The sequence below is a fragment of the Crotalus tigris genome, unplaced genomic scaffold (genome assembly GCF_016545835.1).
Source record: "Crotalus tigris isolate CLP2741 ecotype Arizona unplaced genomic scaffold, ASM1654583v1 scf7180000017567.3851432, whole genome shotgun sequence".
Taxonomy (NCBI): Eukaryota; Metazoa; Chordata; class Lepidosauria; order Squamata; family Viperidae; genus Crotalus; species Crotalus tigris.
In genome coordinates, this window is record NW_024096477.1 from 3,106,525 (window position 1) to 3,350,317 (window position 243,793).

At 38.6% G+C, this 243,793-nt stretch overlaps 2 protein-coding genes and 1 long non-coding RNA gene across 6 annotated transcripts; 1 reads left to right on the top strand and 2 right to left on the bottom strand.

The window, feature by feature from the left end:
* Positions 1-56,155: 56,155 nt before the first annotated feature.
* On the bottom strand, positions 56,156-109,614 carry LY86 (lymphocyte antigen 86). Its single transcript, XM_039350659.1, has 8 exons — positions 109,577-109,614; positions 106,789-106,965; positions 104,544-104,706; positions 103,162-103,271; positions 65,234-65,320; positions 62,779-62,907; positions 57,643-57,695; positions 56,156-56,543 (listed from the first exon to the last, which is right to left on the bottom strand). The coding sequence occupies exons 2-8, from the start codon at positions 106,865-106,867 to the stop codon at positions 56,460-56,462; spliced, it is 705 nt and encodes a 234-aa protein (XP_039206593.1). The 5' UTR covers positions 106,868-106,965; positions 109,577-109,614; the 3' UTR covers positions 56,156-56,459.
* A 9,258-nt stretch (positions 109,615-118,872) lies between these two features.
* F13A1 (coagulation factor XIII A chain) lies at positions 118,873-241,372 on the top strand. 3 transcript variants are annotated; one of them, XM_039350681.1, is made up of 15 exons: positions 118,873-119,025; positions 138,874-139,049; positions 149,276-149,464; positions 177,231-177,482; positions 179,672-179,790; positions 191,114-191,221; positions 196,331-196,505; positions 202,893-203,031; positions 206,496-206,599; positions 208,443-208,531; positions 209,877-210,030; positions 212,851-213,132; positions 221,646-221,806; positions 236,322-236,458; positions 239,289-241,372. In XM_039350681.1, the coding sequence occupies exons 2-15, from the start codon at positions 138,899-138,901 to the stop codon at positions 239,434-239,436; spliced, it is 2,208 nt and encodes a 735-aa protein (XP_039206615.1). In that variant the 5' UTR covers positions 118,873-119,025; positions 138,874-138,898; the 3' UTR covers positions 239,437-241,372. The 3 variants fall into 3 exon arrangements, with proteins under 3 accessions (XP_039206615.1, XP_039206607.1, XP_039206620.1); XM_039350673.1 differs by lacking the exon at positions 118,873-119,025 and adding an exon at positions 138,293-138,347; XM_039350686.1 differs by lacking the exon at positions 118,873-119,025 and adding an exon at positions 138,456-138,728.
* On the bottom strand, positions 218,505-219,430 carry LOC120311328. 2 transcript variants are annotated; one of them, XR_005557590.1, is made up of 4 exons: positions 219,390-219,430; positions 219,168-219,265; positions 218,928-219,011; positions 218,505-218,584 (listed from the first exon to the last, which is right to left on the bottom strand). It is a non-coding gene; the product is annotated as an uncharacterized LOC120311328 (long non-coding RNA). The 2 variants fall into 2 exon arrangements; XR_005557587.1 differs by lacking the exon at positions 218,505-218,584 and having other exon boundaries at positions 218,802-219,011.
* Positions 241,373-243,793: the final 2,421 nt, after the last annotated feature.

Here is a 243,793-nt window from a genome sequence, read left to right on the forward strand (position 1 = left end):
CCTAAGAAATAAGAATTTGTTGACGATGTCCATTTTTCTATATGAGTTCATGGTGACCTAACCCTAACCCTAAGTGGAATTTTCCTCCTATGGGATTTTCCCATGTATTTTACCAGGAATCATAGATAGGGCAAGCTAGAAAAGTCAGTGCCCTCCTAACACTACCCCAAGCACTCTGAATTTGTTGGCAATGTCCATTTTTCTCTATGAGTTCATGTTGACCTAACCCTAACCCTAAGAGGAATTTTCCTCCTATGGGATTTTCCCAAGTATTTTACCAGGAAACATATATAGGGAGGCTAGAAAGGTCAGTGCCCCCCTAACAATACCCAAGCACTCTGAATTTGTTGGCGATGTCTATTTTTCTATATGAGTTCATGGTGACCTAACCCTAACCCTAAGTGGAATTTTCCTCCGAAGGGATTTTCCCATGTATTTCCCCAGGAAACATACAGTAGATAGCGCAGACTACAAAAGTCAGTGCGCTCCTAACCATACCCAAGTACTCTAAATTTCGTGGCGAGGTCCATTTTGTTCTATGAGTTCATGTTGACCTAACCCTAACCCTAAGTGGAATTTTCCACCTATGGGATTTTCCCATCTATTGTACCAGGAAACATATATAGGGCAGGCTAGAAAGGTCAGTGCCCGGCTAACAATACCCAAGCACTTTTAATTTGTTGGCGATGTCCATTTTTCTCTATGAGTTCATGTTGACCTAACCCTAGCCCTAAGTGGAATTTTCCTCCTAAGGGATTTTCCCATGTATTTTACCAGGAAACATAGATAGGCAGAGTAAAAAAGTCAGTGCCCTCCTAACCATAGCCAAGCACTCTGAATTTGTGGGCAATATCCATTTTCCTCTATGAGTTCATGGTGACCTAACCCTAACCTTAGTAACCCTAAGTGGAATTTTCTTCCTTTGGGATTTTCCCATGTATTTTACCAGGAAACATAGATAGGGCAAGCTAGAAAGGTCAGTGCCCTCCTAACCATACCTAAGAAATAAGAATTTGTTGACGATGTCCATTTTTCTATATGAGTTCATGGTGACCTAACCCTAACCCTAAGTGGAATTTTCCTCCTAAGGGATTTTCCCATTTATTTTACCAGGACACATAGATAGGCAGAGTAAAAAAGTCAGTGCCCTCCTAACCATAGCCAAGCACTCTGAATTTGTGGGCAATATCCATTTTCCTCTATGAGTTCATGGTGACCTAACCCTAACCTTACTAACCCTAAGTGGAATTTTCCTGCTATGGGATTTTCCCATGTATTTTACCAGGAAACAGAGATAGGGCAACCTAGAAAAGTCAGTGCCCTCCTAACACTACCCCAAGCACTCTGAATTTGTTGGCAATGTCCATTTTTCACTATGCATTCATGTTGACCTAACCCTAAACCTAAGAGGAATTTTCCTCCTATGAGATTTTCCCAAGTATTTTACCAGGAAACATATATAGGGCAGGATAGAAAGGTCAGTTCCCGCCTAACAATACCCAAGCACTCTGAATTTGTGGGCAATATCCATTTTCCTCTATGAGTTCATGGTGACCTAACCCTAACCCTAAGTGGAATTTTCCTCCTAAGGGATTTCCCCATGTGTTTTACCAGGAAACATATAGTAGATAGGGCAGACTACAAAAGTCAGTGCCGTCCTAACCATACCCAAGTACTCTAAATTTCGTGGCGAGGTCCATTTTGTTCTATGAGTTCATGTTGACCTAACCCTAACGCTAAGTGGAATTTTCCACCTATGGGATTTCCCCATCTATTGTACCAGGAAACATATATAGGGCAGGCTAGAAAGGTCAGTGCCTGCCTAACAATACCCAAGCACTTTTAATTTGTTGGTGATGTCCATTTTTCTCTATGAGTTCATGTTGACCTAACCCTAACCCTAAGTGGAATTTTCCTCCTAAGGGATTTTCCCATGTATTTTACCAGGAAACATAGATAGGCAGAGTAAAAAAGTCAGTGCCCTCCTAACCATAGCCAAGCACTCTGAATTTGTGGGCAATATCCATTTTCCTCTATGAGTTCATGGTGAACTAACCCTAACCTTAATAACCTTAGGTGGAATTTTCCTCCTATGGGATTTTCCCATGTATTTTACCAGGAAACATAGACAGGGCAAGCTAGAAAAGTCAGTGCCCTCCTAACACTACCCAAGCACTCTGAATTTGTTGGCAATGTCCATTTTTCACTATGCATGCATGTTGACCTAACCCTAAACCTAAGAGGAATTTTCCTCCTATGAGATTTTCCCAAGTATTTTACCAGGAAACATATATAGGGCAGGTTAGAAAGGTCAGTGCCCGCCTAACAATACCCAAGCACTCTGAATTTGTTGGCGATGTCCATTTTTCTCTATGAGTTGATGTTGACCAAACCCTAACCCTAAGTCGAATTTTCCTCCTAAGGGATTTTCCCATGTGTTTTACCAGGAAACATATAGTAGATAGGGCAGACTATAAAAGTCACTGCCCTCCAAACCATAGCCAAGCACTCTGAATTTGCTGGTGAGGCCCATTTTGCTCTATGACTTCATGTTGACCTAACCCTAAACCTAAGAGGAATTTTCCTCCTATGAGATTTTCCCAAGTATTTTACCAGGAAACATATATAGGGCAGGATAGAAAGGTCAGTGCCCGCCTAACAATAACCAAGCACTCTGAATTTGTTGGCGATGTCCATTTTTCTCTATGAGTTGATGTTGACCAAACCCTAACCCTAAGTGGAATTTTCCTCCTAAGGGATTTTCACATGTGTTTTACCAGGAAACATATAGTAGATAGGGCAGACTACAAAAGTCAGTGCCGTCCTAACCATACCCAAGTACTCTAAATTTCGTGGTGAGGTCCATTTTGTTCTATGAGTTCATGTTGACCTAACCCTAACCCTAAGTGGAATTTTCCACCTATGGGATTTCCCCATCTATTGTACCAGGAAACATATATAGGGCAGGCTAGAAAGTTCAGTGCCCGCCTAACAATACCCAAGCACTTTTAATTTGTTGGTGATGTCCATTTTTCTCTATGAGTTCATGTTGACCTAACCCTAACCCTAAGTGGAATTTTCCTCCTAAGGGATTTTCCCATGTATTTTACCAGGAAACATAGATAGGCAGAGTAAAAAAGTCAGTGCCCTCCTAACCATAGCCAAGCACTCTGAATTTGTGGGCAATATCCATTTTCCTCTATGAGTTCATGGTGACCTAACCCTAACCTTACTAACCCTAAGTGGAATTTTCCTCCTATGGGATTTTCCCATGTATTTTACCAGGAAACATAGACAGGGCAAGCTAGAAAAGGCAGTGCCCTCCTAACCATATCCAAGAATTCAGAATTTGTTAATGATGTCCATTTTTGTATATGAGTTCATGTTGACCTAACCCTAACCCTAAGTGTAATTTTCCTCCTAAGGGATTTTCCCATGTATTTTACCAGGAAACATAGATAGGGCAAGCTACAAAAGTCAGTGCCCTCCTAACCATAGCCAAGCACTCTGAATTTGTGGGCAATATCCATTTTCCTCTATGAGTTCATGGTGACCTAACCCTAACCTTACTAACCCTAAGTGGAATTTTCCTCCTATGGGATTTTCCCATGTATTTTACCAGGAAACATAGATAGGGCAAGCTAGAAAAGTCAGTGCCCTCCTAACACTACCCAAGCACTCTGAATTTGTTGGCAATGTCCATTTTTCACTATGCATTCATGTTGACCTAACCCTAACTCTAAGTGGAATTTTCCTCCTAAGGGATTTTCCCATTTATTTTACCAGAACACATAGATAGGCAGAGTAAAAAAGTCAGTGCCCTCCTAACCATAGCCAAGCATTTTGAATTTGTTCGCAATGGCCATTTTCTTCTATGGGTTCATGGTGACCTAACCCTAACCTTACTAACCTTAAGTGGAATTTTCCTCCTATGGGATTATCCCATCTATTGTACCAGGACACATAGATAGGCAAAGGAAACCAGTCAGTGCCCTCCTAACAATACCCAAGTACTCTGTATTTCGTGGTGAGGTCCATTTTGCTCTATGAGTTCATGTTGACCTAACCCTAACCCTAAGTGGAATTTTCCTCCTATGTGATTTTCCCATGTATTTTACCAGGAAACATAGATAGGGCAAGCTACAAAAGTCAGTGCCCTCCTAACCATAGCCAAGCACTCTGAATTTGTTGGCGATGTCCATTTTTCTCTATGAGTTCATGGTGACCTAACCCTAACCCTAAGTTTAATTTTCCCCCTTTTCTTGCCTGCCCTATCTACTTTTCTTGGTTAAATACATGGGAAAATCCTATAGGAGGAAAATTCCACTTAGGGTTAGGGTTAGGTCAACATGAACTCATATAGAAAAATGGACATCGCCAATAAATTCAGAGTGCTTGGGTATGGTTTGGAGGGCACTGACCTTTGTAGCCTACCCTATCTATATTTCCTGGTAAAAGTATATGGGAAAATCCCTTAGGAGGAAAATTTCACTTAGGGTTAGTAAGGTTAGGCTTAGGTCACCATGATCTCATAGAAAAAAATGGACATTGCCAAGAAATTCGGAATACTTGGGTACGGTTAGGAGGGCCCTTAGTGTTCTAGGCTGCACTATCTATGTTTCCTGGTAAAAGATATGGGAGAATCCCATAGGAGTAAAATTGCACTTAGGGTTAGGGTTAAGTCAACATGAACTAATGGAGCAAAATGGAAGTCACCAAGAAATTCAGAGTGCTTGGCTATGTTTAGGAGGGAACTGACTTTTTTACTCTGCCTATCTAGGTTTCCTGGTAAAATACATGGGAAAAACCCATAGGAGGAAAATTCTACTTAGTGTTAGGGTTAGGTCACAATGAACTCATAGATAAAAATGGACATCGCCCACAACTCAGAATACTTGGGTACGGTTAGGAGAGCACACATTTTTCTAGGTTGCCCTATCTATGTTTCCTGGTAAAAGGGAAAGGAAAATCACATAGGAGGAAAATTCCACTTAGGGTTAGGGTAAGGTCACAATGAACTCATAGATAAAAATGGACCTCGCCAATAAATTCAGAGTGATTTTGTATGGTTAGAAGGGCACTGACTTTTATAACCTGCCCTTTCTATATTTCCTGCTAAAATACATAGGAAAATTGCATAGGAGGAAAATTCCACTTAGGGTTAGGGTTAGGTCAAAATGAACTCATAGAGCAAAATGGACAACGCCAACAAATTCAGAGTGCTTGGGTAGTGTTAGGAGGGCACTGACTTTTCTATCTTGCCCTATCTATGTTTCCTGGTAATATACATGGGAAAATCCCATAGGAGGAAAATTCCACTTAGGGTTAGGGTTAGGTCAACATGAACTCATAGAGAAAAATGGACATCGCCAACAATCTCGGAATATTTGGGTACGGTTAGGAGAGCACATACTTTTCTAGGTTGCGCTATCTATGTTTCCTGGTAAAATGCAAAGTAAAATCGCATTGGAGGAAAATTCCACTTAGGGTTAGGGTTAGGTCAACATGAACTCATAGAGAAAAATGGACATCTCCAACAAATTCAGAGTGCTTGGGTATTGTTAGGCGGGCACTGACCTTTCTAGCCTGCCCTATACATGTTTCCTGGTAAAATAGATGGGAAAATCCCATAGGAGGAAAATTCCACTTAGGGTTAGGGTTAGGTGAACATGAAGTCATAGAGAAAAATGGACATAGTCAACAAATTCTGATTTCTTGGGTATGGTTAGAAGGGCACTGACCTTTCTAGACTGCCCTATCTATGTTTCCTGATAAAATAAAGGGGAAAATCGCATAGGAGGAAAATTCCACTTAGGGTTAGGGTTAAGTCAACATGAACTCATAGAGAAAAATTCTCATCGCCAACAAATTCAGAGTTCTTGGGTATTGTTAGGCGGGCACTGACATTTCTAGCCTGCCCTATCTATGTTTCCTGGTAAAATTCTTGGGAAAATCCCATAGGAGAAAAATTACACTTAGGCTAAGGGTTAGGTCAACATGAACTCATAGAGAAAAATGGCCGTGGACATCAAATTCAGAGTGCTTGGGTACGGTTAGGAGGGCACTGACTTTTTTACTCTGCCTATCTAGGTTTCCTGGTAAAATACATGGGAAAAACCCATAGGAGGAAAATTCTACTTAGTGTTAGGGTTAGGTCACAATGAACTCATAGATAAAAATGGACATCGCCAACAACTCAGAATACTTGGGTACGGTTAGGAGAGCACACATTTTTCTAGGTTGCCCTATCTATGTTTCCTGGTAAAAGGGAAAGGAAAATCACATAGGAGGAAAATTCCACTTAGGGTTAGGGTAAGGTCACAATGAACTCATAGATAAAAATGGACCTCGCCAATAAATTCAGAGTGATTTTGTATGGTTAGAAGGGCACTGACTTTTATAACCTGCCCTTTCTATATTTCCTGCTAAAATACATGGGAAAATCGCATAGGAGGAAAATTCCACTTAGGCTTAGGGTTAGGTCAAAATGAACTCATAGAGCAAAATGGACGTGGCCAACAAATTCAGAGTGCTTGGGTAGTGTTAGGAGGGCACTGACTTTTCTATCTTGCCCTATCTATGTTTCCTGGTAATATATATGGGAAAATCCCATAGGAGGAAAATTCCACTTAGGGTTAGGGTTAGGTCAACATAAACTCATAGAGAAAAATGGAGATCGCCAACAATCTCAGAATACTTGGGTACGGTTAGGAGAGCACATACTTTTCTAGGTTGCGCTATCTATGTTTCCTGGTAAAATGCAAAGTAAAATCGCATTGGAGGAAAATTCCACTTAGGGTTAGGGTTAGGTCAACATGAACTCATAGAGAAAAATGGACATCTCCAACAAATTCTGATTTCTTGGGTATGGTTAGAAGGGCACTGACCTTTCTAGCCTGCCCTATACATGTTTCCTGGTAAAATAGATGGGAAAATCCCATAGGAGGAAAATTCCACTTAGGGTTAGTGTTAGGTGAACATGAAGTCATAGAGAAAAATGGACATAGTCAACAAATTCTGATTTCTTGGGTATGGTTAGAAGGGCACTGACCTTTCTAGACTGCCCTATCTATGTTTCCTGATAAAATAAAGGGGAAAATCGCATAGGAGGAAAATTCCACTTAGGGTTAGGGTTAAGTCAACATGAACTCATAGAGAAAAATTCTCATCGCCAACAAATTCAGAGTTCTTGGGTATTGTTAGGCGGGCACTGACATTTCTAGCCTGCCCTATCTATGTTTCCTGGTAAAATTCTTGGGAAAATCCCATAGGAGAAAAATTACACTTAGGCTAAGGCTTAGGTCAACATGAACTCATAGAGAAAAATGGCCGTGGACATCAAATTCAGAGTGCTTGGGTACGGTTAGGAGGGCACTTACTTTTCTAGCTTACCCTATCTATGTTTCCTGGTAAAATACATAGAAAATCCCATTGGAGGAAAATTCCACTTATGGTTAGTAAGTAAGGGTTAAGTCACCATGAACTCATAGAGGAAAATGGTCATTGCCAACAAATTCAGAATGCTTGGCTATGGTTAGGAGGGCACTGACTTTTCTACTCTGCCCTATCTATGTTTCCGGGTAAAAGATATGGGAAAATCACATAGGAGTAAAATTGCACTTAGGATTACGGTTAAATCACCATGAACTCATAGAGCAAAATAGTCATTGCCAAAAAAACAAGAACAAAACAAAACGGGATTCTAGGGTACAGTTAGGAGGGCACTGACTTTTCTCGCCTACTCTATCTCTGTTTCCTGGTAAAATACATGGGAAAATCCCATAGGAGGAAAATTCTAGTTAGTGTTAGGGTAAGGTCACAATGAACTCATAGATAAAAATGGACCTCGCCAACAAATTCAGAGTGATTTTGTATGGTTAGAAGGGCACTGACTTTTATAGTCTGCCCTATCTATGTTTCCTGGTAAAATGGAAAGGAAAATCGCATAGGAGGAAAATTCCACTTAGGGTTAGGGTAAGGTCACAATGAACTCATAGATAAAAATGGACCTCGCCAACAAATTCAGAGTGATATTGGATGGTTAGAAGGGCACTGACTTTTATAGCCTGCCCTTTCTATATTTGCTGCTGAAATATATGGGAAAATCCCATAGGAGGAAAATTCCACTTAGGCTTAGGGTTAGGTCAAAATGAACTCATAGAGCAAAATGGACTGGCCAACAAATTCAGAGTGCTTGGGTAGTGTTTGGAGGGCACTGACTTTTCTATCTTGCCCTATCTATGTTTCCTGGTAATATACATGGGAAAATCCCATAGGAGGAAAATTCCACTTAGGGTTAGGGTTAGGTCAACATGAACTCATAGAGAAAAATGGACATCGCCAACAATCTCGGAATACTTGGGTACAGTTAGGAGAGCACATACTTTTCTAGGTTGCGCTATCTATGTTTCCTGGTAAAATGCAAAGGAAAATCGCATTGGAGGAAAATTCCACTTAGGGTTAGGGTTAGGACAACATGAACTCATAGAGAAAAATGGACATCTCCAACAAATTCAGAGTGCTTGGGTATTGTTAGGTGGGCACTGACCTTTCTAGCCTGCCCTATAGATGTTTCCTGGTAAAATAGATGGGAAAATCCCATAGGAGGAAAATTCCACTTAGGGTTAGGTCAACATGAACTCATAGAACAAAATGGATGTCACCAAGAAATTCAAAGTGCTTGGGTATGTTTAGGAGGGCACTGACTTTTCTACTCTGCCCTATCTATGTGTCCTGGTAAAATAAATGGGAAAATCCCTTAGGATGAAAATTCCGCTTAGGGTTAGGGTTAAGTCAACATGAACTCTTAGAGCAAAATGGACGTCGCCATGAAATTCAGAGTACTTGGGTATGGTAAGGAGGGCACTGACTTTTGCAGTCTGCCCTATCTACTGTATGTTTCCTGGTAAAATACATAGGAAAATCCCTTAGGAGGAAAATTCCACTTAGGGTTAGGGTTAGGTTACAATAAATAGAAAAATGGACATCTCCAACAAACTCAGAGTGCTTGGGTATGGTTAGGAGGGCACTGACTTTTCTAGCCTGCCCTATCTATGTTTCCTGGTAAATTAGATGAGAAAATTCCATAGGAGGAAAAATTCCATTTAGCGTTAGGGTTAGGTCAAGATGAACTCATAGAGAAAAATGGACATCGCCAACAAATTCAGAGTGCTTGGGTATTGTTAGGTGGGCACTGACCTTTCTAGCCTGCCCTATAGATGTTTCCTGGTAAAATAGATGGGAAAATCCCATAGGAGGAAAATTCCACTTAGGGTTAGGTCAACATGAACTCATAGAACAAAATGGATGTCACCAAGAAATTCAAAGTGCTTGGGTATGTTTAGGAGGGCACTGACTTTTCTACTCTGCCCTATCTATGTGTCCTGGTAAAATAAATGGGAAAATCCCTTAGGATGAAAATTCCGCTTAGGGTTAGGGTTAAGTCAACATGAACTCTTAGAGCAAAATGGACGTCGCCATGAAATTCAGAGTACTTGGGTATGGTAAGGAGGGCACTGACTTTTGCAGTCTGCCCTATCTACTGTATGTTTCCTGGTAAAATACATAGGAAAATCCCTTAGGAGGAAAATTCCACTTAGGGTTAGGGTTAGGTTACAATAAATAGAAAAATGGACATCTCCAACAAACTCAGAGTGCTTGGGTATGGTTAGGAGGGCACTGACTTTTCTAGCCTGCCCTATCTATGTTTCCTGGTAAATTACATGAGAAAATTCCATAGGAGGAAAAATTCCATTTAGCGTTAGGGTTAGGTCAAGATGAACTCATAGAGAAAAATGGACATCGCCAACAAATTCAGAGTGATTTTGTATGGTTAGTAGGGCACAGACTTTTCTTGCCTGCACTTTCTATATTTCCTGGTAAAATACATGGGAAAATCCCATTGGAGGAAAATTCCACTTATGGTTAGGGTTAGGTCAACATGAACTCATTTATAAAAATGGACATCGCCAACAAACTCAGAATTCTTGGGTACGGTTAGTAGGGCACTGACTTTACTAGCCTGCCCTATCCATATTTCCTGGTAAAATATATGGGAAAATCGCATAGGAGGAAAATTCCACTTAGGCTTAGGGTTAGGTCAACATGAACTAATGGAGCAAAATGGAAGTCGCCAAGAAATTCAGAGTGCTTGGGTGTGGTTAGGAGGGCACTGACTTTTCTAGCCTGCCCTATCTATGTTTCCTGGTAAAATACATGGGAAAATTCCATAGGAGGAAAATTCCACTTAGGGTTAGGGTTAGGTCAACATGGACTCATAGAGCAAATTGGACTTTGCCAACAATATCAGAATACCTGGGTACGGTTAGGAGAGCACTTTCTTTTCTAGGTTGCTCTATCTATGTTTCCTGGTAAAATGCAAATGAAAATCCCATAGGAGGAAAATTGCATTTAGGATTACGGTTAAATAACCATGAACTCATAGAGCAAAATAGTCATCGCCAAAAAAAAAAAATCAAACAAAACGGGACACATAGATAGGCAGAGTAGTAAAGTCAGTGCCCACCTAACCATAGCCAAGCACTCTGAATTTATTGGCAATGTCCATTTTCCTTTATGAGTTCATGGTGACCTAACCCTTACCCTAAGTGGAATTTTCCTCCTATAGGATTTTCCCATCTATTGTACCAGGAAACATATATAGGGCAGGCTAGAAAGGTAAGTGCCCGCCTAACAATACCCAAGCACTCTGAATTTGTTGGCGATGTCCATTTTTCTCTATGAGTTCATGTTGACCTAACCCTAAGTGGAATTTTCCACCTATGGGATTTTCCCATTTATTTTACCAGGACACATAGATAGGGCAGGCTAGAAAGGTCAGTGCCCGCCTAACAATACCAAAGCACTCTGAATTTGTTGGCGGTGTCCATTTTTCTCTATGACTTGATGTTGACCTAACCCTAACCCTAAGTGGAATTTTCCTCCTAAGGGATTTTCCCATGTATTTTACCAGGAAACATATAGTAGATAGGGCAGACTACAAAAGTCACTGCCCTCTTAACCATAGCCAAGCACTCTGAATTTGCTGGTGAGGCCCATTTTGCTCTATGACTTCATGTTGACCTAACCCTAACCCTAAGTGGAATTTTCCTCCTATGGGATTTTCCCATGTATTTTACCAGGAAACATAGATAGGGCAAGCTAGAAAAGTCAATGCCCTCCTAACACTACCTAAGAACTCTTAATTTCTAGGCGACGTCGATTTTTCTCTATGAGTTCATTTTGACCAAACCCTAACCCTAAGTGGAATTTTCCTCCTAAGGGATTTTCCCATTTATTTTACCAGGACACATAGATAGGCAGAGTAGAAAAGTCAGTGCCCTCCTAACCATACCCAAGTACTCTGAATTTCGTAGCGAGGTCCATTTTTATCTATGAGTTCATGGTGACCTAACCCTAACCCTAAGTGGAATTTTCCTCCTATAGGATTTTCCCATCTATTGTACCAGGAAACATATATAGGGAAGGCTAGAAAGGTCAGTGCCCGCCTAACAATACCCAAGCACTCTGAATTTGTTGGTGATGTCCATTTTACTCTATGAGTTCATGTTGACCTAACCCTAACCCTAAGTGGAATTTTCCTCCTAAGATATTTTCCCATTTATTTTACCAGGACACATAGATAGGCAGAGTAAAAAACTCAGTGCGCTCCTAATCATAGCCAAGCACTCTGAATTTATTGGCAATGTCCATTTTCCTCTATGAGTTCATGGTGACCTAACCCTAACCTTACTAACCCTAAGTGGAATTTTCCTCCTATGGGATTTTCCCATCTATTGTACCAGGAAACATATATAGGGAAGGCTAGAAAGGTCAGTGGCCGCCTAACAATACCCAAGCACTCTGAATTTGTTGGTGATGTCCATTTTACTCTATGAGTTCATGTTGACCTAACCCTAACCCTAAGTGGAATTTTCCTCCTAAGGTATTTTCCCATTTATTTTACCAGGACACATAGATAGGCAGAGTAAAAAACTCAGTGCGCTCCTAATCATAGCCAAGCACTCTGAATTTATTGGCAATGTCCATTTTCCTCTATGAGTTCATGGTGACCTAACCCTAACCTTACTAACCCTAAGTGGAATTTTTTTCCAATGGGACTTTGCATGTATTTTACCAGGAAACATAGATAGGGCAAGTTAGAAAAGTCAGTGCCCTCCTAACCGTACCCAAGTATTCTGAGTTTGTTGCCGATGTCAATTTTTCTATATGAGTTCATGGTGACCTAACCCTAACCCTAAGTGGAATTTTCCTCCTAAGGAATTTTCCCATGTATTTTACCATGAAACATACAGTAGATACGGCAGACTACAAAAGACAGTGCCCTCCTAACCATACCCAAGTACTCTGAATTTCTTGGCGAGGTCCATTTTGCTCTATGAGTTCATGTTGACCTAACCCTAACCCTAAGTGGAATTTTCCTCCTATGGGATTTTCTCATCTATTGTACCAGGAAACATATATAGGGCAGGCTAGAAAGGTCAGTGCCTGCCTAACAATACCCAAGCATTCTGAATTTGTTGGCGACGTCCATTTTTCTCTATGAGTTCATGGTGACCTAACCCTAAGTTTAATTTTCCTCCTTATCTAGCCTACCCTATCTACTTTTCCTGGTAAAATACATGGGAAAATCTTATAGGAGGAAAATTCCACTTGGGGTTAGGGTTAGGTCAACATGAACTCATATAGAAAAATGAACATCGCCAATAAACTCAGAGTGCCTGGGTATGGTTTGGAGGGCACTGAACTTTATAGCCTACCCTATCTATATTTCCTGGTAAAATATATGGTAAAATCCCTTAGGAGTAAAATTTCACTTAGGGTTAGTAAGGTTAGGCTTAGGTCACCATGAACTCATAGAAAAAAATGGATATTGCCAAAAAATTCGGAATACTTGGGTACGGTTAGGAGGGCACTTAGTTTTGTAGGCTGCCCTATCTATGTTTCTTGGTAAAAGATATGGGAAAATCCCATAGGATTAAATTGCACTTAGGGTTAGGGTTAAGTCAACATGAACCATAGTAAAGTCATAGAGCAAAATGGGCCTCACCAGCAAATTCTGAGTGCTTGGCTACGGGTAGGAGGGCAGGGACTTTTATAGTCTGCCCTATCTACTATATATTTCCTGGTAAAACACATTTGAAAATCCCTTATGAGGAAAATTCCACTTAGGGTTAGGGTTTGGTCAACATCAACTCATAGAGAAAAATGGACATCGCCAACAAATTCAGAGCGCTTGGGTATTGGTAGGCGGGCACTGACCTTTCTAACCTGCCCTATATATGTTTCCTGGTAAAATACTTGGGAAAATCTCATAGGAGAAAAATTCCACTTAGGGTTAGGGTTACGTCAACATGAACTCATAGAGAAAAATGGACATCGCCATCAAATTCATAGTGCTTGGGTAGTGTTAGGAGGGCACTGACTTTTCTAGCTTGCCCTATCTATGTTTCCTGGTACAATAGATGGGAAAATCCCATTGGAGAAAAATTCCACTTAGCGTTAGTAAGGTTAGGGTTAGGTCACCATCAACTCACAGAGGAAAATGGACATTGCCAGTAAATTCAGAGTGCTTGGCTATGGTTAGGAGGGCACTGAATTTTTTACTCCACCTACCTATGTGTCCTGGTAAAATAAATGGGAAAATCCCTTAGGAGGAAAATTCCATTTAGGGTTAGGGTTAGGTCACCATAAACTCATATAGAAAAATGGACATTGCCAACAAACTCAGGATACTTAGGTTCGGTTAGGAAGGCACTGACTTTTCTAAGTTGCCCTATCTATGTTTCCTGGTAAAATACACAGGAAAATCCCATAGGAGGAAAATTCTACTTAGGTCACCATGAACTCATAGATGAAAATGGATATTGCCAACAAATTCAGAATGCTTGGCTATGGTTAGGAGGGCACTGACTTTTGTAGTCTGCCCTATCTACTGTATGTTTCCTGGTACAATACATGGGAAAATCCCATAGGAGGAAAATTCCACTTAGGGTTAGGGTTAGGTCAACATGAACTCATAGAGAAAAATGGACATCACCAACAAACTCAGGATACTTAGGTACGGTTAGGAGGGCACTGACTTTTCTAACTTGCCCTATCTATGTTTCCTGGTAAAATACACGGGAAAATCCCATAGGAGGAAAATTCCACTTAGGTCACCATGAACTCATAGAGGAAGATGGATATTGCCAACAAATTCAGAGTGCTTGGCTATGGTTAGGAGGGCACTGACTTTTGTAGTCTACCCTATCTACTGTATGTTTCCTGGTACAATAGATGGGAAAATCCCATAGGAGGAAAATTCCACTTAGGGTTAGGGTTAGGTCAACATGAACTCATAGAGAAAAATGGACATGGGCAACAAATTCAGAGTGCTTGGGTAGTGTTAGGAGGGCACTGACTTTTCTAGCTTGCCCTTTCTATGTTTCCTGGTAAAAAAATGGAAAATCCCATTGGAGAAAAATTCCACTTAGGGTTAGTAAGGTTAGGGTTAGGTCACCATGAACTCATAGAGGAAAATGGATATTGCCAACAAATTCAGAATGCTTGGCTATGGTTAGGAGGGCACTGAATTTTTTAATCAACCTACCTATGTGTCCTGGTAAAATAAATGGGAAAATCCCTTAGGAGGAAAATTCCACTTAGGGTTAGGGTTAGGTCACCATAAACTCATATAGAAAAATGGACATTGCCAACAAATTCAGAGTGCTTGGCTACGGTTAGGAGGGAACTGACTTTTGTAGTCTGCCCTATCTATGTGTCCTGGTAAAAAAATGGAAAATCCCATTGGAGAAAAATTCCACTTAGGGTTAGTAAGGTTAGGGTTAGGTCACCATGAACTCATAGAGAAAAATTGACATTGCCAACAAATTCAGAGTGCTTGGCTATGATTAGGAGGGCACTGACTATTTTACTCTGCCTATCTATGTGTCCTGGTAAAATAAATGGGAAAATCCCTTAGGAGGAAAATTCCTCTTAGGTCAGTGCCGGCCTAACAATATCCAAGCACTCTGAATTTGTTGGCGATGTCCATTTTTCTTTATGAGTTCATGTTGACCTAACCCTAACCCTAAGTGGAATTTTCCACCTATGGGATTTTCCCATTTATTTTACCAGGACACATAGATAGGCAGAGTAGAAAAGTCAGTACCCTCCTAACCATAGCCAAGCACTCTGAATTTGTTGGCAATGTCCATTTTCCTCTATGAGTTCATGGTGACCTAACCCTAACCTTACTAATCCTAAGTTGAATTTTCCTCCAATGGGATTTTCCATGTATTTTACCAGGAAAAATAGATAGGGCAAGTTAGAAAAGTAAGTGCCCTCCTAACCGTACCCAAGTATTCTGAGTTTGTTGGCGATGTCCATTTTTCTCTATGAGTTCATGGTGACCTAACCCTAACCCTAAGTGGAATTTTCCTCCTAAGTGATTTTCCCATGTATTTTACCAGGAAACATAGATAGGGCAGGCTAGAAAGGTCAGTGCCCTCCTAATCATACCCAAGAAATAAGAATTTGTTGACGATGTCCATTTTTCTTTATGAGTTCATGTTGACCTCACCCTAACCCTAAGTGGAATTTTCCTCCTAAGGGATTTTCCCATTTATTTTACCAGGACACATAGATAGGCAGAGTAAAAAAGTCAGTGCGCTTCTAACCATAGCCAAGCACTCTGAATTTGTTGGCAATATCCATTTTCCTCTATGAGTTCATGGTGACCTAAACCTAACCTTACTAACCCTAAGAGAATTTTCCTCCAATGGGATTTTCCCATGTATTTTACCCAGGAAACATAGATAGGGCAAGCTAGAAAAGTCAGTGCCCTCCTAACACTACCCAAGCACTTTGAATTTGTTGGCAATGTCCATTTTTCTCTATGAGTTCATGTTGACCTAACCCTAACCCTAAGAGGAATTTTCCTCCTATGGGATTTTCCCAAGTATTTTACCAGGAAACATATATAGGGCAGGCTAGAAAGGTCAGTGCCCGCCTAACGATACCCAAGCACTCTGAATTTGTTGGCGATATCCATTTTTCTCTATGAGTTCATGTTTACCTAACCCTAACCCTAAGTGGAATTTTCCACCTATGGGATTTTCCCATTTATTTTACCAGGACACATAGATAGGCAGAGTAGAAAAGTCAGTGCCCTCCTAACCATAGCCAAGCATTCTGAATTTGTTGGCAATGTCCTTTTTCCTCTATGAGTTTATGGTGACCTAACCCTAACCTTACTAATCCTAAGTTGAAGTTTCCTCCAATGGGATTTTCCATGTATTTTACCAGGAAAAATAGATAGGGCAAGTTAGAAAAGTAAGTGCCCTCCTAACCGTACCCAAGTACTCTGAATTTCTTGGCGAGGTCCATTTTGCTCTATAAGTTCATGTTGACCTAACCCTAACCCTAAGTGGAATTTTCCTCCTATGGGATTTTCTCATCTATTGTACCAGGAAACACATATAGGGCAGGCTAGAAAGGTCAGTGCCGGCCTAACAATACCCAAGCATTCTGAATTTGTTGGCGACGTCCATTTTTCTCTGTGAGCTCATGTTGACCTAACCCTAACTATAAGTGGAATTGTCCTCCTATGGGATTTTCCCATGTATTTTACCAGGAAACATAGATAGGGCAAGCTAGAAAAGTGAGTGCCCTCCTAAAACTACCCAAGCACTCTTAATTTGTTGGCGATGTCCATTTTAGTCTATGAGTTCATGGTGACCTAACCCTAACCCTAAGTGGAATTTTCCTCCTACGGGATATTCCCATGTATTTTACCAGGAAACATAGATAGGGAGGCTAGGAAGGTCAGTGCCCTCCTAACTATACTCAAGAAATCAGAATTTGTTGACGATGTCTATTTTTCTATATGAGTTCATGTTGACCTAACCCTAACCCTAAGTGGAATTTTCCTTTTAAGGGATTTTCCCATTTATTTTACCAGGACACATAGATAGGCAGAGTAAAACACTCAGTGCCCTCCTAACCATAGCCAAGCACTCTGAATTTATTGGAAATGTCCATTTTCCTCTATGAGAATTTTCCTCCTATGGGATTTTCCTATCTATTGTACCAGGAAACATACAGTAGATAGGGCAGACTACAAAAGTCAGTGCCCTCCTAACCGTAGCCAAGCACTCTGAATTTGTTGGCAATGTCCATTTTTCTATATGAGTTTATGGTGACCTAACCCTAACCCTAAGTGGAATTTTCCTCCTAAGGGATTTTCCCATTTATTTTACCAGGACGCATAGGTAGGTGGAGTAAAAAATTCAGTGCCCTCCTAACCATAGCCAAGCACTCTGAATTTATTGGCAATGTCCATTTTCCTCTATGAGTTCATGGTGACCTAACCCTAACCTTACTAACCCTAAGTGGAATTTTTCTCCAATGGGATTTTCCATGTATTTTACCAGGAAACAAAGAAAGGGCAAGGTAGAAAAGTCAGTGCCCTCCTAACACTACCGAAGCACTCTGAATTTGTTGCCCATGTCCATTTTTCTCTATGAGTTCATGTTGACCTAACCCTAACCCTAAGTGGAATTTTCCTCCTATCGGAATTTCCCATCTATTGTACCAGGAAACATACAGTAGATAGGGCAGACTACAAAAGTCAGTGCCCTCCTAACCATAGCCAAGCACTCTGAATTTGTTGGCAATATCTATTTTCCTCTATGAGTTCATGGTGACCTAAGTGGAATTTTCCTCCTATGGGATTTTCCCGTGTATTTTACCAGGAAACATAGATAGGGCAAGTTAGAAAAGTCAGTGCCCTCCTAACCGTCCCTAAGTATCCTGAGTTTGTTGGCAATGTCCATTATTCTCTATGAGTTCATGTTGACCTAACCCAACCCCTAAGTGGAATTTTCCTCCTATGGGATTTTCCCATCTATTGTACCAGGAAACATATATAGGGCAGGCTAGAAAGGTCAGTGCCCACCTAACAATACCCAAGCACTCTGAATTTGTTGGCGATGTCCATTTTACTTTATGAGTTCATTTTGACCTAACCGTAACCCTAAGTGGAATTTTCCTCCTATCGGATTTTCCCATCTATTGTACCAGGAAACATACAGTAGATAGGGCAGAGTAAAAAACTCAGTGCCCTCCTAACCATAGCCAAGCACTCTGAATTTGTTGGCAATATCCATTTTCCTCTATGAGTTCATGGTGACCTAACCCTAAGCCTAAGTGGAATTTTCCTCCAATGGGACTTTCCATGTATTTTACCAGGAAACATAGATAGGGCAAGTTAGAAAAGTAAGTGCCCTGCTAACCGTACCCAAGTATTCTGAGTTTGTTGCCGATGTCAATTTTTCTATATGAGTTCATGGTGACCTAACCCTAACCATAAGTGGAATTTTCCTCGTAAGGAATTTTCCCATGTATTTTACCAGGAAACATACAGTAGATAGGGCAGACTACAAAAGACAGTGCCCTCCTAACCATAGCCAAGTACTCTGAATTTCTTGGCGAGGTCCATTTTGCTCTATAAGTTCATGTTGACCTAACCCTAACCCTAAGTGGAATTTTCCTCCTATGAAATTTTCCCATTTATTGTACCAGGAAACATATATAGGGCAGGCTAGAAAGGTCAATGCCGGCCTAACAATACCCAAGCATTCTGAATTTGTTCGCGACGTCCATTTTTCTCTCTGAGTTCATTTTGACCTAACCCTAACTCTAAGTGGAATTTTCCTCCTATGGGATTTCCCTATGTATTTTAGCAGGAAATATAGAAAGGGCAAGCTATAAAAGTCAGTGCCCTTCTAACCATACAAAATCACTCTGAATTTGTTGGCGAGGTCCATTTTTATCTATGAGTTCATGTTGACCTAACCCTAACTCTAAGTGGAATTTTCCTCCTATGCGATTTTCCTTTCCATTTTACCAGGAAACATAGATAGGGCAACCTAGAAAAGTATGTGATCTCCTAACTGTACCCAAGTATTCCGTGATTGTTGGCGATGTCCATTTTTATCTATGAGTTCATTGTGACCTAATCCTAACCCTAAGTAGAATTTTCCTCCTTTTCTATCTTGCCCCATTTATGTTTCCTGGTAAAATACATGGGAAAATCCCTTAAGAGGAAAATTCCATTTAGGGTTAGGGTTAGGTCACCATGAACTCATATAGAAAAATGGACATTGCCAACAAATTCAGAGTGCGTGGCTATGATTAGGAGGGCACTGACTTTTTTACTCTGCCTATCTATGTGTCCTGGTAAAATAAATGGGAAAATTCCTTAGGAGGAAATTTCCACTTAGGGTTAGGGTTAGGTCACCATGAACTCATATAGAAAAATGGACATTGCCAACAAATTCAGAGTGCGTGGCTATGATAAGGAGGGCACTGACTTTTTTACTCTGCCTATCTATGTGTCCTGGTAAAATAAATGGGAAAATTCCTTAGGAGGAAATTTCCACTTAGGGTTAGGGTTAGGTCACCATGAACTAATATAGAAAAATGGACATCGTCAACAAATTCTGATTTCTTGGGTATGGTTAGGAGGTCACTTACTTTTCTAACTTGCCATATGTATGTTTCCTGGTTAAAATACATGGAAAATCCCATAGGAGGAAAATTCCACTTAGGGTTAGGTTTAGGTCAACATGAACTCATAGAGCAAAATGGAGTTTGCCAAGAAATTCAGAGTGCTTGGGTATTGTTAGGCGGGCACTGACCTTTCTACCCTGCCCTATATATGTTTCATGGTAAAATACATGGAAAATCCTATTGGAGGAAAATTCCACTTAGGGTTAGTAAGGTTAGGGTTAGGTCACATGAACTCATAGAGGAAAATGGATATTGCCAACAAATTCAGAGTGCTTGGCTATGGTTAGAAGGGCACTGACTTTTCTATTCTGCTGTATCTACTGTATGTTTCCTGGTAAAATACATGGGAAAATCTGTTAGGAGGAAAATTCCACTTAGGGTTAGGGTTAGGTCACCATGATCTCATATAGAAAAATGGACATTGCCAACAAATTCAGAGTGCTTCGGTAGTGTTAGGCGGGCACTGACCTTTCTAGCCCGCCCTATCTATGTTTACTGGTACAATAGATGGAAAATCCCTTTGGAGGAAAATTCCACTTAGGGTTAATAAGGTTAGGTTTAGGTCACCATGAACTCATAGAGGAAAATGGACATTGCCAACAAATTCAGAGTGCTTGGCTATGGTTAGGAGGGCACTGAGTTTTTTTTACTCTGCCTATCTATGTGTCCTGGTAAAATAAATGGGAAAATTCCTTAGGAGGAAAATTCCACTTAGGGTTAGGGTTAGGTCAACATGAACTCATAGAGCAAAATGGACTTTGCCAACAATCTCGGAATACTTGTGTACGGTGAGGAGAGCACTTACTGTTCTACAAATGCAAAGGTAAATCCCATAGGAGTAAAATTGCACTTAGGGTTAGGGTTAGATCAACCTGAACTCATAGAGAAAAAAATGGACATTGCCAACAAATTCGGAATACTTTACTTTGGTTAGGTGGGCACTTACATTTCTACGCTGCCCTATCTATGTTTCCCGGTAAAAGATATGGGAAAATCATATAGGAGTAAAATTGCACTTAGGATTACGGTTAAATCACCATGATCTCATAGAGCAAAATAGTCATCGCCAAAATAACAACAACAAAACAAAACGGGATTCTTGGGTATAATTAGGAGGGCACTGACTTTTCTGGCCTGCTCTATATATGTTTCCTGGTTAAATGGAAAGGAAAATCACATAGGAGGGAAATTCCACTTAGGGTTAGGGTTAGGTCACAATGAACTCATAGATAAAAATGGACCTTGACAACAAATTCAGAGTGATTTTGTATGGTTAGAAGGGCACTGATTTTATAGCCTGCCCTTTCTATATTTCCTGCTAAAATACATGGGAAAATCCCATAGGAGGAAAATTCATCTTAGGGTTAGGGTTAGGTCAAAATGAACTCAGAGAGAAAAATGGACATCGTCAACAAATTCTGATTTCTTGGATATGTTTAGGAGGGCACTGACCTTTCTAGCCTTCCCTATCTATGTTTCCTGGTAAAATACATGGGAAAATCCCTTAGGAGGAAAATTCCACTTAGGGTTAGGGTTAGGTCACCATGAACTCATATAGAAAAATTGACATCGCCAACAAACTCAGAGTGCTTGGCTATGGTTAGGAGGGCACTGACTTTTTTACTCTGCCTATCTATGTTTCCTGGCAAAATAAATGGGAAAATCCCTTAGGAGGAAAATTCCACTTAGGGTTAGGGTTAGGTCAACATGAATTCATAGAGCAAAATGGACCTCGCTATGAAATTCAGAGCACTTAGGTATGGTTAGGAAGGGACTGACTTTTGAAGTCTGCCCTATCTACTGTATGTTTCCTAGTAAAATACATGGGAAAATCCCTTAGGAGGAAAATTCCACTTAGGGTTAGGGTTAGGTCACCATGAACTCATATAGAAAAATGGACATCGTCAACAAATTCTTATTTCTTAGGTATGGTTAGGAGGGCACTGACCTTTCTAGCCTGCCCTATCTATGTTTCCTGGTAAAATACATGGGAAAATCCCTTAGGAGGAAAATTCCTCTTAGGTCAGTGCCGGCCTAACAATACCCAAGCACTCTGAATTTGATGTCCATTTTTCTTTATGAGTTCATGTTGACCTAACCTTAACCCTAAGTGGAATTTTCCACCTATGGGATTTTCCCATTTATTTTACCGGGACACATAGATAGGCAGAGTAGAAAAGTCAGTACCCTCCTAACCATAGCCAAGCACTCTGAATTTGTTGGCAATGTCCATTTTCCTCTATGAGTTCATGGTGACCTAACCCTAACCTTACTAATCCTAAGTTGAATTTTCCTCCAATGGGATTTTCCATGTATTTTACCAGGAAAAATAGATAGGGCAAGTTAAAAAAGTAAGTGCCCTCCTAACCATACCTAAGATGGGAAAGGGTTAGGGTTAGGTCACCATGAACTCATATAGAAAAATGGACATTGTCAACAAATTCTGATTTCTTGGGTATGTTTAGGAGGGCACTGACCTTTCTAGCCTTCCCTATCTATCTTTCCTGGTAAAATACATGGGAAAATCCCTTAGGAGGAAAATTCCACTTAGGGTTAGGGTTAGGTCACCATGAACTCATATAGAAAAATTGACATCGCCAACAAACTCAGAGTGCTTGGCTATGGTTAGGAGGGCACTGACTTTTTTACTCTGCGTATCTATGTTTCCTGGCAAAATAAATGGGAAAATCCCTTAGGAGGAAAATTCCACTTAGGGTTAGGGTTAGGTCAACATGAACTCATAGAGCAAAATGGACCTCGCTATGAAATTCAGAGTACTTAGGTATAGTTAGGAAGGGACTGACTTTTGAAGTCTGCCCTATCTACTGTATGTTTCCTAGTAAAATACATGGGAAAATCCCATAGGAGGAAAATTCCACTTAGGGTTAGGGTTAGGTCAACATGAACCCATAGAGCAAAATGGACCTCGCTATGAAATTCAGAGTACTTAGGTATAGTTAGGAAGGGACTGACTTTTGAAGTCTGCCCTATCTACTGTATGTGTCCTGGTAAAATAAATGGGAAAATCCCTTAGGAGGAAAATTCCACTTAGGGTTAGGGTTAGGTCAACATGAACTGATAGAGCAAAATTGACATCGCCAACAAACTCAGAGTGCTTGGCTATGGTTAGGAGGGCACTGACTTTTTTACTCTGCCTATCTATGTTTCCTGGCAAAATAAATGGGAAAATCCCTTAGGAGGAAAATTCCACTTAGGGTTAGGGTTAGGTCAACATGAATTCATAGAGCAAAATGGACCTCGCTATGAAATTCAGAGTACTTAGGTATGGTTAGGAAGGGACTGACTTTTGAAGTCTGCCCTATCTACTGTATGTTTCCTGGTAAAATACATGGGAAAATCCCTTAGGAGGAAAATTCCACTTAGGGTTAGGGTTAGGTCACCATGAACTCATATAGAAAAATGGACATCGTCAACAAATTCTGATTTCTTGGGTATGGTTAAGAGGCCACTGACCTTTCTAGCCTGCCCTATCTATGTTTCCTGGTAAAATATATGGGAAAATCCCATTGGAGGAAAATTCCACTTAGGGTTAAGGTTAGGTCAACATGAACTCAGAGAAAAATGGACTTCACCAACAAATTCAGAGTTCTTGGGTAGTGATTGGCGGGCACTGACCTTTCTACCCTGCCCTATATATGTTTCCTGGTAAAATACATGGGAAAATCCCATAGGAGGAAAATTCAACTTAGGGTTAGGGTTAGGTCAACATGAACCCATAGAGCAAAATGGACCTCCCTACGAAATTCAGAGTACTTAGGTATGGTTAGGAAGGCACTGACTTTTGTAGTCTGCGCTATCTACTGTATGTGTCCTGGTAAAATAAATGGGAAAATCCCTTAGGAGGAAAATTCCACTTAGGGTTAGGGTTAGGTCAACATGAACTGATAGAGCAAAATGGACCTCGCTACGAAATTCAGAGTACTTAGGTATTGTTAGGAAGGCACTGACTTTTGAAGTCTGCCCTATCTACTCTATGTTTCCTAGGAAAATACATGGGAAAATCCCTTAGGAGGAAAATTCCACTTAGGGTTAGGGTTAGGTCAACATGAACTCATAGAGAAAAATGGACATGGCCAACAAATTCAGAGTTCTTGGCTATGGTTAGGAGGGCACTGACTTTTTTACTCTGCCTATCTATGTGTCCTGGTAAAATAAATGGGAAAATCCCTTAGGAGGAAAATTCCACTTAGGGTTAGGGTTAGGTCACCATGAACGCATATAGAAAAATGGACATCGTCAACAAATTCTGATTCCTTGGGTATGGTTAAGAGGCCACTGACCTTTCTAGCCTGCCCTATCTATGTTTCCTGGTAAAATACATGGGAAAATCCCATAGAAGGAATATTCCACTTAGGGTTCGGGTTAGGTCAACATGAACTCATAGAGAAAAATGGACATCGCCAAGAAATTCAGAGTGCTTGGGTATCGTTAGGCGGGCACTGACCTTTCTACCCTGCCCTATATATGTTTCCTGGTAAAATACTTGGGAAAATCCCATAGGAGGAAAATTCCACTTAGGGTTAGGGTTAGGTCAACACGAACTCATAGAGAAAAATCAACATCGCCAACCAATTCAGAGTGCTTGGGTAGTGTTAGGCGGGCACTGACCTTTCTAGCCTGCCCTATCTATGTTTACTGGTACAATAGATGGAAAATCCCATTGGAGGAAAATTCCACTTAGGGTTAATAAGGTTAGGTTTAGGTCACCATGAACTCATAGAGAAAAATGGACATCTCCAACAAATTCACAGTGCTTGGGTATTGTTAGGTGGGCATTGACCTTTCTAGCCTGCCCTATACATGTTTCCTGGTAAAATAGATGGGAAAATCCCATAGGAGGAAAATTCTAGTTAGGGTTAGGGTTAGGTCAAAATGAACTCATAGAGAAAAATGGACATCACCAACAAATTAACAGTGCTTGGGTATTGTTAGGCCGGAACTGACCTTTCTACGCTGCCCTATATATGTTTCCTGGTACAATAGATGGGAAAATCCCATAGGAGGAATATTCGACTTAGGGTTAGGGTTAGGTCAACATGAACTCACAGAGAAAAATGGACATGGCCAAGAAATTCAGAATACTTGGGTAGTGTTAGGATGGCACTGACTTTTCGAACTTTCCCTATCTATATTTCCTGGTAAAATACTTGGAAAATCCCATGGGAGAAAAATTCCACTTACGGTTAGTAAGGTTAGGGTTAGGTCACCATGAACTCATAGAGGAAAATGGATATTGCCAACAAATTCAGAGTGCTTGGCTATGGTTAGGAGGGCACTGACTTTTTTACTCTACCTATCTATGTGTCCTGGTATAATAAATGGGAATATCTCTTAGGAGGAAAATTCCACTTAGGGTTAGGGTTAAGTCAAAATGAAATCATAGAGCAAAATGGACCTCGGCACGAAATTCAGAGTTCTTGGTTATGGTTAGGAGGCCACTAATTTTTCTATGCTGCCCTGTCTACTTTTCCTGGCAAAATACATGGGAAAGTCTCATTTGAGGAAAATTTCACTTAAGTCACCGTGAACTCAGAGTTCAAAATGGACATTGCCAAGAAATTCAGAGTTCTTGTATATGGTTAGTAAGGCACTGACTTTTCAAGTTTGCCCTATCTATGTTTCCTGGTAAAATACATGGAAAATCCCATTGGAGGAAAATTCCTCTTAGGGTTAATAAGGCTAGGATTAGGTCAACATGAACTCATAGAGGAAAATGGACATTGCCAACAAATTCAGAGTGCTTGGCTATGTTTAGGAGGGCACTGACGTTTCTACTCTGCCTATCTATGTGTCCTGGTAAAATAAATGGGGAAATCCCTTAGGAGGAATATTCCACTTAGGGTTAGGGTTAGGTCACCACGAACTCATAGAGGAAAATGGACATCGCCAACAAATTCAGAGTTTTTGGGTATTGTTAGGCGGGCAGTGACCTTTCTAGTCTGCCCTATCTATGTTTCCTGGTAAAATACTTGGCAAAATCTCATAGGAGAAAAATTCCACTTAGGGTTAGGGTTAGGTTAACATGAACTCATAGAGAAAAATGGACGTGGACATCAAATTCAGAGTGCTTGGGTACGGTTAGGAGGGCACTTACTTTTCTAGCTTACTGTACCTATGTTTCCTGGTAAAATATATAGAAAATCCCATTGGAGGAAAATTCCACTTAGGGTTAGTAAGCTAGGGATAGGTCACCATGAACTCATAGAGGAAAATGGATATTGTCAACAAATTCAGAGTGCTTGGCTATGTTTAGTAGGGCACAGACTTTTTTACTCTGCCTATCTATGTTTCCTGGTAAAATACATGGGAAAATCCCATAGGAGGAAAATTCTACTTAGTGTTAGTTAGGTCACAATGAATTCATAGATAAAAATGGACATCGCCAACAATCTCGGAATACTTGGGTACGGTTAGGAGAGCACATACTTTTCTAGGTTGCCCTATCTATGTTTGCTGGTAAAATGGAAAGGAAAATCGCATAGGAGGAAAATTCCACTTAGGGTTAGGATAAGGTCACAATGAACTCATAGATAAAAATGGACCTCACCAACAAATTCAGAGTGATTTTGTATGGTTACAAGGGCACTGACTTTTATAGCCTTCCCTTTCTATATTTCCTATTAAAATATATGGGAAAATCACATAGGAGGAAAATTACACTTAGGGTTAGGATTAGGTCAAAATGAACTCATAGAGCCAAATGGACGTGGCCAACAAATTCAGAGTGCTTGGGTAGTGTTAGGAGGGCACTGACTTTTCTATCTTGCCCTATCTATGTTTCCTGGTAATATATATGGGAAAATGCCATAGGAGGAAAATTCCACTTAGGGTTAGGGTTAGGTCAACATAAACTCATAGAGAAAAATGGAGATCGCCAACAATCTCAGAATACTTGGGTACGGTTAGGAGAGCACATACTTTTCTAGGTTGCGCTATCTATGTTTCCTGGTAAAATGCAAAGGAAAATCGCATTGGAGGAAAATTCCACTTAGGGTCAGGGTTAGGTCAACATGAACTCATAGAGCAAAATGGACTTCACGAGCAAATTCAGAGTGCTTGGGTATTGTTAGGCGGGCATTGACCTTTCTAGCCTGCCCTATACATGTTTCCTGGTAAAATAGATGGGAAAATCCCATAGGAAGAAAATTCCACTTAGGGTTAGGGTTAGGTAAACATGAACTCATAGAGCAAAATGGATGTCACCAAGAAATTCAAAGTGCTTGGGTATGGTAAGGAGGGCACTGACTTTTCTAGCTTGCCCTATCTATGTTTCCTGGTAAAATACATGGAAAATCCTATTGGAGGAAAATTCCAGTTAGGGTTAGGGTTAGGTTAACATGAATTCATAGAGCATAATGGACATCGTCAACAAATTCAGAGTGCTTGGGTACGTTTAGGAGGGCAGTTACTTTTCTAGCTTGCCCTATCTATGATTCCTGGTAAAATACATGGAAAATCCTATTGGGGGAAAATTCCACTTAGGGTTAGTAAGGTTAGGGTTAGGTCACCACGAACTCATAGAGGAAAATGGAGATTGCCAACAAATTCAGAGTGCTTGGCTATTGTTAGGAGGGCACTGACTTTTCTACTCTGCCCTATCTATGTGTCCTGGTAATATAAATGGGAAAATCCCTTAGGATGAAAATTCCGCTTAGGGTTAGGGTTAAGTCAACATAAACTCATAGAGCAAAATGGACGTCGACATGAAATTCAGAGTACTTGGGTATGGTAAGGAGGGCACTGACTTTTGTAGTCTGCCCTATCTACTGTATGTTTCCTGGTAAAATACATGGGAAAATCCCTTCAGAGCAAAATTCCACTTAGGGTTAGGGTTAGGTCACCATAAATAGAAAAATGGACATCGCCAACAAACTCAGAGTGCTTGGGTATGGTTAGGAGGGCACTGACTTTTCTAGCCTGCCCTATCTATTTTTCCTGGTAAATTACATGAGAAAATTCTATAGGAGGAAAAATTCCACTTAGGGTTAGGGTTAGGTCAATATGAACTCATAGAAAAAAATGGACATCGCCAACAAATTCAGAGTGATTTTGTATTGTTAGTAGGGCACAGACTTTTCTAGCCTGCACTTTCTATATTTCCTGGTAAAATACATGGGAAAATCCCATTGGAGGAAAATTCCACTTATGGTTAGGGTTAACTCAACATGAACTCATATATAAAAATGGACATCGCGAACAAACTCAGAGTGCTTGGGTACGGTTAGGAGGGCACTGACTTTTCTAGCCTGCCCTATCTATATTGCCTGGTAAAATACATGGGAAAATTCCATAGGAGGAAAATTCCACTTAGGGTTAAGGTTAGGTCAACATGAACTCATAGAGCAAAATGGACTTTGCCAACAATCTCGGAATACTTGGGTACGGTTAGGAGAGCATTTACTTTTCTAGGTTGCTCTATCTATGTTTCCTGGTAAAATGAAAAAGAAAATCCCATAGGAGGTAAATTGCACTTAGGGTTAGGCTTAGATCAACATGAACTCATAGAGAAAAAAATGGACATTGCCAAAATATTCGGAATACTTTACTATGGTTAGGAGGGCACTTACTTTTCTAGGCTGCCCTATCTATGTTTCCCGGTAAAAGATATGGCAAAATCCCATAGGAGTAAAATTGCACTTAGGATTATGGTTAAATAAACTTGAACTCATAGAGCAAAATAGTCACCGCCAAAAAAACAACAACAAAACAAAACGGGACACATAGATAGGCAGAGTAGAAAAGTCAGTGCCCACATAACCATAGCCAAGCACTCTGAATTTATTGGCAATGTCCATTTTCCTCTATGAGTTCATGGTGACCTAACCCTTACCCTAAGTGGAATTTTCCTCCTATGGGATTTTCCCATCTATTGTACCAGGAGACATATATAGGGCAGGCTAGAAAGGTCAGTGCCCACCTAACAATACCCAAGCACTCTTAATTTGTTGGCGATGTCCATTTTTCTCTATGAGTTCATGGTGACCTAACCCTAACCCTAAGTGGAATTTTCCTGCTACGGGATATTCCCGTGTATTTTACCAGGAAACATAGATAGGGAGGCTAGGAAGGTCGGTGCCCTCCTAACTATACCCAAGAAATCAGAATTTGTTGACGATGTCTATTTTTCTATATGAGTTCATGTTGACCTAACCCTAACCCTAAGTGGAATTTTCCTCCTATGGGATTTTCCCATCTATTGTACCAGGAAACATACAGTAGATAGGGCAGACTACAAAAGTCAGTGCCCTCCTAACCGTAGCCAAGCACTCTGAATTTGTTGGCAATGTCCATTTTTCTATATGAGTTTATGGTGACCTAACCCAACCCTAAGTGGAATTTTCCTCCTAAGGGATTTTCCCATTTATTTTACCAGGATACATAGGTAGGTGGAGTAAAAAATTCAGTGCCCTCCTAACCATAGCCAAGCACTCTGAATTTATTGGCAATGTCCATTTTCCTGTATGAGTTCATGGTGACCTAACCCTAACCTTACTAAACCTAAGTGGAATTTTTCTCCAATGGGATTTTCCATGTATTTTACCAGGAAACATAGAAAGGGCAAGCTAGAAAAGTCAGTGCCCTCCTAACACTACCCAAGCACTCTGAATTTGTTGCCCATGTCCATTTTTCTCTATGAGTTCATGTTGACCTAACCCTAACCCTAAGTGGAATTTTCCTGCTATGGGATTTTCCCATCTATTGTACCAGGAAACATACAGTAGATAGGGCAGACTACAAAAGTCAGTGCCCTGCTAACCATAGCCAAGCACTCTGAATTTGTTGGCAATATCAATTTTCCTCTATGAGTTCATGGTGACCTAAGTGGAATTTTCCTCCTATGGGGTTTTCCCGTTTATTTTACCAGGAAACATAGATAGGGCAAGTTAGAAAAGTCAGTGCCCTCCTAACCGTACCTAAGTATCCTGAGTTTGTTGGCAATGTCCATTTTTCTATATGAGTTTATGGTGACCTAACCCTAACCCTAAGGGGAATTTTCCTCCTATGGGCTTTTCCCATCTATTGTACCAGGAAACATACATAGGGAAGGCTGGAAAGGTCAGTGGCTGCCTAACAATACCCAAGCACTCTGAATTTGTTGGCCATGTCCATTTTACTCTATGAGTTCATGTTTTTTTTTATCTTGAAAATTTTTATTTTTTAAAAAACATACAATCATTTATAAAAATACAATAAAATTTTAAAATAGAGAACCCCCCCTTACCCTCCCTCCCACCCCCACCCCCCCTCCCTTCACTTCCCAGAGCAGAATACAGGGTTAAGAAAAAAAAAGAAAAAGAAAATTATAATAATTAAAAAAAAAGAAAAAAAAAGAGAAAGAAAAAAAAATATCATAATTAACCTTTAACTCCATAACTTATAAAACAATTCTCTATAATATTTGATATTCATTCATAAAATAAATAAAACTTTTTAATTCCATATTTTTTCTGAATATAATCTATCCACCTTCCCCATACAGTAATATATCTTTCTTGTGTATGATCCTTTAAATAAGCAGAAATTTTTGCCATTTCTGCAAAACTAGATACTTTAAATATCCATTCTTCTAAAGTAGGCAAAGAATCTTTCTTCCAATATAGACCTACTAGTAACCTTGCTGCAGTTAATAAATTCAACATCAAAGTAGTTTCTTTTTCATTTAAGTCAACAAAAATACCAAGTAAAAATAGTTGAGGAGTAAACTTTATCTTCTTTCTAAAAATCTTTTGAATGTTCCACCAAATCATAATCCAAAAAGCCTTTACTTTTTTACAATTCCACCAAATATGAAAGTATGTCGCATCATTATTGCCACATCTCCAACATTTGGGCTGTATGTTGGAATACATACAAGATAATTTTTTAGGATCTAAATGCCATCTATAAAACATTTTATAAAAATTTTCTCTCAAATTTTGAGCTTGTGTAAATTTAACATTTCTTATCCAAATTATCTCCCATAAATCCAATGAGATCGGCTCCTGTATATTCTGAGCCCATTTAATCATACAATCTTTAACCAATTCTGTTTCCGAATCTAACTCTAATAAAACATTATATATTCTTTTTATATGAGCCGGACCTTGGTTTTTAATCTGAATAACCAATTGTCTATCTTCTAGTGTTATTCCCTCTTTCTTGTCTACAGTCCATCTATCCATTATTTGTAAATATTGAAACCATGACTGTAGAATATTTTGCTGCCTTAATACATCTAGGGATTTCAAATGCCAATTCGAACCAGAACAAATTAACAATTCTTTATATGAAATTTTATCAAAATTTGTCCCCTTAGAGGTTCCCTCAATTGCATGTCTGGGAATCCCCCAGATAGGTATTTTATAATTTAATCTATAATAATACTTCTTCCAAACACGAAGTAAGGCATTCCTCAAAATATGTGATTTAAAAGTCCGATCAACTTTCTTATTAAAAATTAAATATGCATGCCAACCATATATTAAATCCCAACCTTCCAAAAAAAGAATATCCATATTTGTTAAATTAAGCCAATCACTTAACCAAGTTAGGGCGGCTGCATCATAATATAATTTCAAATTGGGTGCCTTAAGTCCCCCTCTTTCTCGAGCATCCTGTAATATCTTAAATTTAACCCTTGGTTTCTTCCCGGCCCATATAAAATTATTGATACCCTTTTGCCATTCCTCCAAATTTGCCTCTTTTTTAAGAATAGGTATCATCTGAAACAAAAAAAGAAACTTTGGTAGAACATTCATTTTTACAGCTGAAATTCTCCCCAACAATGACAATTGCAATTTTTTCCAATCTATTAAATCCTTTTGGACTTTTGCCCATAGTGGTTCATAATTGTTCTTGTACAATTTTCCATTTGAAGCAGTTAGATATACTCCCAAGTATTTAACCTTTTTTACCATCTGAAAACCTGTGGCTTTAATCAAACTTTCCCTTTCTTTAACTGACATATTCTTAGATAATATCTTAGTCTTATAATTATTAACTTTAAAACCAGAAACATTCCCATACTGTGTTATAAGTTCTAATAAACCATCAATCGCCTGATTCGGCTGTTCCAAAATTAAAACCAAATCATCCGCAAATGCCCGCAATTTATACTCATTCTTCCTTATCTTTACACCCTTAATTAACTTCGATTCCCGAATCTGAATCAATAAAATTTCCAATGTTAAAACAAATAACAATGGGGATAATGGACATCCTTGTCTTGTCCCTTTTTGAATATTAAAATTCTCAGTCAATCCCCCATTTACAACAATTTGTGCAGATTGCTGCTGATATATAGCTTTAAGTGCATGTAAAAAATTATCCCCAAAATTCATTTTCTCTACCAAAGAAAATAAAAATTGCCAGTCCAATTGATCAAAAGCTTTTTCAGCGTCCAAAAAGATAAAAGCCACAGGAATCTGATTATTCTTATCCAAGTACTCAATTAAGTTAATAATTTGTCTAACATTATGTTTCATATATCTCCCTGTTATAAATCCTGCTTGATCACTATGAATCAAGTCTTTCATAACCTGCATTAATCTATTTGCCAAAATTTTTGTAAAGATCTTATAATCAACATTCAATAATGAAATTGGCCTATAATTCTTAGGCTCTGTAAGATCCTGATCTTCCTTCGGAATCAGTGATATAAAAGCTCTTTTCCAAGAAGGAGGAACTTGCATACCCAACAAAATACTATTAAAGAGTTCCTTTAGTGGCTCTATCATTTCTTCAGATAAAATCTTATAATACCTAGAAGTCAGTCCATCTGTTCCAGGAGACTTTCCAACCTTTAACTGCTTAATAGCTAAGCCAATTTCCTCCACAGTAATTAAACTATTCATCCCATTTTGTTGTTCCTCTGAAAGTCTAGGAAAATGTACTGATTGTAAATATTTATCTATATCCAAACCCCTTATATTATCACTTGAATATAATTTTGTGTAAAAGTCCAAAAAGCTTTTTTTAATCAAATCTTGCTGAAAAACCTCAGTACCTTTATATTTTACTTTCTCTATAGGCTAGAAAGGTCAGTGCCCGCCTAACCGTACCAATGTATTCTGAGTTTGTTGGCGATGTCCATTTTTCTATATGAGTTCATACTGCCCTAACCCTAACCCTAAGTGGAATTTTCCTCCTAAGGGATTTTCCCATATATTTTACCAGGAAATATAAATAGGGTAGTCTACAAAGGTCAGTGCCCTCCAAACCATACCCAGGAACTCTGCATTTATTGGCGATGTCCATTTTTCTATATGAGTTCATGTTGACCTAACCCTAACCCTAAGTGGAATTTTCCTCCTATAGGATTTTCCCATGTATTTTACCAGGAAACGTAGATAGGGCAGGCTAGAAAAGGAGGAAAATTAAACTTAGGGTTAGGGTTAGGTCATCATGAACTCATATAGAAAAATGGACATCGCCAACAAACTCAGAATACTTGGGTACGGTTAGGCGGGCACTGACCTTTCTAGCCTGCCCTATTTATGTTTCCTGGTAAAATACATGGGAAAATCCCATAGGAGGAAAATTCCACTTAGGGTTAGGGTTAGGTCAACATGAAGTCACAGAGAAAAATGGACATCGCCAACAAATTCAGAGTGCTTGGGTTGTGTTAGGAGGGCACTCACTTTTCTAGCTTGCCTTATCTATATTTACTGGTAAAATACATGGGAAAATCTCATAGGAGGAAAATTCAACTTAGGGTTAGGGTTAGGTCAATATGAGCTCATAGAGAAAAATGGACGTCGCGAACAAATTCAGAATGCTTGGGTATTGTTACTTTTCTAAGTTACTTTTCTAACTTGCCCTATCTATGTTTCCTGGTAAAATACATGGAAAATCCCATTGGAGGAAAATTCCACTTAGGGTTAGTAAGGTTAGGGTTAGGTCACCATGAACTCATAGAAAAAAATGGACATTGCCAACAAATTTGGAATACTTGGGTACGGTTAGGAGGGCACTTAGTTTTCTAAGCTGCCCTATCTATGTTTCCTGGTAAAAGATATGGGGAGTAAAATTGCAGTTAGGGTTAGGTTAAGTCACCATGAACTCATAGAGCAAAATAGTCATCACCCCCCCCAAAAAAATCCGGATTCATGGGTATAATTAGGAGGGCACTGACTTTTCTAGCCTGCCCTATCTAGGATTCCTGGCAAAATAATGGGAAAGTCCCATTGGAGATAAATTCTACTTAAGGTTAGTGTTAGGTCAACATGAACTCATAGAGCAAAATGGATGTCGCCAAGAAATTCAAAGTGCTTGGGTATGGTTTGGAGGGCACTCACCTTTTTAGCCTACCCTATCTATATTTTTGGTAAGATATATGGGAAAATCCCTTAGGAGGAAAATTCCACTTAGGGTTAGGGTTAGGTCAACATGAACTCATAGAGAAAAATGGACATCGTCAACAAATTCACGGAGCTTGGGTATGGCTAGGAGGGCACTGACTTTTCTAGAGTGCCCTATCTATGGTAAAATACATGGGAAAATCCCATAGGAGAAAAATTCCACTTAGGGTTAGGTTTAGGTGAACATGAATTAATGGAGCATAATGGAAGTCGCCAAGAAATTCAGAGTGCTTGGGTATGGTTAGGAGGGCACTGAATTTTCTAGCCTGCCCTATCTATGTTTCCTGGTAAAATACATGGGAAAATCCCTTAGGAGGAAAATTCCACTTAGAGTTAGGGTTAGGTCAACGTGAACTCATAGAGCAAAATGGACGTGGCCAACAAATTCAGAGTGTTTGGGTATGGTTAGGAGGGCACTTAGTTTTATAGCTTGCCCTATCTATATTTCCTGGTAAAATATATGGGAAAATCCCATAGGAGGAAAATTCCACTTAGGGTTAGGGTTAGGTCAACATGAACTAATGGAGCAAAATGGAAGTCGCCAAGAAATTCAGAGTGCTTGGGTATGGTTAGGAGGGCACTGCCTTTTCTAGCCTGCCCTATCTATGTTTCCTGGTAAAATACATGGGAGAATTCCATAGGAGGAAAATTCCACTTAGGGTTAGGGTTAGGTCAACATGAACTCATAGAGCAAAATGGAATTTGCCAACAATCTCGGAATACTTGGGTACGGTGAGGAGAGTACTTACTGTTCTATGTTGCCCTATCTATGTTTCCTGGTAAAATGCAAAGTTAAATCCCATAGGAGTAAAATTGCACTTAGGGTTAGGGTTAGATCAACATGAACTCATAGAGAAAAAAAGGGACATTGCCAACAAATTCGGAATACTTTATTATGGTTAAGAGGGCACTTACTTTTCTAGGCTGTCCTATCTATGTTTCCCGGTAAAAGATATGGGAAAATCCCATAGGAGTAAAATTGCACTTAGGATTACGGTTAAACCACCATGAACTCATAGAGCAAAATAGTCATCGCCAAAAAAACAACAACAAAACAAAATGGGATTCTTGGGTATAATTAGGAGTGGACTGACTTTTCTCGCCTACTCTATTTATGTTTCCTGGTAAAATACATGGGAAAATCTCATAGGAGAAAAATTCTACTTAGTGTTAGGGTTAGGTCACAATGAACTCATAGATATAAATGGACAACGCCAACAATCTCGGAATACTTAGGTACGGTTAGGAGAGCACATACGTTTCTACGTTGCCCTATCTATCTTTCCTGGTAAAATGGAAAGGAAAATCGCATAGGAGGAAAATTCCACTTAGGGTTAGGGTTAGGTCACAATGAACTCATAGACAAAAATGGACCTCGCCAACAAATTCAGAGTGATTTTGTATGGTTAGAAGGGCACTGACTTTTATAGCCTGCCCTTTCTATATTTCCTGCTAAAATACATGGGAAAATCCCATAAGAGGAAAATTCCACTTAGGGTTAGGGTTAGGTCAAAATGAACTCAGAGAGAAAAATGGACATCGCCAACAAATTCAGAGCGCTTGGGTAGTGTTAGGAGGGCACTGACTTTTCTATCTTGCCCTATCTATGTTTCCTGGTAATATACATGGGAAAATCCCATAGGAGGAAAATTCCACTTAGGGTTAGGGTTAGGTCAACATGAACTCATAGAGAAAAATGGATATCGCCAACAAATTCTGAGTTGTTGGGTAGGGATAGGAGGGCACTGACTTTTCAAGCATGCCCTATCTATGTTTCCTGGTACAATAGATGGGAAAATCCCATTGGAGGAAAATTCCACTTAGGGTTAGTAAGGTTAGGATTACGTCACCAGGAACTCATAGAGCAAAATGGACATTGCCAACAAATACAGAGTGCTTGGCTATTGTTAGGAGGGCACTGACTTTTGTACTCTGCCCTATCTATGTTTCCTGGTAAAATAGATGGGAAAATCCCTTAGGAGGAAAATTCCACTTAGAGTTAGGGTTAGGTCAACGTGAACTCATAGAGCAAAATGGACGTGGCCAACAAATTCAGAGTGTTTGGGTATGGTTAGGAGGGCACTTAGTTTTATAGCTTGCCCTATCTATATTTCCTGGTAAAATATATGGGAAAATCCCATAGGAGGAAAATTCCACTTAGGGTTAGGGTTAGGTCAACATGAACTCATGGAGCAAAATGGAAGTCGCCAAGAAATTCAGAGTGCTTGGGTATGGTTAGGAGGGCACTGCCTTTTCTAGCCTGCCCTATCTATGTTTCCTGGTAAAATACATGGGAGAATTCCATAGGAGGAAAATTCCACTTAGGGTTAGGGTTAGGTCAACATGAACTCATAGAGCAAAATGGAATTTGCCAACAATCTCGGAATACTTGGGTACGGTGAGGAGAGCACTTACTGTTCTACGTTGCCCTATCTATGTTTCCTGGTAAAATGCAAAGTTAAATCCCATAGGAGTAAAATTGCACTTAGGGTTAGGGTTAGATCAACATGAACTCATAGAGAAAAAAAGGGACATTGCCAACAAATTCGGAATACTTTATTATGGTTAAGAGGGCACTTACTTTTCTAGGCTGTCCTATCTATGTTTCCCGGTAAAAGATATGGGAAAATCCCATAGGAGTAAAATTGCACTTAGGATTACGGTTAAACCACCATGAACTCATAGAGCAAAATAGTCATCGCCAAAAAAACAACAACAAAACAAAACGGGATTCTTGGGTATAATTAGGAGTGGACTGACTTTTCTCGCCTACTCTATTTATGTTTCCTGGTAAAATACATGGGAAAATCTCATAGGAGAAAAATTCTACTTAGTGTTAGGGTTAGGTCACAATGAACTCATAGATATAAATGGACAACGCCAACAATCTCGGAATACTTGGGTACGGTTAGGAGAGCACATACGTTTCTACGTTGCCCTATCTATCTTTCCTGGTAAAATGGAAAGGAAAATCGCATAGGAGGAAAATTCCACTTAGGGTTAGGGTTAGGTCACAATGAACTCATAGACAAAAATGGACCTCGCCAACAAATTCAGAGTGATTTTGTATGGTTAGAAGGGCACTGACTTTTATAGCCTGCCCTTTCTATATTTCCTGCTAAAATACATGGGAAAATCCCATAGGAGGAAAATTCCACTTAGGGTTAGGGTTAGGTCAAAATGAACTCAGAGAGAAAAATGGACATCGCCAACAAATTCAGAGCGCTTGGGTAGTGTTAGGAGGGCACTGACTTTTCTATCTTGCCCTATCTATGTTTCCTGGTAATATACATGGGAAAATCCCATAGGAGGAAAATTCCACTTAGGGTTAGGGTTAGGTCAACATGAACTCATAGAGAAAAATGGATATCGCCAAGAAATTCTGAGTTGTTGGGTAGGGATAGGAGGGCACTGACTTTTCAAGCATGCCGTATCTATGTTTCCTGGTACAATAGATGGGAAAATCCCATTGGAGGAAAATTCCACTTAGGGTTAGTAAGGTTAGGGTTACGTCACCAGGAACTCATAGAGCAAAATGGACATTGCCAACAAATACAGAGTGCTTGGCTATTGTTAGGAGGGCACTGACTTTTGTACTCTGCCCTATCTATGTGTGCTGGTAAAATAAAGGGGAAAATCCCTTAGGAGGAAAATTCCACTTAGGGTTAGGATTAAGTCAACATGAACTCATAGAGCAAAATGGACATCGCCACGAAATTCAGAGTATTTGGGTATGGTTAGGAGGTCACTTACTTTTCTATCTTGCCCTATCTATGTTTCCTGGTAAAATACATGGAAAATCCTATTGGAGGAAAATTCCACTTAGGGTTAGTAAGGTTAGGGTTAGGTTACCACGAACTCATAGAGGAAAATGGACATTGCCAACAAATTCAGAGTGCTTGGCTATTGTTAGGAGGGCACTGACTTTTCTACTCTGCCCTATCTATGTGTCCTGGTAAAATAAATGGGAAAATCCCTTAGGAGGAAAATTCCACTTAGGGTTAGGGTTAAGTCAACATGAACTCATAGAGCAAAATGGATGTCGCCAAGAAATTCAGAGTGCTTGGGTATGGTTAGGAGGGCACTGCCTTTTCTAGCCTGCCCTATCTATGTTTCCTGGTAAAATACATGGGAAAATTCCATAGGAGGAAAATTCCACTTAGGGTTAGGGTTAGGTCAACATGAACTAATGGAGCAAAATGGAAGTCGCCAAAAAATTCAGAGTGCTTGGGTATGGTTAGGAGGGCACTGCCTTTTCTAGCCTGCCCTATCTATGTTTCCTGGTAAAATACATGGGAGAATTCCATAGGAGGAAAATTCCACTTAGGGTTAGGGTTAGGTCAACATGAACTCATAGAGCAAAATGGAATTTGCCAACAATCTCGGAATACTTGGGTACGGTGAGGAGAGCACTTACTGTTCTACGTTGCCCTATCTATGTTTCCTGGTAAAATGCAAAGTTAAATCCCATAGGAGTAAAATTGCACTTAGGGTTAGGGTTAGATCAACATGAACTCATAGAGAAAAAAAGGGACATTGCCAACAAATTCGGAATACTTTATTATGGTTAAGAGGGCACTTACTTTTCTAGGCTGTCCTATCTATGTTTCCCGGTAAAAGATATGGGAAAATCCCATAGGAGTAAAATTGCACTTAGGATTACGGTTAAACCACCATGAACTCATAGAGCAAAATAGTCATCGCCAAAAAAACAACAACAAAACAAAATGGGATTCTTGGGTATAATTAGGAGTGGACTGACTTTTCTCGCCTACTCTATTTATGTTTCCTGGTAAAATACATGGGAAAATCTCATAGGAGAAAAATTCTACTTAGTGTTAGGGTTAGGTCACAATGAACTCATAGATATAAATGGACAACGCCAACAATCTCGGAATACTTGGGTACGGTTAGGAGAGCACATACGTTTCTACGTTGCCCTATCTATCTTTCCTGGTAAAATGGAAAGGAAAATCGCATAGGAGGAAAATTCCACTTAGGGTTAGGGTTAGGTCACAATGAACTCATAGACAAAAATGGACCTCGCCAACAAATTCAGAGTGATTTTGTATGGTTAGAAGGGCACTGACTTTTATAGCCTGCCCTTTCTATATTTCCTGCTAAAATACATGGGAAAATCCCATAGGAGGAAAATTCCACTTAGGGTTAGGGTTAGGTCAAAATGAACTCAGAGAGAAAAATGGACATCGCCAACAAATTCAGAGCGCTTGGGTAGTGTTAGGAGGGCACTGACTTTTCTATCTTGCCCTATCTATGTTTCCTGGTAATATACATGGGAAAATCCCATAGGAGGAAAATTCCACTTAGGGTTAGGGTTAGGTCAACATGAACTCATAGAGAAAAATGGATATCGCCAACAAATTCTGAGTTGTTGGGTAGGGATAGGAGGGCACTGACTTTTCAAGCATGCCCTATCTATGTTTCCTGGTACAATAGATGGGAAAATCCCATTGGAGGAAAATTCCACTTAGGGTTAGTAAGGTTAGGATTACGTCACCAGGAACTCATAGAGCAAAATGGACATTGCCAACAAATACAGAGTGCTTGGCTATTGTTAGGAGGGCACTGACTTTTGTACTCTGCCCTATCTATGTTTCCTGGTAAAATACATGGGAAAATCCCTTAGGAGGAAAATTCCACTTAGAGTTAGGGTTAGGTCAACGTGAACTCATAGAGCAAAATGGACGTGGCCAACAAATTCAGAGTGTTTGGGTATGGTTAGGAGGGCACTTAGTTTTATAGCTTGCCCTATCTATATTTCCTGGTAAAATATATGGGAAAATCCCATAGGAGGAAAATTCCACTTAGGGTTAGGGTTAGGTCAACATGAACTAATGGAGCAAAATGGAAGTCGCCAAGAAATTCAGAGTGCTTGGGTATGGTTAGGAGGGCACTGCCTTTTCTAGCCTGCCCTATCTATGTTTCCTGGTAAAATACATGGGAGAATTCCATAGGAGGAAAATTCCACTTAGGGTTAGGGTTAGGTCAACATGAACTCATAGAGCAAAATGGAATTTGCCAACAATCTCGGAATACTTGGGTACGGTGAGGAGAGCACTTACTGTTCTACGTTGCCCTATCTATGTTTCCTGGTAAAATGCAAAGTTAAATCCCATAGGAGTAAAATTGCACTTAGGGTTAGGGTTAGATCAACATGAACTCATAGAGAAAAAAAGGGACATTGCCAACAAATTCGGAATACTTTATTATGGTTAAGAGGGCACTTACTTTTCTAGGCTGTCCTATCTTTGTTTCCCGGTAAAAGATATGGGAAAATCCCATAGGAGTAAAATTGCATTTAGGATTACAGTTAAACCACCATGAACTCATAGAGCAAAATAGTCATCGCCAAAAAAACAACAACAAAACAAAACGGGATTCTTGGGTATAATTAGGAGTGGACTGACTTTTCTCGCCTACTCTATTTATGTTTCCTGGTAAAATACATGGGAAAATCTCATAGGAGAAAAATTCTACTTAGTGTTAGGGTTAGGTCACAATGAACTCATAGATATAAATGGACATCGCCAACAATCTCGGAATACTTGGGTACGGTTAGGAGAGCACATACGTTTCTACGTTGCCCTATCTATCTTTCCTGGTAAAATGGAAAGGAAAATCGCATAGGAGGAAAATTCCACTTAGGGTTAGGGTTAGGTCAAAATGAACTCAGAGAGAAAAATGGACATCGCCAACAAATTCAGAGCGCTTGGGTAGTGTTAGGAGGGCACTGACTTTTCTATCTTGCCCTATCTATGTTTCCTGGTAATATAAATGGGAAAATCCCATAGGAGGAAAATTCCACTTAGGGTTAGGGTTAGATCAACATGAACTCATAGAGAAAAATGGATATCGCCAACAAATTCTGAGTTGTTGGGTGGGGATAGGAGGGCACTGACTTTTCAAGCATGCCGTATCTATGTTTCCTGATACAATAGATGGGAAAATCCCATTGGAGGAAAATTCCACTTAGGGTTAGTAAGGTTAGGGTTACGTCACCAGGAACTCATAGAGCAAAATGGACATTGCCAACAAATACAGAGTGCTTGGCTATTGTTAGGAGGGCACTGACTTTTGTACTCTGCCCTATCTATGTGTGCTGGTAAAATAAAGGGGAAAATCCCTTAGGAGGAAAATTCCACTTAGGGTTAGGATTAAGTCAACATGAACTCATAGAGCAAAATGGACATCGCCACGAAATTCAGAGTATTTGGGTATGGTTAGGAGGTCACTTACTTTTCTATCTTGCCCTATCTATGTGTCCTGGTAAAATACATGGAAAATCCTATTGGAGGAAAAGTCCACTTAGGGTTAGTAAGGTTAGGGTTAGGTTACCACGAACTCATAGAGGAAAATGGACATTGCCAACAAATTCAGAGTGCTTGGCTATTGTTAGGAGGGCACTGACTTTTCTACTATGCCCTATCTATGTGTCCTGGTAAAATAAATGGGAAAATCCCTTAGGAGGAAAATTCCACTTAGGGTTAGGGTTAAGTCAACATGAACTCATAGAGCAAAATGGACATCGCCTCGAAATTCAGAGTATTTGGGTATGGTTAGGAGGTCACTTACTTTTCTATCTTGCCCTATCTATGTGTCCTGGTAAAATACATGGAAAATCCTATTGGAGGAAAATTCCACTTAGGGTTAGTAAGGTTAGGGTTAGGTTACCACGAACTCATAGAGGAAAATGGACATTGCCAACAAATTCAGAGTGCTTGGCTATTGTTAGGAGGGCACTGACTTTTCTACTATGCCCTATCTATGTGTCCTGGTAAAATAAATGGGAAAATCCCTTAGAGGAAAATTCCACTTAGGGTTAGGGTTAAGTCAACATGAACTCATAGAGCAAAATGGATGTCGCCAAGAAATTCAGAGTGCTTGGGTATGGTTAGGAGGGCACTGACTTTTCTAGCCTGCCCTATCTATGTTTCCTGGTAAAATACATGGGAGAATTCCATAGGAGGAAAATTCCACTTAGGGTTAGGGTTAGGTCAACATGAACTCATAGAGCAAAATGGAATTTGCCAACAATCTCGGAATACTTGGGTACGGTGAGGAGAGCACTTACTGTTCTACGTTGCCCTATCTATGTTTCCTGGTAAAATGCAAAGTTAAATCCCATAGGAGTAAAATTGCACTTAGGGTTAGGGTTAGATCAACATGAACTCATAGAGAAAAAAAGGGACATTGCCAACAAATTCGGAATACTTTATTATGGTTAAGAGGGCACTTACTTTTCTAGGCTGTCCTATCTATGTTTCCCGGTAAAAGATATGGGAAAATCCCATAGGAGTAAAATTGCACTTAGGATTACGGTTAAACCACCATGAACTCATAGAGCAAAATAGTCATCGCCAAAAAAACAACAACAAAACAAAATGGGATTCTTGGGTATAATTAGGAGTGGACTGACTTTTCTCGCCTACTCTATTTATGTTTCCTGGTAAAATACATGGGAAAATCTCATAGGAGAAAAATTCTACTTAGTGTTAGGGTTAGGTCACAATGAACTCATAGATATAAATGGACAACGCCAACAATCTCGGAATACTTAGGTACGGTTAGGAGAGCACATACGTTTCTACGTTGCCCTATCTATCTTTCCTGGTAAAATGGAAAGGAAAATCGCATAGGAGGAAAATTCCACTTAGGGTTAGGGTTAGGTCACAATGAACTCATAGACAAAAATGGACCTCGCCAACAAATTCAGAGTGATTTTGTATGGTTAGAAGGGCACTGACTTTTATAGCCTGCCCTTTCTATATTTCCTGCTAAAATACATGGGAAAATCCCATAGGAGGAAAATTCCACTTAGGGTTAGGGTTAGGTCAAAATGAACTCAGAGAGAAAAATGGACATCGCCAACAAATTCAGAGCGCTGGGGTAGTGTTAGGAGGGCACTGACTTTTCTATCTTGCCCTATCTATGTTTCCTGGTAATATACATGGGAAAATCCCATAGGAGGAAAATTCCACTTAGGGTTAGGGTTAGGTCAACATGAACTCATAGAGAAAAATGGATATCGCCAAGAAATTCTGAGTTGTTGGGTAGGGATAGGAGGGCACTGACTTTTCAAGCATGCCGTATCTATGTTTCCTGGTACAATAGATGGGAAAATCCCATTGGAGGAAAATTCCACTTAGGGTTAGTAAGGTTAGGGTTACGTCACCAGGAACTCATAGAGCAAAATGGACATTGCCAACAAATACAGAGTGCTTGGCTATTGTTAGGAGGGCACTGACTTTTGTACTCTGCCCTATCTATGTTTCCTGGTAAAATAGATGGGAAAATCCCTTAGGAGGAAAATTCCACTTAGAGTTAGGGTTAGGTCAACGTGAACTCATAGAGCAAAATGGACGTGGCCAACAAATTCAGAGTGTTTGGGTATGGTTAGGAGGGCACTTAGTTTTATAGCTTGCCCTATCTATATTTCCTGGTAAAATATATGGGAAAATCCCATAGGAGGAAAATTCCACTTAGGGTTAGGGTTAGGTCAACATGAACTAATGGAGCAAAATGGAAGTCGCCAAGAAATTCAGAGTGCTTGGGTATGGTTAGGAGGGCACTGCCTTTTCTAGCCTGCCCTATCTATGTTTCCTGGTAAAATACATGGGAGAATTCCATAGGAGGAAAATTCCACTTAGGGTTAGGGTTAGGTCAACATGAACTCATAGAGCAAAATGGACTTTGCCAACAATCTCGGAATACTTGGGTACAGTGAGGAGAGCACTTACTGTTCTACAAATGCAAAGGTAAATCCCATAGGAGTAAAATTGCACTTAGGGTTAGGGTTAGATCAACATGAACTCATAGAGAAAAAAATGGACATTGCCAACAAATTCGGAATACTTTACTATGGTTAGGTGGGCACTTACTTTTCTACGCTGCCCTATCTATGTTTCCCGGTAAAAGATATGGGAAAATCACATAGGAGTAAAATTGCACTTAGGATGACGGTTAAATCACCATGATCTCATAGAGCAAAATAGTCATTGCCAAAAAAACAAGAACAAAACAAAACGGGATTCTTCGGTCTAATTAGGAGGGCACTGACTTTTCTGGCCTGCTCTATATATGTTTCCTCGTAAAATGGAAAGGAAAATCGCATAGGAGGAAAATTCCACTTAGGGTTAGGGTTAGGTCACAATGAACTCATAGATAAAAATGGACCTCGCCAACAAATTCAGAGTGATTTTGTATGGTTAGAAGGGCACTGACTTTTATAGCCTGCCCTTTCTATATTTCCTGCTAAAATACATGGGAAAATCCCATAGGAGGAAAATTCAACTTAGGGTTAGGGTTAGGTCAAAATGAACTCAGAGAGAAAAATGGACATTGCCAACAAATTCAGAGTGCTTGGCTATGGTTAGGAGGGCACTGACTTTTCTACTCTGCCGTATCTACTGTATGTTTCCTGGTAAAATAAATGGGAAAAACCCTTAGGAGGAAAATTTCACTTAGGGTTAGGGTTTGGTCACCATGAACTCATATAGAAAAATGGACATTGCGAACAATCTCGGAATACTTTGGTACGGTTAGGAGGTCACTTACTTTTCTAGCTTGCCCTATCTATGTTTCCTGGTAATATACATGGAAAATCCCATTGCAGGAAAATTCCACTTAGGTTTAGTAAGGTTAGGGTTAGGTCACCATGAACTCATAGAGGAAAATGGACATTGCCAATAAATTCAGAGTGCTTGGCTATGGTTAGGAGGGCACTGAGTTTTTTACTCTGCCTATCTATGTGTCCCGTTTTGTTTTGTTGTTGTTTTTTTGGCGATGACTATTTTGCTCTATGAGTTCATGGTGATTTAACCGTAATCCTAAGTGCAATTTTACTCCTATGGGATTTTCCCATATCTTTTACCGGGAAACCTAGATAGGGCAACCTAGAAAAGTAAGTGCCCTCCTAAGCATAGTAAAGTATTCCGAATATTTTGGCAATGTCCATTTTTTTCTCTAGGAGTTCATGTTGATCTAACCCTAACCCTAAGTGCAATTTTCCTCCTATGGGATTTTTTTTGCATTTTACCCGGAAACATAGATAGGGCAACGTAGAAAAGTATGTGCTCTCCTAACCGTAGCCAAGTATTCCGATATTGTTGGCAAAGTCCATTTTGCTCTATGAGTTCATGTTGACCTAACCCTAACCCTAAGTGGAATTTTCCTCCTAAGGGATTTTCCCATTTATTTTACCAGGACACATAGATAGGGCAGAGAAGAAAAGTCAGTGCCCTCCTAACAATAGCCAAGCACTCTGAATTTGTTGGCAATGTTCATTTTCCTCTATGAGTTCGTGGTGACCTAACCCTAACCTTACTAACACTAAGTGGAATTTTCCTCCTATGGGATTTTCCCATGTATTTTACCAGGAATCCTGAAGTCGATGAGGCAGACTACAAAAGTCAGTGCCCTTCTAATTATAGCCAAGCACTCTGAATTTGCTCGTGAAGTCCATTTTGCTCTATGAGTTCATGTTGACCTAACCCTAACCCTAAGTGGAATTTTCCTCCTATGGGATTTTCCCATCTATTGTACCAGGAGACATATATAGGGCAGGCTAGAAAGGTCAGTGCCCACCTAACAATACCCAAGCACTCTTAATTTGTTGACGATGTCCATTTTTCTCTATGAGTTCATGGTGATCTAACCCTAACCCTAAGTGGAATTTTCCTCCTACGGGATATTCCCATGTATTTTACCAGGAAACATAGATAGGGAGGCTAGGAAGGTCAGTGCCCTCCTAACTATACCCAAGAAATCAGAATTTGTTGACTATGTCTATTTTTCTATATGAGTTCATGTTGACCTAACCCTAACCCTAAGTGGAATTTTCCTCCTATGGGATTTTCCCATCTATTGTACCCGGAAACATACAGTAGATAGGGTAGAGTACAAAAGTCAGTGCCCTCCTAACCGTAGCCAAGTACTCTGAATTTGTTGGTAATGTCCATTTTTCTATCTGATTTCATGGTGACCTAACCCTAACCCTAAATGCAATTTTCCTCCTAAGGGATTTTCCCATGTATTTTACGAGGAAACATACAGTAGATAGAGCAGACTACAAAAGTCAGTGCCCTCCTAACCATACCCAAGTACTCTGAATTTCATGGCGACGTCCATTTTGCTCTATGAGTTCATGTTGACTTAACCCTAACCCTAAGGGGAATTTTCCTCCTAAGGGATTTTCCCATTTATTTTACCAGGACACAAAGATATTCAGAGTAGAAAAGTCAGTGCCCTCCTAATCATAGCCAAGCACTCTGAATTTGTTGGCAATGTCCATTTTCCTCTTTGACGTCATGGTGACCTAACCCTAACCTTACTAACCCTAAGCGGAATTTTCCTCCAATGGGTTTTTCAATGTATTTTACCAGGAAACATAGGTAGGGCAAGCTAGAAAAGTAAGTGTCCTCCTAACCGTACCCAAGAACTCTGAATTTTTTGGCCACATCCATTTTGCTCTATGAGTTCATATTGACCTAACCCTAAGTGGAATTTTCCTCCTAAGGGATTTTCCCATGTATTTTATCTGGCCTGCTCGATATATGTTTCCTGGTAAAATGGAAAGGAAAATCGCATAGGAGGAAAATTCCCCTTAGGGTTAGGGTTAGGTCACAATGAACTCATAGATAAAAATGGACCTCGCCATCAAATTCAGAGTGATTTTGTATGGTTAGAAGGGCACTGACTTTTATAGCCTGCCCTTTCTATATTTCCTGCTAAAATACATGGGAAAATCCCATAGGAGGAAAATTCAATTTAGGGTTAGGGTTAGGTCAAAATGAACTCAGAGAGAAAAATGGACATCGCCAACAAATTCAGAGTGCTTGGGTAGTGTTAGGAGGGCACTCACTTTTCTATCTTGCCCTATCTATGTTTCCTGGTAATATATATGGGAAAATCCTATTGGAGGAAATTTCCACTTAGGGTTAGTAAGGTTAGGGTTAGGTCACCACGAACTCATAGAGGAAAATGGACATTGCCAACAAATTCAGAGTGCTTGGCTATTTTTAGGAGGGCACTGACTTTTCTACTCTGCCCTATCTATGTGTCCTAGTAAAATAAATGGGAAAATCCCTTAGGAAGAAAATTCCACTTAGGGTTAGGGTTAGGTCAACATGAACTCATAGAGCAAAATGGATGTTGCCAAGAAATTCAGAGTGCTTGGGTATGGTTAGGAGGGCACTGACTTTCCTAGCCTGCCCCATCTATGTTTCCCGGTAAAATACATGGGAAAATTCCATAGGAGGAAAATTCCACTTAGGAAGGCTAGAAAGGTCAGTGCCCTCCTAAACATACCCAAGAAATCAGAATTTGTTGACCTAACCCTAACCTTATTAACCCTAACTGGAATTTTCCTCCAATGGGATTTTCCATGTATTTTACCAGGAAACATAGATAGGGCAAGCTAGAAAAGTAAGTGCCCTCCTACCCGTACCCAAGCACTCTGAATTTGTTGGCGACGTCCATTTTGCTCTGTGAATTCATGTTAACCTAACCCTAACCCTAACTGGAATTTTCCTCCAATTGGATTTTCCATGTATTTTACCAGGAAACATACACTAGATAGGGCACACTACAAAAGTCAGTGCCCTCTTACTCATACCCAAGTACTCTGAATATCGTGGCGAGGTCAATTTTGCTCTATGAGTTCATGTTGACCTAACCCTAACCCTTAGTGGAATTTTCCTCCTATGGGATTTTCCCATCTATTGTACCAGGAAACATATATAGGTCAAGCTAGAAGGGTCAGTGCCCGCCTAACAATACCCAAGCACTCTGAATTTGTTGGCGATGTCCATTTTTATCTATTAGTCCATTGTGACCTAACCCTAACCCTAAGTGGAATTTTCCTCCTATGCGATTTTCCTTTCCATTTTACCAGGAAACATAGATAGGGCAAGATAGAAAAGTCAGTGCCCTCCTAACACTACCCAAGCACTCTGAATTTGTTGGCGATGTCCATTTTTCTCTCTGAGTTCATTTTGACCTAACCCTAACCCTAAGTGGAATTTTCCTCCTATGTGATTTCCCCATGTATTTTAGCAGGAAATATAGCAAGGGCAAGCTATAAAAGTCAGTGCCCTTCTAACCATACAAAATCACTCTGAATTTGTTGGCGAGGTCCATTTTTATCGATGAGTTCATTGTGACCTAACCCTAACCCTAAGTGGAATTTTCCTCCTATGCGATTTTCCTTTGCATTTTACCAGGAAACATAGATAGGGCAACCTAGAAAAGTATGTGCTCTCCTAACCGTACCCAAGTATTCCGAGATTGTTGGCGATGTCCATTTTTATCTATGAGTTCATTGTGACCTAACCCTAACCCTAACCCTAAGTAAAATTTTCCTCCTTTTCTATCTTGCCCATTTATGTTTCCTGGTACAATACATGGGAAAATCCTATAGGAGGAAAATTCCACTTAGGGTTAGGGTTAGGTCACGATGACCTCATATAGAAAAATGGACATCGTCAACAAATTCTGATTTCTTGGGTATGGTTAGGAGGGCACTGACCTTTCTAGCCTGCCCTATCTATCTTTCCTGGTAAAATACATGGGAAAATCCCATAGGAGGAAAATTCCACTTAGGGGTAGGGTTAGGTCACCATGAACTCATAGAGGAAAATGGATGTTGCCAACAAATTCAGAGTGCTTGGCTATGGTTAGGAGAGCACTGACTTTTTTACTCTGCCTTTCTACGTGTCCTGGTAAAATAAATGGGAAAATCCCTTAGGAGGAAAATTCTACTTAGGGTTAGGGTTAGGTCACCATGAACTCATATAGAAAAATTGACATCGGCAACAAATTCAGAGTTCTTGGGTAGTGTTTGGCGGGCACTGACCTTTCTACCCTGCCCTATATATGTTTCCTGGTAAAATACATGGGAAAATCCCATAGGAGGAAAATTCCACTTAGGGTTAGGTCAACATGAACTCATAGAGAAAAATGGACATGGCCAACAAATTCAGAGTTCTTGGGTAGTATTAGGAGAGCACTGAATTTTGTAGCGTGCCCTATCTATATTTCCTAGTAAAATACATGGGAAAATCCCATAGGAGGAAAATTCCACTTAGGGTTAGGGATAGGTCAGCATGAACTCATAGAGAAAAATGGACATCGTCAAGAAATTCAGAATACTTGGGTAGTGTTAGGATGGCACTGACTTTTCGAACTTGCCCTATCTATATTTCCTGGTAAAATAGTTGGAAAATCCCATTGGAGAAAAATTCCACTTAGGGTTAGTAAGGTTAGGTTTAGGTCACCATGAACTCATAGAGGAAAATGGATATTACCAACAAATTCAGAGTTCTTGGCTATGTTTAGGAGGGCACTGACTTTTTTACTGTGCCTATCTATGTGTCCTGGTAAAATAAATGGGAAAATCTCTTAGGAGGAAAACTCCACTTAGGGTTTGGGTTAGGTCACCATGAACGCATATAGAAAAATGGACATCGTCAACCAATTCTGATTTCTTGGGTATGTTTAGGAGGGCACTTACTTTTGTAACTTGCCATATGTATGTTTCCTGGTAAAATACATGGAAAATCCCATTGGAGGAAAATTCCACTTACGGTTAGGGTTAGGTCAACATGATCTCATAGAGCAAAATGGACTTTGCCAACAATCTCGGAATACTTGGGTACGGTGATGAGAGCACTTACTGTTCTACAAATGCAAAGGTAAATCCCATAGGAGTAAAATTGGATTAGGGTTAGGGTTAGATCAACATGAACTCATAGAGAAAAAAATGGACATTGCCAACAAATTCGGAATACTTTACTATGGTTAGGTGGGCACTTACTTTTCTACGCTGCCCTATCTATGTTTCCCGGTAAAAGATATGGGAAAATCACATAGGAGTAAAATTGCACTTAGGATTACGGTTAAATCACCATGATCTCATAGAGCAAAATAGTCATCGCCAAAAAAACAACAACAAAACAAACGGGATTCTTGGGTATAATTAGGAGGGCACTGACTTTTCTGGCCTGCTCTATATATGTTTCCTGGTAAAATGGAAAGGAAAATCACATTGGAGGAAAATTCCACTTTGGGTTAGGGTTAGGTCACAATGAACTCATAGATAAAAATGGACCTCGCCAACAAATGCAGAGTGATTTTGTATGGTTAGAAGGGCACTGACTTTTATAGCCTGCCCTTTCTATATTTCCTGCTAAAATACATGGGAAAATCCCACAGGAGGAAAATTCCACTTAGGGTTAGGGTTAGGTCAAAATGAACTCAGAGAGAAAAATGGACATCGTCAACAAATTCTGATTTCTTGGATATGTTTAGGAGGGCACTGACCTTTCTAGCCTTCCCTATCTATGTTTCCTGGTAAAATACATGGGAAAATCCCTTAGGAGGAAAATTCCACTTAGGGTTAGGGTTAGGTCACCATGAACTCATATAGAAAAATTGACATTGCCAACAAATTCAGAGTGCTTGGCTATGGTTAGGAAGGCACTGACTTTTTTACTCTGCCTGTCTTTGTGTCCTGGTAAAATAAATGGGAAAATCCCTTAGGAGGAAAATTCCACTTAGGGTTAGGGTTAGTCACCATGAACTCATATAGAAAAATGGACATCGCCAACAAATTCAGAGTGCTTGAGTAGTGTTTGGAGAGCAATGACTTTTGTAGCTTGCCCTATCTATGTTTCCTGGTAAAATAAATGGGAAAATCCCATAGGGGGAAAATTCCACTTAGGGTTAACGTTAGGTCAACATGAACTCATAAAGAAAAATGGACATCGCCAACAAATTCAGAGTTCTTGGGTAGTGTTACGCGGGCACTGACCTTTCTAGCCTGCCCTATCTATGTTTCCTGGTAAAATAAATGGGAAAGTCCCATAGGAGGAAAATTCCACTTAGGGTTAGGGTTAGGTCAACATGAACTCATAGAGCAAAATGGACCTTGCTACGAAATTCAGAGTACTTAGGTATGGTTAGGAAGGGACTGACTTCTGAAGTCTGCCCCATCTACTGTATGTTTCCTGGTAAAATACATGGGAAAATCCCATAGGAGGAAAATTCCACTTAGGGTTAGGGTTAGGTCAACATAAACTCATAGAGAAAAATGGGCATCGCCAACAAATTCAGTGTGCTTGGGTATTGTTAGGCGGGCACTGACCTTTCTAGCCTGCCCTATCTATGTTTCCTGGTAAAATACATGGAAAATCCCATTGGAGGAAAATTCCAGTTAGGGTTAATAAGGTTAGGGTTAGGTCACCATGAACTCATAGAGGAAAATGGACATTGCCAACAAATTCAGAGTGCTTGGCTATGGTTAGGAGGGCACTGAGTTTTTACTCTGCCTATCTATGTGTCCTGGTAAAATACGTGTGAAAATCCAATTGGAGGAAAATTCCAGTTAGGGTTAGGGTTAGGTCAAAATGAACTCAGAGAGAAAAATGGACATCGCCAACAAATTCAGAGTGCTTGGGTATTGTTAGGCCAGAACTGACCTTTCTACCCTGCCCTATATATGTTTCCTGCTACAATAGATGGGAAAATCCCATAGGAGGAATATTCCACTTAGGGTTAGGGTTAGGTCAACATGAACTCATAGAGAAAAATGGACATGGCCAAGAAATTCAGAATACTTGGGTAGTGTTAGGATGGCACTGACTTTTCGAACTTGCCCTATCTATATTTCCTGGTAAAATACTTGGAAAATCCCATTGGAGAAAAATTCCACTTAGGGTTAGTAAGGTTAGGGTTAAGTCACCATGAACTCATAGAGGAAAATGGATATTGCCAACAAATTCAGAGTGCTTGTCTATGGTTAGGAGGGCACTGACTTTTTTACTCTGCCTATCTATGTGTCCTGGTATAATAAATGGGAATATCTCTTAGGAGGAAAATTCCACTTAGGGTTAGGGTTAAGTCAAAATGAACTCATAGAGAAAAATGGACCTCGCCACGAAATTCAGAGTTCTTGGTTATGGTTAGGAGGCCACTAATTTTTCTATGCTGCCCTGTCTACTTTTCCTGGCAAAATACATGGGAAAGTCTCCTTTGAGGAAAATTTCACTTAAGTCATCGTGAACTCAGAGATCAAAATGGACATTGCCAAGAAATTCAGAGTTCTTGTATATGGTTAGTAAGGCACTGACTTTTCAAGTTTGCCCTATCTATGTTTCCTGGTAAAATACATGGAAAATCCCATTGGAGGAAAATTCCACTTAGGGTTAGTAAGGTTAGGGTTAGGTCACCATGAACTCATAGAGTAAAATGGACCTCGCCACGAAATTCAGAGTTCTTGAGGGCACTGAGTTTTCTACTCTGCCGTATCTACTGTATTTTTCCTGGTAAAATACATGGGAAAATCCCCTAGGAGGAAAATTCCACTTACGGTTAGGGTTTGGTCACCATGAACTCATATAGAAAAATGGACATCACCAACGAATTCTGAGTTCTTGCATAGGGATAGGAAGGCACTGACTTTTCAAGCTTGCCCTATCTATGTTTCCTGGTAAAATACATGGAAAATCCCATTGGAGGAAAATTCCAGTTAGGGTTAATAAGGTTAGGGTTAGGTCACCATGAACTCATAGAGCAAAATGGACATTGCCAACAAATACAGAGTGGTTGGCTGTGGTTAGGAGGGCACTGACTTTTCTACTCTGCCCTATCTATGTGTGCTGGTAAAATAAATGGGAAAATCCCTTAGGAGGAATATTCCACTTAGGGTTAGGGTTAAGTCAACATGAACTCATAGAGCAAAGTGGACGTTGCCACAAAATTCAGAGTACTTTGGTATGGTTAGGAGGGCACTGATTTTTGTAGTCTTCCCTATCTACTGTATGTTTCCTGGTAAAATACATGGGAAAATCCCATAGGAGGAAAATTTCACTTAGGGTTAGGGTTAGATCACCATGAACTCATATAGAAAAATGGACATCGCCAACAAATTCAGAGTGCTTGGGTATGGTTAGGAGGGCACTTACTTTTCTACTCTGCCTATCTATGTGTCCCGGTAAAATAAATGGGAAAATCCCTTAGGACGAAAATTCCAGTTAGGGTTAATAAGGTTAGGGTTAGGTCACCATGAACTCATAGAGCAAAATGGACATTGCCAACAAATACAGAGTGCTTGGCTGTGGTTAGGAGGGCACTGACTTTTCTACTCTGCCCTATCTATGTGTGCTGGTAAAATAAATGGGAAAATCCCTTAAGAGGAAAATTCCACTTAGGGTTAGGGTTAAGTCAACATGAACTCATAGAGTAAAATGGACCTCGCCACGAAATTCAGAGTTCTTGGGTATGGTTAGGAGGGCACTGAGTTTTCTACTCTGCCGTATCTACTGTATGTTTCCTGGTAAAATACATCGGAAAATCCCATAGGAGGAAAATTCCACTTACGGTTAGGTTAGGTCACCATGAACTCATATAGAAAAATTGACATCGCCAACTAATTCGGAGTTCTTGGTTATGGTTAGGAGGGTACTGTCTTTTCTAGCCTGCCCTATCTATGGTTCCTGGTAAAATACATGGGAAAATCCCATAGGAGGAAAATTCCTCTTAGGATTAGTGCAGTGGTGGCGAACCTATGGCACGGGTGCCAGAGGCGGCACTAAGAGCCCTCTCTGTGGGCACGTGCACCGGTGCCCCAGTCCTAAGCTGGGTTTTATAACATCTTTTCGCTTTAGGCCTCTGGCACCATGTGCTCCCCCCAAAAAAAATGTTCAATCAGTCAATTTCAACTTCTCGTGGGAAAAAAAAGATCTTGTTAGAATTGATTGATTGAACTTTTTAGTTCCAAACAATCTGCCCTTACCAGCGCAAACATACCCACCCAATGGGCCACACCCACCCAGCACTCAACGATGCATAAGTGGGTTTTGGGTTGCAGTTTGGGCCCTAATCTCTAAAAGGTTCACCATCACTTGGTTATGGTTAGGTCAACATGAACTCATAGAGAAAAATGGACATCGCCAACAAACTCAGAATACCTGGGTATGGTTAAGAGGGCACTGACTTTTCTAGCCTGCCCTATCTATTTTTCCTGCTAAAATAGATTGAAAGATCCCATAGGAGGAAAATTCCACATAGGGTTAGGGTCAGGTCACCATGAACTCATAGAGAAAAATGAACATCGCCAACAAATTCAGAATGCTTGGGTATGGTTAGGAGGGCACTGACTTTTCTAGCTTGCTCTATCTATGTTTCCTGGTAAAATACATGGGAAAATCCCATTGGAGGAAAATTCTACTTAGGGTTAGGGTTAGGTCACCATTAACTCAGAGAACAAAATGGACATCTCCAACAAATTCAGAGTGAAAATTCCACCTAGAGTTACAAGGATCAAAGACTGAAGCTAGAAGAAGGCAATTTTCTGTGATTCAAAAACAGTGCAGAGTTTCCAGTAGTGTGCCTTTTTGCTTCTGAAGCCACTTGTTCCTATTTCAACCAGAGGGTTAATTTTGTTGCATGGGTGGCCAGTGCTAAATTCACTGTGCTAAATCTCACTATGAAGCCGTTACAAGAAAAGCATTTTCTTCTTAAAAGGTTCTCAAACCAACATTTTCAGTTAAGAGTTTTCCTCAGGAACTGATTGTGGGAGAAGAAGAATACCATCAATCAATAAAATATGTGTAGCCATTCTAGTGTGCAATGTAGCAATTAAGGTGTGTGGACTGACACCAGGAGACTCAGAATGAGGTCTACCCATTATGTGACTGAACCAGTTTCATTTTATCAGCCCAACCTAGCTGTTGTTGTGGGGGAAAGTGGAAGGAGAAAGCACAAGTACCACCTTGAGCTCCTGAACTAAAAGTGGGGTATAAATACTAACAACAACAACAAAAAAATGCACCTCCAAAGCAAGAGACAGGCATTTGACAAATCTGGATTTAGGTTAAACGGACCATAATCTCAAATTTCATAGCTGTGAACATTTCTAATCTAATTAATGTTTATATAAAGGAAATATTTATGTTTACGTACTTCTGAAAGACAGAGAGCTCATTTTTATATATTCTTGTGAATGGATTCTTTCGTTTAGCTGATACGTCTATGGCAGGGGTAAGCAACCTTGGCTCTTTTATGACTTGTGGACTTCAACTCCCAAAATTCCTGAGCCAGCCAAGCTGGCTCAGGAATTCTGGAAGTTGAAGTCCACGAGTCATAAAAGAGCCAAGGTTGCCTACCCCTGGTCTATGGAGATTCTCAGTCATCCAGGTCATAATTGTCCCAAAGGTGCTTTTTCAAGAATCAACTGGACTTTCTTGTTATTCTTTGAAGACGTTTTGCTTCTCACCAAGAAGCTTCTTCAGCTCTGACTGGATGGTGGGGATTGGAAGGATTTATATTCCTTGCAGACAGCTGGTCGTTTGCATTCTTTTAGAGAGTCATTCTTTAGCTGATATATTTATTTATTTGTTTATGAGATTTGACAGAATTTAAATCTTTCCAGGTTTTCCTTTTATTTAATAAAGTGGCAAGATACTGAGTTGTAGCTTTTGTGTGTGGAAGTAACCACAGTTGAATTCTTATTTTGTTCAGCCTAGGAAACCTCACAACAAAATCGGAACAAAATTAAATAGATAAATTCCCTTCATGTCTCCTGACCAAATGACAGCCCTCCATCTGACTAAGCTGATCTCTTGGCTGAGGAGTATGTTCAGAGAATGCACAACGTTGCAGTGGATTTCCAAAATGGCATTCCCTCCATCCAGCACAGATGAGACCAGCTTACTAGATGGACTTGTCTTTTTTCCTGGAAGAGGGTGAGGGCACAATTGCTCGTTTATTGATCCAGCTGGCTGTGGATAGCAGCACTTACCCATTTGTGGCTTCGTTAGCTTGCTTTGTCCAAGCCTTGTTTTTCAGTGCAAGATTTTTTTCAATGTACTGCTCCAGGCCCCTAGAAGTATGGATCTCTGTCATTCTTACTCCTCCAAAAGACTCATTTTCATGTAAGGTTGCCTGCACTGCTGGCATGGTCAAAAAGATAAAGATGGCAGTCTCAATCACACAGTAGTGGCCACCATCTTGACTTTTTGGATGTTCCTGCATAAATCCAAAATGAACTGCACTGACAAAGGAACTGAAATAAAAGGGTATTCTGTCTTGCTTTGATGGGAATGGGAATTAGAAGGAAAATGGGGTAGAAGTAGGGGGTTTGGGGGTAACAACATACAAGCCCATTACCCATCACAAGAGGGATATTTAAACAGACTTAAAGATTGGCACGTGTATTAAACTTTATTCAAAAATCTCCCAAAGACAAAAATGGATGAAATTGCAGATGGTAATCTGTTGAAATCATATGAAGTTCATTTATGCTTTTATGGTACCGGTAGTCCTTGAGTTATGTCCATTCCTTCAGTGACCGTTCAAAGTTACGATGGTGCTGAAGGAAGGGACTTAACAGTTGGTCCTCAAAAGTCAATAAGTTTTTTTAATAAGTGGTCTTATGTAATGAATGAAAAAGTTTGGGAAGCACTGGTCTAGGCAATGCCAGCTCAAAAAGCAACAAACAGCAACTTCTCAGCGATTACTGATGTAAAAATCAGCACAAATAATTGTGTGATGGTCTTCGTTGAAGAGCTCAGCTGTTATATTAAATTCTCCCTATAAGAAAAAGAAAGGAAGAAATATATTCTTAAGGAATTAATTAATTAATTTGTGGAGACTACCACTTCTCTTCTAAAATGTTACTGTGGCTGTTGCTTTGAGTTAATCAGAACAATCTAATTAAATTCTCTTTAATTTCAAGTTGCATCTCTCCTTGATTAGTTTCCATTGGTTGTTTCTTGTCCTGCCCTCTCTGGTGCTTTGGAAAATAAATTGACCCCCTCCGCTTTGTGGCAGCCTCTCAAATACTGGAATACTGCTATCATGTCACCCCTAGTCCTTCTTTTCTCTAGACTAGCCAAACCCAAGTCCTGCAATTGTTCTTCATAAGTTTTACTCTCCAGGGCTTTAATCATCTTAGTTGTTCTTCTTTGCATTTTTCCAATATCTCAACATCTTTTTTGTAGCATGTATGCAGTATTCCAGGTGTGAATAATTTTTTATTATTGAAAATTGTTATTATTATTGTTATTGTTGTTGTTATTATTATTATTTAGTGAAAAATCATTTGCTTGTACACTTTTAGTGATCTCCTAAGAAGAGGTCTGTTGATCAAACAAAATTTTCTTTAATCTGGCTTCTGTTCTTATTATGGCCATATAAAATTACAACCAATCTTCCTTTTTTCAAGTCAAAAATTCTACTTGTCATTGAGTGCTGCACGTGGAGCTACACTTCACAATTTGCCTGGATACGATCTACATTTGATTTGGTTTGACTTACACTGAAACTTAATGAAAGCTTAAAATTGTTAATGGTTCTCCTCTGCTGTTTTTATTATCTTTGTCTGTCACATTAGAAATTATAATGTACTCTAGCAACAGTTATTTCTAGTGTACTCAAATAACCCTGGGAGTCAGGCTGTGTACCTCTATCCTGCGCAGTTGTCAAGCAATAATATCAATTGCTCCCAGGTTGTCATATGAGAATACATGATCCTTATGCATGACATTTTACTAGATAATGTTGTGACAACCACATTCCTCTTTCACATGTCTTACTTCTCCAGTAAATTCATTTATAAACATAGCATTACTGCATCTATTAGATATTTGACAAAGGACACTTTTCCTTCATAAAAGTTAGAAAAACTTACGTGTGGGATGTTCTCCATGTTCAGGGAGACAGGCCCGGAGTAATAAATATATTCTACAAAAAAAAAAAAAAAAAAAAAACCCACCATTTCCAGTGATGAGCAAGAAAACTGGTTGAGACAGAAACTATTTTATACAATGAATGCCATGAATAATCTCTATGATTAAAATACACCACATATGCAGAAAAATACCCTCATTCTATTGGATGGAAACCAAAAATCAGATCCTTGCTCAATAATTAACTACTCTAATACAGACTTGGCACACCGTCTTCAGGTCTCTGCAATAATGAGCTGCTGAATTTTGTAACAATACTGTACCTTCATCTTTGTGTATGGTTTAAAGGTTAATAATATTATTAAGGTGACCAACCATCTCCTTTAGGGAGGACAATCCTCCTTTTGTAAGTTCTGTCCTCCCTTGAAAAGTGTCCTCCTACATGTCCTCCTTTTTGATATTTGAAGACTAATCTGCAGGGCTTTTTTTTTCTCATAGAACACTCAGAACGGCGTTCTGGCACCTTTTTTTTGATGGTTTTTTTTTTTCAGCTTTTGCATGAGCTGTGCTACTCCTGCTATTGGCTTTCGAAAGCCAATAGGAATTGCTGCTGAGCGTGCCAAAACACCCAACTGGCAAACTTTGCACATGCAAGTTGTCTGTATTATTGTTGCAATGAATAAAATGTTTCTTTTATTTACAATATTTTTTCTTCAATTTATTTGTGTCCTCCTTTTCATTGTAAAAAAGTTGGTCACCTTAATATTATTTATTAACAAATAATGTTTCTATTGTTTGTTTTTTAAAATTGTAGCCAGCAGCCCACCTGTAACAGACAACCTTGCAATAAGTCAGTACAAAAGTCACTGAGAACAATCAAATGTGCTAGATCATAACTTACAACATGGATCACAACTGAAGTCAACAAAGTCTTAACAAAACAAAAAAGCTGCTTAATTCCAAAACCGTTGCCCTAGTGTCCCTTTCAAGGGAATACATTTTGTCTCTTCATGAAACCCTAACAGTGTGAGGCCAAATCAACTTTGGGGAGCTATTCTACAATGCCTGGATTACCATTGAGGTTTATCTCCAGCCTTTCATCCTCTTAGTCCTTCAAGAGGTGGGGACACTAAAGCTCTCACTGGGTGGGCAGATTCTAATCAGAGGAGGCAGTGCTAAAGGTAACAGAGAGCCTGAGCATGTAAGGATTTTACAAGTTAGGCCAGCACATTGAGTTGGTTTTCTAAACCTAAAGGTAGCTAGTGCAGTGGTTATGGCACAAGTGTTGTGCTGCTGAAGTGGTTCTCACTCACTGGAAACCAAGCTGTCATATTCTGAAGCAAGTGCAGTTCCTGGGCAGCCCAGAGTAGAACATGTCACAATAGCCTAATCACATGGTAGAAGGGCATAAATCTCTGTTGTAAGACTTTCCAGTCCAAGCAAACTATAAAGGATGCACCAAGGGAAACTATAAAGGATGAAGCTGGGAAATGATGCCTTCTAGCTTCTACCTGCTGCCCGAGTGGAGCCATAAGTCCAGGAGATGAATCAAGTCATAAACCTGCTCTTTCAGGAGGACTGTGACCCTTTCCAGAAGAGAGCCCACATACAAACAGTAACCCCCTTTTGCTCGAATTCAGTCTAAGCTTGTTTTGTCCCATTCAATTGCTCACAGTCTGTAGACTCCAAGTAATCATTCAATTGCTCACAGTCTGTAGACTTCAAGTAATCATGGGTGGTAATATATAACTGGGTATCATCCACCTACTGATGATATTTTTTTCCCCTTTCCATTCAATCGTGTCAGATTCTTAGTGACTACCTGGACAAGTTCTTGCAGTTTTCTTGGCCTAAGGCTGAGAGAGACAGACTGGCCCAAGGACCCCAGATGGTTTTGTGCCCAAAGTGGGACTAGAACTCACAGTCTCTGGATTTCGAAGGAGTGGAGTGACCAGGTATTGGACTGCTCGACCTCCAGGACTGTCAATTAAAACTACCCACTCAGAAAGGAGTAGAATAGCCATTTGAGAGTGCCTCTAACCTCAATCCATATAAATGGTTTAAAGCAGTGGTTCTCAACCTTTTTAATGCCGCGAGCCCCAACTGGTCGTAAGTTGAGGACTACTCAACTGGTGCAGCACCGTTTGCAGAATGGGACTTTTGGTGGGCTATTCAAGAGAGTCTATTCTATTGGCTTTCAAAAGCCAATAGAATAAAAGGGAGTAGCACAGCTAAGGAAAAGGGGGAAAAAAATGATGGACTGCGTTGTTTGGCGACCCCCGTGAAATGGTCGTTTGACCCCAAATGGGGTCCTGACCCACAGGTTAAGAACCACTGATTTAAAGGATACCATGGTGAATGCTACTAAACTCTACCTAGGCACACTTGCTCTATAAAAGATCCTAACTCAGGATATTCAATGATTTCAGTCCTATGTCCAGGATTGAACTCTTCCTGGAAGGGATTCAGATAATCCAAAATATTTCTGATTCTCTGTAGTTGATGCTCTAATGCCATTTAGCGTCCTGCAGTGGCACAGCAGTACCCTGCCAAGGTGCAGAAAATGGAGAAAAATATAACAAGGGAAAAACTCTATATGCCGCCTTCAGTCCTTGAATGAAAAATTAATAAACATAAAAGGAATAATTGTAAGCATGGAGTAATAGAGTTATAATGCAGCCACTGACAGAAAGTGAAGTTGGTCAGAATATTCTGAGGAGACTTAAATACTGCAAACACATATTACTTAAAAAAAAACCCACCCTCTAAACCAGGGGTTCTCAACCTTTGGCAACTTTAAGACTTGTGGACTTCAACTCTCAGAATTCCTCAGCCAGCTTTGCTGGCTGAGGAATTCTGGGAGTTGAAGTCCACAAGTCTTAAAGTTGCCAAGGTTGAGAACCCCTGAGTGACAGACAAGTTTCTAAACAGATGAATGACAAAGTGAATCAGAATTGTTATGTAATAGTGAGATAATATGACATTGCATTGTTGTAACTGTTTCAACCAAGAGACTGAAATGTACCTTACTCCCCTTATATGGTTCAACGAATGGTCTGTTAAGGGCACTGGGGGAGTTAGATTCTTTGTTTAATGGTCATAAAGCTATTTATAATTCTGGTGTAGGTCATGCTGCATATGTGTTCAGAGGTTCCTTATATTTCCTGCCCAAATGCTGTTCTCTAACTTTTTGATTTTTCTATAAAGAAAGAATAATAGCACAACTATGCATGTATACTTTAAAGGCATCTGAAACAAAACAAAAGACAGAGTGTCTATTAAAAAAAAAACTCTTCAAAACGTATGTTTAGTTTCAGTCCTGATCAGTGGCTTTCTACTACCCGCTTCAGCTTGGCTGAGCTCCAGACTCATTTTGGTTTCCTTTCGGTGTTTGGCCAGAGCCAAGATGGGGCCAGGATTTCCCTTAAAATCTTCTCCTGGCTCCCAAGAGGCTGTGTGGAAAGAGAAACTGGTTTCTAATGAACAGTTGGTGTGGGTATGTATGTGTATGAAAGAGAGAGAGAAAGAGAGAGAGAGAGAGAGAGAGAGAGAGAGAGAGAGAGAGAGAGAGAGAGAGAGAGAGAGAGAGATCAGTGAGCACAAAATGGTCAAAGAATTGCATGAATTTAATCAGTGTTAATTCTTGACTCCATGATATTCCTTGTTATGATGCATATTTCTCTCTCTCTCTCTCTCTCTCTCTCTCTCTCTCTCTCTCTCTCTCTCTCTCTCTCTCTCTCTCTCTCTCTCTCTCTCTCTCTCTCTCTCTCTTTCTCATCACATCTAGCCATTCCAACAGGTCCTACAAGAAAAGTCAGGTTGCACCTAACTTAGGGGTAGGGAACCTTGGCTCTTTTATGACTTGTGGACTTCAACTCCCAGAATTCCTGAACCAACCATGCTGACTCAGGTATTCTGGGATTTGAAGTCTACAAGTCATAAAAGAGCCAAGGTTCCCTACCCCTGATTCCTAACCCATCCTTAAAGGAATATATCTGATGGGACCAGGAGGAGAGCCTTTTCTGTATGGCAACCCCACCTCTGGAACATTCCTCCTCCAGTGGGCAGGCTGGTGCTGACATGACTGGCCTTCCAGAAGAACCTGAAAATGTAACTCTGCCATCTGACCTGGGGATTTGGTAGTAATGGCATGATGCCTGCAAAGGGGTTGTATTGTTAGTGAGTTTACTGAGTTTTCCCGCTGATAATATTTTTTTATGGTTTTAAAAGTTACAGTATTTTTGTTTTACTGTTTTTGCATTTATGTGGTTTGGTGTTTTTTTAAAAAAACTTTATAAGTTATTTAGGGTCACGTATCTGAGATGGGATGGCTATGTAAGTTGAACAAACAAGCAAGCAATAATAAAAGAATTTGGCTTTCTACTTGTCTGCAAAAGGAACTGTTTGTGTGGCTTCTACAATAGATTACCTTTCTTTCTCTTGAATTTTCCACAAGTTTTTATTAAGTACTTCCTCAGAATCAGGGAGCTGTCAGAGAGATTTGTGAGCATGTGAGAATTTAAGTTTGTCATCAGTCTCATGTCCATAATTTGCATGATTGTGTGCTTAGGTGGCACTTGGTTATTACTGTCTGATATCTTCGAGCTACATAAAAATTGCTCCAGCAGATCTTCAGAGCACACATCTTAATGGATGGATTGTGGCATCATCATGAAACTCACAGCTCTGTATTTATGATTATAATTCTGATTAGGATGTCAACATGGAAGACTTAAGATACCTTTGAATCTCTTTGATTAGCTTATTGTACTATAACTGATGCTCATTTCATATTTGCTCCACTATCTATGTATTCATATACATATGTGAAACAGAGCAGAGCAGGTGGTATTAATCAGCTGTTTGACCAAGCAGGGAACCTCTAATTCCTAACCCAAATTCCTAAATCTATTTATAAGGCCTTTTGGGGGCTATGGCTATTTTTTTTATCAGAGATAAGCATCTGAGTTCCCCACTCCCACTTTTTTTTAACCCCTTTCATTTGATTTGGGGCAACAAATCAAGTAGCAGATAAGAAGTAGCACACATCCTGCAGAAAAGAGAACAACACTTTCCCAACTTTGGCTGATCTGGAAAAAGGTCAGCAGGGTCAGTGCCATTGTATGAAAAAAAATTACCTCCTTTCTTCTTTCCACAGAATTGAAACTGGGGCCAATTTCGTTCACAAAGTGGTTTGCTGTAAAGTGGTACAATATGTCCATTAAGAGTAGTACTGAAATCCACAGTGAGTTCATTGATGGCGTGCCCTGTAGAATAGATGTAGTATGAATCTTATCAGGAAGTACACAAGAACAAGGCCTTGCCACTGTGCTACTTTAGTTTTCATAAAACGAGAGAGAGAGAGAGAGAGAGAGAGAGAGAGAGAGAGAGAGAGAGAGAGAGAGAGAGAGAGAGAGAATTCACATGTGTGTAAAATGTGGTTTATACAATATGTCTCACCTATTGTAAATCCCCAAATTTAAAGCAAGTGGATATTCCAACTTACATTCAATTACTTGAGACAAATATCTACACTGGATGTAGAGGGAGTTTGGTTTTGATTTAACAAACACAAAATCCATCCTTAGTAAGTTTCATGCTTGGGACAAAATTATAGTATGATTCAGATTGGCTTAAAAACCTATTTAATTCTAGCAAGACCAGAGTTGAACAAAACTGAAATCTGGCAAGTCAAGATAGGAGGCATGGCTAGATCTAAAAAAATCAGTTTCCCTGTAGATGGCCTTAATCCAGTGGTGGGATTCAGCCAGTTCGCACCACTTTGGCAGAACCGGTGGTTAATTTTTTGTTGCCCAGGCCCAGAATGGACTTCCAGAAGCGGCATCCACACAGAGAACCAGTTGTTCACATATTTGAATCCCACCACTGCCTTTAGAGGCAGTCACACTACCAGGAAGACTAATAGCCATTGATCCCTATGACTTCTATGAATTGGCCTAATCTTTTCTTGAAGCCAGCCATGCCTGTATCCCATACCACATTCAGTGTAGCAAATTCCAAAGTTTAATTGTACGTTGTGTAAAAAAAAATCTGTTTATCTAAATCCTAGTCACCTTTCAAAACCTGGTTTAAGTGAACAAATTAGTAAAAATAGACTTTAATTTTAGATTGTAAGAAACTTAATTGGTTGCAAACAATGTTAGGGGCAATGTGCAACTGGCTCTCTCTGTCCAACTATACCTCTGACATCAGCATCACAATTGCACAGATTTCCTCCTCCCTAAAGAATATTGTTATCCTACATGCAGGATGTACAACATCCATATATGCTCTGAGTTTGCATAGTATGTTGAACTCCAAAAATAAGTAGGGCTGGACAGTTTAAGGAAGGGTTTCAGGTGTTTTAACGAGGGAAATGGGTTCCCTAAACTTCTGTGAGTCTTAAGATTGCCACTGTATCCTTTAAAGCAGGGGTTTTCAAACTTGGCCCTTTTATGACTTGTGGACTTCAGCTCCCAGAATTCCTCAGCCAGCGTGCCTGGCTGAGGAATTCTGGGAGTTGAAGTCCACAAGTCATAAAAGGGCCCAGTTTGAAGACCCCTGCTTTAAAGCCTTCCTAAATTAGAGCTTGGGGAAAAGCTCTACAAAAAGAATATTGCTAGGTCATATTTGCAGCCCTGGCTTATACCAAAGGAGAGCAATCTGTAATTTTCCAGATCAGTTGAGCTTTGAACCTCATTATCCTACAACTTGGCCATCTTGAGGAGATCTGATGGGAGTTGTCCTCCTCTACCATGCAGTGACGTAGTTGCAAAATCATGCCCATGAGGTGCCACAGGGAATCTAGGAAAATATTCACTGCTGAGATTGGTGTTGCTTCTGAAAACAGCTTTTGGTGTACTTTCCTTTCAGAAATATCCTTAATAATAAGTCATGTAACGTTAATTCATCATAAGTCCTTCATTGAGTTACTTGGTTAAGTAATCAGCAAATGAGGATACATGTACTGTAATATATGGGGCAGTTATAAGCTTATTAGGAATGCATATCTGATAAGAAATTTCAGGGTGAGTATCAGTCTATGCCTTTCCAAAAGTCAGCTTACTTAGCAACACAAATATCCCATAGTTTCTGCTCAGCCAGTGCAGGCTGGCAGAGTTGGTGTGCCCCACAACCCTTGGATTAAACAATGGCATCTATTAGGACCCAGGAAGGGTGCCTTCTCTATTGCAGTACCTGCTGTCTGGAATGACACACACACACAGCTGGATCATGTGGTTCTCACCATGATCACATTCCAGAAGGCATGAAGACCTGACTCTTCCCCCCAAGGCTTTGCGTTAGGGTGAATTGGGGCCCCTTGATGAATGAGGTTTTCATTCATGTTTGTATGGAGTAATTGGATGTCATAGGCTTATTTGTATAGTACTGGGTTTTTATTCTGTTTTCTCTTTGATTTTGTGAGCTGCATAGAATTGCTTTGGAGCCAGGCAGGACCTAAATCTAATAATAAGACGAATAAATTGTAGCTGATTATTTTAATTTAGGACACAAAGCATTCTCTAAACCATTGAACAATTGCCCACTTGTACTGTGATTCAGCACTACAGAGCAGTGAATTGCTATACTTACTTAAAACAGTTGCTAATCGAATGTTAACATCTTTGCCGGCTACATAGGAGCAACTGTCAACACTCAAAGCAACATCTTGCAGAGGATCTGCAAAGAAAAATAAGACGCAAATCACAAGTGATTGATTTTACTGTAGCCTAAATAAGAGCTATAACAGTGTAGATAACAAAACATCAGAAAGATATTTCTTAAACTTGTTTTCAAATCAATTATCTTCACGGTTCCTGTGGATGTGTGGATCACTCTGCTTTCCGCTTGGGAGATTCAACAGGGAAGGAAATTCAAAGCTTGTGATCCCTGTCCTTTTGACACCATAACTTGATTAAGCAATCGAGCTTCTGAGCAGAAGCAAATGTGGAGGACCAGACTTTCCTTTGCAGCTTGCCCTGAAATGCCACTTCTGCAATGCCCCTATTGAAATTTAAACAGGAAGCACTTTGCTTCTTCAGGATGTGATTGGACCACCAAAGGTATCCTCCAACTTTCCAAGGTCTTCCTCAATTTCTTTTTGGCAGACCCTCCAGGGATAGTTGGCTTTTTCAGACCTCCCTTTAAGTATCAGCCCCATAGATCAATCACACCGGTGTTTTTTTATGCTATCTTATAGCATAAATTCCTCTGACTCCCTTACACAGAATAATTTTATATCTATAAGTTTTTGTAGTTTTTCTTCTCTGTTATTCTGAGGAGAAATAGATGCTATATTTAATTTTAGCAGACTTGTCCACAGAACACATAGTGACAAAGTGTGCTGTGGCATTCCCCTTTGCACATGGACAGTGTAGGTAAATTTTGCAGCACCAACAGCCTTATTTTGTTCAAAATGTTTCTGTCGCTACAGGGCACATAGGATGAATGGAGAGAAAGAGCCGCATATCTTACAACATATTCATTTCATAGTTGAAAACAAACTAGCACATATAACTTTATGCACCAAAAGTTTTCTTTATGCCTTTAAAATATATATATATTTGTGATCACACCAATAGATGCAGTTTCTCTGTAAGAACTATTTTAATAAAATATTGTGCTCTGATTATCAAAACAAAGGCATGGGCAACAAGGAAGATAGCATTATAAGGAAACAGGAATAGAACCCTTTGTGCTTTCTTCCCTATCTGTCAAAATCAGTTTTGTTTTTGTTTTATCATGATATGGTAAATGAGCATTGCTTAATATTTTTGCTTCTTAAACACTTTTGACGATTATTTTGCAATCCCATTGTCACCGAGATGTCATAAGTAGGTTATGAAAACCCATTAGAAAATGGATTTCATAACACCAACATCTTGACATCTCTTTTGTGTGCTATCAGTTCCCCTTTTTGCCTTCAGCTGGTTTTTAGATTAGCTATTTGACTTTGCAAAAAAAACAACCACCCGTTTCTCCTCTTTTTTCTACTCATGCATGCAGATGGTACAGTATAGAAAAAAGTCTATAAGGGGATTTGTTTGGTAGAGGTGCCTCTTGTAGCATTTTCAGCCCTTGCTCTCAGTCTTCAAGTGTAGATTAGTTGTATTCCTGCAACAGGAACAGATGTGCAGCAGTTGGTATTCTGTTGATTGGTATGTTTTCAGAGAGTAAAAAAGGAGCATGGCAAATTGTTGTCTGTGAATTTGCAGTTTGTGCTATTGTTTTTTTTTTTTTTTCCCTCCTTCCAATGGTGCTGCTGGTTTGGATAATTTGAGCCTTATGCAGGCAGCTGATAGCACACATGATTATGGCCTTAACTTGGGGTAGTCAGTTGATATAATGATTTTATAGTCTTTTTAAAATAATAGATGTTGATGGTGTTAGTCGGAGTTTTATGTTGTCTAACTTGTCTGCCATCCCTGTTTTACCAGTTGTTTGAATAGCCGGTTATGGGGGTAAATGAATCAATAAAAGGAAAATGCTCTATACAGACTATAAAACTAGTTATTGTCTCACAGGTTCCAATAACTGGTGGGTAATAAGTTGTGCAGGAAAAATGCACAGATGTCATGGGGGTGGGGGGTGGGAGTGTCCACTTTACTGCTTAGAGAGTTACTCTGTTCCATCCACCCATCCATCAATCTGTCCGCAGGCTGAAAATGTACACATCCTGAATTCTCACAGAGTCAAAATGTTTATCTTCCTTTCCCAGGAGTAAATTATGCTGTACTTCAACCTCTCATTTCCCCTCCACACTTGAGAAACACACAGCACTGTTGAATTTCTAGATTTTTTTATATGCATTTTTTTTCAGAACCACTTGCCAAATTAGATCTTTTTTTTGTTTTATAAAATCCCCCTCATATATTGTGTGTGTGTGTATGTGTGTATTTAAAAAAAGTCTATTGTTGAATATTTCATTTGGTAATTCAATTCAAAGGCAATTTGATTGGACCTCTAAAATGAAGAATATTTCCAAACAGAATTAGCAAACTGATCTGAATTGAATCAAGCATTCTGATGTTAGATTCTTCCAAAGCAATTCAGATGTCTGAATCAAACTGCATTGATGATAGTTTGATTGGAAAGATTAAACTGAATTACATTGCAAATCTAAATGGAATCACTTGGTCAAATAGGATTTTATCTCATGTATTTATTTGTTAGATATATATCCTCCCTTTGCTTTAGAGAATCAAGGTTATGAACATAACACTTTTCCCTCTTAATTTTTTTTTAGATTGGCTGAGCCAAAAGTCTATAACTAGGTTAAAATCATTCCATGAGCTTCCGTGACTATTGGGAATGTGCCAGTCAGGCAAGGAGGAGGAAACAAGTGTGCAATTTGCCTTGAGTTTCTGCCTTGCATGGTGACCAGAGACCTAGGTTGGAAACCCCCCCCCCCAAAAAAAAAGTTCCATGAGACTATCTGCTTGTTCCAAGAGAAGGTAAGCAGTCTGGGGAGATTCTTGTATTATAGGTAGACTACAATAAAGTAGTCAACTTGAACCCTTCACATGTGGATCTTGTTACTTATGCCTGACACTGGCTGAGGCTAGACTTGAATTTCTTTGATACAAGCCTAATATTTTAATTATTATATTATTGACTATTATTGACTATTATACTATTATTACTTTCATTTTTTACATACTAGTTCTTTGCAAAGTACAATCTTGATGACCCATCAAGCATTTCTTCAACCATATTACCAAAATATCTCCATCTATGAAGATCAACATTGTGGCAAAATTTATTTAGCTATACAAATCACCAACTTAATTAGTTAAGGGTAGGTCTTCTATAGATTATCCAGCATCCTTATGGCCACTGAGTCTCAATTGTGCAAAATTGTTACAACTGAATTATCTTTAGAGATTTACTTTCACAGGAATAATATTGGAGTTTTGCTGTTTTCATGCTTTAAAATTTCCCGGACAATCTCTGTCTTTGACATTATAACTATACCTTGATATTCCTATCCTTAGCAACCCTCAGTTGTAAAGCTAGAATGTATTAATCTTTATGCATTAAGGAATTGTCCATTTTCCTTCGTTCTATTTTAACTATATACCTGAATAAGTTTTTCCAAGTAGTGGAATCCTACACAATGAATATCTGATGTTTCTATGATGACAATACAATAGGCTCAACCATCATATTGAAATCACATTAGAAAAATTTCATTTTCTCTCCCCCCCCCTTCTCTCTTGTTCCTATGCCATTCCAGGTTCAATGCTTTTGAACAGTTAGTTGATAATTTTCTAACAAATTATTGATTTAAATTATTTTTGGGAAAACAATTTCCAGTAGATTAATTGCATATGTTTCCAGACATTGATCTGATTGAGTTCACATAGTTTGGGAGGGAGGTGGTGGGCCATTATTCTGCAGAGTACATAAATGCTTTTGGCCTTTCTCTATTCCACTCCTGGGAATAATTAAATAATGGAAAGGCGGTAAATTATTTTAGCTCCTGTTTTTCCAAGTTCATGCTATAGTAGAGCAGAATTGAAAATGAACACACAATAAACTGATTCTTAGCATTTTCATAGTGCTTTCTGCCTCCAAAGACCTAAATATGATACCCTCTAATTAATTCTAACCACAGTCCTGGTGTGGAAATGATTACAAACATTTTTTAAAAAATTCACAGCTAAAATGCTTTCTCACCACTGGTATTCCAGCTAGGGAAATAAATTACTTTCAGTGTTCCCTAAACTTCTCATAGTGATCACTCCTACCCTGCACTTTTAAAATTTAGAACTGGAAACACATTTCACTTGCTAAGACAAAAGCTACTTACAGTCCCATCAATTGACAGGGTGAAACAGTGGGATTAGTTTAACATTAATTGAGTTCTGACTGATCTGGGCCTCTTAAAGTAGACTGCTCCTTTTTAAAAACTTTATATCCCAATAACCACTCTGTAACAGCAGCTCTGAGTACCAACAAGATGGAAAGAAAAAAGATAAAGGGAAAAAAAGCATATTTTCCCTTAAAAGACAGTTACAGGAAATCTGTTACTTTATTTATTGGTTACGGTAAATTTTAAATAATTAAAATGTCAATAATACTGTTGAAAATACTGCTGTAACTAAAAAAAATAACAAGTGAGAGAACTCATGGGGATTGTTTGCTATAATAGAGGCAGTTTTCCTATAAATCCAAGCCAGAAAAAAAGATAGTCAAATAACACGAAGCCAGCAAACTTTAATGCAAAACTATTTTATTCTTAAATTAGATTAAATTAAATTGGCTCCTGAGACCAAGTGTTGTTCCAATTCTGGATATCAATAAATGAATAAAATAAATTCCCCTGAGATCTTGGTTCCTGGCAGCTCTGACTTCTGTTTCTGTTCTCCTCTCTTTATATTCCAATTTAAAAAGGCATCATTTCCTATTCTGGTTACTTCAACATACTCATGGTTATTTGTGTACTTGTGTACACTGGTTGAGAACAGTACAAGACAGTATCCTATCACCAGTGTTTCAACTTGAAACAATGAAAATGAAAAGGCAATTTTGTCTTTTGCCTCAAAGGGCAAGTGTTGTGGGCAGGATATCTATAGGTAAAGAGACCCAGGGATGACCTTGGAGAACCTATGCAGAGTTAGTTAGGACAACAGGTACAAAAGCATACTTCAGTCTGGGAAGAAACTCAGTCTGGTTCTTCCCAAAGTTTCTTAGATATAAGGAAAAACACAGTTTAGGTTTTCAAGATTTTGTTACTAGAATGTCTATCAATAAATATACAGTAATTCTAATCAAAGTAGCAGACTTGATTTCCGGGTGAAGACTACCTCAATGTGCTGACATCATGAAAGGATTAAAAAAAAAAAAGTCTAGATGGTAACTTCACGATTGAACCCCAGCTTCTTTTTAATGTGCATTGCATGCATCACACATAAAAAAGGACAAAGCTTTGACTGTGTGGTTGTGGCTACCATCTTATTTTTTTTTTTTTAAAAAAAAATCTCCTTTTCTCTCTCAAAGAACCTTTGAAAAGCAAATCTGATACAGAATTCAGTTGAGAAATCATGCTTGGATTACAGTTCTATAAGATGAGTTTCTACTACATGTGAAATGTGGCTTTATTTTAAGGCAAGGCTTTAAAATCTTTGCTTGTCTCTGATTTGCAAAATAAGAACCGAACTCTTAGATTAGACATGATTTTTTTTGTAATTGCTCATTATGATTTATAAGTCATATTAAACTGTCTGCTGTTAATTGTTGTATAACTTTTAATAATGTTATTAATTTAAAAGTGGATATTGGTTACTTTAATATACGGTGCTGTTTAGCATTAGTTGGATTTTTTTAAATTTAATCTTGTAATGCTCGTTTTTCTTTGTTTTTATTTTTGTGTTTTTAAAGATCTAAAATTAAAAGAACAATAATAAAAAGGAGATTTGTAGCCTTATAAGCATATTTAGGGAAATCTTGCTTATGTAAGTGTGATGTCAAGATATTAGCAAATTGATTCCTCTTCTCTGACTCTGCTTAGTTACTCTCTAAACCAGGCTTGTCCAACATTTTGGCTTGCCTTGAATGCATTGATTAAAGAGGAGTTGTCTAAGCCACATATAAAATATACAATATAGTTAATGTATGTTTATATATAAAGAATGTTAAAAATTTACAATCTTGTGGGGGCCACATTAATAGCTGTCCAGGGCTACATTGGCCCATGGGCCACTGGTTGGACATGCCTTTTCTAAATTGTCACAAGAACAGGACTTTGGAGGCAAAATCTCTACTTAGTGATGTGAGTGGGTGTATTCTGACTTGTACTCTACAGTGCATCTAAAGCAGGGGTCTTCAAACTTGGTCCTTTTATGACTTGTGGACTTCAACTCCCAGAATTCCTCAGCCAAGCACTCTGGCTGAGAAATTCTGGGAGTTGAGCTCCACAAGTCATAAAAGGGCCAAGTTTGAAGACCCCTGATATAAAGGCTCCTTACCCCAGTAAAACCACTAAGCCCTATATCTATAATTGTTTATAGACCAGCAGCCCCCAACCTTTTGGGCACCAGGGACCAATTCCGTGAAGAAAGGTTTTTCTGCGGACCGGAGGGGGGTGTAATTTTGCATGCTGATTGGGGTCCGCTGTTATAGACGTACCCAGGGCTGGTTGGGATCCCCTGTTATAGACATACCAAATGCTTTCCCCTTCTTCCTCTTCTATTTCCTGTTGAAGATCAAAGCATATTGAATCTGACAGGCTGTGCCACTTCAGGCATTGGGCTGGGTAAGCTCTTTTCTTAGCAGCAGCTCTGTGTCTGAGATGGTACAACATTTATAAAATGCTTGTTTGGATCGAGATCCTCTTCATTTTAGGGTGAACTTCTTCAGTAAAAATTAAGAGATAGCTGCTAAGAAGGGTAACCATGCTGCAGAGTTCAAGGATATCTCTCTTTCAGAGTCCCCATTTCAGAGTCCCCATTCCAATGTGACTGTAACAAAAGGAGGAACCACATGGACAAGATGTTCACTCATGATGGTTTCTCTTTACTTAGCCACAATTGCCCCAGGCAACTGTGGTTGGATCATGTGACTGTTGCTGTAACTAAACAGACTTGTCTATGAACTAATATACCAAATGCAAAAATCTTTTTTCATTTTTAAAGACATTTTAATCAGTGGGGATGACATGTGTTAGAAGTATTACAAAGAAAGAAAATAATCCCAACAGATGTGCCTCATAAAGACAAATTGGGTTCGTGTGTGCTGTTTCCCCCCCTTAATTTATTTATTCAATTTCTATAGCCACCCCATCTCAATGAATGACTCTGGGTGGCTTACAGTTTCAAAACTATAAAAACAATTAAAACAATAAAAACAATTTTAAAACAATAAAAACATTTTGTGGCTTTGCAGCTGGATCTTAACAATAGGCCTTTAGTCTTGATTGAGAATTTTGTCAATTCTCACAAGTCTGCAGTGAGTTTTTGTGCTTACTTTAAGTAGTGTCCTTCAGTTGCCTGGATGAATACACGATACATTTCTGTATTTGTTTTCAAAAGAAAGAAGTCCATCATTTAAAATCTTGATCCACCAAGGATAGACAAATATGCTCACACTGACAGATCTTCAAATAAGGATTTAAAGATCACCTCCAAAGTAGGACCCACAGCCATGTAATCAGTGGTGGGATTCAGCCAGTTCGCACCACTTTGGCAGAACTAGTAGCTAATTTTTTGTTGCCCAGGCCCAGAATGGACTTCCGGAACTGGCATCCACAAAGAGAACTGGTTGTTTATATATTTGAATCCCACCACTGCATGTAATCTGATGTCATCCTATGTATCATCAGATATCTGTGGGCTTTATAAGTTGTCCTGTATTGACACAGTCCGATTTGTGTCTCACATGATCTCTAGAACCATCTGGTGCCTAATCTGTCTTTATTGCTGATTCTTCTTAAAGATGCATTTGGGAGCCATTTTCAAACCTTGAAGCTTATGGATATTCTTCTTGTTGCCATGATGTCGATTTCCAGAAATAGCACTAGGTGATACTTCATGTTAAATGAGAGAGTTTAATCTAAGCCCCTGGCCTCTGGGACAGACAAATCTGAAATATACCAGCTCCCTCGTTTGTTGTTCCTTGATCAGTGTCACAGTAGTTAATGAATTCTATGACCTTTTGCATATACCAATTGAGGTTTGTTTGATTTGTTTTTTTTGATTTTGTTTTTAGACTTGTCTATGACCTGACCTGCCAAAAGAAAGATGAATCTGAATTGAAGAAGCTCCTCCCCAGAACAAGAGCAGGGAGATTAACATGATAAACACAAGCAAATATTCTGAGCAATCCCCAATAATTCTGCATTGTCAGTCTAGATTACCAACTCCAGTTTACACCAGTCCTAGACGTGTGCAATACAGAAATCACACTTTTAGAAAGGGCAAGCCCAGGACAAAAATAAACAAACTGATTAACTGAATGAATAATTAATGATTATAATTAATGATCTGTAAAATAAAGTATCACTTTTGAAACATTAATTGATCCCTCTGGGCCTAAACTATACCCACATAGAGAAACATACAAATGTTCTTTTTCATCTTCATTCCTGTCCATCCGGAGGAAACAGCAAAAATAAGAAAAGCTATCAGGATGGAAATAGGAAAAGAAAAAGAGAATTGTGACCTGAGACAGGACAGGACAGGAAGAACAAAATGGGTAGAAGTGAAGCTAGCAGGGAGAGGTACCGAAACAGGGAAAGAAAAAGAAGACAGAGAAAAGCCTATAAACATTTCAAAAAGGGGTAAAATCCTCCTGCCAAATAGCTCTTCCAAAGCAAGGAATAACATTCAGACTAGTTTTCAGAGGCATCCATTATGCCATTATTTGTATCTCTTGACAACTTTCTCAATTTAGAGGCAATTATTTAAGAGAAAGAATGTTGTGATAAATCTCCTTCTAATAAAGGTTTGTTTGTTCATTTATATAGTTGCGCATCTCACCTATATGACCTTAAAGCAGGGCTCTCCAAACCTTCAAAACTTGTGGACTTCAGCTTCCAGAATTCCCCAGCCAGCATGGCTGGGAAATTCAGGGAGTTGAGGTACACAAATCTCAAAGTTCCCAAGTTTGGAGATCCCTGGCCTATAGTCTGAGCACTGGCCTAGTACAGTGAGGACAGAGGGGAACTGAATTGGGAATGTGTGTTCAACTCTCTTTCTGCCATAAAGCTGACCAGTCACTATGCGGAAAACCACAGTAGCTCTGACAGCTCCAATACCCCCCCCTTTTATAAAGAAAATCACCTTCAAAAATTAAATAATTTTAGATACTGAGCTTAACTATCTTATGGAGTGGTGTGTATGGAAGCTAGTTGTAGTCCAGTGATGGCGAACCTTTTAGAGACCGAGTGCCCAAACTGCAACCCTAAACCCACTTATGCATTGTCGAGTGCCGAGTGGGTGTGGCCCATTGGCTGGATGTGGCCAATTGGGTAGGCATGGCCCATTGCCTGGGCATGGCCACGGTGGTAACAGCAGACTGGGTGGGACTAAAAAGTTCAATCAATCAATTCCAACTTTGCAAGATCTTTTTTTTCCCACGAGAAGTTGAAATTGACTGAATGAACCCTAAAGCGAAAAGGTTTTATAAAACCCAGCTGAAGGCCTAGGACTGGGGCGACGGCGCACATGCCCACAGAGAGAGCTCTGAGTGCTGCCTCTGACACCCGTGCCATAGGTTCGCCACCACTGTTGTAGTCTACTATCAAAAGAAAGAAAGAAAGAAAGAAAGAAAGAAAGAAAGAAAGAAAGAAAGAGGGAGAGGGGGGGGGGAGAGCTGTGAGCACAAAATGGTCAAAGAATTGCATAAATTTAATCAATTCTTGACTCCATAGTATTCCTTGTTATAATGCATAAGTGTAAGGCATTGACTCTGCACTAGAAGTGAGAGGAAAAAGGCTGACTCCTTTGTCCTAAGGTGTTGGAAGAGGCTACCTAATGTTCCTTGAGCAGCCACAGGAATCAGCCATTCAGTACTAGAGAAAAGCAAGTACTAGAAACTAGAAACAAGGAACGTGAAAAAAAAAATCATACTTTAGACATATCATAAGAATTGCAGCATTGAAAGACAGAAGGAGAAGATGAGGCTGACAGTGCATGATGCAGACAGACAGAGTACTGAAAGCCATCAAAATGCACCTGTAATAACTCGATAACGTGGCAACAGTTAGGATGGCTTGAAGACCTTTTATCCAGAAGCAGTAGATGTTTGCTACAACACAACAGTATATAACTACAGTTATCTCTAAAGGGGTTTGAAAGCCCATCAAATTCAACACACCTTCAAATAGAGGACTATTTTCTGACAGTTCTTTAGAGAGAGGGATGTTCTCTATTAAAAAAATGTGTGTTTACTAGAGTAGTCTCTTAGTAATGGTTATTGCTTTTCATTATTACTTTCATTATAATTCCAAAATATGGGAAACCTACTCTGCTGTATTAGAAGCCCTCCTGCTCATTCTGCTAAGTGGAGTTCTACCCCAGAGTCTTATCTTAAGAATACCAGCGATGAAGCAGATTCTGTTTGTGAGCTGAAAGTAAGAGTTGTGGGTTGGAATAAGTATTTTCTTTTTCACATAGATGGCTTTTCTGCTCCAGATTTATCAGGTTGCTTTTTCTGTATATATTTTTTCTGTATCTTTTTCTGTATATATATATTGCTGTTTTCTATATATTTATCTGTCTGCTAAATTCAGGAATGAGCAATGTATGATCTTTTTGCAGCACCTGTGACTATGATTGCTGAAGCCTCAATTTCCCACTGTTTTGAGTGAGAAATAGTGTGAATGCCATCACCCTAGTCACTTACAGCGTCTTCTATAACCAGCCAACTTTTGTTGTGCCAAATAACATAACAGGAACAGACAGGCTTTAAATCTCCTCAATGATTAACTGGATGAAGCTAAAGCATGCTATAAGTGACAGGGGGGAAATGGCTTAAGGCATGAAAATTATAGTATAATCTCTGAAATTTTCACATTCTACTTGAAAAAGCAATTTTTCAACAAATCCAACTCGTTTCAGATGACTGGTGAGTGTTCATATCTACTCTGCAGCTCTCAGCCTCTTTTGAAATGTCAGCTGTGGTCCTTCGCCACCAAAAAGTCACCCAAACAGGTCAGCAACATATTTTCCTGGAAGTTCATTTTGAAATAGATATGAAATATTTGCCATCTGTCATTTCTAACCATCTGTGTCTGCTACTCCCCAGAACTGTTGAGAGTACAGTAACTGTGCCATTTGGGAATTTGAGGACTTGTAATTATAATACCTTGGAAGATTAGGGAAGCCTAACTTCTAGCTTTTTTTTTTTTTAAAGATTTTTTTTTTTTACAAGTTCTCTTGACTATTACTTTCTGGCAAAAGGACCTGTTTCTCTTCTGACCACCATTTGGTGAATAAGCTGAAGTTTTAAAGTTTTGAAGTGGTATAATTTTAGGTTTTTAATTAAGAAAACCCCAAACACTTTTTATTATATTTTTAAATAAAGTGGTTTTCTATATTTTATTTTTATTACTGCTAATCACCTTGACTACCACTGTCTGGTTGAAAAATCAAATATAAATTCAGTATACCAATAGTGTTTCATTTAGATAATTTAGAGTCATTTTGATACTGCCCATTGATTAAAAGAACAAATGACATTACAAAAGAAATTGAATGATACTTTAAAGTCAGTTTGTGTATTTTATGTATTCGGTACCTAATCTGTAGAGTTTAAAAAATACTTTAAAAAACTCTAGCCCATTGCAGTATGTTTACATACAAAAAACACTGAGTCTCCAAGTTAAACTTATTATATTGGTCAAATTCACAACTTTCTGAAGACAGATTCTGGCTAGTAACACTTTACAAAAACATGTACACTTGAGCTTAACTATGTTTCCTCAGAAATAATCCCATGAATTTCAGTGATATGTTTCCAAGTCAGTGAACATAAGATTGCATTCACTTGAATTAGATGACATTTCAGCTAAAGACAAAATAGTTGATATATAGAACTCTGGTATATTGAGGGAATAATGCAAAAACAATACAGCTAGCAGCTGTAGTTGTCACTATTACTTGTAAAGGAGGCAATAGCTTGTGCATATGCCCACTGCATGAACAGACTGAGTTTCTTGTGGAAAAAAAACATTAATATGTCCATATCTGTTACTGCTATTATCTGTTTTTTCTCAACAATCTAACAGCCTACATGAAACCAAGGTTTGATTTCTTCAGGAGAAATGTCTCCTATTTTGATTTGGGTCCTGAGCTTAGCAATAAAACATTTGGATTGCATGCAGAATGTCAGTTCCTGAAGGCTCTCAGAAATGGTTTGCAGGTACATACTGGTACATAGCCAGATGGAATAGACAACATTAAACTAAAAGGAAGTCATAGTTTGACTCATAAAAAGCAGCCTTCTCTATTTCGCCTCCTGAATGATAAGCTGTCCTGTGACTATTCGTGTCTACTACAGGAGATCTGCTTATAAGAATTGAAAGCTAACTTTGTCTCCTAGGAACTGACTAGTAAAAGATTTCATTCCAAATATTTATTTACTCCTTGTATCCCTCACTGTTTTTTCATTTTTGTTTTAAAATGATGGTATAAAGCAGTGCCTGAGCTTCAGGGAAGGAGGCAACCTCACAGAGGGCAGCTTTTGTGTTTGGATGAATTTGAAAAAAACAACAACACTTGGGCTTTCGTGTGCCGCTGATCACTCTTCATATCACGTGCCTCATATGAATGAGATGTCTGTGAAGCTCATTCCTTTTATCCCCTTTGCATCAGTGCTGAAGCTGAGGCACAGAGCCAGTCAAGCTGGAAAGCTTTGGAAAAAAGGAATGCCAAGCAGATTCATTTCCATTCATTTCAGAGGTGCCTGCTCTTTTTCTCTGCCAGCAGATTAGAAAAACCAACTGTCTATGGGAAGTGCTGCCAGTCTAAGAATCTCATTGCATGGGGGAGCCTGGCGACCCACTTTTGACAACACGATTCCTTCCTGAGTTACACATTAAGCCTGATTCAGGCTGACTGAAAAGGGGAAGGAGAGAAAATAACAGATTTGCATCACTGGAGGAAATGTCTCCACTTCCTTGCTTATTACCCAGGTAGGGACAGAAGAAGATGGGGGAGGAGACAGAAAAATCAGGATTCCCACCTGTTGGTTAGTGTAAGATGAATCTGAATATTTGGGGAAGGGTATTGGTTAGACTGAGGTGAATCTGCATGAAAGCTCCATTCACCAGATCAGAGTTTACCTTCTCTACTAAAAATGTTTCAAGCATTACTTGAAAGATTAGACGGGGAGAAGATATGATGAGGTTAAAATGAGCAGGTTTCTAATATATTATTTATTCTGTTACCCTTATATATAAAATCATGTTTTATTAATATTCTCTTAGTCCGATGGAAATGGAATGTGCCGAGAGAAAACTGCCCCAGTCCAGTCTTCATCAAGACCTGAAATATCAAATATATCTAGCAAACAGTCTATTGCACAATCTGTTGCACAAAACAAGGTTATCATAAGACATTAAACACAACTATGAGCTCTCACCACAGCTTCTGTAGTTCACTTCCAAATTATTGTTCTTGCAGATTATGTGTGTAGGCCATCTGGTGACGCTGGCGGTGGTATAAATCAATGAAAGGAGGATAGGAACAACCTTGAGTGCTTTCATGATCTCTGTGGAGGAGACTCTCTCTAATGGTGCCTTTCTTGTCGGTCAGGGTTGATAGTCGGCCTGCCCACTTCCTCTTTCTAATAAATGCAGAAAAGCCAGGCTACTTATGTGCTGCACTCAGTTTCATACTGGTTTCTGCTAATAATGAAGAATCCATAATGGGCTCCTCACCAACCCTTCAAGTCCATGTTTAGATAGAAGAAAAACTCTTTTTTTCAAGCTTTCAACATACTCATGCTTATTTTGATCATTAAAAAAAAATCAAATCAAGGCTTCCCAGTGAAATGGTTTATGTCCTACCTAGCTTTCAATTCTCATGGAAGATTCTTATCAGAGAACAGTCTCTCTATAGCTTTTCTTGTGGGATATTATGAAGGATGGAATATGACCAAGCCAAAAAAAAAAAAAAAAGGACTGAAGAAAAGACTTTTGGACACAGGATGGCGACAGACATTAGGATGGCACCAAGGCAATATAAGTCTTGGAGGCTTGCCTTCATTTCCATGCCAATGGTCCTTTTTTAAAAAAAATGTAATTGTTTTAAAAGTTACAATAATAAAACATTTACATTTATACAAACTAAACTAACAAGAGAATAAAAATAAAAAACTGAAAGTGCAAAAATGAAAAAATAGAAAGAAAAATAGAAAAGAGAGAAAAAAAATAAGAATATACTGGTAATCCTTGAATTATGACTGGAATTGCTGTGGTTAAGCAATGTGGCCATAAAGTGGGACACCACATTCTTAGGGAGGGCAATCCAGGTAGTTCTGATTGCTGTTATAACTACAGACAGGAAAGTTATTAAGTGGGAAGCAGAAGGAGTCCCAGATAAAGAGTGTGGGGATGCCACAAGGAGATAGAGGAGGTCCTGGGAAACATAGCATACATGAATTGGGAGGGGAGATGCTGTGGTGTGGCACAAGCCCAAGAAGGTTGGGTAGAGAAGGCTACATAGGGTGTATATGAGTTCAGGGAGGCCAAGGAAAGAGGGCGGGGTATGTCGTGCTGGTGCAGGGATGCTAGAGAAAAAGGGTAGTGGGGGAGTGTGAGTGAAGGGAGAAGACAGTGTGGTATGTGCAAGTAAAGAAAGGCCGTGGTAGGGAAGGTCACAAATAGCAATTACATGATTGTGGAATGTTGCAATTGGTTGTAAGTGCAACTCTGATTGCCAAGCTCTTAAATCTTGTTTACAACACTGAGGAGGCACTGCAACAATCAGAAGACTGAGGACTAATCATAAGACCCTTCCTTTAGCACCATCAAACTTTGGTTCTTGAACAAATACCGTGTTTTCCCGAAAATAAGACCCAACCAGAAAATAAGCTCTAGCATGATTTTTCAGGATGCTTGTAATATAACCCACACCCCAAAAATAATCCCCAGTTAAGATTGTCAGTCAGACAGGTACTGTATTTTTCCAAAAGTAAGACCTAACTGGAAAATAAGCCCTAATGTGTCTTTTGGAATATAAATTAATATAAGACCTGATCTTATTTTCGGGGAAACACAGTATGCATAACTTGAGGACTACCCATCATAAAGAAAAAAAAACTATATAAAGAAATGATTTCCTTCTTCAACATGACAGCTATAACAATTTTAGTACTTTATTGCCTTCTCTTGTTGTTAGTTGCAAAGTCGTGTTCACCCATCGCGACCCCATGGACAACGTTCCTCCAGGTCTTCCTGACCTCTACTATCTTCTGGAGTCCATTTAAGCTCACTCCTACTGCTTCAGTGACTCCATCCAGCCACCTCATTCTCTGTTGTCCTCTTCTTCTATTGCCCTCAATCTTTCCCAGCATTAGGCTCTTCTCCAGTGAGTCCTTCCTTCTCATTAGGTGGCCAAAGTACTTGAGTTTCAACTTCAGGATCTGGCCTTCTAAAGAGCACTCGGGGTTGATCTCTTCTAAGCCTTCTCTTAAAATACAACAAATAATCTCTTCTTCTCATATCCCATGTCCTATCTATTAAGAAATCCGTCAAGCCTCATCATTCAGTCCTGATCAGCAAAAATCCATCAAGGATAAGCAGAGAAAACAGCATCTATTTTAACTTTGATCAAATAAACCAACTTTATATTCCTTTCCTTTCCATCTAACAATCTGGATTTTTAAATAACAGACTAGAACTTGATTTTATTTTTTCTCGTTCTTTCTCACAAAATTCGTCCAAGTTTTAACAGGAGTTATATTTTAAATCCAATATAACAAAATTATCCAGGTCACACTCTTAGTTTAGTATTTATATACCCCTTTTAATTATTAAGACATTAACCAGTTTCTTTATATGTCCAGTGTAGTACCTTTTTCCATATCATTCTTGTACCCTGTCTTTTTAAAATCCATTTTCAGATCAGTCCAAGTTTTATCAGGTAAAACTTGTTCATTTTTTTTATAATATCTTTAAACACGGTCTAACCACAAAGCCCAATTCCCTCTAGTATCCAACCTTCAAAGTCTCATCCTATCATTTTTTAAAAAAAGAATTCAAAACAATAGAATTTTCCCATGGGGAAGATTATTATAATTAATTCCAAAACCTTATTTCACATTCATCCAAATCCTTAATCTGGGAGTTGAAGTCCACAAGTCTTAAAATGGCCAAGTTTGAGGACCCCTGGATTAAAGGAACAACAATGATCCAAGGTAATGGGACAGAGAAGCCTTTACAGAGAACATGCTGTATAGCATTTTGACAAAAAATAAATCACTCTTCCATTACACATTCTTTCACTGTTGATCCATTACTTCCATGCAGGACTTTGCATGTTTGTGCTATAATCCAGTACTGATATATAAGAGCTAGTCCAGTGAACTCAAATCAGAATAGATTGGCACGTTATCTTCTCAGTTAGTAAGGCTAGCCTGTTTTCAAACAGGATTCCTTTTGCCATTTTTCCCAGCTGGGGAAGGAAAGCATTTATCCTTTCAATGGCACAATAATGAAAAGGGATGTAAGTTTAAAATTAGCTGTTATTTGGCAGTGTAACAAGGCTTTGGAGAAGGGAGAAAACTGCCATCCGCAAATAAATGCCCTTATAAAAAAAATCTGCAAAAATCTACTTTCCCATTCACAGCAAGACTAAGAACTCTTATCAGGAAGGGAATTCATTTCAGTGTTTTGAGCAGGGAAAATCCTATCATTGAGTATTTGATATTTAAACATCAAGATCATCTATTGTAGAAGACATCATGCTTGAAGAATCAGTGAGAATTTAAAGGTCTGTTTTCAAAAGTCTTCGTCAGCTTTTGATTGCTATTCATGATGGCATATAACGTTTTTGCAAATTCCATTGCTCCTGAGGCAAAAGCTCCAGAGATCAGCATTAAAAGGAGATTTTAATATCCACCTTATATACTCTGTCAAATCTGCTTAAGATGACAATTGCTGTTCAAGTCGCAATGGTGTAATTGTGAAAGAGTGTTCTGGTGTCCTCCCTCTCAGTTTTTCTATCCATGGGAGAAATATTGATTGCCAAGTTTGGCACTGAATAATTTGTGATTATCCTCTATTGCTTAGCCTTTCTATGCTTTCTAGATGATTATAAAATCCTATGTTTCTTTAGTCTTCTTGATCTTGCAAATTTGTTCTTTCTTTACTTGTCTGCTCTTTTCTTCCATCCATCTCTATTCTTCCTTTCCTCAAACATTTCTGTTGTTATCTTTCTAATAACTTACCCATAAAGTAAGGCACAAACCATGATAGCAACCATGATTGCATGATAGCAAAATCAAAGGGTATAAATTTGTTCTAATAAGGTTTTAGTGAGATGGGAGAACAGGCTGACTTAAAGTGTGGGCCGCATTATATCAGAGGGCTGCCTCTTCTGCACATCTTCAAATAGTTATGCTTATAAATGGGGGCAGAAGTTTGACTGTTTAATGGATATTAAAACTTACACCATCAGTTTTCCTGATCGATTCCTATCCATTCAACCTCTTCCTTATAATACCAGGTGGAAGCACAGCAACACTTGCATGGTTCAGTAATATGAACATATATCATGTTCCTAATACTGGCAATGGAATCACAAGGGAAGCTGTTCTAGCTTGTTAATTCTTGGTTCTAATATTTCTGTGAGGAGATTGTGAGAATACTGCACAATTTCGTAGGACCTGATCAGAAGTAACTAGGATGACTTAAGATGGGTGATGGTCGGGAAGATGGTGTCTTCTTTCATTTGCCCTTTCTCCCTAGTCAAGAAGATGGAATAAGTGAAATCAGTATCAGAAAGTAAATCTAACTCGAACAATCTCTGAAAAGGAGGCAGAATGCTGATGCAGCTGTCTGTCAAAAATTGATGGCACTATGGGTTACCCAATGAATTGGCTATAGAAGAAAGATCTATAGAGGTTTTAATCATGAGATTCCCTATCTTTATGCTATGCCTAAACAATGTGTGTAAATAAATCTTGTATTACAGAAATGTTACTAGTCCTCTCTGACCTTCTGAAGGCTGGAACACTTGAAAATGGAATGTGTACAAAGTTCTGTGGAATGTACATTGTAGAACTGGATAGGATAATTTAGAGCTATGAGTCCAGCATAGTTGCTCAATGCAGGAGTTGAAATTAAAACATTCCTGACAGATGGTTGTCTAGTCTTTACTTGAACATAGCCAATAAAAGGAAAGCCTCTCACCTCTTTGGATAATGACTACAGTGTTGAAGTACTTTTACAAATGAAAAGTTTTTAAATGAATAGAATCTGCCCTCTTGTAACTTAAATCCTGGACGCTGAGCAATTCAAGACACTATATCTTGATTTTCTTTTCTGTGACATTTTTTGAAGAAGGCATATTCCCCCCCCCCTCTATCTTCTCAAAGCTAAACTTTCACAATTCCTTCAGTTTCTTTTTATTGTATTTCATTTCAAGCTGTCCTTCTCTGAAACTATTCTAGTGTCTCTGAGTCCTTGACACAGTGTCTGTACAAAGTAAAGTAAAATAATTATTTCTCCTGGTTTGGAAAATATATTAATATTAATGGAATCATAGTTATGCATTTGACTCTTGTTTGATAAGGCTGAAAGAGGTATTTTGCGGTGCATGGGATTGCAAATAAAGCATTTTCTTTTAAACTTTTAAAGCAACCACATCTTTTACAATTTCTTTGAAAGTTGCTTTTTTACATATGTAGAACAAATAAAATATTGTAAGAAGCTCAGCAAGAAAGCTTCTGCTCCACCACCATTTTAGCTCTGCCTCCCAATAGCTGTATATGAAAAACCATGTGGAGATAGCCAGGAGCATTTAACTGAGCTATATCTCTTCCAATGCTTTGCAAATTCCCACTAATCAGTTTGTAATCAGCTATTTTAAATACTGTTATACCTTACTGTCTGCTGAGTTCATACCTTTCTATTTATTCATTTTAATTTTATTTCAACCCATTTCTAACCAATAAAGATTGTTTGAATTTTACTTTTGTCTTTTAGGATATTAATTGTCCCAACCAATTTTGGGCCATCCCATTTGGATCCACCCTCCATTTTGATGAGGAACTGTTGATAAGCATTCTTTCTGTACAATGTTTAATCAGATATGTCTCCATTTAATTGACAATCCATTCAGCCTCTACTTAATTAACTTGCTAATGAAATGTCATGGGATATTTTTCAAATGCTTTGCTGAAATTAAGATATCTTACATCTGCAGCATTCTCCCAATCTCCTCACAAAAACACTCATTCTAAAATGAGACAAGGTTAACCTTGTAAAACTTATTCCTGAAAACTCCAAACTAACTTCTTATGTTAATAACCACATTATTAAAATGTTGATAGAACGGTCTTTCAATGACTTCCTCTAGAATTTCCCCCCAATATCAATAGCAGATTGGAGCCTCCTTTTAATTTTTGGAAAGAGAAACAAAATATTTGTTTTCATCTAAAAATCTACCTTGTCATCACCTCTCCATAATTTTTCAATGGTCACACACATGTTTTTGCCAGAGTAGCAGCAAGGTTTTTTTCCAGTACCATAAAATACGATACTTATAATCCAATCACAGGGCAGGATTGCAGCTAAAGCCTCATGGGAATGTTAGTGATGAAACTGAGTAATTATAATGGTATTTCAGAGGAGTGACTTTCAGATTTAGAATGTTTGTTGTGGTAAGCTAAAACTAAAGCTTTGGCGATGTGCTTTCAATAGGTTCTGTGGCAAATTTCACCTATGTGATTTCTGGAATAAGTATATAAATTGGTTTGGCAGTATATTGCTTGTTCCTGACAGATAGTCAGAGATAAAATGCATCCACTTCTGGGTAAGAAAAAGATGACTGACTTTTTAAAGATGTTGCTTACTGGCTGCAAGTTGATATAAATACAGATAGTCCTCAACTTAAAAACAGTTTGTTTAGTGACCGTTCAAAGTTATAAAACGGTACTGAAAAAAGTGATTTATGACAGTTTTTCCACACTTAAAACCGTTGCAGCATCCCCAGGGTCACATGATCAAAATTCAGACACTTGGCAACTGAATCATATTTATGACGTTTGCAATGTCCTGTGATCATGTGATCCCTTTTGCAACCTGACCAGCAAAGTCAATGTGGAAGCCAGATTCACTTAACAACTGTGTTACTTATTGAACAACAGCAGTTATTCGCTTAAAAACTGTAGCAAGAAATGTCGTAAAAATGGGTCAAAATTCACTTAACAACTGTCTCACTTAACAACAGAAATGTTGGGGTCAGTTATGGTCATACACTGAATACTACCTGTACTGATGCTTAGGCAAATATGCTTTTGATTAATCATATCCTCTCATTTTGGGATTTATTGTTTCTTCCAATCAATTTGTTTGGTCAAGGAAGCCATCAAGTTTTACTAAAATAACTCTGAATTTTCAGCTTATTTCTTAATAGTATAACCTAATATATGAAGAACTCCCACATGACTGTCCTTCTAGTCCAGATTCCTGATTCCCACAGCCAGTTTCTGTAAGTTCATGGGAAGTCCAGAAGCAAGAAATGAGGACAAAATCATCTGGCACTCTTGTTTTTTAGTGACTGCTTTCCAGAGGTGCCATGTAGAAGGAACATATGATTGGTCATGCACCAAATGATGCAATGATCTTTTCATTTAATCTATTTAGTTGTCAAGATAATTTTAGAATATGTGTGAGAAATTAATGCCAAATATATATTTGGGAGGGAAGGAAGGAAGATTGGGTAAAGTGGTTCCCCATAGATTTCCAAATATTCTCTTTATTGGGGATTATTATTCTCATGTTTCCTGATTTAAAAAGAGGTTTGAGACTACTTCTCTTTCATCATATTTAAGGAGACTGAGATGAGACAGGGATCAATATTTGTGCACTGATATTTGAAAAGTGGCAAATCACCATATTGCCATTTGATTAAAAAGACATCTAAGCAAATGTGTGACCATCTTCATAACAGCAGATGAGATAAAAGCCAGAATTTTTTTCCTCATCAGCCACCAGATGGTGATGTTTGCTTATAATCCATTTTTTTAAATATTATTTGCAGGCTAGTGCATTATTGTGCAATGAATATTGACTAACGGTATATCTTCCCAACCCAGTTAAGAACACAACCCAACATACTTTCTTTTTGTCTCTGTCTCTGTCTCTTTGTCTCTCTGATGTAATTCTGATATGTTTTAGGCTAGGGTTTGGGGTATTCAGCCAACTTTTGTGTATTTTTTTACCCTAGTAACAAATGATCAAACTGGCTGAAGTTAATTGCCTCTGCATATCATGGATTGCCAAGATTGTTCTGGCAGGTTTTTGAAATGGCTTTGCAGTCCAATACTTTTCTCTGGAGTGGATCATTCTGATAAGGGTACTGAGAACAGCAGGAATGCTTTGCAGACCTGCAGACCTCCTTGCCTACCTCAGCATCTGCAAGTAAGACTCAATTAAATCTGAGACCAAATCCATCCCTGTAAACAATCCAAGTAGTAAAAAAGAAACATACCATCAGAAGAAATATGGTATGCCTGTGGAAATCCATTGACATTCCATCTGCAGTCCTGGATGTCGTTGCGTTCAAAAATAGGTTAATGTGTAAATATTGCACCAAATCTATAATAAATTTCTTTTATGCAGTGGTAATGGTGGAAAAGGTAATAATCCTAAAGGAAAAGACATACTGAAAAAGGTAATTTTCATCTTTGAAAAGATAATAAACTAAGAGGTGATCTTGAAAAATGTTGTGCATGCTCAAGACCTATCTGATCATTATAGTTTCACATTTAAAGTTTTCACATTAGGTTGTATTTTAAAAGGTAAAGATTTTATTTTAAAATATGCATGTAATATGTATTCTTATACTTTTAAAAAAAAATTTATGCAGCAGATGCAGAATAAGAGAGTTGGAAGGCACTTTGGAGGTCTTCTAGTGACTAGTCCAATCCCCTGCTCAAGCAGGAAGCCCTATCCAGGGGCAGGCAACCTTGGCTCTTTTATGACTCGTGGATTCAACTCCCAGAATTCCTGAGCCAGCTGGAATTCTGGGAGTTGAAGTCCATGAGTCATAAAAGAGCCAAGGTTGCCTACCCCTGCCCTATCCCATTTCAGACAAATGGTTGTCCGATCTCTTCATAAAAACCTCCAGTGCTGGAGCATTTGATGGGGCCTCATAATCTTTTCCTGTAATTTCCATAATATGCAACACACTTTACAGAGTTGACACAGCAAAATACATTTCCTGCTCTGAGGAATTTTAAATTTCAACAGGAGCGAGATAAAGGAAAAGAGGAAATGGAAAAAGGAAGGATAGACAAGGAGCAGATAACTGTTCAACTGTTTAAGCTTATAGTTGGCTGGGAATGAATATGTTTTAGTACACTTCACAAAAATATCTGAATTATGAACCTGTAGCTCTCCAAATATTGATGAAATATACCCAGAATCCTTATTAACATCACATCCAATATGACTGGCAATTATAGGTCAGTCATGTCTACAGATTCTCTAACCCAGTGTAGATGAAGAAAAGTGCCTGTAACACAATGTCCGTTGTCGTCCGGAGAAAAAAGAATCCAGGAACGCCGGTACAAGGTGCAATCATCAAAGCCTTTGATCTCTGACAAAGCAAAAGTCAGCACTGGGAGTGGATTGCTCCCAGTGCTTTACATAATACTGCCATGCCCCGTATTCCCACCCCCAGCCGCAAACTAACATCCGCCTTAGGTCCATATAAGTTCCTCCACCATCTTGCCCACGCCCTTCCCCAGAAGCAGCCCCGCCTTGTTGCCTCCTAACATGGCCGGCAGACCCCTGCGCTGCAGCCTTGCCAGCCACCCGGTTCCTGTCGTGCCGTTCAGGCAGGAAAGGCCCGGCTCCGCCTCCTTATATGTGCCTGGTGGGAAAAATTTCTTAGCCGATGCATTGTCATGCATGACTGGAGGCTATGGTCCCTGACATTGGTTTTGGCGGTTGGTGTGGGAGCGGTCTTCGGCAGCTGCAGACTCTGGTGTGTATCACCCCACCACCACCACCTGTGAATGGCAAGCCCCGAGGGGCTTGACAGTCTGTAGAGAAAGGAGAAAAACAATAACCACTACACTATTTCCTAATTTTGGGAGACACTGTCACCCTGCCAATAATCAAGGTTCCTGGGCAGCTGTACTAGCACATATCTCCAAAGAAAACATACACGGCATCATCGGTAGTTCAACATCATGATTGCTTCTAAGTAGAAATCTTTTTGTTTGTGTTTGCCACTTGTCCATGCTCTCAAAACACGTGTTGTTTGTAGCTACCTTCCATTTTAATGTGGCTGTTTTATTCGAGGTTCATTTACACAGTATGTTGCTAGGCCATTTACAAATTGAAGCTGATGAATATTTCATAGCATCCCCCAGGAATTCTGTAAACGTGCCATTTCATGGCAGAAAATTCAAGAGCTGTGTGAACAACCTAAAATGTCCATCTTCTGTCTTCAAGATATTTATCAACTATGGCCATAATACGTGAAAAATGTGGACAAAATATATTTTAGACACAGATATTTTGGGGGGGAGAGTTGTTTTCCTTCTACCTCTGCTATTAAGCCTTTGAGACTTTGTAAAAATGTATTATTATAATTGAAAAAGGAGGGCAATTTATGAATATCTACTATCCTAATCATTCCCATGTGACCATAGCCGTATCCACTTTTTTTCCAGTGTCAGTTTGAATTTATTCATTCATAAGTTTGTATTGCTTCATTTAGCCTGAATTTGTTTTTTTTTTTCAGCTAATCCAAAGAAATCTTTGTCTTTTAATAGGTATTTGAATGGATTTTCTCTCTATTATGTTTTATCCTAATTTATGTACTTTAAATGCATTTGACAACTATAGATTTTCAATCCAGAATTCTATCACAGAATTCATGGTATCAAGCCCCCAAAAGTATAGGTGAGTTCTCTTTGGGATAAATAGACAAGAAGGTCAGTTTGTTTCAAATACATGCAGAAGATGTTACAGAACATAGGGCCTCTTTAGAATCAGCCATACTCTTGGCTTTCTATTTACTGATTTAGCCTAGGTTCCCTCCCCCCAATAGACCTCACTGGGTGTCCTCCAATGGATACAAGCTTTTTATAGTTTGGTCTATTAGATCTGGAAATGTGGGTTCCAGATGTTTATAAAAAGTTTCCTGCAGCCTATCACAAGCTTTCCTGACTTCATTTGTTCTCACAACAGCTGTTTCAAACTGAAAAACTCTGTGGATGTGAGAAAATATTTCACAATTTGAGTAGAAAAATGGTTTTGGACAGATGGGTGAACAGGAGTTTGTTGAAGCACTCAAGAATGTATCTCATTCTTCCATTTGGCAGATTGTTTGGCGTTAAGCAAGTGCTGCTCAGTATCTTTCTTACAATTGGAAATATCTTCTCAGAGCTTTGAATGGTGGTTATTGTGCATTAGAAAATGATGGAGGTACAATTTTCTCTTTTGACCTTTTTAGGGGACAAGGGAGCCCATAATGCAGAGGTCGTTTGTGGGCAGTTCATCTGGAGGCTTCAAAATTGTATCCATTCCAATCTTACAAGACTCTCATTTGAAATAGTGCTAATTGCCCATTCTTTGTTATTCCAGCTTTGCCTGCCCCAGAAGCTTTGCTATTAGAGTTGATTCTTACATTAATAAAAAAGACAAGTCATTTGAATGATCTATGAATGATATAGACTGACCCACTTTCACAAAAGAAACAGGCCTCTTTCCCCTTAACTTTTAAGAACACAAGAAAGCAAGAAAGAATCCAACTTTTTTTTAAAAAAATGCATAGGTTTCGAATACCGTATTTTCCGGCGTATAAGACAACTTTCTAAAGCATTCAAATCGGCACCGAAGTCGGGGGTCGTCTTATACCAGAGTCGTCCTATATGCTGGAAATTATGGTAGTTTCCAGCATATAAGATGACTTTCTAGGCATGCAACTTGGCGCCGAAGTCAGGGGTCGTCTTATACGCCGAGTCGTCCTATACGTCGGAAAATACGGTATATTTTTTTCATCCAAAGGATAAAGTTTTCATCAGAATTCTTGAACTGTTGTTTTAGCTTTTTTTCTTAATCTTGCTGATCGGTATTCAGAGATTTGTTCTTTGGAGTGATATCTTTCAGTCCTGATTATACTGGAACAGTGTGAAATTCAGGATTGATGCCAATTGAAGAGAATATCTGCAGCTCAGGGCTGAGCTGGGAAATCCTTGGTGCTCTCCAAGCTTGATTATTTGCTTGTAGACATTTCATTACTGACTAGGTAACATCATCAGTGCCAGTGAATGTGGGTTTGCTACCTGTTTATATATAGTAGCTTGCTTGGGACAGTGTTGGTGGAATGATTTTTCCTTGATAGTTCCTTAATTAGGGTAATGTTGTTTGCTTGTTTGGTGTTAATCCCTTCTTATATGATTTTTGGCTGCTTGAAAGGATATGTTCAGATCTTTTTCTTTCTTAACATTTATTGTCTCTTTTGAATGGTGTTTAAAGGTGGTTCATAGAAGCAGAAGACAAGGAAATATCAACAAGACAAACAATTAAGCAGAAAACAATATCCTAATCAAGAAACTACCAAGGAGAAAACCAATGCTGGCGGGGCAAACTACGCCCAGAAAGTAAGACCTAACCCCCAAATAAGCCCTAGTTTTGGGGAGTGGCATACACCTAAAAATCAAGCTAGGGAGGGAGTGGGACCTGGAAGCATGGCATAATAGTGACTTTAATCTTTTCCAATTGGAATAAATTTCACAGGTTGGGTTCTGGCCTTTCTGGACAACCAGTGTGGCCAGGCAGAGTGGATTAAAATATTTGGCTTTGTCTTAGCTGCTAAGCACCTTATGAAGAATTTAGCTTCTATTGATCATGTTCAATAGAAGTTGATGCCCATAAATATTGCTTATGTATGTGAATTTTCCCAGATTTTTATATGTTCAAATACCAATTCAATTCAGATGAACTTTGGGCACAAAACCTGTATCACATCAAGCCAGGTCTAAACAGAAATATGGCTAGTGATATCATGATATAGGACTAATATCTCTTAACTACTAAAGCCTTTAAAAACTGTTTTAATAATCTGTGTATTGTACTGGCCATATTCAAAATGGGAGAGTTAAATAAGGAAAACAATCCTCCTGCTTACATTGTCCACATCTGAGAAGGATATTAAGCTATTTCTACTTATGGCTTCAGTTTTCTGAGTAAAACAACCAGGATCATTTTTTTAAAACTGTTCATTATCAAGAAATGTCAGCTCAAGAGGAATTCTTTATATGGAAGATTTTTCTGTTAGTTTTACATTCCAAATCCATGCAATTCTTGAGAGTATCAATTTATAACTTTATTAAAATGTATTATTTTGAGCAGATCTCTATGATACCAGAGTAACAAGAAAGCCAAACTTATTAGAAAGTTTATAGAGTCATGCCACCACAAAGATTTAAAAACTCTGCCTCATTAGTATAGTGGTGCCTCATAATGCTTTTTATCTTTGGGGATATAATACAGCTTTTTAAAATACATGCACACACAGAGACAGAGTGCTAGAATCATGGATTGGAGAATGGAATAAGCACCATTTGAAATTTATTTAATAAACTGATGGGCATCAGGCTTTCTCACCATCATCTGCATGTCTCTTGTATATGTGCCAGATTCAGTAATACAGACCAGCTTATATTATTCGGACAGTGTTGATTTAACAACATGGATTTTAGACAAAAGATTCATTGGGGGGGGGTGTGATTTTTCACATTTATTTTATTTCTATCCTGACTTTGCAAAAATTACAAGTCAAAATGCTTGATATGCACAAAAGAAAATGTCCTTTCCTAGTTCTGGGTGGAGGAACTTTTCTTCTTGAATCTATTTCTGTGTTTTCACTTCCAGACTGCCATAGAGATATTACCATACCACCTAAATATTTTCTCAACTAAAAAAAAAAGAGTGGCTTACAAAAACCATCCCCTACTTTATTGGTTTAGGCCAGCCTGCTTTCACAGTGCTGAAAAACACAGCCAATAAAAATGTTGACAAGCAGTTAGCCATATTTATAGCAAGATAAATAAAAGAATTTTAACTTCTGTGGTTGCATTGTGCTAAATGGCATCCATTTGGAAGAACTGAGGACAAAGGACAAAGATGAGGTGTGCGGCCTCCAAGAATTTTATGAATAGTCATTAACTAGGTGGTGATTGGACCACATTGACCTTCAAAAGCCCCTCCAAGCATTCAGTTTTCTCATTACTAGTTCCCTTTAAGGAGGAAAAGAGACAGAAAGAGGCTTTTTTGTTCCTCTCTGTGTTGTTTGAAGCTACTCAAGCTTCCTTGGGATTGGGGAAACCTTCTTTTATCCTTCTTCTGAATAAATTTAAGTACATGTCAGTGTTTTTTAAAAATTTCTTCCTGTTGATTGACTCTGGGTAGCAATGAAACTTCATTCCTTCCCTGTCAGCAATTTGATGGAGATTGGTAAGATTGTGCCATATTAGGAAGCATTCCTGAGATGGGGTGGAAAGCAAGAAGACGCTATTCCTTTTCTTTCCAAGTGTCATTTCTGCAAATACATACACAGAGGAGAAGCTATTATCCAACCAAGAAATTATGCTGTCCTTGGGACTTGGAATATTTTGTTCAGGGCTTTTTTTTGGGTCATAGAACGCCCAGAACGGAGTTCTGGCACCTTTTTTGGATGGAACCTTGTAGGGTAGGCAAGGTGGGTTGTATGACGTGTGTGAGTTCCGGCACCCTTTTTTTTTTTTTTTTTAAGAAAAAAAGCACTGGTTTTACTGCATTAATACATCTGCGTTTACAAGCTAAAATCAGGATGAGAATTCTTGTCAACTAGTTTCAGCACAATGAAACCAGTGAATAATGAATAATCATTAGTAATTGTTGAGAGGCTACTGGTTGGATACCATGACCAGAACTAAACAGGTTTGCACTTATAGTTTAGGCAAAAGTCCATCATGCCCACTTTTATCACTGGCAAAACAACACTGTAGGAGGAGACATGTGTTAGCGTGTCCTAAATTAGTGTAGCCTAAATTCAGAGGTTTGGTAGCACCTCTTTAGACAATACATTTTATTAAATACACACATTTTTGTGAACTATGGTTCACTTTGTCAGATGCATGGAATGGCTAAACCAATGTAAGATTTAAATTGGGATGCGGTGGTGGGAGAAAGGAGAGTAATCATACAGTATGAAGATCTTTACTGGAAAAGTCAAGTAATCAAGGTTGGATGGTGATTTGATATCTGCCTGATAGAGATATAATGGTGGCATTTACAACTGAGAATGGGATTCTTTAAAAAAATGATGATTTTTTTTGCTCGCATCCCATTCCATATAGTTTTCAGAGAATGTTTGTATTTCCATTTTTTATTTAAAAAAATCTTGTTTGCACAGGGATATACTAAAACCCACATGGTCTCTTCTGTGGGTTTGATTGCAAATGCTCAGTTGGTGTATGAGCACTGCTAGGCAGTTGCATCAAATTGCCTTGTACCAGTCCCTTGTTCCTGACCCCGATCCTGTGTCAGTAATAAGACCAAGAAGAGACACAGTCCTTATTGTTTTAATATGAAATAATGTAAGGGAAGGAGAAGATCCCCTTGCTTCTTTATCCCTCCTCTTAAGCATTCACTGGCCAATCACAAAAAAACTAGGGCCATGTACTCTCCTTAATGTGTGGTAGGGGAGGAGTGGGCAAACCTACACAGGCACTTAGAATGGCAATCTTTCAAGGTACCCAGCTAACAACTCACGAAAATGGAGCTGCCCATTGCATATTATGTGCCAGTCAGTCTAATATTAAAGAAAGCTATAGTGTCCAAACACAGTCTGACCCTTTCACAGGTACAGAGGAAGGGCATCCAGTTCAAGCAGCAGGAAGTAATTGACAACAAGCAACTTCTGTCCTTGATTAATGCTACAAGGGAATAACAGTGCTGACAGTGAGGGGTGTGCGACTGGAAGCACCCCAAAGTAACCAAGGTGAAATGTTGCCACTTGCTCCACTGAGCTAATAATAATAATAAAAAAACACAGGGGAAAAGTACAGCTACACAAAACCTCTTTCAGCAGAAGGAGCAGAAAACCCATAACACGGCCATTGTTGATGAAACCCAGTGCTCTTTCCCAGTTAAGAGTGATCTTCTGTGCAGTAGAGAACTAGCAGTACCACAACAGAGCATTATACCTATTTTTTTTTTCAATAGAAGTACTGTATTATGAGCTTTCAAAAGAGGTTAACCTTGAGCCTGTCTATGTAAAGACCCTCCTTAAGATCTTAGAAGCATTTTAGAAAGTGCTAGTTATGCTATCTGTATCTGTGAAAACCTGTGGTCTTCTCCAGTTCTACAGCCCAAATCAAAATAGACATTGAGAACTAAACCCAGTGAGGAGAATGGAGGAAGTATGTACAGTATATCCTTAGTAGCCCAAAATGACCGATAGAGGTTGGCCAGGTAGCAGCCCTTAACCATGTTATTGACAAAGTTATTGACGAAGCATGCTAGAACAGGATCAGAGGGAAAACACCACATAAAAACCTGGACAACTAAAATTATGGACTGGGGAGATTATCATGACGTATCAAACTGGTTAAGCAGGACTTGTCCATGCCACAGTTAGAAGGATATGAGGATGAGCATGAGAAAGAACTAGCAGAGGTCTGAAGTAATAGGACAAACAGTCTCCATTCAACCTTTTAAATCTTTGGTATGGCTTGTGTTTCATTCTGAAATTTAATTAGGGAGGGTTATTTTTAAAATGTCTCACATGAAAGAAGAGTTAATCTGGCATGGGAAAGATTCCATTTTCTGTTATCTGTAGGAGCTGGTATCCAATCTCAACTACAATAAAAGAGCAGCACTTTTGATTTTATAGGCAATTCCAGCATATCCATAAAAATATTTTTAAAAAAACAAAAAACCCTCAGAACAAGAAAAGGGACTATTTAGTCTGAAAGTCATGGCAGGAATTTTTCTCTTACTCACATCCTGAAAACTATACGATTTCCTCTCCCTTCCTGTTCCATCCTACCAAATGCTTTAGAAGTAGAAAAAAATAAGAAAGTTAAGAAAAGAGTGAAGTGAATGAGCAGTATGGTAGAAAATACAGGAAGTCCTCGACTTACAACAGTTTGTTTAGTGACTATTCAAAGTTACAGTGGCACTGGAAAAAAGTGATTTATGACTGTTTTTCACACTTATGACTGCTGCAGCATCCCCATGGTCATGTGATCAAAATTCGGACCCTTGGCAGCTGACTCATATTTATGACATTTGCAATGTCCTGCGGTCACGTGATCTCCTTTTACAACCTGACGAGCAAGAAGCCAGATTCACTTAACAACCCTGTTACTAACTTAACAACAGCAGCTATTCACTTAACAACCGTAGCAAGAAATGTCATAAAATGGGTCAAAATTCACTTTAAAACTATCATGCTTAGCCACAGAAATTTTGGCTAAGTTGTGGCGATAAGTCAGGGGCTACCTGTGTGGAGGAGTACTTGAAACATTGAACAGGGACGTGTTGCACTGCAAAATGCTGTTGGAAGTTTTGTTAGTCTGCGTAATTCTGTCAATATTTTGTTGCCGGTGCTGTTATTGTTCTAGACAAATTGGATTTTAAAGATGTTGAACTTGTACTAAATGATTTCCTGTGATGTTTGAAATTATGTTTCTGGAGACAATGCCTGCCCTTTTCGATCTTCTGTGTATATGAAATACCATTTATGTAAATGTTTAAATAAGACGTGAGCATTTTTCTGGTGCTTCAGACCATAAGGATAACAGAGAGTACTTTGTTCAGGAAAACAACACCTGCTGAAGGAGAGTGGCAATTAGAAATAATGTTGAATGCACTATTTTATCTCTTGTAGTATGTCTTTCGTGGGCCAGCCAAGGGCACTGCCAGTCTGGAAATAACATTGCTGATAAGAACATATTTCGGTCCAAACAATTCTTTGTTCCTATGTACAAATGACTCTAATCATGAAGATTTAGCACTTTCTGCCAAAGTGGAAGTGACACAGCCAAAGTTAAAACAGAACTGGCACAACTACAAAATAGCTTATTATACATGTGCTTATAAGAACCCCTATATCAAGAGTATGCAGGCATACCTAGGTGCTCACCAGATGAATTAAATTGCAAGTCCTATCAACGAGGATCCAGATTGTTGGGGGCAATAGGCTGACTCTATAAACCACTTAGGGAGGGCAGTAAAGCACTGTGAGGCGGTATATTGCTCAGTGCTATTGTCTATTTGTGGAAAAAAGGGGGGGAGCATTGCTAAGGCCAGGCTAAACTTTGCCTAGTATTTGGAAATAAATAATACGAATGAAATAATATTGAGTAAGACAATACTCTAAACCATTCACTATATGTAACCAAGAAAACACATATCAGCCGTAACATCTGACTTCAGGCATGTATGCTCCAGGAAGTTGTAGCCCAACCATAAACGGGCTTCTTAAATCTGGACTTGAGGGCAGGATTTCTTCATCTCCACTGACAGGAAAAGGGAGTACAAGTCAGAATCTGGGTAGATACGATAACAGGGTGAGGCTGACCTCAGTCCAGAGGAAGTCCCACATTGGAAAAAAAAAAATAGTTGATTTAGACTGAATGGGGTCTTTCTCTGCTGCCTGAATTCAGGAGATTGAAACTGCAACAGAAACTAAAGAGTCTGAAACTACAACAGAAGCAGAGGTTTTGCTATTTGTGAGAAAAGTAACAGACTTTCAAGAGGGATGTCAGCCTTTAAGGAAGGCCAGGTCCAAGTCCAGAAACAGGAATAGCAGGGCTTTCAGGAATGTTCTTTACTCTAGTACCGGTAGGATGAGGAATTCTGGGGGTTGGAGTCCATTTAAAGTTGCTGAGGTTGAGAAGCATTGGGATAGAATAACAGAATTCCAGTTTCTCTCTTTTCTAACTTATACGAACAAAATCAAGGCAGGATGAGTCATGATGGCACAGTGGTTAGAATGCAGTACTGCAGGCTAATCCTGCTGACTGCCGGCTGTCAGCAGTTTGGCAGTTTGATTCTCACTGACTCAAGGTTGACTCAGCCTTCTATCCTTCCGAGGTCGGTAAAATGAGGGCCCAGATTGTTGGGGGGCAATATCCTGACTCTGTAAACTGCATAGCAAGAGCTATAAAGCACTGTGAAGTGGTATGTAAGTCTAATTGCTATTGCTATCACTCTGAGTTTCTTTCTCATGCTTTCCTCTACCTTAAGATTGTGTAATCTTTTCTTAGAGTCCTTAGTTAACTATTTACTTCCCGCCTTTAACAGTTCTCCCATGCCTTCCCCAAGGTCAACTTTACATTCCTTAACTGTATCAGAATAGGTAAACTCCCAGTTTCTTGGGTCCCAAGCAGAAGATTAGAAAAAATTGTCATTCTCCAGATTCAACAGTCTTCAGAAATAATTGGAGCATTGCAAATTCAACCCTATTTTAGATCTGCAGTGCAAATGATGCCATGTGGGTAGCAACTATTATTGGAGTTATTATGAAACCTTGAGGTTACTCTGAAACATTTTAGGAAACTCTGGAAAACCTGATCTAACTTCTGTTGTTCATACAGTATTGATTAGGGTTCTACAAAAATGGCTATGCTAACAGTTCAGGCTAGAATATTAGCTATTTGGCTAAGTATTCTAATCACAACTGTTCCAAACCATATAGAACAGTGGTTCTCAACCTTTTTAATGCCGCGACCCCCAACCGGTTGTAAGTCGAGGACTAAACCGGTCGTAAGTCAAGGACTACCCAACCAGTCATAAGTTGAGGACTTTCCCTGCCCAGGAGTGCCGCACATGCATGGTGCTGCCCCCTGCGCCGGCCGAGGCGTAGCTGGCAAGCAGCAGAGACGAAGCAGGCTGACCACCGGCTGGGCCACCAGCTGGCTTAGCCCAAGAGAGGTAAGGCACCCACTGGAAAAGGGGAAAAAAATAGCGGACAGCCTTGCTTGGCGACCCCGTGAAATGGTCGATCGACCCCAAATGGGGTCGCGACCCATAGGTTGAGAACCGCTTATATAGAAAGAGAAAATATATATAGTAGAAGGTTTTAGCACACCATAATTTTAGCAAAATGGTCAATTGTATGATACTGTACTATTATGCAGATAAAGGATTAGGCTGGAATTTATTTTCTTCTTTTTAAAAATGCATTATTTTTTCTACCCACATTGCAAATCACTCAGCAATACACAACCAGCTGAACGATATTGAATTCCGTTTTTTAGCCTGTAGAATTTAAAAGGCTGCCTGTAATTGATGGTCTGTTTTAAGACCACAGGAAATGACTTGTCGTTATTCATTAACAGCCACTTTTCCAGATTTTTCCTATTTTATTAACTTTAGAAAAATAGATGATGAGGCAAAATGTGTTTCCCCCCCCCCTTTCCTTTCCTTTTAAAAGGTATCTGTTGGTTGATTCCCTGGGCATGAAATCTGGAATGTTGCCTGAACTATCACCTTTACAGTAAGTTCCATGAAAATCATCAATGTTTTTGTGCAATTTACACAACCACATCTGGTTTGCATTGGATGTTAGGTTTCTCATGGACAGAGAGAATAGTGTGAAAGAAACATAGATTGTTTCTGTGTGTTCAGAGTGCTATGGACAACACAGAAATTAGGGCTATCCACCTTATATGACATCTGAAAAAAAAGGTCCAGTTTTTCCAAGTCATGGGTTAGACCAGTGATGGCAAACCTTTTAGAGACCAAGTGCCCAAACTGCAACCAAAAACCCACTTATGTATCGTCGGGTGCCGGGTGGACGTGGCCCATTGGGTGACTGTGGCCAATTGGATGGGCATGGCCCATTGGGTGGGCATGGCTGCGGTGGTAACGGCAGACTGGGTGGGACTAAAAAGTTCAATCAATCAATTCCAACTTTGCAAGATCTTTTTTTTTCCTGCAAGAAGTTGAAATTGATTGATTGAAACTTTTTTTTTTTTTTTGCACATGGCTATGGAAGCCTAAAGCGAAAAGGTTTTATAAAACCTAGCTGAAGGCCTAAGACGGGGGCAACGGTGCATGTGCCCACAGTGAGGGCTCTGCGTGCCACCTGTGGCATGCGTGCCATAGGTTCGCCACCACGGGGTTAGACTCTTTGGACTGGGACATGTGATGGTTACACTCACCAAATGGTTGCCTGTTTACGAAGTAGTTGTCATGATAAGTAGGGCTAGTCACAAAACATCCATTTACCAAAAGCTAAATGAACACCCACTCTCTGCCATCCCAATGGGATCTCTGTAGAATCCAGTGTCTTTGCTACAAATAAATACGACGCTAGACATTAGTGCTTTACTTTGCACTGTATCAGCTTCTTTCTCATGTATTCATTTAAATGCATGAAAAGAGGTTTTTTTTTTTAAAAAAAAAATAATAATATCAACTAGAGTAGGGAGATATCTGGGAGCCATACTGATGCCTAGGACCATCACACAAGATATTCCTAAGATAAAGTCCAACTCATAACTTGGGAACTATGGTTCTGTTAATACTAATCTCACATTCAACTTTTCGCCCCGTTTTTGTTGTTCAGCTATATCCCCCTGCTGGTTTGTGCTCAGCTTGAAAATGATTACACTCCCCAGATCAATTTTATTGCTCTGCCAATAGTACTTAACAAATGTACTATAGTTATTTCTGGTTATCTTCATTTTACATACAGGTAGTTCTCGACTTAGGACCACAATTGAGCCTAAAATTCCTGTTGCTAAGCGAGACATTTGTTAAGTGAGTTTTGCCCCATTTTATGACCTTACTTGCCACAGTTATTAAATGAATTACTGCAGTTGTTAAGTTAATAACATAGTTGTTAAGTGAAACTGGCTTCCCCGTTCACTTTGCTTCTCAGAAGGTCGCAAAAACGGATCACATGACCCCAGGATACTGCAACTGTCATAAACATGAACCACTTACCAAGCCTCTGAATTTTGATCATGTGACCATGGGGATGCTGCAATGGTCATAAGTGCAAAAAACAGTCATAAGTCACTTTTTTCAGTGCCGTTGTAACTTTGAACAGTCACTAAATGAATGGGTTGTAAGTCAATCATGTGACCTTTCAAAGAGACAAACAACAACTTTTCCCACTGAAGTTCATACTGTCTGATTTTTGTTAGGGAAGAAGACAAGAAAAAGTGAAAAAGCAGAGGAGATGGTGAAGAACAAGATTTTAATCAATGAATCAACATTCAGATGTTAATGAAGGCTATATACCATCAGCAATTTAAGCAGGAGGAGCATCTTATGGGTAAGATCTTATGCATAGCAGGAAAGCATTAGCCATTAGGGAAAGTAAATGGACAGATACAGTACCTAATCACCACTGATGCAAATATTGCTGGAGTTCCCAGTTTTCAATCTCCATTTGAAGCCATCTGATGCTAGGATATGTCTGTTTTTCTGGGCAAATGGGCATGCTGCCAAACACTGGGCTTATTTTTTATGAATGTGTTGTTGTTGTTGTTGTTAGTTGCAAAGTCGTGTCTGACCCATCATGACGCTATGGACAACATTCCTCCAGGCCTTCCTGTCCTCTACCATCTTCTGCTTCAGTGACTCCATCCAGCCACCTCGTTCTCTGTCGTCTCCTTCTTCTGTTGCCCTCAATCTTTCCCAGCATTAGGCTCTTCTCCAGTGAGCCCTTCCTTCTCATTAGGCGGCCGAAGTACTTGAGTTTCAAATTCAGGATCTGGCCTTCTAAAAAGCAGTCAGGGTTGATCTCCTCTAGGACTGATCAGTTTGATCACCTTGCAGTCCAGGGGACTTGCAGGAGTCTTCTCCAGCATCATAGTTCAAAGGCCTCAGTTCTTTGGCGCTCAGCCTTTCTTATGGTCCAACTTTCACAGCCATACATTGCAACTGGGAAACATTCTATGAATATATCCTGGGTCTATTTGAGGCTCAGAAGCAGGATGAGGGAAGTTAGATGTACATTCATCCCAGCCTTCCCCAACTTAATGGCCTCCAAAGACTTAGCTAAACTTGACTCCTGGTGATTACAGGTAACACAGCTTTGAAATTTTCTTGGCAGCAGTATAAATATAGTTACCATCACCTTTCCCTGGATGGATGTTTCAAGTAACCAATCTATCTTTCAGTTGAAGCATTTCCTGTTGAACTCCCATCCAGGAATGAATCATGTCTAATCCTACTTAGCTTACATTAGTCAAGTACTGCCATCTCCTGTGACTTTAAAGGTTAACACATTTGGTATAGCATGTGTTTCCCAAAATTTCAATGCTTCCCTCTCATTGAAAAAATCTTCCTTATCTTACCTTTCTTATTATTGCTCCTGGAAAGGTAATAATATAGAAGTGTTGAGAGAATCTAAACATGATTACCTCGTTGATATAATTTTCTAAAATCCTTTTATTTTCTCTCCTTGAAAGCTGAGTAACATATCCACCTAAGTCAGTTAGGAAGAAGGAATTGATGTTAAAATGTTAGATGTCTGCAAACCTTTTTGACAAAGTATTGATGTTTTCCTTAAACCACTTTAAGCATTTTTCAAAACAAAAGAACACAGTGGGAAGGGAGCCATCTCTTTTGGAGAAGAATTAAAAGAAGAGATTAATTTGGCAGAAAGCTTCACAACCAATCATGATCTTTGAGTTGTTTCCAAGCATATTCTTCTTAAAAGAATTCAGAATGGCAATCCAAGAAGTTTCACAACTAAACTTGGTCAATTAAAGCTGCTGCAAAGTGTACCATATGAACCACTTTTCTGTCAACAAATAATTGATGGTCTCATCATTGAACTATTTCTTGGAATATATAGTAAAACAGATTCTGGAAAAATAGCTGGGGGGGGGGGAGTCAAGTTTTCATGAGATGGGCAGCCGTAAACATATGAAAAAGGAAGAAAGGAAAAGTAGAACCTTCACTCCATGGAAAAAACAGATCTACAGTAACAAACACAAGGATCAATGATTACTATCTTTTTGTGTGCATGCATGCCCTCAAATCAGTACTGACTTCTGGTGACTTCCTGGGCTAGTTTCTGTAGTTTTCCTGGGAAGATTCTGGAAGTGTTTTGCCACAGTTTTCTTCCTGGTGTTGAGAGAGAATGACTGGTCCAACTCACAGTCTTTTAGTGTCTAGCCTGATGTCTTAAACGATTGCATTAATTCATTAGGAGCTGTTTATAAACAATAAACTTCAGCAGCTTATTGTTTTATTTGCTCACATCTGTGTCATATTTTAATGTATTGAAGTAGGCTAGACACATACTCCATTTAATCCTCCAGGGAAAGAGTGAAGGCAAACAAGGTCCAGGCAGAAGAAGAACACCGTGGCTTCAAAATCTAAGGGATTGATTTGGACAAAACTCCGCAGCACTTTTTCGTGCAGCTGCTGATAAAAACAGGATTGCCAACATGATCGCCAATGTCCAATAACGGATATGGCACAGGAAGAAGAAGAAAAAGATACCTCTTGTTAATGGATTGGGCTTAAGTCAGTTGTAGCTGCCATATTGACTCTTCCTGCAGGATCAGGTTAACAGCTAAAAATGTAGGGACAAGTCAGATAGAGGCCAAACTGCTCTTTTCAGCCATTTGCTCCTTTGCATATTATTAACATATATTAATAATGGGTCTCTATAAGCCTTGACAAACTTTGTTTGAGTAGGAAGCCAAACAAATATCAATTTAACCATTTTATATGTTGACTTCCAGGCAGTTAACTCATACCATCCCAATGTTTTCTGTCAGGCCAAATAAAGGACAATCAAAAGGGTGGAAAACCTGGCTCTCCCAGGTGGCAGCTAAATCAGTGTAATGTGAAGTGCTGAAAGTCTTACCTCTGAAAAGAAGCTGAGAAGATGCTTGGATAAGAGCAGGGATCTGGCCTGGCTGAGGAATTCTGGGAGTTGAAGTCCACAAGTCATAAAAGGGCCAAGTTTGAAGACCCCTGGATAAGAGGGAGGAGAAAAGCCAATTGAAGAGATGGCCCATGAAGCAATCAGGTACAGGAGATGTTGACAGGAGATGTGATCACATTTTGAAAGGAAGAATGTTGTTTGGTGACTGGACCAAACCTGGACCTCCATGATTTCATGAGTACCATACTGCTTGAGAGAATTATTTTGGCTCACCTGAAAGGCATTAACAATGAAATACAACTATACTTTATTTTGGATATTACTCCTCTCTCTCTCTCTCTCTCTCTCTCTCTCTCTCTCTCTCTCTCTCTCTCACACACACACACACACACACACACACACACACATACACACACATGACCTCCATGCAAGAATCCTTGCTTCACAGTTTTGATACTGTATAGAACTGGTGGTGATCCAGTTGTGGTGGCAGCTACAGAGACATCTATTTCAGTAAACAAGCTATGGTCCTGTGCATAGAAGCCAATAATCTACAACTCTACCCTATTGTCTGCTTAATATTTGAATTAATAAATATGGAAGAAGAAAAAGTACCACAAAGTACCACATTATATGGATAACTAAACACAGTTATCTATATAATGAGAAAGTAATGCTGTGTGGACAAAAATATGTTGGAATTTGCTCCACAGGAAATTTTGAATCAAGCTACTTTAAAATCAGTGAAAGTGAAATGACAATTGATTTTTGTAAACAATAAACCAATAAATAGAAAGTATGATAATTACTCTTTTTTCTTTGCCCTCCAATAACAATTTCTTCTAATCTGGAATTTTATCAATCTTTTCAACAGAAATTATGCAAGACAAACCTTTGGGATTGTGCAAGTTGCTTAGGCTGTAAGCATGTACTGACTTAGCTGGGGGCAAATCTCACTGAACTCAGTGAGGTTTATTTCTCATTATAAACATACCATTCATCAGTTTAAAAAAGAGACTAAAAATATATTGGTGAATAAGTTTCAATGATACCCTGTAATTCCCATTCAACAGCAAAGATATATCTAAGCAATATACATGAGAAATAATTAAAAGCCTTTACACAAGGAATTAAGAAGGTAACTGGCTGGAAGTAGGAAAGCCTATTTAAGCTCTAACTACTGAACAAGAATTGCAAATTCAGTTTTGCAAAAGCCAATGACTAACTCCCTATCTACCTCTGAGCAAATTCAACCTGAATACATCCTTGGCCATCTCTACCAACATGCAGAGATTCTGTGCAGCAGCCGGCTCTCCCAGGTGGCAGCTAATCAGTGTAATGTGAAGTGCTGGAAGTCTTACCTCTGAAGAGAAGCTGAGAAGATGTTTGGATAAGAGCAGGGGTCTGGCCTGGCTGAGGAATTCTGGGAGCTGAAGTCCACAAGTCTTAAAATTGCCAAGTTTGAAGACCCCTGGTCCAGTTGCTCATGCATCAGCTTTGATACTGCTACTCCACAGACACTGCCTAAGAATAAGTAGGCAAACATTTACTGTGGCACAACAGATGCAGCCTTTCAGGATTGGAATTTCTTTACTGTGATTTTTTTTTTTAATGCATGTGTGAAAGTAAAGTAAAATCTTTTTTTCCTGTTTAAACATGTGGCTGAATCTTCTCAAGCCTAAAAATGAACAATCAAGGTGAAATTAAGAATTCTGTCGGAACCATTTTGGTATGTTTGCAGCCAAATGTCCTCATTTTTAATTGATCAAATAGCCCTGCCTGGTGTTAAAAAAATGTTTATTGTTAATAGTTTACATCTGGAAAGGTTGGGATCAATAGCTCTTATTCCACACTTTTAAAATTCAATTTCTTCTGAGCTACTCTTTTGCTTGGAAAGGCAATATTCCTTTACAGCAGTACTGATCATTGGAAAAGAGAATCTAAAGCTGAAATGGATTCACCTCTCCCATTTTTAATGTTCAAATATTAAACAGATGCTGTGCAGTGCTGAGATAATACGTTTTGTTTCGGAGAATTCAAATCCTTGTCTGAAATGGCATGCTAAAGAGATCAAGCTATTCTGCACGATGGTGATGTTGTTACCAGCAGCATAACTTTCATTTTTGTTTTTATAATTATAATTTTAAAATTCAGTCAGTAGGGAAAAATGATCTAAAATTGAGATCTTGGCTCCTTATCAAGATTTTTAGGCTTGTTTTATCTAATACCATTAACATTAAGAGAAATTAGAGTTATAAATATGCTACTTTGAAATCCTTGGAAAACATATAGGTGATATGCATTATTGTAAAAAGAGTTTTTATGTTATGGTAAAGCTGTCCCAAAGCCACCCTGATCTATTCATGAATTTGTGTTTTGGACAAACCATAATACAGTTTCAGTTGGTTTCTTATTTTTTTCTTTAATAAATGTGTTTTTATTTTCTTTGCTGGCCCAGAATTTTTTTTTTGATAGATGGGTAGACATATAAATTGGATTACTAAATGAATGAATGAACAAATAAATATCCTTTCATCTTGTTCCATTATAATTTGAAAAAGCAAATATGCAACTCTTCTGTTTTAATTTGCCACTTTGGCTCAGTGTTTTTCTCTTTTAAATATGATTATGAGAATGACCTAATTATTTTAATTACCAATCATTTATTTATACTTTGCCAGTAATTTTGTGCAATTTTTGGAAGAGGGAAAACTTGGAGTATATGTTTTATGTGGAACTTTACAAAAATATGGATTGCAACTCTTTAATGGTGGAAATAGGTACTGCATTATTATTACTGCATCTGGGATCTGGGAATGCGTTTGGGAATTGTGGAAGCTGAAACCCACAGATCTTAAAGTTGCCAAGTTTGAGAACCACTGGCTTAGATGAAAGCAATAGGCATCTGGTTAAGTGCATTTCTGTTATTCAATTTATGTAGTTAAGACTAAATGTCCTGTCCCCGTCCATGCACGCACACCAATGAGTCTTAACACTTTATTTAAGCAACACAAGCCTCTATTATCATTCCTCAGGTCCCATATGCAAGAAACTTGCTGGCCAATGGCTTTCTGCAAAGTCCAAATGAGTTAGAGTCCACATAGTCAAGGCACGGTCAAACAGGCAAATATAAAATCTGAGGTCAAGGCACAGATCTGAAAATCTAAACATGAAGTCCAAAGTCCAAGCACGATATCCAAAGCCAAGGTACAAGTCCAAAATCCAGGCATGAAATCCAAGGTCCAAGCATCAGGTGAGGAAACAAGGCACAGGTCCAGAATCAGGAATCCATGAAGTAAAAATACATGCATGGCAGGAAAGCAAATGGTTGCCTCCAACAATGCTTCACTGCATGCTAAGTAGGCACCAGCCTGCATGCTAAGTAGGCACCAGCCCCTGCAGCTCATTAGGAGGGGCATGGCTGTCTTCTTGCAACTAGCCTTGCAGACCTCTGTTGCGCCTTCCTGCACTTGGCTCTACATGCCCTGAGATCTGGCAGGAGAGGCAATTCCTCCTTCTCTCCATTGACCAAATGCAGCTATGCCCCTTCTCTACCCTGCTCCTCTGACAGTCCATTCATGCTTCCTGGCTGCAGCTGCATCTCACCTCTTGCCTCTTCAGCCATCTGTTCATCCAGCTGCTCATTCACTGGCCTTTCCGATGTTCCTCTCCTCCTTTTGCCCATCCACTCCCAGCATGGAGTCTCCTGTATCCTCCAGATATTTCTCCACGTCCTTTCCAAAATCCCCAGTGCCAGCCCTTCCTTGTTGTCTGAGCCAGCATCTGGGGAAGCCATTACACCACAGTGCTAAAACAGTTTTCTTGGGAATAAACCCCACTGTAACTATTGAATAAACATATATAGTCTGTGGCATCAAAAGGAGGAGGAGGAAGAGGGGGAGGGGGGGAGGGGGAGGAGGAGGAGAAGGAGAAGCTTGAATTTACAGCTTTCAAAATATTGTAGGATTCCAAGTCTCCTAAGATCAAAAAACGATGGCCATTACAGAAATTGTCAGATGCATCCCCACAACATCTGGGAGGAATAAGTAAATCTATCTACTTTCTCCTTCCCAGTTTCCTGTAAATGGAATTTTAAAAGTTTCCTTCAATATATCCTCATGAACAGATTCTATCAGTTAAGTCGATTTACAGAAGTGAAGAAATATTTGTTTGTGCAAAGAGCTCATTTTGACACATGAATTTATTGTTGAAAGTATGGATCAAATTATCCATCTGGGATGGGCAACCTTTCTGGGCTCAGGGACATATTTTGAATTTTAAGAATACATCAGGAACTCTCACCAAACAATAACAGGAAGAATGCTTTTCATTACAAAATGACTGCCATGTTGGGTGTGGCCAATCACAAAACATCTATCCATCAGAAGGCTATTTATTGAGGTTTCCTCCCATCATTTTTTTCTATTCCCAGTGGATATAAATATGATAGGACAAAGTCAAAACTTTGCTTGTCTGTAAGATTCCAGTATTCTGCATCAAGCAAATCTTGCATTATCCAAGCCCTTGGAATATAAGTCCTGTTCCTGATGTCGACAAACTAAGCAGAGACTTTATGTAGAAAATAAGAAATAGAAATTATTGTTATTAGGCAGACGGGCTAAAACATTTTTTAAGTGCAGAGCAATGAGTTAATGTTTGGAAGTAGCTTGGACAGAAACCTCACAATTCATTAGAATATAAGAAGAAGGTGGAGGGATACCATATCAGATTTGCAAGATGCTGTGATTATAGCCCTTCTCAATAAAGGAAGTTTTAGCCTTCCTGTGGAGTTGATTTTCAGGTCAGGTTTATCTAGTGAGGCTGACACCTTGTTTCCTCTTGGTTGGGAGACCACAAGGAAATCCCAGGGAGGAATACTAGACTAGCAAGTTAATTAAAAATAGTTAGGGAAGATGGTGTGACAATCCACCTTGGCACTAAATTGCAAGAAAGCAATATTTATTTAGTTCCTAACATTTACTTCGTTTTTCTCAAACTACTGATTTGGCTATATACCAAATTTCCCTAACTCCACACCCCTTCTGAAAGGGAGGAAATTCAAACAATTAACAAACAATATGCTTGTTCAGTTTGTTGGTGAAGAAAAGAAACGGCAGGACTGCTGTTTCTAGATACGCTTCCTTTTTTCACAGAGTCGAGCTCTTCAATAAATATGACAGATGTCATGCAGAGCTGCAGCTTTAAGTGAGGGTCTGCCCCCACATTAAACGGAATGGAGTATGCTGCTTTAATGGCCAAGAGGCATCTCAGCTAATCCCATCAACATACCTTTTATCCTTTGCTTTATAAGTGAGTTGGGGAGAACTGTTTTTAAAAACGCAGGTTTGCTGCTTTGTTTGGTTTGAGGCTCAGTGAACTTTTTTGCCTTGTTTCTAGCAAGTGGGGCAGCTGCTTAATCCCAGTGTGATTCACCTTCTCAAGAATTTGGGTTGGTCTTTGGAATGATAGCAAACGTATTTGACACCATTACATCCAAAACATTTCTGGAGTTTCAAAAAGTGCCCTTTTTTATGCTGCCAATAAATTTGTCAGCAACGTAGGAAACATGTTTTACTGCATTTGGGTAGATCACTTCCTATTTGGAGCAGGATAACAGACAATAAAAAGTTTGCCATGGATGACACGGTGCATTTTTTAATACTTCTATGTGTCATTTTATGTATTTATTTTTATTTTATGGGCTTGATTTAGATTGTGGCTTTTGTACAGGAATTCAAGCTGGTGTACATACTGCTCCCTTCTCCTAGTTTTTCCCCACAAAAGCAATCCTGTAGGGTACGCTGGACTGATCACCCATCAGCTGCCATGGCTGAAGGTGAACTTGACCTGGTGGTCCCCATTCCTAGTCTAATATCTTAGGCATTACACCACATTAATTCTCTTTAAACAAAACACCATGTGTATATTAGAGCATATACTTCCCCCTCCCCCATTATGTTTCTTTAGAACAGCGGTTCTCAACCTGTGGGTCGGGACTCCATTTGGGGTCGAATGACCATTTCATGGGGGTCGACAAACAATGCAGTCCGCCATTTTTTTCCCCCTTTCCTTAGCTGTGCTACTCCCTTTTATTCTATTGGCTTTTGAAAGCCAATAGAATAGACTCTCTTGAATAGAGTCTAATTCTATTGGCTTTCAAAAGCCAATAGGAATTGTCCAGGCTGTCTCTGCCCTGCTGAGCCCGCCAAAAGTCCCATTCTGCAAACGGTGCTGCAAGTTGTCTGCAGCGAAGGCGAGCTGTCTGGAAGTTTCCACCCCTCCTTGCTGAGCAACTACTAAAAATGTAAGTAAAAGAGGGCCAGGGGTGGGAGGTAGGAGGCCGGCGGGCACAGGAAGGGTTGCTGGCATGCGTGGAGCCTGAAGGGTGCCTTACCTCCCTTGGGCTGGGCCAGCTGGTGGCCCAGCCGGTGGTCGTCCTGCGCCATCTCTGCCGCTTGCCAGCTACGCCTCGGCTGGCACAAGAGGCGGCACCACGCATGCACGGGACTCCCGGGCAGGGAAAGTCCTCGACTTACGATCGGTTGGGTAGTCCTCAATTTACGACCAGTTGGGGGTTGCGGCATTAAAAAGGTTGAGAACCACTGCTTTAGAGTCAGCCATTAAATGCTGAGTTAATTCCAAATTGCCTATGCATACATGATGAAAATGATATGGCATCATTGGGCAGAAGTGGTATTTTGAGTTTTATTGTTTCTATAAAAAGCTTTATGAGCAACTTGAGTTGGGTCTCCTTGGACAAGAGTCTCTTATAAGGGAAACAACATGTGATGCTAAGAATGTGTCATTTCTTAACATGATTAATAGAACACAAGGGAGGGCTGTTTGTGTATGGAAGGTGACATCAATACATTATTTTTCATTTTATTTATAGTCAGGAGCTTCCGATTCCAATTTTCTGGAGATTCTAGTTCCTTTGAGAGAATCCTAAAAGAATGCTGGAGATTTTTGAGTAACAGAGATTCTGTATCCCTGGGACCTCCACCAATCTCTTTTTACTTGGAGAGATACAGCCTCCTATAGAGAATTTTCTGCCAGCTTCCATTGCCTCCATGGGCAGATTCCCCCCTGCCCCCCCCCAGTTATCTATTCAAAATGGAAAATTGTGCTTGTATCTCTGTCTACTTCGCAGTAAGTTTCCTCCCTGCCAGGAGTTAATCTATTCTAAATATGATACAACCTCTTTGTAACCACAGAAAAGCAAAATTTATTTAGCATTCTTTTCATATAATGGCATATTGAATGAACTCTGGAGAGTGGAAATAAAGCTCAAGTCCTACCGAACTGTGGAAGAAGTTGGAGAGTTGGAGAAAGTGAACCCCAAAGATTGTATTGGTTCTCATCTCACAGAAGGAGACTTGAAAAGGCAGGTGAGAGAAGTATGATTGAATGGGAGCTGGCTGGGCGGGAAGGAAAAGGCATGTTTGAACATGCAAATTTGTTGTTGTTGTTGTTGTTAATTGCGAAGTCGTGTCCGACCCATCGCGACCCCATGGACAACGTTCCTCCAGGTCTTCCTGTCCTCTACCATTTTTGAACATGCAAATAGAAGCCATCAAATCCCATGTGCCAGTCATGGCGTATTTACACCAGACAGGGAACTAAGGTAAATGGAGGAAACTAAGATCACCTGAATGATTTCTCTGGATGAAGGATGGAATTGGGTAAAGATTTCTGGGAGCTGTGGGAAGAGGAATAGAGAAATACTGGTTCTTTTTTTTGTTACAAATGGAGTCCTCCCAAGATAGTTTCCACAATTGTGTGAGATGAACCCCTCTGTTGATCACATGGCATAGAAATCAGGGAACTGTAATTGTAGGCAGACATATCATTGTGCCAGCAATGTTGTATCTGTTGTATCTGTAGATGGAGAAATGCTGCTTCCAAGCCATGGATGCCACTTCAAAAATGTAATGTATCACTAAGTTGTGTCCAAAACATCATCTGTGCTTTCATAGGAAGGGATGCTTGGCTCATCCCAAATTCCACCAGCCAAGCAATATGTGGGAATGATTTGGTAAAGGAACAAAAATGCAGAACTGCCAGCATTAGCTTCAAACGTTCAAATGTTTGCTATTATATGGCAAATACAAAAACAATGGAAAAGAATTATTCTCTTTAATGTTTGTGAAGGAGGAGAGGAGATGCATGTTTAGACATGAAGAGGATGGAAGAAGGTACTCAATTACAACCAGCAAAGGAGCACAGATTGGCCGACAGGCCTTTGTACTCTACTGTTGGCCAGAAAAGACAAATTATGATTGATTGGTGGTTCTCTCAGAGCTCTACAAACTCGTAAACATACAAAAATATCTGAACTCATAGTGTCTTGATCCAGACTTTCAAATTATTTCAAGGGGATTTTAATCTAGATTTAAAAAGACAGAGATGGAAAGTCGGAACGTTTGGCTTTGTTAATTTTTAGAAGAAATGTGGCAGAGAAAAGCCTAAATCATGACTTCTGGGTTGCATGGTTAGTATTCAGACTTGGCATCAATTAAGTATCCAATGGTTCTGGAAAGTATGGAAAGGTACTGCAGATTTGATTTTTGTTTGCAATACAGTACTTATTTTTGTGCCCTTTCTCCATTTATGTTTTCTCTCAACCCCTTATTTGGTCATACTCCCTCATAATTTTGTAACAACTCACTTGCCATTGCGAAAAATTCTTCCCCATCCTTTTCTGTATACTTTTCACCTAATCATTCCATTTCTATGCAAAACACACACACACACACACACACACACACACATCCAATAATTATTCAATGTACATATTTGAAATTCTGAGCATGAGGCTGAGATATTATGACTGCATGAAGCTGTTGAGGCAACCCCTTTTAAAAAAAAAATAGGAACCCCTTTTAATGCCAGCTCTCCTTTTCACTTACACTTTGATCACTAAGGTTGCTGGTTGGAAAAGCTACCAAATGAAGTATGAATGGTTCAGTGAAGAATGTACCACTTTGGAATCTTCTGGATGTTTAAACATGGGCAACTCTGGAATTACGACCACAGGTGAGCCCAAAATTTCTGTTGCTAAGTGAAACATTTGTTAAGTGAATTTTGCCCCATTTTACAACCTTTCTTGCTACAGTTGTCAAGTGAATCACTGCAGTTGTTAAGTTAATAACAGTTGTTTTTAAGTAAATTTGGCCTCCGCATTGTCTTTGCTTGTCAGAAGGTCACAAAAGGAGATCACATGACCCTAGGACACCGCAGCCGTCATAAATATGAACCAGTTGCCAAGCATCTGAATTTTGGTCACGTGACCAAGGAGATCCTGCAAATGTCGTAAGTGTAAAAAACAATCCTAAATCACTTTTTTCAGTGCTGTTGTAATTTTGAATGGTCACTAAATGAACTACCTGTGTCTCTGCCATTAAGGCTTCAGGCCAATTCTAGCAATATATAACAAAAATCTAAGTTACCAAATAAAATGACTAGAGTTTCGTGTATGTTTTATTTGTTTTATTTATTAAACATGTATGCCACCCATCTTGCCAGAGACCCATACACATGTGATATACCAGTGGAAAAAAGATAATCACACCTTAGATTCACTAAATGTACCACCTTTAGCTGTAGTAACTACAATCATTTTTTCTAATTGACAGTCAGCCTCTTACATCTGGGTGTAGGTCTTCTGGCCCACTTTTTCTATGGCGAACTGCTTCTACTCACTACCATTTGAAGGTTTTCTAGTACGATGTGCCCATTTTAGGTCTTGTCTCAACATTTTCATGGGATTTATGCTGGGCTTCAACAAAATATTCATTCCCCTCTCCCTTCACTCATCTATTCTCTAGTAAACTTGCTTGTATGTTTGAATTCACTTTCTTCCAGCATGCCTCAATTGCACAACAACTTCATCTGATGAACAGAAAGCCTGATAATCTCCTATAGAATTTTTTGACAAAATGCAGAATTCATACTTCTTTCAATGCTACTGCAGTAAGTCATCCAGATTCTGAGGTAGCAAACCATCCACAGATGATTATCTCCAGGTTTGAAAATTTGGTATGAGACTCTTACTGTGGAATGCAGTGTTTGGTTTTACCAGACACAATGATACCCACACAGTCTAAAAAAAAAATCTACCTATGATTTATCTTCCTGTAGAATATTAGTCCAGAAGCTTGTCGGGCCAACCAATGCTTTTTGACAAGCATCAAAGGTTCTGCTTTGCTACATTCCTGTGAATTTCATTTTTATCCAGGGTTTTTCTGATGTTTCTGAATACTGACTGTAGCTATTGGTTTTCTTTATGATTTTCTTAATAAACCTATGCTGCACTCTTGGAATGATATTCAAAAATTGTCTAGTTTCTTTTAGTGTCTTTTTTCTGGACTGTTTTCACAACAGTAGTCATTCAAACTTGTGTGTATTGTGACCTTATAAATTGCTTCTTTCTTTCCCTCATACATTGACAGATTTAACTATCTAGATTTACATTATTTATTTTCTGATTCCATCAGTCAGCTTTAATACAACCCCTTCAAATCTATGATCATTATAGTCTGTGGATCACAAGATTCCTCATACATTTCTGTGCTGAAATTTGGTGAACACATTGTCGATTCTATATTATCATTAACAGATGTTCATCAAAATAAATATTTTTTGGAGAAATATTGCGACTGAAAAACCAGACTTCATGATGCTGTGTATATGTAGGCCTATGTATCTTTTTTTGCTCTAATTTTTGTCACAGATTCCAAGATCCGTATACAGATAGTGTGTCTCCTTTTCCCCTCATTTCCAATTGTCTGTTTCCCCCTTTGCCTGTTCAGATATCTAGTAACCCTAGCTCAGAGGGAATCAAGATTTATATGGGAGAAGGCTGTCCCAAATGAACCCCAATTATTTAACTCACACAGTTGGCCCTAGCTATAATTGGACTGACTGAAAAGGGGAGGCATTTATTTATTATTTAATTGGCATACTGCATGTCAAATAACTTTGTTATATAAATTGCTTCCTCTGCAGGTGTCAAACGTGCCGCGTCACGTGATGTGTCGCAATGCATCGCAACCTTTTTTTGCATTGCCGGAGCTGGGGTAGGCGTGGTCTCTGCATGATGCAACCGGCCCGTGGGCAAGCAGTTTGACATCCCTGACTTACTCAGACTCTTTCCTATATCAATAAAATATGTTCTAGCTGATAACTGATAATGTAATGGTATGTGAAAATGATCCTGGTAGACAGAGGGAAAAGCCACAGTCAAGACAATGATCTAATAAACAAAAATTGAATCCATAAGAGGAGCGTTGAAGAAAGAGACTCAGAAGAGACCTTCCCTAGTTTTTGTGAGGGAGGACAAGGGACAAAGGGACAAGAAAGGTACTTTCTGAATTGTAAGATTCTGTTAATGTAGCCATACAATTCATAGAGACCTAGTACTGCTTGTCTTGCTTCTTGACTGAACTATCTTGAAGGGATAACATCACATACATTAGCAAAAATATGTAAAATACACACACACACACACACACACACTTATCTTACAGCAGTTGTTTACAAATTTCTTGGTCCCAGGACCATTGCCCATAGCCCTAGCATCTCCTGGAAATGCTGTGTTGCCAATTCTTACCTTATACTATAGTTTGGTAGGCTGGAGAGCACTGCTCCAAAATAAATCACTGGGTCAAGCTACAAAGACTTATTGTTATTAGGACTGCAATATTGCTTCTAGCTTGCCTACAGTTGCAAGGGGGGAGGGAAGCACTTGGGATCCATAGGTGTTCCCTATCAGTGTGAGAGCCGAGGCCGCTGAAGAGATGTTTTGGCCAACCAAAGTTTTCTTCTCATAATAATTTCTGGAAGATTAATTGGACAATGTGACCTGGACTGTCAGAGAGGCAGGGAAAGTTTTACTCTTTTAATTATCTGTTTCCCGCCATATTGCCAGAGCTAGCTTTCCTTCTATCATACCGGTATGCTATGCCTAATAAAGTTTACATTAGAGATTGCCCAATGGTGGGATTCAAATATGTGAACTACTGGTTCTCTGTGTGGATGCACTTCCAGAAGTCCATTCTGGGCTTGGGCAACAAAAAATTAGCTATCGGTTCTGCCAAACTGGCTGAATCCCACGACTGAGATTGCCATGTCTCTGGTGTTTTACTTTGTTGGGCTTTTCAGCCCAAACCTGCTTTTTCCACACACTACCAAACATCTCCTTTGAGCTCTGGACAAAACATTAGGCTGCTCAAAAATTTACAAAACTAATGGATCCTCTCCCTAAGTAGTTGTGGGAGGTAGGAAGGGAAGATGAAAGGAGCCTTGGAATGAAAACCATCTGGGTTGTTAGGAAACAAGAAAATCTCCATGATTGGTTCACAAAGCAAAGCAAGGAATATGACAAGATGCTAGCATCTTTGGAAACACATCTTTTTGCCTGGTATTTGTTAGGAATATTTGTACTTTATTTCTGACCAATAGGCTGTTGCATCTATTAATGGAATGGTTGTGTCTAGCTGGCTGATTTTTTTAGGGACAGCTGGGCTGTAACTTTTCTAGAATTTCCTAATGCCCGGCATGAGCTGCTACTTCTGTGTGTTCTAGAGATGAGCAATTTATTTCTTAGCTTTTTTTTACAGGCCTAGGGGAAAAATAATTCCCAGCAGAGATGAAGGCAAAGCACTAGTCTGGAGTCTTTAACGTTTCCACTGAAGTAGGATTTCATGCATGGAAGGATAGGACCTCTTGCAAATCTTGTCCAGCACATTATTTAATACCGTCCAATGCATCTATATTTCCTTTTCTTAAAATTGGGTAGGATTTCAATATAACCCTTTTCATGCATTCACTTGCAAGTAATGAAATTTCTTGCCCAGGCTTCTATTGTCAGCATGTTATCTTGCCACACCTATCAATCAATATCTTTTTTTTCTGAAAGGAAAAGATATGTTATTTTAACTTGTTCATATGCAGAATTGCAAGTTCAGGACACATATGCAACATATGTAACCAAATATCTTGATTGTACATACCCAAATCAGTACGCTGATTTGTGGTGATTGAGAATTCTAGAAAAAGTATCCCCAAATATTTGGGGACTCATCAGGCTGAGAAGAGCAAATTCAAGAAACATTAAAATGTGCAAATTCCACTTGTAAAACAGAATATTTATTTATTTATTTATGAGACTTATATACCGCTTTAAGTGCAAGCACTCTCTCAGCGGTGTACACCAGTAAGCAATGTCTATATATATATTTACATTGCCCCCAACAATCTGGGTCCTCATTTTACCTACCCCGGAAGGATGGAAGGCTGAGTCAACCTTGAGCCGGTGAGATTTGAACCGCTGACCTGCTGAACACAGTCAGCTAAAGTGGCCTGCAGTACTGCACTCTAACTGCTGCGCCACCTCGGCTTTGTTTAATGTGTATCAGGGCTTCAAACAATAAAAATTCTGTCTTTAGATTTTAGAAAAATGACATAATCACATAAAAGACATTTTACCATTTTTACAATATTTAGCCCAAAATAGGAACTTCATCAAAGAAAATAATGATATATCCAAGTTCTGATGGCTTCCTTTCTTCCTTATATTTCCTTTTGAATGTTCCTTTAGTTAGGCCTAGTTTGGGTACTGAGTTGCACTCTGTTCAAATATGGTTTAGCAGTTTAAAGTTAGAAATCACGAATTGCCTCCCCCTATGAAGGTTATATGAGAGCCAGTTTGGTATCGTGGTTAAGGCATCAGGCTAGAAGCCAGGAAGCTGTGAGTTCTAGTCCCACCTTGGGTATGAAACCAGCTGGATATCCTTGAGCCAGTCACTTTCTCTCAACCCTAGGAAGGAGGAAATGGCAAACCATTTGTGAAAAACCTTAACAAGAAAACTGCAGGGATTTGTCTAGGCAGTTTCAGAGAATCAGTCATGATTGAATGGAAGGAAAAAGGTTATACAACATGCAAAGAAACCTGTGCTAATAATTAGAAAACTCCCCTTTAGCTTTAAATCAAGGTTTTACCAGGCCTACTGAAGATCACACAATTGTGTGCAAGTTTAGGCTCTCCAGAATTCTTCCTAAGACAAAATGCTACACAAAGCAGAAAGAAAAGAAAAAATGGTTCAAGATCTAAAGCACTTCCACACCTACTTTCTGTGCCAGTTTGAACACACTCCAGATCTTTGTGTTTTCAGTATCAGCTGGATTTCTTTAAGAATAGTTTAAACCTAGCCTTAAAAAAAATTACTATGTCTTCATTTCCCTCCTGGAGTTCTTTGAAGGAGCATGCAAGCCTAATTATTTTCCAAGGATATGCTTGATTATTCAGACAAAACAAACCCAGAAAAAAACTAAACAGTTTTTTTTTCCCTTTTGGTCTTCACGAGAGAACATCCTTTTGGTGTTTTAATCTTCCTTCTCTCTTCCATTTCTTTCCCTCTTGTATGAAAAAAAATCAGCCTTCTACAACACCTTCATCACTCATTTATGTTGGGAGAGCAGAAGATGCTACCTTTAAAAGTTTCTAAACACTGGTAACACAGAAATATCTGTTGACTGGATTCAACCATCATTCTAAGCCATAATGTGATTTGTTCAATCAGCCAGAGCTAAACAAACCACAACTCAGTATAATAGGTGGAATCCACCTTTAGTTATAGCTCTCTAGTACAGCGGTTCTCAACCTGTGGGTCACGACCCCATTTGGGGTCGAACGACCATTTCACGGGGGTTGCCAAACAACGCAGTCTGCCATTTTTTCCCCCTTTTCCTTAGCTGTGCTTCTCCCTTTTATTCTATTGGCTTTTGAAAGCCAATAGAATAGACTCTCTTGAATAGAGTCTAATTCTATTGGCTTTCAAAAGCCAATAGGAATTGTCCATGCTGTCTCTGCCCTGCTGAGCCCGCCAAAGGTCCTATTCTGCAAATTGTCTGCAGCGAAGGCGAGCTGTCTGGAAGTTTCCACCCCTCCTTGCTGAGCAACTACTAAAAATGTAAGTAAAAGAGGGCCAGGGGTGGGAGGGGGGAGGCCGGCGGGTGCAGGGAGGGTTGCTGGCGCACGTGGGGCCCGGCGGGTGCCTTACCTCCCTTGGGCTGGGCCAGCTGGTGGCCCAGCCGGTGGTCGGCCTGCCGCTTGCAAACTACCCCTCGGCAGGCGCAGGGGGTGGCACCACGCATGCACGGTGCTCCCGGGCAGGGAAAGTCCTCGACTTACAACCGGTTGGGTAGTCCTCGACTTACAACCGGTTGGTTAGTCCTCAACTTATGAACGGTTGGGTAGTCCTCAACTTTTGACCGGTTGGGGGTCGCGGCATTAAAAAGATTGAGAACCACTGCTCTAGTAGAAGGGGGGGGAGAGAAAGGCTACAATTTAAAAAGGCTCCAAAGTAGGTGCTGAGGTGATCTGAGGCCTCTCAATGGCTAATAGGTTATAAAACAACCAGCTCTCCCTTCCCCGGTTTAAGCTGAATTTTTTTTTCCTATTGTTAAGAGTTCTCTACATGAGTGATACTGATTCTGCCATCATTTTCTGCAACTAGTGAAATTGAGTTAATCATTGCCAACAATAAATAAAAGCTCCAGGTCACAGGGCTGCATGCCAGTCAGCAAATAAGTACAGTGACCTGTCCCTTGACTCGAAAGGTGGCTGAGGCCCACATTCTGCCTTCCCCACTCCACACCACACCAAGGGGAAAATTGGGAACTGTTTCTCCCATTGACAGCAATGCTTGGTGGGAGAGGCAAGGGAGCTAAGGAAGAGCACTTTAGTGAGGCCAGAGGAAAAACTCTGTGTACCTCTACCCCCTCCTAATCTGGAGGAAAGGCACTTTGTGCATCCCCGTCTTCCTTTCTCAGGCATGAAAGGTGAGTGTGTGCAAATATTCATGCTAAATTATCTGTGTTAAGAAGTCAAACCAACGTATGCAGGATGCTAGCTCTCATCGGTTCCATAATTCAGCCATATGCTGAGCCATAATGTTACTATGGGAAACAAAAAGCCTCAGTATGCTTCCTGAGGTTCAAATCATAGTTGTTTGGGGGACCATAATTCTACATTTCCTGACTCTGGAGTACATTTATTTTTCAAGCAGCACATGGCTTTACATTCTGTTTGTGTAAAAAACGGGCCACTGATGCTTTGAATTCTGAAGACAATTCTTTCCAGTTTGCTGATTTTTCTGCAGTGTCTCTAGAAAGTTTGCAACTGCACAGAAAATAATCTGATAAAGACATCGCCTGGCTTTTCTTAATACCGGTAGCACATGTTGGAAATATTCATTCAGCAGCAGCCCCTGTTATAAGAAGTACTCCTGCACATACGCAGAGTGGTAAAAGAATACAGATTACAGAACGCTGATAAAAAAAGAAAATGTTCATGATTTGCTGTTTTAAATATATAGACAGCCCACTGTACGGGCATTTATTATATTTGAAATTTAAAAAGTAAGCTTTTCTAGAAATATATAAGATAGGAAAGCCTCGGTTTTATTTAAATTTCATCTTGGAGAGAGAGAGAGAGAGAGAGAGAGAAAGACAGGAAGTTCCCTTGAACTCTTAAATACAGAGACTCACTCTGTATCTGACTAACAACAGGCTCAGTGACAGCCTGTGAAGACCTCTTTCCTTTATCTTGTGCTACACAGTGATCAAAAAGGCTCATGGGTGCAAAGAGATTGCATAAAGAGATGCCATCTGCAATACCACACTGATTTCTGAAACGTGTCTGGAAAGATAGAAGCTTTCAGCATGAGGCAATGTTAAAAAAACTGTTGGATATTTTGATCCAGTGAACTAACATTTCCTTTATCTCTTTGTTGCCCTCTAATGGTTATCTGATTTGTGCAGCTCATAGTCTTCGAATAATTGGAATTATAGGTAATTTTAAAAGAGCAGCTAGAGCTGACCACTGTAAGTTATATTCTCCTAATTTATAGCTGAATATGATAAGCAATCATATTTTGGCTTCATAAAAATCGACTTGGGCCTCACATGGCGGTGTTATGGGGAAAATAGGAGGTGGAAGAAGTAATAGGCATGTTTGCCATCTTGAGTGATTTAGAAAAATAATGGAAGCAGATATTTTACACACATACACACACACACACACACACACACACACAGAGAGAGAGAGAGAGAGAGAGAAGTGTGAACTCAGACAACTTTGTGGTAAAATTAAGGTTTAATGTACTAGGATGGCAAAACCATGGTTAGTTTGGATGTGCATTTTGTGTAAGCATCCTCAAGCCCGCTGGTTTTCAATCTGTGGTCCGCAGACCACTGGGTGGGCATGATGTCATCACAGAGGATCCACAAAGGCTTGAAGATGTTATGATATAAATCTTGAGTGATGTCTTAGTGGCCGTGGACATATAAGGGGTCCATGGTTAAGAAAAGGTTGAGAACCACTGGTCTAGCCTGTTAATGGAAGAGGGAGTCCACTAACCCTCACTCAGATTCTGAGTTTATATCAAAACTAACATCAAATTAAGGCCTAATTCTGACTGAAATGATGACTGATGTAGCAGAAGACAAATAAAAGTTTTTCATTTTTCTTGAAGAATTGGGCCATGTTTATTGAACTAAGAAGGACGTTTTCCTTACTGATCAGCCTACAGACGAAAGAATAATTTCCAGTGAAGTATTTTCTAAATCGAGTTTGTCTGCGAACTTTGTTTTATGTTTTAGGTGTACCCGAGTCTATTTTTTTTAATACTGTTGTTGTTGTTGTTGTTGTTGTTGTTATTATTATTATTATTATTATTATATGCTAAGCCACAATAATATGCACAATGCCCCCTCCCCAAGCAATCAGGGAAGCCAGATTTGCTTAACAACCTTCATGATTCATGTAATAACTGCAGTCATTTGCTTAATAACCAAGCAAAAAAAGGTCATCACATTGTGTGTGATTCACTTAACAACTGTCTTGCTTAGCAACAGAAATTCTGGTTCTAATAGTGGCTGTAAGTCGAGGAGCACCTGTAAAAAAGTTTGAGCACCCTTTCATGTTATACTATTTCAGGTTTGGCTCCAGACTCCTCTGTTTTCGGAATCTGTATTTTCTTTGGTATTATCTATCAATTTTCCCACTGGAAGGAATTCTTGCCTCATTCCATTTTCTGGCTCCTAAGCTTGAGGCAGCCATTATTCCCCCACCCCCAAATTTCAGCATCTTGTTCCTGCAACTTGTCTCTTCTTTATCTCCCCCACTTCCCAAACAATCCAGAAACTATATTGCAATATACAACCACATCAGAGTTCCTGGAAGAAGCATTGCTTTCTTCCAAAGCTGCTGATGTGCTAGCATTTTGCTTTTACAACTCAACTGTGGCTTTTAAATCAATGGTGGCATGGCAGCCAAAACTTTGGAAGATTTCAGTGCTTTCGTTTGTAATTAATCTTCCCTTGCATAGGTTTTTCCATCATAGGAATTGCTCAGATTTTTTGTTTTTTGCAAACTTCTAGGCAAACATATCCCTAAGCTTAAACTGAAAATATGGGGTGGGGGACACACATGGTACGTCGTGCTGATCACGCCGCTGCAAGCGCCATCGGTGTGACAAGCCTTGTGACCTCCTGCTGTGAGTGGCACAATTGGTGCGATGAGCCTTGTGGCCTCCTGCTGTGACTGGTGGCAGCAGTGTGATGCGCCACATGTCATGCCACCACAAGAAGAACTCGGGCAGCAGCGTGACAAATGTCGGTGTGTGGGAGCCCTGGCTGCAGAAGCCCTAAGGTAAGTGTGTGTGAGGTGTGTGGGGCAGCTCCACACTCCTGCCCTAGCTTGATTTTTTACGTGTGTGCCTTGCCGCAAAACTAGGGCTTATTTTTGGAGTAGGGCTTATATTAGGTGCATGCGTAAAAATCAAGCTAGGGCTTATTTTCAGGATAGGTCTTATTTTTGGGGAAACATGGTATGCATTGTGCCTAGAAGAGGGAACAGGTAGATTAATTTCCTTTTCAGGCAATACATGGCCTTTTAAATTATGGTAGAAAATGACTTGCATCACTTTGTTTTAATGGGTTTGAAATTAATTCCTTTTTGGCAAGATCTGGGCACCAAATGATTATTGTATTCCCACTCACCTCCACAAAATGACAGAGAAGCTTTCTTTAATTGTGGATGGAGTTTTTGCTTTTTAGGCAGGTATATGCACTAGTTTTATAGAATTTGAGATTTCACTAACACGTTTTGTAAATCTCTTCATACTTTGGAAGATGCAGAGAGGTCAAATTAGTTGTCAGAATGTGCCAACATGTAAAAAACATAAGAGGTAGCTCTCCCTATGAGATAAATGGACTTCCTGAATGTTGAAAATGTGGGGTATATAAAATAACACACCGTGTGTCTGTTCTCCCTGCTATCTACCCTCAACCACTGAAGATATTCAGCTATGTCTATATTTGTTTTTTCTATTCATTACAAGAACCTATGATAATAACAGCATGTTGTTAACAAAAAAGGATATATTATGTTTGTATGTGTGTAATGTTTTGCTGTGTTTTGTTTTGTTGGTCTAAAATAAAAATTAAAAAAAACAAAACAAAACAAAAAACAAAAAAAATTAAAAAAAACAGCATGCATTTTATTTGCCTGTAAAAATATATATTTCATCTAACATTGCATAGAAATAACACAGATGCTGCTCAAATCTTTTCTTTGATGATGGCCTTATAGGAAATAGCATTCCCTAACAGGGAGCTTTTATGGAACTGTTTAACATAGCATGTCTTCAGGAATTTTGGAAATAATGGTAAATATATTTTAGAATTTACTCCATCCATACAAATGTCTCAACTGGCATCAGACCTGAATACATAAGTACAGGTAATCCTCAATTTACAACAGTTCATTTAGTGACCGTTCAAAGTTATGTCACTGAAAAAAGTTATTTACATATACAACTGTTCGGCATTCCCATGGTCATATGATCAAAATTCAGACACTTGGCAACTGACTCATATTTATGATGTTGCAGTGTCCGGGGGTCGTGATCACCTTTTATGACCATCTGACAAGCAAAATTAATGGGGAAAACCAGATTAACTTAACAACTAGGTTAAATTAGCAACCATAGTGATTCACTTAACAACTGTGGTAAGAAAAATTGTAAAATGGGGCAAAACTCACTTAACAAATGTCTCACTTAGCAACAGAAAATTTGGGTTCAGTTGTCGTAAGTCAAGGACTCCCTGTATTCCAGAACTTTTGTCTTTATATCTTCATTATGGCAAGCCTCAGATTCTCGCATCTAAGATCATTAAATAGGGATCAGTGTTCTTCTTCATACTGATATCGTCCTTTGCACCCCTCCTTGTGGAATTGAGAAAGATTACATCAGCTACTTTCATCTATAAAATTCAGAAATCTTAATTGGTTTGTAAAGGTGAAGAAGATCGGTTTGCTCATGCAGAAAGTTCATTTTGCTGAGTTAATTACTGAAAGCCAGATGTCACATCATACCTAGGCAATTTTGGGAATCAATGGGAATTCTGGATATTTGAAACTGTTGCATGCACAGTTGTGTTGTGGCAAGTGCAGAATTATATTATCTCAATTGTGGTTTATCTGAGGTTCTAAGCTTGCATACCCTCTTAGGAGTTAATACTCAAATTTTATCATGTAGTACAGGAAGGTTGGCAGTTCAAGACCCAATAGTACCGCATGACGGGGGGAGCTCCCATTCTTGTCCCAGCTGTTACCAACCTAGCAGTTTAAAAGCATGCAAATAGATAACTTTGGTGGGAAGGTAACCGCAATTTGTACATGTCGGTGTACAGTAGTGGCCAAAATTGTGGAAACCTTTTGGGAAAAGTGTACAGTAGAAATGCCACCTTTGGTTAAGTTTCCACCAATTTTTCTTCTAATTTCTTTATAACTATAGCCTTGCTCACTTAATAATACTATTTTACATCACTTTCTGGGCAACCAGTCAACTCTTTGCACCATTACTTTAATTTTATTACATTTTACAATCTCACTAAATGAAATAATACAAAAAAACTCCAACCAACTTGACAGCGATCACATAACACAGAGACAAATGTCCTCCTCTCAGCTTCAATACATGACATCAATAACTGAATCCTACTGTGATCTGATTGGCTCATTGCCAAAACAAGATGACACCTGATTGGCTCTCTAAACACTCTTGCTCATTGGCTACAATCAGAGGAAGGAAAGCTACCTGATATCAACCTAAGCAAGTTGTGCTTCCTTTTTTTGGTTATTTCTGGCTATAACTTTTCATAGAATACAGTACAGATAATTGAACAAACTATGTTGCATTACATTCTTGATTAAATTATCTTTCCATTGATATATAATTTTATGGTACTACTCCAAAAACAAGGGGTGTTATTAGCTATCAAACCTCAAAAATACACTTTTCCCAAAAGGTTTCCACAATTTTGGTCACTACCGTATAGCCACATGACAGCCACATGACCATGGAAGCATCTTCGGACAACACTGGCTGTCTCCACTAAGAAACAGAGATGAGCAACTGCCCCTTAGAGTTGGACACAACTGGCCAGAGGAAGCATTTACCCTTTTTTAACCAATTATCTAATCTTTTCTTAATTATCCGAATGGCCTTTGTTTTCCAATAGCTGTTGCAATTTTGAGATGCACAAAGTTATTTTGGCGGAGTCTGAAAAGAACAAATTCTAGTACAGAACTAGAAAATGGGCTGAACATAGTTTCAAATTAAACTTTAATTCTGCATAACTTTCTGATTCACAGAATTTTACAAGAGCAGATGCCATGACTTCATTTTATAACGGTCATGCATTTTTTCACTTTTCCCCCTTCCTTATAAAAAATAAGGGGGAAAAAATGGAATAAACTTCATTTTTGAAGGGGAAAAAAATCTATTTGGGGCAGATTGCGATTATCTACACTTTCTAAAATATGCAGGATCATTTACCCATTTTCTATTAAAAATACAATTACAACAATAAAAACTTACACAAACTTAAAAGGAAAAGAAAAAAAGAAGATGCAGAGAAGCAAAAATAGAAAGAATAGAAAAAAATAAGAATATAGTATTATAAAGAAAACTAAAACAAATATATAAAGAAATTACTTTCCCTTTCATCAGAATAAGTATAAACAATTTTACTACATTATTACCATCTCTTAAAATCCAGCAAATGATATTTTCTTACCATATCCCATCCCTTATCTCTAACAAATCCATAAAGCTTAGTTATCTCAGGAAAAGTCCATTAAGGGTTACCAGAGATAACAACATATATGTATTTTAAACATTAATTAATTATCTAATATATATTCCTTTAAAAAAACTTTAATAAGAAATATATTAAACATATGGTAGACATATTGCAGACTACAGGGCTCTTCCTTAACTCTTTCTGATATGCACATGTGATCACCTAATAATAATAATAATAATAATAATAATAATAACGGGATAATTAGACCAATAGTTCATCTGACTTAACATTGCAGTGCCTGGAGACAGCAGAATAGACGAGAAAGAACTGGAGAAGATAATAAAATACAAAGACCTACAAATAGAAATAGAAAAATTGTGGCAAAAGCAAGCAAGAGTAGTACCAATGGTAATAGGCGCCTTTGGTGCAATCCCAAAACAACTGGAGCACCACTTGAATACCATTGGCATTGACAAATTTGCTATTAGTCAATTCCAAAAGGCAGCCTTACTAGGAACTGCTTCCATCCTGCGACAATATCTGTAATACCATCAAACATCCACATCTGCCTATCCCAGGTCCTGGGTAAGGACTCGATAGGTAGACAAAATGCCAAATCCAGTCTGAACATCTGGCTGACTGTGCGATGATCCATAATAATAATGGGATAATTAGACCAATAGTTCATCTGACTCAACGTTTTCTATTGACTGAATTCAATTTCTCTACCATTTAGGCCAGGGGTCTTCAAATTTGGCCCTTTTATGACTTGTGGACTTCAACTCCCACAATTCCTCAGCCAGCATGCCTGGCTGAGGAATTGTGGGAGTTGAAGTCCACAAGTCATAAAAAGACCAAATTTGAAGACCCGTGGTTTAGGCTATAGTTGAATTTGGGACTTTTTGTAAAGAAAACAGGCCCTCCTTTACCAAGAATTTGTAATTCCTATTTTTATAAGAAGTGACACCATAGTCCAATCACACCTTAAATATTCAGAGGAAAATAGACTAGATTTTTCTTCATCGTATGCTTGAGTTTCCTCCTTGCATTCTGGCTGGCAGCAGTGAACTCTCTGAAGTAGACTGAATAAATCCTAAATGCAAATATTTGATACGAGAGCATCAGCTTTTAGTCAGCTCTTCACTACTGCTAAAATTCAATTAGGAGGAAAACTATCGCGTAAACTCCAGCAGCTGAGGTAGGATAATATAAAACCAAGCAATGCTATATTTCAAGGAAAAGATTTCAAGTCTTTTGAGGGTCATAATCGACTCCCAGATCTTAGCTACATTTACTTAGTTTGTGGAGATGAATCTTCTGGCTGTCTTACATTCTCAGCTGGAGGCAAAGCATCCAGATTCCAGAAGTGCATCTACAAATGAACATCAAGGGTTTTCAAGGAGGATGTGTGGATTCTTGAAACAAGCACCCTGTCCTGTGAAAAGAGGCAAACTGCATCTGTCAAAATCAAGTTAGATTCGATTTGAAGACATCTGGCCCATGCCTAGGCAACTTGCTCCCTGCAACTGGATTGCAGTTCTGAGGACGATTATGAGAATTATCATTCGAAACATATATGGAGGGCATCTGCTTGCTTATCCCTGTTCAGGCCTATTAAGCTGAAGTAATTAAAATACACATTTCTTCCTTCTTTCATAATACCATTCAGAAAGAGAGTTTAGAGGTAAAGCAAATGGCATTTGTGATTTTGCAGTCAACAGGAGTGAAAAAGCATAGAAAATGGAGACCTAGGACCACCAGCTCATTTCAGGCTAGGTTAGACAGCTGTAACCAAGCTGAGGTTGCGATAGTGGTGAATACCTGTAGCTCGGGTGTAGGATGAGGCTGGGGGTTCGTTCTCCGAGCTTCCAAATGTTTCATTACCAGGCTAGGTAACATTTTCAGTGGAATTAAAGGAATGTCAGTGTTGGTGTTTTTCTGCTTATAAGGGCTTCATGTGGTCAGTAGGTCTTGTGATGGGAGGGTCACATCAGATGATGGTCTTGTAATGGGTCTAGTGATGGGTCTTATAATGGGTCAGATGTGGGTCACATCAGGTGAGGGTGTTGTGACGGGTCTTGTAATGGGAGGTCACGTTAAGTGAGGGTTATTGGGAGGTGAAGTGCTGGTTGGGTGGTTGCATGGGTTGGTTGACGGTCCGGTGCTGTCGCTGGTTGGTTTTGTAGTTGATTTGAATTGTCAGGGGTTCGTAGGTTGTAGGTCGATGTGTCTGTTGATGGAATTGCTTGTGGAGTGCCAGACTTCAATCTAGCTGAGGTTGTTTGAAGGTTTCCATGCCAGCTAAGCAAGGACATCAGTGTGTGATATTCAAAGATTATGTCAGCATACAAAAACTGTCTTATGAATCTTTTCCCTTTAATTTAGTAATCTGTGCAAGATATGTAGCATTTCTTTCAACAATGCTTAAGATAAGGCATTTGAGTAACCATATCTGCCTATAGCAAAATGTTACTTAGGGGAGACTCCATCTTTAAAAATGTTCCATTTCACCCCACTGTATCCTCCCCGTGAGGCACCCCTTCCCTTTGTCCATCTCCAGAATATTCTTTTTCAATATTCAACATTTGAATATGCTCAATCTTCGCTGAGTTGTTTTTGTATTCTCTCCTCTCTTCTTCCTTTTCCTTCCAATGGAGAAAAAAAAGGGGCTTCTGCCTCAGTTAGAAACTAAACATGCAAGTTGTTAAATGAGGTTAGTAGAGTATGTGAATTAATGAAGCGTTCTGACATTTCTGTATATCTCACCTGTGCTTAAAGAGGTAAAATGGCTAGGATCATTGAATTATTTTAAATATTTCCTAGCTGTCTTTCAAGACCATGGGCTTCCCAACATGACATATACTTATGGCTAAACTCACAAAGCATCTATTCCAGATCTTATGTAACCGTTTTTCATTCAGTAAATTACAATTTGTTCGATACATAATGTACTGCATTGTAAACTCTGATTAATTTAACTACAGGTAATCCTTGACTTACAACCATTTCTGCAGAAATTGTTTGAAGTTACAGTGGTACTGATAAGACTGATTTATCACTGGTTCTCACACTTATGACCATGACAGCATTCCCAGGATAATCAGTAATGATCAAAATTCGGGCACTTGGTAACTGGCATGTATTTATAATGGTTGCAGTGTCCAAGGTTCATGTGATTGCCATTTGTGGACTTTCCAGTTAATGGGGGAAATTGGATTCGCTTAACAAATGCAGAATTCCCTTAACAAGAGTTTTTCTGAACAGACTAAAAAAGATTGTAAAATTCGACATGACTCACTTCACCGCTTTACTTAGCAATAGAAAGTCTGGTCCCAATTGTAATGGTAAGTCGAGGGCCAAGAGTGCCATAACACAATATATTTTGTTAAAACCCAGAAAAGTACACAGTGTATGACTCCAGCCTATTTCTTCACTTCCTCAAGTTCATTCTGTTGCCATTTAGATTGCCCTGCAAGAAGAGTTTCCTGTTTGCTGTTGCTTTGGATTTCTAATGTGGTTGTGTTATACTGAATTGTGCTGATGTCAGGATAATGTGTTCTTGCAAATGTGTGAAATCATGTAACTTTCCCCAATGCTGCTTGTAGTTCTAGTTTTTTGGAAGTCAATGATTGGGATAAAGGACCTGGTAAAAGTTCACCTCCCTTTATCTGAGAACAATTATACAACTGCAGGAAAATAACAACAGAGAAAAGTGCAATCCTGAATCTTTCATTATATATTTTATTTATGCCCTTCTGCGTCCCAGTCAATAACATATCTTTGAATATAAATCAAATTTATTTCTATAATAACCATTGTTGGAAGTAACCATGGCATTTGATTCCAATTTTTTTTCTTGTAGCTTTAAATAAATCAGAAAGAGAACATTCCAAGCAGCTTCTTCACTCTTAAAATTATTTGAATATTATATTGCACTATTTTGTTGATACAGAAGATGAAGGCATCAAGGATATGTGAGAAAGAACCACAGACTAAGTCGTACACCATCTTAGTTGTGGCAGTTTAGATAAAATATTTGATTCTCCTGGATTTTGCAAGTTTTGAATTTTTTTTCAGCATAAATCTGAATCAGTCACAACTATTCTATCTATATATTGTGAGAGTTGTTGTCTTATTGGAGAACATCAGGAATAATGAGCCAAAGTAGGCTGAACATTCTTTGCTATGGGCTTGTACAGATAGTCCTTGAATTACTTAATAATGTTCGAAGTTATGATGGATTGAAAAAAGTTACTTACAACTGAACCTTAAATTGTGACTGTGCAACACGTCCACAGTCATGTAACTACAATTTGGGCCCTTGGCAATTAGCTCACATTGCGGTGTCCCATGGTCCTATGATTGCATTTTGCAACATTTTCAGTCATCATCTGGAAAAAAAAATCCATTAGTTAAACTGGATTCAGAGTTACAACTACATTATTTGCTTAAAGACCATGTGATTCCCTTAACTGCAATGACTTCTTAATGACCATCATAGAAACAGTTGTAAAATTGAGTCCGGTCACTTGCTGACTTGATTTACAACTGCAACAACTTACAATCAAAATTCTAGGCTTAAATGTGATTATAAGTCAAGGACTATCCATATAGCTTCTTTTTTACATTCTTAATGAATGTATCCTCTATACCAGGGGGTGTGCAACGTTGATATCTTTAAGACCTGTGGACTTCAGTTCCCAGAATTCCTCAGCCAGCTATGCTAGGCTGGCTGAGGAATTCTGGGAGCCCTTGACAACTTTAAGACTTGTGGACTTCAGGTCCCAGAATTCCTTAGCCAGCATTGCTAGGCTGGCTGAGCTGAAGTCCCCAAGTCTTAAAGTTGTCAAAATTGCAGACCTCTGTTCTATACCAACATGTGCATTATTCTAGGATGAAGAACCAGATGCCAGAAGATATTGTCAGGCATTAAGTATTCAACTGGGTATAGTTTAAAAATAATTATGATGCCTTTTACAAGGTGCAAAGGACATACCAGCAGCATGACTTCTCTGTTGTAAAACTGGACCTATATTGTCAAGACATAAAAAGCTGACTTTTATTCAAATATTTCCAGAAGTATGATACGATGAAATAGTGGATTTGGTACATATTAAGCATTTGTGTATAATGACATCATTTTGTGCAAGCACTGTGGATTCTTCCCAATACATTTCCTTAGTTTTAAGGTGAACTACTACACTGCATTTTTCAGCAAGTTTCTAGAACTACTGTCCCTGCTGTATTAAAAAAAAAAGTTTAATAAACAGAGAAGATGTTGGTTTTTCTGAGCAGGGAAGATATCTGCCTGCCAAGGAAGATCTGTGAGTCTATTTAGGAGTTGATGGTTTTTGGAAAAGGTTCTGGATTATGTTGATGGATGGAGCACAATCAATATACTGTACGTACAGTACAGAGTTGTCAAGTCCTTTGAGATTTCAAGGTTGTCCCATTTGATGCAGATGGTGCCACCACTAAAAAGAAATTAAGATCTTTATATTTAGCATACAGAACATTTAACTAACAACACCCCTCCTTTTAAATATTATGAATTGAAGAAAAATTACAAAATGCTAGTATACCAGAAGAAACAGAAAGCAGAGAGGGACTCCTGATCATCATTAAATGCTTTTTATACAAAGACTCTAAAACCTTCTGAAATTTAATTTCCTGGTATTTCGGTGCTCCCTCGGTCCTAGATTGTTGTATACCATCTAAGACTTGGGAAAAATATTTCAAATACATTTTTATGGAACAGGGACAGCTTACTCTAAATATAGCAAACCACATCAGATCAAAGTTACTTACTCTTCCATAGTGAGAACCAATGTCAGAGGAAGAGATTGCTGACCTTATTTCAAAAGTAGAATCTGGTAAGGCTTATAACCAGAGTAATATAACTATTGAACTCCTTAAACAAAATCTAGATTGGTGGGGTCCTTTATTAGCAGCCCTATGTATTGTAATAGATCATTTTGATTTAACCTGTTCAAGCTGGAATAGGGCCATAATAGTTCCCTATATAAAAAGGGAGAAACAGAAGACCCTGTCAATTATAAGCCAATTAATTTGTTACCATTCCTGGGGAAACTTTATGCTAGACATTTAAATAAAAAAATAATCTCTTATCTTGAGGAACATTTTATTTTAACAAATGCTTGGGTTTTAGAAGGCAGATGAACAATTGGTCAGTGTTTTACATTAGGTTACCTGAAAGGCAGATTATTTGCTGCTTTAATAGATTTTAAGGCTGCTTTTGATTCCATTAATGGAACCAAACTGGGCTAAATTAGACAATTCAGTCCCAGACAGTCATCTCACATATTTAATAAAAGCACTATATCAAAATAGTTAGATGCAACAGAAAAGGTTTAATTGTAGGTGATATTATAATGAACAAAAATGTGAGACAAGATTACATTCTGTAAGCAGTGTAAATTCTACAGTATTTAATATTTGTGCTGATGATCTGGAGACTACATTACTTTAGGCTGACAGCCACTGCTTTGTTATACCTGGATGTGTGCTTTGTTATATCTGGACGATGCTGTTCTACTGTCACATACTAAACTGGGCTTGAAATGCCTAACTGGGGCATTAGTTAAATATTGCCAGAAAACCAATTACAAATCAAGTATGATAAAACTGAAATCCTGAGTTTTGAAAAAAAAAGTCAAAAACTACAGCTGGAAAATTTAAGCTTATTTGATAACTCAAGTAGATAGTTTTAGTTATTTGAGTATTTTAATTAATCATGCTCTATCCTAGCAGTAAAATTTCAAGGCTGTATTTCTTAAAATAAAATCTATTACTCCTTTGACAAATTCTACCTCCAGACAAATTCTGCTTTGTTTAGTTTCTGCTAGAATTTGTTTTGTAGATTTACTTGGAGAAATGGGGAAAGAGATAGAAAAGAGTGATTTATTATGCTACTCCCTTGTGATCTTGTTTGCTTTTTTCTGGTATGATCCTTTAGTTTTCTCCAAATCCATAATCCACACCCTTTTATATTTATCTTTCCTTGGTTCTCCGCCTGTTTGTCTAACTTATAGCATAATCCTTTCTAGGTTTCAATGTTCAGTATGTCAACAGTCAACCTGGAGAAGTCAACCTGGAGATTTATTACTAGCAAATTTCAGAATTAAGTTCATCACATATCTGATGCTAACAATAGGGGGGTATGAAACCAATCAAGAAGTTTATAATATTCTGAGCTCGTCAATTAATTACTATCTTTCTTGAAATATTGTGGAAATGCTATTCCCAAAGCAAGTATTGGTTGTATTTATTGTGATAGGTTTGCTAGCAAACATAGCAGATCTTAGTGATTAATTTCTAAAATATACTTGTAATGTGATTCTTAGATTTGATGACATAATTGTATGGAAAACCCTCCCTTCCCCACAACATTCTTTTCTTCCTTCAAATGTTTCCATAAGTTGAAACGGGATTCATTTAAAAACATGTGGGAAAGAAGATAAATATCTTACCATCACAGTCAAACCACACAATGGGATTTAATATTCATCTTGACAACACTATTTCTTCTGTAAGGACAGAATTAATCTCATTAAGTGTTATTGCAAGTGTAGGAAAACAGTTTGTGGTGAAGGCAGTGAGCCAAAAAAATGAGATATGTAATTGTAACGTATCATCAGAGGAAGGCAATTTGCTAATGACCTTTGTTGTGGTGCCACCCCATTTAATTATCTAATGTTGACTAATTCAGATTCCCCCATAGATGCAATGGTGCTGTGATTTTTAGATTTCTTTTATTCATGCCATATAATCCATTTGAACTGGTTGGTATTCACTGTGAGAATTCTTTGCTTTGATTCCTGTGTGTTTGTGTGAAGTCAACTACACAGGGCCTTAAATGAGATGAATATACAGTTCTGTTGGTTCCTGCCTATTTAAAAGCATAGAAATGGATTTATTATATGTTTTTCACCAAATATATGCTAGCATCTTCTCACAAGAAATACATAATCTTGAAATCTGCAGTCAGATAACTGATCAAATGACAAACTTCCAAGTTTAGATCTTAGAATGAAGATAGCTAACTAATTATTATGGATCACTGCTTTCCAGTTGTTTTAGAAAAGATTGTAAATACAATTCTGAAATATTAGATTGGATTAGACAACAACAGGAGGACATAGATATATTATTTCCCAGATCAGCCTTCCTCAAATCCTCATACATACAGAATATCCCAAATGGCCATGCTATGAGGAAAATGGAATCATAGTTCAAATTTACCTAGAACATGTTAAGTTTGGAAAAGCTACTGAAAGGGATTCTGGGCACTTTTTAAAAGTTATATTGAACACTATGGAGACTTACTGTCCTCCACTGTAAACAAAACAAAAATACACCTATCATTACTATTTCGCTGCACATTTATTTTGCAGATAGTAAACAGTAAATTTGGAATTATTCTCATGTACAACAAAGAGTTAATATATGAAAGAGCTCAGATTTGTATCTTTTCTATGATGGTATAAGTAGCAAGGCAACTATACTTTTATGAATTGCTTATCACTTATGGTGATCTGAACTCTTGCAGCTTAAACAAATGTGGCTGGTTACAGACAACTTGGAGAACTGGCAGAATCTGGAAGACAAAAATCCCTCATACACATTTGGAGCTAGACGTTAGCTGGATTAGTCTAGTAAAATCAGCTAAGGCTATATCTAGGAGAGGTTCAAACCTGCAAATCCTAAAGAAAGGGATAAACATTTTCTGCAGCAACAACTTTGCCACATGTGGTTTAGATTCCAGCCCTGCTTGGTTGATAAAAGCTGTCAGGGAGATAACAGAAGACTGAATAAAGGTAGTGATTAGGCTATCTTTGAGAGAGGGTTCTCTTCCTGCCTTGACAAGGACAATGCCTGCCTATCCTCAAGAAGCCATTGTTTGAGAAAAGCTACTGTATTTCACCAGTTTTCAGGTTTTTGAGAAGATGATGGGCCTGCAATAGCAGCAAATGATCTGGACACTCTTCATTTGTCTTCTGTACAGAGTAAGGAAGAAGATAGGGTCCAAAGTTATTTAAAGCTCAGGACATCCAAATAATGTTCAGAAATCACTCATATAGACACCTTCCTAATTCACTGAACTATAAGAGGAGGAGATACAGCACAGACAGACTTACAAAAAATATGTTATTACAGCCAATATCAATCAAGATAATTGTAAATATATTATTTCATGAAACTGTGAATTAGTGAAGCTACTAAAGCTGACCATTTTTGAATTGTTGCAGTCTCTGTCCCTAAAGAACATCAACATCAGGGACTCCAAAGGGGAGACTTCTTCATATTGACTTCCCTCCTTCGGAATAGTCTACCCCTAGAATTAAAATGGCTCCTTGTTATTTTTCCAGTGAGCCATTATGATCTTGCTCTTCAGAAAATCTTTGCAGGATATTATAAACAGTTGAATGCCTCCAAATGCCTGATGCTGAGGTCTTTGGAGAATTAGTTGACTGTTGTTGTTGTTGTAGTCAATATGAGGAGAGAGAAAATAAAATAATAATTAAAAAAAGGAAATAGACTCTATTGACCTTTATCTTGTTGTCTGTGAACTGGGAAGATTTAGACATAGCTGTATTATAGCATTTTCTCTTAACTTCCTACCAAGATAGAAGGCATTGGTCATCAGATATTTAAAAGCCTAGATTTTTAAAATCTGTATGTGACACCTGTTGTGTCCTGAGCTTGCAAATGCAGGCTCGGGACGTTGCAATGGTCCCGGGCTTTGCAGAAGCTGCCTGGGACCAGACTGAGTGGCACCGGCTTTGCGCGCATGCGCAAGGCGCGAAAAGTGCAGGACTGTGTTGCCATTATGTCCGGGGATCTGGGCGTATAAAAGGAGGCCTGTGTGCCTTTGTTCGTTGTTGGAGTTTTGACTAAAAGCACAATAAAGAGTTGTTCTGTAGAAATGTGTCTTCATCTTTCACCATCGCTTCAAGGACTTAACATTGGTGACGAGGATGGGATCTTTCACAAGATAACTAGAAGGAAGCTGTAAGACTCACCCAAAGAAGTCCTGAAGAGGGAAAACAGCGTTAAAGTCAGCATCCATCTTGCCAGTACAGCATCGCTGGAGGGTGAGTTTGTCTGAAAGACCTTTTCCCTGAAAAGCAAGTGGTGAAGTGCAAGCTAAAGTAGCGAAGATCGGCCACTTATCAGAATTCGATGTCTCACACCCAGAAAGATGGGAATCATACATTGCGAGGGTAGAAAACTATTTCAGAGTCAACCAAATTCGAGAAGATGGGTTGAAGGCTGTCACCTTGTTGTGTGTATGCGGACAAGAGACTTTTGAGATTGCAGAAAATCTAGTGGCCCCTGCCTCGCTGGAAGGTGTAATGTACACGGATTTAAAGAAGCTTCTAAAAGAGCATTTCCAGCCCAAGTTGTCCGTCATTGCTTGGAGGCACACATTTGAACAAAGGGATCAGAAGGCAGGTGAATCTGCTAAGGACTTTATTGCGGCCTTGAGACGAGCAGCCAGACCGTGTGAGTTTAAAGATTTGGAAGAAAGGCTGCGTGATAGTTTTATATGCGGGTTAAGGAACAGAGACCTACAGCAAAAGATCTTCGCTAAGGAAGATGTCTCTTTCCAAGATGCTCTTCGAGAGGTTACAGCAGAGGAAGCAGCAGGCAGGGCAGTAAAGAACATGTGGCCCTCCAGAAGCGCTCCGAAGACCGTCGCCGTCCACCAGGAGAACGTGCGAGAAGAGTCGGAAGAAGTTCCTGAAGATGAGGTGGACAAGCTTTACCAGGCAGCTGGAAGGAGACAGAAGGAACACACAGAAAATGCTTCAACGGCCCTTCAATGCTTCAGGTGCGGAGGACGCCACAAATGAGCTGACTGCCGGTTCCAGTTCCGCCATTTGCAGGGCATGCAGTAGGAAAGGCCACATCACATCTGTCTGTTTGGGTCGTCAACCAGGTACTTGGGGCAGCAAAGCCTTGACCTACTGAGCCTGGCAGATGAGCAGGTAGGTCAGGCAACAACACCAGGGTCGCCGGAGGCAAGCGGGCAGCCATGCCCTGGCTCACCCAGCCTGGTGGGCAAGGAAAAGGAACCAGTAAACTCTCCCAGTCCGAGGAGGTCGCAAAGGGCCAAGTGCCCTCCCAAATATCTTTCAGACTTTGTGAAGTTACTGTCCAGCTACAAGGGGTACTACCCTTAAGGTTATTAGTTAATAATGTATTTTGTTTACTTATGATTTTGAGTGTCTTAGCTGACAAAACAAGGATAGGAACTTGTGGAGGCAACTTCAGACACTCTCTTCCATGCCTGACTGTCAGGAAGTTGACACTCTTCCCAAAGAATAAGAATACTGAAGTGTCAGGATTGTTCCAAGCTAGGGAGGAGGGGTGTTGTGTCCTGAGCCTGCAAATGCAGGCTCGGGACGTTGCAATGGTCCCAGGCTTTGCAGAAGCTGCCCGGGACCAGACTGAGTGGCGCCGGCTTTGCACGCATGCGCAAGGTGCGAAAAGTCAGGACTGTGTTGCCATTATGTCCGGGGATCTGGGCATATAAAAGGAGGCCTGCGTGCCTTTGCTCGTTGTTGGAGTTTTGACTAAAAGCACAATAAAGAGTTGTTCTGTAGAAATGTGTCTTCATCTTTCGCTTCAAGGACTTAACAACACGCCCCCCCCAAAAAAAAATTAAAGAAAGTGCTAGGCAAAACTAAAAGACTGCTGTATGTAATGATCTAACCACCATCTTTGTCATCTGCAAAATAGTGGGAAGTCTAAAGAATTTGCATGTAAAATACATCTTTAAATGCAAATATTGTACTATATTTTGCATTCGAATGATTAAAAGAGAGGTTTAGTTGAATTTACAAGAGCTATTTGGAATAAATATTTCAGATTCCATCGCTTGTCTTATACCTGTATTTGCCAATGACTTTGAACTCTTTCTCTGAATCCAGTTCTGACTTGAGTTAAAAACATCTTGGTATTTTCATAATCTTGTTTTGGGATCATTTTATGATATATATGTTGCACATCCCATATAGATATACAGACTGTTCTAAAGGCTCAGAAAACATATTGTTCATTATAGTTTACAGTTATATTCCAGTGTAGTTATATTTTCCATCCTCCAGTCTCTAAATAACCCTTCAAAGGATTAGTACTAATTTGCTTCTCAAATGAGAATCAGATGGAGGAAAGCTAATAAGAGAAGTGGAGCAGATTAATATTCAATTGAATCCAGAACTTTTTCATTTAGGATTGATGAATAAACGGATAGAAAAAAGCCATGGATATTTATTTCAATATATCATTACTCTACTGTGGCAAGATTATTAAATGCACAAAGATGGAAAGATTCAGCACCATCTACCATGGAGGAATGGTTGATAAAATTGACAGGACTTGCTGAGAAGACAAACTAATTTCTTCGATTAAAGAAAGGATAATATCTATATTTATTAATGGTTGCAAATTTCTTATAGATTTTTTTGTGTAATTTTTTTTTAAAAAAAATGAACTTATGATTTATGGTTTTATGCTTAGACAGGATAGATTGTAGAAAGAAGAGAGGCATGATGCAACTTTAGAAAGTTTAAAATATAATTGTACTTATAACTGCTGTGAAGAGTATCAGAAGTCACCTTTATATTTTTCTCTTTTTCCTACTTTCTTCTATACTTTTTCTTATTGCACGTTTACCTTTTTCTCTTATCCTTCTGTTCTGGTTTAGTTTGTATGATTTCTTATTATTGCTGTTGAAACTTTCAATAAAAATATTTTTTAAAAAAAAAAAAAAAGAGAGAAGAGGAGCAGAGCAATCCTTCACAACTCTCCTCTTCTTTTATGGTGACTGTCATGTTGCAGGCATGAAGGGAGGGGATGGAGAAAGGGAGTGGTGGGGGTGGAAGAGACCATATATAGCATTTGCTCAAGCCTATATTTGGCCAGAGTTTGCTCCATTTGTGAAACTGAGGAGAAACAAGACGCACAACTTCTAAGACAAGGTATATTTATTCTAACGATTGAATTTCAAAGTGCTGTTAATTACTGTAAAAATATTTTGCATGATTGCTTTAACTGGTGCTTGAGAACAATTGAACTCAGAGGAAATATTTTATGAGCAGGCTATAATAAATTGTTGAAAGCATTTTCAGGAAGCCTCAATATACATACCATAATTGACCCAGGAATTGTGAAATCCAATGAGTTTCATGTACATATTTTTCTGCTAGTTTGTATAAGACCAAAGAGATAGCATGCTTAGTTGTTGTTTTTTTTAAAGTTGCATGTTTTTTTTTTTTTAAATTAAATCCCTGAGTGTTCTGGATATTACTAGAAAATTGACAAGGTTCTTTTCTCAGCTTTTTTTTTGGTCATATATCACTGTAAGAGAATTTTTTTTGGAGTATTTTTGTGACATTAGCTTGCATCTATTTTTCTACTCTTTTGTTTCCTGTGATAGCACGATCAGTTTAATGTAGAGATGGCTTGTTTGCATTAATTTTTTTCCTCTTTGCATCCTTTATGTAGGGGAGGCATCAGTAAGATAGCTACAATGTCAGAACCAACGGCCACTGAGAATAAGAAACCTCCTGCTGGTTTGAGTGGGCGAAGAGCTGTCCCACCCAATGTTTCCAATGCAGAAGAAGATGAAGTACCGGAAGTAGAGACAATTGGTGTGACGCCAAGGACATTTAATAGACAAGGTATGACTAATCACACAATTTAGAACTAATCAGTACACCTGAGAGCTTTTTTTCACCTTCCCGTCAGTCATACTGTTGCAAAATATTGAATTTCAGACAGAATTCAAGTCTGCAACACCTGCTTTTTCTCTTAGTGATTAACAAATTGCAGAATATTGTAATAGGCTAGGAAATACATAGGACATTCCCTTGCAGTACTGTAATTAATCCTGCGTGCTTGCTACTCATAAATCCCTGTATTAGGCACTTCCATAAGGGGGTCTTTTTGGCAGTTCCAAATCATCTTCATGCCTGATCTTGTCTGCATTGTGGAACTGAGTTTATTTATTGTTGGCTTTGTTGCACTATTTGAAAAATCATAACAAAATTAGTCTTCCTTAAAATGCTGCAGTGCTTCAGGGTAATCCTTCTTACCTACTGGTGATTTGGCACCTGCTCCAGCTTCTAACGCCTTTCTTGCCCATGTAGTGTTGTTCCCTGCATTTTGAGCTTAGTGGGAGTAGACGTGACCAGAGTTTGGCTTTAAAGGATTTCTATGGAAAATGGAAACTCAGATGGTGTGGAAGGGCCCATTATTCCTTTCACCGTGCTCTTCATTTTTCTTCTCAGTGTTGAAGAGCAATGAAAGAGAAAAAGAAAAACTGTTTCCATTTGAAAGGCTCTGATCATTGTTTTCTTAAGTTCTACAAAAGAGACATACAAGAGCATTTCCTATTCTTATTATCCAGATATAGCATTAAGATCATGTTGTTATGTTACGTTGTGTTGTGTTATGTTAATCTAGAGAAAGGAAAAAAGCACTAAACAACCGTCCACACATCTCTGTTTGTATATTCTTCTTTATTTATTTAATTTCTATAGCCATCATCTCAATAAATGACTCTGGACATCACATCATAAATAACAAAAAAAGCAACAAAAAGCAATACAGAATAAATATATATATTATGGTCAGTGAGTAAAACTATCACCATAGAAGTTAATATAGTGAAGAAACAAGGCCCTTCAAACACTTGGGGTCCCATATCTAGGTAGTAACCAGGTCTTCATAGCCAAATGAAAGGCCAGCAGGGTTGAAGTCATCTCTGAATAATCTCTGAAGGGAGAATATTTCAAAGGGCAAGCCTACGGCATAGAAGGCACAGTTCCTAGTCCCTGCCAGCTGACATGCTTGGCTGGCAGGACCTGTAACATGCCTCACCTGCTGACTGAATTGAACAGGTAGAAACAGCTAGGAGAAAAATGTCCCTCCGGTAACCCATGAAGAACTTTAAAGGCAGTGCTTTTTTTTCTATGAAAAAAAGGTGCCGGAACTCACACACGTCATGCAACCCGCCTTGCCTACCCTACAAGGTTCCATCCAAAAAAGGTGCCGGAACTCTGTTCTGGGCATTCTATAAGAAAAAAAGACCCTGTTTAAAGGTAATAACCAGCACATTGAATTGCACTGGAAACAACTAGCAACCAACGCAGCTCACACAGTAGTGGTGTTGAGCACTTTCAACATACATGTGTTGAATGTCTGACACCAAAATATGATACAAAATATGTTGTACTAGCTGAAGCTTTCAAATATTTTTTAAGGGCAACTCCACGTAGAGTGTGTTGTAGTAATCCAGATGAGAAATCACAAGGACATGAGTGATTGTGATCAAAGACTCCTTCTCCTTGGGTGCAAATGGTGCATAACCAGAAAGTGTGCAAAGGTCCTCCTAGTCATGGTTGCCACCTTGTCTTCCAATAGGACCTATGAGTCCAGGAGGATTCTCAAATTATGCACTGGGTCTGTCTTGGACAGTGTCACCCCATTCCACCAAAGATGGAAGAACCTTATAATTGGAAGGCCCAAATCCCCAAAACTATTAATTTTTGTTTGGGTTGAATTGACACGCATTGTGCCTCATCCAGGCCCCTACAGCCTCTAGGCACTGGAACAGGGCAACCACAGCATTACTCTGGTGACCTAGGATGGAGATATGAAGCTGGGTATCATCAGCCTATTGACATTTCACCCAATAGCCTCCTATAGATATTAAATAGGAGAGAACTGGGCCCTGGGGCATTCCACAAAGCAGGGGCTGTGGACTGGATGTCTCTCCCCTCCTGCCAGTCAACACCAACTGGAGCTGACCCTGGAGGATGGAGAACAACCAGTGCGATACAATGCCATCCACCCCCTCATCCTGAAGCTGATTCAGAAGAATCAAGAAGGTCAAGGCTGGATACTCAACCCCTATCCTGTTCCCACCAGAGGGCTCATTGTCAGGCTGTAAAACATAGAAATCTAGATACCATAGACAGCAGAAAAACATAGCAGCAATACAAATATTTAAAATACAAAATGTAGCCATTGATATGACTAGCAAGAATTTGTTAGTAAGGATGTAAGGTAGATTACCTTTGAAAAATAGTTCCTGAGCTGCTATTAAAAAGGCAAAACAAAAAGGTCTCTCTTTTTTTGGTTCTGAAAGGTTCTTGGGATTGTTGGGACAGGACAGTAGATGCACCAGGTTCAGATAGAAAAAAACACTCTTTTAAATATTCTGACACAAACTATTCAGAACATTCAAGCTCATCACCAGCACTTTAATATCAGAAATAAAATAGAAGCTAATGTATCTGTTTTGTTATGGAATCATTTGCCTCTATCTCCTACTAGCAAATGGGCCACAGCATTCCAGGATAAGTGTGGAGGTTTTAATGCTTTTCAAAAGTAATCATGTATGGACTCAATTGCACTAATTCTGATATGATAAGGTAAGGTAACTAAGGCTAGATCAACCTTTTTCAAGAGTAACATAGTGAGTTTAACTGTCATCGAATGAGAAAATTGGAAATACGATTGAGCTAGTGTTTTATGGCATCTTCCTGCTATTTACATATTTTAAAACTTCCTGTAACTGCACATACATAGACTTACTAAAATGCACTTCGCAAAATGTATAGTATGGAGCCTACTGGCATGCATGTATGCATACAGAAACACAAACACTCACGGAAATTCTTGTGAAACTTGTGAGTAATCAGGATCTGTAGGAGCGAGGTAAAACATAGAGAGGAGGTAAAGACAGAAAATGGAGGGATAAGGTTACAAGATTAACTGATTATACTATATAGGTAATACAGGTCTGAGACCAATCCTCTATCCTCTCTCCCAATTGCCCGGAGTAGCAGATGAAATGGAAAATTAACATGGCAATAGACCTAGCAGCAGGCTATCTGGAGACATGTAGCAATATGACCTTTGTCCACTGGCCACGACAATAAAATGGAATGATAGGTAACAATTGGAAGGAATTGGACTTAAGAATTGGAGCTAAGTGATTCAGGTCAGGAACAAAGCTAAGGAGCACTTGAAAATGTAGCAAAGTCAGGAGATTGGAAAGATAAAAGTTAAGCCCAGTCTTGAAGATTCTTATGGTCCTTTTATCTAGGGGAGGTTAATGAACCAGTCTCAATGACTGGGGTCAATCCAAAGACTAAGGATATTTCCCTACCAGGAAAGTACTTCAGGCAATAATATAAATGGTAGTGACAGATTTGAGTCAGGCTTCTTGGAGATGGTTAAGAATCACATTAACAAAACTTTTCATTTAGAGCATCTCAGAAACGCTGCTTTTTTTTTGTAGCTGGCTCTTAGTTATTTCATTAGAATATCTCTCACATCACCTCATGACTCCTGTTATTTTGCATCCCCAGAAGGTTCCAACATAATTTTAGTTGTTTAGGTCTCTATATTTTTATCTTGAAAGTCCTTGATAGATTCATGCTTGTGATCACTAGTGAAAACCATTCATATTTATGCTCCTTTTAAAGTAAAGAACTTGAGATTGAAGGTATTCTACCTAAAGTTAAACAATGATATATAATAATAGACAAGGTTATATCTGAACTTTGGCTTTTCCATATAGTATCCAAAGCTAAGGTTATACAGTAAATAAACTTGCTATTCAATATATTTGTATTTAATTAACATTATTTTTAAAAAAATAGCAATCAAAGTGTGATTGCAATATTTTTAGAGGAATGGTTTCTGCTTTTTTGGGGGTTGGTCTACCTGAGAGAAAAATAGAACTCTACAGTATTTGAATTGGGAGTAATTTTTAATCGATGCCAACATACTGCAAAAAGCTCATTATTTCTTTAAAATTGCTAAAATTGCCTAAAATGGTTTTTCAGTTTTAATGTCTTGGAAGAAGAAGCCTTCAAAATGAAATGTCCATTTGCTATTTCAATAAAGGGTTGAAGAACAGAAAAAGAGCCCCCACCTCCAAACAGAATTGTCGACCCTCCAAATTGCCCCATTCAATCTGTTTTCATTTGGCTTAAGGGATGGAAAGACTGACTCTGATCAGTATTTCTCATCATTAATTTATTCTATGTTTAATACCTTCAAACTTTCCTAAATGCGCTTTGTGAATTTTCACTGTGGTTTTTGTCCACTGTATGCATGCGCATATGCATTGGCGGGCACACATATACATTCAGAGATGATTTCAAGCGTGGCTATCATGCTGGTAGAAATCCCAGGAGGAGTTCCTCACATAAATTAACAACAATCTTGTCAGGGTGGTTGTAAATTGGTTGCTGCCATATGTACAAGAGAGTGAAGTGAGCAGATGGTCCTGGTATGAAGAAGCAGTGGGGGTGTAAATATTAAGGAGAATCTGCTGCCATGGAGATGGGGCCTCTCACAGGGAGTTGGTCCATAGGGAAAGCTGTGCTGAATGCATTCTTGATCTGCTTGTTCTTTTGTCCAAGGAACCGGTTAACATGTCAAGGTCAGGTGGCTCATGGATTCCCAGGGACACAGTGCATGAGTTTTTTCTTAGAGCTGTTGACACATTGTTAGGCACCAGTGAAAACAGATTATATGCTTTTCTAGAACTTTTGCTGGTGTTCTGGGCAAATTTAGATGTTTAGGAATCGCTACCACTGAATTCAGCATTCAGTGTTGAATATTATTTCCCATTTCCCGCCTCCTCCATAAAAATATGACTTTTAATCCCTATTGTTATGTCCCGAGCCTTGCAAACGGCTCGGGGCATTTGCAGGCGGTCCCGGGCAGGTGCAAAGCTGCCCGGGACCAGACAGGCTGTCGCCAGCGCCGTGCGCATGCGCGGGTGCTGGCGCGGGAAAAGTATCGCATTGACCCGGGAAATGCCTATATAAGAAGCTGGGAGGTTTTGGGAGCTGCTGAAGCCATCTACTTGTGAGCTGAACACAGAATAAAGAAAACTGAGAACTACATCTGCTTCTCATGTCATGCTTTCCACGAGGGACTCAACACCTATAATGCGGATTATATTTTTATGATAACATTTATTCCCTTTTGTTCCTTCAAAGGCCTCTACAACCAATCAGAAAATCTTTGTTTTTTAAAATGGATCAAGAATGACTGAAAAGTAAGCAGTTTAAGACATCAGCAATTCAGTAGACTATAGTCTGTTTTTTCAAACTGTATTCCACTGAACCCTAGGATTCTGTAAGAACTTGATTGAGTTCAGTGGAAGATTAAGGGCAAAACCTCCCAAAACAACAGTTGGAATTCAGCCAATATTCTGTCAGTAGAGTTCTTGATTAAGAATTCCTGGACTATTTCCGTGACCTGCAAAGTTTAAAAACCTCTGGTCAATAGGATAAAGAACTCTGGGCATTAGTCCCACAGATAGAAGTCATCATGTTGAGTTCAATGCTGTTTCAGCCTTCTTATAGAACCTGCTAATCAATGCGGGTACGTAGAAAGCAGAAGGTTAATGTAGATCCTTGTAGGCCTCTACTGATGTGTTGGCTAGATTCCTGAAATAGAAAGACATGGAAGATTGAGGCAGGAGGGGAAGAAAGTCTTTATGTGTAGTTCAGTTTTTTGGATCCAGTTCAGTCCTCATGCTTCCTGCTCAAATGTATGGAGGGGATTTCCATCAATAATCCTTGTTTCAAGAATTCTTACCTCTTGACCATAGGACAAATGTCTTGATAACATGACATTTTCAAATTTAATAGAAAGGAGAAATATTTCGTATTTTAAAATATCATCGCTTACTCTTTTCTGTACTTGGATAGTGCTCATAGATCAGAGTGAACATTCTCTTTAGAAAGAATATAGCAGAAGGCAAAAATTATTTTTCCTGCAGCACTCTAGGTCAGCAGGGTTTCTTGTGGCAACTAATGGATCCATGCTCAGAGCAACCAGGGTCACTTGGCTAATTAGTTCCTAAAATATTGTTTGTTGAAAAAAAAAAAGAAGCCCTTAGCACTCTCTCTGCATTATTGTGAAACTCATGAACAGTGGAAGGCAGATTAATCATTACATTTTGAGGTTATGTGATGAAAGTTCTCGGATGCTATGGTGCTCAGTGTGACATGAAAATAAGCAGAAGTATTTGTGGTTTGTTTGCAATATCAGCAGAAGTATTAAGAAAATTGTAAGCCTTGGAGCACCAATTCTGTTTCAGATAAGAAAAGACAAATATAAGAGAGTAAGAATAACCTGCTGGATCAGACCAATACCCACCTTCATCCAGCATTAATAAAAATGATGCTAGCAGTAAGATTACAAAACCAAGGAGGTGGTACATCTACATAAAGTAATTTTGTTTCTGCAACAGCCCAGAATTTCAGATACCTCCGTAGTGCTCATAAGTAGATGATAGAAACATTCTCCTGTTCAATTGTTCTCCTGAAACTGAATTTGGGAGGTCCATTGCTCATAACCCTAAAATAATATTGAATGTCCAAGATTAGTAGTCCTGTACAGAATTGTCCATAAATCTATCCAACACCCCCTTCTAAAATAATCCAAATCAGCAGCCAGCACTACCTTTGTTGATAATGTATCACAGAAGTTGCTACTGCATTTTCTTATTTGTGCTCTAGAACTCTTTCTAATCAATTTTATTGGATGACTGCTGATCCTTGCATTTTGAGGACAGAGAAGTTCACTTTGTCCCTGTCACATATACTGTAAGTGGCTCTACCACCATTTTCCCCACCTAAGAGACCCAGACATTCTAGCATTTTCTCATAGTTTGAACTTCCTGCAAACTTTGGTTGCCCTCCTGTGTAATTTTTCCAGTTGCTTTATATCCTTCTTCCAATAATAATGACATGCAGTTGCTCAATAGATTTACACAAGGACATTACAGATGCAGATACACAATAGAGATGATTAAATTCATTACAATGTTGGCAGCTTTATTTCCATTTCCCTTCCTCGTGATTCCTAGGATGGAACTGGCTGCACCCTGAATTGTCACTGAAATCTCCTTTATGATTCCCCAAATCTTTAAGATATTAGTTATAAACAATATATAAACCATCAGAGCTTGGGAAGGTGGGGGGTCAACAGCTTTACATTCACTTCTATTAAATTTCATTTGCAATTTGGTTGGCCAATCATCCAGTTACAATAGATTCTTCTGGAGCGCTTCTAGCCACATTTGGTTTTTATTGCATCAGCAGTGTGCTATCCTCCACAAATTTGGCTGGCTCATTGCTTATGACTAAGTCAAAAATATGTACAAGCAACTTTAAGCATGATCCCAAGATAAATCCCTGAAGCACATCATTTCTTACTTCTCTCTTTTGAGAAAAGAATATTCTTAATCTTTGCTTTCTTATTTTCCAGCCAGATCTGTTTCTCTAGAATGCCACTGTGTGTTCATATCTACAGCATTTTGCATTTTTACACACACACAGAGACTCCCTTCACCCTCTCCTCACTATATCTCATAGGTGAAGTGCAAAAATCTAGAGGACCAGATGACAGCAAAGAGATACAGAACACTTCGTCTCCTGTCACCTGGTGTTCTTCTAGATTTATGCAGCCTGAGAAGCGTCATGTGAGAGAGACTTGGGATGCTGTGTGGGGGTGGGGGTGGGGGTGGGAGGCCGCTTTCTAGACATAAAATCCTGGGGCTGTACCTGGTATTCCTTCTCCTGTAGCATTGCTATGTATTTTCAAGTATAGCCTTGGTATTAGCAACTGAGGTTTTAAATTGGAGAGATTTTGGCATAACTGAGGATTACTATGCTTCAGGAAAATGAAGGGCTCCTCTCTTTTGAGATTTGATTCATATACTACTTGAGGCAGCAGAACACAGCTTAAATTACATTTTGGCAGGGTGGAAATGTCTACTGGGAATATGTGTTATAAAATGCAAACCAGTTTGCAACATGGCTTTATTAGAATGATACTAGGTGATTAATCCTACTGCCATGACATTCTTTAGTCTGTCTAAAGACGAGCCTTATTAAAGTCTTTTGCAATGGCCAATGGCATAAAGAGCGGTATATTTTCTTAGAGTAACCACAGGACTCTGCTTCGACATTACAATAAGGGTGCTCAGCTGTTGAATTAAAATTTAATTTGGAAATGGTGGGATTGCCTCCAGGCTGCATTATCTGTCTTCAAAGGGTCTGCATCATTGATGAGGCTTCTTTAAGGTCAAAAGTGGGGTGTTCTGTAGTTGGGAATAGGAAAGGCTGAGAAGAGCTCCTAATAAGGACTGCAACAGTATAATTGCTGCATGTGCTTTAAATGTACAGCAGCTCCTATAGTTTTTAAGAACCCTCGCTCCCTTCCCCAGTCCTGGATGTATTTTGTTTGTGCTTGTTGCTTTGGAAAACAGGCCTGGCAAAATTTGTGTCCAATAGAAGAGAATATATGTAGCTCAGGGTTGAACTGTGGAGTCCTTGGTGCTCTCGGAGCTTGGTTGTTGACTTGCAGACATTTCATTACTTGACTAGATAACATTATGTTAACATAAGAGCACCAAGGACTTCATAAAAACGTGTGTGTACAATTTCACATGTATTCGCTGGCCAAAGTTGCAGAAATTGGTTGCATAGTTTTGCTCAGTCCCACCCTGTGTCATGAGATTTAGAAATTTGCTACATCAATCATTCTTCAAAATAAAACTTCAGGTCTCATGATTTCTTCCAAAATCACAGGGCAGTCACTGAGAAGAATATTTGTCAACTGTGTGTCTAAATAAAAAGCCTATGAAACTGAGAGGTTTTTGTTTAAAACAGAATTTTGGACGCTTGCTAACATTAACTTAAAAGCCTGATACGAACATTCATTAAACCAGAAAACATTTTGAAGAATGTGGGGTCTAGAGCCATGTTAATAAATAAAATATCCATTTCAAGCCAGGTTCATATTTTCAGCCAAATAAAAATGAATATCCCAATAGAGGTTAATGTATATCATGTGTGAATGCTGGAAGTTTCTTAAAAGGATACCAAGAAGAAAAGTAATGTTCACTCTTCCAAGTCACAGGGCCTGACACAACATCCAAACAACTTAAACAGTCATAATAAATATGATTATTGAATGATGTTTTTAAATATTAAATACAGTGGAAAAGTAACCTCTTTTTCAAATACGTAGAAACATATATTATAGATTGTAAGAAACTGAGCACTGCTGGAATTCTTAATTTATACTGGTATTTCAATCAAATATATTAACTGAGATGCTTACTTTGCCCTGTAGTAAACGGGAGTGAATACATAGTGCATTGCTAAGCTCAGCTCAATTTAGTTTTGATTGTTTATGACATAGATCTTCACAATGTAGCAAGCATAATATATTAGTTGAATATGAAAAATAAATAAGTTAAAATAAAAGTAGCAAGTCCAAAATTGACAAATTCAGAGCTAAATATAATACCCCATAACACTGATTTCCTGACATTTAATTTGATTACTTCAATCAATGATAGAGAAAAAAAATATAATCATAACACTTAACTGTTAGAGGTTTTTAATGAAATTTTAACATCAGCTTTATAAAATCTGGTATGTCCCTTGGCTCCGACTTTTTAAAATGTAGGAAGTTATCACAAAATTGGGAGCTAAATTGGCTTGTTTATTCTTTAACAGGTCAGCCAGATGTGAGAGTGGGATTTTTTTGTGACTGAAAACGAAGGGTAGTTTAGGAAATAAGAGCGAAGATCCTGTTTGTCTTATCTAAAATGATAAAAGCATAGATTTTAAAGTATGTCAACCTTTCCTCACAAGGTAGTTACTCTTAGTTTCCCTCAGATATTTGAGAAAAAGTCTTTACCTCATAATCCAATGTTCTGTTCAAATGCAGAGAAATTGCTGACTGACATAAGAATGAATTTTCTGTGAAATACATTTAAGCAAATGGAATTAAATGTGGGGAAATGGCTGTCTAGCTTTAAAAAGTGATATTTTCTATCTCTGTTTACTTGAAGATATTCTGGAAGTCCAAGCAGTCCATGTATTCAGCCGTGAATATGAAATTAATAAGAAGGAGCATCACACAGACAAATATTACAACTTAAAACTGATTGTGCGCAGAGGACAGTCTTACCATATACAGATTACATTCAATCGTGCATACAATCCAGAGAAGGACCAATTCTGGATTGAATATCTTATAGGTAAGTGCCAACTAATGCCTGTTCTTGCATTTCTCACTCTTTTTATCTTGGAAAAGCATCATAGGTAATAGTGGAAAAGCCAATAGAGTAAAAGGGAGTAGCACAGCTAAGGAAAAGAGGGAAAAAAATGGCAGACTGCATTGTTTGGTGACCCCAGTGAAATGGTCGTTCGACCCCAAATGGGGTCCCGACCCACAGGTTGAGAACCACTGGTCTATAGCTATACATATTTACTACACAATTTGTGTCTTTTTATTTCTGCAATGGTTGCATCATAGCAGAAGAATCACATTTTGTAAATTATGGAGTTTTGATAAATTTTGGTAATGCAGTTTTGGGGAAGGCACCTCTAAGAGTAATAAACAAAAAACAAAACAAAACGGTGGTACATGCAGTTTACAGGCTGCAAGCTGAAAAACTTGATTTGGGGTATCTCTTAAATCAGTGCCTTTTAAAGGGCTCCCCAAGACCCTCCCAGGGATTCATGAAATCAAAATTATTTGCCAGAGATTGAACATGCATGCAAACATTCTCATTATAATTTATTTGTTAAAATATAATCTTTTTTAATTAAAAATATTTATGTTAATATGTAATATTAATTGGGAAATCCAGAATGGGATGGAGCCCATTAAATGGCTGATATGAGTGTGTGTTGCTGCCTGGATGGGGTGTGTGTTATTATTTTATTATTATTTTACTATTTTTATTTTTTATTATTTTTCTTTTATATTGCGTTTTTATTTCCTGTAAGCCACCTTGAGTTGCTGTGAGCAATATACATTTTCCAAATGAAATAAATAAATATGTTTCATATTGTTATTTTCACATTATTTAATAAATAGATATCCTATGCGTACATCGATTTTAATTTTTAATATGGTGAATATTGATAACATATAAGCTATAACAAATGAAAACTCTAATTTTTAAAAGTGGGTAATAGAAAAGCAAAATCTTAATAAATTTTAAGAAATACTGTCTCAGATGTTCAATGTATGAGCTTGTTACAAAGTAAAGCAAAGCAAAGCAAAAAGCACACCCTCCCTCATACATTTTTTCCAAGCTTACAGAGTGGGGGGGGAGAGAAACGGACCTCAGGTTGTGGATGTGTGCTTGTAATGAATACCTGCAGGAGGGCAAAGTATGGTGCCAAAATGGATCAGAAAGCTTTAAGTAAAGTCAGAGATGGCAACCTTTCCAGGCGTTGCAGACTATTATTTCATTGGCACTGGGTGCTCCCCCTTCCCCCATTTATTTATGTATAAGGTATGTGTAAGGTTGAAGATCTTTTGAAATTTTCAGTATGCAGTCACTGATTTAGTGATGATGTGAGTCTCCTGGACACTATTATTGGAATCTTACAGTGCTATGGAGCTCAGAAATAAAGAACAGGCCAAAGGGCAAATAAGATCTAAAACAAACAAAAGTGTGTCTTTAAAAATCAAAATGTGAACATCTGTAGTATCAGAATATTTCTAATATTCAACTGAAGTCTGCCTTCCTATAATTTAAATTAATTCTTTTTTCCCCTGCCCTGTAGAATTATGCTTTGCCTATCTTTTGAGGATGATACTATCTGAAGTATCTTTCAAGTATCACAGCGGTGTTATCAAACCCCGTAAATAAAATAGTCTAAGACAAGCCTTCAACTGGGCTGCAGAATTCCTGATGACCGCCAGATGGAAGCAAAGAAATAGAATTTTCTTCACACAGCAATACTTCAAAGATATTGCGGGTTGGTTTGAGATCCCCACAACAAAGCAAATGTTGCAATAGAGCAAGTCACACCAAATTTTTTGGGGGCTTCCCAGTGCACATAAAAGTTATATTTACGCATGGACTATTAAATGAGCAATAGCACTATGCTTAAAAAATACCAATGTACATGCCTTAATTAAAAAACACTTTATTGCTAAAAATGCTAATCATCCTCTGAGCCTCACCAAAGTATAATCTTTTTATTGGTAGAGGGTCTTGTAAAAAACCCATGGTATCTGTAAAGCACAATAAAATTCCTTTGCTACCATCTGGTGATTGTAAAATATCTGGGGGCCTAGCTATGACACACCTAATCTCTCTCCTTTCTGCTTCATGTTCAGAAAAGAGGAGGAAAGAACAGCCACCAGCAATTGCTGGGTAAGCTGTTCTCTTCTTCAAAGTCACACAGTACATGCTAAGAGAACTTGGTTGTCACAGAAACAGTAAATGCTGATTCACTGCATTGTTCTCGAGATGTTTTGAGAACAAACTCTCCATTGATCTACTCTACAGATCAATGAAAGACTGCAACTATCTAAAGCAGCCATTGTCAACCTTTTTGCCCGGGAGGAACCCCACCATAAAGATAGCAAAGATACAGAAAATTCACAAATACAGTTCACTTCTAACGGACACAATTCATGTTTTACAAAGTGGCATGCTGGCAACTGAATCCTGGCACGTAAAAATTCTCCAAAGTTTGAATGGTAGCATTGTGTGGCATGGGAATTTTTTTAAAAAAATGATTTTTGTTTCCAATCACAATCTCTTGGAAGCCCAGTTGAGCAAGGCTGCTCTAGAGATTCCTTTTCCCTTTTTTGAAGATATGGGAGGCAATGTTTGCATCCTGTCATCTGGCCCATCACCTGTTTTCTAGACCTTCTCAAAGACAACAAAGAAAAGTTTGATCAAATGAATAGCACAGTCCTTCATTATCCTAGGACTCAATTAATCTGACCCTGGAGATTTAAACATGCTCTCCAACCACCTTTTTTTTTTTTTTTGTCAGTCTCAGGCTTCAGTCCCTCCCTTTTAATCTGCTCTTCACAATTGCTTGTTGGAATCCATATCTCTCAGAAAGGATTGTGAGTTGTTCCTCACTGTCTCCTACTTGCAGCACAAAAGTGCCTCAATAAAATGCTTTTCTTCAGCCCTGTTCCTTTGGTCTCATCCCCAGCCAATTTAAAACCATCCTTTTCAGTTTTAGTTTTAAAGTAGTATTTGCTTTCTTTCCGACACAAGTTTTGTCATGGCTGTGACACTGTCCACCAACAAAGTGGTTAGGATTTGCTCTTCTCTTAATTGACTGAAATCTCTTTTCCCTGGTCATCATGAACTGCTCTGCCATTTAGTTTCAGGGTGAAGGAGAAATTGGACCCTAGGCTTTCACAAAGGTATCTGCCCCTGTAATGCTTGACTACCACAAGTGCCTGTTGGTGTTGTACAACCTCCTTATGTGTACAATTGTGTCTGTATTTGAAGAGAGTGCTAGTCCTGTGCTGCACAGATATTTGATTTAAACTGGGAAAGAGAACATGGTCAGTCAGAAGCTTGTAGCTAGTTCTATCACCACTAGATATATTACATGTTTCTGCTGCTTGTGATGAAAAGAAGTTCCACATGGGTGCAGTTTCCCCATGTCTTAGTTCAGGGGTCTCCAAACCTGACAACTTTAAGACTTGTGCACTTCAACTCTCAGAATTCCTCAGCCAGCCATGCTGGCTAGGGAATTCTAGGATTTGAAGTCCACAAGTCTTAAAGCTGCCGAATTTGGAGACCCTTGTCTAAGTTAATTATCGTCAAAATAAATCACCCTTTCTGAGTTTGAATAACGGAGGCTGAAACGTGCTTAATTCCGTGTGCCTACTTCTTCTCATCTCCTCTGCATTTGCAGAAAGGAGAAACGGTAGCAGGAATTATACAACTTAGAGTCATAGGTAAACCTGTTTCTGCTAATATAATACAGCTGCCTAACATGCAGACAGCCCAGGTTCGAATCTCAGAAGGGTATGTCTGGTTGAAAAGAGCTAAAAAGTTCGAAATAGCTATTTCAGTTCTCCCTTAATTCTTTGCTAGCAATCCAAATTTTAGAAATATATATATATATATATATATATATATATATATATATATATATATATATATATATATATATATATATAGTATGCAAATATGCATCATGCATGCAAATCTGTATTTCTGAATAAGTTGCATTTACATTTTATATTTTGAAGTACTTATTTATTTATTTATTGTATGCGTGAATACCCAGAAAAGTGATGAATTATTGATAACTAATTGGGTATTCACTATTTTGTAAAGTAAATATTATTTATGGACTAATGGTCCTATTAAGAGCCAGTATGATGATTGTTGGTGGTACCAGGCTAAACACTGGGGGACTATGACTTCTATTCCTGCTTAGGACACAAAGCCAGTTGGGTGACTGGGGAGTCACTCACTCATTCTCACGCATCCACTCAAACTGCATGGCAGTTGCTAGGAATCAAGACTGAATTGAAGGTTAAAGCCATCCTACTGTCAGGATTAACCACTTTTATAATTTTTTATGTTAATTTTTTAGCTATCTAAATGCCTTTAGTAAGGTGACCAACTGTCCTCCTTTAGGGAGGACAGTTCTCCTTTTGTAAGTTCTGTCCTCCCTCAAAAAGTGTCCTCTTTCATGTCCTCCTTTTCGATATTTGAAGACTAATCTGCAGGGCTTTCTTTTTTCCTCATAGAACATTCAGGCGTTTTTTGATGGGTTTTTTTTTCAACTTTTGCATGAGCTGTGCTACTTCCCCTATTGGCTTTCGAAAGCCAATAGGAATTGCTGCTGAGTGCACCAAAACACCCGGCTGGCAAACTTTGCACATGCAAGTTGTCTGTATTATTGCTGCAATGAATAAAATTTTTTTTTTAATTTACGATTTTTTTCCTTCAATTTATTTGTGTCCTCCTTTTCATTGTAAAAAAGTTGGTCACCTTACCTTTAGAGCAGCGGTCCCCAATCTTTCTGGCATCAAGGACCAGTTTTGTGGAAAACAATTTTTCCATGGCTCGGGGGGGGGGATGTTTCATGTGCAACCTAGATCCTGTGCATGAGCAGATGAAGCTTTGTTCACTCGCCTGCATAATTGCGTGGCCTGGTTCGTAACAGGCCAGGCGCTGGTACCGGTCTACAACTAAGGGGCTGGGGACCCCTGCTTTAGAAGCTTTCTCAAGCAGGGCACAAAGAAATGACATTTCTCTAATCTGTTTGTAGAATCTGCTAGAATCATTATGCTGACACTGATGAAGGAAATTCCATTTAACAGTCATGAGTAAGAGCCATTTATATTTCTGCTCTCCATGAATTAGTCTGATATATTCATGGCTACATTTTATGGGAGTCATTAGCATGTATTCATAGCAATTTATGATGCTTTCTCTAAAGTTTTTCCCCAGACTGAATTGATCATTTGTTGATTACTTAACATGTGATTCGTAGCTGAATGAAAGAGCTGGCTTTTTTTGAGAAGCAACTGTGCTATATTTAATTGGGTGCTATAAAGGCTCTGTGTGTGTTTCCAATACTTCTTTCACTTCTGCAAATAATCAGGTTAATGTAATGCTGATGAAAATTCACGGGAGAACTTGCATTATGGTTGAAATAGATTGGTCAGTTCGTTTCCAACCTAACTTGTTTTCACATGTGTTTATTCATAATTCAATTTCATCTAGTTTACACATTAATGTGCATGAAAAAACAAACAGTGCATTCTCTCTATATTTACATACACTGTATATATATAAAGGTGAAAGATTTTTGCAGCTCGAAGAGAAATCAGGATACATAAAATGCATTCGTAAATATTTAATAATATTTTCAAATGTATTTTTCATGAAATACGTATTTCTAAATATATGTCACTTTTGCAGTTGTAAAGATATTTTAACATAAAATATACACCCGTAAGTACATTTTTTTCTTCTTTTTAAGCTATGAATTATATCACAACATTTAGAAATCTGTGAAATCTTAAAGACTTTTCCAATGATAGATTTAGATTAGGCCAGTTTGTATCAGAGTTCACACATTCTGGATCAGCAGGACAACATAGTTATCTACCATGATTTCCTCTGGATAGTCCCATGGGGCGCCCTCCAGATGCACGGCCATCAGCAGGCTGGATAAAGACATGATTGGATCTGTCACTCCACATACCTGGAGGGTATATAGCAGGGAAGGATCATCTATATCAAACTATATCAACCTTAAGGCAAACCTCTGCACACTCTAAATGAGTTACTGATGCTAATTTTTCTTCACAGCCCTTTTCCTGACCATTATAAACTCATCAAGAATTGGTTTTGAATTGACATTTAATTTATCTTTCTGGGCACTAGGCCCATTTGTGCATTTGAATTATTGATCTCCCCCTTTCTGTTGCTGCATATAATCATATGGCCATGTATTATGTCTGCTATTTATAAATAGGACATATTTCAGTTTTACATTTAGTTTTGGCATAAAGACAGCTGTTTCCACAGTTTCTTCCCTTATTGCTTTAGATTCCAGGGAATATTAAAGAGAAGGGTGGTACCCAGTCGTGTCTTAAGGAAAAATGAAGGAACACTCTTAGGTCTAGGGACTGTGGGCTTTTCCTCCCTTGCAATTAATCACAACCTAATCTTACCATGGCAACACCTTGTTTTTGCCATGTCCCCTTCGGTATAGAATTGGCTTTCATCTTGTCCTCAGCCCATGAGTGACACAGGCTTAAGTTACGTCTACTACAAAAGTAATATTTTCCCCCTTATTCCATCACCATCCCAGGAGAGTCACCAGCTGCTTAAAAGGCTTTGTTATCTATTATCTTGAAAGAAAGTCAGGTGATTGGCAGTTTCTCAGGACAGAAACAGTAGCATCAGGATAGAGGTTGGCAATGGGACAGCAATTTTTTGGCTGATTTGGTTTTCTGCTGACTCAAAGATGAGGGAGAATAAACCTAATAATACCGAGAGATTGTCTACAGTAGTTCATGCCCTGTTTCTCCCTAGTGCAAAATTATATTAATACAGAGTTTCATAATAAAATTTCTGATGAGACTCCTTCACTTTATTACCTCTTCCAGTTCAGGGTTCTGCTAGAATTTTGATTACCAAACCAAACCTGGTTTTGTCATTTTCATCACAAAAAAGTTACACATTGCAGCAGTGTTTCTCAGCCTCAGCAGCTTTAAGATGTGTGGACCTCGACTCCAACATGCTGTCTGGGAGAATTCTGGGAAGTGAAGTCCATACATCTTAAAGTTGCTGAGATTGAGAAACACTGCACTTATGGTTGGGGAAAATAGAAGATATAATATAGTGCAGAAGACCATAAACTGGAGGGTGTCAAATGCATTTGCCATTGCCTCCCTGCAGCTTTCTCTCTTCAACTTTGACAAAGCAAGTATGCATGGAAAAGTTGATCTGGGAGTAAAAAGAGGAGTGCTTAGAGCAGTGTTTCTCAACCGTGACAATTTTAAGGCATGTGGACTTCAACTCCCAGAATTCCACAGCCAGCAATGCTGGCTGTGGAATTCTGGGAGTTGAAGTCCACATGCCTTAAAATTGTCACGGTTGAGAAACACTGGCTTAGAGTCTCTTACAGAGCTATGAGCCATCTCCATCGGAAGCTACCTGCTTCTCTGCTGGAAGTTATACCTTCAGGTTTTTCAAATGCAAAGTTCTCAGGAGAAAGAGCGAATATATTGCTCCTCGCTACTGGAAACCTCACAGGTCTGTGGGTCTGATTCATGAGCTAATTTTTGATGCTGTGAACTCATGTTGCAGGACTTTGTTTGTGACACCCATGAATGTGTATGCAGTTGCTGAAATGTATTAATTGTGCAAGTTGAAGGCCTGAATTCATGGTCTCATGATATTGTTCTAGAGCAGGAGTGGGCAACCTTAGCTCTTTTATGCCACGAGTCATAAAAGAGCCAAGGTTGCCTACCCCTGTTCTAGAGGCATAAAGAGCCCCTTTATTAGTTCAATAATACTATATATTTCAGCATCTGAATGAATTATGGCTATTGTGAGAGCCCCTCGGATTCCCTACATGGTATATATGATGACTTTAGTGGCTTTTTACATACAAGCAAAGCTCACCAATATTGGTGGTGATGTTTTGAGGAACTCTTCTCCATGAACACACCTTTTATACACACTCACAGATATCTGAGACCGAGGAACAGAAATGCATACCTGGTGGGTAGAGTTCAGATACTTTTCAGATCACCTATTCAAGTGAAATAATGAATAAAAAGGGATTGGTGTTATACATCTTGGATTCTGCAGACCCAGGGCTGTTTGATCTAGCCAGGTAGGTCTGATTCATGCAAACTGGTTGTTATAATTTTAGCCCTTCCTAGACTTTTGTCATCCTGACTGGCTCAAGGTTGACTCAGCCTTCCATCCTTCTGAAGTTGGTAAAATGAGGACCCAGATTGTTGGGGGCAATAGGCTGGCATTGTAAACCAGTTAGAGAAGGCTGTAAAACACTATGAAGCAGTATATAAATCTAAGTACTATTGCTATTTTTATGGATGGGGTGGGGCTTGTTGATTTCTGGTGCTCAGCTATGTGCATCTAGTACCATAACACCTCTGCTACTTCTTGAAGGAGGGGATAGTTTTTTGCAGTGGGAGGCTAGCATAGAAGCTTGTATATAACCCAAGGCTTTTTGCTTTCCTTCCTGTTTTCCAGGATATGCAAAGCAAAAGGTAGAGTTATCTGCAATGAGACATTAGTCCTTTTTTTACTATTGCTGTTAGTAATGTAATTCATGGGACAGAAAGTGATTTCCTTAGTTGTATCTTTTGGCTAAGCGTACACTATTGTACTACAGTACTAAAATACTATAGCTTTAATTGAGATTATCACTAATTTAAAAATTATACTTTTTACTGTACACTAGGGACAGAATTCATTTGTTATCACCTTCTTCATTGGCTCCCTTAAATATTACACTTCTAAGATTTAGAAGAGACTCATATCCATAGACTTCCAGACAGGATAATTCTGACAAATTAAATCAATGACATTTTAACTAGATATGTGTTATGTCCTGAGCCTGCTAAAGCATTCAGCAGGCTCAGAAATGTTGCAAAGGGTCCTGGGCAGACTGCAAACTGCCCGGGACCAGAATGGCTGTCTCCAGCCTTGCGCACATGCGCAAGGCGAGAAACAGCCTCTACGATGATTGGTTGATGCTGTCCTTTGCAAGGACATTATAAAACGCCTGCGCGCCGTTTTTCTGTTGTTGGTTGTAGAAGAGAACAATAAAGAAGTCTTGTTGTTACACTATGCATCTCCTCTTAATGCCTCCAACCTGCGAATTTAACAATATGCATAAAAATTGAGGCAGGATAGATAGAAAGAAATAATGATTGTCTTAGCAAGTAGGAGTATTTTTTTTCTTTTAACAACCCTGTAATTCCTTGCATCAGGGTGGAGTCACCCATTCATCAGGGCAACTGAATGGAACTGAGCATTTACTGGCTGGATGCCCTTCTTGACACCTATGTGGAGTTCACAGCAGATATTTCTCTATGCGTCCAGTGAGAGAAATATCTGATGCTACCTAGGATCGAACTCACAGCCTCCTGATTGTGAGGCAAGAGCTTCGCTTCTAGGCCACCGTGCTGCTCAGGGAGGAGAATATCATCATACAAAGAAAAAAAAGTTTGTGTGTGTGTCTGTGTGTATATGTAAAATCAGGTAAGAGGTGAACTGGGGTAACAGGGTGAAGTACAATTGTAACCACATGAATTCTTTGTAGATTGTCAGCCTTTGTTCTCAGGGTTGTACACTTATTAAAGGCACAAATAGTTGAGCATGTGCACACCCCATAAATAGCTAAAGTGTCCCAAATTGCACTCAAGAATTAAAGACATATGGATAGGGCTGTGAATTGCACAAAGCTTTGGCTGTTCTCTGTCCCTGAAAAATGCATTGAATTCCAGCCAATGTATAAAACAATTAAATGTGTTTGTAATGGCTTATTTTGCATGATTGATTATCCTCTTGGTAGTCATGTCAGGACATTTTGATAAAGTTTTGGCACCAGGCCTGGCTTGGTACCACTCACCCTTATGAGTCCTTGACATCAGCTGAGCCAATTTATTCCATCTAACTACAGCTCAAGAGGAACTGGGGAAAAAATACATTTTGAAACTGAGGACATTGGAGCGCTATTTGTTTATATCATCTTCTACATCACCACCTTTCTAATTCTTTGACTCTCCCTGATCCCTGTAGCTGCTAGTTATAGTGCCCTAACTTTTGGGTTCCTAAATAGGATAAATGAATGCTTTAGAACTCAAATCCACATGCAAATTAGGTGAGGTAAGGCAAGGACAAGATTAGGAAAAAGACACTGTTAGAATGCTGATATTTGTGCTGCCCTATTGGTCACTGCAGAGCAGATCCAGGTTCTGCAGCCTTAAAAACTATTCATTTACTTTACTTTACAAGGAAAAAAAAAAGGCACATGAGTTGAGATAGGAAGCAAAGAACCCTGAAATCTACTCAGTGCATGCAAATGCATCCTTGAAATCTGCATACATTGGGAATTTAGTTGCTTCCAATCCTTTTGTGGCTTTTGGAAAATGAGAAGATTTGGAGACCTCTAGTTTCCTTTTTTTAGAGTTGTTGGGTTCCAATTTGTTTAGATTGTATTATAGCTACACGTGGTAGTATGGACCAGGCTAGGGATTAATATATACCTATTATATATTTTTGCCTGTGCTTGGGTGGTCTGGTATCAGTTCTTTTGTGTGCCGTAGAGACTGGAAGCTAAGTTTATTTCCTCAGTTTCCTCTGTGGTTGTAAAATTTACAGTGTAAATCTTATCAGCAATTGCTGAATAACCTCTCCTACAGTATACCCACTTCAAATATTTGATCAAAAGCTGAAACACTTTATAGCCCTTTCTTCATGTAGGAGGGAGGAAAATGAGATGACCATCTCTGGCACTGTTCTTGTTCCATCCTCTGCCAATCACGTCCTGCATCTCTCATGTCATGAAAGAAAGGGAAATCTTTAAAAGAAATCATTTCAGACAATGTTTTGTGAGATCAGGATGTTAACCCACTGAGAGTCCATATCCCAAGAACATTTGGATTATCTTCTGGTGATCTGTGAGGAATTGTTAGAAAAGAAGTTGAAAATAAAATTGCCAACATTGCAGGTGATTATACAGGTAGGTTTCAATTAGTGCAGTTAATGAATCCCGTGAAATGGTTGCATTATTTGAATTCGCACTATTCCAAGTGATATTTCTATGAAAAATAGGGTGATTGGTTCCAGCTTGACAGAATAGGCAATTAAAATGTTTAAATATAAAACTTTATATATTTATCAATGAACTATAATAGTAAAAGAGGATAAACCCATATCCAAAGGATAATTGCTGTCTCCTCTGTTCGGCTGCAGTTATTCAAAATTAGCCTTTTCTTTTGGGGGGCCTTCCTTTCCCCCTTTTTGCACAAATGATAATTAGCATCTAAAACCCCACTGGCAACTACATATGCACTCACCTCATCCGTGTGCACCCTAGCCTCACACTAATTGAATTTTGGTTTACATTGAATGTGACTTCTTATTACTTTATAAACTGCACAAATTCAAATATAATCGAGCTGGAAAAAACACAGAAGAAATGGATGGTTGAACAACTTCCTAATGAAAAGAGTCAAGACTATGAAAAGGTTCTTTAACTTAGAAAAATGGGGAGATACTGTTGAGATATATAAAATCATATATATTAAACAATAAAATATACGAACACCAGGAATTTACAAAACTATAAAAAGTTTTAATAGAATAAAACCAGAATAAAACCAAGCTTTTGCTGGCTTCTGCCAGTATCATCAGGGTAGCGTCCAGTCGATGGGAGAAGCTATTTATAAATGTGGCGCTCTACCATGCTCAATTAACAAGTAGAATTCATTATTACAAGGGATGGTGATGACCAGTGCTTTTTTTGTAAAAAAAAAAAAAAAAGGTGCCGGAACTCACACATGTCATACAATCTGTCTTGCCTACCCTACAAGCTTCCATCCCAAAAAAAGGTGCCAGAACTCCATTCTGGACGTTCTATGAGAAAAAAAAGCCCTGATGATGACCACTAATTTGGATCAATTTGCAAAGAATTGGACATACAGATATTCCTTAACTTATGACCACAATTGAGCCCAAAATTTCTGTTGTTAAGCGAGACATTTGTTAAGTGAGCTTTGCCCCATTTTATAACCTTTCTTGCCGCAGTTGTTAAGTGAATCACTGCAGTTGATTAGTTAATAACCCAGCTATTAAGTGAATCTGGCTTCCCAAAAGGTTGCAAAAGGTAATCACATGACCTTGGGACACAGCAACAGTCATAAGCATGAGCCTGTTGCCATGCATCTGAATTTTGATCACATGATTATGGGGAGGCTGCAAAGGTTGTAACTATGAAAAATAGTCATAAGCAGTGCTTTTTTTTGTAAAAAACAAAAAAAGGTGCCAGAACTCACACACGTTATACAACCCACCTTGCCTACCCTATAAGGTTCCATCCAAAAAGGTGCCGGAACTCCATTCTGGGCATTCTATGACAAAAAAAAAAAAAAAAAAAGCCCTGGTCATAAGTCACCTTTTTCAGTGCCTTTGTACCTTTGGACGGTCACTAAATGAAATGTTGTAAGTCGAGGACTACCTATACTCTTGGAAGATGCAACAGTCAAGACCTATTACGTATTCTTGAAACTCAGCGTTACTCCTGTTTTGTGGAAGCATGCCTTCCCATTTGCAAGGAAAGAACAACATCTCAGTTCCTTCCTTGCCACAGAGAGAAACAAAAGGTTAGAATGAAATGGGCCTCGTCCTGATTCAGCAAGGCTCTTCTTATTATGTGGATAATAAGTCAGACCAATTGAGAAGCAGAAGGAAGAAGGGGAACAACCTCTGACATGAACATAACGTACAGGAGAAAAATTAAATAGGATTCTTGAATCCTATACCCTAGAGCAGTGTTTCCCAAACTTGACAATTTTAAGGCATGAGGACTTCAACTCCCAGAATTCCACAGCCAGCAACGCTGGCTGTGGAATTCTGGGAGTTGAAGTCCACATGCCTTAAAATTGTCAAGTTTGGGAAACACTGCCCTAGAGAGAGCTTCTCTTTAAGGGTTTTCTAAATAAGCATTTTCTGTTGCTCGCTCAAGTTGATATTAAAAGAGCTGGGGAAGCTGTATAAATAGTTATGCCTCTCAAAGGTAAGATATTTTCACCCTGAGTAGACAGCCTTCCTAGATCGGTAAGAAAAATATACTTTTTGTTTTCCTTTCAGAGGCATCCACAAGAGAAGTCGAGAAGGGGCAAAAGACAAAAGCACTGTCATGGCACAAGCCCCACCCCTCTTTTGTCATGTGATGTCATGCCATGGGTGAAAGGGGTGGAGCTTATGTCCCAGCACTGCATGAATATAGTTTTTTTTAATATTTACTTTATTTATTATTTTCTTACTTATTGTGCCTTTAGGCCATCCATTCCCAGAAGCTCTGGTCAGCTGACAATGTCAACGTGAAATGTCTCACGACTCCAAATCCTTAAAAAAAAAAAAAAAATCAAATAGGCAAAGATAAAAGCCAAACCTTTTTTTTTTTTAACAAAAGCATCACTTTCTGTGGTTTCCTCTATAATACCTTTTCTCCAGTGTACACTAAGGCACTGACTTGTTACTAAAAACCCTATGCAAACACCGAAGGGAGCTTTTGCTTCAGTGCTTTAAGCAAATCACTTCTACAACACTCGTCTGTGTAATGATAGTTCCTTCATGTTGCTTACACAGAGAAGCCTCTTCCGCAGCTGACGAAGCCTTCTAGTCAAGGCTTCAAAGGGACACCCGGTGCTCCATCAAGGTGAACAGTATCACCATTACATCTTGCCAAAGCAAATCTCTTTCTGAGTAAGAGAAGCAGAACCAAGCCCATACAAGGAGTCCTCAAATTATGACCACTCATTTAACAACTGTCCAAAGTTACAATGGCACTGAAAAAAGTGATTTATGACTGGTCCTCACACTTACAACTGGTACAGAATCTGTGCAGTCACGCGATCCAAATTCAGTTGCTTGGCCATCGGCATATATTTTACGACAACTGCTGTGTAGGAATCCGCAGGAGAGATCAAGAAGAGGCAAATGACAAAAGCCCTGTCGTGTCACAGTGCCTTTGTCATTTAACTGCCATTTGCAACCTTTTCCAGGAGGCTTCCAAACAAACCAAGTTAACAGGGGTACATGGAGTCACTTAATGACTGTGTGATTCTCTTATTAACCACGGCAAAACGGTTGTAAAATTGGATGTGACTCACTTGATAACCACATTGCTTAGTGATGGACAATTCAATCCCAAATTGAGGACTGCCTGCAAAAGAGTTGGAACCACAGCTGTTATTAATTAACCAATCAGTTACAATTAAAGGCAAGTTCAAAGCAGGCAGATGTTTAAAAAACAGCCAGTTAAGGATCCATCATTGAAAAGACGTCTTGCTTCCCATGGTTTTTCCAATTGACCTGCCAGTGGGGCCTCTATAGTTGAATGTATACAAGTAGTCCTCAACTTACAACCACAATTGAGCCCAAAATTTCTGTTGCTATGTGAGACATTTGTTAAGTGAGTTTTGCCCCATTTTTATGACTTTTCTTGCCACAATTATTCAATGAATCACTGCAGGGGTAAAGTTAGTAACATGCTTGTTAAATGAATCTAGCTCCCCCATTGACATTGTTTGACAGAAGGTCATCAAAGAAGAATCATGTGACCCCAGGACATATGAACCAATTGTCAAGCATCTTAATTTTGATCATGTGACCAGGGGGATACTGCAAATGTCATAAGTGTGAATAACGGTCATAAGTCACTTTTTTCAGTGTAACTTCGAATGGTCACTAAATGAACTATTATAAGTCAAGGACTATCTGTATATAGTTTTATTTACAGCCACAAGACGCAGAATAAAAATGTAGAAATCTACAATTTGGCATCTTGACTAGTTTAACCAATAATACAATATGTAAATCTCAAACTTCATTCAAAATTTGGTTGTTGCTACTGTTAATTTTCGGACTTTTATTTGCAAGAAAAATGTTAATATATTTCAAAATATCTCTACTTGGTCTTGATTTTAAAATAGGTCTGAAATATATATAGTCGAATGTAAGACCGGGTTAGATTCATATAACTGGACCCAGCCCATTTAGTGCCCTATATACTGCTTCACTGCATTGCCGCTCCATTTCTATGATATAAATCTTTGTAGTGATTTGACCTTTGCCAAAATGGCTTTGTAAAACCCATTTATATAGGTCTGTGCCCCTAAACACTTTTTCAAAAGCTAATCAGCCAATACACATCAAAGCATCCATAAAAGGACTTTTTTATTATTCAGTACAATCTTTTCTTGGCTTTTGTATTCTACTTAATCTTTGGACTCTTGAAGTGATATTAGACTGATGGCCACTGTTTTTCCTTCTTGTCTAAATATTCACTCTTCTCTTAATAAATACACAGAGCTGAATTTTTAAAAACACATCAATCTGTCAGCTTCTCTGGGGATTTCCCGTAACTGTGGTAAGATAGACTTGCAAAAAAATCCCAGGTGTTGTGCAATCACAGCAGAGGAATATCACAGGTCAGTTTTAGAAACAAAATAAAATTCTAAAAGCTTATTCTAGTTCTAATAAATATTGTTATGAGGCACAGATAGAAACAGCAAGTTTAGTCTTCAGAGGATTGGAATGCAATTTACATAGACATGATGTACATGATACATTATAATATATATTAATTATTATTATTAATTATTATTATATATATTAATTATACATACTGTAATTATTATATCTAGTATTGATAGAGACGGTGTGATGGTTAAAGGGCTGGCCTAGAAATCAGGAGACTGTGAGTTCTAATCCCACCTTAGGCATGAAAGCCAGTCGGGTGACCTTGGATCAGTCATTTTCTTTTAGCCCAACCCACCTCACAGGGCTATTTTTCCTGTGGGAAAAATAGGAAGAGGAAGAAGTATTAAGTATATTTGCTGCCTTGAGTTATTTGTAAAAATAATAAAGGCAGGATACAAATCATATACTATATTACACTACACCACACCACACTACACTACACTAATAATTAAATACTCTGAGATGACAATAGCAATGGCACTTAAGCTTATATACTGACACATAGTGCTTTATAGCAACCTCGGGGTGATTTAAAATGTAAGCATTATTTGCATATTGCTCCCAACAATCTGGGTCCTCATTTTACCAACCTTGGAAGGATGGAAAGCTAGTCAACCTTGAGTCCCATCAGGATTGAACTCCAGACTGTGGGCAGAATTTGCCTGCAGTACTGCACTTTAACCGCTGCTCCACCAGAGCTCACCAAGACATCCAATCACAGACTTTCCCTGCTCTTTTACTACCTGCATATCATGTCGAGTGCTGTTCTTGGAATAAGAGGACCCTGCATTTGGGAATGTACAAAAATAAATGCACAACTGTTGGGTCCACTCATAGGATGTTAGAGCAGGACATCTTTTTTTTATTATTATTATAGCCAGACTCAAGGAGTTAGTATATGCATGAAACACGGATTTCAAATGCTAACACTCACCCTTGTTTTCAGACTTGCATGAACATACACAATATTCTTGTTTGGCTACACTTGTTGAAGCAGGTGAATTCTGTTTTATTGTATTGGAAAATTTGGGGGCTACTTGGATAACAACACAATTGTACCACTCTTGAATGGAGATTATGAGCTGTATACATAATGCTGTTTTAATTTCTCTGTTTATGTGTATGTCAGATATGCTGAAGGTGGGTAATAAATGAAGGTAACAATTAATGATGATTTAATACTGCAGTGGCAAGCACTGAGCTATAAATGTACAGTTCAGTTGCACCCAGTCTGAAAGTGTGAAGACGTGCTTTCCTGCTCATTTCTGCCTAGCTATATTAGAAAGCATGACACAATTGTGCATTAAGTCGACATATTTGTTTTTCCTAGCTTAGCAGCTGGCATGTAAGACTTGCGTGAATATGTGTGTTCCATTCATTTTAGGAAACATGGCTTAATAGTCGTAAATAATTCTTCCTTCAAAGGATTTCTGTTAGAGAAGGGGAACAAATTACCAAAATACCATAATTTTGGTAAATTGTTCCCGTCTCTAACAGAAACTTCCTTTGAATGAATAATATTTTATGCCTTTGTGGGGGGGGGAATACAAATATTTATTTGGCAGATTCAAACCTTCCCATTGGAATAATTAGCTGCGAGTACCTTTTATTAGAACGGGCATGATGGGAAAGTATGTTTCCTTTCATTTATTTTTAATGTCCTAAGGAGCAAGATATGCTGAAGGCAAACTGAGTTACCTTTTATGAAGATGGGATAAATCATCTTTTGGAACTATAAAAATCAGAACTGTGTTTTCAAACCAAAATTTAATTAGATATATTTGGATCCTAAAAACATGCCTGCTGTTATGCGGGACAAACTTTGAAGCTATTAAGAGAGAGAGAGAGAGAGAGAGAGAGAGAGAGAGAGAGAGAGAGAGAGAGAGAGAGAGAGAGAGAGAGAAGGGCTAAAAGGCATTTGAAGAAGGGGGGAAAGTGAGAAAAATGAGAAATTTGGTATCTTTTGTTTTGACTATAAAAAAAGCAAAAGAAAAAAAAGAGCAAGAGGAGATTTTTATCTAAACTATATGATATGTCTGCTATTGGATCAGATGGAAAACTGAGACATGTCTTCCCACCAAATATAAAGTTTTATTCAACATTCTTTAAAATAATAATTTTATATAAATATGTAGAAAGTATGCGCTTGACGAATTTATCCCTTTTTTCTATGATGATCAACCATTTCTCATACATTTCTCATTTTCATTCCCCTTTAACGTAATTGCTCGATTATACTGTTACACAAGAGACATAGGCTAGAGAAATTTAAAGTTGTATCCATTCCTCTGACTATAGATATGGATTAATTTAAACATTATTGGCCATATAAAATAAATTACTTAAATATTTTTAATATTTCAGTTACTTGCTATTTCGCATTGGCTTAAAATGATACCATGCTATCAAGGAAATATTTATTCCTTCACATAAATTCACTTTCCAGACAATAATAGCAATAGCAATAGCACTTAGACTTATATATTGCTACACAGTGCTTTACAGCCCTCGCTTTGCGGTTTACAAAGTCAGCATATTGGCCCCAACAGTCTGGGTCCTCATTTTACTGACCTCGGAAGGATGGAAAGCTGAGTCAACCTTGAGCTGGTCAGGATCAAACTGCTGGCAATCAGCAGAATTAGTCTGCAATACTGCATTCTAACCACTGTGCCACAAGCCAGTACTTTCAGAGTACTGCCCTTATGCAAACATTTTCTAAATTAGCAGTTGTAAATAATTTTGAGTCTAAACCTTCCTTCTGCTTAGGGATTCATTGGTAAGGATATAGTATCAGATATAATATGATCCTAGGAGGGCTATTCCATATGCAAATCAGCTTATGGTACAAATCAGCTTAGCGGGTAATTCCTGAAAAAATGTATTAAGGTCTGGAGAGAAAGGAGTGAAGCCTATCTGACCCTTGAGTTGAAAGCTGTGCACAAGAAGTAATAGAATTTTATTTTTATTTATTTATTTTGGCATTGTGCTGATGTGGCTAATTTTTCTGAAAAAAATCATAGTGTGAAGCATCATTTATTTTTTCCCTCTTTTCATAAGTCCTTCAATACATATCTTGGAGAATTTAAGCTATGGTGCATCTTTACACATTAACATATTTAAGAGTGCACTTTAAAGTTGCATCTAAGGGCATAAAATATGCACATCATAAAACTTTTCAAAGACCGATATTCTATGGTTACCCTAATCTGGCTGCTTGCATTGCCTGTATAGTATATTTCCTGATGAATATGCAAGTGGTGGTAAGCTTAGGTTAATTGCTTTTTTTATGTGTGCGCTTATGAATAGGAAGGAAGATAGGATTCCTGTTCCTTTTAATTACTGTGTATAGATATTACAACATATTCAGTGAATAACAGTTACGGTAAGAGAGTGTAATAAGATGATACTTATATAAACAGCAAAAATAACAAAAAGTTTGTTTTTTGTTTGAAGCATTTTAAGCCGTTTTCAGCCAAAACTGCCTCTCGAATAGCTAAGTAAAATCAGTAGCACAATTTTTCTTGACTGTACAAGCATGCAACATAAGATATGTAATATCAAAGGGAAGGATGAGGAAGGAAGAAAATAGTTCAATAGGTCATAGATAGTAAAAAAAAAATCTGAGATTAGGATAGCATGGAGTACTAGCAGGATGAAGGCTTTCAAATTTTAACTGGATCTGGAAACAATGCAGGGATACACCTGATGTTTTCACTATTGATTTCAGCTGTTTTGGGTTTAAGGTCTATTAGATACCATATTAATTGCATGAGAACAATTAACATCCATTGAAAACATGAAATGGATCTGGGGTTTTGTTTATTGTCTGGGAATCATATTTTCCTGAAGTATTCAAGTATTGACCTCTTTGGCACTTTACATGTAAATATTTATTTCCCCCATTTTATTTACTGTCAAAATGTGATTTTACACTGGGTGTTTTCTTACTAGTTCTTTCTTTACAGCTGATTCCTACAAAGAAACTCAGATATTATCACATCACCTTGTAATATACCCTTCTCACAAGGTTACTCTAGTTATTCATCATTCTGTCGCATTTATTATATTTCTTGGACATGCCTGGGAGCCTGTTGTTTTAATACTAGCTATGAAAAGTCCCTCACAGTAAAATAAATAAATCAAATAATGAGAGGGAGAGGAAAAAACAGGAATCTTATCATGTGTAAACATTTTCCCTAAAGCGGAAACATGCATCGTTATAAGATTGTTTAGGTGCTGCTGCACCGAATAATTAAAAACAGAATCCAGTTATGTTTTAAATCTAATTTTTATGGTGGTGAACACCTGCTTTCAAAATATTACTTTAAGGATGAGAGCAAATATTTGCCAAAGGAGAGAACACAGTAACTGCTAATGTGAGAATTCAGCCAACAGCTTCTCTTCTCCGTCTTTGTGCTCCCTCTGCTGTTTATGAGGAGCAATTTTCCATCCCTGTAGTGGTGGTGGGCACATAACAGCAAGGCTTATTATTACGGTACAGTAAAAACTGACATCAGTGTAACTGAGATGCTGTGGCTTAAGGGGTAAGACGCCTGCTCCACTTTGCATCATGTAGATGATTATGCAAAAATACAACAAATATCTATGACTATTGGCACAAATGGTGTGTGTATGGGGATGGGCGTGCAGGGGCAAGCACTGCTCAGAAAATTGATGGCTTTGTTATATCAATTTCAGTTGTCTTCAAAGTATCACATTTTCTCTCTGTTCTAGGAAATGAAAAAAAAATTAAAACATTTGGTTTCAAGCTTGGTTAGAATGATAGTATGGGTTTATGTGTGTGACCTGATATGAAGGAGGACACAGAAACACCTCGTTTGCATGAGAAGAATACAAACACAATGGAACGATGGCCATAAAAACATTTTAAGGATATGAAAAGTGAATCCTATTATGAAAGACAGGGATTGGCCACCTGTAACCTCTGATCTAATTTAAAGCCCCTTTTGAAGCTAGTGTAGGTAGCTCTTAACTTATAACCATGATTGGAATTAGAATTTCTGTTGCTAAACAAGGCAGTTATGAAATGAGCCATGCTCAATTTTATGACCTTTTTTGGTCATGCTTGTTAAGTGAATCCCTCTATTAAGTGAATCATGATCCCCCCCCCCACATTGATTGCTTGTCGGATGTTGATGGGGAAGGTCACAAACGGCAATGCTGGAATGCTGCAACCATCCTAAATACATGCAAAGTACCTGAATTTTGATCAGTTACTGTGGAGATGTTGTTACGGTTGTAAGTACAAGGACTCATCGTAAGTCACTTTTTTTCAGTGCTGTTGCAATTCTGAACAGTTGCTAAACAAGTGGTTGTAAATAGAGGACTGTAATCTGGTCAAAGCAATCTGTTCCTGATTTTGCTCAAGAGGTGACAGTGCCATGTGCCAGAAAAGAAAAGAGGTGAGATGAGGTCAGGAAGAACGAAGAAGTGGTCTTACCATTCTTGGTCCTAGCCATGTCTGCAGCTTCCTTAAGCTCCACAAATGACTGAAATGCAGGCTGTTTCTAGACCTTAACGAAAAACAAAAGGGCATCTTATTTTTGACTGAAGAAAAAAAGAATATTTCATTTGATTAAAAAAGTTTGGAATAAGCAAAAGATTAGATCGACTTATTCAGTATTGGTACAGAGGCAATTACAATGGATCCAATTCCCTAGAACAGAGTTCCCCAAACTTTTCGGCTTTGTGGACCAGTTGTGGACCAGTAGGGACGGTTCCACGCAAGTCACAGGCAAATGCCATCTTGACTTTTTTGCCCTCTCCTCAGAAGCCGCTTGTTCTTTAAAAGCAATTGCTAAAATGACAATCTCTACCTACCCAAATTCTCACATTAATTTTGCATGGTGTTTGTTATCTTGGAGGCTTAAACATAAGAGCATGAACTTTCAACGGATGTCTTCTGAACTGTAAACTCAGTAAATCTAGGGAATAATACATGCCCGCCGCTCGTGCAAATGGAGCACACATGCTCATGTGAGCGGGGATGCGCACACGCTTGCCTGCCATTTCCACAGCCCAGTTCCTGAAAGGCTCAAGGCCAGATAGGGGCCGCAGCCCAAGGTTTGGGGACCCCCTGCCCTAGAGGGATCATGGTCTCTGCATCAGTGGAAACTGATGAGAAGCAAGAGTGCCTTACATAGTAGTGTAACTTGATTTTCTTAGATTAAGCAGAGGATTGGACTGGTGGGGGGGGCGGGTCCACAGGAGGTCAAAAAAATCGAGATGGTAACTGTGACTATGCAACCCATGCAACCCCCTCCACGTTTGTACACACATCAGCATCACACACAAAGGGGCAAGGCTTTGACAGCAATGTTGCAAACATCATCTTGATTTTTTTACTCTCTTCTCAGAAGCTACTTGTTCTTGAAAAGCAATTGCTAAAATGACAATCTCCACCTACCCAAAACTCTCAGATTAATTTTGCTCTCTTTTTTTGTTATCTTGGAGACTTAAACCTGAGACCGTAAACTTTCAAATGGATGTCATCTGAGCTGTAATCTCAGTAAATCTAGGGAATAAACTGTATGAAATGATGGTTATCTTTGCTGCGATTGGCTACCTTTCAGAGAGAAAGTTTCATTTCATCTGAGAGCAAGGAACTTTTCCTCAGTAGCTGATGGATTTATAAGTGTTAATCCTGCCTGCCTGAGCTGCTTATTTTGAAAGTATGAATTCCTTCAAAGGTGGTCTTTGGAGGTATGAATTCTACTCCTACCAACAGCAGAAGCAGCAGAGGAACGCCAGGAGGAGCAAATAAGACTGCTTGCACCTTCTGGAAGCAGTCAGTCCACAAGGTGCATGCATAAAATATTTAATGCAATTGGGGCTTATTTAATTTTAATGTTTAATTTGCTAGGGCTTTCTTTTTAAACCTCACAGGCATATTTTTCAGAAGGAAAAAATCTAGACCAGTGTTTCCCAGTCTTGACAACCTTAATAGGATTTCAATGACTGAACTAATCAATGAATGATACAATAAATGATGCAAGTGGATGATAATATATACCAATATATCATGTACAACCATTTAAAAAAAGTAAAATGGTTTTGTTAAAAAGTCCTTCTGAACTAGGAAGGCTTTGAAGCATGGTTAAAACCCATGAGACAGAGAAATTTGGTGAATTTTTTGGGTAAGAAAGCCTTGCTTTCCCATCGTTTATATTTTAATGCAAAACAGAGCCTCAGTTGCTGATGTCAAGTCTTTGAAAGAATTGTGTAAGCCTAGGCAGATTTAGAAGAACTACCCAAATATTAAAAAAAACACCTAACAGTATTATACAGGTTGTTTCTATGTTAAATCTTCCTCTCTTCCTCCATAATATTTTAAAAATGTAGGACCCTGCCATAGGCAAAGGCAACAATGAGGCAAAATCTAGGCTTCCTGGGCACACTGATCTGTGGCTTTCAGCAATTTTCATTTCACAAGTTAATTGCCTTAGCACAGTGTAGTTTGCTATGTTTCTTCTATAGCTGCAGGTTAGATAAATCTGTATTGACAATGACAGGAACTCCCACTTCACAGTTAACCATACTTAGGTATGAGAGAATTAAGTTGAATCTTGACATGACCCTTACAAAACTGTGCTATTTCAGAGGTAATCCCAAAAGCACAGAAGTTTGTGTCAGCTAATCTGGGGATCCATTTATATAATGATTGATTGATTATGTACCATTGTCACTGTTTATTTTTTAAAGAACATATACAGGAGATTTTAACCATGACAATATCTTTCAGGTCTTCCAACAATGCACCAGCACTACTGTAACTGAAGCAATCCATTTTCCTGTTGCACTCATCCTTTTCTTCTCTTTTCTTCTACCTTTCCCAGCATTAGAGCCTTCTCCAGATAGCTAGGCCTTCCCATAATCTGCCTGAAGTAGGATAATTTGCATCTGGTCATATATGTTTTGAGTGAGAATGCTTATGGATCCAGGTTTTTGTTTGCTTTAAGTTTGTTTTGGTATTCTCAGGTGTTTTTGGCAACACCAAAAGTCCAAAAGTGTCAATAGTTTCCCATCCTTCTTCGCCAAAGCCCAACTTTCCACTTCCATAGAGTATCACAAAGTATACCATAGCATGCACAATTCTGATCTTTTCTGTATAATAGATGGGATAAAAATTAAAACATAAACACATTGACAGCCTTTTGAAACCACCCAGGCTTCTTGCCCAGTCTGATTTTGTTTTTATTTTTTATTTTTAGATTCTTTTAATTCTTTAATAGGAAGTGGGAAACAATACTGGAAATCTAAGGAATCGCATCAGAAATCTATATTTCCAGGAGGGCACTGGAACTTACATGGAAATAAAATAAAAATATGGAACCCATATGTGATGGCCCTGAAAAATAGACATGATTTATTTATGGAGTGACATGTATAACATGTTTAATATATGTGTGAAAACTATACCAGTACCTGACAATTGGAAGAATACCATTATCGTACTCAAGGCAAAGGTAGCAAGAATGAATGGAAGGGAGGTTAATTTGTTAGGTGTGTTGGGGAAAATATTAGCAGAATTTTTATCCAAAGAGTACAAGACATGACAATAAATGCTATTTGGGAAGTACATTGTGATTTTGTGCTGGTCGTAGGTTATGCAGAATAGACTATTGTTCTTCAAGTGTCATGGAGAAAAATATATTTATGAGAAAAAATATATTGTACATTTTCTGATTTAAATGATAGGTAGGAATTGCAGAGTTTTTGCACAAAATTGGAGTTAAAGGTTGGTTGCTGAATATGATACGAGTGGCATATGTTGAAAGTGAAGCATGGAGAGAATAAAAAGAAAGCTTAACAAATGATCCAAAACTGTCAGAGAGTAAGACAAGGATATATGATGTCCCCTTTGTTGCTTATATGGATCAGTTGTTTCAGGAATGCTTATGATCAGTGCTTTTTTCCTAAAAAAAAAAAAAAAGATGACAGAACTCACACACGTCATACAACCTGCCTTGCCTATCCTACAAGGTTCCATCCAAAAAAGGTGCTGGAACTCCATTCTGGCCATTCTATGAGAAAAAAAGCCCTGCTTGTGGTAAATGTTAGAGGGTTGCTAGTTGAAAATATGAATGGATATGAACATTTCTATGCTGATTGTGATGTGTTTTGGACTGAGAAACTGAGTAGATATGTATGAATGTAATAGTTGCATGGATAATTTGTAAAGACTGAAAGAATGGAGAAATAATATTAGTACAAACTAGAATCAGTGCTTTTTTTTGAAAAAAAAAAGGTGCCAGAACTCACGCACAGCTCCGGCTCCAGTCAAAAGCCCTTTATGGAGCTGGGGGGGGGGGAGAAGAAACCGCTTTAGGGAGCTTCCGAGGCACCGATCACTCACTGGAAAAGGTCTGTCTCCTCTTTGCCGTGGTTCCTGCTGCCACTCCGATCTGAGGCCAGGGGGTGCGTCCACAGCCCCCCGTGATCCAATCAGGGCTCCGGAGGCCTGGAAAAGACCTCTGCTGCCCGGATCTATGGCCACAGAGTGATTTTGCGGGGGCCTCTGCAGCCCGATCTGGGCTCCGCCTTTTCCAAGCCTCTGGAGCCTGGATCCATGGCCACGGAGCAATTTTGCGCCCCCCCTCCCAGAGGCCTGATCTGGGGTCTGGAGGCCTTTTCCAGATCGGGCAGCTGGGGGGGCCTTTTTTGGATTGGGCCACTGGGGCCCCGCAAAATCTCTCCATGACCATAGATCTGGGCTCTGGAGGCTTGGAAAAGACCTCCAGAGCCTGGATCGGGCCACAGGAGGGTCACAAAATCGCTCTGCAGCCATGAATCTGGGCTCCAGAGGCATTTTCCATGCCTCTGGAGCCCAGATCAGACCACGGGGGGCTGCAAAATTGCTTTGTGGCCATAGATCTGGGCTCCGGAGGTCTTTTCCAGGCCTCCAGAGTTCAGATCAGGCCACAGGGGGCCACAAAATCACTCCACGGCCATAGATCTGTGCTTCGGAGACATTTTCTGGGCCTCTGGAGGTTGGATCAGGCTGTGCAGGAGCAGCAAAATTGCTCTGCAGCCATGGATCCAGGCTCTGAAGGCTTGGAAAAGGCCTCTGAAGTCTGGATCGGTGTGGGGGGGGCATGAAATTGCTCTGCAGCCATATATTCAGGCGGCAGAGGCCTTTTCCATGGTTTATTTTAAACCCATGGTTTATTTTAGTTACTGAATAAGCTACCACCTGGCTACACACAAATCATTCAACCATAAATCAAGATTTATAAATCATAGTGCTGGGTTTATGTAACATTTAAAGCCAAAACATGTAGCTTAATGCAGTCTGTGAGGCTTATTTTTCATCTTTCTTTCCACCTCCTTCCCTGAAAAACTTTACAAAGTAGAAGAGAACAGGCAATAATAGATGAAAGATGAAAGCAGTGGAGATGGGGCCCATCAGAGAGAATAATAACTGGGTTGAGTGGTTAGTTGTTTTGCAGGGACTTAGACTAGATAGTAGATTTAGTGCAGTGGGACTTAGAAACTAAGTGGCTCAGTTGGTGTAAAGCAGGGGTCTTCAAACTTGGTCCTTTTACGACTTGTGGATTTCAGCTCCCAGAATTCCTCAGCCAGCGTTTCTGGCTGAGGAATTCTGGGAGTTGAAGTCCACAAGTCATAAAAGGGCCAAGTTTGAAGACCCCTGGTGTAAAGGCTAAAGATGGCAAAACTAGGGGGCAAGCGCCCAAGTCAGACAGGAGCATTATCGAAACAAAGTACAGAGACCCTCCACATTGAAGACTGAGAAACAAACTATAAGAAGCCCATTACCATGTAAGGATGGAAGAAATATAAATAAAATTTAGATTCTGCACCTGTTACAAATAACGGAATTGATTGTATGATTTTACAATAGTTGATCTCTATAATTAGGGCCGATGATATCTGTAACATCAGTAAAAAAAAAAAAAAAAAAACCTCTCTGAGTCCTATCCTTGACTCTTCACTATCAGCTCCAGAGGGTGAATCTGAGCTTCTAAAGAAAAAATTATTGCCAAGCTCTGAGCGATGCTCCAAAAATGGGGAATTTTGAAGAATGATTAGCAGAAGGAAATGAAAAGTCATGGAAGCCAACTCCAAGGAGCAGTGGCAGAAAAGGCAGAGGACCCTCTTAAGAGAGCATATCAGGACTTATAATTACAGATGCTTCTGGAGAGCATGCCTGTTTGAGGCATTACCAAGTCCATGGGTTAACACCAAATCTTAAAGGATACATTTAATAGACCCCAGATCACATTCTCCCCAAGTGTGAGAGAGTGTAGGAGTCAGCAGAAGGGTTAATTGGTGTAAGAGGCAGGTCAGCCAGATGTGGGGAACCTGAGAAGGAAATGCTTCAAAAAGACTCCATCTTAATTGGTTTGATTTAAGCCTGCTTGGGGACTTACTTTCACAATTTTCAAGATTATGTTTATTATAAACAGATGTAGTCTCACTTTTTGAGTTGGCTAGCTATGTGGGCTTGACCTTTATAGAAAGTTGCCTTTTTCTTTTCCTTTCACAGAAGCTTTTATTTGTAGGTCGGTTTGCCATTTGGTTAAACCACAAGTGAAACCCAGTATTAAAAACATTCATGTTTAATAAAAATGAATTTGCATTCAATATTTAGATTCCATCCTTAACTCTATCTGTCCTCTCTCTTGGGTTGTTGCTTTTGATACATCTGATAGCATCTTATTCCTGGGTTAAGTCATTAAAATACAAATTACGTTTTTGTGATCTATATTTCCTGGGTTCTTTTTATCAGCGTTCTGTCAAAACAAAATGGTTCTCCATACTACCATACTACTCCATACTCCAAACTCCGTTTCTTATTTAGTGGTAGCCTAGACCAACCTGTGTCCTTCAAATGTGTTGAGGGGAAATTCATAAAATTCTTAGCAGATACTGGCTTAGAATTCTGGGAACTGTCATCTTTGCAAATCTGGAATGTGCTAGGATGGAGAAATATATTGTATGGAAATGAAACAAAATCTTGCCTTGTTAAGTTTGTTTTTGAAACATAAAAAAGTGTTAAAGACAAACACTTTGAGGAGAGAGAGAGAGGGAGCTAAATTATACTTGTTGATACATTACTTATTTTTGCTATAATGGATAGTGGATGTACCCCTGAGTATATCCAAATTGTGAATCCAAATTTTGCTAGGCAATCCAAACAAAAGGAAGCTTTTCATTTGCTACACTGATTCACAAAGTTAATAAACTCTCTTCCCTTTTTCTGCAGGGCGATACCCACAACAAAACAAAGGCACTTACATCCGTGTTCCTTTGGTTCAGGAGCTGAAAAGTGGGAAATGGGGTGCTAAGATCACCCACAGTGCCAACACTTCTGTGGCCTTGAATATTATGCCAGCTGCAGACTGCATTGTGGGAAAATTCCGCATGTATGTTGCAGTGCTGACTCCAATGGGCATTCTCAGAACAAGACGAAACCCAGACACTGATACTTACATATTGTTTAATCCCTGGTGTAAAGGTAAGGCAAATACAATGTGTATATATGATCATGATAATAACAATCACATCTTAAGCACAACTGGTATTATTATAATTCATTCAAAAAGAACCTTAATCTGACTTTCTAAAGAGATGCAATTGAGAAGTCCAGATAGTTTGTTCCGTTGTATAGTTTCTTTATGTTCATTATTCAGCTTGTGTTACCAGAATCCTGTGTAGTTTATAGGTAGGCACACTAATTACTTCCAGATGTTTTAGATGACCAGTCTTTGCTATTTAACATTAGAGTTTCATGGAAATTCAAGTCCAAGTGTTAGAGCAGTGGTTCTCAACCTTTTTAATGTTGCGACCCCCAACCGGTCCTAAGTCGAGGACTACTCAACCGGTCGTAAGTCAAGGACGACTCAACTGGTGCAGCACCGTTTGCAGAATGGGACTTTTGGTGGGCTCAGCAGGGCAGAGACAGCCTGGACAATTCCTATTGGCTTTTGAAAGCCAATAGAATTAGACTCTATTCAAGAGAGTCTATTCGATTGGCTTTCAAAAGCCAATAGAATAAAAGGGAGTAGCACAGCTAAGGAAAAGGGGAAAAAATGGCAGACTACATTGTTTGGCGACTCCCGTGAAATGGTCGTTCGACCCCAAATGGGGTCCCGACCCACAGGTTGAGAACCACTGTGTTAGAGGATGCCAGATTGAGTAAGTTTGCATTTAAATAGATGGATGTAGAAATGAAATATACTGTAAATAGAATATTACCTAAAAGGAAGATAACCTCACAATCTGAATTTAAGACATTTTCCCCACCTGAGAGGTGCCTCTATTCATCATACTGGAGTAGACGTTATTGAGGAAACTCTAATCTTCCTTTCAGGTAAATATAATATAATTAATGAGAAAAAAGATAATCAGAGACACAGGCCACAATCTCCTGGCCTTATTGAATCCTTCTTTTGACAAGAGCAAACAGATTATGATTCCCAATGCATCACATCTAAACTTTTCAAGTAAAAAGAAGACAAGGATAGAAAGAGCATTGCGGAGGGAAAGTTTAACATTTCCCTCCATCGCTGTGATGTACCTGTAACAAGTGACAGTTTCCTCAGGACTGTGCTGGAATTTCCATTCAACCATGTAATGGATTGCCAATATATTTTTATTTGTATATGTATCCTGCCATTCTTTGAAAGACTGCCTTGCTTTATATATTTAAGCACCCATCGTTTAAAAAAAAAACAACCAACTGATATGTGGGAATGATCTGTGTATTATCACTTTTTCAAATGAAACCTAAGATGCCTGATTTTGGAATGTATTCAGGCCAATATTTTTTAATATTCTCAGAAGGACATATGCTGTTTTTGGCCAAACCTGATGGAATTACTGGTCAGCACTTCGTTTGTAGACATGCTTCATGTCTAGCTCATGATATTCCGAAATGTCAAAACCAGAAATTTTGGATCTGCTGATCAGGCAGGTTCTAGCAATCATTTACTTAATGTAGAGTCCTTTCCTTAATATTTTTATATAGATTTTTTGAGCTAAGATATTCCCCACAAAATCCAAAAATGTAATTTAGGTAATGTGAATTGGGTTAATTCATTAAAAATTCAGCTCTAGTGGGGTTCTCCAGCATCTCCAGCCTAAACCAGAAAGAACTGTCTATCATAAAATGTTCCTCCTTGTGTCTCAATCATCACATGAACCAAGTGGCTATTTAAAAGTTTATATTCTGTATAAAAAGGGACCATGTTCATGCCCGTCACAATGTGCCACTCTTCCTACACAGGTTAATCCTTTAAATCTTCTGATGTGGAATTGCTCACAATTACAGTTACGAAGTTTCAGAGTAATTCTTTGATCTGTGGTGTGGGTGCTTAATGCTTTCACAGCTCTCAGACATTTCAGCTTAATAACACAGAATCATAAAGTGCCTGATAAGAGGTGACAATTTAATCACGCTTTACAGATCTTGCTCAAAATAGTTGAGAGTTGTGATCCTTCTTTTTTTCTTTTTTTCTTTCTAATTTGGAGCATGCTTCATTTCCAGTTTCAGAGAATGATGTGAAGACGAAATATATTATGTGTTGTGATAGATGAACAAAAGGCTGCCTTTTCTTATATCATTCAGCTGAATTAAATTCTGATATTTACTCCTAGAAAAATACATGTATTAACCTGTTTTTATAAACAAAAATTCTGATGCAGAGGATGCAGTGTATATGGATGAAGAAGAAGAAAGGGAAGAGTATGTCCTGAATGACCTTGGGGTTATTTTCTATGGGGACCCTGACAATATAAGATCGAGGAGCTGGAACTATGGTCAGGTAAATCCATTTGAAATAAATGAACAATAGCTTTTCTACTAAATGCTGCACTCCTAAATTCTGCACTAGCAAACAGATTGATTCCCTCCTGCTTAATCAAATACACATAGGCAAATGAGTAAGGGTGTATGGCTGACTGCCCTGTAACACATAACAGAATTAATCAAAGGAATTAAAAGTTTGAAAGGACTGACCCTGTATCTCAGTCTGGGACACTTCAATCCAGATGATGTATATATGTGTGTTTATGTTAGATTTATATCTCACCTTTTGTTCTAACAATTAAACGTTGCATGCACAACATTTCCTCTTTCCATTTCCTCCTCCCTACAACAATAACACCACTGTGAAATAGGTTGAACTGAGTGTCTGGCCCCAGATCAGCCAATGAGCCGAGCTGACGATGATCCAACTAAGAGTGGACTAAAACCCAGGTTTTTTCCCCTGGTTTTTAAGTCTTAAACTTAACCATCACACCATGTTATTCGAAAAACAACTACCACCGCCTTCATATATGGATTTCATCACAGATTTTTCTTCTGGTTTATCTGTGAGGTACATGAATATGACAAATATAAATTCAGGAAATGTATGAGATATATTAATTGAAAAGCAGGTTCTCATTTTCTTTTAAAGTTTTTTTTTAAAAAAAAAACTCATCACAATATAAATAGCAGTGGAACACATGTTTCTTACCTGTTTCTCATCAAAAGCAATCATGGTCGACAACTCAAACTTGGACACCCAGTGTGGAGTAGTGGTGAAAGTGCTGGATAACAAGTAAGAACACTTAGTCTATATTCAATTACAGAACCTCATTAGGCGACTTTGGACAAGTTATTTATTCTCAGCCCAATCTATCTCACAGAGTTCATCTTGAGAAAGAAAGGAAGAGAAAGTGTTGAACTCTTTTATGTATCTAATACATAAATAAACATGTACGGTAATTATAATAGGTATTCAGCAGTTTCAACCTCTTTTGAAGAAGCAACTTGGCATGATTTTCTAACTGAATAAAACATGCAATGGGTCCCAAATTGTTCAGACTAGGTTTCCGCAATCTACTGTTCTATTCTAATTTTCAGATTAATGGGTAACTATCAGCAGTGAAAGAAGAAAAGCTCTTTGGAAGATAACTAGATAGGGAGGACATCTATAAAAACAGTTAGACCAGCAGATTCAGGCTATAGTGGTGATCCTTTCCAAATAGGATAAGCTGATAATAATTTGGTCTCTAAACAGCACTTCATCATTGTGACTGAACTTCAGTTTTAACCTTGTTATCTCCTTTATGGTCTTAATTGAGAAGAGTTCAGAATCAAAGAAATAATCAATTTCTGGCATATTCAATTCCTAATTTTGTTGGTACCCTAAGTGGAACAATATCCATAGAAACTGGATCCCATCCCAGAATTTCCAAAAAGTGCAGGGTAGAAGTGATTAAATGTGTTAGCTATTAGCCTTCTGTCTATATCATCTTCTTGTCATCATCTTCAAGTCAATCCTGTGTAAAGCACAGTATGATCATTCTCAAGATTCTGGATACAGGGTCAAAACACGGAAAGATTTCTTGCCTCTGGCTTTCATATGTGTAGTATAACTGTTTTTCTAAGCATAAAGCAGGTTCCAGTAGTATCTCTCAATTCTTGGAGCAGACATAAGGTTTATTGACTCATCTGTCAAAGGCAGGATGACCTGCTCTGTATAGTACTAGGTCTTCTTATCAGCTTTATTTCCACCTTGTTTAGATTATATTTCAGCTCATTCATTTAATCGCAGTCTCAGTACACTGGTTTAGAAATAAGAAAATTGGTCTTTGATGCTTAGCTAATGAAATATAGAACTTGAGGGAAACAGCATTGGCTTATTTATGATGCCCATCAGCAAAGCTCTCCATGATTTCTGTCAGCAGCTTCTATAGATTATAGAGGATAGCAGTCTCTGTGATAAAAGCCTTGCGGAATACCATACGTCAACTGCCAGAGGGCCAAGCTAGAATTACCAGTGATGACCCATTCACTTCATTCTGGTTAGAAAATGGAATCACTCAGTAGACAGATCTAACCCCTGCAAGCTGTTCAACCAGGCTAACAGGATTAAATTATTTGTTACATAAAAGCCATGGGAAGGTCAAAAAGTATTGAGAAGGAAGACTCTCTGCCAAGTTCCTCGATGCAAATCATTGGCAAAATGGCTAAAGTGAAAAGGGTCAAGAAAAGATTTCTCATCTGGATACAGCACCCTTTTTTCTGCTACTCCATATTCAGTCAGCTTTTAGGAACTGACCCAAATAACATTTGTCCTCATTAAGGCCAACTGTATTTTGCTGACTGACCCCCCCCATAATAATGCATAAATTCATTCATTTATTGATTGATTCATTCCAACAAAATGTAGATATTCCACTTTGGCATAACACCTCTGTTTGGTCCATTCCATCACCCAAGATAACAAATTTGGGCTCCTATGTTTTTATTAATGAGAGATAACATTTATTTCATCACCATGAAAATGGACTACTTGGCAAGCTTGATCAGATTTAACAGACTCTAGCACAGGGGTAGGCAACCTTGGCTCTTTTATGACTCGTGGACTTCAGCTCCCAGAATTCCTGGGAGCTGAAGTCCACGAGTCATAAAAGAGCCAAGGCTGCCTACCCCTGATCTAGCGTAAGGCATATTTTAAATCATCTGCACATTAGGGACATTTCAAATAGCGAAAGAGGCCATTAGAGATCAAATCTGTCAATTGCTGCAGCCAACTGCTCCTTGCAAAGATCATCAAATCCATAAAATAGTGCTAGCATCTTACTTACATCTTCTTCTGTCTTTCTAGAATTTGACACCCTCTATAAGCTCTCTTGAGGTATATCTTTTCCACAAGGCTTATTAGATAGATTTAGATAATGTTAAATGTCTAGCTTTTAGACCTCCAATTTACCATTAGGCTTAATGATAAAATAATGAAAAATAGCCATTAATACATTTTAAAAAAAAAATAGTCCAGACAGAAAAAGAAGGAAATTAGCATTAAATGGAAAACAGTGCATACATGTGCAAACAAATCCACAATTCTGACGATGAAAAACCTGTTGAAATTTTTGAGTAAAACAACAAGAAAAGGAAGAAATATTAATGATATTGCAGAGGCTGACTAGAAAGCATTATCCTGGAACAAATGATGAAACATTTATACAAGCACGCTACAGCAGTAATTTTTTCCCCCAACTACTTTGACATCTGCTAGAGGTCTAATTCAACTAAAAATGGAACATCCAATAAATGTTTTGATTTGTCTTGCTGTCAAGTCTATCTCTCAGAAGGTGGAAGAAGGGTCAAGAAGAACTATTGTCCTCTCGAAATGTGACCATTAGGGAAGAATTGGTTGACAGTGAATATTGGCAGAAGTATTGGGGAAAAGTGATATTGTCACTTTGGAATTTGATACCAAGAGCTGTGAAAATGAAATGTAATTTGTATTTTGGATCTCCAGTTCTATTTTGAATATCTTTTTAATGTGTTTTTTTAAAACTCATATCAGTCCTGTTCTTCAGCTCTGATTACTCCAATTACTGATTTTTTTTCAATCCTGATTATTGGCTTGATCTCAGCTTCTTGTACCTGGTTGTTAACTTCCCTCTGCTCATTTTCTTTCACTAACTGGTGACAGGGTGTGTACAATGCAGAACCTTTTCAATTCCATCAGATTCTTTCTTAACATGGTGTAAGTGTTACTGAAAACTAAAGAGTAATCACTGTCATCCAGTCAAAGACTCCTAAGGTTAATGGTCCAAATGAAACAGTAGAAGCAGACCCAGGACTGAATAACACCATGGACAACAACTTCAGAAGCTACTTTCTATTAAGCAGGCAAGTTCCTCCAGTAGTCCAGTATAGTCATATGTTGTATTGGAATGCTACAACAAATGTTTGGGAGCTAAGCATTACAAACTAGCCCAACTATAAAGTTCTCCACTTCACCTCTTTAAAAGCAAGATTCTTCCAGGACTTTGAAGGCTGATTGAAAGAAGATAGGGCATGACGACAATCTTAGGAAAAGATTTTACCTTGAAAAATAATTTAATTCCCAGACTCCTAAGGTAGTGGCTCCTTCAGTCTCTTCCTCATGCCTCCTATGTGGACTAGTAAGGAAGCCATTATCTTGGCTGATATAGGAGAAACATTCAGATGGTTAGAATGTAAATCTCTCCCTGGCTCTAGGCATACCATTACACCAGTGTTTCCCAAACTTGACAATTTTAAGGCATGTGGACTTTAACTCCCAGAATTCCACAGCCAGCAATGCTGTGGAATTCTGGGAGTTGAAGTCCACGTGCCTTAAAATTGTCAAGTTTGGGAAACACTGCATTACACCAAGAAAAGAAAAAATGATAAAGATAAAGCCTTTATCAAGTCAAACTTGACTCTGTTGTCTACATAGGTTTTTTTTTCATTTTTAATATATTCATATAATATATTGTTCTGAAATGTACTCAATGTGTTATTTTTATACAGTGGTATTTGTACAGTGTTGATTAAAAATTCTTAACACTCTAATGTTTAGATAACTTAGACCACTGAAAATAGAAAAATAGAAATTTAACACTGATAGAAAGGTCAGTATTAATTATGATTTAACATGTCAGTGTTAATGACCATAAGGTTATTTAGCTTTTTCATCCAGAACTGAATATAACATTAAAAAATTAGATATGCCCATGTAATTAACTTGGGGAAAATATGGCTTTTCCCCAAATTCCTAGTCTAGTCTACAACTTTGGCATTTCACATCCAAGTACCAGCTGAATCTGATTCTTCAAGATCAACAAAGCCGTTTTCAAGATCTTCTTCAAGGTCAATCAGAAAGGGGAAAAAATGGGGATATCAGAAAATCAGTAAGGCTGCACAAAGTGCTTTCTAATAAGCAGAGACTGAAAGGGACAAATATAAGAGATGAAAACAGATGCAGTCACCCAAACCTTCAAGGAAAGATCAGCTAAACCCAATCACATCAGACTGAAATGGATGGTTTTAAAAAAAGAACCAACAGAGCTTCTTTGACTTGTTAGAAGCAAAAAAGTCAAGGAAGTGTAGGTCTGCTACTAAAAGTAGATGATAAAAGAAAACAAGGAGAAACTGGAATAATATATTTTCGAGCTTCTGGAAAGAAATATGTTTTCCACAATTAGCTGCTTTAATTATAAACTAAATATTTTGATGATTGAGATATGGTTCAGAAATTATCTTGGACAATGACACTACCATATCATCTTAGTTGTTACCTTTCAATAAACACTACAGATGTACTGCAAGAGGCAGAATTTAGGATTAGAATAGGCCTGCTCATAGGGAGCTGTAAATTCTTCATAGTGTTTAAAGACACAGTGCAACCTGCAAACAAGATACTGACAGATATTGGTGTCATCTTGATGGATCACTGGTTTCTAAAGGAGAATACTCTAACTCAGACCTGTCAAACACAAGGCCTGGGGGCCGGATGCAGCCCTGAAGTGGTTTCATGTGGCCCGCAAAGCCATCCTGGAAACAGTGAGGGAACGGCCCCTGCTGCCTTGGCCCTGGCCCAGACCGGCCGGGAGCCAATGTACAATTTTGTGATGGCCATCTATGCTGAAACGCATTCAGTCTTAGCTCACAAGGCCGTCTAGAAACAGCAACGAACCAGCCCCTGCTGCGTTGGCCCCGCCCCCTGGGTGCATACTGGGGAAGTGTCACCCTTTGTGAGGAATGAAGAAATGGACCATTCCTTGGCTCTTGCCCCGGTCCCACCCTCTTCTGCCAGAGACCCTCAGATCTGTCGCACTCCTGCCCAGGCTCCCACAGGCACCCTTGACGCAAACGATGTAGAGCTGGCGATGCCCACCCAGTAGGCTGCACCCACCCTGGCCACACCCACCCAGCCCCTGAGGGCAACTGCAATGCTGATGCAGCCCTCAAAGAAATTGAGTTTGACACCCCTGCTCTAACTGATATTCTCTTCTGTTTATGTGGTCCAACTAAGTTGATAATGTAAGAAGATTAATGCATTATAAAACACACTTGGCAATATCTGGGCATCAAATCCATGTTTATTGATTAAACTTACATAATTGATGTGATGACTAGAACTTACACAATCAAACTTAAGAACAGCCACAGCTCTGAAAATAATAATAAAAAAATGCATCTGATGGAACAATCCCTTGTCTATGAATACTCATGCATAATAAAAGAATTTATCATTAAAGTTATATGGAATTATATATATTGCTTTAGTAGGCAAATGGTGTTATTTCTTTGATTTTGACATTTAAAATGGATTTGTATGTTCAATACTGAAAATACCATTAGTATGAATACTACTGTCCACCCTCTCTAAACTATGATTTTCAGTGAGTATTCTTATTCCAGGATTTACAAGGGTACACTATTGAGACATGTGAGTGAGCCTTGAGGGTAAACATTCAGCTTTTTGAAGATATTTCTTGGAGCATCTCCTTTGGGACTAAGCTTTATATTATGAGGTTATAACTCATTATTTAGTGATGATATTCTGCTCTGTACCAAAAGAAAAAGAAAAATAAGAAATAAGAAATCTATGGATGACATAGCCAAAGAAATGACCAAATTATAAATGCATCCTGTCCTACCTGGTGCAAGTGTATTAAACAGCCTGTATGGATATTATACCATATACAAGTGTGTTATACCATAACAAATTACAGATTTGATCTATTATATGTTGTTGCTATTTTCAGACAGTTAGCATTTTTAAAGAAAGAAGAGAATAAATTTCTGTCCATAAAGGAAAACTTCAAAAATTGTTAGGATTCAGCCTGTAAGGGAAATATAACTACCTCATTTGTTTATCACTATCTAGAACAGCTTGTAATTGAAGTCATGTGCCTTTACTGCCATCTCTGTGATTGTCTACCAACAGACAATGTCATTTTTTGGTTGCTATGCAATTTCTTCTGAGCAAATTGAACTGTACCATAGGGCAGGCTCTTCCATAATGAATTCTGTTCCATTTAGGCACTTCTGCCCCCTATTTATTCTTGTCGTTGTTGTCATTGGCCCCCAGAATTAAAGTCTTTTTTCAGCGTTCATTTTCAAAGATGATAGTTTAAGAACACTTGCTATGGCTGGTGTCTGCAAGACTTGCTGGGCAATAGCTTACCATTAGCTATATAGGGCATGATTGAAAGATGATCTTAGAATGAAAGTATTACTGCCCTCTGCAATACACTGTATACCTTATGTATATTTTAATATTAAAGTTCACCTGGAATATGTGATTTTATTTTAATATTTTGGGTAAATACTGACACCTCTGGCTGTTGCAGCTGCTCCTGCTTTAAGCTATATTATCCGTAGTCAAGAATAACAACCTTAAATATACAACTCTTATGAAAATGATTTGTATCTATGATATTGTAAAGTATATCTGACTTGCACAAGTCCCTGTTCAACCACCCCATTCTCTGAGTGACTTTAAGCAGTTGTTCTCTCTTACCTCAACAGGTTTATTGTGAAAAAAGACAACCATATAAACTATTCTGAGTTCCAAATGAATAATCTTGGTGTTTGAATGTTGTTCTGATCTCTAGTAACATGGTGTAGCATGAAAACCTAGAACAAGGGTCCCCAACCCCCGGTATGTGGACTAGCACTGGTCCACTGCATGCCAGAAATCAGGACGCGCAAACAAGCGAAGCCCCATTCACAGGATGCAAGCAGCATGCGAAACCATGCCTCCTCCAGTCCGTGGAAAAAACTCTCTCCACAGAACTGGTCCCTGGTGCCTAAAAGTTTGGGGGCCACTGCCCTAGAAGATAAACATAAAATAAGAATCTATTCTGACTTATTTATTTATTTTATTTTTAAAATTTATAAGCCGCCCCACTCCCGAAGGACTCTGGGTGGCTAACAATAAAAAACACATAAAACATAACAAACAACAATACAAAAACAATCATCCAGGGGTAAGGTTTTATAAACCCCAGGCCTGCTGGAAAAGCCAGGTCTTAAGTAGCTTACGGAAGACCAACAGGGTGGGAGCGGTCCTAATCTCCGGGGGGAGCTGATTCCAAAGCGTGGGCACCATCACCGAGAAGGCCCTCCTCCGCGGCCCTGCCAAATGGCACTGCTTGGTCGACGGGGCCCGAAGGAGGCCCAGCCTGTGGGATCTAACCGGACGTAGGAAACTATGAGGTAGTAGGCGGTCTCGCAAATAGCCTGGCCCTGAGCCATATAGGGCTTTAAAGGTAATGACCAACACCTTGAATTGGACCCGGAGACCAATAGGCAACCAGTGCAGCTCACGGAGTATAGGTGTAACGTGGGTGTATCGACTTCATTTATATGTGCACTTATGGTTTAAAGAAGTTTTCAGTCTTTTGAGGTTCATGTGCAGTATGAAACCTAGCTTTAAAAGTTAAAATATAATTTTTACAACTTTACAATTGCATTTATTTACCATGCAAACTGCACCATTATGTGTGATATGCAAATCTGGCCACATTTTAACATAGGTCAACTAAATCCAGAACTGTTTCCCTTAGTTACTTTTGAGAGATGATATAATATTTACTAATATTATAATAATATTATCAGTGTACTGTGGAAATTCATCTATTTTCTAATTTGTTCATGAAAGAGAGTTAAGTTACTAATATTCTTTGGTAAAGTCATGCCTTTATATTAATAACATCAACAGAGAAACAAACTGGAAATGGCAAAGGGTTTTGGAATGGAGTTGAGGCAGACAATGGATGTTTTTGCATGCTATGTCCAACCATAGTTTAACGTAATGTGGGTGAGCCACAATTATCTTCAGGATTGTCTACTTCTTTTGCAATCCAGCCATAAATAATGCCAAAACATGTAGTTTTATCTGAACTCAACAAATCTCATTGGTGCATTATGGTTTTCCAGAACAAGGCCACACTTGGAATACTGCTTCCAGTTTTGGTCACCACAATGTAAAAAAGATGTTAAGATTCTAGAAAGAGTACAGAGAAGAACAACAAAGATGATTTAGGGGACTGAAGGCTAAAACATATAAGGAACGGTTGCTGGAATTAAGAATGTCTAGTTTAATGAAGAGAAGGACTTAGATGGGATGGTCAAAATTGGCAGTTAAAATCTTTGGAAGACCTAGCACATGAAAATATTACCTATTCTTGGTTTCAATATAGACAATTAGTAGATAGATGGAAGATGGACCGTAATTTAGACCTGCTTAGAGAAGATGAAAATCTTTTTAAGCAAATAAAGGATCAAAGACAAACTCACATTAAGAGAATTTATGGGGTGCTAGTGGAACTGGATTCAGAATCAGAATTAATTAAAGACTGTATGATTAAATGGGCGCAGAATTTTGGTGAACCAGTTCTACTGGATACCTGGGAAACTATCTGGGTGAGAAATGTTAAGTTTACACAAGCCCAGAATTTAAGGGAGAATTTTTATAAAATGTTTTACAGATGGCACCTTGATCCACAAAAGATGTCTTTCATGTATCCTGACTTACAGCCTAAATGTTGGAGATGTGGCTGCTTGGATGCCACTTATTATCGTATTTGGTGGTCGTGTAAAAATATAAAAGCTTTTTGGATTAAGATATGGTGGAACATTCAGAGAATTTTTAGAAAGAGGGTAAAATTTACTCCACAATTGTTTTTGCTTGGTATTGTTACTGATTGTGATGCTAAGGAGGTTATATTGATGTTGAATTTGATTACAGCCGCAAGGCTGTTAGTAGGTCAATACTGGAAGAAGGAATCTTTGCCTACTTTGCAGGAGTGGTTTTTTAAAGTATCTTACTTGGCGGAAATGGCAAAGATTTCGGCGTTCTTAAAAGAGCAAACACAACAGAAATTTTTTGCTGTATGGGAAAAATGGATAAATTTCATACAATTTAAACTGGATTTGAAAAAATATCATTTAGCTTTTTTATAACTTGTATAAAAACTCTACTTTTTCCTTTTTTTCTTTGTTTTTCTTTTTTAAATACTTTCTCTCTTTAAGGATTACAACTCTTTTTTTATATATATTTTATTTTTAATTATCTTATAATTTTGTTAATTTTTTTTTTATTAAGCCTATATTCTGCTCTGGGAAGCTCTGGGGGGGGGAGGGAGGGGGTGGTTTGGGAGGGGTTGGGGGAGGGTTGTATTGTTTTGTTTGATTTTTGTTGTTGTTATTGTTTTTTTTCTGTCTTTGTAAAAGTTTTTAAAAATTTTTCAATAAAAAAAAAAAGAAGAGAAGGACCAGGGCATTATAGCACTGTTCCAATATCTCAGGGGCTGCCACAAAGAAGAGGGAGTCAAGCTATTCTCCAAAGCACCTGAAGACAGGGCAAGAAGCAATGGATGGAAGCTAATCAAAGAGAGAAGCAACCTAGAACTAAGGAGAAATGTTCTGAAAGTTAGAACAATTAATCAGTGGAACAGCCTGCCTCCAGAAGCTGTGAATGCTCCAATACTGGAAGTGTATAAGAAGAGACTGGACAGCCATTTGTCTGAAATGGTATAGGGTTTCCTGCCTGAGCAGAGGGTTGGACTAGATGATCCCCAAGGTCCCTTCCAACTTTATTATTGTTGTTGTTGTTATTGTTGTTATTGTTATTAAACTTCAAATAATGGGTTATAAAACTGATTTGCTTAAACTATAAATATTTAAAATGATTCAGGATTCAGATAATATCCTAAACTATGGTTAATTGAGTCAAGAGAGCCAGTTTGATCTAGTGGTTAAGGCATCAGGCTAGAAAGCGGAGACATGAGTTCCAGTCCCGCCTTAGCCTGAAAGCCAGCTGGGGGACTTTGGCCCAGTCATTCTCTCTCAGCCCAACTCATCTCATAGGGTGGTTGTTGTTGTGAGGAAAATAAGAGGAGGAAGGTGTGTTGGATGTGTTCCCTTCCTTGAGATACGGTATTTGTAAAAATAATAAAGTCAAGATACAAATAAATAAATAAAATAATTGAGATAACAAGCAGAAATCAATCTAAATTTTCCAGCAACAATTTTGGAACAGATTCATCATTACCTATGGTAAAAATATTCCTGTCACTTGCTTACTCATTAAACCATGTTATAAATGTCAATGCTATGTCTATGCTATGTCCTTCAAAACTTGATATAACATTCTGTATTTTTTTTTTCTGTACTGATTCAGCTGAAACTACAAGTATAGCATTCTTATACAGAAAGATTGCATTTCCCACATGGAACATTGCTGAAGTCCTGTTTTTGTTTATTTTGCTATGCAGAATAAGTATTGAATCTATTCTCTATTTCTGTTTTTCCTCCCTTTTATTTAGTTTGAAGAAGATATTTTGGATGCTTGCCTATACTTGATGGACAGAGCTCAACTGGACCTTTCTGGACGAGGGAATCCTATCAAAGTCAGCCGAGTTGGCTCTGCTATGGTGTGTAGTAAGCTAAGCATATACTTTGCGCAATATTTGGAATCTAGTTACGATTTTTTTCTTACTCTTTGTTGTTGTTGTTGTTGTTGTTGTTAATTGCGAAGCCGTGTCCGACCCATCGCGACCCCATGGACAACGTTCCTCCAGGTCTTCCTGTCCTCTACCATCTTTTGGAGTCCATTTAAGTTCACACCTACTGCTTCAGTGACTCCATCCAGCCATCTCGTTCTCTGTCGTCCCTTCTTCTGTTGCCCTCAATCTTTCCCAGCATTAGGCCCTTCTCCAGTGAGTCCTTCCTTCTCATTAGGTGGCCAAAGTATTTGAGTTTCAACTTCAGGATCTGGCCTTCTAAAGAGCAGTCGGGGTTGATCTCCTCTAGGACTGACCGGTTTGAATGCCTTGCAGTCCAAGGGACTCGCAGGAGTCTTCTCCTTTCTTACTCTACTTAAATATATAGCAGGAGTGGGGTAAATTTGTTCTGTTTCATGACTTAGCTAGCAAGGAAGATCTCTACTTTATTGAAAGTAGAGAAAGGACTATCTCTAATTTATTGAAAACCTGGTTGCCAATTCACTAGTCCAGAAGCAAAGTAGAACTCCTGGCTTTTCCCTCTTTTTCACAGCAAAAATGCTACTCATGTTCACGTCATGTGTACCCAAGCTGGGCTTGCTTCATCTTCTTTTTTGTGGGGCATCCTGGAATGACCACTGGCTCAGGAATTCTGGGAGTTGAAGTCCACAAGTCATAAAAGAGCCAAGGTTGCCTACCCCTGGTCCAAATGAACCCCACATTAACCATCTCTTAGCAAACCATATTTAGTTGTTATCGCTGTCAGGTGCCAACATGAAAGAGAGAGCTAACCTTTTCCTCTGATGTTTCAGTTCTGAAGCAAATTCCTCTGTTATTAGTCTGGGCTGGATGAACTAACAACACCTTAGGGAAGAAAATTTCATTGGGTTGGTGGTGAGGAAAGTTAACTCTTCTCTATTCCCATGATCTACAACCTAAATAATTGCTCCAGTTCATGGCACTGTTATTTAAACATGAACACAACCTCGTTTATTTAATAGATGTATGTCCTGCTTTTATATATGCTAACACTTTTTACATCACATCAAATTTGTCATCCCATAACTAATATTAATTTTAACAATCATTAAATGATTTAGTACAGTATTGCATTTTAGTATTGAATTTAGTTTGTTGGCATTGGACAGGATGACAGAAGAAAATATAATGAATTTCATATTCACCTATGATAATTGTAGCAGGCAGACAGTATTTCCTAAAGAGAGAAGGATGAACTTTTCAGGACTGCGCTAACAAATTACCGTATTTTCTGGCGTATAAGACGACTCGGTGTATAAGACGACCCCCGACTTTGGAGAAGATTTGCATGGTTAGAAAGTCGTCTTAATTCCATACTTTTTCTGAATATAATCTATCCACCTTCCCCATACAGTAATATATCTTTCTTGTGTATGATCCTTTAAATAAGCAGTTTTATTTATTTTATGAATGAATATCAAATATTATAGAGAATTGTTTTATAGGTTATGGAGTTAAAGGTTAATTATGATATTTTTTTTCTCTCTTTTTTTTCTTTTTTCTTAATTATTATAATTTTCTTTTTTTTTAACCCTGTATTCTGCTCTGGGAAGTGAAGGGAGGGGGGGTGGGGGTAGGAGGGAGGGTAAGGGGGGGTTTTCTCTATTTTAAAATTTTATTGTATTTTTATAAATGATTGTATGTTTTAAAAAATAAAAAATTTCAATTTAAAAAAAAAAAGAAAGTCGTCTTATATGCCGGAAAATACGGTATCTCTTCTACTGTTCAAGGCATGAGAAACCTGCCCTTTCTTGGCATCTGATCATCCTTGTAATCTCTATTCTGGTGAATTATTGGGTCGCCTCAGTTCACTATCATTTCATTTATCTAATTAGAAATATTTTTCAGGATATCCCTCAAGACTTTCAGATAAAATAGCTTGGAATTAAACGGAGGTGGGACACCATATTGTTTGTGGGCTTCCTAAGCTTCTCCATTTTGTGGCTCTTGAATCACTTCAAGATTGTACTGCCCAGATTCAGAGGCAAAAGTATAAACATTCCCTACTGTAATTTTCCCCATTGCTGTTTTTATTAAAATAAGTAAGACCATTTCCATATTGCACTCCCATTTTACTGCAGTGGGATGTGAATGGTGGTATATTGATTTCCACTATTAACCTTTCCCCAACCAGACCATCAGTTTTAGTTTTGCCTTCCAGTATCACATTGGCCTAACCCTCATCCCTTGTATGGAAGACCAGCTCTGACCCATGTCATAGAATTTTTATACAGTCTTGAGTATGCTATGGCATTGTAGCTAATAATCAGGAGGTCCCCATCTTCAACCTCCATTAACATGAACTCTGCAAACACCCTGAGGTAAGCTATTATTTGTTATGCTCAATAGTAATACTTGTTGTTATGTAAGAATGAACTGAAAGTTTCTGCAAGTATTTTACAGGTGTCCATAAATAGTGTCACAAACATACTTTAGTCTGAAAAAAGTATAGAAGATTAAAGGTTTAATCCAGCTTTCCTCTTATCTTCCACATTTGTGATTTGGTAGCAACATTGAGATTTTGGAGTGTATGACAAACATTTGTAATATAAAAATGCCACCTTGTTCATATCCTAGGTGGACCTATTTTTCAAGACAACCAAGAGTCTTTACCTAAACTCATTAGACCTACTAAATACTTATCTCGTCCAACTTCAGGGTTCACAGGACGTCGATTTTCTAATTAGAAACTAGTAGTTAATCCAGCCAAAAGCGTTTCAATGAGAGTCGTGATTTATTTGACAAGAATGTAGCAGCTCAGTATTAACATAATTACAAGCAAAGAAGAAAGCAATAGAAAGTAAAGAAGCTTTTTCTGCATTACCTCCACTGATTTGGTTCAAATTGCTGGGAGGAAATGCATAGCTCACTAATAGCTATCCATTTTGTCATTAGTCATCAAAACTGTTACTTCATGAAGCCTCACCTCCAGCAAACTTAGACAAGCAAAATCTTGTTTTCGTGATGGGCAACCCACAATGGACCTAGTTATTTCTTTTTAACTCAGATTGGAAAACAGACTGAAATTGATGAGATTGTGAAGGAATACATTGGAACAAATATGAGTTAGATGACACTTTTTTCTTTTGTTGTAAAATACTCTTTTTCTAGAAACATCTGGTTTTTTGAAGTATTATAGATTTGGGCCTGAATTGCAGAACCATTTTGAAGTGATAGGGAGCCCCTCAGTGTATAATGTAGGAATTATATGTAGGAAAATCCCCATCCAAGTTTGTTTAAATTTTATGTCCTTATATTGTGCACTCAAGCGTGTCAAGAGAAATGCAGGTGAATTTACACTGGCAGTTATGCCTTGACCCTATGGGCAGCACAGCCTGGAAGGTAGAATTATGGCTTGTGGTCTTAAACATAACAGAGCTGAATTTGTTACATGCTCTTTCTAAAGCATTATATCAGACAGAAAAAAATGTTTTATAATCTATGCATAGTTTATCCTTCCAGTCATTGCTTTTCAAGTATATGGGGACTCCAAACCTCAAAATCCCCAGTGGCAGAATTTTTATCATGTTGGTTGAGAATTTGGGGAATTGTTAAGTCCAACGTATCAGGCTGGGGAAAGATGCTATGGGATATGATTTTTCCTATTACACAATTACAACTTCCAAGATTAAATGAAGGCTTTGGTACATTTACTATTTTTTTTTAGATTTATAAGGCTGCCAAACCTACAATGACTCTGGGTATTATTCAATCAAAATCCAATCCAATACATATAACTAAAATACACATGAGGAGTAATATACCATATCCAAGACAAACGATGCACATCAAATGCACACACCTGTGCCACCACTTGAGGTTACTCCTGAACTTTTAATGTGCTAATCATACTGGACCCCATATTGATGGACAACCTCATCCAGCTATTTCATATAAATGTTAACAGGAAAGGCAAGAGTGTTAAGCCCTGAGACCACCCACAACTAGGAGATTGTGTCAGGCTGGTCTTCTAGTCAGCCATCATTACTGACTGGAATTAGTCATGGGGAAAGGAGAAGAACTACTGCAACACTCCTGATCCCATATTCTGTAGCTAGTCCAGAAAGATGCTATCATTGATTGTGTCAAAAGCCATCGTGAGAATCAAGAAGAACCAGGATGACTCCTAGTTCCACCAGAGTTCAGCAACAAATATGATAAACACAGTGTCCATACTATGTCCCAGCTTGCAACTTGACTGAAACAGCTCCAAACAATTTGCTTCTTCGGAATTCTGGAACCTTAATCCAATAAGCTTCTCCTTGATCTGACCCCCAAAGAAAAAGCTGGAAGTTGGATAAAAATTATTCAGAGTCATTGGACCTAGCAATAGGTTTGTTTGTTTTTTAAAGAGAGAACACAGTACTGCTTCATCTCTGAATTTACTATTTTATGGATCCAACTGCTTGTCATTTCCCAGGAAATCTTAGTAAACCAGGCAAATAGAACTTATGAATAAATAACTGAACTAACAGTTCTGAGGATTCTCCCCATGTTCTCAGGAATCACAGGCTCAAATTCTGGCTACGTTACAAACCAAGATAACTCAGCAGTATCTGCTCAGTCAGACTCTCACACAGATTTGCCTTTAAGAGTTAATAAGAATCAATTAGGCAAAATGTTTTGTTGAGTAGGCATTATTTATTTCTCCAGAAAAATGTGGCCTGCCTTGTAGTTGCATAATACATATGTTTTAAAACTAAGTTTCCTTTCAGATTCAATTGTAAAGCACCTAACTGGGTCAGTTCAATCTCTTTCACCATTACTAGACACACGTCCTTACTTCCAACATCAAAATAATCCAATTCTCCTTGTGTAATAATAGAATCCCATTTGCATCAAAATGTTAAACTTTGTCCCTTCTTTGTCTTCTTAAGATAATTATTCTAACATCACTCTGGCATTTTACGGTAACTTATAATTGACATAGGTTAAATATCTTTGGTCTATAGGAGATTAACATCAACAATGACTCAATTTATTCATTTATTTATTCTTCAGATCAATGCTCAAGATGATAAAGGTGTAGTTTATGGATCTTGGGACAACCTTTATGAATATGGAGTGCCACCATCTTCCTGGACAGGAAGTGTAGACATTCTATTGGAGTATTATAGTACTAAGGAGCCAGTGCGATATGGGCAGTGCTGGGTCTTTGCTGGCGTTTTCAACACTTGTAAGTAGGAGACTAAATGTGCAACAAGAATGATATTATTAATACAATGATGTCCTTTCTAAATATGAGATTTCCCCCAGCACCTTTTGATATTTAATATTATTAATATGTATGTAGTACCAAGAGTATAATTAATCTCTGTTTAAAATATAACAATTAAGGTTTATATAGAGCTGAGGATCTGGCATCTTCTAGGTGTCATTGAACTGTACCTTCTGGCAGCTTCAGAAGTATGCCAATCATGAGGGATGATAAAAGTCATCATTCAGTGGGATTAACAGTTCCTTATATCTGTTAAAGAAATTATTTAATATGCATTGTACTAATGGAATTGTAGTGCACACTAAGTTTGGAATTAACCGAAATTAAAAACAAAATAAAACACCAGCCCTATTCCTACTTTTCTTCTCACCCAATAGCTTGTTCTATTGTACATTTCTTCATTCCTATATAACAGGCAAAGAAGTAAATTTTCCCATGTTTCCTAAGTTTCTTCAACATAAGTACATTTTATGCTTTATTAATGGATTGATCTCTGCTCAAATACGTATCAATAACTGCTTACCCTTGATTAAAATACAAAATATAAAAAGTATAAAAACCCCTTAAAATAAACAAAAATCCAGCAGAAAAATATTTATTTACAAATTTCCTAAATACAGAGGAAGTGCATTTTATAAGCTAGGAATTATGTAGGAAACACTCATACAGGATAGAGAACTGTACCTTTGACGTGCAATTGCATCTTCTGCAGGATTTGGTGGCCAGACGTGTTCACAGTCTTGGTATTCCCACAGATAGTCAGCTCCTAAGCCAACTAGAATTTTAAAATTGCACTGATGGATTGCCAATTGATTGTTAGTAAAAAAATTAGACATTAATATTAAATTTTGCCCACCAAATATTTGACCATAAGTTAAGGTCTTTCAGTGCAGACACCCTATACCAGGGCTTTTCAACCTTTTCACCCATTGTACCACTTTTAGGATATGGCAATAGCCGAGTACCACTGGTCACCTAGCAAGGTGTCAAAAAGTTGATGACCCCCCCCAAAAAAGGAAAAAAGTGATAAAGTACAGGTAGTCCTCGACTTACAACAGTTCGCTTAATGACTATTCGAAGTTACAATGGCACTGAAAAAAGTGCCCCCCAAGCCACAGCCGAGCAAGATACCTGCTTGCCCACTCGGCGGCGCTCTTCCTCCTGTCCGAGGTTTTCATTGTTGTGAGCATTTCTGTTGGGGATTGGCAATGGAGATGGGGTGGGGGTGTTTGCTTTTTATTCCACCTGTCTGCTGGGTAGTTGCAGCAGGTTTTGGTCACTTCACATGACCCTGGGACACTGTGACCATCATAAATATGAATCAGTTGCCAAGCATCTGAATGTAAATCACAAGATCCTGGAGATGCTGCAACATTCCACCTGATCGGCGCTTCTGGGCTCAGCAGAAGCGCCAGGATCAGCGCCGAGCTCTAGCTGGAGCCTGGCACTGATCCTGGTGCTTCCGCTGAGCCCTGACAGCCCTGCAGCTCCAGCCATCTCTGGTTCAGCTCATTCCCCTCCCCCGCTATCACTTTTTTAGGATGGTTGTGTACCACCTGCCAGGTGCCAATGTACCACAGGTGGTACCCGTACCACTGGTTGAAAAGCCCTGCCCTATACTTATCTGCATATTCAGCAAGAGTTTAGAATCAAGAGGCACCAAACTGTGGCCATCTTTTTTTTAGGGGGAGGGTAATTTCATCCAACCCTGCTGAATCTTAAACACCAAATCTAATTTAGATTTACTAATGTGTTTTGTCTGGGTTTAAATTTCTATTTGTTCTCTCTGATTAAACATGTTATTGAATTATGCAACATCCAACAATTGCTTTCTTGGAGTGGGTGGCATCAGCATACTCTTGGCACCTTATTCCAAAGCTTGTAATGTCAACAGCTAGGTGTTAAACAAATCCTCAGTTCTATTTATTAGACATAATCTATCAGGAAGAACTGATTGTCAATCTAACACTGACAAGGGAATGGTCTGTTCATGATAATGAAACTGCCCAGAGTTCCTGTACTTTCAAAGCATCAGCTTTACCTGAACAGAGTATCAACCTCATCTTCAAAAAAACTAAGTCAGATACTAGTTAGGACAAATCAGGGGCCATTGAATTCTGAGATGTTTTGAGTCTGCAGATTTGATTCAACATGAATATTGAAGACTCCATGATAAGGAACTTTCCAAAACAACAACAACAACCCCTAGATAGTCAATATGCCAATAGGCAGAAGGATGAAGAGTATACCAGCAGTACATTTTTACTGTCCTGGCAACACAAATACAGCATAAACTCAAAACTGAAAATATATCAGTGGTGAAATTCTACAGGTCACGAACCACATCATGTTTCCACTCTCCAATCCATAGACAGAGTTGGTTCTTGGCAAAAGATGCCCGAATAGCATTTTCTTCAAATAGTAAATCCTAGAAAATAGATTTTTTTTTTTAAACCATGAGCTGACTTGGCACTGAAGAACAGGACCCTTTATGACTTGTGGACTTCAACTCCCAGAATTCCTGAGCCAGCCATCTAATCTTCCTAGGTTAGACTGCAGCCTGTGAGGGATAGAAGCAAGCTAGTAGTCTGCCCTCTTTCCATGTTAAGGCCTGCTTGTAGCTTCATACCATGTCTCCCCCTTCCAATTATTACTTTAGTATATTCTCCTGAGTATCTTAAAATCTGGAGAAATACAGATTTTGTGTACTTCTTGTGTTCCAATTAATTATTGTTCAGGAAATGAGAACTGCAAAAGTTCATGTCAAAATGCAGACAAAAATTATTTTTATTCCATCATTAAATAAAAACACTCCATCTGTTTTTCATACTATGTATTACTAGGAAACATGGTATTCATGTTCAGTGCCTCACTCAGTTATAAACTTATTTCATTAAATATTATAAACACAAATCTAGGAGAGAATGGCTTCATTAAGGCCAGATAGCAAGCTAGCTAAAATATTAACTAATTACTTTCCTCAAAATTAAATCTAGTACTCTAGTACTCACAAAATAATACAAAGATGTAACTACCTGCATGGGCTATGGGTCATATACATTGGCTTTCCCCCCTGAAAAGAAGTATTGTGTTCTACCTACCTTATTATGCTACGCAGAGCAAAATTTCCATAGTTTTTTTTTTCCTGTAGCAACTCCATAATCTGGAGTTCCTTTAAGCAGGGCCAATTTGGAGGGTACCTGGTGTTATAAGGAGAGGAACAATTTGCTTCCATAGTCTAGGACTAGGGGGTGACATGATAACAGTGTTCCAGTATTTGAGGGGCTGCCACAAAGAAGAGAGGGTCAACTTAATTTCCAAAGCACCAGAAGGCGAGACAGGAAACAATGGAGAGAAACTAATCAAGGAGAGAAGCAACCTGGAATTAAGGAGAAACTTCCTAACAGTGAGAACAATTAACCAGTGGAACAGCTTTTGCCTTCAGAAGTTGTCGGTGCTTCATCACTGGAGGTTTTTAAGAAGAGATTGGACAACCAATTGTCTGAAATGGTAGGGTCTCTTGCTTGAGCAGGGGGTTGGACTAGAAGACCTTCAAGATCCCTTCCCTTCTATTCTGAATTTGAACTTGAACTTACTGAAGTTTTACCTGCTGAATAACATATGTATAAACTACTGATTCTAAAATTTGGGAGGTAAACATCTTTGTCTTTGTTTTTGTAAAGTGATATGACAGAGAGCTAATGATGTCAGACATCAACTTATTTTTGAAAGTGAAGATGTTGGAATGTACATTTTTGTATATGTATATATATTTTCTCATGTGAAAAATATATACAGTAAAACAAAATCACTTGGTTTTTATCCCAGCTGGCAGAATTCCAGCCTGCATATTTATCTCTTATATTACATTCTTGCCAGTATTCATAGATGCTGCCAGATAACTATATATAGATATGTATGACTAATGTGCCCTCCCCTGTAGTTGCATATGAAAACTAATCTATAATACTCTAATAATGTTCTGCGGTGAAATTGTGCAATTGTCAAATGAAGAATTAGTCCATTTTATTCAGTGGGAGACACCCACTCCCATTGGCATCCTCAGTAGATTTCCATAAATATTTTTGGATAACGATCCAGCCATGTGTTCAAATATGGATTTTAAACAGTTATTACGTTTCTTAAAACAATCCTACTCTGTTTGCTTTTCAACCGCTATATGAAGAGTTTTAGAAAATAAGAAAAGAAGATGCAAATTATGTTTATGTCTCTGGAAGAAAAAATGTTTTGTGTTAAATAATTCCTTCCTACCTGTTGCTGCTTACATATATTGGATTCAATGCACATTTGCAGCCAGCACTTTCATTGGCTGAGAAAGACTTGTATAGAATATTTTCATCTTTCCATTTTCAAAGAACAGGAACTTCAAGAAATGAAGCATGTAAATCTGGGGTCTTCAAACTTGGCCCTTTTATGACTTGTGGACTTCAACTCCCAGAATTCCTCAGTCAGGCATGCTGGCTGAGGAATTCTGGGAGTTGAAGTCCACGAGTAAAAAAGGGCCAAGTTTGAAGACCCCTGATGTAAACCCACCAAATAAAAAGGCCATGATTCTTACCTCTTTCCTTTTGTTAGGCTGAGTGCTTAAGAGCAAGCAAATACTTTGAACAAGTAAACAGAAAGTTGAAAACACAGAAGCTGAAGGCATGTAACTTGATGGCAGAAAATAGGAAAGTGCAAACTTTATATATAAGCAGGTGGAACCCATTTGCTTTTGTGCTGTCCAGATGTGTGATGTCCACAAATTCCAGAGTTCTCTATCAACCATTATCTGTGTGAAATGGGAACTCTGGAAGTTGTGGTCACAATGCATCTGAGGAGCATCAGATTAGATAGCCAGTCCTACATCAGTTAGTTCTGGCTTCAGTTTTCAGTTCTTTAAAGCATCTAACATTTTCCCAGTTCAATTATTTAGCTTTCCAAGGTTACCATATCAAAAAATTGGGGACAGTCATCTATTAAATATGCTAAAACATCCCAAAAAAGAAAGAGCAAAGCTATTAATCTTGAACTTGTCAGCTGAATTATTTCCAATGAGCCCCGAGGGCTTGTGTGCTGGAAGTGTTGGAAGGCATTTGTATTAAGCATAATCAATAAGTGCATGTGCTAGTAGAGGTATCCAGGTAATTTGTCATCAAACCGTTAAAATAAATGTGCAGTGTTACTCTTCTTCATGAAGCACTGTAGCCATCATAGGCTACAAAAGATGAATTACTGCAGGGTTGTCAAAAACAAATCTCAGATGTCTTAGCAGGCTTTTTAAGCAGCCCCTAGTGTGGTTTCTGATTCTCTATCACACTCCTTGGTGTGGCAGCTATTTCATCAGACTTTCTTTCCATTTCCCTTTAAATTAGCAGCAGGTCATATCTGTAAGCCTGTTAAGGACAGCTAACGTGTTATCTTTCTCACCCCTCAAGATGTAGATGCAGTTGACAATTAAAAAATGAATTCATGCAAATGAAATGGATGCTTTGGGAATATAATTGAGGGCTCCCTAATTCCTGTTAGCAGAGCTCTGGGAAGAAGATTGCCTGAAACTTTACGTCTCCTGCCAATCAGTTTATACAAGCACAAGGCTAGGTAACTGGCTCCTCTATAAACCAACAAAGAGAGCACCAAAGAGACTCTCAAAGGCAGTGCCGATTCCCATGGGACCAGTCAAGCCTTAGATACCTACTCCCATGTCTAGCACTGTTAATAAGGATATAATATTCACTGCTTTGAGCACCATTCTTTGGTGAACAGGTGGCATAAAAATTCAGTTCCAACAACAGCCCTTGCATACAAACATTTACAGTACTATACAGATCGTGAGGTGGACTACATCAGACAATGGTTTAATGTTTTCTGCTAGCTGCCGTAGTTCTTTTTGTTTTTTCCCCTTCATTCAAGCATATCCAATTCTCAGAGCTTGCCTGGAGAAGTCCTTGCAGTTTTCTTGCCAAGGTTTTTCAGAAGTGGTTTGCCACTATCTGCTTCCCAGGGCTGAGGAAAAGTAATTGGCCCAAGGTCATTCAGCTGGCTTTGTGCCTAGGTAGGACTGGAGCTCACAATCTCCTGATTTCCAGCCAGATGCCTTAACCACTATACCAAACTGATTTTAGTTTTAATGTGAAGATTGCCCTATCATCCCAGAAGCTGACTGAAAACTATTGAATTGTCCCAAAATATTTTTGAGAGTACCATGTTGAGAAAATTGGCACACATTATATATACATACATACATACATACATACATACATACATACATACATATATATATATGTTCACTTTATCCTGTAATGTCACATTGTCTTAAACACTTGCTATTTTCTATTTGTACAGTTTTGAGAACTCTAGGAATTCCTGGACGAGTCATCACTAACTATTCTTCAGCTCATGATAATGATGCCAACTTACAGATGGATGTGTTTGTGGATGAATATGGAAAGGTGGACTCCAAACTCACAAGAGATTCAATCTGGTATATTTGCGGGAGAATTGCAGTTGATTTTGTAATAGTTATGTGACCATAAGTGAGTCTTAATCTTCTGTCTTATACAATGAGATAGAATGGAATGAGGGACATGTTGCTGCTTCCCTATATTCCTAGGATATCCAATCATCAAGGGCAAAGGAAATTGATGCTCAGTGACATCTGGAGGGACGCTGGGAGAAGACAACCATATAGACCACAGTAGGATGATTTAGAGCTAACATGTAACAAAACATTACACCAGAAATTATTCATCAGTTCTATCTACTACCACACAAGTCTAATCATATAATTATACAGAGAGCTGTAATGGTTCCATCCCTTGTGTGTCATCTATCAGAGTAGAGTAGAGTAGAGTAGAGTAGAGTAGAGTAGAGTAGAGTAGAGTACAGTAGAGTAGAGTAGAGTAGAGTAGAGTAGAGTAGAGTACATTTGTAGGTTCCTATTTATGCAGTTTGTGAAGATGTTGCTGTATGAAATGGATTGTATATAGCAGAGCTCAGTCTGATGTGAAAATCCAAAGATTCTGATTTAACTTCCACAAATATTCTGGGCCTCCTTGATTGTGCCTGTTGAATCATCTTGCCCACAAGAATGCCTTAATCAAATGCAGAGGTCTTTCTGATGTGTCAGTCAAAATCCCTGGCATTTCTCTCTCACTCAGAATAGAAGTCAGAAGCAAGAATAAACCATAGCTTCTAACTCTGGCTTTGTAGGAGTTTCCATGTCATTAATAAACAAACCATGTAAGGTCACACTTTACTTAGCAGGCAAGAAGGAGCAGCTGAGTAGCAAACACTAGCAAGCCTGCCCTTTCACAGAAATTCTGGCTTATTATAATACACAAATACAGCAAGTCTCTCTCACAGTTTCAGCAACATTGTGAATATTTTTATGGTTATTTCAAAGCTCAGTTACTGTGCTTTTATATTCTGACTCGTACTGCTCATTTTCGTATGGTCCTTTGCCATTACTCTAATCAGAGAGGGGGAAGCTAGGGAGATTTTGTATGCCTGAACCTACAGAGAGCATAAAATGGAAAACAAATGAATAGTAATATAATGTACTATTTATCGTTTGTATAATTCTTATTTTAATAGTAGCTCCCAAAGGAAAGGAGATAGGAATAAAATATGCATTCGGCACATAAATATGTTGTTGAGGGCGGGGGCAGCCTTTACTTACTTCCCCTATTCTGTTACTGTCCTGCTTATTTATCATGTTAAAGGCTGCCTATAATCAAGTTTTCCTGGCAGCTCATAAAAGGAATTGAATGTAAAAATATATCCATTAAAATATATTCCATCATAAAGCATATGAGCACTGCATAAAAACAAAGAGCAACTGTTTCAAGCTGGAATAGATGGAAATGGTTGGGAAAACAGAATGATATTAACTTGGTGCTGTGGCAAGATTAACGTAGCTGCCAGACGAGCCTCTTTCAAAAGTTAATTTAATAGCCATGGTGCCACCATTGAGAAAGCCTTTTTCTTCCTTTCCCCAATTATTTACTATGTTGTTGCATTTAGAGTCCCTTTTTTTTTTTACTGGAGCAAAGCTTACTAATAGTTTATTCCCTGCTGAAGCCAATATGTAGTTCCTTCCCAAATCTACAGTGTTCAGAGCCCTGTCATGTACTACCTCTGTCCATTCCCTTTAAGTCACAGGAGACAACAGCTTCCTGAAGCTCCATCTTTAGGTATCTTTCATATTTTCATGTATTTTTCACTCAATGGACTTATTCCATGACATTGTTTTTTTTCCCCAAGTCTATTCCACTATAAAAGGAAATGAATGCTGCAAATCTACATCAGCTAAGCAAAAGCTCCATAGTGTTTTAAATAGCCTTCTCCCTATGCTGCCTTCCGGGGGCTTGATTACTTTTTGAACTTTCTCTTTAATCTCATCTCTTCATGGTATATTTATTGCTACATGATGCACATAACCCCTGGGGGCAAGCATTAATTTAACTTATGGTGGGAGCTTTTTTTCAATTTTTTTTCCTCTGGGTCCTTTTTCTTCATTTACTTTGCTTTCTATCTTCAATGGAAAGCTTGCTTTAAATTGTTTTGCAGCATGATGTTGATGGGTTGTTAATAGTTTCCTATATCCTGAACCAGTTCTTTAAAACAATCTTAAATATTTGTTAAAGAACGTGCATCAAACAATATATTTTAGATTTCTCAAAAATATGTTTTTACTATTAAAATATTTATTGTATGTATATTAAAATGTCTTTGCATAGAGGGAAGTGATCCATAATCATTCATATAAATATTTTAAAATGTTCTCATTTGGGATTTTGGATTCAGATCAATCTTTGCTGTAGTGTTTTTTATGTCAGGATTAAGATTCCTAAAACCTTCCATATGTTTTAGTTTAAAATACTCACCAACTTAGGCAGCAGTAATAAAATAATGCACCAGGGTCTCCAAACTTGGCAACTTTAAGACTTGTGGATTTCAACTCCCAAAATTCCTCAGCCTGGGGAATTCTGAGGATTGAAGTCCACAAGTCTTAAAGTTGCCAAGTTTGGTGCCCCTGCACTAGAAGCCTAATTGTTAAGACATGCACAACTGGAGACTACCAAGACTCCCAGTGCATAGCACTAATCCTCACGTAGACATTGGCATAAAAATTCTTCCTGCAACACAAGTGAATGCACACAATTGATTCAATTTGCTCTAGCAGAGTCTTGCCCAATCTGAACTATACCAGTGCTACTAGGACTATAATTTGAAGAATTCCTAGCCAGGATGGGAAGACTGCACTAGATGTTTCTCAAAGCTATAAAATATTGAAATAGTCACATGCCAAGATTTGTCAGTAAGTGGAAGGCAATATTTTGAATGGGATCACTGTATCAGCAAACTAGCATTAAGCAGCATTGTTTCAAGGAACTAAATCTCCATCTATGGAAGGGAAAAAAACAAACAAACCTGAAAATCAGGTTACAAAAACATTATTAAATTTATAAAAATGAGTTGAGAAAGATTTTGTCATTCCTTTAGTAGACAGATAGATGATATAGGGAGGGAGGGAGGGAGGGAGGGAGGGAGAGAGAGAGAGAGAGAGAGAGAGAGAGAGAGAGAGAGAGAGAGAGAGAGAGAGAAATCTTTATAAGAACTTGTTATTCCTATTCAGTGTTAATAAATGGCACATTTGGAGTCCAGAATAACCCTTTGTTGTTATTTTCTTATGTAAAGGAACTATCATTCCTGGAATGAAACTTGGATATCCCAACCTGACCTTCCTGTTGGTTTTGGTGGCTGGCAAGCTGTAGTTGAGAAAGATTTTGTCATTCCTTTAGGAGTGTCATAGATAGATGGATGATATAAGGAGGGAGAGAGAGAAATCTTTATAAGAAAAAGTATTGTTATTCCTATTCAGTGTTAATAAATGGCACATCTGGAGTCCAGAATACCCCTTTGTTGTTATTTTCTTACGTAAAGGAACTATCATTGCTGGAATGAAGCTTGGATGTCCCGACCTGACCTTCCTGTTGGTTTTGGTGGCTGGCAAGCTGTAGATAGTACTCCTCAAGAAAACAGTGATGGTAAGCATCTCTTTTCCTTTCTTTGCTCCAGCTCAGGACAAAAGATGGCTTGTTATTTAAAGAAATTCTCATGTAGCAGAATAGTTGCCACCTGGAAATATAATATTTTTTACCCATTTTCCTATTCTTATAATATCAGAACTTAGGTCCCTCAATTAAGCTGAGACTAAGTCTAGTTCACCAAACAAAGAAACCACAGTGGAGACATTTAAAGGACACTAACTTCACAAACCTCACTTTCTAATCACTTTTGGAAATTGCTCATAACTACTTCTAAACTGTTCAAGACCTTTGGATTGACAAGTTTGAAACTGCTGGATAAGTCTGCCCTCAATCCTGAATGAAAGAAAATGTTAATCCTAAACTGAAAAATGTAAAGAATCAGAAATAAGCAGCAGAAAGCTAAATAAGATTTTGATCTTAAAATGTTATAAGCAATTAAAACTGGAACTTTTACAATAAGATTATGGAATTAATTATAAAGAATATAAACACCTACTTGCAGGAAATATTCTGTGTTGGTTTTTACAAGACCAAACAAAGATAAGCAATTTCTTGATTTCAAAAACTGGACATAGAGAGAGAGAGAGACCAACATTTTTAGATAGAAGAAAGCTTTGCAAGGCTGTAAAATGTTGCAAATTGTTACAGCAGTGAAAATACTGAAAGAGACTTTTGAACAATGGAATCAGAAAACAGTAGCCACAATATTAATGGTATCAGTAACGATGTCTCCTTATGTCCAAAAGATGCCATTGATAGATTAGAACAAATTTTATCTGACAAAATAGAGATGGTATTAAAAGTAGATTTGACAGTTGGCAGGTCAAGAAAATAATTTAGAAAAGGTTATTTTATTGGATCTACCAAAAGGAACTGGCTGGGATTTTGAACTTTAAAAATGGAAATACAAATGACAGACCAAGAGAGTGACTTGGATTCTTTTTTCTTACTGGATTTATAAAAGAGGCTTGTTAAAACCTTTGAAGAACTCTGTGCAATGGGACAAAGAAGAAATGAAGAAACATCGAATCCTATGAGAGTTTTTGAATGAATTAAAGATTAAGACTGTTTGAAATAAAAGGAAGGAATATAAATTTGGTTTGTTTGATCAAAGTTAAAACAAGAAATGTTGCTACTTCTGGCAACTCTTTATGAACACTAGGACTTAAAAGATATTGTTTTATTGATTTGTTCACAGATAAGAGATGGGATATGGGATGAAAAGATAAATGTTTGTAACTTTAAAGGGGGTACAGGGTTACTAAATTTATTTTTGTTTGTTGTGATGAAGGTTGGAAGTCAAGTAGCAAAACCTTTTGTCCTATGTGTTTCCTAAGCCGTATGCTTTCTGCAGAACTTTGAATCAGAGAAAGAAAGAAAGAAAGAAAGAAAGAAAGGAAGGAAGGAAGGAAGGAAGGAAGGAAGGAAGGAAGGAAGGAAGGAAGGAAGGAAGGAAGGAGAAAGAACAACTATCAATTATCATGTAGTTAAATGCATCTATGACCTGAGCATTTTTTTCAGAATGTATATATATCTTAGAGATCATGTATGTGTAATGAGAATTTTTTTTTTGCTCTTTGGGAGAGACAAATATTAGCATATTAGTATATGGCTGTCAAAGAACTCGAATAAATGTTTGTAAATTTGATTCATATTGACTTTGCTTTAATTATGTAACTTTTCAAAGCTTTGCTTTGCCATGGTCTCAGGCTGACAGCAGATTGAGTAGATAGCATTAAAAGATTACACATCAGCAGTAACTAAGCAAGGAGGATGGCTGGGTTCTGGATAATAGCACAAGAGTTAGAACTTGGATCACAATTTGATTGTTCACATACAGGCATGTATCGTTGCGGTCCAGCTTCTGTTCAAGCCATCAAGCATGGACATGTCTATTTCCAGTTTGATGCACCTTTTGTTTTTGCAGAGGTATGCATTTATGCAAGGGGCTCTTCTTCAAATGGGTTCAGTAAAATATGATTAAGATTGAAGTAATTCTTTACTATTAATGTACTTAAATTTTATTTTTATTTGTTGGTCATTTAGCATTTGAAAAGCTTGTTGATTTCTAATCTATTACAACAAAAATGCTACTTATAACTCTGTAACTACTATACAGTAATACTATTTCACAGTGCAAAGGTACAGCAGGTCCTTGCCTGAGAACCACTTGCTCAGTGACCATGGTGGTACAACAAGTTCTCGTGCTTACTGCCGTTGCAGCAACCCCGGGTCATATGATTACAATCCAAGTACTTGGTGACCATCTAGTAATTGCAATGTTGGAGCATCCCACAGTCACATAGCCATCATTTGCTAACCTTCTTTGCCAGATTCCTACAAGCAAAGACAATGAGGAACCTTGCAGGAAGTCGCAAATGGCAACCACGTGATGGTTGCATGGCATGGGATTCGCCTAATGACAGCAACTGAAAATGGCAGAATTTCTGTTAAAAGTGATGCGGTCACCTGACATGGCACTTTACGACTGTGTCACTTAGCAACAGAAATTCTGGTCCCAATTACTGTCGTTAAGGAAGGATTACTTGTATTCAGCACTGAACAAAACCTCCAGGATAATATATTTGCTATCTAGAAGTTAAGGTTTAACTGGACCCTCATCTAAGGTATAAATTGTTTCTCATAAATTATTTAGCACAGGGGTTCCCAACCCCCAGTCCATGGACCGGTACCGAGCCGCGGCATGCCAGCAACCAGTCTGCACAAACAAGCAAAGCCCCATCTGTGGGATGCAGGCAGCACACAAAACCACACACCTTCCGGTCCACAGAAAAACCTCTCTCCAAGGAACCGGTCCCTGGTGCCCCAAAGATTGGGGACCTCTGATTTAGCATTTGTGAGAATTTAAAAAAAACGTCATTTTCAGAGAAGCTTACATGTTCACTTTGCCTGCTGATTACATCTCTGCATAAGCTACTGTCCAAAGCAGTAGCTCATGCAGAGATACAAAGAGAAATCTCCTAAGAAAATTTGCATCAAAAGTCATTGGATAATCTAGTCACAAGGCTTGTAAAAACCTAGTGAAACCATCCCCTAGAAGGAAAAAAAACTTATTTGGACTGTAGCATTACAAGAGCAATGAATTTTTGAATGATTGCCTGTGGGTAGATAGATTTTTACCTAATTTTATCTAATTTTTACCTAAAATGTGGTCAGAATTCATTTGTGGCCCAAAATCTGAGAGACACTAACTTACAGAGTTTTGAACTAGCCAGAAACACATCTGATTTTTTTCCCTGATGTTTTGTTTAAGGTGAACAGTGATGTTATATATTCAAAAGCAATGAAGAATGGATCTAAAGTGATTCAACATATTGACAAAACCCAGATTGGAGCATTAATTTTGACTAAAGAAGTGGGTTCAAATAAAATGAAGGACATCACTGAGCGTTACAAATTTCCAGAAGGTAATTATGTGGCAAATCTAAATAAAAAGCCATTCATTTATATAACATTGACACTACCTTTATATTTATTTCCTAGTTTCTCACAAAGTAGTTTGAAATCACCCAGAGTTGTCTCCCACTGTAGCAGTCTCAAAAACAATGAAAACCATGTTGACCTAAACTGCTGGGGAGTAATCAAAATTCTCCATATTCTTACTCTGTACAAATGGCTAGTACTGCCCCCAAAGATAATCCATGTTTTTCAGTATGTGCATTTGTGTGCATTTTTCTGGTGGGGCTTGTAAATAAATAAATGAAAGAGTAGTTGCTATGACAGACACTTATGTGATAGAAAGTGAGTTTTTAAAAAAGGCAAATAAAGACTACCAAGAGATCTCTTTCTTATGTTTAAAAGTGCCTGTGAGTTATGAACAGGATATGTTAACATGAACACTTTTTGCAGTAGTTATGACCACAGCTGCATGTTTCTAGAGCACTTGGTTTTAGGAGAAGAGTGGAATGGAGAATGGAGATAAATTTTATAAAAAGCATTCAGAAGGGAGACAACATAAGCTGCCCAGAATTCAAACACAGAATTCTCAATCTGTACTGAATGAGGAGTGGGAGTGTAAGGGTTAGCTTCAGCCCAGGAGACAGGAAGTTGGGATTGCAAGAATTCCTATGAAGAGGAAAACAGGGAATGGAGAACCACAAAAATTAAAAGGAAAGGTACAGACTATGCTGAAGTTTTTAATGAACATAAACAATTAGAAAAAAAACCTCACACAGTCATACCTGAGTCCTATTCTAAAATGATACAAAACAGAATCACAAAACTATCCACAGAATTGTATCCCTTATTCTCTACTCTGACCCTTCTGAATGTTTAGTCTTTGTGGTAATGTATAAAGAAATAAAGAAGCTTCCAGTTAACAAGCTCCCATTTCATCCATGAAAAAATTACAGCTAAGAAGTTCATAAAAAACCATATTTAAAGTCACAGTTTGAAGTTGTTTTCTAAGCTGTTAATTACAGTTTCTTGGTTCATGTAAAATTCTGATATATTCTTTAGTACTTGTTCACAAGCCTTGTTCACATATTTTTGACTCTGTGCCATATACAAGAATAATTCAGACTATTTGTTGTTATGTTTCCTGTGCCACCCGCTAATTTTCAAATGGGGTATAAAGCAGCAATACAAGCTATATTGATCATATTCACATATCATGCACTAACATCGTTTAGCACATTACTAGACTGCCAAGTAGCCTTTGGATTTTAACTCCCAAATCACATGTGAGATATGATCAGGGAGTATGAAAGTTGAATTATGTTCCTGGGTTTTGCATGACACATACAAGCCAAAGCAAACCTTCCACTCACAAACTTTCATTTCACTTCTCTCCTGCTTCCATATTGTAAGGTGACCAACTTTTTTACAATGAAAAGGAGGACACAAATAAATTGAAGAAAAAAATATTGTAAATAAAAGAAACATTTTATTCATTGCAACAATGATACAGAATACACTATAATATGATAAATGCATAATAAAAACATTTGTAACAATAAAATTTTATATTGTAATTATGCTTACATGCCTATTAATTATTATTTAAATGAGTACTGTACGGGGTGGGCGGTGGAGGCAGGTGTTGTGGGCCAGGTGCTTCAGGATGGCCACGTAGGCACGCAGGGTAAGGTGGCGGCAGTGCAGGTCCAGCACTGGGTAGACCACCAGCTGGCCCGGCCCATGGAAGGTCAACTGCCCGCCACGCCCCCGCCTGCAGCTGCCCTACCAGCACCACTGCCTCGCCATGTAGAGTGGGCCCTGCAGCTCCCAAAGCACCAGCCCCGGGGGGCAGCCCATTGCCAACACCCCCCCACCTGCAGCCACCCCGCCAGCACCACTTCCCACCCTGCGCAGCCCTGTGTAAAGCGGGTTGTAGTCAGCATGGCGGGCAGCTGGCCACCACCGCCCCTCACACCCCTGCCCGCAGCAGCCCCGCCACTCCTGCCTCTTGCACCCGCAGCCATTATTGCCCTAGCAGGGCCGAAAATCAAGAGAAACTTATGTGGCGACGCTGCTCCAGTCTCCTCCAAGTATTTTTGGGACTAACTAGGAGATGGTGTAGTTGGGTAGCAGGGAGGGGTGCAAAGTTCCTGCCAATTCGCCTTCGCCGCAGACAACTTGCATGTGCAAAGTTTGCCGGCCGGGTGTTTTGGCGCGCTCAGCAGCAATTCCTATTGGCATTTGAAAGCCAATAGCAGGAGTAGCATAACTCATGCAAAAGTTGAAAAAAAACCATCAAAAAAAGGTGCCGGAACGCCGTTCTGAGCGTTCTATGAGGGGAAAAAAAGCCCTACAGATTAGTTTTCAAATATTGAAAAGGAGGACATGTAGGAGGACACTTTTCGAGGGAGGACAGAACTTACAAAAGGAAGACTGTCCTCCCTAAAGGAGGACGGTTGGTCACCTTAAGTATTGTGAATATTAACTTTTAGTTCATTATTTATTTGGACCCAGCACTGAGACTGATAGCTTTGTTAATTGCAAGAAACCATCTTTTAAAATTGGCTTCTTTTAAATTAGTCATTGGTGGGCTTTTTTTGTTATACCAGAAGGCCCAATAAAATACTGAGGGAAGGTGAGGAGAAGATTCTGATCTCAAGTATTCTTCGGCCTATTTCTGCTTGTAGACTGCAAATTAGATCACGATGTAGCAGAGAATATGCACATCTCTAGCTATCAAGCCACAGATAAGCTAAATTTTAGCCTTGTTGTAAGTTAGTGGCTGATAATTTACATATTGTGGCAGCCAATATCTATTTATTTTGCAGGCACAGAAGAAGAAAGACTGGCCCTGGAGACTGCCCTAATGTATGGTGTTAAAAAATCTGTAACCGAGGATATCTCATCCAATACGGAGGTTGATATGGATGTTGTGATAGAAGATTCAGTTCTTGGCAGTGATTTCAATGTCATAATTACTTTCCAAAACAAAACATCAAGACGCTACACTGCAACAGCTTATATTTCTGGCAATGTTGTATTTTATACTGGAGTCCCAAAGACTGAATTCAAGAATGACAGCTTTGATTTGACCCTGGAACCCATGAAAGGTAAGACAATAATTGTCTCTGGATCGCTAATGCAACTTATTCAAATGTGGAAGCCAACTTGGCATTGTCTAGGAATGTTGGACTTCAGCTTCTATAATCCCTCATTATTTGACCATGCTGATTTAGCATTACCAGAATTGAAATCCAAAGATCAGGAGAGCAACAGATGGGATAAGATTAATGTAGCCCACCACTTCTTAAAGATACAATAAGAGGAGAAGGATATATTTATTCAAAATGTATTTTGCAGAATCTTTGCAGAAATTGACATTGCATAAAAAGCTTCCATAATCAACAAGAAAATATCTAATTAATTGATTAAAATGGTTTAAGACTCTAGAAATAGAATTGCACAAAGACTGGTAAGGGGAAAAAATAGATTTCCTGATATTTTATTATACCAAGTCTTGAGAAGAATATTCAAATGGTCTGAATCAGTAGAGAAAGTGTTCTTGTAGCTCCTTATCTAATTTCAAAAAGCAGAAGGGAACTTATAAAATGATGGCCTGAACTGAATGAAAACTCATATGGGAGTTAGGGATATATAGATCACTAACAATTCAATATCTTTTACTGTTTATGTTTGCAATGCTGTATTCTCATCCATTTTGCTTTTGAAATTCTGGCAAGAAAAGTACAACTGTTTACTTTAACAGGTCTTTTTAATTTATACAGCTTTTTAAAAAAAAACAATAACCAGCTTCTGCTGATTTATATAGTTTTAAATTCTCCCTTAAGAAAACTCTGGTATGACTATTCTTTTTTTACCATAGAACTTTCCTGCCATAATGGCCTCAGAAATGCAGTCTATTGTAGAGGCATTTCTTTCAAAGACATGAACTTTGTTTTCTAGATTTTAGAAAAGGAACGGTCAGCAGATTTCATTCAGTTCTGGCATCTAGGCCATGACCCAGTCCAGCGTTTTCTCCCCCAAAAAGCTTTGCCATAAATTTGTTTTATGTCCATAATAGGGAAGCAGTGATCTTTCAGATATTTGTAGCTTGGAGTTTTTGACTTTGTAGGCCAAATGTAATAGGACCGATTCCAAGCTCAAAGTGCTGTCTAGTATACAAAGCACTCATCTCTCTCAAAATCATCAGAACTGCTGTTGGCTGGTGTGCAGTGGCAGAAAAGAACAGATCTACACCAGTTTTAAAAAAAATGGAACCAAAATGCTCCTGGTTTTAAATTTCACACAGTGGTCTGACATAGCACCACTCTGGGGAATTTAATGAAATCTAAGCTACCAACTGCTTAATAAATTGGTTCAGAACAGGAAGAAGGCAGGCCTGGTTACCTCCAGTCATATAAAGTGTTAATTTTGATGGTGAGGTTTGAGAAGGGGCTTGAAAATACCTGATTATTAAATCCAGATCTATGTACCAGTGCTTGGAATTATACTAATTATAAATTTAAAACACACTAATTAGAAATTAAATAGGAGTCTGACTGATGGTCTTGCGAAGGTCTCATTTCACATTAAATATTTATTTGCACAGCAGAACACTTAAAAGCTGGATACTGTCTCCCACATCTGCTCCATGTTTAATGAAGGCTATAGTGTGTAACATTCTTGGCTTGTTAGGTGTAATATTTTTTGGCAATCTAAAAATAAACACTACTGTACTGTGTAGATTTTTTTTTTGTACTGAAACTCATATCCACAGATGGACAAAAGTGTTTGACTGTATTTTAATTACACACAGTGTATATAGATATATTGAGAGGGGTTTTTATAACTTTTTAAAATTAATTATATAGCAAAACCTATGCATGGCTTCAGATATATTTTACATATGGTAGATAATGCAGGTATGATTATGAATAGGAGCTGTGTTTATGAAAAAAATTATGGAAAATTGGGGCAAAATAGGTTTCCTTTTAGAATATGATCCCCCAAAGCATGTGAAAAAGGTTTGTGCATGTGACAAAGTCTGTAGATGTGAATATATCAGTATCTCCAAAGGGAAAATATTCTGTGAGATAAAAAAAAGATTCTTTGACACACACTAATAATATTGCTATATTTGTTTTATCCAAGAACATGCCAATGAATATAACTAGGAATCTTGTTTTGCCCTATTATTTAATCACTTTCCTCCTTGTAAACCAAAACTTGAAAAGACCTCTTCTTCCAATGAACAACGTTTTTATTTATTTATTTTTCACATTTTTGAACTGCCATCTCCCTGAGAAGATCTCCTAGTACCCTGGCTTAAAAGTCACTTCTTGATGCTAGCAGTTTCACAGGAACAATTCATTAAGGTCTGCCTGTCCTAGCTAAGGGCAAGCCAGCGGTGTATGGGGCCCAAATCAAAATTGGATGTCTATACCATCTCTTATTACTCGTCTGCCATCTTCTGCTCTCTCTTTTCTTCTCATTATCTCCTTGCTTATGGATTGCTCAGAAAAGGAACATTTATTCTAAGTATAATATTAACTGACTTTGGGAGGTCTTTTGAAATTAAATCAATATACTTGCCTATGATCAATCTTTGTCTTAAAATAAATAAGTCTTGCTGATTTTTATGATTATTTCATTTATGCCCTTCAGTTGGTGGCCTTGTAACCCATATCTAACTAAACTCAAATGAAGAAACATAAGTTATAAGCAATAAGAAAGAAGATTTGTCGTAATCAATCCTATCCTTTTTATTTATTTATTTTTGTAATATGTTTTATTGATTATATTTTAGGGAATTCATCCTTCTTAGAATGACATATATATTCCAAAACGTTTCTATTTCTTTAACCATATTCAAACAAATATTTCTTTTTTAAGTATTCTCTCTGGTAAGTCTATCATCTATTTTCTTGGTTTCCACTTTAGTCTTTTTCCTTTGCCCAGTATCTTTCTTAATCAATGTATTTTGCTGAATCAAAAAGGTTTTCTGTATGTTTGTAAATGTTGCTGTAGATATAAAAAGTAAATCAGGTGAAGTGTCTTTGTACAGGGCTTCTGCCTTTCCATATTTGTTGAAAATCTTTTTCTTTTTCTTTCTCTCCGCTTCTCTTATCATTTCCTTTCTCTCCGATGTTCCTGACATCTCTACAGTCCATTTTATCCAATCTGTTTTCTTGTCCTCAGATTTATTTTGTAGTCTTAAGGGATAGGTTTTTTTCCACTAGGATTAAATCATGTTTCCTTGTTTTGTTAAGTTCCATCTTTAAGTCTCTATTCTCAATTTTATATTTATTTATCTGTTTTATCTGCTCCTTCTCTGTTGTTGTTTTCTGGGAATTTTTTTGTTGTAAAGTTAACTTAGAAATAGATTGATTTATATTTTCAAAGTTATTTTGGATTTCTTTGTGATTTAAAAACATTGTTGTTTGAATTAGTTGCAGTATACTATATATACTTATGTGAAGTATTTATGTTTTCTTGATATGTTCTTTCTACATGTCTCTGATCCATGATGGCCAAGCATTTGAGTTTTTCTCTTCCTTTCTTTTCTCTGCAAATGGCTTTAGGGACCTAATTAAATAGATATTTGTAATCCAAATAGTTCAAAAAATATTTTTTTCTGAAATTTATAATTCTCTCTTTGTCTACAGTCCAGATTATTGTCTTTTTTTGTCACAGCTGTTCTTTGTTGTTAAAACTTTAAAGGTCACAAACACTGATTAGCTTTTTCCAGGTTTTCCAAGTCTTATATTAAAGTCATAGCTATCATAATCTTCATCCACCACTAGGTGTCAGCAACTATTTGTTTTTCAATTTCCAAAATGAACAATTATCTTTAAAATGAGAGTCTTAACCATTCAAACAATTTTAGATTTATTCAGATTTAAGTTTTAAATTTCAGGTTTTATATTTACTTCACTTCCATATATTTTGATCCCCCATAAAAGATTAATTTGCTGCTTCCGTTAGTCAAAGGGTGGGGCAGAAATCCCCCTCCTTCCCTTTTGGAGGTATTGTGCTTCTTGGGGATCTTTTCCAGGAAATCAAATGTAGAATAGAAAAGAGAAGATCAAATTTCTCACCCAGTTTCAAGCACGCTGTTCACAGTTGTGCTGGTTAGTGCTTTTGGGCTTCAGTTGCTAATAGCTTGGGCTGGTCGATGCAATATGGCCAGCCTTCTCCTGTTAGATTAGAAGGTTTTTCCCAAGTTGAGCGGAATGGCTGCCACCATTCCAGAATCGCTGGAGCACCCTTCTTTCTTCATCGCCTCTCCGGGGTGACTTAGACCCATTTAGGGTCCCCAGGCAGGGCAAAATTAGCTGCAGGGGTGCAGAGAATCCGCAAGCCCACAACCGGTCGCTATTGTGCAAAACCAGAAGTCCCTATCCTTTTAGAATACCTGTTCCAGCTCTGAATTTTCCTAATATCATCTGCTCATTGGATGTTAGCTGATGGATTTAGAGCCAAAATCTAGAGCAGGCGTACCCAACCCCCAGGCCGCGGCCTACTACCAGGCCTTGAGCCATTTGGAACCAGAGTGTGGAAGTAGTGGGCGATCTCGCAAGCGCACATCCCCACTTGCATGAGCAGCAGGTAAGCACGTGTGCCCACACACCATTGGTGCGAGCAGTGTGTGCGCATGCCTGCCACTTGCACAAATAGAGTGGGACATGCATGCTTGCCTGCTGTTCATACAAAACCATCTCCACTTCCCCCCCCCCCCCACCGGTCCGCAAAGCTGGAAGAGAAATCACTGGACTGAGCTGTTATATATAGTCTTCTTGTATGAATGCTATTTCAATCATTGTACAGATATAATGTGGACCTAGTGATAAATGTATACATCATTAGTGTCAGGCTAATGGCCATCTCCATTGTACCTGCCTGACCTATTCAAACTGGCAGGAATGATACACTCCAAATTTCTTTGATTAAATAAAGCCATCTATCAGCATTCTGGAAGGGTGTCTTCTCTGTAGCAGCACCTCCTCTCTAGACTAAGGTCTCTCCCTCCCTTCCAGATTCAGATGGTCCCCTGTTTGGACTTTGAAGATTTAGCTCTTCACCCAGGCATTTGGCGACAGAGAGTGACATCCCCCTGGACTGCATTTTTGTCTCTTTTCCATCCCATCTGGTTCTCTTGCTATCCTTGCCATCTTTTATTCTTGTGTTTATTTATCTTACTATATTTTTCTTTGTTTTTAATTTTTTCACTTGTCCATTGGAAGTAAATGGCTCATACATGTAATTAATAATAACAATAATCCCTTCCTCTACAGATTGATCTTGTATGGCTCATACTGACTTTACTACTACTTCAGTGGGACATACATCTACCATAAATTAGTACCAGGAAAATATTATTTTCTTCATGTTTTTAATGTTCAATCTGACAAAAGAAAACTTGTTTGGATAAATTATTTTGTCATATTCTTATGCTTATCTAGTTGCACAGTGGAAATGGTGTATGAATGTCCCTATTTTTACTTGTACAATCTGCTCTCCTTCAGTTGCTTCCTCTTTGGCTTCACATTCTTCAGCTCTAACCTAAAGAAGGAAGGAACTCTTATCATACAGTTTTCTCAGTTGTGGTATTACTATTGCAACTGAAGGGAATTCTACTCTTGAGAAATTTCTACTTATCCTGGAAGCATTTGGAGAAATTGTCCTATTTCTTTATGCACAAATTTGATGGAAATTTTTGAAAGTCAGTTTATGCCACTTTTAAGAGAAGACTGAATACAAGTACAAATGTTACCTGAAATGTTTTCCTTACTTTCCTTTTTTGGAACTTTGAAATGGGATTCACGTGTCACCCAGCTCATTTATTTCTTTACTCTTTTCCAAGAGAATTAACTGCTCCAGAGTTTTATTCAAGGTTAAGACTTACAGACACTTTTTGTAAATTCCTTTGCAGCTGAGGAAGCACATCAAACAGCTTTTGATTGTCTTAGAATCTGGGTCAGATGGCTGCCTGCAAATAGCAATAAGAAGGAATTCAAGAGTTCTGTTTTGAAGTGGATGGAACAACAGGAGAAAAAAGCAGCACGATTTTTTATACAATAACCTCACAATATAGAGTTAGAACTTCACATGTAATACTGTCAAGATAAGAGGTTAAAATTTGTACCTTCTGATGCTGCCCAGCTCAGTGGCTCAACACACTTCCCTTAGGCCTACAGAATCCAGCTTCTCTTTAATAGGTTTCCCTGATTTCCAGTATGTTTTCTAATAAGAGGTCAAAGCATATAGTCTTATTGTGCTGAGATAAAGTAAAGCTATGGTCTATATTAAATGGTGGTTTATCTTACACTATCTACAATATATCATACACCAGGAACAATATACATACATGTGTTAATTCAGCAGGCTTCAACACACAGCAGTTACAGCAGGAAACAGAAGAGAGAGAACACAGCAGCAGAGCCTTCCCTTTTATTCAAAGGCTCTTAAAGAGATACAGACCCTGCTGAGTCATTCCCAACGTTACATCATACATCTTACATTACATCAGCTGGCTAGCTTTTAAATCATTACCAGTGTGATTCTAAATACTGTAATACTTTAGGCTTTATGCTACAGATTTTATGTATTCCTCCTCTCAAAAATCATTCTACCAAGTTTTGGAATTTTTTTGTTGCACAGTTGGAAAGAGTCCAGGAGACAGCAAAAAGATTGCTTGGGGAGGTGTTTGCAGGAGTTGGGTCCCAATACCCAATACATGTTGACTCAGAAGTACAGTAAAGCCCATTCAGTTCAGGAGGAGGGATGTTAGCATCCCAGCTAAATAAATATGGGAAATCACTCTTATTTATTCAATTTGTAATATAGATTTTAAAAACCTTTGGCCAGATAGACTTTTGGTCCACACCTTATTTCTTACATCTAAGAAGAGCTCACTTCCTGGCCTAAATCAGAATAGCCCACAACATTTTGATGCCTGTTAATAAAACAATTCCCAGTCTAACTGGATGACATTTCATGCAACAACATCTACTGGTTATGGCAAGAGCTCAGGACTTGTTCAATAAACAGTGGTTGGAACAAAGTATGGGACAGAGGAATATGTGAAACTAAAAAGTTTTGGAATCCTTAGTTGTTTTAATGGAAGGAAGGATATATTCCATCCATTCAGCCCTTCAGATGTAATTGAAATGTAACTTGCAGCAAGCACAGCTACCATAGTTAACAGCAAGGCTGTTGGATATTGTACCTGATTAACACCTGGTTGTCCCCAAGTTTCCTATTTCTACAAACCACAGTCTGACTGTAGGCCTGGATAGAGACTAATGCACAAATCACAAACACGGGATATCAGAGCTGGCCTGCAAAAATCCAGATTAGCCTCAGATGCCTGACCTCCAAGATGCCCTGCTATAACTTTAACTTGTCAGTTTATGGTTCAGTATATCATATAAACATGGGGAAATGGGATGAATAAATAAATCATGGTAAACCATAGACAAGGTGAAATGCAGATATAGGACAGGAGTAGAATCAGGCTCTGCTTTCTATTACAAGAGAGGATCAAAATGCTCTGAGGGGGCTGAAATATTTTGGAGAGCCCTGTAGCACCTTTTTTTCCCCTTTGCTGGAACAAGCACTGCTCTTTGAGAACATTGGTACTCTTAAATGCCCTTCTGAGATTGCTTTTAAATGTCAGATTTCTCCAGGTGATCTCAGTAGCTTCAAGAAAGATTTATTAGCAAGCTATTTTCCAAATTCCAAAAGAACAAATACAAGAATCTCTCTCTCTCCCTCTCTCTCTCTCTCTCTCTCTCTCTCTCTCTCTCTCTCTCTCTCTCACACACACACACACACACACACACACACAATATTAGTGGCTTAATGCAAGACAAATTTGTTTTTGCAAGAAAAGTGATTTTTATTGTACCTGGCAATCTTCCTTTTTCTGCCATGTCCCCATGATGTTGCCTTCATCTCATCCCCAATTGAATGAATGAAACACATAAAGAATTTTTAACTTTTTCAGCTTTAAAGTAGTATTTCCTTTTTATTCCAACACTGTCGAAGGATAGCCTCCAAATGTTGTACACTTCCTGAATCACGGTGTATGAGTTGGGTGGCTATATAAATTGGTTTAGTAAATCATTGTAAATAAATGTACAGAAGCAGTTAGACTTTGTTCTCACAAAGAAAATATGTGATTTGCATTAACTGGGAATGGAAACAAAGGCTGGATTGGGATTGGCTGAAGGAATTTTTTCTGCAAAGCGAAGAATGTGTGGAAAACAGTTTAGCGGTAAAGGGAAAAGATCCAAAGTAGTTTTTTAATGAAATATTTCCTATTTCAGGTATTCTACTTTTGCTAGTAGCAGCAGTTTAAGGTAAATGCTGTTGGTTGTGTGGGTGGAAGTGAATCAAATACAGGTCTGGCCATTCTGTTCAATCATAGCAGGGAAAGGGAACTACAACTATGTTTCTTTGCATATTTAAAAGCACTGGGCCCTTCTTCAAGCAACATCTTTACTGCATCTGATATAATCTGGAGTAGCATACCACAAATGGGCACTGGGAATAATAACTGGCAGCTACAGTATAGCTACACAGACTTCAGTGGCGTTTCTCTGTTTGTTCCTCCTGTCAGGTGAAGTTCTTGTGGTGTCCATTGAGTCAAGTGACTACATGAGCGAGTTGGTCGAACAAGCTTCCCTGCATTTTTTCATCACAGCCCATGTCAAAGAACTAAAAAAGACCCTGGCCCAGCAGAAGACCGTTTCGTTGGAAATCCCTCAATTGCTCCTCAAGGTCAGTTTGAAAGCAGCAGTGAGTAAAAGATAAGAAGACAGTATGCTGGCCATATTTTGTATCTTGGTCTAGCCAAACCCAGCTAAGGCTATGTTGTTTTGTGTCTTGTCTGTGTGGAAGTGGGGAAACTGAGATGAGAGATAAAAGCCCAAGTTAGGGATATTGCAGAAATTTGTCAGAACTTGGTTTAGGAACAGACCTTGAGATGGCTGAAAACAGCAGGCAAATCCTCCAACTTCTCACAGAGCTCAGATGCAAATCCAAGCACTGTCCTGGATCTCCCATCAGTTTCCTTTCATCTCCACCAAAATATTTCTTCAGCTCTAGTCTTTGAGATTCCCCCCCCCCTTCTTGTCCCCACGCCTTGGCAAGCATAAAGGAGCATGTCTTGGACCATTTCCCCAGTTTAATTGTGCTCCTCAAAGCTGTCTTAGTTGCCAGAAGACAACATGGATATGAATTGAAAATGTAATCTACACAGTGGTCCTTGACTTACGACCACACTTAAGCCCAAAATTTCTGTTGGTAAGCCTGGTATTTTTTAAATGAGTTTTGCCCCCTTTTACAACCTGTCTTGCTACATTGGTTATAAGTGAATAATGCATTTGTTAAGTGAATCTGGCTTCCCTATTAACTTTGCTTGTCAGAAGGTTGCAAAAGGTGATCACAGGACTCCGGGACACTGCAACCATTATAAAGGTGTGAGTCAGTGGCCAAGGGTTTGAATTTTAGTCATGGGGCTGCTTCAACAGTCATAAGTGTGAAAAACAATCACAAGTCACTTTTTTTCAGGGCCATTGTAACTTTGAACAGTCACTAAACAAACAATTTTAAGTCCAGGACTACCTGTAGGATGCATAGTATCTCACTATTTTTCTCTGCTGAAATAAAAGTGGTACTAGTAGAGAAATGGTGTCAAGAGCGAGTGTCAAAAAAATAATAATCTTTTCATGGCCTCATTTGCCCAAAATGCAGAGTGACTGCTAATTAGTTAGAAAAGAGAGAGGAGAAGTCACAGGCTTCTCACATCATGAGAAATCTGTTGATTTCAGACACACATTTGACAGCATTAACACAGAAATAGTAATCATAGACACAAACGTGTCTTTCCAAGCACTTGTAATATACACGACGTGGCTGATTTTACCACTAGATAAAATTAAGTGGCCACCTAAGGCAGCAGGATTTTGGCATTACAAAAAGGTGGTAAATTGTTTATTAATGTAGCATTTTACTTTTACAGCCATGGAGAGAGAGCAGTATGTTTTCTTCCATTGCCAAAATAACTTGTTTATCCTTCTGCCACACAGCAAAGGATCCTGGGAGGAGGTGGGTGGGTAGGCTGGCAGGTATTGTTTACTGCTGTGCCTCAGGCACTGAAATCTCATAGGCTGGCACACATACGCACAAATGTGCACCAAATCTCCCTATGGTTCTGTCAATAAAGCTGGTTTTCTTTCCTAGGAAAACACACGAATGTTTCCATCTCTTCACACCCTTTTCCTCTTATATGGATGTTCTCTAAGCCAGGAGTCCCCTCATTTGGTTTGCAGAACTTTTGGCAAAGCAAGGGCTGATAGCAGATTTTTGGAGAACCACCAGTTAACAGCCAACGGGCTGCCAGGCTTTGTCCTGCTTTGTGGGTTGACTGAACATGTTTGGCTGTTGTGGAAAACTCTCTTCAGATAGTGGTTGCAATAAATGCACAGGGTTGGGAGGGCATCAACCTGCATCTAATCATTTCAAAGTATATAAAAGATCTTCAGTTAGATAACACACACTTTATATTAGGAAAAAGATGAATTATCCTTTAATACCTTCATTTAACATTGTTAAGCTAAGGGAGAGTGATTGGCCTAAATTTCATTGCTCAAATGGCACAGATCTTAAACCAGTAGTTCTCAACCTTTTTAATGCCGCGACCCCCCAACCGGTCGTAAGTCGAGGACTACTCAACTGGTGCAGCACCGTTTGCAGAATGGGACTTTTGGTGGGCTCAGCAGGGCAGAGACAGCCTGGACAATTCCTATTGGCTTTTGAAAGCCAATAGAATTAGACTCTATTCAAGAGAGTCTATTCTATTGGCTTTCAAAAGCCAATAGAATAAAAGGGAATAGCACAGCTAAGGAAAAGCGGGAAAAAATGGCGGACTGCGTTGTTTGGCGACCCCCATGAAATGGTCGTTCGATCCCAAATGGGGTCCCAACCCACAGGTTGAGAACCACTGTCTTAAACCAAGGGGTCATCTCAATTACTGCAAATATTTTTAATACCGTCTATTACCAGAACCAGAGATTGAAATTCTCACACAGTAGAAAAGCTGAATTAGAGTAGGTCTCCTTAATCTGTCCATTTGTCAAATGTGAAACTGCCAGATTTCTTAAATTTCCTAAATATGAATAAATCTAGTACTTAGAATTACTATCTTGATGTACCATATATGCCGGCGTATTAGGCGACCCGGCGTATAAGACGACCCCCGTCTTTGTCGCCGAGCCGCATTCCTAGAACGTCATCTTATACGCCAGAAACTACCAGTATTTCCGGTGTATAAGACGACTCGGCGTGTAAGACGACCCTCGTCTTTGGCGCCGAGTTTAGCGCTTCCGGAAGTCGTCTTATACGCCGGCATATACAGTAGTTGTGGGGCTTGCATGCTCTGAGGAGGATGAGAGCTATTCCAGAGGATCAACCGTACCGGACAGGTCTCATCAGAAGAGCCAGACAAAGAGCGTCTCTCCCATAAACAATATGGTGAAATGTAATTTACAGAAACCCACCTCAGATCAATTATCACCCAGATTAATAAGGGCCACTCTATCGATACCAAAAAAACACACACACAAACACAAAAAGTGCACTACTAAAATGGAAGAGCAGGTTGGAAAATAAGATCAGCATGTTAAGATCAGATGCAAGCAAGCTAGAAAAGATTGTGGGGGGGGGGAGAGGCTGAAGAACAAGAAGACCAAAGAATATCTGATCAAGAAATGTCACTTAGGAAAAAAGGAAAATCAAGGAAGCACTGGAAATAATAAAACAGGAAATAACAGATATAGCCAAGGAGATCAGCAATAGATCTATGCATTCTGTGTGGACATCCATGACAATAATAATAAATGTGTCCTTATTAAGATGCAACATAAGACAAAAATCCTTCACAATAATTACAAATAAATAAAATTAGTTCAGAATGTAACAGCAACTTAGTAAGCAAATATTAGTTGCGCTAAAACAACCAACATATAGCAATATATTTATAAATAATGCTCTAGGATAGGACCAAGTATACATACATTCATAATATATCCTATATGCAGGTAGTCCTCGATTTATAACAGTTCATTTAGTGACCTTCAAAGTTACAATGGCACTGAAAAATGTGACTTATGACCGGTTTTCACACTTATGACCGTTGCAGCATCCCCATGGTCACCTGATCAAAATTCAGATGCTTGGCAACTGACTCATATTTATGACGGTTGCAGTGTCCCAGAGTTATGTGATCATCTTTTGCGGCTTTCTTATAGACAAAGTCAGTGGGAATCCAAACTCACTTAACAACCATGTTAATAGCTTAATAACTGCAGTGATTCACTTAACCACTGTGGCAAGAAAAGTCGTAAAATGGGGCAAAATTTACTTCACAAATGTTTCATTTAGCAACAGAAATTTTGGGCTCAATTGTGGTCGTAAGCTGAGGACTACCTGCATTTAAAGTGCATCTCTAGAAGGCTGAATTAGAGTTTTCAGTTAGGGCTATAATGGGCATAATTGATAATCCGCTACAGATGGCAAACTAGAGAATTAAATGAATTCTCAGAAGAGTCCCGGGATCTTCAGAATTCAAATGAGAAAAAAAGAATGATTGAAATATTTACGCAGATTTACCAAAAACACTATAGCAGTGTAACTGTGAATAGCAAAAACAGAAACTTGCCAAAGATTGATGCAGAAATGTCAATTTGAAAAGTTCTCTAATCAAATCAAGTGCAAAGTTTGTTTTGCAGGATTTTTTTCCCCCGGTCCCAGCATTTCTGTATTTAATTAGCCTGGACAAATGTTTATCAGCAGTGTCCTCAAATAATATTGCATCTTTTCCGAGCATTCCTCCGAGGAAGCCAATAAATCATATAATATTGCTGTGAGCTCTTGTCTTCAATAACCACATTTTAAAAATGCATAATCCTTTCAAATCTTTGCCAAAACTGAGCAGCATATTCCAACTTGCCTGGGTTAAATTGCCTAAATTGCTTAGGCCTATCTTCCTGTTGTGAAGCAAGAATATTAAAGAGTTGGCTGGACCCAGAGCTGCTGTTTCTATGTCATGTTCTTAAAAGGATAAAAGTGTTAGGATTGACATTTGGTCAGTGATTCTTTTGCCATGTCACCAGAATTATCCTTGGCTGCAAAATTTATTGGCTGCCCTCATAATGCCAACATTGTCTAACTGATATTTGTAGGTCCTCTCCCGTCTTTCTTTATCATGCAGATGAATCTGTTCCTCCACCCAGAAACTTACCCATTATTAGCACAATTCAAAATGGAAGGCAATTATATACTGTGATAGCATATCCATGGAGTATATTTCCTGTGCCTGTCATTCAATCATTCTTCTCTCCATGCCCTTCAGAACAGATGTGAGTGTCCAATTAACTTCTAACAAATAATAATAATAATAATCCCCCAGTGAGGCACTACCTTGACGTGGTTGTGGGGCTTGTGTACTCTGAGGAAGATGAGAGCTATGCCAGAGGTTCAACCATACTGGACAGGTCTCAGCAGAGGAGTCAGACAAAGAGTGTCTCTCCCATAAAAAATATGGTGAGACGTAAATTGCAGAATGCCATACCGGCTCAGACATCGCCCGGGTTAACAAGGTCCGCGCTAGATATCGGAGTTCCTGGATATCTGGTGAAAAATGGGTTACAGGACTCAGGACTGTTGGCTGAGCAACCAGGGCCAGCAGCTGCAGAACTACTGGAAGAAAAGGTGTTTACCCGTCGCAGATACACAGTGATGGAAAACAAAGAAATAATGATCTGTTACTACAGATCAAGTCCAACAAGAAGAGGATATCTAAAACGAATGCACCAGTTCTGGAAAGAACAACATCCAGAATCAGAAATAACAGAACAGAGACTAGCAGATCAACGCCGATTTATAACACGAAATAGTATTCACAGAAACAGAATTGGATGAACTGCAAAGGTTTACCCAGGGCAAAGAAATCAAAGCCTTACCAGAAGTAATTCAGAATGTAGAGGCAAACCAGGGGGAGTTGGCAGTGAAGGAATCCAGCAGAGATATACAACTGTTCTCATTTGGAAACCAGGCACCTCTTCCTCAGGAAGAACAAAACCCTCTAACTAAAGAAATAAAAGAATTGAAACAAAGAATAACTGAGCATCTAGAACAGCACAAAAACAACAGAATAAGGCTACCTGCATTGAAGCTTGTTCCAAAGAAACAGCTAGCACAAGCATTAAAAGATGCAAATACTGCAATATCAAGTATAAGCACCAATTCACTGCAAGAAACAAACCAACTAATGTACAGCACAGCTGCAGTTATAACAGAATACCTGGGATGCAAAATCAACAAAGAAGAAAAACAAACAAACAGTGCACCACAAAAATGGAAGGTTAGACTAGAAAATAAGATCAGCAAGTTAAGATCACATGCAAGCAAGCTAGAACAGATGAAAGAAAAGAAGCTGAAGAACAAGAAGACCAAAGAATACCTAATCAAGAAATACCACTTAGAAACAAGGAAGATCAAGGAAGCACTGGAAATAATAAAGCAACAAATAACAGCTATAGCCAGGAAAATCAATAGATATGAAGCTCGAATTGCAAACTATAGGCAGAACCTCCAATTTCAATCCAATCAGAAACGTTTCTACCAATTCATCAATGGAGAAACTGCAAGGAATCAGTCAGTACCTGACAAGGAAGAAACAGTGCAGTTCTGGAAGCAGATATGGGATAACCCAAAGAAATACAACAAGGATGCGGCTTGGTTAAAAGAGGTGGATGCAAATAAAACAGAAGTTGAAATGAAAGAACTAGTAATAACAACAAAAATGGTAGAAAAAAGAGCAAAGAAAATCAAAAATTGGTCAGCACCAGGTGAAGATGAACTGCATGGGTTTTGGTTGAAACATCTAACTGTTATACACCCACTCATTGCCAAGCAGTTCAACAATATACTACAAGGAGGAGAAATTGAAAAGTGGCTAACAACTGGGAAAACCTACCTAATAATGAAAAATCCAGCAAAAGGGGCAACACCAGGTAACTACAGGCCAATTACCTGCTTACCAACAACTTTCAAATTACTAACTGGTGTGGTAGCTGATGCAGTACAACAGCATCTAGTTGAAAACAATCTCTTTCCACCTGAGCAGAAAGGAAACCGCCCCAATAGCAGAGGAACAAAAGATCAACTCCTAATAGACAAAATGATCTTGGAAAACTGCAAGAGAAGGAAGACCAACCTGAATGTGGCATGGATTGACTACAAAAAGGCATTTGACTCTCTGCCACATGATTGGATAATAAAGTGCCTAGAAATAACAGGAGTCAGTAGAAACATCAGAAAATTTGTGCAAAGATCGATGGCACAATGGAAGACACAGTTGCAGATCAATGGTGAGAGGCTGGGAGAGGTTAATATCAAGAGAGGAATATTTCAAGGAGATTCATTATCACCATTACTATTTGTTATTGCACTGTTTCCTCTGTCAACAATACTGAATAACTCAGGACATGGCTATCAAACATCAAAAACATCTGCCAGACTATCCCACCTCCTTTATATGGATGATCTGAAGCTGTATGGAAAAACATCATCTGAAATAGAATCGCTGCTCAACACTGTCCGTATATATAGCCAAGATATTGTAATGGAATTTGGCTTGGACAAATGTGCCACACTTACTATCAAACAAGGAAAAATAATGAAAACTGAAGGAATCAAGATGCCCCACGAAAATAACATTAAGAGTCTGGATGAGGAAGAGTACTACAAATACTTGGGTATCCTTCAAGCTGACAACATCAAGCACACTGAAGTCAAGAAAAAGATTAGAGGTGAATACATCAAGAGAGTGAAGAAGATCTTAAAATCCAAACTCAATGGAGGAAATACCATAAAGGCAATCAACACCTGGGCAATCCCAGTCATTAGGTACACAGCTGGAATAGTGGACTGGACTCAAGCAGAACTAAAAGCAATGGATAGGCAGACCAGAAAAATAATGACAATGAATCATGCCCTTCATCCACGCAGTGACATTGATAGACTTTATCTACCAAGGCAAATAGGTGGGCGTGGAATGCTACAAGTACATCAGATGGTTGAAGAAGAAAAAATGGCTTTGGAAGAATATCTGAAGAACAATGATGAAGATGCACTGAAATTAGTATATCAGGAAGGCTTACTAACTACTGGAGAGACCAAACTGGCCTACAAGAAAGACCAAATGAAGAACAGAATAGAGGCATGGGAAGACAAAGCACTACATGGCCAATACATGAAAAAAATAGCTGGGAAAGCAGATAATAATAAAACCTGGCAATGGCTAAGAGCAGGAAAATTGAAGAAAGAGACCGAGGGACTAATTCTGGCTGCACAAGACCAAGCCTTAAGGACAAATGCATACAAAGTCAAAATTGAGAAGACAGCAACAGATAGTAAGTGCCGCCTATGCAAAGAAGCTGAAGAAACAGTGGACCACTTGGTAAGCTGTTGCAAGAAGATTGCACAGACTGATTACAAGCAGCGGCATGACAAAGTAGCAACAATGGTGCATTGGAAGATCTGCAAAAAATATCATTTGCCTGTAAGCAAAAACTGGTGGGATCATAAAATAGAGAAAGTCATAGAAAATGATAAAATTAAACTGCTCTGGGACTTCAGAATTCAAACAGACAAGCACCTGCAACATAACACCCCAGACTTAACAATTGTCGATAAGAAAGACAAAAAAGTCTGGATAGTGGACGTGGCAGTGCCTGGAGATAGCAGAATAGAGGAGAAAGAACTGGAGAAGATAACAAAATACAAAGACCTACAAATAGAAATAGAAAGACTGTGGCAAAAGCAAGCAAGGGTAGTACCAATAGTCATAGGCTCCTTGGGTGCAATCCCAAAACAACTGGAGCACCACTTGAACACCATTGGCATTGACAAATTTGTTATTTGTCAATTGCAAAAGGCGGCCTTATTAGGAACTGCTTCCATCCTGCGACGATATCTATAATACCATCAAACATCCACATCTGCCTATCCCAGGTCCTGGGTAAGGACTCGATAGGTAGACAAAATGCCAAATCCAGTCTGAACATCTGGCTGACTGTGCGATGATCGATAATAATAATAATAATAAAGTTGGAAGGGACCTTGGAGGTCATCTAGTCCAACCCCTGCTCAGGCAGGAAACCCTACACCATTTCAGACAAATGGCTGTCCAGTCTCTTCTTAAAAACTTCCAGTGTTGGAGCATTCACTGCTTCTGGAGGCAGGTTGTTCCGCTGGTTAATTGTTCTAACTGTCAGGAAATTTCTCCTTAGTTCTAGGTTGCTCCTCTCCTTGATTAGTTTCCATCCGTTGCTTCTTGTCCTGCCTTCAGGTACTTTGAAAAATAGCTTGACTCCCTCTTCTTTGTGGCAGCCCCTGAGATATTGGAAAACAGATATCATGTCCCCCCTCGTCCTTCTCTTCATTAAACTAGACATACCCTAATCATCTTTGTTGCTCTTCTCTGTACTCTTTCTAGATTTTTGTGCTGCATTTTCAGGAGACAAATAGATGTTTCATGAGACAAGGAGAAAGTAAATGGCTAGCAAGTATTTTACTTCTATAGGGAAAAGACCCTTCCATATTCAGATGCAATAGAAGAAAGATCTGTAGAAGAACTGGAAGGGCAATCATTTGATCAACTTGGAGAAGAGCAAAAACAATTATCAGCTGGCCATCTTTGTCAGGAAATATTTTAATGTAACCATGATACTGATGGAACGTAGCATTTATGAGTGTTAGAATAACAAGACCTATTATAAAATAATCTGGAGATATTTAATGGATTGTAGAAGACTTGAATGAATGGTCTCTGGCAATATCTCTGCTGGATTTTTCTTCTAAATTCTGGCAAGTTTAGACAGTTTATTAAAACACAAAAACACAACTGTGTTGTGGAATGGTTGGGCAATTCTGTTTTATCAGAATTCTGCTTCCTACTTCAGAAGGAAACCGTTGGTGGTCATGCACCATATCTTGCCTGCATATGTCTAGCAGTTGGAGACAGCTCATCTGTGTTTTGGACAAACATGTCATTGCTGTCTAGAGCAGAATGTGCTTGAATACATATACGCGGCATTATTTATTTCTGCTCACTCTCTCCAGCTTTCAGAAAGGGAAACTGTCATTCTGTGGCTTTTAATTTCATCCAGAAATATGTTCATGGAGGGATGGTTAGATGGATGGTTAGGCTCCTACTTTTTTTGATACCTACACGTCAGTTACTGTGTTAGAAGACGGATGAATCTGAAGATTGGCTATCTCTATTCAGTGTACTTCGTAGTATTTTCCATGACTTTCTCTGGTTTAACAGTAAAGTTTAATATCCAGCCCTGCAGCATTTTAATTACCCCGAGTACCGAATTCTTGATTATGTTACTTTTTCTGCCCCCTCTTGATGTTTCTGCTCAAATTTAATTGGGAAAGGGATCCATTATTTTATCTCTGTGATAACCATAATATGCTATCTTCAGTTCTTCATTGCAATTAAGCCAACCTAACCATTTCTTATCCTTTAAACAAAAAAATTGGGACATTAGTAATTAAATCATGGTGGTGGTGGTGGAGTAAAAAAAGTTATTTTCGTAAGTATGTTTTTGAGTATATAATAAACTTAACAAAAATTCTAAGCAACAGGCCTAGTATCAAAGTGAGGAACCTGTGGCCTTCAAATGCTAATGTGCAGATACCAGGTGCTTCCCCAATCCTGATTTAATTTTATTAGCCCCAATAATTATCGTCACATCCTGGCATGGAGGAGGAGGAAAAGGAATAAATATTTCCATTTTGCCTGTAGCAAACCATCTGATCTCTAAACTGTGCAAACGTTGACTGTAGGTATTCAAACCATAATTTGAAGTAAGTTTATTTCTTCACACTTGATCAGATCAGTCAGTCTGAAATAGACATTAAAATTTCTGTACTTTTGTGGCCACACCAGAGGAATGATAAGTGAGATATATAAGTCAGAAAGAGGTTAAGTTCACTGTTGCAATGCTGAATCACTTCTGAGTGGAACTTTTGCGTTCAATAGAATTTGATCCTCAGTCTCTCTAGGCTTAATAACCAAATCCATTTGTCAGGAACCTGGGTGTAAATTTATCTGGCACAGTTTGCCAGTCGGTGATTATGTATTTAGCAAGATATTTCAAATTCAAAGTGTCTAAGCTAAAGTGCCTCATTTTGAATTGAAAACAGTTGCTTTGAGAGCCAGTTTGGTGTAGTGACTATGATGCTGATCTAGAAACCAGAAGCCTATGAATTCATGCTCTTTGGTGTGAAAATCAGTTGGGTGAATCTAAGCAATTTTCTCTTAGGCTTACACCTCACAGGTGTGTTGTTGTCAGGAAAATAGGAGGCAGGACAATTAGCATTTTTAGGCAGCCCTGAACTGACCAAAATTAAATGTGAGATAACAAAAGCTAATAATGAATGAATTTAAAAAAAACACTTTCATAATCCAATCAGCTGTTTTATCATGTTTCTTGAGTTCAGAATTTCTAATTGATAGGACAGCCCATTTTAAATTGTGGAAAACCAGGCAATACGACTTTGAAACAATTGCAGTTTGAAAAGTTTTGTCTGCCACCCCTCGAATTCATTTTTGAAATGAGACCTGAAAGAGAGAAACAGAGATTTAATGTAATTCATTCAACCTTAATAAATAAGAAATGATTTAGTTCGTTCTTGTAAAGGAAATGTAGCCTATCCTTAAAGCCTCCGTTAATTATCATGATTTCTGAAATTGACAACTGTGGACTATGCAACACTACAAAATTCATTTGGAGTGTGCAAAGGCTTACTGTTTATACCCATTTTCTGCAACGTTCCTATAACAATATTTTTCAAACTTAGCAACTTTAAGACAACTGCATGCTGTCTGGGGAATTATTGGAGTTGAAGTTAAAGTTACAGAGTTTGAAAAAACACTGATCTCGTGGTGATGGAATACTTCTCTCCTAATTGCACAAACTAACTGGATGTTTGTTTGTTTTTAATTTTCTCAGTAAACATTTTCCTTATCAGTTTTCAGTTGCTATGGCTGTAACAACTCCTTTCCAAAAGTGTGGTACTTGTAAGTTCCATAGTGCAATTGCCACTCACACTTTGGGTTTTGTTTTTGATGAGCACAGGACTTACCGGTATTGGCAGGCCTTCTTAAATAATTCCTCTCAACAGTATTGCCATGCCTTCAAATGTTACCCAATAAACATCTCTCCCAAGGTGTGAATGACTTCCAATCAGGCTACCATCAAATGTGTCAGCTAAACACAGTCCCCACTACTACTATAAAGTGTCTGTAACATTTGGGGGCTTCAGCATCATTACCTGGCTTTGGTCATGTCCACATTCCATGGCCAAAGATACCTAAATAATCACATCTAAGGGACATGTGCTCCAGATGTAACTTCTGTCTCATCCCCAACCTTCTACCGAGGCATTTTATGCATGCCTTCATGTCCTGCTAGCATTCCGTGAAGGCCCTCCATTATCTGTTTTTAGAGGACATGGCCTTCTGATGCAGGCATTATTGAACTTCTAGTCCACTGCAGTGTTTTTTCTTAAATACATGCTTGCTATAATTGATGGGGCTCAGTCTGCAACAGTGGCAATCCAACCAATTCTGCAGATGGAACTGGCAGCTGGAACAGCAGCAGTTTTTAACCTATGTATGACAGCCAAGGTATCCTGTTAGACAGTTGTTTCTATTAGTAATTCTATCCATATCATTTTGTCACCATTCCCTCCCATGGATCAGAAGGCATCCTCGATTCTGTACTAAAGAGGGTTGCTATTCCAAGACTATGTTGACTCCTACACATATGGGTCACTTTCACTATGAGTATATGAGTCCTATTATCCTTATATCACCATCAAGGTATCACATCATTTCTTTATTTCTTATCCAGGGTCTAGATGTGGACCTTGTGCATCATTTTGTGAAGTATATGACTTCAACTACCTGGTTATGCTTTGAGCTGACCAGGAGCTACAACTAGTAGCTTTGCAAGGTTATTCTACAAGATAAGTGGCTTTAGTTTTTAGAAGATTAACAACCAGCAACTACTGAAGTCCAAAAACAGATTTCTCTTTCTACAGTGATCATTTTTACCAAGACCATAAGGGTTTCCTATACTTCTAATTTAATGGAGCCATTAGGACAGAAAGTTACTTTTCATCTAAAGTAATTCTATTGGCAACATCAGCAAAATATTATCAGCATTCTTTCTGATAAAAGAAATGTATATGTGGATAATTTATGCCCCAGTTGGAAAAACTAAGGGAACTACAATTCCCAGCATCCCTCACTACTATCTGGTTCTACTATAATAGAAACATTTGAAGAGTTGCTGTTTCCCATCCATTTATGCAGTAAATTCATTCATATGCTGATGTTCATCAAGAAATGTTTGTCATATCTGAATCACAACCCTGATTTGAATCTTAATGAACTATTTAATGCGTCTTTGTAGACCTGTATTTCTGTCCGGAGTCACAGATCTGGATGAGATTAATTCATTAATTGGATCATGGCAAAGATATCCCCTTGACTGCAGAAATGTTTTAAAAACAGAAGCTGAAAGTACAGTCTATTTATAATCATAAGCATCTTAAAGTGGTACTCAACTATTTCTCCAAGTGATAGAGTTGATGTGACTTCTGTTTCTTTGAAATGGTATAATTCTATTTGTTTAAAGTACACAAGCAGAGAATAGTGTAGGAAAATAGATCTCCTGTGTCTAATTTTTAGCAAGTAGCATTTATAGTCCTCTTTCCCCAAAGCCCTAAACCTATTTTTGTGTAGTTAAATTTTTCAGCATTTTGCATAGTAATTCACACTCCATTGTCTTTGTGGCAGAAAGCTCTCTCAAACTGTATTTTGTCCGTATGTAATTATAGAGATGATATTCATTTATTTCTATTCTTATACACTGCCTTTCAGGAACCAGCCCTCTTGAGATGACTCACAATATTTGAAAAACATAAGCAGTCATTATAACATATTGTGAAGTGTAAAACCATAATTTATAAAACATAAAAAACATAACAGCAGCCATTAAGCAATATAAAAGAGAACAAGCAGCAAAGCATAAACATTTCAAACAGCAGCAATTAAATTCAGAACAACTTAAATGCCAATTAAAAGAAAGTTGGGACAAAGAGCCTTCAGGGGCCTAGAAATATAATTCTATTTTAGAAGGATATTTCACAAGCTTAGAAAGGCACACCTCTAATTGCCCACCTTGTCTAATGCCCTACAACAGGGCTTTTATCCAGTGGTATGGGTACCACCTGTGGTACATTGGCACCTGACAGGTGGTACGCGACCATCCTAGAAAAGTGGTAGCGGGGGAGGAGAATGAGAGCACCGCCAGGCGGGCAGGCAGGTGTCTTGTTCAGCTGTGCCTTGGGGGCACTTTTTCCAGTGCCATTGTAACTTTGAACAGTCACTAAGCGAACTGTTGTAAGTTGAGGACTACCTGTACTTTATCACTTTTTTCCTTTTTTTTTTTTTTTGACCATCAAGTTTTTGACACCTTGCTAGGCGACTGGTGGTACTTGGATATTGCCATATCCTAAAAGTGGTACAATGGGTGAAAAGGTTGAAAAGCCCTGCCCTACAAGCAAGGCCTTAAAGCCAGTCTTAGCACCACAACAAAATTTTTGATCCTAAATCTTTGAAATATGCAGCTTATGTTGTATCTCATCCCATAACTATGAGATGCATTCTGTAGAATGGGAGCTTTCAAATGTCTTTCAAAGATAGACAGCCACAGAGCACATTATTGCAAAGAACTAGTCCTGACGTAACTAGACTTTACACGGGGCAGTCGTATAAAGGCATGTTAGCAAGAGAAGAGTGGAAAACTAGTTTAATATGGCAGATAAAGGCATCAGGGCTAGAAACTGGGGAACCATGCATTCTATTCCTGCCTTAGACATAAGGCCAACTGGGTAAGTTTGGGTAGGTGGCTCTCAGGAAGATAGAAGAAAGAAATGGTAAGCCATTTCCGAAAATGTTGGCAAGAAAATCACAGTGACCTCTCCAGGCAATCCCCAGAAGACAAGATTGACCTGAAGGCATAAAATTAAGATATAAATTAGCTAGGGAAGAGGGCATCCATGAAAGTGAAAGGGACAAGATTAGAAAATGTTGCAATAATTCAATGTATTGTTATTTGATTTTAGCCTTCTGGGTTTGTTTTTGCAGGTTCCTGGAGAGAAAGTTGTTGGTAAGAACATGACAGTAATAGTGGAGTTCCCCAACCCATTGAAGCAAAATCTCACCAATGTCTGGGTCCGACTTGATGGCCCTGGTGTGCTAAAACCAGTCTCAAAATTATTCAGGTAAGGTAAGGCCTATTATGGCATAGTTTTCTGGGTATTCATAACAAAATGAACACTAAACGTGCCATCATATTTGAGCAATGCCAGCTTCTCTCTTGAGGGCATGAAATCAATCTTCTCCAACCATTTGTCCTTTGGGTGTGTCAGGATTATAACTCCCAGGAACTGCAGCTAGCAAGGTTCGGCTAACTGGGAATTTAGGAGATGATTACCTCCAAATATCTCTGAATTAGAGGAATTGATCTAAATAATTATAAAACTGTATTTCTTCCCCAGGCATCAGTGACAGCAAGATACTATATCCAAATAATGAACAAGATAACTTAATGTTACAGTAATATGTTACTGGAATAGTTTAGCAGCTAAATTATGAAAATGTAATCCAGCAAGACTCATTTAAAATGCCACTTATTTTAAGAAAACATGAAATAAGATAGCATTTCTCTGCCTCATCCTCATTATCATTAATGGTCCATCTGATATTGATGACAGTAATAAAACACTTTACAAAGCTGTGGCATTCTTATAATGTAACTCAAATTCCTTAAACCAGGGGTCCCCAACCCCTGATCCGTGGCATGCCAGCAACCGGGCCGCACAAACAAGCAAAGCCCTATCCATGGGATGCAGGCAGCACACAAAACCACACACTCTCCGGTCCATGGAAAAACCTTTCTCCACGGAATCGGTTCCTGGTAGCCAAAAGGTTGGGGATCTCTGCCTTAAACAATAAAAAATTCCTATATAAATTCTCATGATAGTTCTATATGAGTCAATCTGAAAACAATTCCAGGTCAACATGTGTTTGGTGATCTGACTGATTTAATTCAGGTTCAGCTACGTTGTAGCTGAAACCAGTGCAAAGTTCTTCTCTTCTTTTCTCTTCTCTTCTCTTCTCTTCTCTTCCCTTTCCAGTGATTTCATTTACTTATTGTAGGGAAAGCCTCCCTCACCTTTCTTCCCAATTCCTCTACTTCAGATCCCACAAAGGGAATGCTCTCCCTCAATAGGCCATAGGAAAAAAGGAGGGGTGGCCATTGAAAAGCATTTCTTTCTTTCTTTCTTTCTTTCTTTCTTTCTTTCCTTCTTTCTTTCTTTCACAACAAGAACTGGATTTTTTAAAGTAACCGTTTTAAAAAAAAGACAGATTACCGACACTGCCTTAATATACAGATTGAACCTGCTTGTTAATAGTGAAGATTTGCTGAGTTTTGAGTAGGGAGAGAATGAATTTCACTTAAGGCTCAAACTTCATCACAAGGAAAATTCTCTTTTAATAATTATCTGGAGGCTAAATAATCCAATAAATCTTTTTTTTTCAGTAATAATCGTAACATAATATTTTAATCTGGTTCTGTTATTTTTAAATTGTTTTAAATATCTTACTGATTTTTTTTCAGTTTTTTGCCGCCATTTTTATATTTATTTTTTTATAATGATATCAAAAGAATGATTTTAAGAATACGATCAAGAGCAAGGAATCTGCAATATTCTAAATCAGGGGTCCCCAACATTGGCAACTTTAAGAACTGTGGACTTCAACTCCCAGAATTCTGGGAGTTGAAGTCCACAAGTCAAAATTGCCAGGGTTGGGGATCCCTGACCTAGATATTGCTGAACAGCAATTTCCAGTATCTTATATCATTGTCAATATTATTTGAAGCTGTTGAAGCTGTAATTTAGCAGTCACTTGTGAGCCATAGGTTTCCTGTTCTTGTGTTAAATTATGGAACTATTTCCATATGTGTTGTAAATGTTAATACAAGTACTGAATTGCATTTTCATTTGGCATGATTGTGGTACGTTAAAGTAATAGAAAATAAACCATCACAGATTGTTTAAATATTCATCCCATTTTCCTCATTATATTGAAGATGATAAATGACCAGTCCACTTTGATGGCTCAACACATTACCAAGAATCATCCATCACCACATTACTCCAACACAATTGAATTAGTTTGGTTTTATTCCATTAGCAAAAAATTAATACTTTTTTCCCTCTGGGATGCATTCCAGTTTTGTTTTTTACTTATTTCTGAACAAGTTCTTTTGGAAATGCCACGTCCAGTCTTCTAGATTGCATTATTTTTTCCTTGACAAAATTATATGCAAGGGGTTATTTTAAGCCAGCAAGATTTATACAAAAATCTATGTTCTACTACAATGCAGTCACCAGCTTTAACGAGCATTCAGGGTTTTGTTTTGTTCATGATGCTATAGAGTCAAGGCTTAAGTGGAAACAATTCTGAAACTGCTTGTTATTAAATTAAAGCTTAAAGATCTAAAAGCCAAACCACATGCTAAGCAGATCCATGAATACCCAGTACCACATTCCATATGTATTTTTTTCATTAAGAGTCTTGGATTTAAATGGGGACACAGCACTGGAGTAACCTCTAATGCCACCATTTTGATTTAAATAATAATTTGCCCAAGGTAGGGAAAAAAACAGACAAGTGAAGACAAATATATACAGTGTGAAGTCAGATCTATATCTGGAAAAAAAAGTGAGCAAATTTTATTTTTTAAAACAAAGCTCTATCTAATACTACAGTCCCTGATGTAAATCCATCCATTCTTCTTATAACTACCTTGTAAGTTAAATAAGCAGAAGATCTCATTCATAAGTTGTCTCAGAAAAGAGTGATGACTGTGCATTTCCTGAAATTGTCAAGATGAATGTACTTTTGTTTTTAGGCTTTAAAACAACCCCAATAATAATAATCCTTCAAATTACAACCTCTTTTTTCTACTACCAAGATGCTGATTTATATATTAGATTTATAAACCATGTCAAACTATGTTTGCATTATTGTTTTTCACTGTAGAGAGATTCCAAAGAATTCAACCTTGATCTGGGAAGATAAATATGTTCCAAAGCAGCATGGCTTACGAAAGTTGATTTCAAGCTTGAATTGTGATGCCTTACGACATGTCTATGGCGAGCTGGACATCAATATTCAGAGTGCTGAGTAAAGATCTTTCTTGCTTTCCTTTTCTGTTCAATGATTTCCACATTTCATTACAGGAAAGTATAAGAAAGAATTGTATTTTCAAATGCCTTAATCCAAAAGTTGCCAAACATACATTCTGCACATATGCTTACTATTTTTTTTTCAGTTTATTTTCAGAGGTTTTTTTCCCTTCAAAACGATGAAAGATCAAGTTCATCTAAACATATACACACATATGCAAATATCCACACATTCATTTGTATTTTGCCTTTCCTCAAAGTTAATTACACGAGGTACATAATCCCCACTTTTGTCACAAACAACACTGTAAAATCTGTTAAACTAAGGGATTGTGATTGGACACTAAGCCTTGCACTCGTGAGATTTGGATTGAGAATAAGATAGATGGCCCAGAAGCAATTTTAAGAAGCAAGTCTCCTACTTCCTGATACAACACTCTTTATACCACCATACCAAATTACACACCAACCTTACAAGTTTACTTACACTGATTTTCTTTGCCCATAAACTTCTTTGCTGAGGTTTAGCACTGGACTGATTCTTCTTTCATCCCAAACTAACATAAGCATCACTAAAAGAGAATAACTGAGCACCAATAAAAACAGAATTATTTCAAACAGAACATTACTCAATATGAATTAGTTCAAGTGATAATGTTCCCAGCTAATAATAAGAATGTATGATGTTGCATATTAAAATCAGGTCAATTTTAAAATATTTCGGCTTCTGGCGCCTGCTGAATGTTAGTATTAATTAAAATTCGATATTCCATGGATATTTTTAAAGATAAAAAAATCAGGACAATAAAATGTTCTCTTTGTTGTCTTTATTCCCAACAAGCTTAGATGTATGCAAGTAAGAGTTGGACTCTGAAAACATAGGTTGAATTTTTATCTTCCCCCCCCCCACCCCACACACAGCTTTCATGATAATTAGACTCTTACCAGCAGTTTGGGCACTGTTGAGGTTCCGATGTGTAAAAGTCTCCTTGATTTTAATGGGGAAGAGTTAAAGAAGTCATGAGATTTACTTTAGCACTTCTGTTAGCACGTCATATATCCAGAGGGCATCTCTGAGAATAGAAGCACAGATGTAAAGTGAAGTGGGTGAAATCAAAATCTGCAAAAGCTCTATGCCCCTTTTGAATGGACATGCAGCCTCAAACAGACTGGATTTTGAACCTACTGCTTAGATACATTCCTTTAAGTGGATTACCATCAATTTCAGTTACAAATATTAATATGATTGGTCTATCAGGGTAACCAAAATATTCTGACTTAGGTGATATCTAATTGTGGCTCACTGTTGCCCTTAAATGAATACAGATTGTGAGCTGGGTTTGCTAGAATATCAGCAGAGGCATCTAGGGTGATATATAAGATAATATATAAAAAAAAACTCACTCCACCTTTAAAGATTATCCTAACTGTCGTTGCATGGCTCAGTGCCGACTTCACGTCTCTGTTTTGGTAGAGAGAGTGTAAGGGGTTAAATCCAACCCTGGGACACTGATCCACAAGCTGCATTCCTTCCTGCGTTCCAGGATTAGCATAGCCATGCTATATTATTAAACAAATTAAGAAATCTGTTCTAGATTTTTTTTATATCACAGAAATTTACTTTCTTGAAACTTACAAGGTGGCACTACCTAGCCAGCTCTGTTCTCAAAGAGCTAAGCAAAACCATGGTTACTCTTTGGATGGAAAGCTATCAGAACAACTCAGAAGATGACAATACAAAATAAATTACAGTGTACTGTTACCAACACTGTAAAGAGGGCAGGCATGGAAGTCTATACGAGACTTATGTCTTTATGTGATTTATGACCACAATTGAGCCCAACATTTTTATTGCTAAGTGAGACATTTGTTAAGTGAGTTTTGCCCTATTTACGACCTTTCTTGCCACAGTTGTTTAGTGAATTACTGCAGTTGTTAAGTAATACAGTTGTTAAGTGAATCTGGCTTCCCCATTGATTTTGTTTGTCAGAAGTTGCAAAAGGGGATCATGACCTCAGAACACAGCTTGTTGTTGTTAATTGCGAAGTCGTGTCCGACCCATCGCAACCCCATGGACAACGTTCCTCCAGGTCTTCCTGTCCTCTACCATCTTTTGGAGTTCATTTAAGTTCACACCTACTGCTTCAGTGACTCCATCCAGCCATCTCATTCTCTGTCGTCCCCTTCTTCTATTGCCCTCAATCTTTCCCAGCATTAGGCCCTTCTCCAGTGAGTCCTTCCTTCTCATTAGATGGCCAAAGTATTTGAGTTTCAACTTCAGGATCTGGCCTTCTAAAGAGCAGTCGGGGTTGATCTCTTCTAGGACTGACCGGTTTGAACGCCTTGCAGTCCAAGGGACTCGCAGGAGTCTTCTCCAGCACCATAGTTCAAAGGCCTCAATTCTTTGGCGCTCAGCCTTTCTTATGGTCCAACTTTCACAGCCATACATTGCAACTGGGAAAACCATGGCCTGGACTATACGCACTTTTGTTGGCAGGGTGATGTCTCTGCTTTTTAGTATGCTGTCTAGATTTGCCATAGCTTTCCACTGGAGAAGGAAATGGCAAACCACTCCAGTATCTTTGCCATGAAAACCCCATGGACAGAACACAGCAGTCATCATAAATATGAGTCAGCTGCCAAGCATCTGAATTTTGATCATGTAACCATGGGGATGCTGCAATGGTCTACTCATAAGGGTGAAAAACAGTCATGTCACTTTTTTCAGTGCTGTTGTAAGTCAAGGCTACCTGTAGAGCCAAAAAAATCAGGGGTAGTCTACTGGCAGACTAACAAGTCTTACTAAAAAGCAACTAACCTGTAACTCATAAAAGTTTTTGCCTTTTAATAACATTTGCCTGAAACGATACTACCAGACACCTACTGTTGCCAAGAAATCTATATGGCCAGACTCATGAATTTGGCAAGGAAGACTTTATATTTTCACAATTATCATCAAAATAATTTCTTTTGACCTGGAGCCAATTCATTGTTTCAGAAGAAAAGTTGCTGGTGGAATATTCTACATCAAGTCTCAGTTTAGTTGGCTGTAGAAAATAACATACTGTTATGTTATGGAAATAGCTTGTAACTTAAGGCCCCAGCAATGTAACTTTAAGTGGTCATGGATAATAAGCCTCTTAAGCAACTCTTGGATGTGTCATGAGTTTATTCCTTTGAGAAATTATCTAATTAAGTGTGCATTGTTAATGAAGTCAGTTTGTATGTAAAATCTGATTATGCTGCTTTACACCAAAATCAACTACTGTTAATCTGCTTTTCACTTTGTGTCTTAAGAGCTTATATCTAAGGATATTTACCCATGTTGTATGGCTGTATTACTATTATCTTTCTCAGCTTTTCTATTGCCTTTTCTTATTGATATCTTAGGATTATATTACTTTGTTGTTTATGTGTACACTGAGAGCTTTTCCACCAGAGACAAATTCCTTGTGTGTCCAATCACACATGGCCAATAAAGTATTCTATTCTATTACCACAAACTAATGCAATAAAAGAATCACCTTGCCTGCATGTGTCTCTTCCAGTTCTGGTTGGTTGAATTTAGAATGTATTTTAACTTCACGAAGACACCTACATTTTAATCCCTTTGGACAGCCTGATCCTAATCTGCCATTTCCTAAATGTGCTGGATTTTACATGATAGGTTCACATATTGTCATAAATCAGGGATTTGCTGTACACCGCAACACCCAAAAGAGCCATTGATCACATCTGCAAAACCTCTAGATCAAAATTGCCAGTTTAACTTTGATTTTTCATTTCATCAAGAAAGTGATTACTTATACAGTTGATAATACCTATGTCACAGCAAGCAGCAGCATCTAAGCTTACCTTGGTTTTCTTGGGAACTAAGCAGAGTTTGGCTTTTTAAAAATATTTGGATGGAGAGCCAAAGAATTTCAGAGCTCCTGGGAAATGGAAATATCATATTAGAGAAAACTAAAGCAAGTCATATATTTAAAGTTACCAGGAAAACTGGGATCAATACTTGACTTATGGCCTTCTTTATATATTTTCTCAGTGTAAGCTCAATTGAATAAACTTCCTTTTAAATAAATCTACATGGGGCTATATGAAAGGCCAGTAAACTTTAATTAATCAATTTTCTATCCTTCATTTAGCTGAGTTTCTTTTTAAACATCGGCTGAGATATTGGTGATCACATTGCCATAATTCCAGAGGATAGGACAAAACAAATGGGTGGAAACTTTACAGATCCAAATTCAAATAAGGAACAGTAGAACAACCTGCCTCCTGCAGTCATGGCTGTTCCATCACTGTATATTTTCAAGCAAAGGCTGGATAGCCATTTGTCTAAGATGGTTTAAGATTCCT

Coding starts and splice junctions, on each gene's coding strand:
- F13A1 (XM_039350681.1), top strand. CDS start 138,899: ATGTCAGAACCAACGGCCACTGAGAATAAGAAACCTCCTGCTGGTTTG. Junction 139,050..149,275: donor AAGGACATTTAATAGACAAG/GTATGACTAATC, acceptor GTTTACTTGAAG/ATATTCTGGAAGTCCAAGCA. Junction 196,506..202,892: donor TGCTGGCGTTTTCAACACTT/GTAAGTAGGAGA, acceptor CTATTTGTACAG/TTTTGAGAACTCTAGGAATT.
- LY86 (XM_039350659.1), bottom strand. CDS start 106,867: ATGGGCAAAAGGAGGAGAGGAACATCGGAAAGGCCAGTGAATGAGCAG. Junction 104,707..106,788: donor GATGGCTGAAGAGGCAAGAG/GTGAGATGCAGC, acceptor ACTTATTCTTAG/GCAGTGTCTGTGGAGTAGCA. Junction 103,272..104,543: donor TTCTCAGCTTCTCTTCAGAG/GTAAGACTTCCA, acceptor CCTCTTATCCAG/GGGTCTTCAAACTTGGCCCT.